General features: G+C 37.9%; 13 protein-coding genes and 3 long non-coding RNA genes across 25 annotated transcripts in view; 13 read left to right on the top strand and 3 right to left on the bottom strand.

The window, feature by feature from the left end:
• LOC114466150 (uncharacterized) overlaps positions 1 to 37022 on the top strand; it is a 47803-nt gene extending 10781 nt beyond the window's left edge. Inside the window, exons 4-6 of the long non-coding RNA XR_003674388.1 lie at positions 34648 to 34744; positions 35340 to 35415; positions 36576 to 37022. This is a non-coding gene — a long non-coding RNA (uncharacterized LOC114466150). The remainder of the gene's footprint in view (positions 1 to 34647; positions 34745 to 35339; positions 35416 to 36575) is intronic.
• Positions 37023 to 38614: 1592 nt separating this feature from the next.
• hsd17b12a (hydroxysteroid (17-beta) dehydrogenase 12a) lies at positions 38615 to 61741 on the top strand. The gene is made up of 11 exons (XM_028450922.1): positions 38615 to 38949; positions 52484 to 52530; positions 53339 to 53414; positions 54853 to 54960; positions 55447 to 55511; positions 55588 to 55632; positions 55890 to 55924; positions 56558 to 56639; positions 57907 to 57972; positions 59117 to 59266; positions 60647 to 61741. Exons 1-11 carry the CDS (start codon positions 38772 to 38774, stop codon positions 60785 to 60787), a joined length of 993 nt encoding a protein of 330 aa, XP_028306723.1. The 5' UTR covers positions 38615 to 38771; the 3' UTR covers positions 60788 to 61741.
• A 1828-nt stretch (positions 61742 to 63569) lies between these two features.
• alkbh3 (alkB homolog 3, alpha-ketoglutarate dependent dioxygenase) lies at positions 63570 to 77790 on the top strand. Its single transcript, XM_028450163.1, has 10 exons — positions 63570 to 63703; positions 64253 to 64338; positions 66110 to 66219; positions 66317 to 66351; positions 66481 to 66528; positions 69533 to 69636; positions 71224 to 71312; positions 72674 to 72883; positions 74094 to 74192; positions 77619 to 77790. Exons 2-10 carry the CDS (start codon positions 64263 to 64265, stop codon positions 77742 to 77744), a joined length of 897 nt encoding a protein of 298 aa, XP_028305964.1. The 5' UTR covers positions 63570 to 63703; positions 64253 to 64262; the 3' UTR covers positions 77745 to 77790.
• Positions 77791 to 83410: 5620 nt separating this feature from the next.
• Positions 83411 to 110669, top strand: ticrr (TopBP1-interacting, checkpoint, and replication regulator). Of its 3 annotated transcripts, XM_028450060.1 has the most exons (21): positions 96239 to 97251; positions 99112 to 99340; positions 100025 to 100257; positions 100637 to 100853; positions 100935 to 101073; positions 102063 to 102190; positions 102371 to 102577; positions 102653 to 102798; positions 102922 to 103022; positions 103111 to 103204; positions 103426 to 103508; positions 103587 to 103817; positions 104377 to 104464; positions 104630 to 104702; positions 104991 to 105119; positions 105233 to 105323; positions 105430 to 105488; positions 105655 to 105932; positions 106276 to 108412; positions 108622 to 108744; positions 109560 to 110669. In XM_028450060.1, exons 1-21 carry the CDS (start codon positions 96586 to 96588, stop codon positions 109670 to 109672), a joined length of 5565 nt encoding a protein of 1854 aa, XP_028305861.1. In that variant the 5' UTR covers positions 96239 to 96585; the 3' UTR covers positions 109673 to 110669. The 3 variants fall into 3 exon arrangements, with proteins under 3 accessions (XP_028305862.1, XP_028305861.1, XP_028305860.1); XM_028450061.1 differs by lacking the exon at positions 96239 to 97251 and adding an exon at positions 83411 to 83438 and having other exon boundaries at positions 102371 to 102798; XM_028450059.1 differs by having other exon boundaries at positions 102371 to 102798.
• Positions 88297 to 90523, bottom strand: LOC114465214 (uncharacterized). Its single transcript, XR_003674290.1, has 3 exons — positions 90276 to 90523; positions 90006 to 90099; positions 88297 to 89791 (listed from the first exon to the last, which is right to left on the bottom strand). It is a non-coding gene; the product is annotated as an uncharacterized LOC114465214 (long non-coding RNA).
• c6h11orf96 (chromosome 6 C11orf96 homolog) lies at positions 91121 to 92560 on the top strand. Its single transcript, XM_028450063.1, has 2 exons — positions 91121 to 91183; positions 91316 to 92560. Exon 2 carries the CDS (start codon positions 91406 to 91408, stop codon positions 91784 to 91786), a length of 381 nt encoding a protein of 126 aa, XP_028305864.1. The 5' UTR covers positions 91121 to 91183; positions 91316 to 91405; the 3' UTR covers positions 91787 to 92560.
• Positions 110670 to 112799: 2130 nt separating the features above from the next.
• On the top strand, positions 112800 to 129560 carry LOC114464791 (creatine kinase U-type, mitochondrial-like). Its single transcript, XM_028449350.1, has 9 exons — positions 112800 to 113045; positions 116740 to 116938; positions 120485 to 120580; positions 121094 to 121315; positions 122077 to 122162; positions 124577 to 124700; positions 126093 to 126227; positions 127521 to 127646; positions 128756 to 129560. Exons 1-9 carry the CDS (start codon positions 112900 to 112902, stop codon positions 128867 to 128869), a joined length of 1248 nt encoding a protein of 415 aa, XP_028305151.1. The 5' UTR covers positions 112800 to 112899; the 3' UTR covers positions 128870 to 129560.
• A 10205-nt stretch (positions 129561 to 139765) lies between these two features.
• pdia3 (protein disulfide isomerase family A, member 3) lies at positions 139766 to 148566 on the top strand. The gene is made up of 13 exons (XM_028450024.1): positions 139766 to 140022; positions 141592 to 141670; positions 141780 to 141897; positions 141984 to 142091; positions 142332 to 142461; positions 142572 to 142688; positions 143204 to 143329; positions 143490 to 143672; positions 144775 to 144883; positions 145085 to 145213; positions 145782 to 145861; positions 147848 to 147905; positions 147990 to 148566. The coding sequence occupies exons 1-13, from the start codon at positions 139889 to 139891 to the stop codon at positions 148098 to 148100; spliced, it is 1482 nt and encodes a 493-aa protein (XP_028305825.1). The 5' UTR covers positions 139766 to 139888; the 3' UTR covers positions 148101 to 148566.
• Positions 148567 to 150097: 1531 nt separating this feature from the next.
• Positions 150098 to 156246, top strand: isg20 (interferon stimulated exonuclease gene). Its single transcript, XM_028450025.1, has 4 exons — positions 150098 to 150215; positions 151659 to 152201; positions 153993 to 154193; positions 155789 to 156246. Exons 2-4 carry the CDS (start codon positions 151674 to 151676, stop codon positions 155978 to 155980), a joined length of 921 nt encoding a protein of 306 aa, XP_028305826.1. The 5' UTR covers positions 150098 to 150215; positions 151659 to 151673; the 3' UTR covers positions 155981 to 156246.
• A 2478-nt stretch (positions 156247 to 158724) lies between these two features.
• On the top strand, positions 158725 to 168701 carry rlbp1b (retinaldehyde binding protein 1b). 3 transcript variants are annotated; one of them, XM_028449665.1, is made up of 8 exons: positions 158725 to 158799; positions 159614 to 159653; positions 161332 to 161460; positions 162307 to 162511; positions 163465 to 163643; positions 165099 to 165257; positions 166120 to 166230; positions 168246 to 168700. In XM_028449665.1, the coding sequence occupies exons 2-8, from the start codon at positions 159642 to 159644 to the stop codon at positions 168372 to 168374; spliced, it is 924 nt and encodes a 307-aa protein (XP_028305466.1). In that variant the 5' UTR covers positions 158725 to 158799; positions 159614 to 159641; the 3' UTR covers positions 168375 to 168700. The 3 variants fall into 3 exon arrangements, with proteins under 3 accessions (XP_028305466.1, XP_028305467.1, XP_028305468.1); XM_028449666.1 differs by having other exon boundaries at positions 158762 to 158799; positions 159609 to 159653; positions 168246 to 168701; XM_028449667.1 differs by lacking the exon at positions 158725 to 158799 and adding an exon at positions 158817 to 158836 and having other exon boundaries at positions 168246 to 168701.
• Positions 168702 to 169052: 351 nt separating this feature from the next.
• Positions 169053 to 186510, bottom strand: abhd2b (abhydrolase domain containing 2, acylglycerol lipase b). Of its 2 annotated transcripts, none has more exons than XM_028449662.1 (11): positions 186157 to 186510; positions 184335 to 184383; positions 181874 to 182126; positions 180889 to 181064; positions 178876 to 179043; positions 177746 to 177929; positions 175908 to 176000; positions 173871 to 173972; positions 173718 to 173787; positions 172705 to 172789; positions 169053 to 170219 (listed from the first exon to the last, which is right to left on the bottom strand). In XM_028449662.1, coding segments are annotated over exons 2-11 (1287 nt in total). In that variant the 5' UTR covers positions 184336 to 184383; positions 186157 to 186510; the 3' UTR covers positions 169053 to 170064. The 2 variants fall into 2 exon arrangements, with proteins under 2 accessions (XP_028305463.1, XP_028305464.1); XM_028449663.1 differs by having other exon boundaries at positions 170065 to 170219; positions 181874 to 182107.
• On the top strand, positions 172376 to 177136 carry LOC114464973 (uncharacterized). Its single transcript, XR_003674273.1, has 3 exons — positions 172376 to 172497; positions 172665 to 172824; positions 175949 to 177136. It is a non-coding gene; the product is annotated as an uncharacterized LOC114464973 (long non-coding RNA).
• A 4549-nt stretch (positions 186511 to 191059) lies between the features above and the next one.
• On the top strand, positions 191060 to 221384 carry mfge8b (milk fat globule EGF and factor V/VIII domain containing b). 4 transcript variants are annotated; one of them, XM_028449503.1, is made up of 11 exons: positions 191060 to 191273; positions 203050 to 203172; positions 203288 to 203419; positions 203882 to 203914; positions 210910 to 211023; positions 211156 to 211337; positions 211450 to 211605; positions 212374 to 212518; positions 216324 to 216526; positions 216613 to 216768; positions 219120 to 221384. In XM_028449503.1, the coding sequence occupies exons 1-11, from the start codon at positions 191201 to 191203 to the stop codon at positions 219261 to 219263; spliced, it is 1461 nt and encodes a 486-aa protein (XP_028305304.1). In that variant the 5' UTR covers positions 191060 to 191200; the 3' UTR covers positions 219264 to 221384. The 4 variants fall into 4 exon arrangements, with proteins under 4 accessions (XP_028305304.1, XP_028305306.1, XP_028305305.1 ...); XM_028449504.1 differs by having other exon boundaries at positions 191062 to 191273; positions 216342 to 216526; XM_028449505.1 differs by lacking the exon at positions 203882 to 203914 and having other exon boundaries at positions 191061 to 191273.
• Positions 221385 to 227734: 6350 nt separating this feature from the next.
• On the top strand, positions 227735 to 241119 carry hapln3 (hyaluronan and proteoglycan link protein 3). Its single transcript, XM_028451386.1, has 6 exons — positions 227735 to 227846; positions 231956 to 232216; positions 233711 to 233874; positions 237051 to 237449; positions 239224 to 239526; positions 240379 to 241119. Exons 3-6 carry the CDS (start codon positions 233733 to 233735, stop codon positions 240654 to 240656), a joined length of 1122 nt encoding a protein of 373 aa, XP_028307187.1. The 5' UTR covers positions 227735 to 227846; positions 231956 to 232216; positions 233711 to 233732; the 3' UTR covers positions 240657 to 241119.
• A 4935-nt stretch (positions 241120 to 246054) lies between these two features.
• acanb (aggrecan b) lies at positions 246055 to 266476 on the bottom strand. 2 transcript variants are annotated; one of them, XM_028450790.1, is made up of 19 exons: positions 266422 to 266476; positions 260132 to 260210; positions 259095 to 259478; positions 257630 to 257804; positions 257160 to 257287; positions 256784 to 257077; positions 255574 to 255795; positions 255316 to 255490; positions 254701 to 254828; positions 254280 to 254573; positions 253615 to 253722; positions 253435 to 253539; positions 252196 to 253278; positions 251998 to 252111; positions 251741 to 251899; positions 251495 to 251577; positions 251026 to 251170; positions 250666 to 250848; positions 246055 to 248033 (listed from the first exon to the last, which is right to left on the bottom strand). In XM_028450790.1, the coding sequence occupies exons 2-19, from the start codon at positions 260202 to 260204 to the stop codon at positions 247942 to 247944; spliced, it is 3945 nt and encodes a 1314-aa protein (XP_028306591.1). In that variant the 5' UTR covers positions 260205 to 260210; positions 266422 to 266476; the 3' UTR covers positions 246055 to 247941. The 2 variants fall into 2 exon arrangements, with proteins under 2 accessions (XP_028306591.1, XP_028306592.1); XM_028450791.1 differs by having other exon boundaries at positions 253435 to 253536.
• Positions 266477 to 274015: 7539 nt separating this feature from the next.
• Positions 274016 to 286323, top strand: chmp1a (charged multivesicular body protein 1A). Its single transcript, XM_028451500.1, has 7 exons — positions 274016 to 274153; positions 275445 to 275464; positions 275570 to 275647; positions 279510 to 279656; positions 279731 to 279859; positions 282856 to 283049; positions 285316 to 286323. The coding sequence occupies exons 1-7, from the start codon at positions 274147 to 274149 to the stop codon at positions 285335 to 285337; spliced, it is 597 nt and encodes a 198-aa protein (XP_028307301.1). The 5' UTR covers positions 274016 to 274146; the 3' UTR covers positions 285338 to 286323.
• Positions 286324 to 288358: the final 2035 nt, after the last annotated feature.

The following is a 288358-nucleotide window of genomic DNA, read 5'->3' as shown; positions in this document are numbered from 1 at the left end:
AAAATAAAAAAAATAATAATAATTTACTCAGTAACAGTCTGGTGCAGAAATTACAGATTTAGAAATATACTCAAAAAAGTACCATACCCATAAATAAATCATAAATAACTCAATTACTGTAACGTGAGTACTTATAATTCATTACTTACAACTTAGGTTTTCAGGTGATAATACTCAATTTTTGTGTGAACTATTTGCATGTTTTAAGTCATTAAATGATTTAAAAAGTGGTATATTTGCTTATGGCACACCATGGGTTGCCATTTTAGCTGTGGCTGCATGTCCTTCCATTCATTCATCTATCTTCCACCATTCCCAGTTGAATTAATGACTTTCAACACACTCTGTCATCTCAACTATAAATGATGCCAATGTACTTTTTTTTAGCAATATGAATAGTGGCTATCCGCACGTAGACGTATCACTATACCAACATTCTACCCGTACGTAGCACCCCTCATTGGCCATTTTAGGTCACGTGATAGGCCGTGTGACTAAGTCGCTGCGTACTTGTACTTCTGTTTGTTATTAATACGTAGATTCTTAAACTACGTTCTTCTTCTTCTGTGTATTTTTATGGAGGTTGACAACCAAGGCATTGGACATGCTACGTATTTATGAATTGTTGTGATATCCATATGTAGCAAGGCAAGGCAAGGCAAATTTATTTTTATAGCGCATTTCATACTCAAGGCAACTCAATGTGCTTTACATGATAAAACATTCAATTGTTTAAAATCAATAAGAACATTTAAAATCATCAGTAAAATCAAATATAATCATCAGTAAAATCAAATAAAATCATCAGTAAAATCATCATGACATCAACAACATGACAAAAAATCTCTCTCTCAATCATATGCAGTAGAGAAAAAAAGTGCCTTTAACTTTGATTTAAAAATGTTCACATGTGATGCTGACTTCAGCTCTGCTGGCAGTTTGTTCCACTTCTTTGCAGCATAACAACTAAAAGCAGCATCACCATGTTTACTGTGAGCTCTGGGCTCCACTATCTGACCTGTGTCCATAGATCTGAGAGACCTGCTGGGTTCACATGACTAACATGTCACTGATGTATTCTGGACCAAACCCATTCACAGATTTATACACCAGCAGCAAAACTTTAAAGTCTATTCTGAGGCTGACTGGGAGCCAGTGTAAAGACTTTAAAACTGGAGTAATGTGCTCTGACCTCTTTGTTCTGGTTAAGACCCGAGCTGCAGCATTCTGAACCAGCTGTAGCTGTTTGATGCTCTTTTGGGGGATTCCTGTTAGAAGACCATTACAATAGTCCAGTCTGCTGGATATAAAAGCATGGACCAGTTTCTCCTGATCTTTCTGAGCCATTAAACCTTTCACTCTGGAGATGTTCTTTAGGTGGTAGAAGCTGTTTTTGTGATAGATTTGATCTGACTGCTGAATGTAAGATCTGAGTCAATCAGAAAACCAAGGTTTTTGACTTGGTCTTTAGCTTTTAAAGATCGAGACTCAAGATAATTGCTGACAGCAGTCCTCTTTTCCTTGTTACCAAAGACAATCACCTCCATCTTGTCATGGTTTAGTTGAAGGAAGTTTTCACTCATCCAGCAGTTTACTTTTTCTAAACAGTCACACAACACCTCAATGGGACCATGGTCATCTGGGTTCAGTGATAGATATAGTTGTGTGTCATATGCGTAGCTCTGATAATCAACCTTACAGTTCTATAAAATTTGTCCTAAAGGAAGCATATAAAGGCTAAACAGAAGAGGTCCAAGAACAGATCCCTGAGGAACCCCACAGGACATTGGTAATCTGTCAGATTCAAAGTTTCCAATGCTTACAAAATAGCTTCGCTCCTCCAAGTATGACTTAAACCATTGCATTACTTTTCCATTTAGTCCAACCCATGTTTGCAATCTGTGCAACAAAATTGTATGTTCTACAGTGTCAAATGCAGCACTCAGATCCAACAGAATGAGAACAGATACTTTTCCTGAATCAGTGTTCAACCTTATGTCATTGATCACTTTGATCAGAGCAGTTTCAGTGCTGTGATGAGAACGAAAACCTGACTGAAATTTATCAAATATTTTGTTGAATGTTAAGAATTGACTAAGTTGGTTGAAGACCACCTTCTCAATGATCTTGGCCATGAATGGAAGGTTGCTGATTGGTCTATAGTTAGCCAGTATAGAGGCATCCAGTGTTCTCTTTTTTAACAGAGGTTTCACAGAAGCTACTTTCAGGGATTTTGGTACGGTGCCTGATTGGAATGATCAGTTAATTATCTGACACAAATCAGTGACAATTGACTTTACAACAGTTTTAAAGAAGTTTGAGGGTATTGTGTCAAGGCAACACATTGATGGATTCAGCTGCTGAACAACCTCCTCTATTGTTTTTGGGTTCACTGTAATAAACTCTAACATTGTAGTTGACTCATCCCTCAGTGGTTGAAGCTGTTCAAGCTTTTTGTGATTTTGCTGGTTTGTTCTGATGTTTGACCTTATTGATTGTATTTTTTCATTGAAATATACAGCAAACGCATTGCATTTTCCAGCTGACAGTAATTCAGGGGCTATCTGATCTGGGGGGGTTGTGAGCTTTTCAATTACAGAAAACAACGTGCGAGAGTTGTTGACATTTTTGGCAATAATTTCAGAAAAGTATTGCTGCCTTGCTTTGAACAAGCCATCATTGAATTTTCGCAGACTTATTTTGTACAGTTCTAGATGAATTTGGAGTTTTGTTGATCTCCATTTACGCTCAGCTCTTCTACAGTCAGATTTCAAATTCTGCATTATCTCAGTCCTCCTCCAAGGTGTTTTCTGTGTGTTTGGTTTTCTCTTAGTTTTGATTGGAGCCACCACATCTATGACATTACAGACTTTTCTATTATACTCATCCAGAAGATCATCAACTGTCTCAGCACTCAATGTTGGTGTCATTGCTATGGCTTCCATAAACTGTGCACTTGTGTTCTCATTTATGTACCTTTTCTTTAAACACACATAACTAGGGGGAACAGATGTTACAGTCTCTAGGTCAAAAAAGACACAGAAATGATCATATAGAGCTAAGTCTCTTACATCAACAGCAGAGATATCAACACCTTTAGAGATAACCAGATCCAAAGTGTGACCTTGAGTGTGTGTCAGACCAGTCACATGTTGTGTAAGACCAAAAGTATCCATTAAAGCATACAGTTCTTTGGCAGTATTGTCCATGTTATTGTCTACATGAATATTTAAGTCACCTGTTATTATTAAAAAGTTGTATTCAGTGCATACAACTGACAGCAGTTCAGCAAACTCATCCATGAATTCTCCAGAATATTTTGGGGGTCTATAAACGACTAAAAACAGAACTCTTGAATCACCCTTTAGTAGGAATGACATATATTCAAAGGAGATAAAATCCCCAAATATTATTTCTTTGCACTGAAATATTGATTTAAAAATGGCAGCAACTCCACCACCTTTCCTGCAAGTACGACACTTATTTAAATAAATAAAGTCTTGTGGTGCACTTTCATTGAGAATAGTATTACTGATACCATCATTCAACCACGTTTCATTAAGAAATAAAAAGTCCAAGTGATGTGTCAAAATAATATCATTAATTATTAGTGACTTGTTAACAAGAGATCTAACATTAAGAAGAGCTAATTTTAAAAACTTTACTGGAGACACTGGTGGACTTTTTGGATGACATGTTATAGGAGTCAAATTTTTATCTCTATAAAGCTTTTTTCTTTTCTTTAATTTCACAATTTTACCTGTGTTACCTGTCACCACAGGAATTAAAGAAGCTGCATTAACTCCATAGGGCCCTGACTTTTTCTGGTTGTTCCTAAAAATAGAGCTATTGCAGTCTGGACCCAGCACACATCAGACCTGTGTCGCTCTAAGATGAACACAGCTGGCCTGAGGAGAAGAGTGATCCTGGGCCTGGTATCGTCGAGGAGGGATGGGTGGTGCAGATTGGTTCTTTAGAGGAGATAAGATGGGACCATGGTGGGGTAAAGGGTGGGGTGTCAGTCTTGTGCCAGCCAGAACCAGCTCGTTCATCTGGGCAGTTAAATCCAAGAAGGCAGGGGTAGGAGAGAAGCTGGATGAGGTGGAAGTAGGTGAATTTTGGGGTGAAGCAGGTGGGTCCTGAGATGTGGGGGTTGGGTTGACCTCTTCATTTTGACGATTTTTATTTCTTGCTGGAAGCTCATCGACTCCATGTTCTTTCCTTGTTGTTTTGTTCTCTGATGGCACATGTTGTCCTCTGTCTTTATTATAACTGATAGCAGTGTGACTGGTGAAGTAAAACAAGTTGGATGTGAAGAGTTTTACTCCAGCCTTGTTTAGACACAGTCTATCTGCTCTAAAAAGATGACGACGTTCCCAAAAAATAGGAAAATTTTCTAGAAAATTTAGTGAAAGGGCAGCACAATCCGAAGACAGAAATTTATTCAAAGAGTAAATCCTTGAGAATTTCAGATCTCCTTTGCGGACTGGAGGTATCGGGCCACTGATGAACACTTTAGGCTGTAAACAGCTCACAGTTTTTAGCAGATGGGTGAAATCCTGCTTTAACACCTCAGACTCCTCCTTGGCTAAATCATTTAACCCAAAATGAATCACAACATTTTTCAAATGTGGGTAATCTGCAACGATATGCAAGATTTTGTCAGCCAGGTCTGATACTGTGTCATTAGGTAAGCAGATCACTTTCACGTTGCTGCTAAACATCTTCTGAGCATCTTTAACAGAAACGTCTCCCACTATCAGTGTGTGAGGTTGTTGCTTTGGCCTACCATGTCGCTTTGTTTTCCTGAAGCACTTTCAGTCTTCGCAGTTCCAGAAGGTTGTGTGTTGACCTCATTAGAGCCAGATCCTAGGTCATTCAGCAGTGGGGCGAATCGATTACCCAGTTCTACATGAAACTGGGTTTGTGACTTGGTGATACTCCTGCCTTTAACAGATGTCCACTTTTGTGCCTGGGCAGACAAGGGAGTTGATGTTGAGGCTGCAGTCTGCGAAGCCAGTGCAGGCCAGTCCGTCTCATTATTGATATCAGGGCGCTTTGCTCGGCCCGTTAGCCTTTGAAATGGATATGACTTTTTCTTAGGCTTAGCTCCCAGAGTATTCCAGGGAGGACTCGCACCTGTTGGCTTATCAACGGGAACAGGATCCTCCCTAGGCCTGATAGCTTTGTTAGCACGGGCTGGTAGCGAGTTAGCTTTATCCACTCCGCTGTTTTGAAACAGCGGCACAGTCGTATCATTATCATATCCACAGTGTCCATTAACCTCAATGTTTACTTGTATTCCTCGCACTGTAGTCTCCAGTTCAGTAATCTTTTGGAGAAGACTGCTGTATTCTGTTGTGGAAAGAGCCATTCTTCTGCTAGTTAGCTTGCTACTTGTAGCTAGCTAGCTTGCTACTTAGCTTTCCAGTTGAGCCAGCAAATAAAAACGCGGTAGATGATTACCTCAGAGCCAGAGTCAGATGGTAAATGATAGAGTTTGATGTTGAGGTATCGTATCATTTCTCAGAAGAAAAAGTTCATGTTTAGTAAATAAATTCCTCTGTGAGCTCCGCTCTGCTCTTTTGCTGCTGTCAGCTCAGCTGCCGGAAGTCCAGTAGCGCTACTCATTGGCCAGTACTTCTGTTTGCTATCAATACGTAGATTTCTAAACAACATTACAAACTCACTAATCCTAACCCATCGGCCCCGTACAAATAGCACCGGGGGTTGTCCGTACGTCTACGTACAAGCTAGCCACTTTGTATGAATAAACCTTTGGTAAGCCCAGGGAGAACATGCAAACCCCTATCAGGGTGGCTGGGTCTTAAACCCCTAGCTTTTTCAGGGAAACAAATAGATGTATATGATGTTAGATGGTGTCAGCTGATAGCAACAATGGTGCATGGTACAAAGCCAAGAGTGTATATAAGGGTTATGTGACAAATGGTTGCCTCTGGTTTGAAATTATAGAGTTGGCATGGTGGATATATTAGTTATATAGGCTATAAAATATTTTGAATACATGTTTTTCTGTCTTTATTCAGTTTCACAATACACACAAAACCCTAAAAAGTAACTCCTCCACATACGTCCTGTGGCATTAGTCATTATCAATCACATTCTCGAGGTTATTCAGATTCACATTATAAATCTTTTTGCCAACTTCCTAATTTAACAACAAGTTCATTCAAATACGCTCTCTGGATTAAACCTAACTGGAGGTGACTCTCACTTTTCCCAATGACTCTCACTTTAATCCCAATAGACCCCAATAGGAGGATAAAATCCAACAAAACAACAGAATTACCAAATATTTTGGTTAGAATAATTAAAAAAAAAAAAATGACACATTAATTGTTGCTAAACTTTAGAAATTCAACAATCACGACAAAAGTCCTCAGTAAAAACATGACTTTTAAAAACCTTTTTGTTGTCAAAAATGTGTTGCTTTTGAGCAGAAATGTAAATTTACTGTTAAAAATGAGCTCCATGCAGGTTATTATTCTTACCAACAGTCATATAATTATTTGGTGTAAAAAATTGCGATACTGAGGTCAACCTATAATATATTTTATGGCAAATATCGTCCAGCAATATCGCCCATCTCTGATATTTATTGTTACGTTGCTGTCGTGGCTGTTCATTCATTGAGAAGACTCTATACTTCTACAAACACACTGACATTTCACTTCCCCTCATGTAAAACGAGCAACAAATCATTTTTAAACCAGTCATTGAAAGATGAAGGATGGGCACTAAAAAAAGTGACAAACTGCAGGTTTAATATTAGAAATGCACAGTATAGAAAGTACATTTGTAATACACGTTCTACAAACACAAATGAACGCAGCTATATGTTTTGTCGAAGCTCAAATAAAAGAAGCGTATACGTCCCCCCTGTCGATGTTTGCACATTTCCAACCACCCAATGACAATCTTTGATATCGTCGCTCAGTGCAAAGCTATTTTTAGCGTCGGTGACGTCACTGTTTAAACTCAGACCAAAGGGCTTTGAAGATGTAAGGTGTTCAAAGGAAAGAGTTATGATCAACTCAATAACCAAGTCCTGTTAACTTTATTTATATGTCTGTTAACATGTATAAATGTACTTCTGTTTTTATATAATTTTTTCTTATTTTCCTCTCGTATCTTATATTATCCTACCTTAGCTTTTCTTTCTTATCTTAGTTTATGATGTATTTTGGGTTTGGGATTAACACTTGTTTTTTGAGATTAGGGTGGTACAATGCAGCTTTTATGTCCACAATTCCACCTACATTCTAAAAAATGAATATTCTATTCTATGTGGCAGTTTAATATTTAATAATTCTGTTCTTCTTCTTTTATTATTATTATTATTATTATTATTATTATTATTATTATTATTATTATTATTATTATTATATATGGGTCCAGTTTACATTTTGAATTTCTTTTTTACACTAAATAAATAAACAAATTATTGCACATTTGTCCATAGGGCACAATAAACATCTTTAGGGTTGAAATTATTTATTTATTTTATTCATCTTTCTCGCAGTTATTAATTTTTTTCATTCAATTTATAACAAAATAATAATTGAGTTTGTTTTTATACATTTGTAAACGTTGGTGATTTTGTGGTTTGGTTTAATAACCTTTACATGAATTTGGTATCATAAGAATTATTGGGATGTGTTTTCTAATCCAGGAAGTTGTTCTGTAATCTGTAACATGTTCTCCTCCTTTTATGGGAATCTCTATGTGTGCAGCAGTCGGATTAAAACAGTGCATGTACGCTGCTCATGGACTGTCACTGTTCTTTATGTGATGATCAAAGTCTGACCTGCTTGGTCTGATCAAATGATACGACAGTGTAATGTAGATATTGTTGAATACGTCATTGAAGGTTCTGTACGTAACACTGGCTGCATAGAGGAAATGTCCATGTCCAACATGGTAAAAGCACTATAGAGGACATGTGGTTTAATTCAGTGGTTCTTAACTAGTTTGTCCACAAAATCCAGATATATATTATCACAATTACAAATTTTAATTGTTTTACAGCACTACATACATATATATACTAATATACATATATATATGTATATTAGTGCTGTAAAACAATTTAAATTTGTAATTGTGATAATTGCATGATTTTAGTGAGTTCATGGTGATTAATCATAATTGATTGTCTAAAATCAGAACATTGGCAGCCAATCCACTGACAGTCAGCTAGTTTAGTGTGTATATGTATATATTCTGTTAATATATTAAATTTTTTTTAAAATTGGGCAATATCCTTTCTTCCCTCTTTCTCTTTGTACTGTGTACAGGCCCATGTGTGTATACATCTCCTATTTTTTATTTTGCTGTTTTTAATTTTTTTTATTTTGACTTAATTTAATTTAATTTAATTTAATTTAGTTTAATGTATCTGTTGCTGGAATGTGCAAATTTCCCTTTGTGGGTTGAATAAAGGTTTTCTGTTATCATATCTTAATTTTATTTATTTTTTGGCTGAAACTTTGTTTATTGTGTCATGGCAAAATGATTGGAAAGTATTAGCGACTTGTTACTGTGCAAAACAACAACAAATGCTCAGTATTTGTTGTTGTTGTGTTTTTTTGCACAAGAAAGCAGACATCTATTGCTTTTTTCTCCTTGGAAATCTGAACTTGAATGAAACCAATTCATAGGGAAACGTGATGAAGGATGATCTTTCTGTTTAAAACCAGCTAACAGCATTTAGCTACGGCATTGTTAAACATGCAGGAACACGGTGACTGAACTGACTGTGTGCAGTGCAGGGAACATGTTCAAAGGGGAGAAGTCTCTCTGCTGTATTATACTTGTTATATCTGTGTGCTTACTTTATTTTAAGTTTCATTCAAGTGACTCAGCAGTAAGAGGCTCACCTATAACACTGCTAATTAACACACTCACACACAATTATTTGTTTTGCCTCCACTTCCCATAATGCATCATCATTTAAGGTGACGCCAAACCTGCAACGGTAGGTGTCAAATGGTCGCGACCCACCAAGAATAGGCACAAGACCATTTTTCATGTGTTCAGACCCACGAGTTGAGAAGCTGTGGTCAGGATTGGAGTCAATTACATTTTTCAGTTAAAAATACGTTTTCAGGTACCTATGTTGAATTACTATTACAGTGACTAGCCTTTTTTCCAATTACAATTCAATTACAATATTTTTTTTGTCCTCAGAAAGTCAATTACAATTACGTTCTCAATTACTAAACTTCATTTACAATTAATCACAATTACTGAGCCTGAATAAAATAACATAATAAAAGTTAACCTTTATCTTAAAGCTTAAATCTTAAATCAGCTGTAAAATACATTAAAAACAAATATATATCATCTAATTTCTTTCCTATCTTGTGGTTACCTTGTTAGGCTTCTTAATCAATGAAAATTTGGTTTTAATATTTTTGGTGTGAACATTTGAGCCTTTTTTGTGTCAGTATACTCCGAGATTTGAATTTTTTAAAATGGTAAAATTTTTATAGAATTTTCATGCCAACTACAATGACAAAATCAATTATCTAAACTCCATTACAATTTAATTACAAATACAACAGCAACATGTTTTTAAAATTACAATTACAATCATACTTACACCATAATTGAAATGAATTGTCAATTATGCGATAAAAATGATAATTGATTCCAACCCTGCCTGTGGTGTAATTCTTTAAAAGCTTGGCTGTGCTGGTGAATAAACGAGTGTTTTGCTATCCAACTACAGCTATTCTATACACTTGCGATCAAACAACTATTTTAAAAAATTATAATAACAATTTACATTGAAGAACCTTTAGACTTTGACAATAAAAAAAGGTATATCATCGTTATGAAAAGTTTCCACTGTAGGAATTATTTCTTAAGAAGTTTCATAAAGTGTAAATGTTGTTAAAAAAATTGATGAAAGCTACATTCATACGCATAAATATGAGTGTTACATTCAAACTTTACCATGGTTTAAGTTCACAAACCAAAGTTATGACTCTATTTCATGCGGTGAGCACATTGAATACTTGAAATTAAACTTTTCTCAACGGTTAAAACCATGTTCTTTTTCAGTCATATTTCTTAGCAGTATTTTGTTTTTGGCTTTAGGAAACAAACAAGTTCATGTGTAACTAAACATCAGTAAAAACTGAAAGTAAGCAACAGGTTCAATCAAACATTACATTTTTGCAGCGAGCAGCATTCAGATGCTTTTTATTCGACTCAGATTTGCTTCTTGTGATTCGATTTTTTTGTTTATTTTTACATGGCTGTATTATAACTGTGTACTACTATTGATAAAGTAATGACATCCTAAGAATTTGGGGATATTTAAAGGAATACTGTTGTTGAAAGATGTACTCTTATCTGACTTTATACATTCAGAGAGGTGTTCTCAGATAGCCTTCAAGCTGTTATGAATAGAATCAGAATCAGAATCAGAATCAACTTTATTGGCCAGGGGTGAATGAATACACACGAGGAATTTCTTTTGGTGACCTGTGCTCTCTCAGGTAGTGTACATTAAATAATAAAAATCAACTAGGGATGCAAAATAAAGTCAGCTCACTTACTTTTATGGATTTAAGCCTGATAACTGATCATATCAATTCAATTCAATTTCAGTTCAACTTTATTTATATAGCGCAAAGTCAGCTCAAAGCTGAACAAAATATAAAGTTCATAGTAAAAAGAAAGAACCCAACGAGATCCACATGAACAAGCATTTAGATTTCTTATAGGAAGAAATCTCCAGCAGAACCAGGTTCAGAGGTGGAAGCCATCCGCTTCGACTGGTTGGGGTTAGTGAACAGAGGGGCAAACAGAATAGAATAGAAGGATAGTCCATCAGAGTGTCCCAGACACAAACCATTGATCAGGAACTGCCAGCCCCAGTATCAAGACACCTGAAACAGAAGAGAGAGCAGAGGGTGAGGAGAAGGCACAGACTGCAGGAAAAACTATTTATATATATGTATCAGTGTAAATAGTGTGAAGCAGTGTGAGCAGTATGATGAGTTATGCAACAAGGGACAGTTGCACAACTGTGTCTGACTGGACATCATCCCATTGCAGCCCATTAGAGCTATGTGTAGATGGTAGATACGTGTTTGAATATAATGCTGATGTTCTACTATCGAATCTTAGTTCTTAGCTCCAAATTTTTAGGTTTAGGGCTTTTTTCCTAGTGGTTAAGTTTGCTCATGTAGAGCTTAGTAGGCTAACAGGAGGATTTTAAGCTCTATTCCAGATTTTATAGGAAGTCAATGAAGGGAAGCCAACACTTGAGAAATATGCTCTTTCCTGTTTCTTGTTTCCTAAGACTAGCTGAACCATTGATCAGTCCATTCGAGTGTTCCAGACTAGTTGAGCCACAAGCCATCAATCAGGAACCGCCAGCTCCAGCATCAAGACACCTGAAACAGAAAATGAAGCGGAGGGCGAGGAGAAGGCACAGACTGCAGGGAAAAACGTGATACACTGTGACACACTCGTTCCTAGTGGTTGGGTTAACATTAAACGTCTTGCAGCATCCTCCATGCTCGGAAATGCTACCACTACAGACAAGGTTTTGTCTAGTACTGGTCGCATGTATTGATATATTGGTTTTCTGTGTATTCAAATAATCCAAAATGAGTGTTTAAAGGTCCACTGTTATGCTATTTTTGTTCTAAAAACCCCAACAACATAGTGTTTGAGGTTTATTTTCCAAATGCTTGTTTTCCACAGTTTTTGCCCTCTGAAAAGTCATGACACTTCTAAAACAGATTGTTTTAGGGCCTCCATGCATATGCATGTGTGGCCGTGTCTGTAGACGCCTGCTCTATGCCTCTGTCTTGCAGAGGGGGTCATCGTTGTTCTTTTGAAATAGACATTTCTGAAGTAATCATATTTACCTGTTTGCTGTTGTGACGCGTGGCCTTGTTTCCGTGCACAGTTCCTCATTCCCTTTGATTGACAGTCTCCTCTACAGGTAGTCGAAGCCTATTGGCTGAGCGATCGAGGCGCGATTTGCAATTTGTATAGGGGCCTATAGGACGAAGGCAGGATTTATATACATTGACGTATATGAATGACCACCGCGGCAGTAGACCATAGTAAAAGACTATTTCAAAAGAATCATACTTAAACATAGATTTCTCAGAAACTCTGGATATCAACTTTAAGGTGTTAGTCTACTGTTTTGTCCAACGTCAGATCATGTCAAAGGCGATATGAGGCGATACAACGGGACGACCGTGGCTCAGGTGGTAGAGGGTCGTCTTCCGATCGAGTGGTTGGGGGTTCGATCCCAGTACCTGACTATGTGTCGAAGTGTCGTTGGGCAAGACACTGAACCCTAAGTTGCTCCCAGTGGTCAACTAGCTCCTTGCATGGCAGTCCTGTCCCACTGGTGTGTGAATGTGAGAGTGATTGGGTGAATGAGCTGATATGTAAAGCGCTCCATTTACCATTTAACGGCTACTAAAAATTAAACTGATTCTGAGCTCACTGGTCCTCAGGGAGGGGTTAAATGCACAGAACAAATTTTGTGTAGCTTTGAATATATGACAATGAAGTAAAGTCTATATGACACCGCAGTGACGATGCCCGTTGAGGTAGTTTGAGAGGGAGGATCTCACATTCTTATAGGGTAGGTGGAGCCAGGATTGTCAGGAGGAAGAGTTTCCTCCTTATGACTCATAAGGGGAGAAAAATCCATCTCGCTCATTTGAAACTGAGTTTTTACAAAATGTGGAATTACAGGGGAGAGAGAAAACAGAACTTTTTCAACTTTGACTCTCTGAATGAGGCTAAATATCACTGTAGCAAAACCATGCATTATTAAGTGAATTTTTCACAATACTGCCCCTTTAATTCTTGTTTTAAGGTATTTTAAAATGATTATTTGAGATTATGTTAAAGGTTAGATTTGTGTACTGTTATAGACTTTGTCCCTCCTTATCTGCAAGTATGTCAAACTCAAGGCTCACGTGCAAAGCCTGGTCTGCAGCAAAAACATGAATCATTGCATAAATCATCATTAAGGTTACATTTCAGATATCTCACTCCATCCAAAATCACAAATACAGTAATAGGCGTCTCATAGTGCTCATCACAAAATATAAAATTGCGTAAAAAAACAACAACATTTCCACATGATGTGCACGATTCCTTTCAAAATAAAACTTCAACCTCAAATAGTTAACATCTGCCTTTTAACCTAACCCAGGGATCTGCAACCTTTACTCTCAAAGGAGCCATTTCGCCTCATCTCACTTGGATTAAAGTCCTCCCGGAGCTGAAAAAATACCTTCTCAATGAAGACAATACAGTGTATTAAATTCTCTACAATTAAAATTATATTGAATAATGTTTGATTTAATTTGATTTGATTTATATTGATCATGTAATGGCAACTTAAAGACAGTTTAAAATGAAATAAAATTAATTCAAGAAATAAAACAGTATCTTTCGTCTTCAAATTCTTACATCTCAGTTTACATGAACACAATGTTATGTAAAGATTGTTTTTGTATTTGGAAGGCTAAAAGTATAACTTGAATTTGATAACACATGATCATGTGATCAACACATGCTAATTGTTAATTTCTTGCCACACATAAAGCATGCATATTTAACCATCACATTGGCGGCTAAATGAATCTGTTCTCACACGATTAAAATCTCTATTTTCTTCCATAATAGTGTTTTTGTTGGTTTAGTTATTTTACCAGGGATTTAAAACTTAAGGTTAGCCACAGGTGAAGGAAAGTTGATGGTCTGTAGATGTTGCAGGAGATGAAGTAGAAAGGTGACCGAGTCATTGCACAACATGATTTATTTTTACGTTAACAAATTCTCATATCTTGAATTTATTTGCCATTAATCAGCTTCTGTAAAAAAAAATAATTTTTATTTCAATGGTTTTTTTTAAGCTATAGGGAGCCATTGCAAAAGAGGCAAAGAGCCACATTAGGTTCCAGAGCCGCAGGTTGCAGACCCCTGACCTAACCCTTAGATATGTTTTCAGTGTCCTCTATGGGTAGTATATACAGTGGGTGTCCGCACCCCTTTAAGTTTTCAACATTTTGCAACTCTATGGGCCACAAACATAAATATATTTAGTTGAATTTTTACGTGAAAGACACACACTAAGTGACACACAAATGTGAAGTGAAATTAAATTTATACATCATTTTGAACTTTTTAAAAAACAAAAAAACTGGAAAGTGGGATGTGCAAAAGTATCTACCCCTTGTCTTCTTAGAATATGGATGATGATTTCTGAATGGCCACATGTTGACCTAATGACTAAATAGAGTCCACCTGTATGTGATCTAATCTCAGTTCAAATACAGCTGATCTGTGATGGTCTCAGAGGTCTGTTAAGAGAATGTTGGGAAGCAGACAACTTCATGAAGTCCAAGGAACACACCAGACAGGTCCGGGATAAAGTTGTGGCGAAGTATAAAGCTGGGTTAGGTTATAAAAAGCTTTGTACATCTCTCAAAGTACAGTTAAATACACCATCCAGAATTGGAAAGAGTACAGCATCACTGCAAATCTACCAAGACACGTCCGTCCTCCTAAACTTACCGACCGAACAAGGAGAGCACTGACCAGAGCTATATCCAAAAAGCCTATGATGACCCTGATGAACTGCAGAGAGTAACAGCTGCAGATGGGAGAACCTGTCCACAGGTCAACTATTAGTCGTACACCACAAATGTAGCCTTTATAGAAAAGAGACTAAAAGAAAGCCAGAAGACGTCACATGGGGGATACTGCAAACATGTGGAAGCAGGTGCTTTGGTCAGATGAGACCAAAATTGAACTTTTTGGCCTAAATGCAAAACGCTATGTTTGGCCTAAAAGTAAGACTGCACATCACCCTGAAAACACCATCCCCACTGTCAAACATGGTGGTGGTAGCATCATCCTCTGGGGTGCTTTTCTTCAGCTTTTCTGAGTTGATGGGAAGATGGATGTGGCCAAATACAGTGCAAAAGACTTGAAACTGGGGCGGAGAGTCACCTTCCAGCAAGACAACGACCATAAGCATCAAGCCAGGGCAAAAACGAAATGGTTGAAAACAAAAAATATCCACGTATTAGAATGGCCAAGTCAAAGTCCAGACCTAAATCCAATTGAGAATCAGTGGAAAAGATCTGAAAACTGCGGTTCACAAGCGCTCTTTATCTAATTTAACTGAGTTTGAGCTGTTTTGCACAAAAAAATGGGCAAAAATTCCAGTCTCAAGATGTGCATGACTGGTAGACACATACACCAAAAGACTTGCAGCTGTAATAGCAACAAAAGGCGGTTCCACAAAGTACTAACCCAGGGGCGTTAAATACTTTTGCACACCCCACTTTTCAGTTTTTGAATTTATAAAAAAAGTTCAATATCATGTATAATTTTCATTTCAGTTCACGATTGTGTGTCACTTAGTGTGTGTCTTTCACATAAAATTATGTTTGTGGTTCATATCGTGGCAAAATGACGAAAAGTTAAAGGGGTGCAGATACTTATGCAACCCACTGTACTTGGCGTTCTTTGGGGTTAATTTGACCCCAAACAGTTTTAACTAAAAAATGTTCCATCCACATTTATTCAGGTTGCTTTAGATGATACTGGGGTCACTTGAACATGCAATCATAGCAAGCATAATGGGTTGTAGTGTGGGAACTACTGATGGTTTGTACAAGCTTTGGGTAGTGTGTGTGTGTGTGTGTGTGTGCGTGTGTACATGGATTTGTGTGGTGCCTGCGTTGTGCTGCACGCAGATGCGTGGTACAGTACGATTGAGCTGCACAAAACTATCATGAAAGTGTTCATTTCTTGTTTTTATGTGTCAATCATAACCCCCCCCTGTCTAAAATAATGCACAGATCTAAAAACTACCATCAATGAAGATATAAATGGACACGTTAAATTTTCTAGTAGTTTCTGGAGTTTTTGAGAATCGGATGGTGTCAGTTGAATGAGGAAGAGAATGTGAGTGTGTCTGTGTGTGTGTGTGTGTGTGTGTGTGTAGCACGGACTGGGTGGGGGTGTTTTGTCACCACCACTCCTGGTCATGACTCACGGCGCACAATGCTTTTCTTCCCTCTCTGGAGCCATTTATTTATTTTTAGCTGAGCAATGTTTTATACGCTCGAGCTGTGGACTGGCACACAAGATGACACACACACACACGCACACGCACACGCACACGCACACACACACACACACACACACACACACACACACACACGCACACTTTTCTGAACTCTGTGTTATTCACAGAGGTCAGTCGGAGCTAACTTCACGTTTCCAAGACGTCGCTACTTTTGTGTGTCTGGCTTCATAACAGGAAATGAAGCTCTTTTCTGGTCACACCATCTTTGGGTGTCATGCATTCTTGCACTTTTGTCTGGTGGTTTTGAGGTCACTACTGAGTACTTTTAAAGAACTATTAAAAAAACTGGAGTTACTTCAGGTGATTTTATGTTTCACTATCACATTATCAGGTACACCTGTTTAACTGTTTATCACCAACAATGACGAACCAACCAATAACCACATCTGCAGCTATGTTTAGGCGTTTAGATGAAGAAAGTGATTTTTTTTTTTTAAATTGGGTTAATAATAATCCTGTGCTTGATTCTGGCAGATGTTTGTGTGAGTTTGCATCATCGTGGTTAGGGTCACTGCCCATCAGTGCAGAGGTTGTTGGCAGATGTAACAGTAACAGATGAGCAGTACTGATTTTACTGTAATTCAGTTGCTTTTATGGCTACTTATACTTTTTAGAGTAGATTTCTTAATCATTAATTTTACTTGTACTTAAGTACATTTTAAAAGACGTAAAGTAATTTGTTAAATTTTTACACCCAACCGTTACTGAGTAAATTATTATTTTTTGTTTTAAAATGATCAACGGACATCGTGAAACTAGAAAAAATTACAAAAATGCACTGCGTCAAAACAGCATTGAATGCTGGTTATTTTCTGGTTTTTAGAGTTCATAAATGTAGCTATACTGAGAGCCTGAGGATTTTTTTTTTTTATTATGATTTGAAATAATTGGTGTTATTTTATTTTAAAAAAGAATTATACATTTGGACAAACATTTCATTTTATACAGATGTCGTTGGAAAATAAATTAAGTTCTAATTGTGCAAGAATTGGTTTCTTCCTTTTTAAGTTTATACATGAGATGTTTACTGTATGCAGGGGAACATGGCAAGATTTATTACCAGAAATAAACGTGGGGGGTGAAAGTAACTATAGTAACTTTTACTGTGAGTATTATTTAATTGAGCTACTTTTTACTTGTACTTGAGTATTTTATGTATGACTTACTTGTACTTGCACTTAAGTACAATTCCAATCAAGTGACAGAACTTCTACTTGAGTAAATATATCAGTATTCTTTACACCTTTGGTCATGTTCATGTCTGTCTCCTCCTGCTCAAGCTTACATCACTCATGTTTTGTGTATCACCGAGAAACATTTTAGAATTCATCTGTGTTTTTGAGGCACTTGTCTCCACGTTTTCTTAAATATTGTTTTATCGATTACTACGATCAACACAAAGCTGTGTGTTGAACCTACTTTTGGTGTGTCTGGAGCAGTTTTAGGAGTTCTATTGTCACTAGAGCAGCCACAGTCTGCAGTCAGTAAGTAAGTAAGTAAATTTGATTTATAAATAATAAATAAAAATCATAAAGATCTGTACAAGCATTTCAGTTAACATGGGAGGACAAAAACAGGAGAACTGTGGGTCACCATGCGCATGGAGATGCCCCGTATTTAGATGAAATGTGAGAACAACAGGAGGAGAGGTGAGGGGAAAAAGCAGGTTTATGCTAAATCCACTTTTTTAGCCCTTAAATGCATTTTGTTGTATATTTAGAGTGCTTAGAAGTACAGAAAAAAATCAAATTCGTCTCTTCAGGTGCTCCGTAGATATCTTTATATTCTGTTTTTCTCACATTTGTTACGTTTTTTAAACTATTACATCACAGTATTTGCAGCGGAACTGTCAAATTAGTACATTAACTCCAGGTTCAACACCTCGAGCAATCCGCCATTTTTATTTCTCGCTTTTATTTTGTAGTCCAAGCTCAAGGATGCCGAAGTTACGAGAGGATAAATCAAAATGTTGGGTTGTTGGATGTAGTAACCCACACGCTTCATTACATCGTCTCCCAGCATCAGAACCTTTTCAAAGTGCCTGGTTGAGTTTTATTTTTCACGGAAATGTACCCACATCTGTGGGTAAGGTCATTTTTGTGTGCACGAAGCACTTCAAGGATGACTGCTTCAGCAACCTCCGCCAGTATAAAGAAGGATTTGCCGAAAGACTTTGTCTGATTGAGGGTTCAATTCCTTTTATCTTTGGAGACGACGAAAAGAGCACTTCGGTAAGCTGTAAATAAGGCTAAAAAGCGTCATGATAAGACGTCCCTGTCATTTTTTGTTCTGTCCGGACACGCAGGCTCACCCCTGCCCGGTCTTTTTGTCGAAAAAATTTGATTGATTGCATTGAGAAACCAGCTGACCAATTCCATAATTTCGTTCAGCTCACATTGTTTACACTCAGATCACACAGCAGCTGCTTGGCCACAAGTGACACGAGTGAGCAGGAGATAAACACTGGTCGTTCTGGCAGAGGGGGGCGGAGAAGATATTCTAGTGAGTCAGAGGAAGAAATATCCACTGGAGATGTGCCTGGCAGCTTTAATACACCCTTTAAGTTTGGTAGAGCCACATTTTCATCACAGCCACTTTTCCTGGGACTATCTGTGTTGTGATCGACAGAATCATAGATTAAAGTTTAGTTCCAGGTGGATTTACCAGGCCCATAATTGTCCCTCATTGGGTGAAAGCACTTTTTGAAAATCATGGACTTTGAAGGATGAAGGGTGTAGAAAGCCAAAGGTTTGTGAGTGGATCTCATGGGAACTTTTGCGTACAGGGTTGCTCGTATCACCGGCGACATCTTGCTGCTTCAAAAAGCTGTAGTGGCAATTATTCAAACTAAAATGACTGGAGCATAAATTTAAATAAAACACATTTATTTTTTAAAATTGTATACTTTCTTTGTGACCCAGTAACAAATAGATGTACAATTAAAATGCATCAGTGAAAGTTTAAATGTGTCAGAGAAAACAAGATGAGTCTTTAATTCTGCTTTTGTAATTATTAAAAGTGTCCAAATTAGGTAGAAACCACATTAAATCATTATTCACGCCTGTTGCATTCCTCAGGTATATCTGCATTTTACTCAAGCATGTAATTTTTATACAAGTGTAATATAAGGAATGTATTTAAAACACAGCCAGACCTGCATTGTACATTAAAAAGGCCTTGCCTCATTTGTCATATTAGCATCTCCTTCCTTGCACACCTTTTGGGTGTAGGTGACAGTGAAAGGCAGATGATCCATTGATTGAACCAAATCTATTATATGCTCTGACGTGAAGGTCTAACCACAAACCCGCTGGTTACAGCATGTCTGGATCCAACTCAGATCGAGTCATAATACATTTATATCTATTTCCATCCTTTCAAAGCTCAGTATTTCTCATCTGCCTCTTGTTGCCCAGGTCTCACTCGTGACTCCACTCTCTCCCCTCTCTCCCTCCTCAGTCTCCATCTTTCCCCCTCGCTCCGTCTTTATCCTCCCCTCTGATTTCTTTGAGGAGCCTGAGGTATGGATTAAATTAAGGGAAATCCTCACACACAGGGACCAGGACCATTTTGTTCTCCTTTTTGTCTTTCACCATCACCTCATTTACCTCTTACTCCAGCCTGAATACCTGCTGTGCTCACACTCATCCATGTGCATCTCATCGTCATCATCCTCATTTTACTGTGGCTGCAAAGTTAGTAAATCATTGTATATGAACACACTTTGACTCCATGTTAAACTATATTCCTTGTTTGACAAATGTATGATAGAGTGGAGAAGTTTTACTAATCAAAGTATGCATTGTTCACTTTACCATGTTTGTTACCCACATATCTCACCATAGAGTTAATGAATTGAATCTGCTGCTCAGGGGTCACCCCCACCAACTGCACGGCTGATGAACTATTCCGGACCATTTCCTTATCCAAACCCTCTTCATGCCAACTCCATCCCATCCCCACAGTCCTGGTCAAGTCCTGCCTCTCTTCTCTGCTTCCCTTCATATCAGCCATCATGCACTCCTCCCTGTCAGCACTGGAATCGTCCCCTCAATTTAAATCTGCAGTAATCACCCCCATTCTGAAAAAATCTGCTTCAGACCCCAATGATTTCAATAACTTACGCCCCATTTCCCACCTTAACTTCATTTCAAAACTTTTAGAAAAAATCGTCACCTCTCAACTGCACTCCCACCTCACCCAAAACAGCCTATATGAAAAATTCCAATCCGGTTTCCGACCCCTCCACAGCCCCGAAACTGCACTCCTCAAAATCACCATTGACCTCCTCATGGCAGCAGACTCTGGTTTAACCTCCATCCTCAATCTCCTTTATCTGAGTTGGGCCTTCGCCACCATTTCTCACCCCCTCCTCCTCAATAGACTCTCCTCTATTGGCATCACTCACACCCCCCTCCACTGGTTCCACTCCTACCTTTCAGGCCACACTCAGTTCATTTAACTCAAAACCTTCACTTCCCAGCCCTCCCTCGTCACTTCTGGTGTTCCCCAGGGCTCCGTCCTGGGCCCCCTTCTCTTTATCGTCTATCTCCTTCCACTCAGCAATATCTTCAGGAAATTTGGCATTCATTTTCACTGCTTCGCGGATGACACCCAGCTCTATCTGTCCAGTAAACCTGACTCCACTCTCTTCCTCCTCCCTTACTCACTGCTTTTCAGAAATTAAAAACTGGTTCATCTCCAACTTCCTCAAACTTAATTACAATAAGACAGAACTCCTCCTCATTGGCACCAAATCCATCCTTTCTAGAGCTAACTCTTTTCCTCTCACCATTGACAGCTCCACCGTGTTCCCCTACCCTCAGGTCAAGAGTCTGGGTGTCATCCTCGACAGCTCCCTCTCATTTCACTCCCACATCAATAACATAACCTGGTCTGCATACTTCCACCTACGCCCCTCTCTCACTCCTCACTCCACTGCCATCCTGGTTCACAGACTCGTTACTTCCCAGATTGATTTTTGTCTCATTCCTTTTCAATGTTCCTCACAAATCCTCCATAAAATCCAACTGGTCCTGAACTCTGCAGCCCGTATCATCACCGGAACCCCCTCCTCTGACCACATCTCCCCTGTCCTCCAGCAGCTCCACTGGCTCCTCTAGAATCAACTTCAAAATCCTCCTATACACTTTCAAGGCCATCCACAGGTGGAGCAAAGCTTTCAGTCATTCTGCTCCCAAACTCTGGAACTCCACCGAACATCAGAAACATCGATACCTTACCCCTCTTCAAATCCAGACTCAAAACCCATCTCTTCCAATCAGCCCGCTCTGTAAATTCTCATCCCTATTTTTACCTTCATTGCTTTTCTTTTCTTTTCTTTGTACTATGCTGTTTTTAATGTATTGCACTGTTTTTATTATTCTGTTTTTACTGTAAAGTGTCCTTGGGTGGCCTGAAAGGCGCTTTTAAATAAAATGAATTATTATTATTATTATTATTATTATTATTATTATTATTATTAATAATAGATAACATATCTTATCAGGAGAGTTTAACACATGTATACAGGTGTGTGTATGTGTGTGTGTGTGTGTGTGGGTGTGTGTGTGTGTGTGTTCTTCAATTTTCTTATACATGAAGCATTGTTAATAAACTCCATGTAATAAAGTTGACACAAGCAAAACAACCACTTCAGAGGGACAGTAAACTCACAACATCACAATAATGTTTTTTTCTAATCAGTTTCTTAAACTGATTAGAAACTGAATGATAGAGCAATGTTTGTCTTTTCATGTGTAATGAGCGTCTTGAATTACATTTGTTTTAATTTGATCCATTTAATATTTTTACATTAGTGTTTTCTATTATTTTGTTGGAAACTAAAACAGTGACATTGTATATTGAATTATGTTTTTGAATCCTTGAATTGTGTGGTGTTTATTTTGGTAAAATATTAAATAATTATAATTTACTTACTACACTGTTTTTTTATTTTTATTTTATTTTTTAAGGTTGCATTTGGTGCAGACATCAGTTAATTGTCTTGCAGCAGAACAATTAAAAGTTTCATCATCATGTTTGGTTTGAACTCTGTGCTCCACTATCTGACCTGTGTCCATGGATCTGAGAGAGTGGCTGGGTTTATACCAGGGTTGGGGTCAATTACATTTTTACATTTTTACAATTAAGTTTTCAATTACAATGAAATTACGATTACTGTGAGCAGCATTTTTTCCCAATTACAATTATTTTTTATACTCGGAAAGTCAGTTACAATTACGCCCTCAATTACTAAAGTTCAATTACAACTAATCACAATAAATCAGCTGTAAAATACACTAAAAACAATTATCTATAATCTAAGTTATTTCCTATCTATTGGTTTCCTTGTTTGACTTCCTAATCAATGAAAATATAGATTTGGTCTGAGCCTTTTTTGTGTCAGTATACCCCTCGATTTATACATTTCTTAAATTGTAAAATGTGGGGAAGCTGCAGGATATGAAACATATTTTAATAATTGTTAACTACATATGTGTAGAACTGTACATGGAACTGTAACATGGTTCCCCAGTTTTGTGTTAAATTATAATCAACAATTTTGACATATTTTTAATGCCAATTACAATTACAAAGTCAATTATCTAAAGACAATTACAATTAATGTACGATTACAACAGCAACAGATTTTTGAAATTACAATTATAATTACACCATCATTGTAATTCAATATCAATTATGTGATTACAATTATAAGTGACTTCAACCCTGGTTTGGACCAACTAACATCTCACTGATGGATGCAGTGATTTATAAATCAATGAAATAACTTTAAAGTGTTTACTGAGTCTATTCTGACTGGGGGCCAGTCTACAGACCTTCGAACTGGTGCAATTTAAGACTGGAGCTTAAACTGTTTGATGCTCTTTGGGACAGAAGACCACCGTAATAGTCCAGTCTGCTGCAAATCAAAACATGGACCATCTACTCCTGGTTTTTGACGTGAAACTTTTCACTCTGGGGATGTTTTTAAGGTGGCAGAAAGTTGTTTCACGTACATTCACTTCCACAGGTATGATTAGGGTTATTAATAGATTTGCTGTTTTGCAGCTGCGAGTTTCATGTGCTGCAGTGAGACACGACAACTTTTAATGAAGTTCATGACGTCGCCTCCGACACATGGGTGAAATCTTCTCCACTCCTTAACTTCTCAAATCCGAATGTTGATTCCTTTTCTCAGTTCGCATCCAATCAAACGTGATAACAAACTTCTCCTCACTTTGTGTTCACAATTAATGGACTATAAACACACACATACACACACACAGGCAACCACACACTCACACATGCTCACATATGTCAGGAATACACAGTTTCACAAGTAAATTGCCACTTGTACTCTGACGCACTCATGGCGCCACTTACTGACTCACTCTCACACAATCTCCTCTATTTGATCTCTCTCTGTATTATCTGTCACACACACACACACACACACACACACACACACACACACACACACACACACACACACACACACACACACAAATACACACACACACACAGGCTGCGATATGGAGAAATTTAACAATATGAAGTTCTTATTTCTGTCTTTCTCATAGACACATGCACATATTTCAATTAAGTTTTTATTATTATTTATTCAAACATTTATTTACATATTAAGAGAAAAACCTCTACAGAAAGTCAATATCGCTTCTTCTTCTTCTTCTTCTTCTTCTTCTTCTTCTTCTTCTTCTTCTTCTTCTTCTTCTTCTTCTTCTTATTATTATTATTATTATTATTATTATTATTATTATTATTATTATTATTATGATTTTTATGATGATCTTTATCATTTTTACATACAATTGTTGAATTTTGTTCTCATTTACAGATAATAATATGTTAATGATGGTAATTGTTTTTTTATGGAGGGGCAGATGTTCTAAGTTTGACTTCTTTTCTGCTACTTGTCGTTCACATTTTCCTTTTTTTAATGTGGAGGAAAAAACAAACAAACAAACAAACTAACAAATAACTATTAATGGTTGTGAGAGCCACCACAAAGAATAAATTGCAGCTTTATTACAAACCAGACATTTCACATTATGACAAATGTAAAACATGCATTTTACAGTTTGCATTATAATTGTAGTGTAGTTGTCAGTAGAAAACAAGTTATTTGAAATTGAATTTTACTTTATTGCATATAAATTTAGCCTCTCCTGGATCTTGTGGCTGATTTTGGTGATTAAAGTGACCAAAAACCCTGAATACATCTAAACTTAACCTATGTTTGCATGGTAAACTCAGTAAAATGAACCTCCTCCTTCCTTTAATCTTACCTGTAGCAAGCTGTGGCTAAATTGTACTAAAGAGTTTTAATGGATTGTTTGTCAATGCGACCTCTTAATATTCTTATTCAGGCTTTTACAGAGGAGTACAGCAGTTTTGCACAGTTCAACTTTTTTTTTTTTCATTTAACTTAGAGGTAAACGTCACTAGCCTGAATTGCACAATGTTAACAGTTTGTTGTTTATCAGCTAATCTTGTGCTGGAGTCAGACCAGATGAACTCAGTGTGCAGCAGCGAGCACAGCCAGTCCATCATGGGGGTAACGCACAGAAACAAACACAGACACCCACTTTGCACACACCAATTAACCATTATCTTACAATTGTCATCTTTTATTTTACAATGATTTCCAAATTTAGCCTATTATTACTTTTACTTTTCATGCAATTTACTTAATATACAATAGCAATCAAGTCAAATCTCAAATTGTTTAAAATATTGTTCATATGCAAAAAATAAAAATAAAAAAAAGCTTAATTCCATATGGAATGGTAAAGCTTGAAGGTTCAGTTTTCTTCGATTTGAGGTCCAATGGAGATCTTTGGTCATAGGTGCTGTCATCCTCTTGATAAAAAGGTCATCTTGGATTTAAATTGAAGCTTATAAACTTGGGAAGTTTTTTATGTACATTTGAGACAGTGATATGTGTTATAAAATGCTTGAAAATGATCACTTTTGTTGCCAATTTGTCAAACGGACAGACATTTTTCTTGTCTTTTGGGGTATGTGGAGAGTGATATTTCACATCAAAAAGGCAGAAATCCCTAGAATATTTTTCCGATAGTTTCTTCTATGTGTCAGGATACACCATGCAAAATTTTAGGGTTATATGAGCATTTATGGAGCTGCAGTACATTAATATTCACAATTACATTTTTTTTGCAGAAGCTCTTCCCAAAAAGGGTGTTTTTTGGCCCCTGAGACCAAACGGGGCCGAGTTGGGGGTTGTCGTTATCAACTCGTGATGGCCAAAGGTATATGACAACAGGAAATAATAGTGATAAAAAGATAGCAAAAACATCCTGAGGAGTGGCCCTGGATCCCATCCTATATAATTTGTTCCTGCCACACACAAAACAAGGTATTTATGTATTGTATGGGAATTAAATTCATTACATTAATAAATGTGCGTAACTTTGAAAAAAATTAAAAACCTGTGTTCCTTTACTTGCTTTTTTCTTTTCATTTTTCCATTTTTTTCTTCTTCCTTTATATTGTATAATCATTGCAATTTTCTCTTATCTTCTTGTTTGTCAGTGTTTATGTTGCTTTTCATTTAAATAGAAATGTATTAAAGATAAGGGATAACAAGACACCAGAAATACTCAAATAAGAGGTTAAAATTTGTAATTGCTGTAAAGTTAACACCGTGCAGACGAGGATTCTGACATGTAGAAATCATAAAAACTAAGAGGGTTGCAACCACTCTAATAAACTTTAGTCCCATCTCTGTACAAAGAGGCCTGCATGTGACCAGGGGCGGGTCTAGGACATTTTGGTTAGGGGGGCACAGACACAGATTCAAATAATAAAACAACCACTTAAAATCACAGTTGATAATACTGTTTACCCTAAATTATTTGCAACATGGACATTTCCCTTATATGTTGAAGCAACAAAACATGTTAAACCTTTAAAGAAAAAACATGTATGTGATATGGAGTTAATGCAATAAAATAGTATCATGTGTGTGGATTGATATGACTAAATAAAAAAAAGGCACACACATTTACCAACACCTAAACCTCAATGAAATATCATCAAAACAAGTCTTTAGTGCTGTAACCCCCTCCTCTATGAACCCAGCAGGACTTCACAAATGATTTTAAGCAGCACATGATGCAGACACGGGCGGCTAATGCTCGTTCTTTCAGCTTCAATTTGCCGTCATTTTTGTAAAGGATGCTAACGTTGTGAAAAACATTCAGCTGAGATCATGTTCGAATGAAAAACATCAAAACAACCTTTGAGTGCCTTTTTTTTTTCATTACATGTTTTTTGGGCAACAGCTCATGTAACGTCTCCACGTAGTGCCTGCACAGACACAGTGTCCTGGAGCCGTTTCTCATCAAACAGAAAAAAAGAGCTTGTTCTCTCCTGTTGATTATGAAACAATAGAGATAAATGTCTTCAGCTTTTTATCAACCTGATAAGAGAACTTGAACCAAAGGGTTAGCCGGACATCATACCCCCTTTACCCTTTGAGGTCTGCAACCTGCGGCTCTGGAGCCTAATGTGGCTCTTTGCCTCTTTTGCAATGGCTCCCTATAACTTAAAAAAACTATTGAAATAAATAGTTTTTTTAATTTTTTTTTACAGAGGCTATTAATGATTAATGACAAACAAAATCAAGATATAACAATGTGTTAACCTAAAAATAAATCCCGTTGTGCAATGACTCGGTCACCTTCCTTTTCACCTCCTGCAACATCTACAGACCATCAACTTTCCTGCACCTGTGGCTAACCTTAAGTTTTAAATCTCTGGTAAGATAACTAAACCAACAAAAACACTATTATGGAAGAAAATAGAGATTTTATTTCTGTGGGGATAAATTAATTTAACCGTCAATGTGCAGGTTTAATATGCATTCTTTATGTGTGGCAAGAAACGAGCAATTAGCATGTGTTGATCACATGATCATGTCTTATCAAATTCAAGTTACTTTTAGCCTTCCAAATACATCAACTAAAAAGAAAAAATCTTCTTTATATAACATTGTGTTCATGTAAACTGAGATGCGTAAGAATTCGAAGATGAAAGATATTGTTTTATTTCTAGATGTCAATTTATTTAATTTTATTTTAAACAGTTTTTAAGTTGCCATTTACGTGATCACTAAAAATCAAATGAAATTAAATCAAACATTATTCAATATGATTTTAACTGTATAGAATTTAATTCACTGTATTGTCTTTATTGAGCTCCGGGAGGACTTTAATCCAGGCAAAATGGCTCCTTTGAGAGTAAAGGTTGCAGACCCCTGTGCTAAGCTAACCACAACATGTGGGACGAGTTTCTAGAATGAACAATTCTTAGTTTTATTTGAGAATTTTGAAGAGGAAAGCATAATATATAATTAATCCTCCTCATCCACCTTCACTTCCTGAAGGCAAACATAGATAATACAGGTGAGGTGATCATTTAGTGCCTCGGTTCCCAAACTGTGGTACGGGTGTTAAGGCTCCTCCACTATCACTTATAGGAATATGATTAAATAAGATATAATACATTTCAAAGTTATCCCTAAATTAAGACAGCTTTATATTAATGGTGATGAATTTTGTAACTTTAAATATAACAACAAATTTATAAGAAATACTTTTTTGAGTTCGAATTCCCCAAAAGGAAAAAAGATAAGATGCAAATACTTAGTTTATTCAGTTTTGCCCACAGTGAAAGAACTTCAGTTTAAGGTTATTAATGATGTTTACCCCACAAAAGAATTACTGAGACATAGATTTAATTTGGATGTTGGTTTCTGTATATTTTGTGAAGAACTGAGGATTTGGATCATCCTTTTTTTGTGTGTGTGTGACATGATTCGTTTTTGGAGTTTTTTCTATGGGATTCAACTTAATATGTTCATTGTATCCGATGTAAAATTTGGCTTTTTTTGTTAATGATAAGATGATTGATTTTGGTGTGAATATTATTGTTTTGTTAGGTAAATATTATATTATACAGTTTAATCTGTTTTCTACTGTTTTTAACCTGCTTTCTGTACAATGACCTTGTACCTTGAAAGTCACCTTATGAATAAAATGTATTATTATTATTATTATTATTATTATTATTATTATTATTATTATTATTATTATTCATAAATGTTTTTTTTTTTTTTTTTAATCTAAGCCTAATTTTAAGCACTGGAGGAACGAGCTTAAACTTCTTCTCTTCTTCATGGCAGAAATGCCTCTAGACTTGTTTCATTCATGAAAAAAACTTGATATTTTTGAAAAGCCCAATCTGTTGTTTGATTGGTACATTGTTTTGCCCCTTTGGTTGTTTTTTGTTTTGTCTTTTAACTTTGTCTATAATCTGTATTAATGTGAAAAAGGTGCCTTTTTGTTTGTATCTGTACTTGTTCAATAAAAATAAATTAAAAAAAGTGGTCCAGCAGTCAGGAGCCTCCATGCATTGCCACAAGTTACACAGGCAGAGCCCCGTCATGCAACCTCAGACAGAGAAAACGCACAAATATTAAATTCAGCCAAATATTGCAGAGTTCTGTGCGTCCTCCCAGCCTCACCCTTCTCATTAAAGTTGTAGCCAGTTGTATTTCACAGTTTCAGGGTGGTCAATATGCTTTTTTACTGGTATACGTTCAATCAACAAATGTTTAGTATTTATTTTTCCTAAAAAAAAAAAAAAAAGATTGGTTTTCACTGAAAATGCCAGTAGACTAATTAATTTGTGTGCTTACAGATTATTATTCTTTTTTAATATATATTATTCCTCAACAGGTTTGGTGAAATTCAGAGACAAATTTGACTGTAGGGCTCCATTGTACATTGTATTACATTATTATGTTTTTTTTAAGTGTGCAGGAGTCGGGGGTACATGGCTTCAGGTTGAATGTCTGAAGGGGTACAGGCCTGTGAAACATTTAGGAACCACTGATCTAGTGATTTCTAGCGAGTTTGAGCACAGTCAATAGCAACTTTCCTTCCTGAGGATATGACAACAGTGAATATAATGTTTTTTCACAGCCTCACAGGAAGACAGCAGCACATTTACCGTCTTTAATTGGTTTAACGTGAAAAATTATAGCATATACAGTATATATAAACATTGGAGCTACAGAGGCAACACAACCACATGCTCTGAGTGCAGTTGATGTCACTCAAATGATCAGAATTTACATCAAATAAAAAATAAAAACATTATTTTTTAAAAACTTTATTTATTTTCCTCGAGACCCTGCGCCAGATGGTCCTTGGACTGGTATCGGTCCACGACCCGGTGCTTGCGGAACATTACCAGAATGAAATATTTTATTAGGATTTACACATTTTATAATTGATGGGAACAGATCGGCTTCATCAGTGAGCAAAGTATGGTTAAGGTCATTTTTAACTCATGCACTTTGATTGGTTTGGCATCGTGTTGTTATTAATGAAAGTGAACAAATCAATGTTTAAGGCATTTTATTTATTGATTGTAACAGATCCACTTCCTCTTTGTCCTCGTACTCAAAAAGTTTTATTAAAACATTCAGACAGAATGGTCTTTTGAATGATTTGAGGATGAATTTTATATATATATATATATATATATATATATATATAATTTTTTTAATTAGTTATTAGCAAAGGAAGTTCAAAATGATCAGTTATTGGTTGATAAATATCATATTGTCCATCGCTATTTCGAACATGGTAAATTATCTAACGATGCCATTCTTTTATAGCTCAAACATTAAGTATTAAGTGTTTTGTATTTATTATACAATTTGAATGGTACATCTAATTTTGTAGTTAATTTTGTTTAATTAAATAATGATTTAGCATCAGTTTTTTGTCAGTTTATTGTTATTATTTATCTTTGTCAATTTAATGCATTGATGAAAATTGAAATCCTTTACAGATGTTGCTTCACAGCAAACTTAATCCTGAATCTAAATTTAACAAGCAGTTAAACAACTTCATCTTGCTTTCTCTAACGCTACAAACGTGTCTCAAAGCCATCCTATCCAATGCACGTGAGACAGTCTGAACACCTTCCCAGGTTTACATGCAGGAGCTATCAGCATCAGGTGACATCCTGGGCAGCCATTTTGTAGAGATCATGTAGGTTGACAACCTGGGATGTTGGAGCAGCTGCTGACGCCTCGTTAGAGGAGCTGTTTTTCCACTCAGGCACACATGCCCACGTGGACGTCGAAGGAGATGCTACATTAGGCTGACGCTGCTTGTGGAAGTGCATGGTCCACGTGCACGCTCGGTCTCAGGGAGGCCTTCCTCCTCATGTCTCACAGAAAATGGCTGACTGAGGCTGAGAGCACTAAAGCTCAGAGGCAGAGAGGCTTAAACATGAGTTTGAAATCATAGTCAACAGCTCACAAAAAGAAACGGCTCGAATGTTTTCCCAAAGCAATTATCTCATTTCAAATTTCACTTTATAGGTTGAATTAATGACATCGATATTTCTAAGCATGTATTTGAACTAAAACTTGGAGGGTGAAACCAAAAAGCAAACAGACACAAGGCATGCATGTGTGCAGTTTATTCATTTATTTTATTACTTACCCAATGGGATCAACATTTAATTTACAAGTTAAGCAAGTGAAAATGGCAGCAGCAGCAGCACACATGATATAAATGTATGCAGATTTAGAAGATGATAGATTGAGGATGAAAATCACTAGGTTTACTCTGCCTTATGCTCAATATAAGCAGGTACAGATGATTAAGTTGAGTATAAACAATATTTTTGCAGTCATAAAAACAGGTTTTTTTTGGTCAAAATTGAAGAAAATGCAGTGTGTAAGCAAGTATTTAAATGTTTTTTTATTTTTGGGACAATGTTCTTCCCTCTTTCTCTCTGTACTATGTACAGGCCCATGTGTGTGTACGTCTTATTTTTTCATTTTGCTGTTTCTATTTTTTATTTTACTTTTTATTTAATATTTTATTTATCTGCTGCTGGAATTGTGCAAATTTCCCCTTGTGGGATGAATAAAGGTTATCTTATCTTATCTTATCTTATATATTCTTATTTAGATATAAAGTTCAGGACTCTAATAGGTTAAGTCATTACAAACACTGTTTTTAAAGTTGGCACAAAAAGCTCAAAGGACATGAACTCCAGATATTATCAGTTCAAGATTTAAGGATACTTTAAGTAATCAGTGGATCAAACTTGAGGAGTTTGAGTATTTTCATGTACACACGTGTGTGTGTGTGTGTGTGTGTGTGTGTGTGTGTGTGTGTGTGTGTGTGTGTGTGTGTGTGTGTGTGTGTGTGTGTGTGTGTGTGTGTTTAATGATGCAACAAAAAGTTTAAAGTGCGAAAATGTACAAAGAGTATGTTTCAAAAATGAAAAAAAATGTGATTAATTAAAATGTAAATATATATATATATATATTTATATTCCTATGGTTTAAAAAAGCAGAAGAAACTAATTGTGTTAAAACATTTGTGTGAGTTGAGTGTGTTAGAATTGTTTTTATGAATCGTAGTAGTAGTAATTGTAGTTTCGAGACCCCCTTTAAAAAAATGACAGTGCTGGGGTGTCATACTGTTTTCCATAGTTTTAACCCTAGATTTAATAAAATGCTGGACATTAAGCCACACTGTAGCTGTACAGATATTAGACATATACTGTATTAGGTATATCATTTGTATTCAAAAATGATTAAAAAATGGAACTACTAAAATAATCAAAGTTGTGCAGTTTTCTTATTTGAATTACTCAATCTATTAGTTTGTGTAAAATATAGGGTTTGGCTAAAATGTGTACAACATTGCCTTGTATGAATGTGGTGTGTGCGTGTGCGTGTGAGTGAGTGTTGGTGGGGGTCGGAGGGGCCGATGGCAGACATGCTTCTGTCAGTCTGGCCCAGAGCAGCTGTGGCTACAGTAGTAGCTTACCACCACTGTGTGTGGAGTGAAACAGTAATGAATCTATGATTTATTGCATGTAAAAAAAAGAAAGAAAAAAACAATTTCCACCAACTGCCCCATCATCACATGAATATATAGAGCTTAATCCTGACATTTTGATTAGAACTCAAGCAGGTAGTGGATATTCATGTGGTGGAAAAAGTGAAAATCATGCTCCTGAATATAAAAGTTTATTTTAACTAAAATCACAAACTCACATCCAGGGATGGCAAATGCAAATGAGCTGCCTTGGGATAACTGAGGCTCATTTACAGTTTGTGTCGAGTAATTATACCTGATAAATTCATAAAGAAATAGAAGAAGATATCTAAATCTAGGAAGATAGATCCATCTAACTTTTAAAACAGTTTAAAACCAAAGTTTAAGGTGTTTTGGTCTTTTTTTTTTTGCACAACAGCAGATTGAGTGGAGGTTTAAATTCTATTATCTGTGATTTGTAACTCTTTAGTGATTAATTAACTGTCCATGCTGATCTATGTTTCACTGTGTTGAATGAAGCCATTGGTGGTTTTCACATGAAGTCAGTCTTAACATAACCAAATCTTGTCATTTGAAGCTAAAAATCCAACACAGCGGTGATGGTGAAAGCATGGTTAATGATCGCACTGGATGTGAATGTGATGTGTGGATCTATACGTTAGAATCACTGTGAAATGTGTGATCTGAAGAAAACCAACTCTTATGTACATCTTCAAATTGTAAGGAAATATTTAATAATCTATCTGTAAAATGTCAGATTTGGATGTGTTAGTCTCTTGTTGAGTTTTCCAAATAAACTAGCCCCCTATAGTTGCACACTGACTATAATTACATGCGTTTTGATGACCCAGATCTATAAATGATTAATGTCCACTCTGTGTTTGTGTATAAAAATAGCTTGCAGGCGTCTGAGTTTAGTTTAAGTATATTGTCAGGAGGATTTTGCAGAGATATCTGTATATTGAGGATCAGGAAAAGATGGTATTTAGGACAGATCATACTAACAGGATAAATTCTGTTGGTTCATTATTCAAGAGCAAAAACTGGGACCAATCTGTCTGCTCGTCTGATGCACACAATTCACATGGTTACCTCGTTACATGCTTCTGCTCTTGATCAAATGTCCCAAAACAACCGTTGAGATCATGTGTGTGTTGATGCAAAAGAAGCACACAAAAAATAGACCTTTGTTGGCTTGAAAGTGAGGTGTGGACGACAGCAGACTTTCTCACGTGCGTCACTTGAAAGTTTCCCTTTTGTTGCTTTAACACGAGGTGAAGACGCAGCAGCGGCGCCATGTGATCTCACTGTAGCTCATGTATGATGCTTTATGAATGTGTGTGTGTGTGTGTGTGTGTCAGTACAATGGAGGTACTTTAATTTAGTATATGCAAGAGTGTGTGTGTTATGTGTGTTGTTTAATGTCTGCCTGGGGTGTCATTATATTACCTCATGCACAAATATTTTACAATGTTTCAGTGTCTTGTAACATTATAAAAGTTGTGTGTGTGTGTGTGTGTGTGTGTGTGTGTGTGTGTGTGTGTGTGTGTGTGTGTGTGTGTGTGTGTGTGTGTGTGTGTGTGTGTGAGGTCCACGGCTGTGTGATACACTCAATACGAAACGCCTTAACACAAGTTAAAGGTTACACAAAGATAAAGAAAAATCTAAAAACATTCTGAGACGCATGTTTCCAACCAGGGAGCACACACACACACACACACACACACACACACACACACCCACAAAACAATTTTATTTATAGAAGCTATGCTTCATACACTCGTCGTATCAGTCACGAGTGTGTGCATCCGCTGTGTGTGTATTCTTTCAAATTAAACTAGTAAACTGACACACACATTTGAGTTTGAACACACAACAGTTGAATTTATAAATTATGTTACTGTAAATCACACAGTGATTTAAAGACTGCACTTTTTCCATGCTTCATATTTTGGGATCATATTTTAAAAAAATGAGAAATGAGAAAACTAAAGAGTGAATAACTGTGTAACTAAAATCTGACTCTCTCTCTATATATATATATTATATATATATATATATATATATATATATATATATATATATATATATATATATATATATATGACTGACCAAGCCTTTATTTAAACTTCCTGACAATTTTTGAAGGTCTCACTTTGGTCATGTGTGTTTGTATCTGTTTTTTTTTTGTTTGTTTTGTTTTTGTCTGTTTTTTTTATCAAACTGCCACAACAACAGCAGACAAAGACGAGTGTGTTATATGACGCACTGTGTGTGGTGTGCACATTCCTTACAAATAACGATTGTAAATATAAAAACTACACCAAAATGTTAAAAATGAATGTAAATACTTACTATGAATGAATAAAAATGCATTTGTCTTCATGTCTGTCAGTGTGTGTGTGTGTGTGTGTGTGTGTGTGTGTATGTGTGTGTGTATGTGTGTGTGTGTGTGTGTGCGTGTTATAAAAACTAATTTGTATGATGACACGCTGTGGTTTAAACGCTGCTTATGTCTTTGTATCTTTCCTTGTGCAGCTAAGCAAAGATGACATGACCCCAGCCTCTGGTGTGAAACACTAAGCACTCTTTCCTCATCTGGACACACACACACACACGCTTGCACACACACACAGTAAGTCATGTCATATCTCTTATTTCTCTGTTAAATATGCTATACATTGAAAAACTATTTGTATTTATTGAATTTCACATTTATTCTTTATTCAATCATAATCTCAAACCTAGAACAGCAGGAGGACAATTATTGAAACTTTGGATATTTGAATGGCTTCACAAAAAGTTTAGTATATGTATTACAGCTGCAGATATTTTGGTGTTTTTATGTTTATTCTAGGCTTTTATAATTTAATAAAAACTCATGATATTCCTAATTGGAAGTGGGGGATACATTTATTGGGTTTGTTAGTTAGTTAGTGTATGTCCGCTAAACCCAAATAAGTTACCAGAACTCAAAAGAACTTAAGTTGATTAACTTACATGTCAAAATTTTCCAGAATTTAAAAAGGTGGATGACTGGCTACTTGTACTTTTTTTTTTTTTTTTTTTCAAAAAACTGTTAAATTAAAGTGATACAGGATATGAATTAAGTGTATTTTTAAATAATCCGTATTTGAAACAACATAAATAACAGGTCTTTATCATTCTTAGCGTGTGTGTGCGTGTGCGTGTGTGTGTGTGTGTGTGTGTGTGTGTTTGTGTGTTAACAGCTGTTGTTGAGCTGCTGCTGTTGTCGTCGTTGAAGCTGGGATTGCTGCTGGTACCTCACAGAAACGCACTTGTGCTGTAAGTGATTGTGAGTCATTAATTGCGTATATATATATATATATATTTATATTTAAAGCAGGTGCCACTTTGTGCACATGTGCGTGTGGAGTTTTTGCCCCAATTACCTCACGGAAGTTACCAATATCAGCTGGTTTTATGACGCACGGATCTGCCTTTACGCACAGGTTTGTGACGTGCAGTTGTTACAGTTTAAACGTAGTGCAGAGATAAAGTTAAAGAGGTTAAAAATGCAATTTAGATAATTTACTGCTAAGTGTGTAAATCTTTGCGCAGGATGAAGTTCTGTGACAGGTGTCAGAACTAAGTAATTTAGTCGTTTGGAGCCAGTTTATGATGGAGGTTATTTGTGCGTCTCTGTTCTCTGGCGCTGGATTTCAGCACCACGTGATGGGACAGCGACCCAACGGGCTGAGGATTCAAACCAGCACTAAAGTCCTCAATAAACTACATAACATTACCACCGAGGAAACTAGGTTTTTTTTTGTTTTTTGTTTTTTAAACTATGTTTTAACTCTATTTCACATTTCTAAAATAGAGTTAATTTTGTTTTACCGTCCATTAACGTGAGAACATTCACAGAGAATGTAACTATGTGTAAATGTTTATGTGCATTTAAAGCAACAAATTACATTTCTCACACTGCAGATTAGGAAACTGAATGAGGAGCAACTGGACTGTCCTGCTGTCATTAGGCGGGATCAGATGTGTGTGTGTGTGTGTGTGCGTGTGTGTGCGTGTGTGTGTGTGTGTGTGTGTGTGTGTGTGTGTGTGTGGTGTGTGTGTGTGTGTGTGTGTGTGTGTGTGTGTGTGTGTGTGTGTGTGTGGAGATTAGAACAGATTAGAACAGGGGGTGGGGGACGTGTGTGTGTACCTGTGTGTTGAAAAAAAAAGAAGAGGGGGGCTGAAACTGAAACGTGTGAAACTTTCGATCTATGGCAGGACTGTGGAGGTGTGCGTTCGAGAGTGTAATAGAAAAAAAGAAAAAATAATCTTAAATTTGAGACAACTTTAAAATAATTCTATGGTCCGCAAAACTTTATCAAAACTATAAGTTGCCCAGCTGTGGTTCCTACCCTCTTTCATGATATTTGATACCTTTTAAAAGTTACATTTAGTGTAAGATTATTGACTAATCCCTAAATTTCTCCTTTTTTCAGCTGCGAGGACACGTGACAGTGGACTCTGAACCCCCCCTGATATTTGTTGGGATTAATCCCTGCTCTCACACAGATTGTATGCTTATTATTTGTCCCCTGTTTGTTGTTGTCATGCTGCAGCATTTTTCTACACCTTGTAGTCGGCTGCAGTCAGCCTCAGAATAGACTTTAAAGTTCTGCTGCTGGTGTATAAATCTGTGAATGGGTTTGGGTCCAGAATACATCAGTGAGATGTTAGTCAGGTATGAACCCAGCAGGTCTCATAGATCTATGGACACAGGTCAGATAGTGGAGCCCAGAATTCACAGCAAACATGGAGACGCTGCTTTTAGTTGTTATGCTGCAAAGAAGTGGAACAAACTGAAGTCAGCATTCAGTGTGAACCTTTTTAAATCCAAGTTAAAGGCTTTTCTTTTCTTTTTCTTTTCTTCTCTACTGCGTATATGATTGAGAGGGAGATGTTTAATCATGTTATTGTTATTTAACATTTTTTACTGCTGATTTCAAATGTTTTTATTGCTGATTTTAATGTTCTCCTTGATTTGTTTAAGCTGTTGAATGTTTTCTTTTTGATCATGTAAAGCACATTTAATTTCCTTGTGTATGAAATGCGCTACACAAATACATTTCCCTTGCCTTGCCTTGTATTGAGTAGCTATTTAATAATAAAATAACAAATGTGTAAATCAACAAAATGGATTGTAACCAATAATAATAATAATGATAATAATAATAAAAGGTTGGTTTTAAGACATCGTCGTTTTGTGTATTCTTTGATGGGATGGAAAGACTTGTTGTGCAAATATTTGATATTTTAAAATATGTTTTAATACTGAAATATATTGACAGTGCTCACACATCCTGCTCTGTTTCTGACATCGATGCCTCCACTTGTGTCAAAAGATACAGGCAGACGGTTGGTGACAGCCAGGCTTTGGAGACATTTTTATACTCTTGGTGCTCTGCTGAGTTCATGATAGACTTTGCTTTGTGGCTTTGACTCCCCGTTTGTTTAGATTTTGTGTTTATTTGCGTGTGTGTGTGTTTAAATGTGTGTGTGTGTGCATAGAGGAGAGGATCGGTGCGCGTGGCGGCAGGTGGGGTGTGTTGGAGACATATAGTGATCAGGGTGCTTCACACTCACTTCCACTTAAACACTGCTGGGGAAGGTGATGTGATGTGACAGCAAACAACACATTCACTGCCATCAAAGTGTTTAAATTATGGCGAACGAATGCGATGAAAAAGCGAATGCGTCATTGAGGAGGACGCGCATCATATCCCATCTCCTGCTTTCCAAATGTTTAGGATGAGGGACTTACTACGATGACAATCTCGCGAGAGTTTGACAGTAAGGCTGGGAGTTGTAGTTTTAATTCTGATGCGAGCTCTTGTTTGCACGTATGGATGAAGATGAACAGGTGGTGATATGATGTGCAAAAAAAAAAAAAAAAAATACATGTACGTGTAAAAACCAATGCAAACTCTCTTTATCACACCTTTATCCATATTGGGAGAGGTTATCCGCAGTGTGACGGAGTCTGAATACCGAAAATAGACCAGTATGAGTCATGTTTGGTGAGTAGCAGGGTGACCTCACAGACTGGCACCAGTTTGGCCAATCAGCTGCCAGGATTTGCTCTTTATTGGGCGGGTTCAGGCACACATATCTCACCAATGAGGGCATTCTTTCATTCATAAAGTGGTGTGGGCAGTTTTTCCTCTGCAGAATGTGGGTTTGGTGGGTTTTATAATCCTGACTGAAACCGTCTAACCTGTTCTGCTGGGAACCAATGACGTGCTGAGGATGTGAGTTGCTGTAACGTTTGCCCAATCACTGCCTTTCCGGTCTTTCTTTGACCCGCCCAGCTTCACACACACCGTGGAATGAATGGAGACACGCTGAACACGACTGACGCAGCGCTCCGCCAATCAGAGAGCAGGACCGTCCGACGGACAGCTGTTTCCACCAATGAGATGCGTGGAAGGCGGCGCTGAGGAGCAGGTGGGCGGTGCTGCTTTAAATCAGGCTAGACAACTGTTGGGGGAGTGAGTGTGTGATGCTACAACCTCCCTATAAAGGGGCTCTCTCTCACGTTGTGGCTCGGAAATTAGAGCACATTGCCTGAAATTGAGGTCTCCACACACACACACACACACACACGCGCGCGCGCACACACGTCGAGAGCCGCTGTCATGGAGTGGATGAACGCCGAGCAGGTGCTCCGTAGGGCCGAGACGCCTCTGTTGTGGGTCGGTGCGCTCACTGTGGTGCTGCTGGTTCTGTGGCTGCTCTACAAGCTGCTCTCAGGCTTTAGGATCTGGATCTGGGGAAATGGACACCTGGTCTCTCCGAAACTGGGCAAATGGGCAGGTGAGTTTCATCACTTCTTCACATCACACACAACAGAAGTTTGGCAGATGGATTATGACGTGTAAAAAAAAAAAAGACTCATATTGAGGTTAAACTTGACCTGCGTCCCGCTGCGTTTTTTTTTTTTTTTTTTTTTTTTTTTGGTGACTAATTTCAACGACAGGTTGACGTTGCGTAACAGGCGGCATGGAAGCAGCTGATTGACTGACATGATAATGCTGCTTATTATCTCAATTGGCTCTTGTTGGTTGTGAACCCCCAGCTCAGCTTGTCAGTGTTTTCACCCACATTTACAGCGGGATGGGGGTGGTGTGGGTGGGGGGGTGCCCCACATTCAGGAGCCAAATTGCGCAGGCAATGCGCACTTTTTCAGTATGTGGGTGAGCTCTCAGCCCAGAGCCCCACTGAACCACAAACGCATGATGCAGGACAAAACCACATCATTCATTAAAAAAATAAAATAAAAACTGACCCACATCTTTTGCCATGAAGTGTGTTGGTCATATTTATGGCTGCTTGTGTAATCAGACAAATCTTTTCTATCTGTCGTCACTCACCATGATGACCCACTCTGTTGGTGTTTGATCACAGTCACCTTTAATTTAATTTAGTTGGGCTTTGTATTGAAGCTTGCCCAGTTTTTTTTTTTTTTTTTTTTTTTTGTTTTTTTTTTTTTGGGGGGGGGGTGGACATGTGCTAGTGAAGCGGTCGTATTTGGGTTTGGTATAGGAGGGATAATGGTCTCTGAGGAATCGCCCCGCCATGATTTGACCCACTTCTTCTCCAGCCTCTCCTGTTTCGAGAGCTTTGCTGCGTCTGGATTGTCTTCTGCGCAAATCTACACAAGCGCATATGTCTGTGATTGTAATTTTTAACAGCTTTGTTTAATCATCTTATGCAACTATAACATGACGCACTTCAGCGCCACAGTGGGGGTTTACGTAAGAAATGGGTTCAGATTGATGTTGTAGTGGCGCAGAATAGATGGAGTGGATTGGACACAGGAGCATAAAGCAGGTTAGGACCATCTCACTCTGTCATGTTTGATGGAACATGCGTAGGAATACCGGTGCACACCGATGAGTCATGCGCTTGTTCATCGCTGCGTCATCCATTGGCCTTACAGATGCAGTGATCCCCCCCCCCCCACCAACACACCCCAAAAATGAATCATAAATACCGTTAAAACAGGCAAGTAAACAATAAACAACATTTTATGAAAGTCCAGAGAGTAGGACAGTTGAAAATTTCTGATCAGTGGTACCATGCACAGAAAATAGGTTGCATGATTTTATTTTCTAACTTGTCTGAAATCATTATGTTAAAAAAAAAAAAAAAAAAATCATGCACAGATCAAATAGTCTGTCAGCATGTTTTTTTGTTTTTGTTTTAAAGCATTTAAAGTTATAATTCCTCTTTTATTCTTTGATATTGTCTAAACCAGGGGTCACCAGCACGGCGCCCATGGGCACCAGGTAGCCATGGACAATGTGAGGGACCCTCAGGAGCTCTAGTCTACTAAAATCTGATTTACTTTTCAGGATTCAAACTTGAAGATAAATACATATGAGATGTTGTTAGTACTTAGTAAAGTTAAATACTGCTAATAAAGTTTTAGTATTTTCACTGAATCAGTGTGACAAATGCAGATCTAGTGTGTGGTCAGTGGTATGTTATATAAAATATGACATACAAGATGTGTTTTTTTTTTTCTTCTAATGGAAGGTGGATTTTCTATGAAATTTAATGAAAATGAAACCATTGCACAAATTAGGAGAAATAAAGTGTTTCATGTTGAAACCCCAACATGTCCTACCCTGTTAAGTTACTGCTAGCCTAAAGCCATGAAAATGTTATATTTTAGAAGTGCTTTTCTAACTGGTTGCCCTTCAGATGATACAGTAACTCACAGTTTCAGAAAGGTTGGCTGATCTAAACTTCAAAATGCCAGATCTTATGTAAGACTGTTTAATACACAAGGCAATTAAATGTGCTTGAATGATTAAAAAAAAGTGCAACAGAAAACATTAAACAATTTAAAAATCAACAATAAAAACATTGAAATGTTAAGCTGGGTTTGAAATGGTCAATAAAAACATTAAATCAACAATAGAATGAATAGAAATCTCGTGCTCAGTTTTAAGCAGGCAGAGAAAAGGAGAGGTTTAAACTTGGATTTAAAGCAGGTCAAAGATGATGTAGTACACATAAAAGCTTTAGAAAGTGCAGAAGGAAGGGTGGAGCTACTACTTGAACGTTAACATTATTTTGTTGTTGTGGCCGTCAGATATTCCTTTAAACCAGCATTTTGTAACTCCTTCTTGGCTTTTTATGTAACCATTGAATATATTTAAGCCAGAAAACTGTTCCTGAAAATCTGCGCCCCATCCCGTTCCTCTGCACCTGTTCCCTGGAAGATGTCTACTTGCATACCACTCCCTTAAACTTCTCCGTGCCACCAGTTTGACGAGTCTGATGTTTCTGATCACAACGGTTGGGCAGGATGAAGAGCGAGCGTGTGAAGGAGGCAGGTGGGGATGTGGTGTCCACCCAAGCTGGTTGTGCGAGATGTGCAGGATGGACTAGTTTAGGAATGGTGCAATTTCTTTTAGTTAGACTCACCGTCTCCACTTTAAGACTCGAACACATTGTGTTTGTTGCGTCATTGCTTTGACATGTCTTTTATCACCACATGGCAATTAATCAAGCAAGAATCTTGTAATGCGGGTTAACTTTAAGTACTGTATCTAGACTAGACAGTAATTTAAAGTAGATTTTAGTATATTTGATAATATTATGGTTGTGCTTTCAAGAAGAAAAATACACTTTATATGTATTAATCTTTTAAACACGTGTACTTTGCAACATGTCTAACTTCTGTTGCAACACGTGCGGCAGCTGGTATGTTCTAGTCAAACTGGTTTGAGACTGAGCAGGTCATTGTCATGTCCTTTCCATCTATTGGATACATGGCTACTTTATTAAGCCAAAAGGGAAAGTAGCACAACAAATAAATACATATATATGTGTATATATAGGAACACAAATATTAGAATAAATACAATAAATAAGCCCAAAACAGATGCTGAAGAATGAGCAGTATTAATGAGAGAAAGAGATCAGACTTAGTGTAGTTTATCCCCACCCAGACTTGTTCTTCTGTCCTTTGTTAACCCTTGGAGCATCTTTGTGGCCAAAAGTGACATTTTGAGTGTTTTTATTTGTTTGCCTCTCAATATAAAATGGTAATTTTTAAGTCTAGTTGTCTGACATTTTGCCACAATTGTTTTTTTTCATTTTTTATTTACTAAATTGCAAGGTCCTGTCTATAGGAAGTGTATAGAAAAGGAGATATGCATCATACTGACACTTAGTAACCTTGTGACCAAATTTCCCCCATTGACCCCCATTCTAACCGCATGTTTTTCATAATCATGACATATAATTATTTTTTAATTAATATCTAATACATTAAAGCCTCTACCATGCACAAGTGTATGTACATTTAAAGGAGTGCACAAGGGTTAAACAGGCTGAAACCAGAAAAGACTTTCTAAAATGTTCCTCATGAAAGCTGAGCTGTAGATCTGACTGAACAAACAGTTATCCATCATGGATTACCAACTAGAGTCTTCTGGTTTCCATGGTGTCTGGAACCATGCTTCCCCAGCACACAACAGTTTAGAAAATTGCACTGGCCACCACAGACGGGGAGAACTTTTCTATATCTTTCAGCACCACTCATGCCCTTCTTGTGCATAACGCTGATGTTGGGCTTCTATTCCAGCCTGTTGTTGGAGACACCCTGGTGTTTGTACTCCTCCACCATGTCTACATCCTCCCCCAGGACAGACATGAGTGTCCTCTGCTTCCTGAAGTCACTCACCATCTCCTTTGTCTTAGTCACGTCCAGGACCAGGTGATTCCTTTCAGATCACTCCACAAATCCCTCACCACTGCCCTGAACTACTAGTCCCATCCGTCCCTTATACACCCAACCAATGCAGAGTAGAAGTACTGTTACTTGATTGAAATTGTACTCAAAGTAAAAGTTACTAGTTACTTTCACCCCCACGCATACAGTAAACATCTCGTGTATAAACAACAAAGGCATCTGTCAAAATGTGTAATTCTTTTTAAAATAAAACACCAATTAATTTAATTCAAAATAAAAAAAGAACTCTAAAACAGTGCCATGATGTGGGTAACAACATAATGGGTAGAAACCCCAACCTGAACCAAAGAAAGTGGCTGGGCATTGATCAGAAATGGCACCATTAAGAACATATGGATGATGGAGCTGAGCCATATGGACCAAAACTCATTTCACAATGTTTTTTTTTTTTTTCTCAAAATATCGATGTGACAGTAATCTCTGTTTATTAACAAATAGTTCCACACTCAATAAAAGCTTAAATTATAAAAAAAAACAATATGTGCCACTTCTGGCTTTTTCTCCTTTAAGGGACAGCACGTGTGAGTAAATTCTATATGTGGCTCCTTTAGGGGAAGGTCTGGGTTAAGAAGCACTCAGAAATCCATCCAACTGTGCTTTTCATGCTTTTCTGAGAAGTACCAAAAGCAGCCACTCCTAAAACAAGTATTTTGATAGAAAAGTATATATATATATATTGATATAGGCAATATTGTTATTTTCTATATCTCCAAAATAGAAATCTCGATATATTGCCCAGCTCTAATGGATTATATTCAGTGTTATATATTCCATAAAACAGAAATTTAAAAATATACTCTAACAGTTGGGTGTAGTAATTTAATTAATTACTTTACTACTTTTAAAATGTATTTAAGTCCAAGTAACATTACTGATTTAGAAATATACTCAAAATGACTTCATTACTACAATAACTGGAGTACTTGTAATCCATTACTTTCAGCTCTGCTCAGTCATATTTGTACAAAGTGAACAGGAAGGGAGACGGCACAGTCCCCACTGACCATAACACCACCCAGCTGAAAGTATACTGTGGTTTACCAGTCAGGTGGTCAGGTAGGAGAGTCCAACTCCTGTTGTCACTTATGTTTTAAATGGAGAGCTTTGAGGGTAGTTGGATGTTCCTGTCTGAGAGTGTTTTGGAGGAGTGTGTAGTAGCTGCTGCTGCCTGTGTGTGGTGAGCTGAAGGCTCTGCAGGGATTTCTCTGGAGTTTCTCTGGTCTTCCCCCTCAGTGAAGGGGACTCCTAGTGGCAGAACTCATGCACTGCAGAGTGAGTCAAGGGAGCTTCCCAGCTTTTCTGCTTCTCTGTTTCTACTTAGTACACACACTACTCTCATGCAAGCTCACACTGGCTCTGCAGCACACACTGCCGAGCAAAAATACAACAAAAACAATTGGTTGCATTGGTTCATATTTCCATTGCGAGAGGTTTTGATGCCAGAATAAACAGAGTGTATCTTTTTAGAATAAATGACTTAACTCTTCTGTTATTTTAGATTTTTTTATATATATGTATATAAAAGGTAATTTCTAAATGCTGTTTGTTTTTTAGCTTTTAACTACCATTTTCAAGCAAATTGTTATGTAATGTAATTTATTTTTTCAGCCATCTCTTCATTTCCTGCACATTTAAACATGAAGCAGTGCTTAGTTTCTTTGTTCATCCCTCCACCAGTCTTAGCTCACAGAATCCCATATTATATAAGGATGCCCACGTCTGTCCTGGTGCACGTGTGTGCGTGTGTGTCTAAAACTCTATCACAGCCAAAATGAATTAAACCAGAGGAAGCTTTTTACACAGTGGGAGAGGGAGGGAGAGAAGAGATCACTGATGCGACGCACCCCCCTCCCATCTTGACTTTATTGAAAAAATGGTATCCGATTATATAAGAAGGATGCAGCCATTCATCAGAGTGACAAAGACTGAGGTCAGCACTTATGCAAGAATGTCAGTGATTCCAGAAATAAACATTTGGGGAATGTGAGTTTACCAACACCACACTGAATTCACCGGTCATGTGGCTCTTATTGTGAAAGGATCTGCGTTTGGCATTCTATTTTTATGAATAGACATTGGGCTTCATTCATGGTAAGAGAAAGGCGCACATGTGAATGAAATGTATCCCTGCCTGTGTGGTTCAGCTTTAGCAGGGTCTCCGCTTCTTCATCCTTGTGAATGTGCTTCCCTCTAGTGCTGTGTGTGTGAGAGAGGGAGAGAGAGGAGTATGTGGGCGGGGAGAGACGACACTGCTGTTCATGTGATGAACACGCTCTGTAACACGTGCTGGGGAGAGCGAGAAATCCTTAGCATCCCCCAACCCTCACTTCATCTCACCCAGCTCCCCCTATGCTTGTGTGCGCGCGTGCATCGCCTTCTTTATGTTTACTGGATCATACGCTGAGCATGATGTTCTCTTCTTTCATTTTCTCTCCCATGCTCCATCCATCTCATACTTTAGTGAGCCCACTCACAGACTGTCTCATTCAGTCTGTAGTTTATCCACAAGAATATTATATTATAGTTATTTCTGTCTGTGAATAAAATATATTTATATATATGAGGGGATTTTGGTAAGACCATAACGGTGCACAATGTGTGTTTAGGGTTTTGAGGACATAATGCAATATCCTTTGATCCTTTTCTTGAATGAGGGAGTGCACAACTTTCTGGCATTTGTCTTTGGGATACTTTGCCTCCATATTTAAACATGCGTGTGTATCCAAAGTTCAAGGGTGCACAAGTTTGATCCCATGAGCCCTGATCCAGCATGTTTTGGATGCTAACCTGGTCTGCCACATCTGATCGTAAAGTTATCAGGTTCTCTGTAGAGCTGCATGGTGACGCCGTAATTAGATTCAGGTGTGGTGTAGCAGGGTTGCATCTAAAATATGCAGGATCAGTCCTCTGTAGTTCCCAAATATATTAGAACTGTGTTTATAGTTGCATAAATGAGGCATATTGATAAAAAAAATACTTGCAATGTGACTAAATCTGGCATTTGCAGGAGAAATATACATTTACACCACCAGATAAATTTTGTAAATTGCGACCTTAAGCATTTAAATGCACTGTTTTTGTCTATTTACTTTTGTATTTTTAATTATGTATTTTTCTAAATTAATGAATCTCTGCTTCAGTTAATCTAGACATAAAGGTGACATCGATTTAACTTGTTTTTTTTAATTTTTTTTTTTATTGGTCTCCCCGCTCATAACTACGCTACTGTAACGAATCACAATAAAAACCACAAAATACTTGAATGTCAGCTGAGCCACGTCCATCAGCGCTAACGTCTCTTATGCAGGAATGCCAGTGTATTTGCAGTCGGTTGCACTTCATTTTGTATATGTGTATGTGGGGAGACAAGTGTATGTTGCTGGACGGTGGGAAAGCAGTTTGTTCAGTTCTGACTCGGAGTATCTGTCGAGGTGTAGTCTCATATTTGACGTCGCATGTATTGCGTAAAAAGTCATGTTCTCATCTGTTAACTATTGTACATGTTGTACACCTAATGAGAGGCCTTTTGGAGTCAAGCTGTCACCAGTTTGATCTCAGATTTTTGTGAGAAAAGGAAGCAGATCCAACATTATTGTGCCCTCTTTTGCACAATAATGTTGGATAATATTAACAGTATGACGGGTATCAGTCCCTTCATAATCTTCACTTCAAAATTCCTAAATTGTGTGATTGTTTGCACAGGATTTTATCAACCATTTATACAAAAAAAAAAATTAAAAAAAGTTTCATTGAATTTAGAAACTGGTCTACAAACTGGTTTTTACTTTCTCCTGCGGCCCAAATTAATGCTCTTTATGATGCCCTACATGCGTATTTTACAGAGCTATGTTATGATGAATGCGTGCAGGTTTCCGTGTCTTTCATTCTAGAAAATAAAAGATTCCACCCAGTGAAAGTTTTTCTTAAACAGCACCTGGCTGCAAAGTTTGTTTCCCACTCTAAAAATAACATCTCCAAGTAGTTTTTCAGAGGGATTATTTCAAACAAAGCGTGTAATTAAAGGAGGGAGGGAAGACGGGACTATTCTTTGCTTGGTACCCAAATATAGATGCTGCTTCTATCTTGAGCTGCACTGAAGTCGTCTTTCTGTCTCTCACCCTCCCTTCTCATCTGCACATCCACCTCCAGCTCCTACCTAGGTGATACGGCTGTATTTTTGTCGACTTTTATATTAAACATGTGACTCCGCTCGTGTGCGTTTGTTCCTCCCCGTTCTGAATGTGGAAGGTGGGCGAATGGAGAATAAGTTGTTGATTTGGGGTGAGGGATGGTGGTGGTGGAGGAGGAGGAGGGAGGTGGTCTTTGAATCCTCTGCTGCATCCCTTTCTCAGTGAGAGGAGGGGATGCTCGTTGATAGGCGAGTTTGGGGTGCGACAGATTACATAACGGTACGTAAGAGTGGGGCATACAAGGACCGCAGTCTCCTCTTACTGAGAATGTTAAAGGGGGGGGGGGGTGATTCAAATGAAACCTTATTTTATTGTGAAAAATTATGTAAATATTAAGAATTTCAACAGTCCCTGATGTCTTTCCCTTCTCATTCATCTTAAATTAATAGAAATTAAAAACCACATTAACAGTGTGTACTTTCTGCTACTCATCAGGTTTAGCTTTCCCTCTCTTATCACTCCATGTTGCTATCGGGCTTTTGAGTGGATTTCTTGGGATGCAGCAGCAGTCGTGCGGATGATGATGGGGGATCTTGTTGGTATTCAGGTGTTGCGGCAGGCAGCAAACAGGCAGCTCCCAGACGAGGCAGTGCAGGCGTTGCTATTTTTACTCCTCCTGCTGCTTTTTTTAGACCCTCTGAATGTGAGCAGGCAGGGGCTGCTCTGCTGCTGAGGAGGGAGACGGAAAAAGCTGGGGATGTCAATGCCTCTGGATGTGATGTGCAACAGTAAGCAGGGCTCAGCTGAAGTGTGTGTGTGTGTTTGTGGGGTGGGGGGGGTCTTTGAAGGTTGCCCCAACAACACACAGTCACCCCCCACTGGCAGCGCGTGAGCGTCAGTGATGCCGCTGTCACTCACGTGCCCGCTTGCGTAGATCATCCTTTGTTACAATAAATCTGTGTGTCACTGATGTAATGCGTTGCTGTGCACGTTAGGGGAATAATGTCTGTCTGGCGGCAGTGCCAACACATCTCCATGTGTGCTTTTGACTTAAGTGATGACGGTGTGTAATTTTTGGTACATTGTGTTCTTCTCCCAACAAAAACTCTTCCAACCCCCTCCCCTCATGCAAGTGGACCCAGCGCTCAGACTTTTCTCATTGTTACGTGATTGATCCAACATCCGTGAGACCAGGGACCAACTTTCAGCGCTGCCACACATGCATGCACGCACACGTTTACTCCGAGTCAGTCCCATTATAACACAGATTGAGAAAATGGTACTATTATATAAGAGTTGGGAGAAGTATAGTCATTCATAAGTACAGCACGAGGATGTGGAGAGCGTGAGGAGGGGGCTGTAGATGTGGAGTTGGTAGCATAGTGGAAAATTTCATCTTGATGGCTCAAACTTCTATTTCTGAGCCGTTTTTTGTCTTTAACACTCGTCCCTTATGCTTCATACTCGATGCAGCTTTGCCCAAATCCTTTGTATACACTTTAGTTTGACTTCTACGTGTATTAATAAAGTACTGCATGAGCATTTTTGCATCAATATCATTAAAATTGACCAAAGGATGAGGCAACATCAGACATGAGTTTGTTTAGACACTGGTTTGTACAGGAAGGAGCATTGTACTGTCTTTCTTTGCTGTAGATTGCTTTTCTGCCTTTTCTCACAGTGTTGAAATGTGGTCTGTTTGGTTGAGATCTAGTTTAAACAAAGAGTTGTAAAAACCGATCCTTTTTTATTATTTGTGCAAGAAGGTGCAGAGACAGATGAGCCTTCAGGATCATTCTGTAGTGAGCCAGTAACCTGTTTAGTTTACAATAAGATCTAAACAAGGCCATTATTTTCTATTGCAGTACTTTGTTTCTCATTTTATTTAGTTGATCTTTCCACCCAGGTGTTTCTTAAGGCAGAATTACGTCAACTCCATGTCCTCGAGGGCTGAAGTCCTGTATGCGTTCATACACCTGTGACCAGATAGTCATCATGTAGCACAGCAAAGTCCTGATAACGAGCTTCTTCCTGCAATCAGGTGTTATAAAGCATTAAATAAACAAGTGATGCAGGATATAAACCTTGAGTCAACCAATTTTAAAGGATGGATGAGTAAAGATTGGATTTAGAAAACCTGTGTAAACAGTCTTGATACCAGTTCTAGCTAAAAAAGAAGCCTGCGGCCTAATAATTGTATTAATCTAAACAAAGGATCGAATATATAAGGAGAAAATAAAAATATCATATGTAGCTTCCCCTGGTTTTGTGCCCATGATATTTTTAAGAATATTCGCTCGTCGAGATCAACTTTTCTTAAATAATCCTTGTCAGAAATGTAATTCTTCTTCAAATCAAGTCAAACCTTTGATTATTGACAATTTACACTATAAACTGGGCCCTAATAGTTTGCACAACATCTGCAGCTTTACTTGTGTGTAAGACAAACATGTTGTGTGGAGGTTCGGACCTCCTCAAAATATCTCGAGCATGTCTAAAATGCGAGATACGTGCAGCTTCAGTCGAACGTCTGATGAGCACTCGCGTTTTAAAATGTGACCTCTTGAACTTCGGAACAAAAACACATACGACACATTCTTGCAGCGTCTCATCTCCAGGTTAAAGTTCAGTGATGCTGTACATACGTGCCTTTTGGTGCATTCTCAGTGCATTCCTACGCACAGGTGCACCTGAAAGTTGCTGTACTTTACGTAAGCCAACATGTGCAACGCTTTAGGTTTTATGATGCCTGGATTCTTCTGTCAGAGCTCATCAGTTTCTCAAGAGAGGTATCCATACGTCTGTGCTGGGTCACATAGGGCACTTTTTTACATGGTATGCAGTCACTAAAAACGAGTGCTTGGAAAACAGCCCCACCTTTACATTCCTGTGCTCCATAATGTACTTGTAGAATGAGTTTTAACTTTTACTTGTCTTTTTTAAATCGGTTTCAAACTCTTTGCCTCATGCAAAAACATGTGGCCTGCGGTCCAGAACAGGCTCATTTAAGGGTTAAGTATACACCAGGTCAATGTATTCTGAAGTAAATCCTGAATATTAATCCATATGACTAAATAATGCACTAGAGCTGGGCAGTTTATCAAGATTCTAGATATATTAAGTTTTCTATTTTGGCTATATAGAAAACTACAATATCGCCTACATTAATATATAGATTTTATAGCCTATTTTGTATTAAAATACAGCATGAAAAGCACAGTTGGATGGATTTCTGTGCGTCCTAACCCAGACCTTCCCCTAAACAAGCCACACTACAGAACTCACTCACACATGCTGTCCCTTACAGGAGAAAAAGCCCAAAATGGCACATATTGTGCAGCTGTTCATTAATAAATATGCCTGTGTGGCATTTTTCACCAGCAAATTTAACCCAGAACTGTACTTCTGGTCAGACTTTATTTGAATTAAAAAAATACAGATTTATATTGTGTATTGCCATATTGAGATGTGTTTTGGTCCATATCGCCCAGCCCTAGCTGCACCTAGACATTGTTCAAAGGTTGTTTTTTTTTTTGTTAAATGTGAGCATTTTCAAAATGATGCAGCACACATCTGCACTAAAACTTCAGGAACAATGGGTGGTGTCAGACATTCCTTGTTTTCTCGGGTCCGCCCTTGATTAAATTGGACTGTAGTAAAATTAGTTTTACACGTCATCTTGTAGCAGATGAATGTGGTCGTCTCCACAGCCAACAGGGGTTATCCCCCACCACCTTCCAACCATTTTGCTTTGCAGCGACTGCAGCCTCTCCCTCTCAGTCGGACCACCAACGTTACAACCCGAGCCCATTGAAGCTTTTTCTGCACTCAAACGTTTCATTTTTAACACGGGGGTGTTAAAAATAAAGCTTCCTGCTTTTTTTTTTTTTTTCTCTACACTTTCTGTGCAACTCTCTCGCTCTCCTCTCCCATCATTCACTCACTACTTCTGCTTCCCCTCCTCCACCGCCATCTCCTGTTCTGCGTCTTTCTCCTTCACTCATTCATTCGCTCGCTTTGCTCCAGTTCTATTTTTAGCCGCCCCCAGGATCCCTCACCCTCCCTACCCCACTTCACCCTCCTCTTTCTCCCGCTCTATGTTCGTCATCACTCCCTCCTCTCTCCGCTTGTCTCCCTCTTTTCTTTTTCTTTTTTTTTAAAACCAGCTCTATTCCCCTCAATGTCCTCTGTCTCTATGAATCTTTCATCAACCCTCAGTATTCTTCACATTTGTGTGTGTGTGTGTGTGTGTGTTACTATGATCACCACACCCTTTTTTTAAAATGTTGCTGTTATATTCTCGTTTTTCATCGTCCTATGTCTGTCATGCTGGTGTTGATGGGCAGCAAAGCTTTAAAAATAGCCCTGCTTCTCTGACGAGGTGAGGAGAACACTGCACACCCCGACATCAGCTCCTCGCTTTCCAACTCTGCTTCCTTTGTGATCTCCAAAGAATCCCGACATCATTTTCCCCACAATGCCCTTCAGATTCCTCAGGCTTCCCTGTATACGAAACACGGTCCACCTTATTTAACCTCTCCCACTTCTTCCCATCGTCACCGCCCTCCTCGGACATTGTCGACTTCTCTACCGAAAAGGGATTAATTTGAAACGATGGCTGCATTTATGAACGAAGTGTCCAACATGTACTGCCTGCATTGCCCTTCAAACAAAACACATTTCCTACTTACTAAGCTATTTCTACCAATAACTTGAACTCGAATGCTTACTCGCTTTTTGACCTTTTTTTTTGTTAAAAGTAAATAGTTGATGCACAGCAAGGATCCTCAAATATGAGAATCCAACTTTCTAATAGTCTTTTAGTGTAAAAAATGAGCAGCAGCCACGTTCTGGGTGTAATATCCCTTCACGACAGCAGGAATAGTCAGGGTATTGTTCTACATCGAAGACGTCGATTGCTTTGTGAGCTGCATACAGTCTTTTGTCTTGATTCTGCTTTATTTGATAACTCTGTAGACCAGCTAATTAGTCCTTATGATTTTAGAGATGTATAATTTTAATCTCCTCTGCAATGATAAACCGTCCTGTCATTGCACGCCTCAGTGACGCCATTCTTGAACGGTAGCTGAATAGTATTGATGGGTGTGTGCATGCAGCTCTATTCTGAGTTTGTCTGTCACCTCTATGCACTTAGAGACCTTTGGCTTGACTTCAATTTGATGATGATCGCACACTAACATACAGCGATTGGTGTCCCGTTTTAGTAAAGACAACAGAAACTCCTTGGTTTGCAAAATTCCAGAGTAATGAGTCATTGGATTGTGGTCGGATGGCTTTAACTGACGTCAAGTGTCTAAGGCCGGTTTCAGGGTCATCGCAGGTTTACCTGGATTGGGTATTAAAAGTAAGCTTGGTCCCAGGTGTTATTGTTATGTCCAGAGTTTGAGGATTTATTAACCTTGTGTTTTTTTCTTTTCATTTCTTTCAGTTGTGACAGGAGCCACAGATGGAATTGGGAAATCCTATGCAGAGGAGGTGAGGACCTCAGGACCATAATACACACATACACAACCTATGGCTGCAGGCCATAGTAGGGGAGAGCTAATATAGGCTACATTAACATGTGGATATCACACTAGCAGACACAGTTAATGTAGTTAAATATGAACCCTGACACTAGGATGATAGACTTGTCCTGGCCAGTTTGACCAGGATAGTGTGTCCCATTCTGATATTTTAGTTATCTTAGAAGGCGCTTTTGTTATCCAATCTTACACAAGGTGTTTATGTTTTTTTCAAATTCTATATCGGTTTTATGAACACTTTGTCACATCCCATGTGTTTAACGTTCAGAGGAGAGATTCCCTCCATGGGCATTTCATCAGATTATGACATGCCTTCTCTTTTCCTGCAAGAATAAGAAGTAAAACCTTGGACAAAACTGTCTTAACTCAACCTTTGCTTTATGCAAAGATTTTTCAGCCACACTACATGATATGTTGATGCAAGGATATACAAACACTCTGCAGGCATTAAAGCCCAAGACCTTAATAATTTGCTGCAATAGCTGATTTGATCAATAATAATAATGCATGTTACACCTGGCTTTTATTGCCTGTGTCCAATGTAAAGTAAAAGGCTGTGACTTATTCTGCCTGGTGTGAAGAAAATCCAACCTATCTGATGTACAGTAAAAGAATAGTTTAGCCAATAGAAATGTATTGTAATTGTATTTAGCAACAATTAAATCTAAAGGATAGTTGAGTTTGATATTTTAATGTTCTGGTCGAGCCTGTATGCAAGTGCTGAGCCCTTTTTTTTTTTGTTGTTGTTTGTTTTCCAGCTGGCTCATCGAGGGTTTGCCATGATGTTGATCAGCCGTTCACAGCATAAGCTGGACGATGTGGCTCAGTGTCTCAGTAAGTGTGTGTGTTTTGTTCACATTGTCATGATAAGAAGTTTGTGGTTGTGTGTGTTAGATCTATCAACTTTGGGGATTTCCAGGCCTTAATGTATGTGGTGGAAAAAGTCACTTTGTTGCCAGCTTGAAGCATGTTTCACATGCAACGCTGATTGTCTTCCTCTTTTGTTCTGCTCCGCTTGATTCTGTGACACTGTGAAAAGGAACGCTATTGTCTACAACCCAGCTTCTGTTTGAATGAAACAAAGAAATATTGGATATTTCCTCCTCGTAGATTGTGTTTTACTGATACAAAAACAAGATGCTTGTTTTTTGTGTCGGTAAAACAGTGTACGTCATTTCAGGGATCAGCAACTTACGGCCCTTTCCTGTGGCTCTCATGACTGATGGAACAAGAAATCCGTCCTTCCCTTTGCATAGCCCCTCAGGTTTACCCAACTGTTGACCTATCATGGGTTCAGTGAAGCAATGTTGCTAAAAAAAACCTCCGTAAAGATGTTCACAGAGTAGCACTGTGCTCATTGTGATACACTCTGCAAGTTTGCATGTGTTCATCTGCAATATTAGACGTTAGTCACCAGTTACAATAGCCACCAGTTTGACCTAAACACCAATGAGGGTTTGACCTGTTTATCCCAACCACCCACAGCGTGAAGGGTTATCCCACCTTTAATGTAACGTACACTATCCTTAGACGAACATGCACCATCGTTAGTGGTAAAACGTCTCCATATTGATGCCAATAAGAAGGTGAGTTGAGTGTTCATAAACAAAAAGTGCAAGAGCTTCACTTCAGTAATTCATTATAAGCTTTGTAAAGCCACTGAGCTGTAAACGGATATCCCGTCCCACTGTGCGTTATTAATGACATCATTTATTAATGGTAAATATTTGTGGCTCTTGGTCTCCTGTTATTTGGTATGAAGTGCTAAAATGGCTTTTTTGAGGCTGCCGACCCTGATCTATCTTAAGCCGGATTGAATACTTGATGTATGTGTGCATGTACTGCAGTCAGTGCAACAACTTTGTTCAACTTCACTCATTCTACAAATTCTGCAGCTGCTTCTATCTTTCTTTTTTTCAAGCCATGATGAAATGAATGTCTGTATTTGTCTCTAACCTTCTTTTCCTTTTTAAATCTGACCTCGGCTCTGACTGAAGTCTGGTGTTTTGGCGAGGTAAATCCCTGGAATTTTCCTTCTTTTCCTTCCTCTACATCAGTCTTTTTTACATGAAATTGTAATTGCAGCAGACACGTCAAACATGGGGGTTGGAGGGAGGGGGGCGCTGGGTTAGTTTGTTGGTTTGCAGCGCCCCCTTCAGGCGTATCATAACTTTTCTCTGCTATCATTTAAGGTCTTTAACATGACTTAATATAGTCTTTTTTTTGTTGTTGTTTTTGTTTTAAAATATTGTTTTGTAACTTCATCTTTCAGAGGAGCAGTACAAAGTGGAGACCAGAACCATCGCTGTTGACTTTGGTAAGACGGACATCTACCAGAAGATTGAGGCAGGACTAGCCGGGCTGGAGATCGGCGTCCTTGGTATGAGCTCAATATTTGCACACATCTACATGCTGCTGCTGCTGTTTGATAGAACTGATATTATAAGATATTCCTTGAAAGCCTTACCTTTAACTTATATGTTGAGAGTTTTGTTCAGATTTCATTCAGTATTTGTTTATGTTGGGTGTTTAAACTGGAGTAGGAGCACATATCGTTGAAATCAACAGTTTGTCTGCTACTACTTTTATATACATGTTGAAGTTAATATAAGAAACCTGCAGTAGCACTACAATAAAAAGTTGGCACAGTTGGTTAGCTGTCCAAACAATAACTATTTTTATATATTTTATGTAGTGACAGTTACTCTATGTTCTGTGGAGCCAAGCTGCACTTGGTTTGAGGTGTGGCTCTGTTTAGATAATTGCTCTCTAGTTTGTTTGATCCTGCTGCCACCTTCTGGTCAAAGTATTTTTTTTATTTTATCAACACTACAAAAAACTTGGTGTTCTTTATTTTTCACCACAGTTAACAATGTTGGAGTGTCCTATGCCTACCCTGAGTACTTCCTAAACATACCTGATCTGGACAATGTGAGTAAAGCTAAATTCTTAACGCCCCTGGTTGAGTCTGTGATTGTGACGCTGACTGATGCTTCCTGTGTTCTAGTTCATCACAAACATGATCAACGTCAACATTACCTCCGTGTGTCAGGTAACATTTGTGGCTCCTCTCTAGATATTGGTTCTCCCCCTTTTTGTTGTTCTGTTCCTACCTTGGTACCTGCAATGTCTCAGTTGTTCCCAAAGCAACCGTGGACTACACCAACGCTGTCTGTACTCGCCTCCCACGCATCGCTCTCTCCCTCTCTGCTGGCCTCTGCTTATCTTTCTTTCCTACTTTTAGTCTTGTTTTTCAACCCTAAACCCTCTGTCCCTGGTTTGACACTGAGTTTGTGTTCTTGTCTTTAGATGACCCGCCTTGTGCTGCCCAGAATGAGTGAGAGGTGAGTTAAAAACGAGCTTCCATGTTTTATGATGTGACAGCAGTCAAACATCAGTGTGGCTGGTGATAAATGGGTGTACAGGGATAAGTAGGCACTCAAATTAAATTAAAAACCCTTGGAAAGCACTTTTTGGGACACAATATTTGATACATTCTTCTTGGTTTTGGGACATGAAATTCTGACTGAGCCCATTCTCAATCACTGCACTGCTCTTTCTTTCCTTCTCCCCCTTTGTTCACAATGCTGACAAGCTTTCAATTCACACAAAGTGCTCTTCCCACCCGATTGGCCGACCCACTCCCATGTGACTCCCGCCAGCCAATGGCAGCGTAGGCACATTTGGTGCCGTGTGAGGCTGGAGCGTCTCCATCACATCACTGCAGCAACAGGCTGTCATGGCAACGCCTGGAACCACTGCCACACTGTTTTTGAGTGTGTGTGGTAAACAGGTATATGCAGAGGATTCCCACTGCGCTGAGGAATCACTGAAATTAGGTTGAAAATAAAAACCGACATTATCCATCAGCTCTGAGGGATGTTTTGTATGTGCAGAAATGTTCCTTTGAAGTCAGATATGTGTGTGTTGTGTGCTTTAGTTTCTCTTTGGGTGATGCCTGTTTGTTGCTCTGTTAGGTCCAAAGGTGTGATCCTCAACATCTCCTCTGCCGGCGGCATGTATCCTCTTCCTCTGCTTACTCTCTATTCTTCCACAAAGGTACATTTGCACTTCATCCATCACACCTCTGTATGTCCTCCATGGCACACAAATGCAACTTGTGGCACAAAAACACAATAACTCAATGACTACAGACATTTTAATAATGCTAAAAGAGGACACTTTTCAAGTGTTGCTTTTTATTTGCTATTTTTTAATGTAGGGTTTCATATATTCCCACTACAGTCAGTGTCTCAGGTACAAAACTTTTACATGATTAGTTCTGCTTTGCTGATGATATTGATGCCCCGAAATATAGTCATAATGTTCCCTATTTAGTAATTTTCACTTACAAAAAAGGTTATTTTCCTGCACAGATTTATTCCTAAACCATCAGCTATTGTCAGACATCTTCATATATAAGTTCAAGGTCTTTATTGTCATTTCCGTGTAACCTGTGAAATGAAATTTGTGCCTCTAAAAATAGAATAAATAATAAAAGGAAAATGATTTACATTATAATACAAACTGAGATATAAATACACAATCGATATCTTACTAGTGCGTACTGACATTAGCTTTGGTATGTAGCCTGTGCTACCAAAGCTAATACAACAGAGCACTTATTTAGCATTTCAAACACTTTAAATCTAGACAGGTAGACAATTTGAGTCCATGAATGAGCTGCTTCTGTCTCCTGCATATTTATTTACCTTTCCCATTTAACAATGTGTTACTGTTTGTTTGAAACACATGACACAGGTAACTCTCTCCATAAACTGCAACAAAAATGAAGCCTACAGTTTCTTTCAGAAGCTCCAAACCAGAGCTGGCAACACAGCCTCTGCAGCAGTTCACTCTCCTGTCTCTGTTGCTTTGTGTAGATATTTCTCACCTTCAGGAAAAGGAAATTTAGATGTGATTTTTGACTTTATTTTGCTAATTATACACAATTACATCAAATATAAAAAGGGGATTGTCTCAAAAGGACAAATGAGCATCTAGCTGGCTGAAAAACGCATTGCAACAACAACCAAATAATGTCTACTGTATGAACTATTATTATTTTTTGTATTAAAGTTAATTATTGGTCATTGTTAATGTTTATTAAATGTTTTTGGAGGTTTTTTCTTTTCTTTTTTTAACTTTACAATCCAAAACATTGTCTAAATTTTTCCCTTTTATTTGTGTAAAACACACTGGTTTGTGTGCTCTGTGTCTGAAATGCGCTATCAATTAAATTTGCTTTGCCTTAAAAAGATAAACTCAAACCAATCCACTATTATGTAAAATTGACCAATTGTTCCTTCATTTTTTTTTTGCACAGGCCTTTGTGGACTTCTTCTCTCGTGGCCTTCAGGAGGAATATAGGCGTTCAGGCATCATCATTCAGGTGGGTTAATTCTTCATCTCTCCTACACGTGTGTGTGTGTGTGCTTAAGATCACACTGCACAAATTGTAAATTAAAACAAGTTTATCACGCCTGCTTTTGTTTATCTTATCATAACATAAGAAACATGAGGTGTATGAAGGAAAAGCTTTGAGACGTAGCTCAGCAGTCGTTTAGATTATTTCTATGCATTGGTTGAATGTCCTGCTTTAGCCACTCAAAGTCTTTGGCTTATTCTTCTGTATATATTTACTGTTCTCGAGTTGCTGCCATCCTGTATTTGTGACCTAAGTTTGTCATTATTCTCTGAAATTTGGACCAAATTTGTCATGAAATGTGTTGAAAAATGACTGGAAATATGGAGTTTGGAATATATGGAATCCTTAACACGTACATAATAGGATTGTGTCTTGAATGATATCTTGCTTGGATAATTAAGATTAAGTTTTTCACAGGATACGACTTGTATTTTTTATTTTTTTAACTTGTGTGCTTTACTCCTAACGATAACACTCTTATAGGATTATATGAGTTGGAATCAGTGATTGAAATGACTTAGTTTAAACAGTTCATATTTACATCAGATTAAAGATAAGATTTCATCATTCTGAAAAGTTAAAATAAAGCATCTAAAACCCTATTTAAGTTGTTAATTAAAAAAAGAAAAGCAATGGATTTGTATTGTTTGTTGCTTTTCTTGCTTTTTAAAGAAACGAGGCGTAATTAAACTGTTAATCTACAATTTAATGTTAAGGTCTTGTTTTCCGTTCCTGCTTTTATTTTTCTTCTTTGCTGGAGTTTCTTTGATTTTTGACCAGAAGTAAAATAAAGATACACTTTAGTGCAGATTTTAGTAAAATTGTACATGTGATTCAATGTAAAATCCAACATCTGAGCATTTAGGTTTATAATTCTAACACTTTTCCATCATTGGAAAATGTTCTATTCCACATTGAATCAGGCTAGGTAGACTTCTTTATTTAGCTCCACCTTGTGGTTTAAATGTGCACATTAGTTTTATTCATCTGTGTTTATACTTATTACTTAAATTCTATAGCACCTTAATATAAATCACATGACAGGAAGTCAGTATGTTATACTTATTAAAGTTTCTAATGCAGTTTTGTTTTTTTTTGGTTGCTGCAGAGCGTGCTGCCGTTCTTCGTAGCCACTAAAATGACTCGTATCAAAAAGCCCACCCTGGATAAGCCCACTCCAGAGCGCTACGTAGCTGCTGAACTCGCCACTGTGGGTCTGCAAAGCCAGACCAATGGATACTTCCCCCACGCTGTCATGGTATGTGAACATTGCTTGCTTCATTCCTGTTCCACAGTGCCCTGTTCAATGCCTAAATGCCACTATGGATTTTAATTTCACCTAAAGGAATCACTAAGTAACTCATTTTGATGTTTTTGTGCACAGAATGGATCATTTTCTTTCTGGATTTAAAGAGTGCATGTTTAATATTTGAAGTTAAATGAACACTTTAAAGATGCAGTATGTTCCAGGATTGTTTTCCTAACCATATAAATTACATGTTACCCCAATAATCCTGCATGTAGTGACTGTCAGCACTGTTTTTTAAATATGTACTGTACATCCTCATTTTACAAATGGGATTTTGCAGCAGAATTGATGCAAGATCAGATTTAACCGATAAACATCTAAAGTTCACTCCAGTTGGTGTGCTCATTAATTGAAAATAGTCATATTTATACCATTACTAGTTACTTTATATATTTAAAAAAAAATAAACCAGTCACTTTACTGTTGTAATGTAATGTGTTACTTTGAAAAGTGATTGTTTAAATGCTCCAACTAATGCCCTTATATCCTACTTTATTTACTGTATATAGTACACACTTTTCATGCAACTCTATATTTTGGACGTGTTTTGAAATAAACAATATACATATACTGTATACAAGTCTCCCTTTAAAGATTTATCTAAAGGTACTTCCTTGAAAAATAAAGATTAAATAAGGGATAAATATACAGAAAAGAACTACCCATGATCATTTTGTGCAGCTAATACATTTAAGTGTTTGGTGTTACCTTTTTGTAAGTCTGCCTAATATTTAGTTTAATTTATCAAGTTTTCCGACAGCTTCACTTAACTTTTGAGCAAAATTGTATGACATGTACTAAGCAATGGTCCAAAAAAAAAAACTTGGTCACTCTCAGAATATAAATGTTTTATTAGATATAAATTAGGTGGAAAACAAAAGATAGAATGTAGACAGATGGAATTTGATACTTTCACATTCCCCCATCTTTTAGGTTAAATATTATTTATTATAATTTAGAGATCTAGTATATTAATGTGTCTTTTATTTGCAGATTAACATTATTTAAGAAAATTGTAGCATATATGGCACCACATAGCCTTAATCTAAAATATTTGATTTAAATGGTTGTAAAAATCACTTTTGGAGTGGGTCATTTTTTTTTTTTTTTATTTTTTTTTTTAAAAAGACTCCTTAATAATCTTCCTAAATATTCTAGTCTTTGATGACAATCTACTTAAATACATTTACATTCACATATTATGTCTGTGCTGTAATAAGTAGATTTTAAAGTTGGGTTATTTGGCCTTCTGAAGCTAAAAGTTAAAATCCCTGAAGCTGTTACTGTTTGAGGCTTTGCTCTCCTCTTACATCGTGTCTCTTATCCCAGGGCTGGCTGACCACCAAGCTGGTGCCGATCAACCTCGTCATTTTCTTTGGAGCCAGGATGAACCGCCTGCAACGCACCGGCTACCTGAACAGGAAGAAGATTCGCGAGCAGAACAACGGATCCGCTCTGAAGTTCGACTAGTTGCACGACGAACAGCGGCGCAGACAGAATAGTGTTCCGTTTGTTTGATTTTTTCCAACTGGGTGCTGTGATTGACGGAGCAAACGTGTGCATGTGGGTGACTGATCCCAAAGAGTTGCCTTAAATTTCACCTTTGTACCTGTGAGCGTGTGTGAAGCTGTGTACCTTCTACCCTGACGTTACCCTTCAATGGGAGGAGTGAAATCAGGAAGTGACCAAAGAATATAATTCTGCTATATATAAAGGACATTAATGTGCCTAAACCGAGGAAATAACACAGCCCAAAAGAAGTGATCTGGTGACCCTGCTGTTGTAAGCAGAGAAAACGGTGGTGGGAGTCTTTTTTATATATATATATAAATATGTGTAATTATTTATTTTATATTTGTATGAACACACAGGCCAAACCTACACTGGCTGTCAAACGAGTACTGTTTATGAATCACTGAGATATTTGACCATGTTAGTTTCTGCTGTGTATGATGCCAGCGTTCTCTCACCACTGAGCTCATCATGTGTTTGTTTTTGCCTTATTCTCGTATGTTTGAACTAATATCTTGTGGTGGGTTGTTCACTGGTTCCAAGCTGAAGTTGGACATGTTTGTAAAGTGCCTTTCTCCCCTGTGCTCCTGCTGTAAGTGGTCAGATTTACTAGCAGAGTACCCGGTAGTTTCTTAGACTATTGTATCAGGATATGTTTAGCAGGGCAGTGGCAGCGGTCCGCCATGCGTTTTAAAATTACAGGTTTGAAATAACTGGTTATCTTCTTTATATGATGTGCTCTGACCTGTACCTCAACGAAGTGACTTTAAATCAACCTTTGCTACTTTGAAAGCTTTTTATATAAAAGGAAATGCAAAAAATTGTAAATTTCTACATGAAAAATCCACTGTTTACATTTATCCTGCTGTCTTCAGTTTCTATTTGTTAATAAAAGTTTCGATCGTTGAAAAAGTTTGTTGGATTTTTTCACTTTTAGACCGTATTGTCTTTTCCCCGACGTGCAACTTAACATGAGTGATATCCTCATTAGAAGCAGTAGGGAAAGTGTATTTCAATGTAGGTTTCTTAATTTCACTTCCTCTTTGAAGCTAAAACAATTCACACCTTATTTATATTTAAAAAATGTTTTATTGAAGAATTACAGCATTGCTTTAGTAAATATTGACCTAAATTCCTTGTTTCAAATAAAAGGTTAATTTTTAATATTAAGAAAAGAGAAACTATGGCATTTGATTTTCTGCTTTTTTCTTTTTTCTTGTGTTGATGATTTTCTTGTTTGCCATTTTGTTTCTGCATTAAAAAAAAAAAAAAAAAAAAAGTTTCCTTAATCCGATCCTGATGAATAAGATGTCATTGGAAAGACCCAGATGTTTTCCCTAAGACTGGTTACTAGCCCTTAGATCAGGGGCTCTCAATTCGTCTCACCCTGGGACCCACATTTTGCCTCGGTCATCAAATCGCGACCCTCCTTTTTTTTTGTTTTGTTTTTTTCAAATTCAACCAACCAATTTTAGTTTTTTTCAAAGATAGCTGCTGAAAGCACGCATATATAATATTGTTTTTTTAAAACATAAATCTATATATTTTGCTCTACAACCTGCTTTTCACAGCATGCCTGTCAAAAGAAAAGTTTCTTTCAAAATAAAAGGCAAGTCACATATGACGGACATTAAGTTTTTTTTTTTTTTGTTTTTGGCCAGCTTTCTGCAACCCACCCAGTACAGATCCGGAACCCACTTTTGGGTCCCGACCCACCAGTTGAGAATCGCTGCCTTAGATATATCAAAATAATTAAACACACCAGAAAATTTTCATCTACTGCTTCTCAGGAATATATCATGTAACAATACTAGTGGCAGACAAAAGGTATTTTCTTTCTCTTCTCTAAGCTGAGCTGTCCTACCAGATTAATGCGTGTACTCTGGTGCTGCTTATCGGTATGATGGGTGATTTGCTAAAATGCACATTTTTATTTTTTGTTATAAATGTAGTCAGATTTGATTGCTTCACAGTTTGGATACACGTTTATTTAAGACTTTGAATTAATAGGTGTTGCATTGATGAATGTAATTTTACTTTATTTTCCTGAGTAAAACATAATAGACGAGCCAATCCAGTGACTGGCCTCAAAGTGAAGTATAGTGTGGAAGGTTGAAGCTATCAGGGTGTTTACAGTCAAATCTAAAAATCAGATCAAAGTTAGTGGATACATATTTCACAAAGTAAAAGCTGAATCCTATCAATACACCAAAGTAAATTATATCACAACGTTAGAGGAAACCAAAGTGCTTGGATTTGATTGAAAGGAACTCGTATAAATATTATATAGCAGTATTTAGTTTCTAGCTGGATTTGAACATTGTAATTTAATTCTAGTTCCTAGCAGATCAGAAATGACAGAGTACCAAATTATCTATCTATCTATCCATTTATCTATCAATTCAATACAAAACAGCTTTATTGGCATGGAAAAATGGTTTGCATTGCCAAAGCAAGTGTGACATAGAATAATGAACACACAAAAATAATAAATATTAAAAAAAAAATTGTGCAAAAGAGTAAAATAGAGCATAAATAAAGTTTCACTGTATATATGTAGAACAAAATTTACAATTATAAGTGTTATAAAAGGGGAAAATGCTACCGATCTATCTACTACAAATCCTACCACAACATCAATCATAATAACAGCTTTCATAACAATAATTATATCAATAATAAAAGTGCGTAATAGAAACTAATATTATAAACAGCTGGTTTATAGTGGGAACATTAGTGTCGAGTCTTAGTTCTGGGTAGGAATTGTTTTTCTGTGACACCGCCATCATGGCCATTAAACAGAGCGTTTTCCTCTAACTGTGAAACTCTCTTTTAGTCTTTATTTATCTTTGTCTATTGCTGCTACTTATTCAAGTAAGTTCTTTACATTTACTATTAGTTGTATTTATTGACTTGTGTTGAGTTTTAAAGGTGTGTTTTAAGCTAAGTTTGGATGAAGCTCTTTGCTAACGAGATATTTTTAACTTTTAACTCACTTTATTGCGTTTATTTGGTCATTTACTAGCGGCAAATTAATTCTACTTATTTTTATTTAATTATTTTAAGACTAGTTTGTTTTATAACACACTCAAACGATGGTTTTTGCGTAATCTTTAATTTCAGGAAAATATTTTTTTAAATATAAAATTTATTGGATTAAACTCTGAAATGTTTCGCTGCTTCACACTAAATTGTTTTTTTTTTATTATTTTTCTTTTTTTTATAAAAACACATTTAAATCCATTTACTCTGATCGTGACCTTCTTTAATGTTCTTTTGGTCCTCTGGTAGGAGACCAGTACTGACTGTGGTCCCCAGTTAGAGTTTGAGTAATAAATGTACTAGTTTAGCAACCTATAACTGCTGTAGATGTGTGTCATATGTTAAATATATGTATTTGTGTTTCATTTAATCATGGTGCAGCTGTTATGTGATGTCGGATAAGCGTCAGCGTGCCAGAGTCCAAGGCTCCTGGGCCAAGCCTCCACCCAAACACCCAGGACCAGCAGGTAATCACAGACCGTCTGTAACTGTGACATCTTTTTTACAGTCGCAGCATCAAAGAAATTTCAAATTTCAAATGTATTAATGGAAAGCCCCTTGAGATGCAACATCTCGTTTTCAAGTGGGACCAAGAACATACAGTAATAACATTTCACATACAGTAAATTACGTAACATAAAAGGCAGTGGTTGTCAATACTAGGGATGTCCCGATACAACTTTTTCACTTCCGATACGACACCGATATTGCAGCCTTGAGTATTGGTTGATACCGATATTGATCCGATGCAATAGCCGCATGAATCGTACATACTTTCATTACTTATTTTGTTGTGTGAAATGTTAAAAAAGGTTTAATCAAGTGATGTTACTCAAACAGAGAACAATAGTCAGTCACAGTAAGTTTGAGAAAAACTGACCCATTTATTATTAACCTAATGGTAACACATTTTAACCTTCAACATAATATTTACAGTATTCTACAATTATATAAATTAATACGTATCAGAGATTTTAGATGTTGTTCGATAAAATCCGATATTCGTTTTCTTGCTGATATCGGAACGATATCCGATATCAATATCGGATATTGGTCCGATATCAGCCAGAAAACAACACCCCTAGTCAATACGTAACACGTATCCATATACCGGCATTCTATCTGTACGCAACGCCCCTCATTGGCCAGTTTAGGTCACGTGATAGGTGCATGTGATCTATCACGTGACCTAAACTGGCCCCTTATTGGCGAGTTTAGGTACCGTGATAGGTGAACCACGTGACCTAAACTGGCCAATGAGACGCTATGCACTTGTACTTCCGTTTGTATTAATGCCTCAACTACGTTACGGACTAACTAACCCTAATCGTAACCGTAACCCTAATCCTAAACTACGTTACGAACTTACTAACCCTAACCGCACGGAATGGTCACGTGACTTCCGGTAACGTCATCTTTTGTACGGAATGCCGGTATATGGATATGTATTATGGACTAGGAGTCACTTCCAACATAAAACAACCAATACTGACAAAAAGGCAATTTTGCTCACAACCCATAATCTCCCACCACCTCATATCTCAGGGTAAATATATACATATATCATACAACCAAATACAGCAGACATATACATACGCGGCAATACAATTACATAAGCATAGCTTTACACGCATAAGCACACATATATAACATATATACATAGCGATATAACACACATCTATAGTTGTTTTTTATTATTATTATTTTTTATTCACTGTGTTGAGGAAAAGAAAAGAAAAAACAAAGAAAGAAACAAGCTATTTAGTATGAATGTAGTGTGTGAGTGAGTGTTGGTGGTGGTCGGATGGGCCGATGGCGCACTTTGGCAGCCTCGCTTTCGTCAGTCTGCCCCAGGGCAGCTGTGGCTACAACAGTAGCTTACCACCACTAAGTGTGGAGTGAAAGAATAATCCCTTAATTCTGTAAAGCGACTTTGAGTGTCCAAAAAAAGCACAATATAAAATTGATGCATTATTATTTTGTCATCAAAACAAGTAAGTAGAGCTGTTCTATAGGAACCTAAGGAGGTAAGTGACCAGATGGTTCCAGTCTGAGGTAGCTTTAAAACAGAAGGACCTCCGACCAACCTCTTTACGGATGAGAGGAACACTAAAGGTTAAAGACTAGGAATGTAAAGCAGTTTTTCTCTTATTTTACAACCAAAAATCAACTTTTCACCACAAGAAGCTTCAGAACTTATGGCAGTAAATGTAATTGTGCCTTTTTTCTGTTGAACAGGTGCAACTCCAAGCAATAATAAACCCCACAGTGCCAGCGTTGCCTCCGGTTCTTGGGGATATGGGCCTCAGAAAATATCACAGCAGTTTGAATATCACCAACCCACTAAGGTAGCTCCAACACGTGTCAAACCATCATCACTGAGTCGTGGGATATCAACTTTATTATGCATCTGAATATTTCCCATTTTCTTGGTTCTTATTGTAGCTAGTTAGAGAAGTTCCTCCTGAGAAGGTGTTCGAGTGAGTGTCTCATTTATTTTCTCACTCAGTGTCCTTTGCATTCTTCTTCACTCCAAAATATTATACAGCATACAGGGCATGTGCACATTAGCCGTGTGTAGATAAAATGTGTCTTTTTGTTTTGTGCAGACAAGCAGGTGATTATGAGATCAGTGATGGACCATCAGGGTCATCCAGGTGAGTCCAGAATCTACTGATTGGTAGTGTTGACAGCACGAAATGTACTAAATGTGTTTGGAGCAGGGGGTATGCCCAATACGCATAGGGTGTCAATCACATACTCATCTCCTACTGCCTGCTTCATTAATAATCATCCAAAACACTGCACACTAACAATAAGGCGCTTACTGCCCTGATCATGCAGTACCTGGCTGGTTCTCTTCAGTACAAGTCATTAGAGTAAGATAAGTTGAATATAGCAAATGCTGTGCATCTTAAGTTATTTTATGTATACACACCAGAGCTGTAATCGGGCTTAAAAATTAGACCCGTTTTGAAGCCTGAACCATTGCAGCCCGACGCTATTCAAATCTGTGCACCCACACAGCTCAAGAACGAGTCAATAATTAGTTATTTATATATTTTCAAATGTAATTTATTGGTTTTCAAGAGATTAGCCTTTGTTTCACTTCCTCAGCATCCATTTGTGAATCTTCATTAACCGTAAAATATAGAAATTAAGACTGAATTTGTCTTCAAAGGTTTGGACAAGTATCTTCAGCTCTAATACACACACGGGCATACATAGAATGAACAAATCATGTTTTAATGACTTTGTCATTTTCTTTTCCACAACACCCCCCACCCCGACCCCTTGGCACTCAGTCATTATGAGAAGTAGTTCTCCCCCAAAGTGTGGGCATCCCTGGTTAGTCAGAGATAGAGGTGTGATTAATGTTACAATCCACTAGGTGGCAGTGTTATAAAAGCAACAGTAGAGTATGGTATTAAAGGCGTTTGTAGACCATTTTCCTACATTGAGGGTGTCTGCAAAAAGCATACAGAGGAATCTAGACTATTAGAAATGGATTGTTTTACTCTGTAACACATTCTTCATTGCATATGATTTCTAAATTTTGTAATGTTTTTATTATTGTACATTTTGGATATGGGTTTTTGAGAAAATGACTTCAGGATCATATCAAATTGACATTTCAAATGTCAGATGTTTTAACATAAGGAAATAATTCATTGCATCAAAAAAGGTTTAAATAACAGCGTCGTCAGCACCTCAATTATGGAAGTGTGATGTTTATTTGAAGGGATTTGTTTTATTTGAACACAATTTCCCCATTTACAAAAAGCCATAAACTATAAATAAAAATAAGTTTCTTTCTTAATGTTTTGTGGGGGAATTTTGAATCGTTTTTGATATAACAAAAACACACTCCAACCATAGCTTTAGGAAATATACAAACATCCAAGACCAACAGGTTACCTCACCTTGAAAAATTCATGGACTTTTATACAGTATTATATATTATAGGATGGGCATGGGGAACTGGTGGCCCACGGACAACATATGGCCCTCTGTCTAATCTCTAATCTTTCTTTCAAAGATTGTAATTCAACAAGTTCAAATGACACATGACAGAAAAGAAGAAAGTAAGAGCAAAATACACAATATGACTCTTAAAAACACTCAAAATGTCAACAAAACACACAAAATGACACAAAACATGATTACAAACTGGCAGTAAATCAGACAAAATAACAGATAAAATACACTAAATTGACAAACCAAATTGTGTAAAACAAAATAAAGCTTTTTGTTCTTTCCTCTAATTTGATATTATGACCCTGGATCACATTGTTGTTGCCCTTACACACAAAAAAAAAGCCGTGGCACAATGTGGTTTGCGTATTAAATGCAAAATCGTTCATTGAGCTATATTATGTGCATAAAATAAAGTATATTTCACTTTTAAGGGGAAATCTCTATGAGACTTAACTGGTTATGTAAATTATGAATGTAGAGGGTATATTAAAGGTAAAATCTACATAATTAACTGAAAATTAAAAACCAAAATAAAAACTAAAGCTGAAATTCACCACATTAGAGAAAAGCAGCCGCACTGTAAAAATTCACATCATACAGTGATCTTAAAGGGGCAGTATTATTTTTTTTTAAAAAAACACTTTATAATGGTTTTGCTACAGTGATGAAGTGTCCTCCCTCCCTTGTTATTCCACATTTTGTAAAAAGTCAGCTTTAAACGGAAGAGTTGGGTTTTCCTCGCTCGTGGAAACTCCTCCTCCGGAGCAGTTCCATTTTTAGTACCCGTTATATAGCCTCGTATCGTCGTTGACTTGATCTGATGTGTTTGTGACCCAGTTTGACACAGCTGTTGGACAAAACAAATGATTATCACCTTAGATTGACTATTCCTGTGGCTAGGAGAGGAGAGGAGAGTAACTTAGCAGCTCCGGTGAGTCAGCGTTTGAAGCAGTAGCTGACTGACTCCGCTGCTGCCGCATACACGCATTATGAAACAGTGTTTGTCTGACTCACAATCACAATAGCTGCTTAAATATCCATGTGTTTTACTGTAAAGTACAGTTTTTGGGCTGAAAACAATAACAACAGTGTGTGAATAGCAAAAGAAAATCGCTTTGCCCATCACTGATCTCCTTCGCAAGAGCGAGGCATGAAGTCAGCGTCTACAGACACGCCCGCTCATGAATATGTATAAGCAGGCCCCAAAACAGCCTATTTTTAGAACTGCTCAGAAAGTGACTTTTCAGAAACTCTGGAAAACAGGCGAGTTTGGAGAAAATAAACCTCAAATACTACAGTATGTTGTTGTAGGTTCGTGGAAAAAAATAAGATGGGTGAAAATAGCATGATTCCTCCCCTTTAACGATTCATTTCAGTGTGTTTTGTGGCTGATAAGGGATCATGTGTTGTGTCATCCCTGTCAGATGGGATCCAAATGTCAACTGCATCATGTGTTTTGAAATCTGTTCTTTTTTTGTCAAACTGTTGGTCCATTTATCATAATATTATGGGAATAAGTGTTTCTATGAGAAATGATTGGATGTCGTTTAGATTTAGTTTTCTCCTGCACTTATTGACAACATACTGTTACACTCCTGTAAATTCCCAAGATTGGAACATTCTATCTTTGTATTTTAGGGAAACTGGACTTGAGTGTTTGGCCTCTCTGTTCTGTGTGTGCAGGCTGCGTCTGCTGCCTGGGTTCCTTTCCCCTGAGGAGGCCGACTGGATGTTCAGTAAGCTGCTGGCCGAGCTTCCCTGGTCACAGAAGACCAACTATAGACAGGGTGAGCACCAGGAGCCTGTGAGCGTCAGCCGTTTATAAAAGGGTTGATGTGTGACCAGAACGTGAAAAGGGCACAACCCAAGCAGCAGCACAGCAATAACACTATGATCACTAGGGTTTTCTGCCCACTTTAGATGAGCCTCCAACATCTCCAGTGTCTCTCCGTGCACAGCAGCTGGTTGTGGATGAACAGTTGGTATTGTTAGCTTCACAGCGTACTTTACATACAGCGAGTATGTACAGATGAAGCCAGACTTTGTCTCCCACGCAGCCTGTTGAGCAGCTCGGGTCCATCTCATGTGTTGTTCTGTAACAGATATTCAGAACCAGGAAGACAAAAGGCTGTCATTTACAAATACTGACGACAGACGCAGGTTATTTTTCAACTCAATTTGTCAACAACCTCCACGTGACGCTTAAGTGGAGCTTAGGAAAAAATGGAAACATCACATTATTTATCTTCCCTGACTTTGAACTGCTCCTTCTTAAAACAGTGACTCATAGTTTCCATTACCAGGACTGGGAATAGGGGTTTATTTGGTCATGTTTTTTATCATATTGGCTACTTTTTATGGAGTGGGAAAGACTTTGAAGGGTTGATAAATGGCTGTGGGGAAGTAGAAGCAGATTCCACAGTTTGCTTTGAGCCTTTAGTGTTACCAGTCCAGATTTAAAGGCACCATAAAAGTATCAATCATAGTACTTTTACAATCTTAAATATATCGTAGTGCTAATTACATATGTAATGTATAGCGTGCATATGTTCCCTTTGTGAAATCATATTACCTGAAATAAATTTAAATTTTTGTGTTTTGTTTTTTTTGGGGGGGGGACCCACCTATACTGAATAAAAGGTAAATAGTCCATATTAAACAGAACTTTGCAGAGTGTTAGTGACAGAGGAGCGGTTTATTAAAGTCAACAGCACAGATTTCTTTAGGTCCTGATTTCCTAAAGGTTTGCATGTGTCAAAAAATGTGTAAATACATGCAGTTGATCATCTACCCCTGCACAGTTAGATTATCTTCTTCAAATGCAATCTATTTAGTACGTTTGCCTCTAATGAATATGTATTCTGGTCGTCTCTAAATATCTGGGGAAGGAGACGCAAACATCATTTTATCACACGAAATATGATTTACAAAACAGAACTGAATTGCTGTGGCTGTTTGCATTTATTTAGCACATTTGACAGATAGGTGGTAGCTGTCACAGCTTTACTCACAGATGGCTGCAGGTATTGTTGGAGGAGGAGATCGAGAGAACAGATTCTGCTGAATCTGCATTCCTGGAGCAAATAAATTTAGTTTTTTTTTCTTCTTATATTCATTTTTCTTGATTTCATCTGCTTTTCTTATTATTATAAATTAAACATTGCGATGCAGCTTGAGGTAGAACAAATTGTATTATTCCTCAGATGCAATAATTGTTATTAATGAGTCACATATCTGTGGACACACTGTTCGACACTCTTTGCTACTTTACTGGTAAATGTTTTGTGCGGTTTCGTTACACTGAAGACCTTTTTCTTTTGTTAATTGATAAAATAACACATCAGCCAACTCTCGTTTTGTGCATCCTGTTCCAGGTGAGGCCTACGAAGAGCCCAGGTTGACCTGCTGGTTTGGAGAATTGCCGTACACGTACGCACGTTCTACTTTGGCTGCTAACTCGCAGGTGAGATTACAAAACAAAACTTAAAAAAAAGATTTCTCACAGAATGAAACTTGTGTATTCTTGTGTATAGATTTCTCTAGGTTATTTTTTTGCAGCTCTTGTGGATCCACTTGTGTGTTCTGGGGAATAAACACGCACACTCTCACTTTTACTTTTATAAAAACATATGAGATGAGAATAAACAAGTCATTTTTTTAACTAAATTTGAGAAATACATGTATCTCACACATATATTGCTGCCTCTTGGACAGGTCGTCACTGTAAATGAGAACTGGTTCTCAATGACAAACCTTGATTGAACTTTATTTATTTTTATTTTTTTTTATCTCCAACAAATGTAAAGACTTTGTCAGTGTGTCGGACTCTTTTAGATATCTGTCAGATTTTTAAAATTGTTTGTAATGTACCCTGACTTAAAGTATCTTTTATCTCTTTTTTTCCAGTTAGGTCTTTTTAAGTAGGTGAATTGGTTTGTTTTACTGGTAAATAACTTGAAAATAGTCTAAATGATCACAATTTTATTGTGATTTTTTCTTTGTAAAATAGGAATTTCTTTCCGCTATCGCCCGCCCCTATGTCAGAGGTTTTTGTTCTGTGGGATTAATTATACTAAGTAATAATATTAAACAATGTATACCTCATAATCAACTGTTCAAGTGCTTTTTGTTAATAAACTAATGAGGGATGTTTCAATACTACTTTCTACAGACTGATTACTAGTATAACTACTTGAGTACTAATACAGAGTACCTATTGATGTTAAATAGCTGATTTGCTTCTCTAGAAACTAAACACTTCCAGTTGTATAATTAAACCATAACACCAGTTAGGATTTCATACACGTGTCAGCAGAGGAGTAAGTCGTGTTTTTATTCACACTGTTCATCCAGACAGTCTGTAACTGCGTTTAGTCTCTGTGGGTTGTTTGTCACTGCAAACCAGCATTACTCTTTTTTTTACTTCCACATATCTTTATTGATAACGAACAAATGTATTTACAAAGCTGCTGACATTGCTTTTTTTTACCTCCCAACTCTGCTGTATTAATAGATAAAATCCATCTGGTTGAGGCTATTGTTACACCTGCGGTGTCTGAGCATTTTTCACGAGAACACACCTCAGTATCAGACCTGATACCAATACCAGAATGGGTATGGGGATACCGCTAAGGCACTGCTTGAATGATTGTTTTTCCCCAAACATTATCCTGGGAAAAATAGTGTCAAGTGCATATAAATATGAGTTTTACTTGAAATTGTCTTTTGTATTTGTAATTATCTATATTGCTGTTTCATCATTCCATTTTCAGAGTTCTTCTGTGCTTCTGCTAAACTTCATTTATTTTGTGCCTTTTCTCTCAGTGGCATCCATTGCTGGTTAACCTTCGCAAAGCAGTGGAACAGGTGAGCAAATGCAGCTTTAACTCCCTGCTGTGTAACTTGTATCGCGACGGACACGACAGCATCGGCTGGCACAGCGACGACGAGGCTTCTTTAGGTCCGAAGCCCACCATTGCATCGCTCAGTCTTGGTGACACGCGAGTGTTCAGCCTTCGCAAGCAGCCTCCACCGGTGAGTAGAGTGTTACAACCAGTTCATCAACAAGATCAGACATTGTTTTTTTACTGTGCTCTTTAACATGCCGATGCAGAGCAGAATTACCATTGCATATAAACACATTAGTAGGGTAAAACCAATCTGTCTCATGATGGTCTAAGCAGAATAAAAAATGGTTAAAGGTCCAGTGTTACGCTATTTTTCACCGATCTCTATTTGTTCTGAGAACCCCAACAACATAGTATTTGAGGTTTATTTTCCCAAACTTAATGCATATGTAAGTGTAAGCACACACGCTGCTTCAAGCACTGCTCCAGTCTGTGTGTTTATCACAGCAGCAGCAGTAAATCATTAAGTCTTCCTTCTCCTCCTCACCTCTTCTAACCACAGAAATATTCCATTTAAGACGATAGTCTATTATTTTGTCGGTCCGCTGAGTCGCATTGGGTCACAAAGACGTCAAATCATCCCATAAAAGCAATACGATATAACGGCTACTAAAAATGAAACTGATTGTGACCGCTCAAGCTGCGCCGCAAGGAAGTAAACTCTCAACCATTTGTGACCCAACCGCTGCATTGCATTGGGTCACAAACTCGTCAGATCATCCCATAAAGGCGATACAAGGTGGTGTAATGGCTACTAAAAGTGAAACTGATTGTGAGCACTCTTCGGTTTATCTATATACTGAGCGTAAAGATATTAACTATAATATCAACCTTGTTTTACCTGTGAGGTAGTTTGAGAAGGAGGAGCTCACATTCTTATGTAGGGTAGGAGGAGCCAGGATTTTCAGGAGGAGTTTCTGTCTTTGATGTCACAACGCAAGAATAATCCGACTTGCCCGTTTGGAGCTGACCTTTTACGAAATATGGAATAACAAGGGAGGGAGGAAAGAGAACTTTTACAACTTTGGCCCTCTGAATGAGGCTAAAGGAATGTACAGAAGATTGGTTAAGATGTTTAATTTACTCTTTTTGCTACATGTTAATCCATGAGTGAAGCGTCACGTACCACAGTGAACTTTAGTGTTTAGCACTTCAATAATAAACATGTACCTAAACCTTTCAGGATTGAGGCTCAGCAGCTAAACGAAGATTTCAGCCAGTATTTAGTGCCAGTCTGGTAATAAAACAGGCTTTCAGGTTAGATTTTCTGGGCTGTTACCCAGCTCTTTATCTATTAAATTGTTACTGTGTATTGTTTTGTTTTTTGTGTGTGTCAGGAGGAGAATGGAGACTACACCTACGTAGAGAGGATCCGGGTTCCTCTGAGTCATGGAACACTTCTGCTGATGGAAGGAGCCACACAGGATGATTGGCAGGTTGGTCGCCTCCCTCCAATCAAATGCAGAGATGTAGTATGGAACTAAATCTCAAATATCTGATTTTGAGTGGAATTTTATCACAGATTTTTTTTTTTTTAGCTTTAGAATCCAGTGTAAAAGGAATTTTGTTGCCAAAATGTGGCAAACGGAGAATCAAAATATCCCTGTTTCATATCATAACAGACAGCCTGTCCGTTACGCTCCATGGGTCATGTGACACAGCCATGACACCCAGTGTTATCTGACTTTGGTGAAATTATTACTCTTTATGTCTTTGTACAAATATTTTTTTGCACTGAATTTAGATGCTCGTCAAAGTCTTTGATTAAAAATTTGGATTCAAAATCAGATGGGATGGATTTACTTCCATAGTCCACTCAGAAATGTTACACACAGTACAGGAAGAACATATGGCACAATCTCAAGTTTTCAGATACAATAAAAAAAAGTCTTGCTGTAATATGTGCTCACTAATATTCACTCCTGTTGTTTAGAAACTTCAAAAAATGATTCACGTATGTATTGTGGTTGTGGATAAAGAAAAAAACTCACTCTTTCTCGAGGAGAACATTTAAACCCTGCACAGGCACTGTGACACGACACTATCCTTTCATAATAATAGTAATAATAATTAGGGTTGTTCTGATCCGATATTGATATTGGTCCAATATCAGCCTGAAAACAAATATCGGATTTTATCTAAAATCTCCGATATATATTATATAATATTTATTCAATCATAGAATACTGTAGATATTATGTTGAAGGTTAAAATGTATGTAACCAATTGGTTAATAATTGAATAGGTCAGTTTTTCTCATACCTACTGTTACTGACTATTCTTCTCTGTTTGAGTAACATCACTTAATCAGGCCTTTTCTAATGTAATAAAAGTATGTATGATTCATGCTGTTATTGTATCGGATTGATATGGAAGTGAAAAAGTTGTATTGAGACATCCCTAATAATAATATTAATACATTTCATTTAAAAGTACTTTTCAAGACACTCAAAGACACTATACAATTTAAAACAACAATAGCAAAAACAGTTATTAAAACCAAGAAATAGAAATCAGAAAAAAAAATGTAAAGACATGCATCATTGCATACGTATGAAAGAGGATGAGAGAATTATTTTTATTTAATTATGTTTAATTATATTTCATAGATTCTATTAATTAAGATAAAATAACAATTATTTTACCACACTGAGGAAATTGATTGTATGCATGAAAACCCTCCTGCATCTGATCCTATCAGCGTCATGCTTTGTTTTAAGTGTTGATGCATATGTTAGAGGACAGGTGTGTGTGTGCGTGTGTGTGTGTGTGTAGTGCACCTTGGATTCTCACCTGATCATCAGAGAGCACGGCTGCATAAGAGCCCAGTGGATCATTCACTCAATGACAGCAATTTGCTTTAGAATCAGGGACAGGAGCTGGATTAGCACGAGCAGACATCCTTTGTCTGTGTAATAGAGTGTCCGGAGAATATATTACAGCACAATGAGTTGAATTTGATTATGAGTAAACCTCATCCATAGAGAGCAGATAAAAAGCTTCAGCAGCGTGTGAAATGAGTCATCACATTAAGGTGTATCACATGATGTGACATAAGGACTGGCTCGCTGTCTTCATTCAAGTTAACCCCAAAAGTGCTGGATGGGGATCAGGTACCTGGCTTTGTGCACTGGAGAACAGTCAATGACTTTGGTTTCCAACTGTTGGCGTCAGAAACAATCATTCATTGTTTCCTGTTTTTTGTTTTTGTTTTTTACTTTATACAAATTTTATACTTTAAACTAAGGATGTACGGGAGTACAACCACAAATATTCAGTTTTGTGTACTCACCAATACAAGCTATTAAATTAACCTTAAAATTGTTTTTCTCCCTTAAGTATTTTTTCACATATTGCATTATTATTTTACAACTAAACTGCATAAATACATCCACTAAGGAGGTTCATTTACATTTTAATTTTTATTTCATTTTGTTAAGATCCCAAATAGCTTCTGAAATCTCAGTCACTATTATATTTTTTCTTGCATTTATTTATTTATTTATTTATTTGTGTGTGTGTTTGCCTGTAAAAAGTCTAACGCAGAAACTAATGGACAGATTTTGATGACTTTTCAGGAAATATCTTAAATACAATAAGAAAAAAAGGGATTCGATGTTGATCCTGAATCTGGAGCAGTTTTAAAAATCATCTCTCATCATTGGCAAATAAAAAAAAAAAAAGTCATATCTCAGTTCGTAATTGACCGATGTTTATAAAACATGTAAGATTGGTTCCTCTATCAACCTGCCGAGCTTCACCCGGATCCAGAAGAAAACCAGAGTTGATGTGTAAATATCTTTGTAACATTTAGGTGACAATGCAATATTGGGGACTGCTATGTCTGCGCTCTCTGAGTTCTTTCTCGTTAATGAATCAAATCTAATCTGTCAACAATAATGTCAGTAGTATCGGAGCATGTGTAATAAGTGTAGTTGTACACACCACAGTATCTCATTTAATACCAACATCGGTATTGACCCTCTTTAATACAGGAGGAACTGGTGAAGTCAAACTATTTTTATTCATTCTGATAATGAGAAGACGCTTAATGCAAATTACAAAGAACCAAATGCAATTCCTCCAACTGTAAAGTATAATTTTTCATTCATTGAGTCGACATCAAGAGGCTTTTCCACAAGTACAAACATCAACATGGCACCCTAAAACTAAATGATTTTTTTTTTCTGCACTTCATTCACTACAACATATTTCTAATTAAAACTAACTGAAGGGAGAGACCACAAAAGGAACGGACGAGCTTCAGTGATGGTGAATGATGTTTAAACATCGAAGACAAAAAGGAGAAGGTCACAGGTGTTTTATGGCGACGCCTCCCAGAGTATCTCTACAAAGGTTTATTTGGCCTCCTTGAAAGAATTCACAGACAGAAGATCAGTCTGGCTATCAATCTGTGGCTGTTCACCTAAAGAAAGCTCCACTAAACAAAGTGCTTCACGCAGACAGGTCTGTACCACTGATAAATACATATGAAACAGAACATGTAGGACTGATTTTAGTTGAAATCCTGGTTATGCCTTAGTGTCGTTGTTTTGTTAAAGAGAAAAATATCCCTTTCCTTGTAAGGAAAAGGATCACGAGGTCCCAGGAGGCAAAGATAATTCATTCCTATTAATCTGTTATGCAAGTCGCCCTGACATAAAAGAGCCGAGCAGTGTTTAAAGCTTCTGACGGTGTCGACCTTTAATGCTCTACAGCAGAGCAGAGACATTACAGATCAGCAAAGTGGATCTATTGCAAACCCAGAGGTTTTTATTCAGTCAGTTTTAGATCAGCAGCATTTGGTGTCTAATTTTACACAAAAATAGGATTCCTTACTGTTTGTTTGTTGCCCCATTCAGCATCAAGTAGCTAAAGAGTACCACGACAGAGGCCCACGCATCAACCTGACCTTCAGAAGCATGTTCCCAGAGCCAGAGGGCCACCGGCCAGGCACCAAGATCCGATTCACAGCCAAGCCGCAGTAAATCCTCCTCTCAGGAAGGTACTAAAGAATAAAACACTGCACTCGTTGTTAAAAAAAAAACACAATGTGTTGGAAAAGAGAAGCGAGAAGTGTTTTTTTTGTTTTGTTGTTGATCTTGTTTGAAAGTTCTGATAGAGCCCAATCATACTGTTCTTGTTATGTTTCATTACTGTTTAAAAATCAGGCACTACACCAGAGACTGTGGATCATAGCTCATAAGTTTATTCAGGACTTACATTTATCATTTAACAGACAATTCAAGTCAATCTGTAATGGTCTAAATCTGCATCGCTTCATTGCTGTTTCGAATTGTCATTCTTTGCTTTATAAAGGAGTTAAAAGCACACCTTCATTGATGTTTGCACTGGTTTGCTGATGTTTGTCTCCAAAAAGAGATGTTTAAATAAATTGTGTTTTTGTTTTTTTGAGCTACTGGCGTTTTAATTTGTTTAATTTGTTCAGGGTCCCCACGGTCATGAAATTCCTGGAAAAGTTATGGAATTTGAAAAAACAATTTTCCAGTCTTGAAAAGTCATGGAATAATTTAACTGTTTTGGAGAAGTTTTGTAAATATAGCTTATTTTATTATAATGTTTAAAATATATTAAACCCCAGAGATGTTAGGTGCTGTCTCTTGAAATTGAAAGTGCTGCATACCGGCAGCATCATTGAGCGGGAATCACGAGATCTCACAAATTCACGCAAATTCATTGTCCAGGTAAGTTAGTTTGGCTGCTGAGACGAGCATGGGAGCGTCAGTGGTCGGAATGGTGAATCAAACGTTTAAAAATGCCTGGAAAATGTTCATTCAGTGCAACGTGGCTGACCAACAGTGGCTAAAGAGAGAAGAGAACTCTGGCCATGCTGGATGTAAACTCTGTCTGAAATCATTTGACATCAGCAACGTGGAGGAAGTGACACTCGTTAGCCACGCGAAGGGGAAAAACTAGTACACTGCAAAGTGTGCACTCTAATGGTCTTGAATAGATCTTAGCGGTTCAGAACTAAGTCACGTAAATTTGGTAAAATATTTTCAAAAAGTGTGGGAACCCTGTTTGTTGCCATTAAATATGTTTGGATTAATAATAGAACGTGACTGGACTATGTGTTTCTAACAATAACAATGTTAAATGTACTAAAACAGTTTCGCTTTCTAGACCTTTAGATCTGAAACTGCATCAGTAGAACGATTCACTGAGTTCAGAGTGGAAAAATGATTCTGTTCCATAAACATCGATCATTCCCTGCTAAACATAACTGGAATGAAAATGTGTTGTTTGTGGCATTTTTTTTTTAACATTGCACAGATGTTGAAAACTAAGTATAAACTGGGAACCCATAGCATGGCTTATTGGAATTCTTTCACGTTTAGGAAATACAAAAGGTTTTTCAGGTGTTTTGTGCCAAATAGACTTATCTCATACCTGATTTAAAGCAGAACTAAGTACTTTTTCACCTTAATAAATCCTTCTAGTAGTCCCTGTGAGGGTAATACAAGTGTTTATGGGGTGATTGTGGTGGTGGGGGAGTCTTTCATCTCTCCCCGCTGTCTCTGGCCAGAAAACCGCACTTGCACCTTTCCTTGCCTCCGACCCGGTGGCAGACGTACTGTTTTACGTCAGCCCAATACAAACTAATGCTAGATTATGACCAGGCCTGTGGCTGCGCGCGGTTGTCTACAAATTCACTTTTCTCAAACTTGTATCATGGCGGAGCCAGAAAAAAAAAAAGACAGAGAAGACCTTTGTCTGAGGAACGGAGCAACTCAATCTGTGTATCATTCATTCACTCGTTTTTCATTATGTAACAAAAACATGAAAAAAAACAATCATTATTTGATATTTGTTTCCAAAACCAAAATGAATAAACAGAAAACGCCTTGTTTTTCAAATTCAAGCTCTTTTGCTTCGGTACAGAAAATGAGAAACGGAAAACGAACACCTTTATTCGTTTACTCCATTACTGATTTGCCAAAGTACGTGACACGGAAGTGTACTGTCATCCGACGCTAACGACTATGCTAACGGCAGTTAGACATGACAAGATTGCTGCTTCCAACTGTGCATCAGAAACGTGTCCTTTTCGTTTTAGCTGGTGTTGAACACAGAACCTCCTCATGGACATTTTAGAGGATTTAGAGACTCCTAAGTGTTGCAGAGCTAAAGATATCGCGGAATATGTAACGCTTCACTTGCGGGTCACGTACTTTGGCAAATCAGTAATGGAGAAAACGAATAAAGGTGTTCGTTTTTCGTTTTCTGTACCGAAGCAAAAGAGCTTGAATTTGAAAAACAAGGCGTTTTCTGTTTTTCTCATTTTGGTTTTGAAACAAATATCAAATAATGAGTGTTTTTTTTTTTTTCGTTTTTCATGTTTTTGTTAAATAATGAAAAACAAATGATACACGGATTCAACTCCATGCAGTGACGGCTCAGCAGCAACGCACAGCGCACACACATCGTCACGGCAACAGGCACGCACACACACTCGCAACCCTATTAGTGTGAAAACACCCTTAGTGTCACTGTTGTATTAGGATTTTTCAGTGATTGGGAGAGCAAAAGTGCACGTGTAGTTGTGGACGTGAGGGGGTGCAGAGTTTTTACGACAGTGACATAACCAAAAGTCACCTTTAGGGGGAGCTCTAAGCACAAGTTACTTAGTTCTGCTTTAAAACCTGGGGTTTGATATGTTAAACATTGTAAACATTGGCAGTTATCTGGATCACTGTGAATTCACTAGTTCACTATTTAGTTTAAAGGCTTGTAAGAATTTTCCTGCACGTGGCTGTGCTGTTGTATGATGGAACAGAAAGTAAAATGGGAATTTTGACTATTGCATGTAATGCGCAAAAGTGTATAACCAGCTTGAAGCAGGGTTGGGGTCAATTATAATTGATAATCAATTACAATTATGGTGTAGCTATATTTGTAATTTAAAAAATCTGTTGCTGTTGAAATCATAATCAAATCGTAATTCAGATAATTGGCTTTGTAATTGTAATGGACATGGACATTCTATAAAAATTCTCAATTATAATTTAACGCAAAATTGGGGAACCATGTCACAGTTCTAGTTACAGTTCTACACAGATGTATTTAACAAAAAATAAAATATTTTTCATATCAAGCTTTCCCTTTACCGTTTAAAAAAACAATACTGACAAAATATGTATAAAATATATATACTGACACAAAAAAGGCTCAGATGTCCACATCAAAAATATTAAACCTATATTTTTATTGATTAGAAAGCCCAACTAGGTAACCAATAGATAGGAAAGAAATTAGATCATAGATAATTGTTTTTAGTGTATTTTACAGCTGATTTAGGACTCGTTGGCATAAGAGATGCTGAAGGCTAACACAAGGGGTTATTTATTTGATTATTGATATCAAGAATTTCTGGTGACCCCAAAGATATTTTTTTTTCTAGAATTAGTTTTTGATCATATTTGAGCTCATATATATATATTTATTTTATTTATTTTTTACTGTATTTTAGCTTAACTAGAATTATATTTCACAAAGTGAAAGTATAGAAATAGTTGTTTCAGATTTTGTTGTTTTAATAAAAAAAAAAATGTAAAAATCTATTTTACTTTTTCAGAAATTTCAGCTGACACCATTTAAACTCCAGGGGACCTCACATAAGGTCCAGATCCCAAGGTTGAAAAACATGGATTTAGCATGGATAGTCATATCATGCCTGGGGTTGAACCAAGACTGACACTTTATTTGTTCATTTTCCTCTCTCTCTCTATCTGGTACCCCCTTTAGTGCCGTTGCGTACCCCTAAGGGCACACGTACTCCCATTTCAGAAACACTGGTTTAGCTGTTGCTCTGTGGTTTGTTGTGAAGCTTTAATTGTCAAGTCTAAATTTAAAGTAAAGCATCGCTGAATCCAAGTATGAAAATGCTCCTGCTACAGACAAACTGACCTGTCTGTACAGGCCTGGTTTCATACTCACAGAAAACATGTTTGGTGTTTTCATACTGTGTTGGAAAAAGATTTGTCGCACATGGTGCAGTGCCAGCGTCACTAACGTTACAGTAACCCTTTAGACTATAGAGACATGGCCTGTATAGCTCTGAATCATATTAAATGAGGAGAAATGTCAGGGCCAACTCTGTCAAGTTTAGATAAATAAATGTAGGCATTTTTATTCCTGAATTTGACCTGCTTGGTATTTATAACCTTTTTTTTTTTTTTTTTTTACTTTTAAAGCACATGTACTTATTAAATGAGATATCTAAAGACTAGTTTGTTAAATGAAGCGCTTGTGTTTGTAACAAAATAAAGCACAGACTGTATCATGTTGCTGAGTCACATGTTGTCTGTCAATAAAGAGAAGTTGGCAATACTTTCTCATCTTTGCACATGAACATGTGAAACAAGAGATCCAATAATTATACTAATTACCACTGGATGTTTATTTTTCTACCATTCTAACAGTTTTTACAAAATTTAATTGACTAAAATCTTAATGATCTCAACCATCTTAAAACACTTAGTAAATATGTACGAGTCTTTGAATAGTAGATGCACAGTGTGATTGACCCTTTTCCATCTGATGCTAAGTACAGAACAGTTCAGTCACAGCCCGTTTACTTAAAGTCACCCTTTGAACTGTAGCTGGAAGGATGTTTGCCGGACACCAAGGCACCGTGCTGCCGTTTGGGAAGCCACACGTGCAGATACACACGTTTTTTTTGGGGGTTTTTTTCCTCCAAGTGTGTGTTTGTTTGCTGTGGTCGTGCAGTTTCAAGACCTGCTGTGGTTTGCTGGGGCGCTGTGATGGGAACGAGCTCACCAGTTCATCCCTTGATACACACACACACACACACACATCCCATCACTACTTTAATAATCCTTCCCATTTCCTCCAGTCCTATCCTTTTCTCTCAATTTTTTCAGGTAATTTGGTGACGATACGTGTGTCCTCGTGTTTGGAATCTGAATTAAAGAAAATATGATTCTCCACTTTAAGGTGAATCCATGCTGGTATAATATTTTTCCATGTGGATGTTGTACACAGACATTGTGGCAATTAAATTTTACAGCAATGACTAATGAATCTGTTGAATCTGTTTATTTTGCTTATTGTGAATCAGAATTATAATTGTTTAGTTTAAGTTTGGCTTTATACTTATACCAACTCTATTTGTCACCTTAAATCAACTAAATGTAATCCAACCCCCTTCAATCTGTTTAGCATACCAACACATTTTATACAATTCCATTTATTTAATTTTTTTCTTATCGCAAAAAAATGAAGAGAATGTATTTACCAATATTTAATTTCACAAATATTACTAGTTACTAATAATTACTATGTAAATACATTATATATAAAGTGATACGCAGCCCATTACATTAATGAACTTCCATGAAGTTGATAAATGGCAATTTAATATTTTAAAATAAAATGCATAGCTTTAGTTCTGATGACTTAATACTGTATTTTTTGTCAAAAGACTGTGACTAAAAATCAAATCAAAACTTGTTTTCAAAGTGGTGCACCCTTGTTGTACATGACAGAAACAGTGTGCTCTACCCGATCCGTGTGACTTATTAACTGTTGTTTTGCTGCTTTCTGCTGTCCGCTGACATTTAGGTTAATGAAGTAACAGAGACGTCCCGTCGTCCCTTGTTCCCGGACGGGAAGATTTTCCAGTCTGAGAAGAGCCTGTGGTGTGTACCTCACCTTTCTGACCTGCTGCACCACACAAAGGGTTTCCTTGTCCTCTTGTTTTTCATCATGTTACAAACTATATCGTGTTTAAAAAATCCAGATAAACTTATTTATGTCTGCAAATGTCTTCACACATTTGTTTGTTATCCTTTTGTTATGGTTTGTCCGTGCACTTCTCATCTAAAACCCACCTGCTGTTTAAAGGCTCCTACATTAGGCTCAGTAATTGTACCGCACACATTCTTGTTACATACAAACGGCTCACACTCCCACACTCACTTACACACAGTGTACAGTTGAGTAAATTGAATGTAAGGTGAGCCCTGTTGCATAAGCAGCACTGTGATATATATATCGGTATCCACACATATTGTCGCCGATAAGATCTTATTGAGATTTGCTGGCCTTAAACAGGATCCTGAGGCATTTTAATCAGTAGGGGACACACAGCAGTGATAAATTAAGTTTCCCCTTCATGTGCTACTTGTCTGTCAGTCCAACATCTTACATTTGATGTCAGAGCTCTATGATAACGTCATTTTTCAAATGTAGAAGTTAGTCAGAGCAAAGTAACCTCTACAAGCACAGTGCAATACTCAAGGTAAGGCATAAAAGTAAAAACAAAATGTTTTTTTTTTTTAGATAAGGCTATAGTGAGACCCTAGAAACTAGTGCAAATATGATGAGCACACTTAAACTGGGGATAGTAAGCCATGAAAAATGAGAACACATTTAGAAACGCTTACATTTTGCATGTAAGGCAAAGGAAGCTTTTTTTCTGAGATAAGGCTATAGTAAGACCCTAAAAACTAGTTTGGGAGTGGTGGCCTAGTGGTTAAGGACCACTCCCTTAACCCCGAACAGCTCCCCAGGCGCCGCAAAATGGCTGCCGACTGCTCCCCAGGGATAGGTTAAATTGCAGAGGACAAATTTCAATATATATGTGTAACAACATATATACATGACGAATAAAGGCTTAAAGCCCAGTTTAATTTCATTTAAACTGGGCGAAAAATGAGAAACATTTGAAAAACACTTTTCACATTTCAGAGGTAAGGTTATAGTAAGGCATACTGTATCATTGTAGCATTGCCTTAAAAAGGTCATTATTATAATCCTCTGACAGAGGTTCTCGACTCATGAGTCGAGACCCAAACTTTGGTCAGAATTCGGTTTTTATACTTTTACTGGCATTGTTTGATGTTGCCCTACTATGGTTATCACATAATATGTTTAACAATTAAAATGTTTTCACAACTTCTTCGGCACGTTTTCACCGCTGGAACTTTAACCTGAACTATCTGTGTTTTTATCGATGGATCCACAGGTGTGACTTTTTTCCCAGGTTGATTTATTAGGGTTTAGTATCATCCCTGAATCACCGCCTTGCATTAAGCATATAGAATGCACTGAAAGAAGTTTATTATTATTGTTCTAAAACATGTGATTGCACATTTAATGTTGTTTTTCTGGGTTTCGAAGAAGAAAAGTTGTAATTTTTACATTTTTCAATAAACGATCATTTATTTATTTTGTTAACATTTTGTTGCAATGTTATTAACATAAGTATAGTTTGGATAGAGGCTTTAACCAGGGGATGGACAATAAGGTCCAGGCCAGTTCTCCCACTTACTTCACAGCTCAGGTGTGTGTGACAAGTGTGTCCATATTTGGTGGAAATGTGCCTAATGGGTGATGTTGAAGACAGACCATTGCCTTGACTGTGAAAGTGAATTTGACATATTTAGTGCTTTCAGATTTAAAAATCCGCAGGATCTCAATCCGCTGGATCCCAAATGTTGGACTAAATACCACACGATGTTATACAGTAGGTCGATCATTCAAAAGTATAGAAAATATAGACAGACACTGTGGCAGTGGGGTGTAAATATCAAGGACAGGATTTGGTGGGATTATTTTTCAGTGACTGCGTCCTTGATCACTTGTATTCTCCTTTAAATGCCATTGGCTGTGGCATCCTGGACCAGAGAAGCCTGGCTAATGTGTTACAATGTTTTACAGCTAAGATGAGGAAGTGGTGTGATGTAGTTACTGTATAATATATCAAGGCTTTGTATTTACTGATGCAACAGCTTTCACCTTCTCTTTTTAAATCATTCAGCAAAGAGATTCTTCGACTTTGCTTTCATCAAACTCTGCCCTTGTGGTTATCACATGCAACCATGTCAGCATCTCTCTCTTAAAAAACAAATAACTGGCCATCCCCCAAGGACAGTTAAAAAAACACACTATTTCTTTCTATCACTCTCTCACTCTAGGTTCCTCTGTAATTTTCTGAAAATCTATTCAAAACATAAACTTTAACAAGAGTTTATGTACACAACCAAACTCAGACAAGCCCTCTACTACATCACATACACACATGCACAACTAGTAGTCATGGGATGTCACTAGACTGACAGCTGCTGCTTTGGTCGTAGTTTACTTGAGGTCATTCTAAAATAGATCATGGAGACATTTGCAGGTTTGTATCCACGACTTGCAACTGCTGATATTTGCTCAGGCGCGTGCATGGAACAAGATGGCCCTAGATTTTATCCAATGTCTTCAACAGATTAGGTGTCGCCTCAGGAATGCATGACAGACTGGGGGGGTGGTTTTCAAACTTTGCCGTCACCCCCTGAACATTTTGCTACTAAGGCGAAGGAAAGCCTATGAGGTCAACAGCGGAAATGCCAACACGGGTCGTCCCCCTTTACGATGCATTAGGCATATGCTGTTGTCGGTGATACCACCAGTTAATATTAGCATGTGTGGGTGACACACAGGTTTGTCCCCTGGCATTATCTGTTTGTTTACATGTTGCCTGGCCAATGAGGCGTTGACTGAAATAATGGGTTATTACACAATCCCAGATTTGTCAATCATCAAGCACATTTTCTATATTTGCATTGGGGAATATCCAATGTGCTTTCAGTTACTTGGCCTGAACCCTTCTAAACCACATAAGGTTGGTTTGTGTTAAAGAGACAGTGCATATTTTAAAATATGCTAACTTTCCAAAAGAAAGGCTCGATTTCCTCTGTAGTTCCCTAAAAGTATGACAAATATATACAGTTAGAAGACATTAAAAGTATCACTTAAGAGGCCAACAGTTCATCATGATTAAACAAGTTGAATACAGTATTACACAACAACAGCAGTCAGAGAGTGCAAACTTCTGCCAAGTGCCAAATATCCTCTTTGTCAGATATTGGCAGTTATCTGGATCAGTGATCCTGATCATTGCACCATGATCATTCACACTTTAAAGGATTAAAATAAATGTATATTGTCATTAATAACAATACAGGTCGAGGTTTGTATGGGCACCTTTATTTTCTAGGAAAATTGCAATTAATCACAATCTGGATGAAAGTCAGTAGGGTAATTGATGAACCAATCCAACATGAGTCAAATGACATAAAGATTGGTTAATCAAGAACCAAGATATGAATTTTTGGAAATTTTGCCAATGAGAACTTTTTAGTTTTTGAAATTGATTCAGAATCAGTACATGATCCGGATCCATTCCAAAACATAATTGAATCTTCCATGGCGTACCTCATTCTCGGCTGGATTAGGATCTTCCTACCTAAACCCGAAAATAAATGTAAACATCTGTCATTGTTTTGCAGCAACTTACTGTCTGTGAAAACACCAGATTTGCCACATTATTTTTGATCGTTCCACGGATGCTGTTTATAGTCAGATGAAAAGTTGTCTGCTTAGCATGTATAGTGTCTGAAAAAGGTTTAAAAATGACTCATTATGTTGGAAATAAATTAATGAATGCAAGATGCTCATGTATCCCTGGGGGTACACATACCCGCCATGATGAATTCATGTTGGGTGTGGGATACATATGTACTGTATGTGTATATACGTATATATGCATATGTGTGTATCCATAAAATGAAGAGTCCTTCCTTAAGACTGCTCTACTGTAAAGTGTCTTGAGATACCATTGGTTATGATTTGGCACTACACAAATAAAAGTTTGATTGATTGATTGATTGATACCCTTGGTTGGGAACCACTGGTCTACAGGACTCCACATCCCACAATGCTAAGAAGTGTTTACATTCTTTTTGGAGTTATTGATGGTTGAATCATTGATCTATGAGGGATAAATTATGATTTTATATCATAAAAATTATTGTGGGAAGCAGCTCTAACAATTTAATGGTGTTTTTGTGAAACATCTAATAGAAGATGGATCGTAATATCATCACATTTATTTTCCTTGATGTGAGCTTTGTTAGTGAAAACTCTTCCTCAAAAAAGGAGCTTTTGTGCATCGTTTTGCAGGATGCACCAATGCAACCGTTCTTCCCCTGGACTCAGATGAATAGATCACTGTAGTAATATCCATTAAATATTATTAACCAATGTACTCATGCCATACAGTAAATTAAAGCGTAATGAAATAATGTTCAACTCAATTCAACTTTATTTGTATAGCACAATTTACAACAAAGTCATCTCAATGCGCTTATCAAAACATAAAATTCATAATAGGAAAGAAAAAACACAACAAGATCCACATGAACAAGCATTTAGCGACAGTGGGAAGAAACAACTCTTTTAACAGGAAGAAATCTCCATTAGAACCAGGTTCAGAGGTGGCAGCCATCTGCGTCGACTGGTTGGGGTTAGTGGACAGAAGGACCAACAGAAGAGGATAGAGAGATAGAACATCAGAGTGTCTCAGACTAGTGGAGCCGTGAACCACAGATCAGGAACTGACATCATCAGCTTCACGACACCTGAAACAGAGCAGAGAGAGAAGGACGAGGAGAAGACACTGACTGCAGAAAAATATGATACAGTATAAGTCAGCCTGCCTTGGGCCTCACTCCCAGTGGCCTAGTCAGCACTTATTATAAAAGTGACGAATCTCTTCCCGTTTATTAGTAAGCTAACAGCGACTCTAAGGTCTGTAAATGTGATCGTTTACAGACGAGCCCATGTTTACTTTAGCGGTTAGTTTATGTTATAATTCAGTCCTGTTTATGTGGACTGTAAATCATAACCAGCTATATCAGAATATGAGTCTCTTCCCGTTTATTGAACCAGTAATTGTGACCCTTTACAAACGAGCCCATGTCCGCTCTAGTGATTAGATTATGTTATGATTCATGTTATACATTAAGTCACCGTATCAAATTAGCTATTGCCATTTATGTGGTATTGGTGGCTAACTGATAGACCATATTTGACAGCGGCGGTATGAGTGGCAATGAATGTACTCATTGGATTATATTATATTTTAATCATCTTTTCTATTATAACAATGGAAGATACTAAATGCTTTGGGATCATAGATAAGTCAACCAAAATAGAGATGTTTAGATTTCTATCAAAGACTGATATTCGTATGTCAGGAAGATAAAACCTGCTTCATACTGTTAATATAAGCTCAACCAATCTTCTCTGGTCCTCTCACGTCAGCAGCGACACTGATAAATGAAGTCTTTGCATTTACAGCTGAGATGACGTGACACATTGACTGAGATGACGCAGGACCGTGTGATGAGGCGGAGGTGGTCCTCTTCTCTTGTTAGTCAGTGTTCTGTTTGTGCATGCTGGAACCCTGTGAGACACAGCATTTCTCCTTCTGTCCACGTGAGGTCTTTACAATATTTATGTACATATATCAAAGCTCAAAGACATGGCTTCCACTTAGAGAGTTTACAGGATGAATTTGAGAGGATAGTGAAGGTGGGGGAGGCAGGTTTGGGGTCAATTATAATTGTATGCATGTAATCATTAATTACAATTATGGCATAATTATAACTGTAATTTAGAAAATCTGTTGGCGCCGTAATCGTAATTAAATGGTAATTGAGTTCAGATAAATGACTTTGTAATTGTAATTTTTTTTTTCTTTTTCTTTTTTGTATTATTCTATATACTTGTTTTAGAATGTACTGCACTGTTTTTATTATTCTGTTTTTATTGTAAAGCGGCCTTTTGTTAAAAATTGTTATTAGGAAAAAATGTGGGTTACTGTAATCACAATTGAATTGTAATTGAACAAGGGTAATTGAAACAACTGCCCTGGGGGCATAATGACAGAAGCATGGCTGCCATTTCCCGCCTACTGCCCCTCTGACCACCACCCACATTCATGCACAATTCATACCCATTCATACAAGGCAATGTTGGTAAATGCCTTGCCCAAGGACACAACAACAATGACTATTGGGCAGGATTCGAACCCCTTTATTTCAGTGAATTAACTTATTTTGAGTTTTATTATTAAATGGAGTTTAGAGGCACACCTATACCTGCCTCCTCCTCATCCTTCTGCATTCGGGTTCTCCAGACACTTCAACACCTCACCTACCTGATAAAAAGTCACAAGTTAAAGAGCAGAGGGACATTTTTTTTTATATTTGCAAAACACAAAGTCATGAATGAAAATTGGCAAGCTTACACAACAATGTGAACAAGGATTTGTGCTCAGAAAATCAGAAAGAAACAAAATTACTGTATAAAAGAAATTAAATCAGACCACAGGTGACAGGAAAACCTAGACCTCACACCAATTCTGTACTTACAGTAGATACATTTATTAAGGTGTCCTGTCCAGGGTGAAGTCCCACCTAGCTCCCTTTGAGAGTTGGAGATGGCACCAGCAGACCCCCCACGACCCTGAACAGAAATTAGGGGGTTGGAGTGAATGAATAAACAAGAACCCAATAACCAAGAGAGTCCTACATCATACAAAAGATTTTATTGAAAAATATACTATTTTCACATCATCTTTTTTATGCAATTTTAAAAACTCCATTCAGAGTTAGATGTCATGTGGTTGTTTGTTTGCTTACCATGCAACCTTTGAAAGTCCCGATGAGCTCCTGAACCTCCGGACCCAGCACAGATAAGGCGGGTACACAGTGACCGGATCCATCAGCAAGAGTTAATATTAAACCACCACAGTCAATCTTTTGGCCTAGAGGAAAAACATTTTGGTGACAGCCACAGTTACTTTTTGATAGTGAACTTCCTTTGAAGTCAGTGTTGAAAGTCAAAGGTTGTGTCCCGTGTGTCTTTAATTTACAGCTTCATAAAACATTCACACCACATGAGGGTTTTTTTAGCTTGGGGTGTACCTGTTTGGAGTCGTGCACACACCTCCCCATGTGGCTGCCACAACGTTAGGGATGATCTTGTTGCACCAACACTGGCACTGTTATAACTCATACTATTTGTGTCTGTTACAGGCATGTTTACATGTAAACATTTGGAATGTGACACGTTTCTCCATATTGAGGCATAAGTGAAACTTTTAAGATGCAAAAACATTGCAAAATTAAGTCTTATAAGTGGAATAATTGATAAGGTTTGATTTTGGGTTTGGGTTTTTTTACATACAAGGCCTCTGACTCTCCTCGCACTAAGAGAATTAAAAAAAAAGAAACTTTCTAGTGTTAAATACTCTCAGTAATTGCAGTATCCTTCTCTCTTGTCTTGCCATTTATGTGTCCATTTGCAAATCCCACCATGGACATACAGACATTTCCCCCTCGTTCGTTTATTTTGAGCATCTGACTGCTTCAAAAACACGAGGCATGACGGGAAAGACGGTGGGGGTGGAGAGTCCTGGCAGCACACAGGGGAGGTAGAGAGAGTGGGGAGGTAGAGAGAGTGGGTAGGGAGTCGCTATAAAAGAGGAGGCTGCAGCTTGAGCGTCAGAGAGAGGACAGAGCACCATAAAGAAAGAAGCTGATCTGGGGTATACCACTGCACATTCAACACGACTGTTTCTTCAAGACTGTAATTTATTCAAGGCTCTGATTGTTTGGATTTGGAGACTTGTCGAGTGTTTCTGGGATTGACTTGAGACAGACTCTTTGTTGCTCCTCAGGGAAAGATTTCTCAAAGGAAGACAAGTTTGAAACACTTGTTTGGTTCTCCATACGTGTTGCACAGTACTTCTCTGGTCTTCTGTGCTACCATGGCTGCTGTGCGTCAGATGGTTATGGAGGCCTCAAGCTTCCACGCTCTGCCGGCTCACCTCATGGCCTCAGCTATGGAGGAGTTCCCCCAACAGCGACCAGTCCCCAAATGCCCTGCAAGGGGCAAGAGTCGCTCCCGCAGACCTCGTGAGGCTCGCTTCAAAACCCAGCCAGTCACTTTTGCAGAGATTGCAGAAGTGGAAGAAGAAGGGTCTTCTCCCCTGGAGGAGGAGAGGGCACGTCGCTCCTTCCTGCAGTCTCTGGAGAACCTTCGGAAGAGCACGCAGACCCTCCACTGCCCACCAGCTGCCCAGCACAGCTGCACCCCGACGTCCACACACACCAGTCTGGACTCCAGTGACTCCGACTCCACTCAGTGAGAGCGGTCAACGTCCTCTGCTTTGCTTCAAACGGAGGTCACCTCAACCCAACCGAGCTGTGCAGACGCTGCCATGTCAGTTTGTGTATAAGCTGCACTGTTGCCTACAAAAACCTGCTTTTAATATGTACTAACAAGTCACCATGCTGTATAGCTACAAGTGCTACAAGACGCACTTCATACACATGTGTTAAATGCTGGTTGACCTGCTGTACAGAGATGACCACTGTTAATGTAGCAGACGACACCGTGTCTAAACACGTCACTTTTCAGATTAATTCCTTTTTCTACTGTGAGAAACCAACGTTAATGATGATGTTTTCCATTTTGGGGCTGTACAGATAGTTTCCTTTCATACCAGATTTTTCTACCAGCCAACCATCAAAGACTGTTGAGTACGATAGAAAACTAAACCTGTATATACTTTGACTAGGTACTATCTAAGCAACACACTCAGTTGTGAAAGTGACCTGGATGTCAGTGATCCATGTGTTAAATCTTTTGTCTCCTTGTTCATCTTCCTTGTCAATGACATTTTTACCCTCTTTTCAAATACTGAGCAAGAAAATTACCTTCCTCAATGTTTTAATTTATTCTTTTACTATAACCAAGTGAAGTTGTATATGTGATTTTTGTTGTTGTTGCTCTATCTGACTTCCAAAGTCTGCTCGACTTTCAAAGAAAAAGTTAACCTTTATACTTGGTATGTTTTACTTTATATATAAATGTAAAGATGTTTCATATGTTCTTTAATAAATTGAAGTAGTTTTTGTCATTCATGGTTTTTCCCCTTTAGAATTAGTATGGAATAATGTTTTAATGTTGTCATGTCACACATCTTATGCACGCAAAACATTTGCGGAGAAGCTAATGTCTTGTTCCCTTTTCATCTATTACATGTAAATATCACATAATACCAATGATGCATGTAGGGAAGGACAATTTTACACAGAATAACCAAAACTATTTGGACAATACATCACTGAAAGTAACAGGTTTATGCAGCGCTGTCATTTTTAAGGATTATTATAAATAAATTTGTCAAAAAAAATTCTATTTAGCAAGTGTGACAGTAAAATAATTCATAGTTTGTGATTTTCCCAGATACCATCCTAAATTAGTAAATTTGGCCAAAATGGCAACTCCAATACCTGAAGACAGAAAACTTTGGAGTTCTAAGCCAGTGAGTCAAACCTTTCTGTTCTCACGTAGACGTAACTTTGTTTTCCACAAAAAAGTTAATGAGGCCACTTCAAAGTTTCTTTGACACGGGGAAACTTTGAGAATCTGATCATAGATCACAGATTTTTTTGTAAAAGCATCACTTCTGTCCAACATACTCTATGTAGGTGTAAGTGTTCATGTGAACTTTTTAAATTTTGACCTTTCTTGCAGAAGCAAAAAAAAAACCATCTCTCCTTGTTCTGCAGGTTGTAATTTTCCAAACACAGTGTATGTGAAAACAGACTGATACTGGCCTGCTTGTTCTGTTGAGGTTGTGTTTGTAGTTCAAGATTCAAACTGAGAATATCAAAGCCAACCTTTGGTGAACAACTTTCTTCAGGTCTACTTCATTAGATTCCATTAGGAAGACAATGCCACAGGAGTGGTTATGCCAAAGAGTTCTCTCTATCTACACAAAGGACTCACAGACATTTTAGGTAAAGCATAAATATATGGCACTATGTTCCTCATTGATCATTTATCACAGTAGTTCTCAAACTATTCTGGCCCAAGTACCGCCTTTTTCTTGAGTCTGAATCTAAGTAACCCCTTTGTCCGACTACAACATTTTGCTCAGAATACCAGTCATCGTGATAACTTTTTAAAATCATATCTTTTTGTAAATACATGGAGTCAGATACTGTATATTTGTAGTGCATTTTATTTTTAAATAGATTTATATCTGAGAAAGTGAAAGTATAGAATACAGTTAAGATTGTGTGTTGTTTTGAATTTAAAGAATGTATATTTCATCAATTATTATTTTTTTTTATCAATTACAAGATATTCCAGGCAATCCCATTTGAATTCCAGATAACCCCAAGGTTGAAAAACATTGATTTAGTGCCTCCAGAATAGATTTTTACCCACCTGGTGTGGTACTATCACTGACTGTTGTATTTTATTTTCATGTTCTAATCATCATTATTATGATTTTCATTTTTAATAAAAATAAACATTATAAAACTCATATTTTTCATGCTCACATTTGTTAATTTTCCACTCTGTCTCCCTCTCTCTCTCCCTCTCTCTCTCTCTCTCTCGGCCCCCCTGTAGTCCGATCATGTACCCCTATTTGAGACACACTGATCTATCACGTGTTATTGTTAGGTTTCCAACTTTCCATTGATGTGTATGTTTAACCCATATGTTAACAGTAATTGACTTGTGTGTTGTACACTTGCTTGATGGGTGGCATATCTCTCTCTAAAGTCATATTATCAACAGAGGACTAAGCCACCTTAACGCATACTGGGATGAGTGCTCCAACTGAACCCTTCCACCTGTTGCTGCCTACATCATCTCCTTTACAAGGCAACTAAAAGCAAAAGCTCAACGCAAACCATTAGAAGTGAACCAACTATCAGCGTGATTATACTGTATATAGCTAGTTTACATCTAAGTCTCCCTGAAAGAAGAAAAAAGGCATTTCTCTTCAGAGAGTGGCTTCATGTTGGTGCACATTAAAGCTCAACGGTCCTAACTGAGAAATGGACTTATCCACATTCTATGTACTGTATATCTTGTCAAGGAGTGTGTGTCTATAAATGCATGAGGATATCCTGACCCACTTGTTGGTTGGTTGGTTGGTTGGTTGGTTGGTGTCTCTTTGGTTGCAGAAAACCTGTTGGGACATTTGATTAATAAAAAGAACTTTTTATTAATCTAAAAAGAAGGATGTGGAACAAGCTGTACTGCTGCTTGATTTGATGATCCAGAGAGTAACATGCCGATATAAAACTACTTTGCACAACTGCAAAAATGAAAACTAGCTGAGTTTTTGCATAGTTGACATTTAGTATCAATCAGCCTGAAATGGTTTAATAATAAAGTACTAGAGTACTCGTGACATCTACTTTTGTAAAATAAATCAATAAACAAGATTAAACTAGAGGGTCCTCTTTAGTGCTCGCAAGAGATAAATGCTGTTTAATCAGCATGGTAAAATATTCTTTTCTTAAATCTAAAGTATGGAATACTGAATCATTAAAACACTGGATTTATAGATGGAAACAAGTGATGAGTGTAAAAACAATTAATAAAGCCCTAAAATGATAAAGGCATTTTTTTTTTTTAATGGATATTGATATCTGATGTCAGCAACGTATCATTAGGCTTGCAACTTCATATTGTAAAATATAAATTCATGTTCATAATTTATGGTCAGCAGACCTAAAGCTAAATTTGAAAAGCCATATAAATTGCATGTATTTATCTGCAAAAAGAAACCCATGTTGCACCCAGCTTTACAAAAACTCCTGACTAGGCTTGCTTATTCTTCAACCTCTTCATCGCCCTCTTGTGCTTTAACAAAGAAAAAAAAATGTTGTATCTGTTCTTGGAGGGTTTTTTTTTTTTAAACAAATAAATAAAGTAGGAAACAGCGGGTGAGGGTTCTGGTATATTAATGTTTGTTGCTATAAATACAAAGATAGGTAAAATTATAAGACGTAGGTATAATTAATGCATGCGATGATACACTTTTTAACAGGTACTATACGTACTATTCCTAGATATAAATAGAGCATACAATTTATATTATGTAAACTCTGTAAGTTTGTAAGTCTGTAAAATCAACCAGTTGTAACTTCTAATAGAATTAAAGGGAGTCATGCTTTTTTTATATTAAGTCCAGGAAAAGAATAATTAAATTGGATGAATTTGCATTTCGCAAACATTATTTTGAAATTAGTTTTCTTTTCATACCACTTTATTATGTGTATGTGCCTGATTCAGTCACAGAAATATTTGCTTTGAAAAAGTCTAACATTAAATATCCAATATTCTTTATTTTGTGTTTCTTTTTTTCCTTTTTTTTTTTTTTTTTTTTAACAAATTCATTGAATGAGGCAATGCTCAGTTAAAGGTGAATTGGGCTTTTTTTTTTTGTTTACGTGGTAAATTTTAATGAGAACTAACCAACCAATTGTCAATCCTAGATTTTAATATTTTAGCCTTGGGTTGAAAAATCTCCAAGCATAAATTAACTTATTACCTGTAGTAAAATGTATTACTATGTTATTGTGTCACGTAGTAATTCAGACTGTATTGTTTGCAAAGGTTCTAAAGTTGATTGACAAGTACTTACACCAATTAAATCATAGTTTTAGATTAGTGCCCCACCTTCTGGTAGTTCAAGCCCTATTTGGACCAATTATATCAAGTGTTGCTACAGTGTGTGACCAATCAGGACAAAGGGGGTGGGCTCTAATTCAACGGGCGCGAACGGTTAAGGACGGACTACAATTTTAAAGATGGCGACAGGGCAGTGCAGAAGTTCTAATACAAGACAGAAGTTTGGACACTTTTCTGATAATAACTGTCTTCTTTCTGCAGCGCGTTATGTGTAAGTAAACCCAACCCTTTAAGTTCGATAGTTTGTGTAAACTTTGGCCGCGGCTTGTCGGTGTAGCCGATGTAAACAGCCGTGAAACATTGAGCTGTGTGTTCACACAATGAAGTAACGATCAGCTCACACACATGACCGCGGTGTGTAGTTTATTTCACTCTCCGCAGCTTGTTTTGGGCGGACATTGTTGAGGTGTTGGTAGAGGGTTGGTTGAACTTGTTAAAAGCATGTCTTTACACAACCTGGTGTTTGTTATCGACGTGGATCACGGAGAGCAGCTGGAGCTCAGGAATCAGTTGGTGAAAAGAGGAATACTTCGCATCCTGTTGCACTTTGGCTACAAGTATGGATTTGACAAGGTGCGCTGGGGTTATAAGTTCTTTCAGTCTAAGATGGCCCGTAATACAGGGCTCATGTCCAGAGTGTCGGACTTTAAGGAGCTCCAACACAAGTCTGTAGAGGACTTTGAGCAAGAGTTTGAAGCTAAGTTTAGCATTAAAGACCAAGACTGTCCTCCTCGACTAAAACACCAACACAATCGCTCAGCCTTGGTTCAAAACGCCCTGAAAGAAACTCTGCTGGACTTCCAATGGGACAGACCGGACATCACCTCTCCAACCAAGCTGTCCCTCAGGCCCAGGAGGTCAGGTCGTGCTGGGAAGCCCAGCTTGACCCACGAAGAGGACATTTCCAACAATACCAGGAATATAGTATTTATCATCTCACAGTGTCCACGATCAAGGACACAACTTGTGGACTATCTGTGTTTGAGAGGCAAGGACCAGCACCAACCTGTGGATTTAACAGAGTATATTATAACCAAGGGACTTCAGGACCTGCTGGTGCAGAGACAGGTGGTCCTCCACTGGGTTGACAGCTGCTACCCTGTCCAGGTGAGTACAGCCACAAACTCACCAAAGTACACAATATAATGATCAGAAATACTATTTTAACTGCCCAAAATCACATATGAAAACAAAATTGTGCAGTTAAGGACTGTGATTTCATATTAAATGATGGACATGGCTATTCATACAGAAACGTATGAATAGACCCATGTATAAGATAAAGTGCATACAAAATATAATTTAAAATGCAATTCAAAACTTACTTTCAAGCTCAATAAAAGTATTTTAAATATCATGCGTGCCATATAGTGTAAAAAACTCCATATTTTAAAAGGTAAAGTAGTATGTAAAACTTGTATAATTTCAGTGTCTGTCTCCCAGAATTAAAAAAAAAAAAAAAAAACATAAATAACTTTGGCTTTAGCGAAGACCGACTCACGATTTGCCACCTTAGAAAAGAAGGGATTATGTAATTTGGGAGACCTGTACATGGATGGTGTGTTTGCAAGTTTGAATCAATTAATCTCTACTCTTAACCTACATAAATCAGACTTCTTCCGGTACTTTCAACTGCGGAACTTTGCAAAAACGCACACTACATCATTCCCACAGACTCCAACACCCAGTGGAATAGACTTGATTGTTAAGGCTAAAACCGAAACAAAAGGCCATGTTTCATTCTTTTATAAATTACTCTCTCCTATGAGCGAATCTATTAATAAAATCAAGGTACACTGGGAGTCAGAACTACAACTTAATTTCTCTGAGGATTTCTGGGAGGGGGCCTTGAGGGCTGTTAACTCGTCGTCCAGTTGTGCTAGACTCTCTCATACAATTTAAGGTCCTGCATAGATTACATTATAGCAAGGAGAAACTTTCAACCCTCTATCAGACACCTTTGACCAAAATTGCAATAGATGTTCTCAAACTCCATGCAATCTCACTCATATGTTTTGGTCATGTCCTAAACTGTCCACATTTTGGCAACTATTCTTTAAAACAATTTCAGATGTTTTGGACATTAATATACTTCCTACCCCACATATTGCCATTTTCGGCAAACCTCCAGACGACCTTCGTACTACGAATATTCAAAACAATGTCATAGCCTTTGCGTCCCTTATTGCTCGTAGAAGAATCCTCTTGTTTTGGAAGTCTTCCCAACCACCTTCAGTCAAAGTTTGGTTACACGACATTGTCTCTCTTCTTAAACTTGAAAAGATCAAGTTCTCACTTAGAGGCTCATCTAATAAATTCTACTCCCACTGGAGACCATTGCTCTCCTATTTGGATGGGCTCCCAGCTACGGAAGTCTGTTTGTAAGCACCCACTGTGGGCTCATGTGAGCACCACTTCTCACTGTGTCGGTCCACTGGCGGTAGATGACCCCCCCCAGTACATATTCATTATAAAATATGCCAGCATGGCGGTTCCGCATCAACAACCAGGGAGTGGGCAGCCATCGATATTCATTCTGTACTGTTGTTGACAGCTATTCAGGCAGGTATGAGGATGCTCACATGCATGGTTCATGTGTAGATGTGTAGCTGCACATGTGCACTAAAATATGTGTGGACATGTGTATATGTGGGGGTGTATGTGCTGTGCAGAGCTAAGTGTATATATGTGTATGTACTTTTTCATATCTATTTTGTAGTCATATTTGCACGGTAATTATTTAAGAGGCTCAGGGGTTTGGGGTGAGGGGAGGGCGGGGCTTTCTTTGTTTTGTTTGGATCAAGTTTTTGTCTTTTTTGTCCAAATTGTTCAATTGTATAAAAAGAAAAGAAATTGTATGCTTTTGTATACAGTTATATCTGTGACTTGCATTTGATAAATAAAATTATAAAAAAAAAAAATAAATAACTTTGGCTTTTTTTTTTTTTTTTTTTTTTTTTTTTACAGGTATCAGAGTGTGAAGACTGCCTTGGTTTCAATCAGCTATGTGAAGTCTTGGCTCAGCAGGGTGGCAAAGTGATTCCTGCTGTTGCACTTCTGCAACTCTGCTGCAATTACCAGCCAGTTTCAGGAGAGGCTTTTACATTCAAGTCCTGCATTGGATACCTGCTGTCCTCCGAGACACTCTACCGCCTGGCTTTTCCTGTCATAGATGGGGTTCTACAGTGGCAGAAAGGTTGGTAGTAATCCTGTAGATTTGTCACTGCTGCATCACTCATTTATACACTTCAGCTGAATTAAAAAAAAAAAAAAGAACGTTTGATTTACATATCCCAAATTACGTTTTTACTAGGCGGCATGACGTACTTCATTCACATCAATAGGAGAAGTGGCATAGTCTCACAGAGGCAGAATAGCATTATAAGATGTCCATTATTAAAACTGTGGGGTTGCTTAGGTCTTATATGCTACTTTTTCACTTTCAACTATTTTTTTTAAGTTAATTGGAGAACATTTTAAAATGCAAGGATTTACAGTATTTCCATCTGCTAGTTTTCTGTATCTCATGGTAGCTTTACTGTCACTTATTCTGTACTGTTTCATTGGCCGCAACCATTTTGTTGTTACATACGAAGTAACGCATGCAAGTATTATGAGCAAACTTGATGAAGTAATCCAATTTTGTCTTCCAAAGAAGATTAAAATAAAAGAAACAATGAAGCTTAATATTTCTTGAGTTTACACACTGCCTCAGCTTTTGGACTATAGGTGTAAAAATCTTGGACTGTGTGTCACTAAGTAAACTCACAAAGGAACATAGTGAGGCAAGCGTTTAAGGATTGGAGAATTTCATTATTTATTCTGGTAAAAGTCGAGCATTCTTTGATTTGTGCGTATTGTTGTCGTCTTCTTCCAACAGGGGGTATGTTACAGAGCTGTGGAGTCACGATGGAGCCATTGTCTCGCAGACGGAACCTTCTGTCTGGGCCTGGTGAAGTGTGTCTGAAAGGACTGCTCCAGGCCTGGGATCCTTCAGTGCTGACTCAGACCTTCACCGAGTCTTGGGTGCTTCAGGGGTGCATGCATGGAGACAATAAAGCTGCTGCTTTCCAGGAGCTTGTGATGACACTGTTTGCGCGTGGACTGCACATGGTGAGACGTGTTGTCACAGCAGTAATAATAGACACCAGAGAGAGACGTTCATAAAACTATTGTTACTTCCACAATTCAGTTGTATTATTTGTAATGTACATTTATTCAATTTTTATCTTTTTTCTCTGTTAAAAATAGATCATGTCTTCTATCATTTATTCATTTCTAAATGTGAGGGTTTTTTTTGTTAGTTTTTCTGATTTTTTTTTTTCCCCTGATCTTTATTCCCTAAAGATGTGGGCGTCATGTTGAGTCATCAGGCAATGGCAGCAGGGCTAACACACTTATGCATTTAGTTCAAACTCAACCAGTTAGTTCTTGGCTGCCTGTTAAAATTTAACCTGCGGATTGTGAAAAATATCTTGTCTTTCACCATCAGGTTGCCGAGGTCACTGACAATGGGCTGGTGTGTTCAGCTGTTTTCTCCCCTCTGTCACACTGTACGGCTTTGCTCACCATCATCCAGCCTGAAGTCCCTCAGCTTTTATGCACCAACATCACAGCTGATGCCGCAGCTGAACCCTCTGCTGAGCTGCCAGATGTAGTGAGCAGTGTTCTTGGAGTTGTGTATGACATCATGAAGGAGGATGACAATGGTACACAAACAGAGTATTACCTCTTTATTTAGCATAGCTGAATTTAATCCGTGGATCCTAAAATAATGTTTTCCTTCTCAGACACGCTGAAGGATGTCCCAGTGCCTGAGTGGGCCCAGCAGGAAATCAGCCGAACACCGCTGACGACAAACACTCTAGAGACATGGTTTCCTCAGTCAGACCAGTCGGGAGTGAGCACTCATTTGATGGAATCCATGAGGTGCAATAACTTTTATTTTCCAGCTACTTTTATATTTGGATTTTGAGTTTAACCATTAAAAAAGCTTTTTTGTTTTTCAGAGTATTACAGTGCATACATACATACATTTCACATCTGTATTCATTGCTGTACATCTTGGTCATAAAACAGTCATAACTAGATTGATCCAATTTAAATACAATACCTCAATATTTCTTTTTTTTTTTTTTTCTCTTTTTCCCCCAAACAGGGATGTATAAAACCAAAATGAGAAGTAAAAATAGAATAAAATCCATACAGAGTTCTACACTTTTCTAGGGAGACATTCTGATAGTTTGAAGGTGTTGCCCTTCCAACACAACAGGCAGGCTCACTGTTTTCTGTATCCAATGACGGAGGCAACCTGTGCTTGGAAAAACTTAATTTGCATAGTAGTGCAAAGGACGAGTGTCAAAAGTTTAAATCCTATGGTCGTCTGCATTATTTAAAGCTGCTACCCTGATCATTTTAATTTATTAGACAAAATTATAGTGTATGACTCATAGGTAAATTAATCGAACATCATTTACTTTAAAAAGAAAAGAAAAAGGTTGAAATTGCTGCTTGAAAGTTTGTTTTCATCTCTACTGTAAACACTGACATTTTCACGCATCACATTGAGGGATGTGGACTCCTGTATACGGATACATAGAAGTGTTTTTACTTATTCTAGTTTGTTAGTGGTATTCCTCATGATATCAGAATGAAATGCAAACACTTTCCATGAGGAAAACATTAAGATTTTGTCTAATTAAATATTATTTGTCAAATATGAAACTGTTTTTAAAGATTTATTGTTTTTGTTAAACATTGGTTTAAGTTATATTTTAAAGCATTTGTCTCTGACTGACATTAAGTTAAAAAAAAAATCGTGTCCCAGTTTTTTTTAGTTTTAAGGCTGTTTTGTGTTACTCTAAAGGGTGATGGTGGACAGAAATCTCTGGTTGTGATCATCACGTGTTGTTGCACAGGTTGCTGCACGCGGTGCCAGAGCAGAATGAGCAGGAGGACACGTCTGTCGTACAGCAGGAGCTCATCACTGGCCTGTCAGAACTGTATCAGACACACCAGCAGTCTGGCAATAAGAGGAGCAATAAACGTGAGTACATTTTATCATGAAGGTTTGTCATTAATCACAACTATTTCAATTGCTAGAATAAATTGAAGCTATAGTTGAACATTTGTTAGAACATGTGAAGATATATGTACCCTCTTTTACTATTTTAAGTAATATTAGTGACATCAGGCAAAGTGTGTCATTTTCTCTTCTGCGCTGTAGGTGGTGCCCAGCGCACACCGGTGAAACAGAGGATGAGGAGCATGAGTCGTTCCATGCAGATGTTGAACGTTGCACGCCTGAACGTAAAAGCCCAGAAGAACCAGGGTGACGCAGAGCAGCAGGGAACTGATCAGAGGGGAGCAGAGAAACCAGTGAAGAGACGTTCCAGTGACAGGAACAAATCTGAGGCGCCACAAAGCACATTCAGTCAGTTCAATACATCCATGTGTAGACTGTGGCAAAGTACTGTACCCAATAAAGAAATGTTAATGCTCTGCACAGGTTTCTCCACTGAAGCTGAGCTGCTCTCGCATTTGCGCTCGAGCTATGAAAAGTCTGTGGCGGAGAGGGACTCATCACTTAATAATGGTGTTCAACAGCTTCTGTTAGCGATTAAGGCCTTTTTTAGTGCAGAATCCGACTGGGAGGTAATTCACTTGGTTTGTTTGAATGCTGGTTAACTTAGCAGTAATCATTTTACAATGTTTTTGTCTTGAGGCATTAAATGCATGTTGTATATTTTTACATTTTTTTTTGTATTTTCTATTTAGGTGAAGACTTTCAGTTTAGTTCAACAGCATATTCTCAAGACCAGCAAAGGCATCAGACAGCTGTATGGAATTTCTGCTGATGCTGACAGCAAAGTCAGAGAGTGAGTGATTTCTTATAGTCATCGGGCCAAATCGTCATGGTTGCTTCTGTTCATTAGCCATTTCAGTAACGACTGCTCTGTGATTTAGGTGCCAGCTGCAGGTGTTTTTAAGGCTGGAGTTGTGCAGACTTTTCTCCACGGAACAGTCTACTTTGCTCGATGTTGATCAGATGGCAGAAGAGGTAGGAAATACTTTAATGTTGTTACCCTCTTTTACCATTTTAAGTAATATTAGTGACATCAGGATTAAATATACATTTTGTTACTGTTTACCAAAACGAGGTTAAGGATCTGATACCTGATAACCCTAACAGTTTGTTTACCAAAAATGTGCCTTGACTTATCTTATAATTCAGTAAAAGAAAACAAGAATACATATTTTTTCATTGTTTGTGTTCTTCAGGTGGCTGAAATGCTCAGGATAATCTCCTTAACCAAAGACCCAGTTATTGTAACAAGGTTCCTTCAGGATGAAATCCTTCCATTGTAAGTAAATACAATGTATGTTGTAAATACAGAAACTGTATTTATACATTTTGGTAAACAACTCTTTAATCCCAACAGGTTTCTCAGTAATGTCCCACGGGTGCTGGCTGATATCTACCACAGTCTGGGCACACAGCTCCCAAAGGCTCTCGTGGCCGTCCTTCCTGCAGACTTTTTCAGTGACGAGTCTGTCACTCAGGACACTGTTTCTCCCTCAGCTTCTTCACCTTCTCTCTCCATGCAAAGCCTGGTATCTGATGACATGAATGACCTGCGGGACCTACGGACTCGCTCAGCCACCAAGAAGAGGTAACTCCTGGGGATACACAAGCTATTTATTGTCCTACATCATATAAAATTGTTTTCATTCTCTGTCTAAAATAATATTTGCTTGAATAAAAAGCAAATACCATAGATACAGTAACGTTTCAAATGTAAGATATCTGCGGCAGTTTATAATGGTAGAAATTATAAACATTAGTTTTATTCCGGAGCAATCGTGTCTGTACTCTGAGGCGAGTGTACATGGTACAGTATAAACTAACCATGAACAGCTGTAAATAGACTGATAAGCAGACTTGGGGTAGTGAGGAGGTGAGTTCATGTGTAGATGGAAACTCACCAGAATACACGTCAATCTTTGTTAATCCAAACTGGAGGAGCAGCCCACCTACCTGCATGTTCTGATTGGCTGAGTCATTTGAGAAGCTCCCTTATCAGCCAATGGAGTGCGACTTATGTCATGGAGCGTGTATTTTTCCAGGAATGTTGTGAATTTCTTTGAAAGTGCTTTCTAGAAAATTTGATTCCCTATTGAATTATTATTTGTCTGAAAAGTTAACATAACACTGAGTTTTTTGTATTTTAGGAGTGGGGTGCTGACTCGTCACCGCAGCATGACTGAATCTTCACAGAATCTCCGTCAAATAGAGATATTTAAAAAGTCATCAAGAGCTGTAAGTTAGTGAATGCATTTGTATGTGTGTCGTCCTCACACCAGCTTTATCATCACTTCAAGGCCCCGAAAATTTTAATGTATTACACTGTATTCCATTTGTTATTTATTGACGTTTCCACCTTTTTCAACAGTGCTTAGTGAGTGTTGTTTGTGTTTTTTTTAGTCCAAATCAAAGAAAAGTGTTGTTTTGGAGAAACCTGTCGTGGAGCCACAAATTCAGAAGCAGGAAACTAAAGGTATTTGATTTTTCTTATGTCTGTCTTTGGAATACTAACTTATCAAGTATAATTCGGATTGATCGCTGTATTAAGTAATGTGCTTGGTTTATCAAACAAACGTACAGCAATAATTTCCCCTTCCTTATGTCCAAAAGTTTTCACTGGAGCCTCATTCTATTCCATAGAGGATTTTCTTAATATGTTCACGACATAAAGGAAACAACTGTATCACAAAATCTTAAAGCCGACCGACACAAAGATAACTGTCAATGTAATTAGAGTTTATTCTGTTCATTTTTGCTCCAGAGGTGACCAAGGTAAGAAGAAACCTATTTAACCAAGAGGTGAGTTCACCTTCAAGGAAAGCCAAGCTGCCACGAAGTCAGTCGGTGTCTGCTGTGGAGGGACTGAAACGCACTCGATCTAACTCTGAAGGTAAATGAGCTCATTGGCTCGTCTCACAGAATGTTGTAGTAATCTTTAGTCTTTTGCTATTTATTTAGCAAACTGGTATGTGTATTTATTTTATATTGATCTTTCATTTCCAGGGACATACAAGCTTCTTACTAAGAAGGTTTGTAACACACCACTCAACAAACAAGTGTCTCGTCGCCTTCTTCAGCGACAGAGAATGGGAAGGTGCGTTTTAGCGTTTTGTATTATTTCAATTCTCTTCAAGTATTAATATTTTGGGCTGGTGATCAGAATTCATCAACTGCACTTATTAAATTATAATTTTCTTCAGGAGCTCTGCCTTAAGTGAGGAGTGCATCATCGAAGAGTCGCCACTAAAACCTGAAGAAGGTATTTAGTTGGAGTACTGCACACCCAATACAAAAAACATAAAACAGGGTTAAACTAATTTCATTATATCTTTAATTTGAAAGAATATTATATATAGCTATCAAATTAATGTTATTCCAGCACTGCCTTTAACTTATGGTGATCCTGTTCTCTCCATCCATGTTAGATTTGAGAAGAAGTCCAAGATTACAGAAGTTTGCAAGAAGACATTCGAGCACCTTCTACTCGAGTTCACAACCTCGCTCCCGCAATCTTGAAAGAGCGTTCTCTGCTTCCCAGATCAGTCTCAGTGATGGTAAAATAAATGCTGTCAACGTAAAGAGGGTTCGCTCACCAATGCGCCTTCTTTTTGGAGCTGCTGAATCCCCCAGTCAACTCACTGACCACTCAGGTGTAACCAGGGCCAGCAGGTCACGACTGTCTCTAGAGTCAAGTGTATTTGAGGTAAAGAGGTTGTATTTATCTCATCACATCATTTTAAATGTCTTTGTGTTTGCTTTAAGTTGGGGGTTTCAAACTGCTTCCCCACAAGCACTTTCACCCTTTTGTGTTAACAAAACAACCACAATGTTGCATGCAGTCTATGTTGTCAGAAATCTTGTGAAAAGTGTAAGAAATCAATTTGCTCAGGCCTTGTTTTGGTCCTCTCGTACCAGTCCTGTCAAAGGCCCCCAGACAGTGTATATTTGAAACCCCTGTTTCAAGTAATAACATCCACATGTTAATCTAATGTAACAATACTCTGTTAAGGTGCAATCTATAAAAATGTGACACTCTTGTCTTTCAGAGTCCAAATAAAACGCCAATAAAGTCTCCGAGTAAAAGAAGGAGGGGTGCGTTAAGTCCCAGCACTCCTCAGACATCCAGGCCCCTTCAATCTCCTGGAACCTCCAAAACCCCACCATCGTCAACGACACACGATTCCACATTCGCAGAACGTCTTGAGCCTGGCTTCCCTTTTCGTTCTGGCATGGCATTAGGAGGAGCTTGCTTCAGATCTCCGGCTAATAAAAGACCCGCAATGGAGACGCCAAATAAAGAAAGCCCTCTGAGAAGCCCCCTAAAAGGTATCCTCAAAACTCCGGTCAAGGCTTTGGTCGAAACCAGCTCGTCTTCACGATTACAAATGCTCACCAGTCCGGTTTCAAAGACACCCAAGAAAAGTGTGACATGGTCTCCGTCTCCTCATCTGGAATTTGGAGTGGATAAAAACAGATTTGGTGTCAAAACATCAGGGCTCTCCAGTGTTTCCCCTTATCGTTCACCAGGGTTGTCTAAAATACCTGGCCTCAGTAGTCCCATCAAAGGTGCCAATGCAAAAAGGGATTTATTCAAAAGCCCAGAAAGAACTTGTCACGTAAGCCTGTTGAGAATATCAACAAATGAAACCGAGTCGATTTTGATACCGGAAGTAAAACATTCTCCTCGTGAAATACCTTGTAAAACATTTGATGTAATTGAGTCTTGTAATCTATTGGAGATATGGCCTTTAGAGTCTTCACCTTCTCTGGACCGCCACCTCTCACCTAACAACAATAAATGTAGGACCCCCAGTCCTAAGCACCAGATGGCGACTCGCTCTGGAAGAACACCAGTCAAAACTGACTCTGAGCCTTCTTTCACACCACCTCAAAGTACTTCAGAAAGGCCAAATGGCTCGGCAAAGAAATTAACGAGGACACGGTCTAATCAAACGGATCAATCCTTTAGACATAAATTAAGATCACATTCAAGTGAAAATGTTTCTTTAAAACCAAACAGTGACCCTGTAGAAAATATTGAATTAGTAGAGAAAAGCAAGGCTTCAGACAATAAAGACAAGCTGGAGTCTGACACTTGTCATTCTTCTGAAACTGATTGTAGCTCACAAAACGATCCGCGCTTTGACTCCTCGTGTGCTCATTCTGCCACCACAGACAGTGACAGCATTGACATTGTAGATGCAGCCATCGTGAATACTATGTTTAGTGGAGGCCTGAAGATGAACATTTCTTTCTCAAGGAAGCCTTCGGTGTCTGGGGAAGACTGTTTACCAGGCAGTGTTTCATCAAAACAGTGTCAATCGCCCCAACTCACACCAGGCTGTAGTTATGGCTTCCGTCAAACACCGGACCGCCAGCAGAGAGAGGCTGCTGCTCGTCTAGGATATGCAAACTATTCCCCTCGATTCTCAACACCTAGGGGGCTGTCCCGAGTCGGCCGACAAAAAAACCATCCAAACCCTCTGACCTACCAAGTAGAGATGGAAATGCAATCTTCAGGACTTCCCAAACTCAAATTTAAACGCACGGACTCCATGAACACAGACCCTGCCTCAGAGGGGGGTGCTCAGAGCCCGTTAGTTGTTGTGAAACCCCTTATGGAAAGTCCCCTGGCTTTGTGCTCTAAACACAGAGAGGTGGGATGTGTGTCTCCTTCAATGTGTGCTCATGTCACTCCAGCCAAGTGTACACCGGGGAAAGGGGGAAGTGTCCAGACATACATCTGCCAATCGTACACCCCAACACAAAGCACTTCCATGTTTACAGCGGATCTCATTCCGCAAACTCCTTCACCACAGAGTGCAGGAAAAAGAACTCCAGAGAACCTCAATAGCTGGCCTCGTAGGAAAAGAGCTCAGGTTGGAGTGTCTGGAGGCAAAGATCGAGGCCAGAAGGTGGAGTTTCAGTTGGAAGATTTTCTGGAGGAAGCTGAGCTTGGGGTTAGTAGGTTACAAGACATAGAGGACATAGATCCCCCATCAGGCAACAAACAGGAATTGCTCGTTCAAACTTTCAACAACATACCTCAAGCTCAAGCAGATTTATCACCACTGGAGGAGTTGTACTGGATTGAAAAGCTGACACAGCAAACTGAAGGTACTAGCACCCACAAAGCTGAAGAAGAAATCCCAGGGGTGTTTGAAAATGAAGAAGCGAAATCGAGTAAGATATATGAAATTTAAAAATTGTTATGGAAACTAACATATGAATGTAAAAGACCACAATTCCGCATTTGTGTTTGGTTTAATAACTGATGTTTATTGCACCACAACTGTAATGTATTTTAATTGCAATAGGGAAGCCTGCCAAATGAAGAAAATCATTGTTTAAAGCTGATTTAAGAAGATTTCTTTTTTTGTGCCTCTCTACAGCAGCGACCCCTCCAAGCTCAAAGAGAAGAAAGCCAGTGACACCAGGTGGCATCTTAGCCCTCACTCAGTCCCCAATGTTGTTTAAAAGTAGAGCTGCCAAAGCGGGGACGCCACAATTCATGGGTATGTATGCTGTTAAGACCAAGACTTGCATGTTTAAAATGGTAAATGGACTGGATTTATATAGCGCTTTTATGACTACACTGATGTCGTCTCAAAGCGTTTCACAATATCAACCCATTCACACACCAATGGGACTGAGTTGCCATGCAAGGCAGCTGGTCAACCACTGGGAGCAACTTAGGGTTCAGTGTCTTGCCCAAGGACACTTCAACGTATCGACTGGGATCGACCCCCAACCTCTCGATCAGAAGAAAACCCCATTGGTTCATTTTTCTACATGTTAGTAGTAGGCAAATTCATTTTTGTTCCAAGTCTTATTGTGACATTCATCTGGATTTAAGAGCGTTTGTCAATAAGGATAAAAATATCATCCTCCTTTTCTTCACAACATGGATTGACTGTTTTGACTTTTTCCGAAATGCATTATAGTGTCATACAGTATGCTTACAATTAAAGGTAACACTTAGCTTGAAGTTTTATACTTAAAGGCTGACATTACACTGTCATTATTATGACATGACACCTGTCATTAGCATGAATAATGTGTCCTGAAGGCTGTCATTGGTTCCCCTAACCCCATTAGATACCTCCACCTAACCCAAAAAATGCCAACATAGCTCCAAAGGTGTCATCATTTAGTCCCACCTAATGACAGCGTAATGTCAGTGTATAAAACCTCAAGTAATGTATTACCCAATTGAATGAGGGTCTTAAGTGTTATGCTACTCTCGTCCACTTTTTTTGAGTTAAAAATCTAGACTTGAGTGAGTCGCTGTGCCTTGATTGATCATTTTTACCCTCTTTGTGTTTGTCAGATGGAGCTGTGTCAGGGAGGACATCAGAGGTAGAGGAACCCTTTCCCTTCAGCCAGCCAATCAAACAGTCAAACAAAGGGAGGATGTACAGCAGGAAGAGGCTGATTCCCTGAGCCACAAAAGCACAAAGTCTGTGCGTTCTGCATTTTACTGTAAATTTCTGTCAACAGATTATCTGAAACTGAAAGCAACAAGGCTTTGTTGATGGATTATGTGACATGTTTAACCCAACAGTTGGTCTAATTTGGACCTTTTTAAAATGAAACATTTAAGATTTAAAAGCACATGTACAGGATCTGCTGATTGTTTTAGTGATAAAATGTCACATTCAAAGACAAACTTTTATACAAGTTTTATTATGTCCATATAATTACATTTAAGTATATTTATTTGTTCTCTAAAATAAATGTGTTCATGTCTGAAGGGTTTATCTTGTAAAGATATGTTGTCGAAGTGATGTAAATAAATATATTTTTTATTAAATATTTAAAAGTAATTTCCTTTATTTTATCTACTTTTTACACTGGTGAGACATTTTCTTTAATTTCAATGTACAGTGTTCCAATTGTTTTTGCTTCCGTTTGAAATTGTTTTCTTTTTATGACAAAACTTGAAACGCGGTCATTGTAAAACTAAAATTCTGGGATTTCTGTCACCTTTTAAAAACAGTTTAATGATTATCCGATCCCATACAAAAGTTTATGATCAGTTTATCTTCTAGGTTTGTTTGAATGGAATGATTGTGCAAATTATGTAACAGGTGGTTAGTAGGAAGTTACACACACTGTGTGTGTGTGTGTGTACCCAGGAACTCAATATTTTATTCTCGTGTACAGTTTATCTGTGACACTGTTAATCATTATCATACCATTCAAGAACAGTGTTAAGTACCGTAAATGGAGAACAATGACTGAATTCACATGTGCCAAACAGTTTCCCATTCCTCCTAAACAAAGTTATACACACACTTTGATGTTGCATAGATGATTCTGGATAAACGACAGCTTTCAAATCCAGTCACAAACGATGCATTGTTTAAGCTTTCCACTCTGACCTGCTTTCATATTTAAAATGTCAATGCTCTGCTTGATGTTGCTGTTCAATAACCACATGCCTGCTGGCAGAAAGAGTATGGAAAAGTGTTTAGCTCCACTCAAATAAACAGTTCTTTTCAGACTTGATGCACTTGTAAACTGATGTGTCAGCTTTTAAATTCATCTACACATAACGGTGGTTGGTTTGAAAAGGTGTATCATGTTACATCAAGAAACCAACATGGACTTTGTTCTGTAGATTGTGTCTACGTGCATGTGTGTACTTTTTCTTTTTATAAGCTAAAGATTACTGAATTATTTTCAACCTAAGAGCCTTGAGCCCCAAATGGTAGAAACAGTGGGTCCTTTGTCACCTGCCATAACCACATGTAGCAGATTTAAACTTTGACTTTGTCAAATCAAGGCAAGATCCACTGATGAATGCAATTATATTAATACCTACAATATCTATGTAGTTAGAGCAACAGTTCTCAACATGCAGGACATGGGCATAGCAGGAAACAGGTGGGGAGGGTGTCGGTAAAACTCAATATACTTTTATTTTGAATGGGTCTTACTTATGATTATTATGGTACTTACTATATGCACAGTTCATAATATGTACTGTACTTATTTTGTCCAATGCATGAATATTTATCATTTAATGAGATTGTGTATTTTCTTAATTTAGCTAAATTATAATATGAATATTATACATACATTTAGATTGTATAAGTTAGGTGATTTATTCAAAAATATCAGATATCGGCAAAAAAGATAAGTCTCAGATTATATTAGCCTACATTTAAAATCTCTGATATATTTTATTTTCATTGGATCTATTGATGTGGCTTTATAATTTTCTTTAAAAGAAAATATATATATATGTATTTTTTTTTTTTTCCATTCAGTTTTAAAATATGTTTAAAGTTAAAACTTATGATCCATTGATTAATAATAAAGGTCAGTTTTTCTCATACATACTGTTGTTCTAATTTGAGTAATATTGCTTGATCCACAATTTTCTAACATTCCACACAACAAAAAAAGTCTGATCTGATCGATATCGCCTACCCATAATTTACCCATTCTATAATTTATAAAATACACAAGTATATGAATTCATAATAAACCCATTAAATGACAGTATGTACTCCTGGTTATATATAATAGACATGCTTTGTACTTGTGGAATGACAAATCTTATAAGCACTTTTAAATAGCAGTAAGCTACTATTTAAATTAGTGCTGTGATTACAGGGGGATTTTCAGGTCTGAATGTTTCAGGAGCTGATATTTTTGTAATTAAAATTTACGTTATGTGTTTTACACCTTTAAATATCAAAGCCAATCTAAGCGGCTCTAGTACAACCAAAAACACAGCAATAAATCACCATTTCCTTTCGTTTCATTTTTTGGATCTGCTAGGGGTGTTGAAAAAAATTGATTTGGCCATATATCGAGAAATGACGTCGCGCGATTCTCGGATCGATATATATATATTTAACCTTTATTTAACCAGGAAAGTCTTTTCCACTGCAGGAGACAATGGAACAAAGAAGTGCCATGAAACCTGGGCATGTTGACCAGCTTGTGTTTTTTCAATAAGATCTAAAAATAAAAATTACTAACTTTCTGCATTTGTTGTTCTAGGCATATACCTCAGTTAAGTTACACTACAGTCAAAGTTGGTTTAAAAGCCACAGGCAGATTGTGTGTTATTTTTTTATTTTAAGTTGTTGGCACATGGCATGTTAAAGCCAGTGTTTTGTAAAATATGACAATAAAATACATTTAATACATAATGTTCTGATAAAGGTGTACACATTTACAGATCAGTTGTTTCTTCAGTCATATATTTAAAAGAAAATCTCAATAATCGCCTTATACTTTAATGTCGGGATATATCGCATCGTATCGTATTGTAACGATAAGAGTCATATCACCAGATGTCAGGCAATACACACCCCTCAGATCTGCTTTGTTTACCTGCTGAGTACCTCCAATATGGCGACTTCTAGTTTGATGACGCTGTGATGACGCGCCGTGAAAACCCTCTATTTAAAACCCAGTTTAATGGAAATTGTTGTACTTTTTTCTTTTTTCTTTTCTCTCATCTGGAGAAGGCAGAATACTCTGTGGAGTCTTATTTTGAAGGTGGAGCTTTCTGTGCGTATGCTCCTCCTTTATTTCCTGCTCTCCCGCCCTCTTCATTCCTCTGAATCCCTCCATCCCTCCGAGCTCTCATCCTCCTCCTGCTGCCAGGACGCCTTCAACCACAGCTGTTACCGACACTGAATTAAAACATGGCGAGCAGCTTCTCCAGGGTCCTTTCCTCCAAACGGAACCTCGGCATCCTGTCGGTAGTTGGCGGCTCGGTGACGGCGGGGTTCCTTCTGCACCGGGAGCACCTCAGCGCGGGTCCGTCGGTCCGCAGGCTCTACCCGGCCAGGTACCACTGCTCACACACCCTGCAACAAATGTACCCCCTTTTTTTTTAAACGTGATTCAACGACTTATTTCTTATTTAACGCCTATTCTTTATCAAGTTAAAATGTTTTGTCAGCATTTTATACGACGAGAGGTGACCCCATTTATTTCATAGGCCTTATCTATATTTTAATTATGAATTAAAACAAAATGAACAGTGTTTAATGACGTTAGCATGTTTCTGAAAAACACCAGCCATTATTTATTTGCTCTTTCGGTCAAGGTGCCCTTAGGAAACTGTGAAGGAGCTCAACGTCCTTGGAAAAGAAGCAAAATGCGATAAAGCTAAAGGTTTAATCCTCTCACAGTTAGCTGCTGAATCACGTGTGTGTAGTCACAATGTGTGAAATATTAATATATGATTAGAAATGCATGTAATTAGTATGATTAATGAACAAAGTGAATGTAAATTACAGGTCATTAATTCAATGCACCTTTTAGACAGTTTTAGGAAATGCACGTGCAGAGTAATGTTTCTTTATTGTTACTGTTGGTGTAGGGATGGGCAATAAGAAAAAAAACACATTTTATTTTATTTTTTTGTAAAATCACAATTCTATCAACAATTTAGATTGTTCAGACTATTTTGTAAGTTATTTACCAGTAACACAAACCAATGTACCTAATAATCATAGACATTAACTGGGAAAGAATAAAAGATCATTTAAGACAGGGCACTTTTTGAACAATTAGAAAAAAAAATGTATGTAAGCAATTGAGCAAACTTGTTCCAAGTACAATCAACATTAAACAAAAAGGTTGAGATCCAAAACTTCAGGTTCTTTTAGTCCCACACTGTGTTTTTATTTTTCTAAACTTAATATGAATAACTTTAACACAACATCTTTAGAGAACACTTGCCAGATAACAAGGCGGCATATCTGTATAGTGACTTCTTTTATTTTTTTGTGAGGTGACGCACTCATGTTAATAAAATCCTACTTTAAGTAGTCTCTTAAATTCCTCTCTTTCCACAGTTTGGAAACTTTGTAGGATAAAACATTACAGCTTCATTTACTTTAGGCCTGGGTATGGCTGGTCAGTTGTGCCTCAAAAAAAATATCTTTAATTTTTTAAAGATGAATTTGAGTTTTGATTAGATTTTTTTTTTTTTCAACGCACTGCAGACATTAAATATATTGTCAAAAGTGCAAATTTATTGCTGTGATGGTCCTCAAGAGTCAAAATGCTTAGAAAAAATAAAAAGTAAATGAGGCTCTGTCATTCAACAGTTTCAGGTTTTAACCCAGGTTTAAGCAAAAGTGCAACAGCAACTTCACAGTAGCTTACATTTTCTGATGAAGAAATCAGATAACTACATATTTTATAACATATAACATTACAAAAATATTGAACTCTTCCCTTAGCGTCTCAGCATAGTGCGAATAAAGCATTAAACATGCCTGTGGCACACATATCGCCTACTCAAAGGGTCAACAAATGTAAACAATGAGGGGGCTGGCTCACATCGTGCTACGGTACGTGAAAAAGTAAAAAAAAACTGTGGTGGGGAAAAATAAATAAAAAAAGAAAATTAGAACATTAAAAAAAAAAAAAAAAACTCGAATTTGAAAAATAAAAATCGTTTTTATCTACAAATTTGATAAATCGATTTTTTTTGCCTAGCCCTTGGCCTAAGTGTGATGGACCACCAATATTCATATCTCAGTAATTTTCCTCAAAATGGCAATATAAACTCTATTTTTTTTTTCTCAATTTAGTTTGACAAGAAAATCAATACTGAGTAGACTTTTGGCTTTTCCCTTCATTAGGGAAGAAATGTTTGGTTAAATTCTGTAGTTTGGCTTCTTTCAGGGCAGATCTGAGTTGCCGAAAGCTGTTTTTAGAGCACTGAGGCACTGTGGCCCCTTTAAGACAGTCGCAGCAGGGGCCACGTGAGAGGTGTCTGAACAGCTCTTTTGCTGCTGTGGAGCGGCTTCTAATACAGCGAGTTAGTTGTATTACAGAAGAGAAATATTTGTTTCTTCAAACATCTCCCATTGATTCCATATGTTTCATATTATTTTATTATTACAGGAGGTTTGTAGAGCTTTGTGCTGCAGATCTTGTGTTACTGGATTAAAAGACAAATGTACGTGTCCCAGTGCACGGTCGGCTGCTTTATGAGACAGTGAATAGAGATAAGTGAAATAGTTATCTGAATGCCCAGATATAATCATGTGCTCAGATTATTACAGGACCACGTGAGACAGCCACAGACACAGTCTCTAAGCTTCACACGGATACCACAGTATGAAGACACCCACAGTCATCAGCAGGTTCTCTAGGTATTCTCATGGGCCACAAATAGCTCAGCTTGATCAATGTTGGGCCAGGCCATAACAACAACAAAAAAACAAGAAAGAAAAAAAATCCAGTGTTATAGATATGTCATCATGATTCATTTATTACTTATTGCAGATTTGATGTGTTTCTTAAAAGTAGCCTATTGTTCCTTAAAGCAAAGCATTTTGTCCACTGCTAGTTGCTACAAATGAAACCAACAACTTACTGGTTAAGTTACATATTTTATTTTGTATTTTATTTTTGTATTGTTGGAATGTCAGTGCTAAATAAATGTATTAATATGTTTTTAATTGAAGTATTCTTTGAAGCATTAATATTTATTAATGCATTTGCATTGCCTTGATTGGAGTTAGTACACAGTCATAGCCATAAATGCAATCAATTAGAGCTAGGTATCGCCAGGTACCTCGCAGGACTGGGCGGTATACCGGTTCATACCAAATACCGGTGTATTTGATGACACAACTTTTGGAACGCTACGCTGCGCCGCGTTTCAGACCGAACCCTTAAACGTTGCACTTCTAAATAGGAAGGTAAACAGTAGCTCTCTGGTGTTAGTTGTGGTGTAAATCATACATGTAAACAGATAAGAAAGACACAATTGAAGGTTCTGAAGCAGCATGTGAGCATGTGCCTGCGTGCGCATGCCTCTGCTACAGAAGAACGACACTCACGGACACGGAGGCACTGTCAGCTTAGCATGTCGGCAGTTCGGCAGTAATACTCAAAAAGAGAGAGCAAAGGATCGCAATTTGTAATTCCTATAATGCGGAAATAAGTCCTGGTGGAGCTGCAAACCAAACGCAGCTCCACCATAACAAACCACCACACTGCTTAGTATGCAGCATTTAAGCTAGAAATCAAGATAATGCTAAAGCTAAGCTAGCGTGGCAAAGAGCCATTGGGCTTCTGTTGCAAACTTGTATTACTACTAGTGTGGAATTATTCTAGACTATTCACTCATCGTGACAGTAAAACAGACCATCCTAAGTCAATATACAGCAGTAATTCCTCTCTCAACCAGTAGAAAATGCTGTGAACACCTGATTACGCATGGAAAAAAAAAATAACATCATATACCGTGAAACCGTTAGAATTTTGAAAAATACCGTAATATACATTTTTGGTCATACTGCCCAACCCTAGTACCATATCGCGATATTTCTAGTTTCGGCCAAGAATTTTCATTTCGGTGTATTCCTAATTATTTCCCTTGAGCATGCATGATTATTGTCCTGTTATGTGTTAATTAACAAATTGAGAAAGCATCTACAGTATGTAAAAAAAAAAGAGAGAGAGTCTCTCAGTCAGGTTTCACAATGTGTTATTTTGCATGTGTATTTGTGCAGTGCGGAGTATCCTGACCTGCGCAAACACAACAACTGTATGGCCAGTAACCTAACACCCACCATCTACTCCAAGCTGTGTGCTAAAGTCACCCCCAATGGTTACACACTGGACATGGCCATCCAGACAGGAGTGGATAACCCCGGACACCCCTTCATCAAGACTGTGGGGATGGTGGCAGGAGACGAGGAGTCTTATGAGGTCAGACATGATTTCAACTTTTAAATATTCCCATCAAGCTAATGTATTTTACTATAGAGGACTAAAGGTCTGTAGCTGTGTCATCTCTGTTAAGGGTTGGCTCTTTATCTCCTTCGTATTCTCATCTACTCCTATGAGTGAGATCAGTTTGGCTTTAGCATCCAAGACCCCGTCCACACGGAGACGGGTTGTAGTCTAAACGGTCAAGTTTTTTCATCCAAACAGCAACAAAGATTTGGAAGCCGAATACGATAACTTTTGAAAATGGGTCCCAGAGTGGGTAAATCTATGAACACCACCCGCTGGGGTGTCGTGCGGACGCCTATACGCATACTCTACAAACAATGACGTCATAGCCCCACCTCTCTCTTAACCCGCATGCGCGATCCCCACAACAACAACAGTAGCAATAGCAACAAAGCAGCAGCTCTACCTTGTCGTCGGTCCACAAGCAAACCTCCTGTTATGTCTTTGCATCCATCTCTTTCCTCTTTTCTTTTGTATGTCCTGTTTTTTTGTAACATGAGTTTTATGCACATCCTCGAGTTTATTCTTCTTCTTATTCCTCTGTATTTACGGCAGAGTGGACAACACAAGGCATATTACTGCCCTCCACTGGTCATTATTTTAAGACAGTGGCTATCCGTACGGTTGCCGTATCATTATACCGACATTCTATCCGTACGCATCACCCCTACTTGGTCAGTTTAGGTCACGTGACTAAGACTAAACCTTACCCGAAACCTAACCCTAAAAATTGTTGCGATATTGGGTTATAACCTAAACTGAACCCTAACCCTAAGACGCTACGTACTTGTACTTCGGTAACTGTACCAATAGCACCAGGAGTTGTCCGTACGGCAACCGTACAAATAGATAATTATTTTATTGCCTAGATCCTCCAGTGTTCCTGTGTCATGCAGGAACTGTAGCACAGCCTTAAAAATCGTCTGGTGGTTCTCTTTATGACCAAATAAAGAAAAAATAGAAAAAACCTTGACTCCTAATCCAGACATGCTTCCAAGTAGATGCTGTCTTTCTCTCTGTGTCTTCTTCCCTGTTTTGATGTATTTCTGTGGCAGTGTTACAGCCCCACATACTGGCCTACAGCTTTTTCCGCCTTTTTGTGTGGACGCACACATAATTACCCTTTTTAAGGTTTTGTCTCCATGTGGACGGGGCCCAAGTTTCTGAAGTATCTAAGCAATTAAGGAAGATTGATCAATCTTATGTACCAGATATTGGAGATCATTTACTCTAACTGTAATGATACAACTGTTAAGCTATCATTAATATGTATATTTTGTAATCTTATTTACTTAGGAATCAACAAACTACTCTCATCCATCATCTGATAGTCTAATCATGAACTTTGCCCGCGTCGGTATCGTTATAAATTAATTTCTGCCATAATGTTGCAATCTCTGTCAATGAAACACTTGATATACTATAAGTCACGGCTCTGAAGAAATTAATGGATGGGTCCTCCCTGTGTTAATCGCAGAGGTGTGGAGTTCTGATTTAAAGTTGCCTGATAGTTTGTGGTATTACAATTGTAACCAGAGGTTTGCTGGTTCTAATCCAACCTGGGCCAGCACTGTGGGATGTTGGAGCAAGTCTTTTTTACCCTAAGGCCTAACTACTCGTGTTGTACGTCGCTTTGGATAAAAGCATGATCCATCTGCTAAATGAAATTGTGTTATTGTAAAAAGAAAAAAAATGTAGTTTTACTGATAAAAAGCAGCTATTGTATATCAAATAATCTGGTGTCAAACTAAAGGTTTGTTGACCTTTGAAACTCAACGCGCAAGTGTTAGATTGAAAGTGTTCATGAACTGCTTTACTAAGAGTTTTGACTGGCTTTTCTAATTAAACTTTTATGACCTGGTTGGGTTCGGCTTTTTGCCTATCTCGTTGTTCTTGTCCCTGCTGTGTGTGCCAGTTATGTGTGGCACCTATTGCTCTGCTATCTATGACATTACCTTTAGGATATTGACCGACTAGTTAATCTTTGACTTATGAAATCAGCAGATATATTCAGTTTGATCCCAGAATTGTACAAAGGTTGATCCTACACAGTGGACGCAATGACTGGCATGTTAATGTGATTCTTTGTCGTTTAAACGGGCTTTGTGGTTCTCTGATTAAGTTTTCTAGATCCACCTAAGAGCAAGCTGTGACCAAATCTGGTTTTTAATTTCAACAGACACACAAAAGTATGCTGCAGTTAGAGGTATATGAAATGTATCATGATATGAGTTATTATCACTGTCGAGTGTATAAGCAGCTATTAAATAGAATTTTGCAGATTGCTGACAACGTTTCTTCTTTCAAAAATGTTGTATATTAATAACAAATAAATAACAATGGCAATTTTAAAACGAAAATGACGCCACTTAATGAAATACTTGTATCCCACTGCAGCAAATTGGGTCCTGACCAGAAGCTTTGCTCTTGCAGATCCTTTGATGTCTGTTTAGATGTTTAAAGTGACCACCAAATCTGTTCTCTTTCTTTACCAAGGACTGAGCACTCTATCACTTGGTTTGAATGGATTACCTAATACTTTAATGAACTAGTTTCATCATCTGTAAATGAAAGCAGAACTAAGTAACTTTCGCTTAGCGCTCCCCTAAAAGTCCCTTTTGGTTATGTCACTGTAGTAAACACTCCGCACCCCGAGCCAGCAGCGCCTCCCTCCCGCGACAGTGAGACGGGCAGCAGGAGGATTCAAAACGTACCGGGGCAAAATTAAAGTGGTTAATCTTGAATAAGCATATACATTCTGAGTTAACTCCTCCTTTAGAAACTCAGTAAGTTGATCATTTATACCGTAAAAACGGTAATGTTTATGATAAGGGAAGTGATCAGCCAGTTGTCTCACCTGCGCAGACACACACACACACACGTTCCCTGGTAATGACATCACTGGAGCGATGAAGTAACCAAAAAGCCCCACTGTGTTCAAGCAACTCATCACGGGCGATTGAAGTGACTGCTGTCGCTACAGTCGCGTTTGGTGTGAACTCACCTTTAGTGTGTATTGGGCTGTCATAAAGCAGTACGTGTTGTCGCGAGAACAAGAACAGAGCTGCGAGACTAACACCCCCCCCCCCCCCTTTTCTGTTTGCCCCTTTGTTCACTAACCCCAATCAGTCGAAGCGGGTGGCTGCCACCTTTGAACCCGGTTTCCCTGGAGATTTCTTCCTACAAAAAAGAGGGAGTTGTTTCTTCCCACTGTCGCTAAATGCTTGTTCATGTGGAACTTGTTGGGTTTTTTTCTTTTTACTATGGACTTTATGTTTTGTTCAGCGCTTTGAAATGACTGTTTTATTTTGCGCTACATAAATAAAGTTGAATTGAATTGAATTGAATTACGAGGAGGATTTATTAAGGTGAAAAAGTTACTTAGTTCTGCTTTAATTGTTGACCTGTCCTTTGAGATGATACAACAATATAATGAAAGTTTCCTGGTCCCTAGTCCAAAATGTGCTCTCCCATGGCTACATGTGTGTATCCATTCTTTTTTCTCTGGGTGTGTTTTAGGTGTTTGCAGATTTGCTGGATCCTATCATCAAAGAGAGGCACAATGGTTACGACCCTACAACAATGAAGCACCCCACTGACCTGGATGCCAGTAAGGTGTGACTGCAGCTTTCAATTCAAGCCTATTTAGTGAGCATGTAGGAGACATCCTCACTATTGTTATTTGTTTTTTCTTTTTCAACCCATTTAATAGTTTTTCAACCTTTTCAACCAATTTAAACTTTTTTTCAATTTTTTCATTTTTTAATAAACTTTTTCAACCTTATTTGTAATGTTAAGCTTTTGCTAGGTTATTGCCATTGCTAAGCAAATGTTAACGCTATGTTATTGCTATTACTAGGCTAATGCTAAAGTTAGGCTAATGTTAATATTAGCTAATGCTAATTTTAATGCTAGCTAATGTTCATATTAATGCTGGCTCATGCTAATGCTAGTTAATATCATTGCTAGCTAATGCTAATGCTAACCAATGCTAAGGAAATGTAGTGTGACGCGGGCTAGGACCTGCATTTTCAAGTTTTTCTTGCATTTACAACTGTTGCCAAAGCCCAGTATGGCTTTCTAACAGCTTTCTGTTTTTACTGTTTTCTCGGCCCATCGTTGTTTCAGATTCATTCAGGCCAATTTGATGCCAAGTACGTCCTGTCATCCAGGGTGAGGACTGGCCGGAGTATCCGAGGGCTCAGTCTGCCACCAGCTTGCACCCGCGCTGAGCGCAGGGAGGTGGAGAGGGTGGTGGTGGACGCCCTCGCTGGCCTAAAGGATGATTTGAATGGGAAATATTACAGCCTTACCCAAATGACGGACGAAGAGCAGCAACAGCTCATTGATGTAAGTGACGTGAGGATAACGCAATCTTAAGCTGGTGGTTTTCAATGATTAATATTATCTATCCTACTTTATTTTCTACTACTGCAATGTGTGTGTATCTGATCACTATTTTTAACTTAATTATTCACTTATTTAACATTTATTCTTTCTCTCATCTTTGTTAAATGTTTTTTTTTTCTGTGGCTGTAACAAAAGCAATTTCCCCCTGGGATTAATAAAGGAATTCTGATTCTGAAACCAAAATATTAAACGTGATGATGTTTGAGGTGTAAATACTCCAACAGCGAGGAAGATGAGGTAATAATGAATAAAAGTAAAGGGGAAACCAGATTACAAATATGCAAAACATAATTTTCATACCTTTTGACTTGGTGAAATACTGCTTTGATAAAAACTGATTACCAAGAAATTTTGACTAACTATTACAAATGCAAACCCCCTCTCCAGCATTTATTAACCACTTTCAAAATAAAAGCAAAAAATTACATGTTTTTCTACACAGGCAAAGGCCTGCAAACCACCGAAAATATGTCCTGACCCAAATTATAGAACCAATGTTTAAATGATTTCCTTGAAATGCTTAAAAATGAGATATAAAACACAAGCTGCGTTTAATTGTATAATGTGTCCAAGGCACTTGCTTTTATTCCTTTAAAGCTGTTTGTGGTTAGACATCAGCAGATAATATCAGAGCTTTGCGTTTTAATACTTGTTTAATTCCCACATGACTTTAAACGCGCTATTATCTGTTTGTACTGTAGGACCACTTCCTGTTTGACAAGCCTGTGTCGCCCCTTCTGACATGTGCTGGCATGGCCCGTGATTGGCCAGATGCCCGCGGGATTTGGTGAGTGACATATAATCAATGACGAATCTTTTTATTTGTTTTTGAACAGTCACAAAATTAGAAGGAAAAACATAATTTCAAATCACACGGGGTCACAAGTGTATTTTCCAGCATGTCTCCTGTCATTGTAAATATATTTTAGTAAATATTTTTCTTTACGGTGTACATGTTCAGCTGGAAAATTGAATTGCACAAGTACAGTTTATTGACATTCAACAGTATATTATATCCCCAAATTTCTGTATTTATGCTTTTCCACTAGTTCTAGAATAGATTCTATTTATTAACATTTATTGATCCACAATTTATCCAGCATTGAATAAGCTGATTCAAATATTTACTTTTAACTCTAGGGGTATTAAAAAAACAGATCAGGTTTTTCCATGAAAACTTCCTCTATTTTTGAGAACAAAATATTTTTGCTAATTATTAGACTTTTTTGTAATTTTTAATCTGATTTTATCAATCATCCTGTAATAATATGATCAGTGTACATGTGCATAGGTCCTGAATAGGATTTCTCTCTTGCTGAGCTGTTGTGGAGGTGTATTAGCAATGTCATCAAAGGCCTCCTTAGCATTCAACTCCAGGAATAGGCCAGTGCAAAGTGTTCTTTAGCCAAAATCAATCAGCACGCTCCTATTTCTACCTTCTCCCAGCAGCCTCCCTTCTTAATAATTCACCTCCTGGTCCCCACTCCATCATCTGCTCTTTTAAATTTACTGGCATCTCTTCTTCTCGTACTTGATCTCTTCTCATCATCTCCTTTTGTGCAGACCATCTGTCTTGCCTTCTTTCTCAGGACCATTATGTAAGCAGTCAATGTGACTTCTGACTTGGACTGTTTGTCTCTCAAACCTTTGCAGAAACACCGGCAGAATAGACTTTATTCCCCTTTTACGTCTCCCTCAAATCCTAGTCTTATCTACAAGAAGTAGGGCAACTTCAGAATCAGTTTCACGTTTCTCAACGTCATAATATTTAATGTCTTGCTACAACCAAAAACAACAGGAACTCATTCAGGGGCTTTGTTTAGTGGTTAGTGTCTGTAATAGTAAGATCCTGAGGAAACTGTGACATTTGAAAGCATACAAGAGTTAGTAATGAATCTAAAGGCTCATCTGTCCTTCACTTTATTCATTTTATCTTATGCACAGTCAATTTATAATTAGATTCTTTATAAGCATTGACTCTATTTTATTACTGAGTTGAAAGTATGTATTCATATAGTGGGAGGAGCTTAAGTAGAGTTGTCAATGATGGCCAAATGAGTATGTGTTTGAAGGTTGGACGTACAAAGAGGTGTACATACTGTGTACTCTGTAGTGTTATAAAGGGGTTTATTTACATGTGCAATCTAAAATAGCATGTGTGATTTCCCTGGTTTAATTCTATGGGACATGCGCATGATAAATGTGTTTGTTTGTTGTTGTTTTTTTTACTCATTTTTATATTTTTTTTGTTTGGTGTATTTTTCTGCAATGTATGTTTTTTGGATTCGTTATGTGTATTTTTGTTACTTCTATTGTCTTTTTGTGCATTTTTTGTATAATTATTGTTTTTTGTTGCCATTGTAGTGTGATTCTGGAGTCTTTTTGTGTATTTTTGTATATTTTTTGGTGTAGTTTTGTGCATTTCTGTTGTTATTCTGTTTGTGTATTTTTTGTATAAATATCTAGTTTTGTGTATTTTGAGTCATTTTCATTCATATTTTTGTTGACGTTCGGTGTATGTTATATACACACACACACACACACGCAGAACTTCCTTGATTTATTAGAGAGATTGTTTTCCAAAATAATGCTTACCGTAGTTAAGTTGTAGAGAGTTGGGTTGGTTGTGAACACAATATTCCTTCTTTTTTCTTATCAATAAAAGAAGTTCCATAATTTTTTATTTAATATTAACCCACTTATTATTACTTACGTTCGGAAATCCAGTCTTTAAATGTGTGTAATCATCACAAGAAACGATTTTTTGTTCTTACTGTTTTAAATACGGTACATAAATCAATTTAAAAGCATTATCAAAGATGAGAAGACATTGATCGACACCATGGTCAGTTTCTGTGCTAAGCAGTGTTTTTAATATAGACAGGCAGGTGTGTGGGGGTGTGGTCATCCCTAGCCAAATAAATGGCCTTTGAAATGGACTTTATAATTTGTGGACACTCCACACTATAATTTTTCTGTCTTTTCTTCTTAATATATGAATGTGTGTCATAGGTTAAAACTGTATCACATAACCTTCACGAGTGACAACACAATGTTAATCAGCTCAGTGCAGATACAAGCATTATTTTTACCAGAATGTGAGCTGTGTGTTTATGTCCTCCGTTAAATCATCTTTTTTTTTTAATCCATAGTGCGGACAAGAATCAATAGTGTGTAACTGCATAACCTCTGCATGTGCAGGCACAACAACGAGAAGACTTTCCTCATCTGGATCAATGAGGAGGACCACACCAGGGTGATCTCCATGGAGAAGGGAGGAAATATGAAGAGGGTCTTTGAGAGGTTCTGTAAAGGCCTCAAAGAGGTGAGACAGTGTTTCTGTGTACGAGTAGGGCTGCACGATTATTATGGCCAAAATGATAATCACCATTATTTTGCTCAATATTGTAATCACGATTATAATCACAATTATTGATCATATTAGGAAAAAAAATCTCTTTTTATTGCACTACTTTTAAACGAACAATATGTGTACAGTTTGCAGTGCAAAATTAAACTTTAAAATGGAATTATAATTTTAAAAATAATTTAAAAACTATTACCCTAAAAATGTAAAATGTACCAAAGGCTAACTGAATAAATACACTACTCCATAGTGCAGAGCCCATATTTTATATGTAAATATTGCAGACGATCAGGTTAATTGAATCATAGCAACCAAAATCGTGGTCACAATTAAAATGTGATTAATTGTGCTGCCCTATGTATGAGTGTGTTTTTTTAGAACAAATCTGAACGCAAGCACCGTAAAGATCTGAAAGTGACACTGAGAAAAAATAGACAAGAAAATTGTTTTCATTTCCAGTTTTGATGACATGTTTTCTTCCCAGTGAAGGCTAAAGCACAATAAATCCCGCTGTATGAGATGGTAAAATATATACAAGAAAACAGGGCTTTAAGAAGGCTGTGGTCCATTAGGTCTGATGAGACAACAATAGTCCCTCAGTGCGCTCATGGACTGAATGCTTGTTGAAGCGAGACTTTGCTTTCACTGATTTCCATGTACTACCTCAAAACACATTTTCAAAACAAGCCCATTATCAATGCACTCCAATAATAAAGTGTTCAGCTTTATTCCAGCAGATGCCAAACAATGCATAACGCGTACATGCCCAGGGCTCAGTTAAGAGTAATGTTAATGCTGCATTCGGAACCCGGATAAATCCGACAAATCAGAAAAGTGCAATAAAACGGCCCTTGATTTCAGGACCCCGACTCAGGAATTCAGGCAGGATCCTAGCAGCCCGAAAAATGGCGGCGCACACCGTGAAATGTAAACAGTCACTTTCTCCTCAACTTTTACTTTTATGTGTCGTTTAATTTGGTATTTGTGTGACTAAAAGTGTCGTATAACTTTGTAGTGGCATTTCCATCCCCACTCTGTTCATTTGAATGCCTCTGTATGTAAGAAGTGATGACCGTATAGTTTAATGCATTCTTTCTACAGTCTATGATTCAATGACGCATGCAGGATTCTCCTCACTGGTGCGTTCAAGTCATACTTCAAGTATATGAAGTTTCTCTCTCTCTCTTATAGAGCGAACATATTTCCCCAGCAGGCATTTTTGCTCCTAAAAAAATATCAAAACAAACATGAGCTTGCTGTAGACAGTCATGTTTTCCGAGCTCACTGAATGATTCTGAGTGTGAGTGGTTCTATATATGGTACAATCTTATGAGGTTGTGACTCTGTCAGGTGGAGCGTCTGATCCAGGAGAAAGGATGGGAGTTCATGTGGAACGAGAGGCTGGGTTACATCCTCACCTGCCCCTCCAATCTGGGCACGGGGCTGAGGGCGGGGGTCCATGTCAAACTGCCACGGCTCAGCAAGGTAACATTTCAGCACCTCTTCATAACAACATGACATTTGATAAGTGTTGCTTAAAGCCACTGCTTTTTTATGATGTAGGGGAGAGTGGGGTAAGATCAGCCATTTTTCATATACAGGATCACTACATCAAGGCAATCCTAGTTTTGTCTTTAACTAAAATATCTACATCTTTTTCAGGATGTTGTTCAACTTACCCCGTGTATGGGTAAATATTAATATAATATTTAAAACATATAGGCTACAGTCAAAATACTTTTATTAAGTGTATAGACTAAGTATTTACCCCTGGCCAAATTGATCAACTTACCCCAGAGCTAAGTTTATTACCTCACGTTGTAGCTCATATATACCACAATTGATGTATAAAACATGTTTAGATTTATTTATTTTAATCCAAACCCAATTCTCATGAAAGTTATGATCGACTAAATTCACTTTCAAGAGTGAAAAATGCTTTTTTTGGAAATAGATGTTGAACCACTTTACCCATGTGGTTCTTAACTTCACAGACTCCATGAAATAATACTTTCCTCCAAAACATGTGGTCACATGATCAATGTTTGTTACCGTTTCCAAGCAACAAGGGGTGGCTCAACTGACCCACCCCTGACTTATTGATCAGACTTTAAAAAGAAATAAAATGCATTTCAATATAAAATATGTTTTGTGTTGCAGTTTCACACTTTTGTTATAAAAAGAAAATGAGACAATGTGCAGATTATTTGTTTAACACTAGGTTGAGTAGTTATAAAGCTCAAAGTATTCTGTTTCTGAGGGAAGTTAATCTTGTTTCAGGGACTTGTTTTAAACATATAACATTCTATCTTTATAAACATGCCCTTGAATATGTCAAATTTGCTTTTTTTTTTAACTTAAAGTCATAAAATAAAGTGTGGTAATCAGGTGGTTATCATCATCATCACCTGCAGATTCTGTTTAATGTGCACAGGAACATTATATCTCAATTGTACAATACAAGTGAAAGTAAGCACACTGTTTCATATCATTTTTTTTCTTCTTTTTAACAAAATATAAAGTAAAGTACAACAACAAATATATAAAAAAAGGGGGGGGGGGGGGGGTTACACTTCCTTAAAAAAGTTAATAAATGTTTGCCACTTTTGAAATAATTTGTCAGTCATACCTTTCTTGGAATATCTAATCTTTTCAACTTTCAGAAAAGACATGACCTCATTTATCCACTGAGTGCTGGACGGGGAACTTGTTGACTTCCAGTGCATCACCTGCAGATTCTGGATGTAATTGTTAATAAATATTTTTGTGACCATCCAGGATCCTCGGTTCAATAAGATCCTGGACAACCTGCGCCTGCAGAAGCGAGGGACGGGAGGCGTGGACACAGCTGCAGTCGGGGGAACCTTTGACATTTCCAATCTGGACCGCCTTGGACAGTCTGAGGTAAGAGTCTGAAGCATAAATGTACACAAGTAATGAGACTTGAGATAACAGAAAAACATTACTCAGAAACTAATTGTCGGGTTTTGATTAAATCATTAATCATTAATTCGGGGCTTTCGCCTTTAATTGGCCATGTAATGTTAGTACATTAATGGAATTCCTCCTCTGCATTTAACCCATCCCTGAGGAGCAGTGGGCAGCCATTTTGCGGCGCCTGGGGAGCAGTTCGGGGTTAAGGGACTTGCTCAACATCCCACAGTGACGGCCTTGGTGAGGCTTGAACCGGCAACCCTCCGATTACAAGCCCAGTGTCCTTAACCACTAGGCCACCACTCAGGAATGAGCCCAAATGGATGAAGGAAGAACTGATTAGATTTTTGGGATGATCTGGATCAATATACTGACTCTTTTTTTTGATTCTGTGCAATTTTTTCAATCGTTGTACTCGTACTTGTAAACTGTGCAACTCACTTGCAGAGTCCGAATGTTCACATTTCACGATTCATGTTCTCACACTATACGGACCTATACTCTGGCACAACTTGACTGCTCACACTAGGATCCATACACGACACGTAGGGGTCTTATTTCTGGAAATGCAATGTAAAAAAGAGAAGGAGAAGCATCTCCATTAAAACAGAAGAAGAAGAAGAACCCGGAAGTGGAGAGACTCTCGCGAATTTTAGCAAAAAGAGCTTCAAAAAGAAAAGTCGGCCCTGTGATAGACCAGGAACTGACTGGGCAAGACTGTCCGTCAATTTTACAGCGGTCCTACGGTGTTTGTGCATGCGCAGTGTGAGAGTTTGAGGTAAGCCGTTCCGTGGCACTGCCTCAACAGTGATACCCTGACGAAGGGCGACCAGGATTTCAAACATGTTTGATTTTCTTGCGACCATACAATTGCTGATCGGGAGCTGGTCGTGAGGTGTTAATCGCTTCTCGCAATACCATGTGTTCTACACCATGTATACTACACGATGCACGATACACGATTTAGCCGAGACTCAGCCCGATCCCAAAAATAGACGCACAACGAGTGAAAAATTGGCTGAAAATGGGCCAAAAATCGCACAGTTTACGCCCGCCTTAAGAGTGTTTGTCCCCCTCAGGTCCAGCTGGTGCAGACGGTGGTAGATGGCGTAAACTACCTGATTGAGTGTGAGAAGAAACTGGAGAAAGGCCAGGACATCAAGGTGCCCCCACCCCTTAAGCAGTTCAAGTAGACACTTAGCCCTCATGTGTTCATCCTCATCCTCACACTCTCACATCAGCCTTTGTACATAGATATTACAAACATCTATGGCTCTGGTCAGTCACTATTACTTGTATAATCCATCCTCAGCTCCATCTAACTATAACTATGTTATAATCTAAGAGTAACTGTATGACTAAACCCCCCTTCAGTGACACGATACTGCATTTGACCTCAAACACTTTTAAGCTTTTCTTAAAATGGCAGCAAACAATAATAAAAATGAGCTAACTACAAGGTTAAAGACACTTATAATCTCCATGTCTGCCTCTGCATGGCCAAGCAGTATCCAAGGCTCTGCCCCTATCTAAAGATCCCTCCCTGCATGTCCTGACCTCAGCCCACCTCCACCCCCACCCCACTGCTGCCTAGTCACATCTAGTGCTTTCTTGGTTCTACCATTTGTACTGGGTGCTCTTCATTGTTGATTGTGTGTACATATTTTCACCGTTTTGAGTGGATTGGAATGTAACGATCTCTCATTCTGAAGAGACGAGAACTGTTCAAATGATTTATGTGTTGTACAACACACTGGTTTTAAAGGTTTGAATGACTCGCACTGGCCAACGCAGGCTGTGAACAACTGAAGCAATACCATTTTATTCATACTTGAATGTCACGCTGTTGTGTATTTTAATAAATAAATCATCTATTTAACTGTACCTCTTGTGTTTGAAATCAAATTTTTGACTGTTTGTGTTACAAGCTGTTTTTGCAGAAACGGGAAACCTACTCTTTGTGGTAGCCATGGTAACCAAGCCAAGCAATGGTTTCTTTTTGGATGCCTCAGTAATGATTTAACAAGGTCCTTTTATAAGATGGTCTACTCATAACATGCTACGATTACAATAGAAGAAGAAATGTGGGGAAAAATGAGCTATTTAGCCCAGCGCGTTACTTTTTATGGCCCATTGTTGAGCCATGCAACACTCCAACCAACACGCAGTCAGTGAATGTGTTTTCTAACCAGGGTTGGGGGTCAATTATAATTGTAATCACGTAATTGATAATTAATTACAATTATGGCATAATTATAATTGTAATTTTGAAAATTTGATGCTGTCGTAATTGTAATTAAGTTGTAATTGAAATAATTGACTTTGTAATTGTAATTGCCATAATAATTCTATGAAAATTGTCAAATATAATTTATATATTTCATTATTATTATTTACCGTAAAACTTTAGAACCATGTCACATTTCTACACATACAGTATGTAGTTAACAGTTATTAAAATATTATGTTTCATATCAAGCTTTCCCACATTTTACCATTTAAAAATCTTTAAATCGAGCAATACACTGACACAAAAAAGGCTCAGATGTCCACACCAAACATATTAAAACCTATATTTTCATTGATTAGGAAGCATAACAAGGTAACTAATAAATAGGAAAGAAATTGGATGTCAGTTATTGTTTTTAATGTATTTTACAGCTGATTTAGGACCAGTTATAAGAGATGCTAACAGAAAGCTAACACAGGATGAAAGCTGACTTTTATTAAGTTATTTATTTCAGGTTCAGTAATTGTGATTGATTGTAATTGAACTTCAGTAATTGAGAATGTGATTGTGATTGGCTTTCTGAGGATACAAAATGGAAAAAAAATGCTGGTCACTGTAACAGTAATTGAATTATAATTGAATATGGGTAATTGAAAGCGTAATTGTAACTGAAAAGTGCAATTGACCCCAACCCTGTTTCTAACCATATTTTTTCCTTTTATCACACATCTGAAAAACACCACATCGTCTGTTATTGGGTAAAAAAAAATGAAATCCTCACACCAGAATAAAATGTGACAAACTCTGAAGAATTTTTGTTGGAATCTGTTTATTCTCTTCATTGTCAGGAGGACTTTGTCACGCTTGGAATGAATGAGTATTTATTGTCTTAGTATGAATGAGAAAACAGTGATTACAGTGTGAAAACAACACAGAGCTGTCAGTGTTCTGATGACACACGACTGAGGGGTGAAGCGTAGGCCTCCCAAAGCCTGGTGAAGAATCTGTTTCTCTCTCTTTTTAAGAATTTATGACGAATGTCTTCATGTCCCAAAAAACATCTTTATCCTCCTCTCTCTCTCTCTCTCTCTCACCCAGTAGTCAGATCACGTCACTTGTATAATTCCCCTGCCCTATCATCTCCTTTTCTCCTTCATGATACAGATATGGGTAAGGAGTAAGCTGGTTGCCATGACAACCTCTGCACTGAGGCAGGAAGGAGGGGATTTTTAGTGGATAACAGAAAGAACATCTGATAGAAAGTGACAGCCAGGGTTGGGGTCAATTACATTTTCCCATTCCAATTACGTTTTCAATTATCTATGTTCAGTTACAATGAAATTATGATTACAGTGACCAGCATTTTTTTCCAACTACAATTATTTTTTTAACCTCAGAAAGTCAATTACAATTACTGTGTGTTCTCAATTACCAAAGTTCAATTACAATTCATGAGCCTGAAATAAATAACCTGTTAGCCTTCCTCTTGTGTTAGCTTTCTGTTAGCATCTCTGATGATAACGGGTCCTAAATCAACTGTAAAATACACTAAAAACAAATATCTATCATCTTATTTATTTCCTATTTATTGATTACCTTGTTAGGCTTCCTCATCAATGAAAATATAGGTTTTAATATTTTTGTTGTGGACGTCTGAGCCTTTTTGTGTCAGTATACCCCTAAGTTTCTGCCTGTTTCATATTCTTTTCTGTCCATTTAATGCACTTTTCTCAGCTCGTTGGGACCATCATCACCAGTGTTTTGACCCATATTTCAATGGGAGTAGTGGGTGACAATCTGTAAAAGGTGATGCTACAGATGGAGGATCAATCAGTGAATCATGCACATAAAAATGTGTTTAATGTATCTTATCAATAAACTAAATATGCCTTTTCTTCTCCCAAGTTTCTTTTTATGCCTTTGTTTGTTTGATTGTTTTTCCTTTTTTTTTCTTTATATATATTTATATTCATTTTATTTCTAAAAATGTAATAAACCTAACAACTGGTGTTTATTAATTTTTTTTTTCATCCATTATTTTTGTTTGATTACTCTCTATTTCTCAACTTTTTTATATTTATTTTTTCACTTTTTTTGTTTTCTCCTGTTACATTTTCTGTTTTTTTTTTTTCGTTTTCTCTTTTTTTCAATTTTTAACATTTTTTTAATCTCAGCCATTGGGACTTATCCAGTATCATGTACTGTACATGTAAATTAGGTTTGTTTTAATGGCACACTGGTCTCCCTATGTAGTTATACATTTTTAGAATGGTACCACATGAATAATACTGTTTTGTTAAATTAATTCACGGACCCGAAAGCTATGGCTCGAGGACCCCTAGTTTGAGAACCACTGATGTAACACCTGAGAATAGATTTGATTGTGTCACACTGTAAAACAGATTTTGTAGGTTAAGTTTAAGGCAGATTGAATCACCAACCACACAGCACTGGATACCAGAGATCATTTCACTGTGTGGACAGAAAGAAAGTGACACATCATGTGATATTTGATGATCTTTTATCTAATGTTTCCACCTCAGCTGTTCATTTACAGTCAACAGTACGTCAGCTGCACCTGATGAAGCTCAACTATGAAGCACAGCGATAATAAGATGATCTGTCGTGCTTTTTTTTATGCAATCTCACAAATGCTTTTTGGACCAAAATAAAACGATGGGATGCCTTTATTCTTATAACATTCACCTGTTCTTCTACAACAGTTATTTATGTTTACGCTCTAAAGATGTTGCGATTCCATCATCAGTGGACAAACTAACAATAACAACAACAGATCATTTGGTAAGAATCCCAATCTGTCAAATTAATAACCATTTTGAGAACTATTGTTGTGATGTTTTTCTCACTTCTTGCATGTGTATGTATAGTTTATGTTTTTGGACAGTGAGAGAAAAATGGAGTAAGCAGGTAAAGCAGCCTGCGCGCTCATCACCAACATGAACAAAAAGATTAGGATATGGACACGAGCAGCATTAGCCACTATTTATTTAGAATGTCCCAATGTAGATTGAAAATAATTTAATTTGTGAAATCCAAATCATCACAATCATACAGTAGCCTGCTGGAACACAACTTGCTAATGTCATGTAAAAATGGAAGCAGAGATCTTATGAATTAGGAACAGCCTTAGGGCGTCAAACTAATTTTAGTTCAGGGGCCACATACAGACCAGTTTGATCTAAAGTGGGCCACATATTTCAGCAGTAAAAAGAGCAATTTCAACATTAATGTGCCCTAATTTGCACTTCCATGTATAAATTACATAAGAAATATATGACCAACAATAGAATCAAGCATTAAGTGACCTTAAACTTAAATTCACTTACATTAACTTAATATTATAAACATTTTTTATTTAATTTAGTAGAATATGTTGAGGAAATTTGCAGGATTTCGAAAATAACTTATAAATATATATTTTAAAAGAGCTTTTCTTATTGTCATTGTGCAAGATAAATCATACAACAAAATTGTAGCAGCATGGAATAGTGTTACGACATATATAAAAAATAAATAAGAATAAAATCTTAACAAATTAAAAGCACATAAATATCTACATACAGTGCAAATGCTACATAGTGCCACAATGCAATGAATGTTTATTGTTTGTATATTTGAGATTAAAAAATGACTGCCATCATGTGATATAAACATGTGAAAATTGTATCCATGTGTATTTAGAGGGGCTGAGGTATCTACAAATTAATTATTTTTTTGCAATTTACACAATGATGCATGTTTTTTTCTGTCATTTTTAAATTAGATGTTCAAAAGGACCGGATTTGGCCCCCGGGCCTTGAGTTTGAGACACAGCTAATGCTGACACTGAGCTCCCTCTACTGTTATGACTCAGTAACTGCACTTTTACTGACACCTTTCAGCTCAGGTGTCATCACTCCTTCTACCTGCCTGAACCAGGGTTGGGGTCAATTATAATTGTAATCGCGTAATTGAAAATTAATTACAATTATGACATAGATATAATTGTAATTGTCATAAAAAGTGGGAAAAATGTGTTTGTTTTTTTCCTGAGATAAGGCTATCATAAGACCCTAAAAAGGTTAAAAAATTAAATAAAATAAATAAGTAAATAAAAATTTTAAAAGAAAAGGTTTGACAGGGTTATTTATTTCAGGATCAGTAATTGTGATTAAATATGATGAAAATGTAGTACTTTTATATATTTGAATGTAACTGTAATTGACATTCAGGGGAAATGGTCATTTTAATTGGAATTGGAAAAAATGCTGGTCACCGCAATCATAATTGAGTTGTAATTGAACATGGATGATTGAAGACGTAATTGAAAAATGTAATTGACCCCAACCCTGGGACATTTGATCACTGATCAACCAAACCTCATAAGCCTTGTTGTGATTCTAATGGTTATGCCTGCTCTTCAAAATAAAGGTGTTTTCTTTCACTAGTTAATTTACCAAAGTGATGGTTTAATGTTCATTATTCCAGTGTTGTCTTCAGGAAGGAAGTGCACTAAATCCTGACTGCTTGGGGTTTTTCCACAATAAAAAAAAGCATCAGCTGAGGGTCTGTGCGTCTGATATGTCCTCTTTATTTTTCATTTACAATCATGAGCTCATTAAAGTTGCTAAGCACCAACTAAATCATGTATGTACTGTATGTATCTGTGTGGTGTATTTCTTTAAAGAGGTTTAGGAAACATATAATTTATTTGGTCATTTTTTTCACATCACTGCTGAAGAAAATATGATTATTACTCAGAAAAAAAGTGGAACAAGCAAACCTGATACAGGTTAGGGTTACGTTGTTCTCAGCTGGTCTTTTCTGGCAAAACAGATGTTTGTCAAAGAATCCAAAATGTGCAGGTAATGATGCTGAAGGAGATTTATCACCTTTTAATCTCATTGAACTCCCTTTAATCAATCACTGAATGTTACATGTTGGGAACATGAAGAAGGCAACAATTTTCATCATTAAATGAGTGTAAAAAATATACCTTTATTATGATAATCAATAAGTAAGAGTGGGAGAAAAAAAATCATCACTATATTTTCACTATATATTGCGATTTTTTGGACGCCGATTTTAAAAATCAGTTCTTCCCAGAATCAATTATTTTTATTAATGTTTTCGATATTTAATCGATATTTTTCTTATTGTATTTTTCACATTTTCGTGGATGACCTCTGAGTGGTGGTTCGGTAATGCACCATCAGGTGATTGCACACAGGAGTGAGACTAGCAGTAGCAGTGATTTCCCTTGTGGCGGACAAAGATGGCAGACAAAGCGACATTCGAGATTAAATCCGCACATGTGTGATTTAAATCTAAAGTATGGGCATACTTTGGGTTTTTGTTCGATTCCAGGGCGAACGGATTTGAAAAAAAAATATTGTGATAATCGTCACTGTAGAATCGCAATACTTGTAAAATCAGTATCGCAATTTCAATCAAATCGTCACCCAAGAATCGGGATTAAAATCAAATCGTGACAAAATGGTTTTGTCCCAGCCCTATCAATAAGTGTATAATAAAGATGGGCTGTGGAAAATCAATACCTAAAAAAAAATGCGCACAGTCAGCATTTTGCTCCATAAATATATCCCCTTCAAAATAAAAACAAACCTGTGACTAGGAGTGTGACAATATCTTGATACGGCGATATATATGGCGATATTTTTTCACTTCATCTTTTTTTTCTTGTTCTGTCATAGATTATCGTAGATTGATTTTTTACCAATATATCGATAATCGCAGTATCGTCATATCGTAAGATAATTGTTATTGTGAGCTTTGTATCGCGTATCGTATCGTGAGGTACCCAGAGGTTCCCACCCCTACTTGTGACTCACTCAGAAAAACACCCTGAACGTCATTTTTGGGTCCAAATTCCATGAAGAATGAAGAAGAATTTGGTGGCCCTAATTTTGTGCAGCCTCCAAAACAAATACAGAAACGACTACAAAAACACACAAAATGGCAGAAAAATACACACAAACAATTACTGAGAAAACTAGCGTCAACAAACAACACAAAATAAATACAAAATACAACAAAATATACACAGAATGACAACGAAAACATTATTCCCTGTACTAATCCAGATTAGTCATTATTCTAAATGCTGATTTGAATATTGAGGTCACGCTTTGCAATAAGGGTCCCTTAAATAAAGTTAGTTAATGCTTTATTAAGCATTAATCAACATTTAAATAATGTTAATAATCATTACAACGTACTTACTAACATTAATTAACATTCCAGTTAATGCATTAATAGGCAGTTAAATAATGTCTAATGCACAGAATTATTAAAACATTATGAACCATTAATGAGTTATATAATGCAGTAAGCTATCCTTAAGCATATATTACTTATTACTAATTAATATATCAGTCAAATGTAATAATGTCTCTAGTAATCAATTAATTATGGTGTTTATGAAGTAAGGTGTGATGTAACATGAGCAACTTTGACTAAAACCTTAATTAATATATATATATATATATATATATAAGTGCAGCATAATGCTTAATAATGCATAAACTAACATGAATTAAGGGACTTTATTGTAAAGTGTTAACAATGATGATAATGTGACCCTTGAATCAGACGAAACACTTATGTGGCCCCCATTGTGGCCCACAGTTGTCCATGTCTGCTTTAGATAAATTAATGAGACGTGTCATTTCATGACATCATAAGCACATCATTGACACGTTCTTCCTGTTTTTGATCCAGGTAATGCTTATAATGCAGGTTAATTCCTCCTATCTCTCCTGGTTTATGAGAGGTGTAGACTTTATATTGTGTTTTCAACCGACAAATATATTTATTGGCTTTAAATAAACTTTTAAAAAGTCAATATTTCACATAATGATTTACAGAGATGTACACGCCTCTTTAAATCAACATTCACATAAGGCACAGTGCAAGTCTAATACCACAGTCCACTGTATGAGAAATGTTACCATTATTTAATACTATACCCCATGTTTATGCTCATATTGCTGCTCAGATCTTTCATGAGTTTTTTTTTTTTTCTAACTGACTCATCTTTAAAAAAAAAAAGTGTGGGTTTTGATTTTGGACAGAGTTTCTAAACTGCTCTAATACGTATATCTATCCTATAATTAGGGCTGCACAATTAATTAAATTTTAATCGTGATCACAATTTTGGTTGCCACAATTAAATTAACCTGATTGTCGGCAATATTAACATTTAAAATACATTCATGTTGGGTGTGGGATACATATGTATGTGTATATACATATATATGCATATGTGTGTATCCATAAAATGAAGAGTCCGTCCTTAAGACTGCTCTACTGTAAAGTGCCTTGAGATACCATTGGTTATGATTTGGCGCTATACAAATAAAGATTGATTGATTGATTGAAATACAGCCTATGTAGTCTGTAATAGTGTATTTGTTCAGTTAGCCTTTGGTACATTTTAAATTCTTGGGTTAATTTTTTTTAAAACATTTTTTTATTATTATTATAATTCAATTTTAAGGTTTAATTCTGCACTGTAAACTGTACACATATTGCTTGTTTAAAAGTATAGTGCATTAAAAACACCGATTTGTCCCAAATATGATGCATAATTGTGATTATAATTGTGATTGCAATATTGATAAAAAAAAAAAACACAATTGTGATTATAATTTTGGCCATAATCGTGCAGCCCTAGCCATAATTTCTGTCCCTGAAACAGGAATAAGTGGGTCAGAAGATGAATGAATGACTAAAATGTCACCAATAAAATTGTATTTATTTTTAATTAAAAAAAAATCCACTCTGACTTTGCAAACACAATTTTTAAGGTCTACATTTGCACAAACTATTCCAATTTTTTTAGTTATCATGTGAAAGTACTTGTATTTCTACCATTTTTTATTAAAAGATTAGATTTATTATGTACTTTACTGAGTCATATACCACATACGTCCCAGTTTACATATACGTGTAAGAACAATTTTATGTCTTTTACAATATCTTCAATGTCAAGCATTTGTTCAAAATTCCTTGATTTTTCAATTAATTTTCTTGACATGTGTAATGTCATTTTATTTGATGATTTTGCAAAAATGTTTGCAATTCAATATTACTGCGAATAATGTAGTGAGTACTGGAATACTCAAGGTTTTGAATTTGGAGGGAGTGGGATATCATATGAGTCATATTTATGCTGTAACTTTTACTTTGAACAAAATCTTGTTGAGGGCCGGAGTAGATGCTCTGGTGAGTCGAATTTGGGCCACGGGCCTTGAGTTTGACACATGTGCCCTAGATGGATAGATTTTACAGGAACTCGGTAAAAAAAACATTTAACCTTTGCTACTGTGCGTGTGCTTTTCCTGCTACTTGTCTGCAGACGAAGATGCATCCCTGTGGATCGTCTCCATGGTGCAGAACATCGCTGTCTTTCCTTTGCCTTCTCTGGAGGATCTGTACCCGTGCCTTGAGAAGGTAAATAAATCCATATGATTACAACTCCTCCCATCCTGGACATCATAGTTGATCTGCTGCCTAACTTGAAAAAGCAAAACCAACATTTTTCTGCCAAATCAATATGTGCTCTCAACCTCAAATCAAATAAGGTCGATGTGTTCCATAAGGGTTGTGTTTAAAAAAAAACATATGATTTAAACTAATTGTCTCATCTTGTCATCTATACCTGCATGTTTATCCTGTTGGAACCTATCCTACCTGCATGTTTATCCTATTTATTCATTTGATCCATCGTTTATATCCATGTATTTATTTATTTGAATGGATTTTTAGGTCTGAACTTCTGTAGATCATAATGTGACACTAAATAAGAATATAGTGGAAAAAGAGGAGTGAATATGTGATAAGAAAAACTCCACAAATAATGAGATAATAAGAATAAGGATTATAAAAAGTCAACGATGATTAAGGAAAGTCGATAAAAAAATTAAACACTTAATTCCTTAATTGTTAAATAAAAACTGCAATAAACTATTCAATTCTATTCACCATGAAACACTTTATTTTCCCTAATTTATGCAATTGTATCATTTTCATTATATGTTTAATTTTAAAATATCACCTTCCTATTTTAATAGCTACTAAAAACAACTTTTAACCAATTGTAAGAACATGTAACATTTGTAAAATGTAAAAATTGTCACATTTTACAAAAATCCACCTTGCGTTTTTTTAAAATATATCTTATATACATCATATTATATAGAACATACCACTGTACACCAAATCTGCAGGATTTTTAAAACATTTGTCACAATGTTTCAGCCAAAATAAACATTTAAAGATGGTTAGTTTAATACTAAAACTTTATCACGTGCAGCAGTATTTAACTCCATTAAGTACTAATCTGTCATATGTATTTATCTTTGTGAGTTTGAATCCTGGAAAGTTAATCAGATTTTATATGGAGCTCAATGGTGACTAGAGCTCCTGAGGGCCCCTCACATGCTCCAGGAGGGCTACCTGGTGCCCGCGGGCACCGTATTGGTGACCCCTGCACCATAGCATAGAGAAAGAGTGGCCAGCAGTTGTCGCCACATTTCACTGCACTAAACTCCTCGAAGCCCATCATTTTATTAAATCTGCGGTTCGGAAAGCTTTATATTATTCATGACTGGTGAGAAGTATGAGTAAAGAGAACTAACTTTGTACCGGTAAAGGTCTAGCGTTTGGATATCAAAGATTAATGCTAATATAGGTACCACTTCCGCATTTGAGAACGGCGCTATGACTTTTGTCAAGCAATGATTGGTCAGTGTAATCACCTGAACCCCCATTGGCTAATTGAGTCTAAGTGACAGGGAAACACGCCAATAGGAGTCTGCCACACTGTGATTAGGAGCGGTCTCTGTGCCTTGGTCTCTCTCTGTGCTCACCGACAGTCCTCAGTGTGCGCTGTGGAATCCTCGGAGCAGTTTGGGGTCTCTGTACTTTGTCTGTAGGCTTTGAGCTCCGTCTGTAAACGATGTGGAAGCTGATCTTTGTGGCCGCTCTCACCGGCTTCTGTCAGGCTAGTGACGTGCTGGACTTCACCGACGACGATTTCGAAAGCAACATCGGAAACCATGAGCTCATCCTGGTGGAGTTTTTCGCTCCTTGGTGAGATTTTGTCCTCCTTTCACCGTTAATGTGATTAACTAATACACTGTTGTTGTATTGTCTGTATGCTAACGAAGGAACATTTAATTTTATGTTTTAGGTAACTAGACTATTTGCTGGTTTTTGTTTAATGACACCGCAGAGTTGTTAGCATGCTAGCAACTGAAGTCGAAACCAAAACTACATCTGATATATTGACGCATAGACCGGGCCTCTCGTGTTATAGTCACCAACCGTTTAATTAACATTTAGATGTACAGTTTTAGTGCTTAATATTTTGGCCTTTTAATTCATTAAAATGTAAGCTACGCGCAAATACGGCTACAACAAGGAAGTAGGAGGTGGGTCCAAGTCCCTGTTGTAACGATCTGATTGGACACAGAAGTTTGGGTGTCCTCATCTGATTGGTCCAGTAAAAGTGGGGCGGTATTTTAAAGGGCCAAAACTGAATAAAGCTGTTCACTTGTGGACGTTTCAGAAGTTATATCACCTTTTTGTATGAAAATCAATCATGCGTGTTTAAAGCACACACTCTCACTTTGTCTATAATTAATCAAACACTGACATTATTTCTTTAAAACTTTAGATGACTGTCTTATTTTACACAGTATTGTTGTCTTTCCCTATTTTCTATATTTAATTTGTGCGAGGTGTGATCATTTTTTATTTTCTACATTTTGGGACACATTTGTCGTCAACAGTTATATCGCAGCGCGTTATGTGTTTGGTTTGACTTTTGTCCAGTTCATTCTCCATAAAATGTCTGCATCAGTCCAAGTCATTTTTAGGTTAGTAAAAATTAAAAGTTTAATCACAAAATGTCATGCATACCCTCACATTTTGATAAAAAAAATTACTTTTGTGCTGCTACAAACCTTAGTTTAAGATTTTATCATTCTTTTTATTAGACATGTATGTCTGCTATTATGTTGTATTTAGGGGTGTCTCGATATTGATATCGGTTTGATATCAGCCACAAAACGAATATCGATTTTTATCGGACTGCATCTAAAATCTCCGATATATATTATATTTATTCAATTGTAGAATACTGTAGGTACTGTTTTATGTTGAAGGTTAAAGTGTGTAACCAATGAGTTAATAATAAATGGGTCAGTTTTTTTTCTACTGTTGCTGACGATTGTTCTCCGTTTGAGTAACATCACTTGATCAAGCCTTTTCTATCATTCCACGCCACAAAATAAGTAATAAAAGTATGCATGATTTGTGCTGATATCGGATCGGTATCGGAAGCAAAAAAAAAAAAAAATTGTATCGGGACATCTCTAGTTTTTATTTAAACAGATATCCTTTATTAATGAAGGAAATACAGGCGCCTGAGCAGTTCCGGACATTAATTTAGGTACAAATGTAAATACAAAATTTAATGTGCAAACAAATTATTTAAACAAAGACATGCAAGTGATTAAAAGTAGCTTTCTTGGTGTTCCTGTTTGAAAATTGATGTCCTGTGCAAGGAATCAAAATCTTTCCTTGTCCTTTAACCATTACTTAAGTCTGTGTGTATAGAAACTCCTGTGACCTGACGTGTAACTCCATATCCTGTAGGTGTGGCCATTGTAAACGGTTGGCTCCTGAGTACGAGGCAGCAGCCACACGTCTGAAGGGCATTGTCTCTCTGGCCAAGGTATTGTGCAACACCTTTCTCCTAAGTGTGTCCACTTTACCGTGGCTCTGCTCTTTGACCTGAACCATTGTGGATTCTTTCAGAGAGTAAATACTCTACTTTCTCTCAGGTTGACTGCACAGTCAACAGCAACGTGTGCGGCAAATACGGCGTCAGTGGTTACCCAACCCTGAAGATCTTTAGGGATGGAGAGATGTCTGGTCCTTACGACGGGCCCCGTACTGCAGGTATCTGACACGTTAGAATGGTCTTCTGAAAATTGTAAGTTTTAGCTTTTGTCTAAACTCTGATCTGCATGTTTCTCTACACGTAGATGGCATCGTTACCTTCCTGAAGAAACAGGCTGGCCCGTCTTCTGTGCCACTCAAGACTGATGCAGACTTTGCAAAGTTTATTGCAGATGGAGATGCAAGTGTTGTTGGTGAGTGTTTTGTTTAGTCATGCTATGACCTGCTATGCTATGTTGAGCTTGACTCTTGGAAAAAATTATAACTTCAGTTTAAGTTGTTTTTATTAATGGAACAAAAATGATTGAATTTGCTGATTTTTTTTTTTTTTTTTTAGGAGCTACTACACAGCCGGTCACTTAATAAACTCCCTGTCTAAAGGCTTTGTTAGCTTGCGCGTGCTATGTGCTAAATGTTGTGCTTGTGTTTCCCAGGGTTCTTTGCTGAGGATGATAGCACCGCACAGTCAGAGTTCCTGAAGGCAGCTAGCGCGTTTAGGGAAAACTATCGCTTTGCCCACACGAACGCTGAGTCTCTCCTGCGGAGCCACGGCGTCGAGGAAGCGTGAGTAAACTCACCTGGGTGTAACGTCCAAAGACACCTTGTTTGTCTGTGATCTAGCTCATTATGCTTTCGTCCGCTGACGTTTCTCTACTTTTTTTTGCTTTTCAAAGTGAAGTGATTCTGTTCCGTCCACCAAAGCTCAACAACAAGTTTGAAGACAGCTTTGTCAAGTTCAGTGAGGACAAGTTCACAAGCAACAAGATCAAGAAATTCATCCAGGACAACATGTACGTATCAAGTACTCTGTGTTGTCTTTGTAGCAGCGGAAGGTGCAATAGTTTCATGTTTGCATGGATGGCTCACTGCCAACAGGACATTGTGCAGCATGTTCAGTTAACTGAAAATCAGAGTTGATCTGTGACTGGTATAGGATCACAAGGATCAGATTTTATTTGCATGGATCACATTGTTTTGTTTGTCTCACTAAATAAATACTTCAGTGAGAAACCTCTGCCATTGACTCAAAAATGATCCGGTTAGCTCTTTTTAAATGCAATTACATTTATTTCCCAGTAGAGGTAGGAACATGCTTGGGATTTAAGTCTGTGTCGTAGCTCGAGTGTAAATCTTATCGGTGATGGTCCACACATTTCTCTCAACTTGTTTCCATGAGACAAAACCCAGGGTTTATACAAATTTTGTCTTGAAATGTTGTTTTGTGCCAACTTCCTGTTTAAAGGTCAGTTTAACCCTTCACTGGAAAAAAGCTTGTTTCACTTTCTATTTGTGTTTTTTCTCTCAGCTTTGGAATTTGTCCTCACATGACTGATGACAACAAGGACCAGCTGAAAGGAAAAGACCTGCTGGTGGCTTATTATGATGTTGATTATGAGAAAAACCCTAAAGGGTCCAACTACTGGAGGAACAGGTGAGGGTTTAACTCAGAGTGGATCTCTTATTAAAAGGCCGAATGACAGTCTTTAATCCTATTTAATTGTCATCCTGGTGGTTTCTATTGAGACGTGATATTATTTTTAGGTTTTCCTGTAACTTTGTGGTAGATTTTGACCCAAGCTTTTGTGTTTCAGGGTGATGAAGGTAGCAAAGGGCTTCTTGGATCAGGGCAAGAAGCTGAACTTCGCCGTAGCCAACAAGAACATGTTCAGCCACGATGTGTCTGAGTTCGGCCTGGACAGCAGTGCCGGAGAGCTTCCAGTGGTGGCCATCCGCACCGCCAAGGGCGACAAATACGTCATGAACGAGGAGTTCACGTAAGTCCTGACACAACGACCACCTCCAAACTTCCTTAACACTACAATTTCACAGTGAAAAACATAGTTCTGTTAGTCTAGACAGGGTTCCCGTGGTTATGAAATTCCTGGAAAAGTTGTGGGATTTGAAAAAATGGTTTTCTAGTCTTGAAAAGTCATGGAATATTTGAGCTGTTTTAGAAATGTAGCCTATTTTATTTTAATGTTTCAAATATTTTAAACCCCCAAAGATGTGTGGCCATACCAGCCTGTCATTGCCCCATTGCGTTAGATCTCAGAAGCTAAGTAGGTCTGGACCTGGTTAGTAGTTGGATGGAGACCACTGAGAATTCCAGGTGCCAGAGTGGGGGACAGTCACCCCAGTGGTATCTGTCATGCTAAAAACCAAGAAATGCATACGCAAAAAAAGAACTTCGCGCTTCAGAACTAAGTCATGGAAATTTGGTAAAATATTTTGGAAAGGTTTTGAAAAAAGCGTGGTAACCCTGTTTAGAGACATCTTAATCAACTCCACAAAATTAGTGCAAAAACAGGCATTCAGTAATTTGTTATATGGCATGGATAAACTGGGAACTTGTTTGTTTTTTTTGTAAAATGATAACCTATAGTGCTAAAAACATTAAATAGAAATTTAAATGCATTTATTATATTAATATCATTAAATACAACATTCAGAGGAAATTTTGAAAATGTCAACTATATTATATTAAAGAAACATACAAGAACTAGAAGGAAACACACATTACTACTTGTCGCATGTAAATAAGATGATTAAGGTGTGTAATTCTGGTTTCATTAGGCTTGTTTGGTTCATTCATTATATTTTCTCAGACAATAAGATGTAATGCTCCAATTGACATTGTTTTAAAATCAAATGCATATCAAATCAACCAATGTGTTTTTGTGTTCGATTTGAATAATTTGATTCCCTGGAGTGGTTCAGACCATTTAAAAAAATAAATGAATCAGTTGTTGGTAACTTGAGGGCAGTAATGATGGTTTTGTGTAGCTTCAGTTCAGTGTTACCATAGCTCAGTTACATCACTGTGCTTCTTAAGCCCTGTTGATAACTGTGGTGTGTGTGTGTGTGTGTTGTCTGCAGTCGCGATGGAAAATCTCTGGAGAGTTTCCTGCACGACTACTTTGATGGAAAGTTGAAGCGTTACCTTAAATCCGAGCCCATCCCTGAGAACAACGACGGGCCTGTGAAGGTGAGATGATCTAGAACTATACTGACGCCCTGTGAGGATTTATGTTTGTCGTCTAAGTAACCTCTTCACCTGGTTCTAGGGATTACTTTGCAAGAAAACAAAAGGGAGGAACTTAAAACTGTGCTCTTTTGCAAAGTTTGTATGGTAATGTGTCCCTCAGAGATGAAACCATTCACTGAGCTCTCTGGTATTTGTCTTCAGGTCCTGGTGGCGGAAAACTTTGACTCTATTGTCAACGATGACAGCAAAGATGTGCTGATTGAGTTTTACGCCCCGTGGTGCGGACACTGCAAGAGCCTGGAGCCCAAATACATCGAGCTCGGAGAGAAGGTGAGTGTACCTCACTAGATCTGAGACAGGAGTGACAAACTCACTTTAGTCCATGTGGCCTCTTTTCTCCATTTTAAAGAAAAATCCATGCATTACAACTTGCATTGGACAGTGGATCTGTGACTGAATAGTGTCGTGTTTTCTAGGATCTAGCAAGTATTTTGCATTTGGAAGTGTTGAAGGGCGTGCTCAGCCTTGTGCATATATAAAATGTTTAGATAAATATACATAAAACATGCATTATTGATGTTTGCTGCTGTTTAGTTCTGCACCTTGGTTATTTGTTTTATTACTCTTACTGACAGTGAACCAATGAGGAAAAGCAGTTGTAACACATAATATGTTGTGTACCATATATTTGCCCTAAACATTTGTCATCATTGTGCAGAACTTCTGTGGTTGTCATGGAGTTTAATTAGAGATGGGAACGATAAGATGTAACCAGCAGAGTTAACCATGAATGACATTAAGTCAATAGTTTATAAAACACCATATGAGCTCTGCAGTCAGATGGTGGATAATGTTGGTTGAAATATTAAACTTTAGTTTTTCTCCCTTGCTTCCAAAGTTGGCTGGTGATCCCAATGTCGTCATTGCCAAGATGGACGCTACAGCCAATGACGTGCCCTCTCCGTATGAAGTCAGCGGGTGAGTCGTCATCATGTTTTTTACAAAGTGTCTATAGTTCAAGACCTGGACCGCAGACAAATCTGACTATTGTTCCGGCACTTCCTTCTTTCCATAAGCATAATGTTAACACCTTGTTAGGATAGCCGAGTAGTCTAAGGCGCTAGACTTGAGGACGTTTCTTCCGCTGACTTGGTTCAAATCCCACTTCTTTTTTTTATTTTAACATATTTAACTTGGCAAATTCCACTTTTAAAAAATACATATACGGGGGGAAAGAAACATTTTAGGGTATTTCCTGTGTTAGGGATAGAGTTATAGCTAAAATAAAAAAAACTATTGCTAGAAGGACTCTGGTCCGGCAGTGACAGAACTACCGGCATTCGGCTTACTGCACATGCATACAGGAAGTGCCGGAACTATAGTCAGGATTATCGGAGGTCCGAGTCTGAACAAATAGCAACAGCCTATTTTTTATTCTGCTTGAGTTCAAGAAGACTTGAAGTGCACAAAGGCCATTAAAAGGAGGAATATCAGACTGTACTGAGCACAAAAGAATAAAAATGCCTCTTTAAGGCATGATTTAGAAACTTTAAAGGTTGGAGATAATCTGTTTTGGTGAGGAGAGGAACGCTGTTTCATATGTGGGTACAAGCACATTCACTTCCTGGGTTATAGTGTGGATAGTGACATTTTAAGATCTGTGTAGAAAGTGAGGCTGCAGCATCGCGCTAACTTCTGGGATTTAATCGATGTTTGCTCTCCTACAAAGCTGGATAACTTCTTAACTGGCTAAATCACCGTGGTAACTTAGGCTGAACACCTAACCTGGTCAGGACCAGCTTATGAAGTAGATAAGATCTGAGTGAGTATTAAAGCCCCTGACCATTCAGTTCTCTTAGAAAACGTCGTGCCCAATAAAAGGAGGATCATTCTGTGAACACGTCACTGTGTTGATCTGATGTGACGCTGACAGGAAAGAGAATATTTAGACATCAACACAATCCTTGTCCTGTTAAATAATACAGGCTGTAGAAAATACAAATATATTCCACCTATGATGTAGGCTAGTCTGTATGAACGCAGCATCAGAGCCACAGACAAAGTCTGTCTTAATAAAGTGAAACTGCTTAGAGTGTCTGTTTATTCTCCATTTATAATCTCACTTGTTTAATCATTAACACTCATCAATTCCTGCATTCATCCCTTGCTGCTTTTACTGTAGCAGCAGTGTTGTTTTTGGTCTGAATTATGGATTTTAATTCTTCATATTTTTAAAGGATTATTCCTCAATTGTGACATAAGTTACTCTACACAGTTTTTCTGTGATTGGTCTGACGCTGCAATCTCCGCATCCGTCACAGGAGCGTGCACATAGCCAGGCTGAAATCACCTGGGTTGACTTGACGAGTTCATATGTTGATTTGTAATCCAGCTTCTCTCTGTCGACAAATGTTTGGATAGGTGAAGCCCGCTAACTGAGATAAATCCAGGCTTCACTAGTCTAGCTTCATAGTACAGGCCCTAAATGTAGGGAAAGCCAGGGTTCGAGGGATGTGCTCCACGCTGCAGCATTTAGAGCAAACTGCAGGCATGAGAGTGAAACCTGGCTCACACCACAAGATGGAATTAAAATGGTCAGGGAAGTTGAGCTGAGATGAAAAGCATGTTCTTCACCTACATTGCCTAGTATGAACATAGTGTGTGAGTGTTGGTGGTGGTCGGAGGGTCCGATGGGGCACTATGGCAGCCTCGCTTCCATCAGTCTGCCCCAGGGCAGCTGTGGCTACAATAGTAGTTTGCCACCACTAAGTGAGGAGTGAAAGAATAATGCCTTCATTCTGTAAAGCGTCTTTGAGTGTCTATGATAAAGCGCTATATAAAATTGATTTATTATTATTATTATGTATAACGTGAGGCTCCTAACTTTGGAAATCAGACCAAATCTAAAGTGGGGGCACTGCTTCATGTTCTGAGTTGGTGTGTGTTTGTGTGTTCTCTTCCCAGGTTTCCAACTCTCTACTTCTCTCCCGCTGGTAGTAAGATGAACCCAATGAGATACGAGGTTAGCTTTGGTTTAGCTTGTGATTTTACAAAGTGAGGATTTTCCCGCTCTGTCCTAACCGTCCCTCTCTCTCTTTCTCTGCAGGGAGGCCGTGAAGTTAGCGACTTCATCTCCTACCTGAAGAAGGAGGCCACAAACCCGCTGGTAATTCAGGAGGAGCCCAAGAAAAAGAAGAAGGCCCGAACGGATCTATAAAATCCTGGAGCCCCACGTCGGCTCCCTGCTGCTCTCAGTCCTGATGGGAGGGGGACGGCAGAGGAAGAAAGAACTAAACTACATCCCACTTTTATCGAACCATCCGATGCTCTTTGGCCAAAGTCTTAACGATTCGGCCCCTCGCTTTATGTCCTCGGCTGCTCTGGGAATACTGTGGAAGATGAGGAGGAGCAGGTTTGGGTCTGCCAGATGTCTAAACACATTGTTTTTAGGGGGACCTTTTTGTGGACAAACTTAAAAAAGTTGTTTTTCCTTCACTGGTCTGTGTACTTCCCCCTAGGTCGAAGCACTTCGGTTCAATTCCATTCTCGTCTCATCTGATGCTTGGGTTTTATTGTCATCACAGCGGATTTATGGTAGCGGTGAATCTTTTGGTTACTTGTTCAAGTCTTTGTTTTTGTACATGTGGAAGGATTGTGAAATAAAGAGGCCCTTAAAACCAAAATGTATTGCCATGACTTTTAAAAAAAAAAAAAAAAAAAAAGTTTTCATGCAGACGATGATGATCAGTGATGGGTCGACGATTAATTATAATGCAACGAATTGTGACATTTTTTTAGGAAACTGCATAACTTGGTCATATTTATGACTTATTAATGAATCTGGATGTTTCAGGCTTAGTGCTTGCAGGCTAATTCTGGCTGGAGGATTAATTCTGGTAAGACGACTATAAAGCAAGTAAATATATTTCATTTAACCTAAAATAAATCACCTCAGCCATATTTATACACAGGCTATTCATATGAATTATGGCGTCACATACAGTAAAAAGGTCTCAAAATAAGGGAGAATTAAAACAATATAAGGATTTCCACCCAGAATGCAAAATATGAGCCGCCAGCCATGAAAATACAAACTGGCTCTTGAACATGGTTTGAGTCACATTATGTACACTTGGGTATCCCCTTTGAAGCAGCATAATGAATTGGTTGTTTAAATGTAGAAAGTTAAAATCTTTTACCAAAGGTTAAACAAAACATGAAACACTAGAAAAAATTATGCAAAGAAAAGTCACTGGACTGTCAAAGTATGGTAGATTTAAGAAAACTGTTCTAATATCTTCATCTATATCTATAAAAGCAAGGAATGTCTGTCTTCTGCAAATCGGGCTCAGATTGACCTGAGACTTTCAACATGGCTGCTGCTTGGTTCAAGGGTGTGCAACGTGGGATGTGTTTGGACTGCAATACCGTTCATAATTTTGTTCATAAAATTGTCTTAAATGCAGCTTGGCAAAACAGCTCAATGTTGACAGGTAGTCACGGTAGCTCAGGATAAATTGAAAAGCTGTGTAGAATCTACAGGAGTGATTGCACAAAGGGCTGTTAAAAACAACTAAAGTGGTTCTAATATCCTAAAATAAACACCCCTTAAATATTGACCAGCAGGTGTCCTCAGTGAGCAATGTTTGTACCTCAGGTGACTAATAATAAATGTATGTAAAATAAAAATAAGCTTTCACTACATACTGTATATGTAGCTTATATTACAGTGCTAAATAATAAACCTCCCACTTTTCTATAGCAATATATACTTCCTACGGGCACTGCACTAATTTAGATAATGAATCTAATAGAATAGTTTTTCTTGAATTTTGTTTATATCAAATTCCAACTTCTTGCACATCAGTCTTGTGTGTAAGACATAATTACACCTGTTTATTACAGATTTAATTACAGTTATAGTAAAGTTACAAGATAAATAGACGATAGAAATGAAAACAGCTTTTCATGGATTCGTGGATGTCAGTTCATCTTTTAAAACTCCTTCCTGAAGAGTTTTATCAACATTCTCTTTAATTTCCTGGTTGGACAAAATCAGATCTTTGCGCCTCTTTGATTATTTGGTACTAAAATATGTTTGCTTTGGTTCTGCCTCCTGGGATTACAAAAAATAATTAATATGGTCAATAAAACATGTATATAAACACGAACGTATTAAAACACATATTATGCATTATCACATCTATCCAGCAGGATGCGCTGCAGTAGAGGAATTACACAGTCAGCGAAGAAGAGTAAACAGCCAATCAGAATCGAGCAGAGCGGATGTGTTCAGGCATGTTGGACCACGCAGCACGTGCGGAGCTCCGAGGTAAAAATAAGATATTTATCTACCTTAACATAACCTTCCAGCTTTTATATTTACACAAAACAGCTGTGTAATCATACTGTTATCCAACGAAATATTTTAGCACTGTCATGTTTTTGGTTATTTTCCTCTACCTTAATGCTCGTCGTTTTCCACCACGTAGCAAAAAAAAAAAAAAAACTGCTCATTGAGCGATTATTTATGATCAAAACCATTAACGATACATTTTAACACTACATTATTGAGTGATATTTCTCAATAGGGCTCAATTTTAATTGACCAGCTACTTACCTGGTGTTTATTTTTCGTGACAGGACAAAATCCCAATTTTAAGGTATAAATATTAAATGAATGACCCTTTAAAAAAAATTCCTAAAGAGTGTCTATGATTGAATTTTCTGTCTTTAATTTATTGTATTTAATTGTTATTTCTTTTTACTTAATCTTTCTGTCACGATCAGCATTCCCATGTTTTGACGCACGTGGCGTAATAATGATCCAACCATAATCATTTAATTTATTGAATTCGTCTCATATTGTGAAAGTGTGAAGAATGGACGTGATGACTCAAAATTAAATTTCAACTAATGATAGAAAGGAGCCAATTATGCAATTAATGTACATATAGAAATGATACATAGCTGTGTATAACTTGCATTTTATTTATCATTACCAGTGATTTCTACACATAATCTTCTTTCCGGTAGTACTTTATTGAGGGGTAAAAATTTTGACTTTTATATCAATTGTTAGAGCTGGGCAATATATCGAGTTTTCTGTTTTGGCGATAGAGAAAATTACAATAGCGCACATATTGATATATATTCTCTTTTTATAAAAAGATAAAAACATACGATACATTTTGTATCAAAATACTTGTTTTATGAGTCACTGCTTTCACTTGTTCTCAGAACAGCATGAAAAGCTCACTTGGATTTGTGAGTGCGTTCTAACCCAGACCTTCCCCTTAACACGCCACACGACAGAACTCACTCACACGTGCTGTCCCTTACAGGAGAACAAGACTCAAGTGGCCCACATTGTGCAGCTGTTTGGTAATAAATGTGCCTGTGTGTCGCATTACATCTGCAAATTAAATCCATAATTTTCTCAGACTTCATTTGAATTGAAATTATCGAGATTTATATCTTATATCGCCGTTTTGAGAAATAAAATAGGGAAATATGAGTTTTGGTCACGTATCGCCCATCCCGAAGCAGACCAGGAAAACTTTTTTGTTGGAAAACTACTGTGAATATCACCACATTCAGTCTAGTAGAGTCTGATTAATAGCACCTTGTGGAAATTAAAACATTGCTTTAAATGATCTTGTAGAATATTTATCTTATTGTCGTTGCGTCTTTTTTATAATTTAATTCTTTGTTTTTAAAGGGTTTGCTACGTTATTCTAACATCATTTTGTGTCCTATTCTCTGAAACGTTTAGGCCTCATTTTAATCCATGATAATGGAACAGGATTCAAAACGGAGTAAAGCTGTGTCTCGAGGGCTTCTGAGCAATCATCGATACCTTAGTAAGAAAGTCATGCTGCTAAATGCGTTGGGGAACGCCAAAGCCAGGAAGAAACTGCAGCAGAGGAAAAGAGTCTCTGAAAGGAAGGTCGGTGACGCTCAGGACACTAACGCTGATAAAGAAGTAAACATCCTCAGTTCAGTGACGGCGTGCACAGATATCTGGGAGGTAGACAGTGGCTTCTGCTCCGAGGTGAGTCCTCCAACCAGCGGCCGCAGCTCTCCCTCTCCCAGTGCGATGGCGGTGGTGGCGCTAGACTGTGAGATGGTGGGAACGGGACCTGGAGGGCGATGCAACGAGGTGGCTCGCTGCAGCATCGTGGATTACCATGGCGACGTCCTTTACGACAAATACATCAAACCGTGTCAGCCCGTTATCAACCTCAGGACTCGCTGGAGTGGAATTCAAAGGCATCATCTGAGGAACGCCACGCCATTCACTGAGGCCAGAGAGGAGGTGAGTCTTTACTGGTCCCACTCAGGGTATGTAGTCATTTTGGCTCCGGTAGTCTAAAAAAATGGGGGGATTTTAAAAATTATTGGGGGCCATGTAAAAAATCGTGGCTCGAGCTTTATTTTTATTGATTGAAATACACAATGTAAATAAAGGAAAAGTTTGCAAGTACTGTATTACAGTAGCTATTACAGAAAGAAGACAATGTAGGGAAACTATGGGTTTATTTAACTTCTAACAGGCTGTAAAAAGAAAACCTTAAAAGCAAACAGAAGTATAATAAACCTACAGTTTCTAAAGAAATCTACATATACATTATGTCTAGAGAATATTAAGTTGTTGACAAAAAACTTGTGGGCAATTTTGGCCTGTGGAACAAGGTTTTGGGGGAATTCTTGGCTAAATTCAGGACCAAATGTCTAGTGGCCCTCGCTAATTTCTGACACTGGTCCCACTGGTTTTTAGGTTTGAGGCATTTACCAGTAAAACAGCTGCTTTTGTCTCTGATCCTAAATCAGCTGTAAAATACACTAAAAACAAATAGGCTTCCTAATCAATGAAAATATAGATTTTAAGATTTTTGGTGTGGGCGTCTGAGCTTTTTTTAATATGGTAAATTTTATGAAAAATATTTTAATAATTAACTACATATGTGTAGAACTGTACATAGAACTGTAACAGGTTTGCGTTAAATTTTAATTGACCATTTTTATAGAATTTTAGTGGCAATTACAATAATAAAGTCAATTATTTAAACTCAATTCCAATTTAATTACGATTACGACAGCAACATGTCTTCAAAATTATTATTATGTCATAATTGTAATTAATTAACAATTACACAATTAAAATTGACCCTAACCCTGGTAGAACAGACAGCTGTTGCATCTCTTCTCTGAGAGGAACTTTAGCATTCACAGTACACTCTATTATGCCTTACATGGTATAGCACTATGCACATCATATTCAATTGGTTTTCAAAATAAAACTGCTTTGTGCAACTGGTCTCTGGTCTCACCCTGGGACCCACATTTTTCCACGGTCATGAAATCACGACCGTTTTTTTTTTTAGAATTCAACCAATTCAGTTTTTCAAAAATAGCTGTTGAAAACATACACACACACATATATATGAAATATTTTTTAAAACACAAATCCATATATTTTTCTTTGCGACATGGATTTTACAGCGTGCTTGTCAAAAGAAAAGGTTATTTTAAAATAAAAGACAACCCTAACATTAGAGACATTAAGTATTGGTTAGTTTTTTACCAGCTGACCGCGACCCACCCAGTACAGGTCTGTGACCCACTTTTGGGTCCCGACCCACCAGTTGAGAATCGCTGCCTTTGACTCGCTCCCACTAAATCAAAATCACAGCACAACCAGAATGAGCACGACTCTGTGTGTTTTGGTTTTTCATAAGACAATGTAATATTCAAAATGCTTTGGGTGGAGGGGGAGAAATTTAGTCGACACCGAGGATGAGTGAACCAGAGATTGATTCTTTTAATTTTTTAAATGTGATGGTGATCCAAAATTTCCCATTTTTCCTGTTTACACTGTTTTGGGAAAATATAGTGAATTATTTTTGATGAACAACCAATACTTGGATAAGTTTAAAACAGGTGAAAAAACATTTAGTTCCCTTTTGAAATTGTACTGTAATAAAATGTTAAAGGGAAAGTACTTTCTGAAGACATTGTATAATAATAAATCATTTTTCCCAAAGACACACTTCTGATGTAAATAAATTCTTATTCTTATGAGCTCACATGTGGTTTTTCTCTTTAGATCATCCATATTCTTGAGGGCAAAGTGGTTGTAGGGCATTCCATCTATAACGACTTTGAAGCATTAGACGTCCTCCACCCGTGTCACATGGTCCGTGACACGTGCACAACGCGTCTGCTGGGCCGCTTGGCTGGTGTACAAAAGAGACGCTTCGTCTCCCTCAGAGTGTTGGCCCACAAGCTGCTGAACAGGACCATACAGGTGAGTAGGGGTGTGAAAAAAAAAAATCGATTTCACGATATATCGCGATTTTTTGGGTGCTGATTATTGTTTTTTTTTTTTTGTTTTTTTTTTAAACATTTTTTTATCAATATTTTTGTGTATTTGTGCATTATTTTAGTGGTTACAATGCTTTCAATGTGTTGCAATGGTTACTTGATGCACTATGATGGCAGTGTGTAATGCCTGTAATATTTATGTTTGAACAGACATTTTATTTTCACATTATCTGTTCACATCAGTGTTTAAACTGATACAATAGGACAAATATTTCTTCCTTATTTTTGTGCATATCTCAGGGTGCTTTATCCTTAATGTTCTCACAGTTGATACAATGCCGTCATTTTGTTGTCATGGTTACTTTGAGACTTCTACACAGTAGTTTCAGTGAAAAGAAACTTGTTTATTTTATGATGGCAGTGTGTGACTGCATTTTCTTTTTTTCAGTGAAAATGTGCAAAAACACTAATAATAAATAATAAATGGGATGTTTCGAAGCAAATAGTTTTTACTCAATTTGAGAAACTTGATTTTTCATCTCCACTTGTAATTTTGATGTTAACTGGGTAGAATATTGCGATAACATCGTATCGTGATATGCACCGTATTGCGACATCCTTGCCAATACTCACCCCTACAGATGAGTTTATGCAAATGTTGTCTATGATATCTGAAATAAATTAATCAGCCATTTTCAGCTGTTACGCATGTGTTTAGGGAGCTGTGAACATTCAGGCTTTGTTTGCTTATAACAGGACAAAATGCAACAGTGCACTAGATTATTCTAAAGGCTGGTTCAGAGAATATTAGTTTCATCTACTGTCACATATTTTGTTTGGATGGATTTGCTAAAGGCAGGAGTGTAGTGGTGCAACGCTGCCCCCCACCAGTGTAGAGAAGAACTGTAGGAGAAGTTAAAATAACTGCATCATTAAAACATAGAAAGCTTTAGAGACGGTCCAGCTCATACTGTATGTATTAGTGTTTGGTAACTCATGCATCATTATTATAATACTTATAATACTCTAACTCCACAGCTACAACTGACATTTCTTAGGAAAATCCAACCACATTGAACTCATTTTCAGAATTTCTATCCCCCTCAGTGGCAGCTGTTTTAGAGCATTTTGACTGATTTTTAAATACAATAAAATAATATAATATAAATATAAAAACAATTTGTTTGTAGCTTGTTTAGTTCTTCTGTAATCAACAGTTGAAAAGAGCAAGTTTAACACAAATCACCAGTTTTTTCTAAAAAAATAAATAAATAAATCTGTGACTTTGAAGCAATTTATTTATTTATTTATTTATTTTGCTTTATTGAGAACTATAACATCTGAACATTGATTTCCTTCCAAAAATAAAAAAAATCAACAACACTGAGACAAGGCTTTGGATGGCATAATTATTATGATTTTGCCATCTGGCTCACAGTTGAATGTTTTGCCTACTGTATTTTGTATCCGTAATTGACCCCAACCCTGCCAGCAGGGGGTCAGTTACAGTGTTACTGTTAATAAAAAGGCAGGACAAACACAGATGTATCACTGAGCTGTGTATTATTGTGTGTCCAGGCTGACAGGAAGGGCCACTGCTCTGTGGAGGACGCCCGTGCCGCCCTCGACCTTTACAAACTGGTGGAAGACGAGTGGGAACATGAGCTGAGGGACGACAGGGCTCCTGAGAAGCCCAGCTTTGCCTCTTCCAATCACTTCATGCAGGATCAATACTGGCCCAACAACATCTGCCCTGATGCCACACACTGAGGCTGATGTTTGGAGACTAAAACGTTCAGAAAGCTCTAAGAGAATCCTAACGTGTCTACCTCGCAGCTGCTCTACTCAACATTTGATAACTTATTACTGTATCTGATCAGTGGTACAAAGTCGCCACTATAGAAATACACTGATGGAGATGAGTCGGTGCCTTTACAGCACAGTGACGTTGCATTTGTCCAACAACTGCTGTTGCTGAGAGTTTTAACTATTCACTTAATAAAGGTTGCAGCAACATTGCATGTTCTCAAAAACAACTTCAGCGTTCCAAGTGTTTTTTTTTTTGGAAACAGATTTAGAGTCAAACACTTGGATTGTTACATTCATTTGTGAGCTGCTCCTGATGTTCAATAAGTGGGATTATGTTGAATAAAAGCAAAAACACTCATTATTTGATATTTGTTTCCAAAACCAAAATGAAAAAAAAAAACGGAAAATGCCTTGTTTTTCAAATTCAAGGTCTTTTGTCTCTGGCACTTTCATTTTGGGCGTCGTGGGCTGAAAATGTTGGGAACCACCACTTATCAATAGCCACACATCAACGATACACTCCCTGAAAGAAAGAATTACAGTCAAAACAAACTAAAATGAGTTTAAATAAGTAAAGTTATTCAGTCACAAAGAGTAAACCTGTACCTTAATCATGGTGATAGTATTTTCTATTGGTGCAAAGCCTCGTAGGTTAAACTAATAATATGCTAAACAAGTGAAACTTTTACAATAAGATCCCTGGCTAAAGTCTATGCATACATATAATAAACGGAATGTTAACATTACGGTGTAGCAGCTTATGTTTGGTGCTGCCATTTCATCTGATTATCCACCGACGTTGATGCCGATAATCCAGCACCTCGAGGAAGAAGGTGGATGTGGATGTTGTGACGTGAAGCTTTAGCAAAAAGAGCCGCTTGAAATGGATTTTGTTAAACCGCGCTGTGTGGAATGTCTGCTTATGTGTGTGTGTCATTCACTGCTCAATCTGTGCAGCTACTGCAGCAGAACAACTCCTAGAGCCTGAAACCATGAGTCATTAGATGGACCATTAAAAAAACACAACATTAAATACTTTCCTAGAATATAAACCTTCAAAGGTGTCAAAATGACCCTAATTTGTATCAATTTACCATAAATTGTGAAAGAACTATAATTAAATGTGGACATGAGTTGGAAGGTGAACTTGCAACCTCAGCTTTTGCTAAAAGTAGAGAACAGAGCGTAGCTTTGTTGCTCAATCCTTCTCATTTTTTGCTCCCCTTAAATCTCTTTTTTTTTTTTAAACAGCTCAGGCTGGTTGAGCAGATTACAGGTCGGTTGGCTGCCTTCGTCACATCAGGGGGAAATTTATTATGTGCTGATGGCATCGACGAAAGCAAGAGAAAGGCTTCCAAACATGGACCCCAAAAAGTCCACACGTGGGTGTAGACGACGATTATAACGATGCACACTTTAGTGTTGGGATCAGGAATAGTTCACAGGAGCAGAACTTCAAAAACAAAGAGTTTATGTGCATGAATATGTGCATGATTTCATATACAAACCACAACAGGGGTTCTCAACACTGGGAGGGGGGTCGCCAGATGCCGTCAAGAAAGCCTTTTTCAGCAACTATACTAAACTTGCCATAATCTAACCTATTTATATCACTTTTTCTTGCTATTTTTTTGCTAGTTTTAATGCCTTTTCTTCCAATTTTTTCCACTTTAAATACATTTTCGACACTTATAAACCCTTTCCACCACTTTTCCCACCTAATGTCACATATTTTGACATGTTATTGTCACTTTTAACCATATTTCATGCTTTTCTTTTGTCAATTTAACAACATTTATGATATGCCATGCCCATTGTTTCCCAGTTTTTTGTTAATTGTTCCAGTATTGACACTTTGAACCCTTTTTACCACTTTTTCTGTCCGTTTTTGGCCACTCTAATGTGCAACGTTTAACCCATTCACCATCTTTTCCACCATTTTTGGTCACTTTTTACCCATTTTATTTCTGATTGAAACAAGGATTTACATCTTTAAGATGACTATATAATATAGCACAAATCATAATAAACTTCCTGTATAACAGTGGATATTATTCAGATGAATAAATAAATGTGGTTATCACAGATTCATAGGACAATAAACCATCATTTTACTGACTTTATGGATGGACCCCAAAAATCTCTCCCCTTTATTCACCTTATAGATGGACCTGTCTCCACATGACTGTTCTTCAATGTTCATGTCTGTGTTCCACCACCCTCAGGTATATGAAAGGTCCACAGTCTTATTACAGAACACTGTAAAGTTCAAACTAATGATAAACACTATCTTCCATATATTTAATATAAACCAGAAATGACAGAATATCAACACAGTGTCCTACAGACTAAAGGTGATAATATGTGATGTGACTTGGCCTTTAACTAGTCGTTCTGTAATAGTTGAACCAAAGCTCCGCCCCCTCCTACAACCTGAGCGTGCTCACGTTGCACAAACACAATGGTCACTTTTCATTTAAGTCTTTATGGAATGCACATTAAATCCCCTGCACCGCCTCTAAACCAGCTATCATACAAACATTAACCCCCCCCCACTCCCTACAGAGTGCTTCCACCATAGAGTAGGTAAACCTGTGTGAACCCAACACATTCCCCTCCGCCCTTTGGGAATTTTAGGATGATTGAAAAGAAACAGGAATGTGTTGAGTGTAATCTGGTGTGACGCCACTAATCCCTCCACTACAAATCATAGGTCGCATCCTCCCCACTCCACACAGACCACTGGGACACGCGCCCCCCCAACTCACATTGGCTCTCAGGTAGGACTCGGACCTCCTGTGTGTTTTATCTCAGACGGTGAGAAACAGCTGGGACAGTGTTGGCCAATGTGTGGATGGTATTAATCCAAATGCAGTTTGAATCTGCTTTTTTAAATGTTGTCTTTGTAAGCAGCTATAGTCTTGTCTTTCTTTGTCTAGTCCTGTGTTTCCTTGTCTTTCCTTGCCTTGTCCTGTCCTGTTTTGCCTTGCCTAGTCTTACCTAGTGTTGTTTTCTTAACTTGTCCTGTGTTTTCTTTCCTTGTATTACATTATCCTGTCTTTCCTTGTGTTGTCTTGTCTTGCCACATCTTGCCTTGTCCTGTTTTTTCCTCACAAGTCTTGTCTTGCTGCAGATTTCTTTTTTCCTAATACTGTGTTTACTAAATGATCATGTTTGTGTTGTTCTCATGGAGGCCAGTAGTGCATAAGCAGCTTTGAAGAGTGAAAAATGTGTTTTGATGACGATAAAAACCTTTTTTTTGTGGAAATTCTGAAAAAGCAACAAACTAAATCAAATATACTAGTGTTCATATATTACATGTTCCTTTAATTGCATATGTAGGGTCTTGTTTTCTTCAAGATTTTTGAACAAAAATGCGTTTTAGTTCTTACCAGCCACTATCGACAGTTTATTTTAACATTCTGTGGCCCTAAATCTCTTAATAAACCATTCGGGCGCAGGAAGGAGCTAAAAATAGCAAAGCACCCTTTGGGATTGGATGAACAGGGATTGTTATGGAACAATGAGTTAATTTTTGTCATCAGGAGTGACAATAAAGTCCTTTAACTCTTTTGTTTTCTTTTTTAAGTACAGTGTGCAGCTGATTTGAAAAGCGGACGACATGGCTGTGGTCGTAAGTATTTCTACTTCTACTTCTTTCAAACTGTGAGAGAAAAACACATGAAAAGAAAACACGGCGTAGTTTGAACAAATCTCTAAAGCTCCACAAAGTCCCACCATGTAGTCAGGATTTCATTAAACCGATTCCAAAGGCCAAAGCCTATTGTTTGGTATTCCATCAACAGTTACTGTAGTACGTTCTTAGCTGGTAATCTTGGATCCTTGCTTATTGTGTATTTATTGTTAGCATTGCTGGACTCATGTGATGGAGATTATAATCACACACTGAGGGCTATTGATTGTGTTTCTACATCCCAGCGTCACGTTGTTTTAAAGCTTACAAAACACTAACGAGTCTTATGAGAGACTTAATGCGTTGCTTCTAATCGTACAAAAGTTTTAAGAAATCTGAAATCATTCTGATCATTTAAAAGCTATGTAAATTGCTACAAATTCATGAAAAATGTCCATATTTACCTCATAATATGATATGAATCCGATATCATGATACAGCGATTCTAAAATAATGATTTATTGTGATAAAATCACACAATGACACATTGCAACATCTGACTCAAAGATTTTTAAATATCTAAAAACACAGACTGAGATGAACCACTGAACAGAAAGTGCATAAAGTCAAAGTTTAGTGCTTTTTTTTTTTTTTTTTTGAAGACCAAACAGCAGAACCTTCTGTTTTATCTAAATAAATAAATTGTCCTGTCTGTCCTTATTTCCCCCTCTCTCAGGTGATGGTCATAATAATGCAATATAATACGTTCATTTTTTCAATAAAAAAACTTGCATAGTTATCGTGAAAAAATTGTACTGCATGTAGTGTCAACCTAAAATGAGAAATGAACAAAAAATACAATACATTTTTTTAAAAGAAAAACCATTTACCGCCAGTATGTTGATTATAATGGTATCGCTTTTTTTGACGAGCAAATGGAGGCAGACGTGGTAACTGGTGGCAAAAGTTGTCCAAAAGTGGCAAAAACGTGGCAAGAAAAGAGTGAAAAGGGACTAAAATGAGCCAAAAGCAGCCAAAAAATTGTCAAATAAAGAGGAAACAGGTGGTTTGTAATGGGAAAGGGGAGATTAAATGAGCAAAATGAGGCAAACAATAGTGAAAAAAGGCCAAAATGTGGAACAAAAAGAGGCAAAATGTAGTGAAGGAAACAAAAGAAAGCAAAAGCAAAAAGAAGCTCATTTGGATCAAAAGTGGCCAAAATTTTTTAAGAAAAGACAAAAAATGGATAAAAGTAAAAATAAAAAACTTGCAAAAATGGACAAAAAATAGGAAGAAAAAAAAGGGATAATTATTGGCAAAACGTAGCTAAAGTCTGAAAAAAGTATCAGGACTTTTTGAAAAGGGGCTAAAATGGGACAAAGGAAGTTGCAAAATGACCAAAGGAAAAAGTAAAAAAAAACTGGTTAAAAAGTTTCTCCCTTTTAAGGTTTTCTGGGAGAATAATCATTAAAATTAAGACATAGAAGCCACATGTTGAGAATCATTGAGTTAATAACAGCTTCTACATGGTGTCACTGATAATGGACTGGTCTGGACAGTCCATCCCTGGTACTCACTGTGGAAGGAGAACAATTCATATCTTGTGGATTTGATTCATTTCACCTCTATTTGTTGCACTTTGCCTTTTATTATTTGACCTGTTGTTTTGTGTGGACAGAGTGGAACTTACCGCATGGTGTCTGAGGAGGAGCAGGCTCTCAGGGCCAAACTGGAGCGTCTCACGGTCAAAGACCACGGGCCGGTGTTTGGACCCTGTGCCAACCTGCCAGATCACACCAGGCAGAAGGTGATCAGACCTGTACAAACAGAGACCAACACATACTACTGTATATACAGTAGCTTTAGGAGACACAAAGGTTAACATGAGAAGTTTACTAGACTGTACAGGATAAGCATAGATGATAAAATAAGACAAATGCTCCCTGTTTGTCTTCTAATCTACTCACCATTCATTTCTACCATCTTGTAGATGTTTATTTTCACTGGAACGTTGTGACAAATGTGTGAGGATTTTATTTAAAGAAGCTGCAGATTTGGTGTTTAGATTCTGATGAGGTGTGTTTTTAAAACAAAGAAGTGGATTTTTGTAAAAAAAAATTACAAAATTGTACAGATGTCACGTTTTACTATTAATTCAAGCAAGTTTATTTATTCTCCTTTAAAAAAAAAAAGTGTTATGGTTTCATTTATTCAGACAACTTTATTCAGGAAATTGTCGAAACGTGTCACGAGAACAAAGTAATTTTCCTAAATTAACCCTTGACATATCATATGTTTTACAATTAATCAAAAGTTGTTAGTTAGTGGTTAGTAAATTAGGAACATAAGGATTTCTTATTAAATGTAATGGCATTGAAACAATTACATAAATGAGGAAATGTTGAAATTTAAACATTTCCTACCTTTTTAAGTCGCTTCTAATATTCCATATCATCATTTTACCCTTTAATTAAAGTGAAACTGAGAAAATGTAGCATTTAAGAAGTGTATATCAAACTGGTAGCACTTCAGATTAGTTTCAGAAAGGTTGGTGACCTCTGTACTGGAGGAGCTTCACATTTGAAGCTGCTAATGCTTCATTACGTCCACATTCAAACCTTCAGGTGGAACATGTGTGTTTCTCTGTCTCCAGGCCAAGGATGAGCTGAATGAGACGGATGAGAAACGAGTGTCTGCAGCGAAGGAACTGCGAGGAATGATTAAGGAGAAGGCGGACGGTGGAGATGATGTGGCCAAAGGAGTGCAGGACACCTTTGGGGAGAAACCAGACAGTTTAATGGTCCGTTTCATCCGTGCCAGGAAGTATGACGTTCCCAGAGCCTACGACCTGATGAAGGGTAGGTCAGAGATAGGGGCTGATCGCATCCGTTGTATGGAACACAAATATCTTCATTGTTTTTAGGAGATCCTCACATATGGGTGTTGGACTGGCGGGGGGTAAAGGGTCAGGTGGGGGATGGGGGGGTCCCCTGGAGGGGTCCCTCAGAATTCTGTTTTATAGATATGTACAAAAATGCATTTGAAACCTTTTTAGATTATTTATGTTGGAATGAAAAGGGCCCTGTGTGAAAATAAGCTGGTTGTTAATATATATATATATATATATATATATACATACATACATACATACATATACGCGGGCCCCATCCCCCCACAAAAAAAACAAAATTATTATTATTATTATTATTATTATTATTATTATTGTTATTATTATTATTATTAGCCGCCCCTAAATTGTAGAAAAAGTGTCACAAACACAATATTCTATAAACCACTAGAATATAATAGAACATATTTTAAAATGCAAGCAATAAATATGGAGTCAATAGGTTATTGCTGTGTTTTTCAACTTGGGGTCAGGACCCCGTGTGGGGTCTCCTGGCATTAAAATGGCGTTGCCTAAAATGAAGAAAATGTTTTTTTAATCATCATTATTTTTCAAATACACATCATACACAATGATTATCAAATAAGTGTATCCTATATTTTTTTAGTTCAAATAAAATGCAGTATAGAAATATCTAATCCTGGCTATAACACAGTTTAATAAACATCATCAAAAACTAATTCTCGGAAAAAGAATGTGAGGGGGTGTCACGGCCCATAAAGGGTTGGTAACCTCTGGGTTATTGTGAAGTAAAAAGAAAGCTAATATAATAATGCATGAATACTAGTAAAAAAACAGTGTACATAAGTTACAGTAGGGGTCCATTAAGATGGTTTGTACGTTTGTACCCAGGGCCCAGAATGTGGCCCCTGTCCTCACACGCCTGTTCCTGTTCCTGTCCAGGATACGTGCGCTTCAGGAAGGATTACCCTGAGCTGTTTGAGAACCTGACCCCAGAGGCCGTACGTAGCACCATCGAGGCCGGATACCCCGGCATCCTGCAGAGCAGAGACAAGTACGGCCGTGTGGTTCTTCTCTTCAACATCGAGAACTGGGACTATGAGGAGATCACCTTTGATGAGGTGCAGTGAGGACGCTTTTTAATACTGGGAAATCATGTAAACACAGGCGACAAGTAATGAAGTACAAATACTTTGTTACTGTACTTTAGTAGTTTTTCTAGTATCTGTACTTTACTTGAGTATTATTTTACTTTTACTGATTAATTTTTTATTTAAGTTTTATGAACACAAAAACAACATCAAAAACCTTGCATTTACATCAATAATCAATCGTTCCGTATTTTGTATTCAGTCCATTTGTATCATTTCTTGTCCATTTGAGCTTCGTGGAGTCGCAGTGTGTGAGTTAGTTTTTCCATTGTGTAGATTCTTTCAACAATTGTCAGCCATTGGTCCTTTGGTGGTTCTGTCTTTCCCCAGTTTCTGCTAATAGCTTTTTTTTAGAAGCCACTAGAAGAATCTGGTCAGACTTTATTCGATAAAATTATCTAGATTTATATCGTATTCACCATTTTGAGAAAATATATTGAGATATGAGTTTTGGTCCATATCGTCCAGCCCTAGTAGGAATGTTCACAGTTTCAATGTTAATAAAGGTCGACCTACCAGATTCTAATCACATAATTGTATTCAGTAAGTGGTTGATAAGTGGCTGTTTTAGATTTATTGTACTTGTCTTAAAATATAAGGGATACTGGAGCTTGGTTGGGAGGGTGGGACGGCTGGTTGTGGGCGCCAGAAAATTTCCCTTATTTTGAAATCCAAAACTTGACAGGTCTGCATGTGAGTGGTCTCCATCAAACTCTCCACAATCACTCCAACATTTCCCTGTTTACGTTTCAGCTTTGGTGTAATAAAGAAACGCACCAGATTTTTCCAGGAGAACTCCCTCCAGATACGCAAACTAGTGGATGTTTGGTGGACAGATGACCTTTTTTAAACAAAAAATGACTTTTAAGACCTTTGAAGATGACATCACGACGTAAAAAGAGCTTTTTTCTGTTAAGCAGGTTCCTTAGTTTATGGTTAATATTTTAAAGTTTTTAAAAATGTGAAACTCAAAGTTGCTCTGCATTTAATTGAGCATCTGCAATTTTTTTTTTTTTTTTCTTAAAACATTTTATTTACAAATTTGATCTATAATGATATAAATTATCCAGGTTTCATGTATTTCCATGTACCATGTAGTTCTTAAAAATGTTAAATTCAAAGCTGTTCTGGGTTTTATTGAGCATTTTATTTACACATTTTAATTTATAATGAGCGCTAAATTCTCCAGGTGTTCAAAGATAACAGATTGAACTTGTTTCCATGTACCTTATAAAAATAAAATATATGGAATTTGGAATAACGCTGTCTTATTATTAAAAAATGTAGTTTTACATTTAGTAGCATCTACTTTTTCACTTTTTTATTGAAGCATCCATACTTTTACAACTGAAGACGAGCACTTTTGCCACCTGTGGATGTCAGAGACAATAAAACTGTGTGTGTATTTGCTTCCTGTGTGATCAGATTCTGCGTGCGTACTGTGTGATCCTGGAGAAGCTGCTGGAGAACGAAGAGACTCAGATCAACGGCTTCTGCATCATCGAGAACTTCAAAGGCTTCACCATGCAACAGGCGTCAGGGATCAAACCTACTGAGCTCAAGAAAATGGTGGACATGTTACAGGTGGAATAATCACAACACACAGGGCAGGGTTTTAGTCACTTATAATTGTAATTGTGTATTTGATAATTCATTACAATTATGGCACAATGGTCATTGTGTTTTTAAAATTCTGTCGCTGTCGTAATTGTAATTAACGTGTAATTGAGTTTAGATAATAAACTTTGCAATTATAATTGCCATAAAAATTCCATGTCAATGATAATATTATTGACGGTAAACTAGGGGAACCATGTTACATGTACAGTTCTACACATTTGTAGTTAACTATTATTAAAATATGTTTCATATCAAGCTTTCTCACATTTGACCATTTAAGAAAAAGAATAAATCTAGGCGTATACTGACACAAAAAAGGCTCAGACACCCACACCAAAAATATTAAAACCTATATTTTCATTGATTATGAAGTCTAACAAGGTAACTAATAGAGAGGAAATAAATTATATGATAGATATTTGTTTTTAGTGTATTTTCAGCTGATTTAGGGCCTGTTATCATAAGAGATGCTAACAGGAAGCTAACACAAGAGGAAGGTTAACTTTTAATAGTTACTGAGCCTTTATTTCAAGCTCAGTAATTGTGATTAATTGTAATTGAACTTTAGTAAATAAGAACGTAACCGTCATTGACTTTCTGGGTTTAAAAAATGTACTTAAATGTAATTTAATTGAAAAAATGCTGGTCACTGTAATCATAATTAAATTGTAATTGAACAAGGGTAGTTGAAAACGTAATTGTAACTGAAAAATGTAATTGACCCAAACCCTGGTGAAAGGTATCACTGTCTGTGTGAGGTTGACACGTGTGGTGTTCAAAGTGTGGGGCGTGGTACCAAAGCGTCACTTTCATTCTGCCTCTCCAGGACTCCTTCCCTGCTCGTTTCAAAGCGGTGCATTTCATCCACCAGCCCTGGTACTTCACCACCACCTACAATGTGGTCAAACCACTGATGAAGAGCAAGCTGCTAGAGAGAGTAAGTCAGAGCAATAACACTTACAACACAGACACTCACTTTTTAGAGCTTAAATCACTGTTTTTCAACCTTTGTGCTACAGAACAATAAAGTGTTGTCAGGTGGGACAAATAAAACCTAAACATATATTTATATATCATTAGTGTCAAACGACCCTGTGAGACAGGAGCCAGTGGGTTTGAAAATGGATGGATGGATGGATAGTGTCAAAGTTATTTTAGTTCTGGGGTAAAACATGGTTTGGTAAATTGGCTACAGATTACAGTGCCCTAGTTGGCACTTCCATGTATTAACATTATGTACGGCATCAACAGTATTCAAGATATAAGTGAAAGTTTTCACTCCCTGAAGGATTTTCACCTGAATTCCTTTGATTTTGTGACAAAATATTTTATTTAATTTGGGAACATTTTGGGTAAAATTACAGGATAAACTGAAAGTGCCTTTAATAATTTCTGATAATCATGTGATACAAGCTTGGAGTTTCATTGGATTTATCTATTTGGAGGGGCTGAGATATCTGGAATGGAAATTAGTTATTTTACACAATGATTCAAATTTTTTTAATTTATTTTTATTTTTTACATTTTTACTTTTTCCTGCGGGCCAAATTGGATGCTGTAAGGGCCGGAATTGGCCCCTGGGCCATGAGTTTGACACAGGTGCTCTAAAACATAGGAATTGTCTTCCTTTAGAGCTGAGAAATGTATACACTGAATAATTATTTAAAAATATCTTTTAAATGTTGCTTTTCTGTAATTGTGTGTCAGTTTTAATGTTTTTTACTTGCTGATTTGGTGACTGTGAGGAACAATTTTGTCTACATTCCTAGAAAGTGCTAATATCAGTATACATTTATTTAAACTTACTATTTGACTCACACTAGGGGGCAGTAGGTAGCCCAATAAGGCTTCAGGTAGCACAATCAAATAAACCAGGGGTCTGCAACCTGTGGCTCTGGAGCCTCATGTGGCTCTTTGACTGTTTTGCAATGGCTCCCTGTAGCTTTAAAAATAAATAAATAAATAAATTGTTATTTCTTATGGATGATATTGATGATTAATGAAAATAATTTCATTTTAATTTTAGTTTATCAAATAAACCTCTGATAAAACAATTGGTTAACCTAAAAATAAATCACATTGTGTAATGACTCAGCACCTTCCTACTTCAACTTCTGCAACATTGACAAACCATCAACTTTCCTTAAGTTTTATATTCCCTGGTAAGATAAGTCAACTAACAAAAAGACTATTATGAAAGAAAATAGAGACTTTTATTGTGTGGGGAAATATTTAATTGACAACATGCCGGCTTAACGTGCATGCTTGATATGTTGCAAGAAATTAGCAATTAGCACGTGACATCGCATGATCATGCGTTATCAAATTCAAGTTATTTTTTGTAGCCCTTCAAATCCATTAAACCATAAATTATCCAATATTATTTTAACTGTATATAATTTTATACAATGTATTGTCTTCAATGAGAAGATGAGATGAGGCAAAATGGCTAACAGACCCCCGAATTAAACTAAAAACAGTAACACACACTGTAGATGAAACCAGATGATTTGAGGCAATTAAAACATGCAAAGATAAAAATGCATTAAAAGCCGTAATTAATAATCAGAATCAGTGTTAACGAAATTAAATGAATGAAATGTACCCGTCTTTATCCCTAATTTACAAAAAAAAACAAAAGTAGTATAAAAGAGTTAGATTTTTGAGTTGTATTCTTGCTCTCATCAATCTTAATTGATAAATAAAATGTAAAATAATAATAAAAAAGGAGCTAATTACTAATATTTGCACTTAGACATCATCAGAATATCTTACAGAAACATAGAGCCTGATCAAATTGCTCTCTAGCTTTCAAATGTATTCCTTAAAAGAAGGAGATAATCAGTTATTCTCCACATCATTAGTAATTGGACACTGCTGATGAGTGTATTAAAAATAGAGCGAGAGTCGTGTTACGTGACCGGTTTCATTTTGTTCCTCTCCTTGGTTTAGGTGTTCGTTCACGGCGATGAGCTGGAGAATTATTACAAAGAGTTTGACGCTGACATCCTTCCTTCTGAGTTTGATGGAAAAGGCTCCAAATACGACGGCAAAGCCACCGCCGCCAAGCTGTTCGATTGAGTTCATAATGTTCCTCTGCAACGACGCAGAGAGCCATCATTATATACCCTACACACACACACCCCATGCACCCTAAACAAAGCTCAGTGACTGCAGGAAACCAGTCAGAGACACATATTGTACACAAGTCCACACCAAGCACAACAAAAATATCAAAGGTTAAACACAAAGAGTGAATGAACTGCTGTTCATTCATGATGATTCTTTTTTGATGTGCTTTGTTTGGACTAAAGTTCACTCCTATTCTGTGTTTGAAACACTGGCAGGCCTAAGATCCTTCAAGTGCCTCTCTCTCCTGTGTGTGTGTTCTTTAAAAGTAGATGTTCTGTTTCACCCTGCGCGTCCACAATGATGTCAATAAATGTACAATAAACTGTATATAAATACATGTCGGCCTCCTGTGTTTTTACAAAAAGCCAGATGACATCATAGTTAAGGAAACATATTTATTAAAGGCAGAGAAAGTAGAGAAAGTGCATGAAAACAGTAAATTAAGACACATTGCACATTAATATTCAGCTGATGGAAGCTTACTTTTCATATTATTCCTGCATAAAAAAACAGATTAATATTAGCAGTAAGGCTACATCAGTCACTGCTTGGATGTTACATCATACATCAAAGTGACCTAACACCATTTTTAACCATGTAAAGCAAGTCCTCTGCGCATTAATTAGCTTTTTTTTTTTTTTTTTTTTTTTATTTAAACAAAAAAAATTTAAGTCCCCAACATTCATCCTTCTGATTGACAAATGATCAGTCGATACAAGAAAACTTTTCAAGCTGTTTAGGATTCATCCATCAAAACTTTAAGTTGGTCTGAACAAAATAAAAAAAGAAAGAAAATAAATAAATTGTACATAATAACGTGAAGGAGGTGTGGTTAGTACTGCTGTTCGACAGCTGCAGGATTGTGGGTTTGCGTCTCTGCCATACCGAGTGGCGTTTGCATGTTCTCAGCACTCATGCGTGGGTTTGCTTTCCAAAAACGTTGACGCTAACTGCTGAACCCGATGTGTGTCGCTAAAAACACATGAACAAAATGAAAGGTGTAACATTCAAATCTTCCAATAAAATAACAGTCATAGTCACTGTTTTTGCATAACTGCTGTAAAGAACAGTATAATATTACAAACATCTCACATTCTTTGCATGTTATTCAAAGTGATGGTGGCTGCTCTGTGGGGAGATCATACATCTCCTGCATAACTTCTACAAATTCCCATCACCACAGTGGCAGTACATTTTATTTAAAGGCACTTAAGTCTGTCAGATTCCCACATGTAAAGTAGGACCAAATAAATCAACCATAAAGCAACATTTCCTCTCTGACTGATGTCAGAAGTTACACATGTTGTACACCTTAGTTTCCACATGAGCAGCAGAAGGAACACTAAGCCACTGACGCTTAGACAAAAGAAAGAAAAGGCAATAATCACGGGGTAACATTACACCCACAGCTACAGTAATATCAGCTAACGGTTAGTTTTCCTTCTGTAAGGTAAGGCCATGAGGCCACAAGGCCACTTATTCACCCCAGGAGTGTGTGTGTGTGTGTGTGTGTGTGTGTGTGTGTGTGTGTGTGTGTGTGTGTGTGTGTGTGTGTCACTGGCTGATTGTCAGTGCTGTAATGTGCACTGTGTGCAGGCAAAGGTTTGTGTCAGGCTGGCTAAAGCTAAAGCTAAACTGATCACTTCTTCTTCTCCCAGTGGCAGATGGCGTCGGTGTACTCCACGATGGCCTTGTCCATCCACGTGAGGGGCTGAGGGAACAGCATGGCCCCCTCAAAGAAGCCCAGGTGGCCCCCGTGCTGAGTCAGGGTAAACATCACGTTGGGTTTCTTCTCTAAAGGGGGAGAATTTTCATCACACAGATTACTCGTAGGGCTGGGCGATACGGACCAAAACGCACACCTCAATATTTTCTCTCAAAATGGCGATATACGATATAATACGGTGGCCATAAAAGCTCACAACTCAGCACAAAAACAAAGAGCACACAAACACAAACCCCACAACACAACATGAAAGCTCACAACACAAAACAAAAGCAGTCCGGTAAAAATCCACAAAGAAGAGTAACGTTAACGTTGGTACAATGAAATAATCCACAAAGAAGACTGACGTTAATGTTAGTACATGAAATAATCCACAAAGAGGAGTGACGATAACGCTGATACATAAAAAATCCAAAAAGAGTTAAATTAACGTTGGTACATTAAAAAAATCCACATTTTCTGTATATCCTTATCTATGATCGCTTACTTTTTAATGGGATTTTATATTATTAATATTATAATGATCTGTCTTTCATTTTGCCGATAATCTTGTATTGCTGAGGGTTTTTGTGAATTCTTGTTGTTAATGAAAAAGTAAATGAACAAAAATGAAAAAGAATTGCTTTTCATGCTGTTCTGAGAAGTAGAGAAAGCAGTGTCTTCTAAAATGAGCATTTTAATAAAAAATAAAACATTAAAAAAAAAATATATATATATCGATATAGACAATATTGTGATTTTCTCTATCACCAAAATAGAAAACTTGATATATCTTGAATCTGGATATGATGCAAAGGCCTAATTGCTAGCTTCTTATATACAGTAAACACTGGCTTTAGTATTCTCTGTAGGAAAATGTATTTTTGAATATTCAAAAAACACCATTGGTCTTTGTCAAATGAAATCAAAGGATTTATTTGCTCCTACGATGTTGCAATTAAAGCACTTCCTGTCATCAGTGTAAGAAACATTATTTGACTCTCTGAGTCACAGAGTGACGTGGAGCTCCAGTTAAAATAGATCAGTGACTGACTGTGATGCAGACACAGGCCAAGATGTGCCGGCACACAAATATACCAACACGCTTTGGGTTTCCCTACACCGCTAACTCCACCCCCTCCTGTGAACCAGCCCATTAGTTTATGGTTTACGCCTTTTACCTCCTCTGAGCCACTATATTATGTCTAATAGGCCTCATAGGAGACATCCTGGCCTTTTTAATGACATTGCATGTATTGGAATGCGACAATGGGAACTTTTTGACATGTTTAGATGAAACAGAGAATGCAGAAAAAAGTCAATGCATGGAAAAAAGGAGAGGCAAATCAAAAGTTAATGTATAGATATTTTAACCTTATTAAAGATTTAGATTATATTACATAGACTTTATTAATCCATTGGGAAGGCTCCATCAGGGAAATTATATTTCCAGCATCATTACAGAAAGAAAAGAAAAGCAGCACTGCAGGGTTAAAGTAATATATAAATACAGAATATACAAGAAGAAACTAGAATGTACAGAAATAAATAATAAATAAGCAAACAAGGTTGGTGCTACAACCTTTTATTAATGTTTTTTTTAATTAATTTATTAATATTTATTAATGATAAATATATCCAATATTAAAATGAAACTTTTATTTTGATTTTTCAGTATTTCGACAAAACATCTGTTGATTTATTTATTGCGTTATTTTTCATTTAAAGATGCGTCATTGATATCGTGCAGTAAAACCCCTTGGTAGTCATGGCATTTAGAATAAAATTAGTATTATACATTTCAAGTTATGAGGTGTTGTTTTAGCTTCAAAGAGGCAGGAAATTAAGAATTAAAAATAAATAAAAAATAAATTGGAAGATATTTTTTGTCCCTTAGTTCTCAGGATGATAATCTTAAACTGTGTGTGTGTGTGTGTATTTCAGCCTCTTGTCTCTAGTGGTGTGTATAATTAATTTTCTGTCATATCTAATCAAATCCACAAACAAAATTTTATCTATTTTATTGATACTGTGTGATTGATGATTATCAGGAAATAACCGATGGCGTGAATTGCTGTGAATTCCCGTTTCCTTGAAGAGGGCACACATTTAGAATTTCACATGTCAATGGCTGAGGTCTTATTACACACTGATTTACACACAGAGGGGCCGCTGCAAGACTACACACACTCACACAGGCACACACACACACAGTTCTCTATATATAAGCCGGATCACATGGCCCTGAAAAATTCAACAAGGCCGCCTGGGCTTGGCCGTGCATGAGCGGATAGATGTGATAACACTTTAACACTTAAGATGGAGGCTCCAGTGTCCCACTCTGGACTACAGGAACAACAACACCCGGTTTGTGCTAATCTGAGATACGTTTAACTATCCAAGTCACTGCCTCACATTTATGCATAATCTGGCTCAGCACCTACTAGCCCTAATAATGCTGAACAAGAAGTTAAAAAGTTTCTACTAAATACTGATGATCCAACACTAACTTCCTCCTTTCCCTTGTTTTACAGTGAATCTACTGAAAGGTGAAGTTTGGTGAACACGGCTGACCTGCGAGTGTGCGTGGAACATCCAGTAGCGACTGATGAATCAGAGGATCGTCTGAGGAGTTTAGAAGGAGGAGGGGGACGGTCACCTACAGATGGAGGGAAAAGAGAAGGGATAAAAAAAGTAATGCGGCAGCTAACTTAAAGAGATTTTTTTAAATGTAACACACCAAAATGTGACGTTAGATGATTTCTTAAAGAGGTTTAGAGCAGAGGTGTCAAACGTACAAAAATCCACAGGAGGATCTGGACCACAAGAAATTATCGAGCGCCACATGTCATTTGGTACACAATTTAGCCAAAAATGCCTCCAAAAACCTTGTCCCACTGGCCAAAATTGCCCCCAAGTTTTTTTTTGTCAACAACTTATTATAAGCGATGTCTGTCTTCTTCTTTTTCTAATAGCTACTGTACTACTTGCAAACTTCTCTGAAAAAGAAAGGTTTGGCAGAAGCTACTGTGCATTTTAATCTCTAAAAATAATCAAGCTGGAACTACATTTTTTCCATGGCCCCCATTTTTTAGACTACAGGGGCCAAAATTGCCCCCATAATATTTTTTTAATTTCATATCTCGATTTGCCAGATGTGAGAAATTTATCACATCAACTGCAATATATACTTTGTTTGAGTAAAATCAATTACAAAACAATGTTCTTTTGTCGCCTCCTGACCTTATACATCTAAAATATCTTCTTCAAACAGTAGAAAAGTGGACACAGAAGGTAGAATGTTTGAAGAACAAAAGGACCTGTGTGCTTAGTGTGTGTGCAGCACATTGTTGTGCACAGGATTAGCAGAGAGATGTGGAAAAGTGTGTGCATTAAAGATGAAAAAGTAACTATACATTTAAAAAAAACAAAAAACTCATGCAACCCCTTTAAAAAAATTATGGACTGTATTTAAGCCATCTATGCATTTTGGTTCTCTGAGCTGTTGTCACAATATAAATAATAATAATAATAATAATCATCTAAGCGCTTTACAGAGTCATTGGTGATGTTAGCTGCTGTCTTACTTTATGGATGAAGTGCACGCAGCTTTCCTTCTCATAGTACTCGCCCAGGGAGTTGTAGCCGTGGAATTTTCTGCATTAACAACAGTGTGACGTCAGCGACAAAAACAAACAGCAGCCGAGCCTTGTTTTCAGAGTCAAAAGTCGACCTTTTACCTCATGATGCTATCATCAATCTGCATCAGAGAGGTGGCGGCACACAGTCGGCTCACATCTGCCTCGGTGATGGAACTGCAGCTCATTCCCAGCAAAGTGTCCCTGTTAAACATGTAGAACAACAAACAAAGTAGAGGCTTTAATAAGTACATAAGAAACCAGAAGATAAAGCACCAACAACAAGGATAAGCCATCCAGGCTAGCTCGTCTGTGAGCAGAGCAAATTGCGATTCATAATTTGCAAGAATGCATCACAAAAGAAGCAAAATCAACAACAATGATTGGTATTTCTAACATTTATTTATTGATTTAAACCACTTCTATGTTTGAGATAGCCTTTGCTGGGAATAGCTGTAAAATTATTCTTTGGGCCATTCATGTAGATACTGTTATACACACACGATGTACAAAATGTGGAGAAAAGCTAATCTGAAACCATTCCCTGCCTATAGTTAGGCTTTAATTACCCCACAAAAATCTCAACAACAGAAACGCTGACCATCAGAATCAAACCCAGCATTTTCCCTTCATTTATCCCCGACATGGGCAACAAGGGGGTAATTTTGTTTGTCCAACGCGTATATGCACAAAATGACTCCAAATATACTAAAAATGACAGGAAAATACACAAAATGATAACATAGATACACAGAATTACAGTAAAACATACAAAACAAATACAAAAATACACAGAATGACAGTAAAATACACAAAATGACAACCAAAATACACAAAACAACAGAAAACTATACAAAATGACAACAAAAATAGACAATAATCTTTGTTCTTTCCTGTAATAATGCTCAAATTGGTCATTTTTCAAAATGTTGAAATGGATATTGATAATAAGGACCTTGAAATAGACAATCACACCTTTGTTGATCCTGCTGTGTTAACTATTGTCCATCTGTGATCTATCCTGTTGAGAATACAATCCCATGTTTGCACAGATAGGACACTCCTCTCTCCGCTGCAGGTGAGTGAGTCTCCTATAGTTTTAATTATTGATGGGATGATTTGAATGTAACACTATGTATGAATAAGAAGGGACAAAAGTGCAAATTTGCTAACTTTTTATTTGCTTAAACTGTTAATAGCAGTGTTTGTTGACACAAGGCGAGTCGAGGTAACTTTCCTCTTTTCTGCAGCAGAGTTCAGGAAATGCAGCTCTTAAAATCTAAGGCCTAACTGTAAACTGTATATTGATATATTCTGGGTCTGTCAGGACAGGCACTGGGTGACGCATCTCCTCCTCTCTCCTTTTAATTAATTAATCGAAACATAAATTAACAACCCTGCACCAGTTCAAAAAAACCTGACAGTAAAATCAGAAAGAAGCGTAAAAGGCATGAAAAAAAAACATTAACAGCAATAAGTGAACTGAGATGTAGGGCTTATTTTTGGGTAAAAACAAAGCGTGTGGAATGACTAAATCAAAATAAACAAACCTAAAATCTGCACTGTTAATACTGTTTATTTATAGGCTAAGTTTAGAGTTTTTAAAATAATTTAGTAGATTTTCTTCAGCGTGATACCCCAGGTTATAACTCCTGGTAAGTAAATATGTTTGAGAAGCAAACTTTACATAATTTGTCAAGTCTTTTTCCAAAATGTCGGAAACTAAATATTTACTAATTAATGCTAATTACTGTATTACACTTATTAGTCTGTGATGAGTTTCAAAAGTGTGTTTCAAGCATAAAAAAAGGGAACATTTGCTATTGTGTGTCCTGCACTTCCTGTTTACTCAACGATCACAGAGAACATATTGCAAGATGTACAATCTAACTGCAAACTAGCAGATAGTGATACAAGTCGGGTCCTGGAGAGCCCCTGTCCTGCATCTATTAGTGCTGCCCTATAAAGGCTGGGTCATGCATGATGACACCATCGTTAGATTCAGGCGTCTCCTGTCCTGCATCTAAAACATGCAGGACAGGAGCCCTCCAGGACCAGAGTAGAGCAATTGTGTACATTTCATTTCCTGCGCTGTGCTTCATGTTGTGTAGCAGCCAAAGAGTTAATGTGTGACTTCACCTGTGTGACAGAATCAGCTTCTTCATTTTGTCTGCCAACAGAAAGTTGTAGAGGCGCCGGCACTGGTCCCACTGAAGGAATGTTTCCTGAGCCCTAAACACACACCCCAGCAAGAAGAGGAAAGCAAAAACACACAGAGCTCACATTACAAAAAACTACTGAAACATCTTTCCTATGCAGTGAAAACGTCAAGGTTTTTGTCCATTGTTTAACATTTCCCTTTTTTTCACTTGCAGGACTTTTTGCTCTTCTTTAACCTGCATTAACACGGGAACAGCCTCCAACTTAAGCCACTAAGAAATAATGTTACCACCTTGATTTGGCTTAGTTTGTGTTCACGATGCACTTTTTAAATCAGTCCAGACCGACAGGAAAACCTAGTCAGTAACCAGATCTGCTTGTTTTTATGTACTAAAACTCAGCGAGCGAAGGGTGGTAAAAAAAACAACTCGTGCCTCGTTTATTATTTGTGACAAAGTCTTAGTAGCTGCATTTCCATTATCCTTGGAAATAAGCAAAATCTAAATTCCAGAATAAAAACTGGTAATGGAAACACATGAATTTCGAAAAAAAAAAAAACCAACTGATATTCGAAATTGAAATGTGTCGCAAAAGAGCCACGGAAACACTTTCCGCAATTAAACGTCTCAGGATGTGAGGTACCTGGTCACGTGACCACTTCTCTCCGAGAAAACATGGCGCGGTACGTGTAAACAGAAGAGGAGACCGGTGTTTACCTCGTACTGAGATCGATTAGGAGCATGCACACTATCGGAAAATGAATTTTTCATAGTTCCGCTGTAATTTTTGCTACTTCCGCCGTGCTGAGTGAGTGACAATCTCAGTCAACAACTTGAGTAAAGTAATAGTGTCTCATGCAGAAATCTAAATACGAATAAGAATATTTTATTTTCCAAAAAAACACAATTATAATATACATTGCAATAAATGACAGTTAACCTAATGTAAGTTTACAATAATAATCTGTTGTATTCATATAAATTAGCAATCTGATCATGACAATTATATATATTTTTTATCGACGGTCGACTGATGTGATGTTTTAAGCATTCTCTGCATGACATTGCGAATGAGATTGTAAGAGAATCTCAGTACGGAGGTAAACTCGGTCCGTGACACCGGGACATTTCTTAGCGTTATACTTAAAAATTATTGGTGCCACGTTAGACGCGAAACAACAAAGGAATACAGAGTTTTATAAGGTGGTTTTGAGCGTCCATCTTCCTGTGGCTTCCTGAGTTACGAGGCTCCTGCCCAAAACAGGCTTCAATGGAAACACATTCAAAGCGCAATTATACTTTGTCAACATTTAGAAACATTGCTTTTATTTTGCGAAAATCTGCTAGTGTCAGCTGGTGGAAGTCAGTCACCAGCTCAAATAGACACTAGTTTCACAAAAACACCAAACTCCAACCTGCTCATCATGTTACGCTGTGAAATTACAGACAGTGCCAACAATTACTCAGTCTCTCATGTAATATGTTATTAAAGTAAGTTGCATAGTTCCTGCTTGTGATACATCTCAGTAAATGTGTCCTTAAGGAAGCATTTTCCATCATGTACATGATGAAAAGAGCAATTAAATTGTAGCTGTATTAGTTTCCACTGCTAAATACTTCCTGGTTTTATTAGGCAGGTAATTTGCAGTTTGCAGGGAAAAACAGGAGCTTTTCCTCAGTAACATGGAAAGTCACTGTAATGCTACATTATTTTACAGGTAGTGCCTATATTTAGGAAGAATCTAAAACCAACTAATAATCACGACTCCTTTGTCTAACCCCCGTCTTTGTGTTGGTGTGTTTGCTTAGTCAACCAACCTGAGAGCACTGTAACCCTGACAGACGCTCACGCAGCATAGCACGCGCTCCTGGTTGGACCTGTTTTCACCCAGGAACTTACACACAATGTTTCCACCCAGACTGAAGCCCACGATTATGAGCTGTGTCTGTGGGAAGGCTTGTTTCACAAAGCTCACCATGGCTTCAAACTCCCAGGTACAACCTGAGTGAGAGAAACACATCATCAACATCTTTAAAAACAACGGAAACATCAAATGATGAGCTGAAAAGGAGCAAAACTGTGTAACTCTCTACCCGCACATCTAAAATTAGAGACTAGTGACAATGCTTTGTTCACATAATAGTTTTACCTGGTTTCTTGCTTACCCGTGTTGCCTCTGCCCTATAACTAATGACTGTATTTAACTTTGAATATTGCTTTTCTTTTTGTATTGTTTTGTGCAGTGCATATTTCCTCTTTACTTTCTTATTATTTCTGTTACTTTTAACCTTTTTAAAAGCCTCCTGTGGACAGGTGTTGTAAATTTTGAGTGCCAACACACTCAAAACAATACATCTGGGTTAGCAATGTAACTGTGATGTTCATAACAAATAAAGAGAATCAATCAATCAGTTTCCTGTCTTTCTACTGCCTTCCTTCCTGTCTTTTTAAACTCATTTAAAGCTTCACTCCTTCCTGTCTTTCAACTTCCTTTCAAGCGTCCTCCATTACCGTCTTTCAAATGACACTGACATGAACAAAATAAACAAAGATTGATTAAAACTCATAATATTGTTAATCAAGAACTGAACAGAAGAAAAAAAGCTCAAACCAAATTTAATCAATTTGAAAAGTCAAATTGTTTAGCAGCAGGTTCAAATTGGACAAACTTAACATTATTTGTAAAGATTTTTAACTCACTCACAAAAATGTGAAAAAATTGGCTTTGTTTTGAATGAAAAATTAAATTTGAGTTAAAATCTTTTCCTTCCTGTCTTTTTAATTATTTTCCTAACCTTCCTTCAACAAAATCAAAGCACAAACTATATGTTTTGTGACCAGGAAAACATGTCCAACCAATGAGTTGTGTTCCAAGGTATGATGTTTACATCAGTTTACAGGATGAATAATAACCTGATGTGTCTTTAATGTACAGGCTGCTATTTACCACAGGTGAACATGCGTGGCGAGGTGAGCTCCAAATTGGGCAAGGCTCCAAGGTGGTTGAGGACGGCACAGCGGTAACCCTGTCGCTGGGAGTAATCCACAAAGGTCCGAATGTAGTTCTGCTCGCTATGGTTACCAATCCCAGGACAGATCACCATAGTAATGTCATCTATAGCACAAACACAGGGAAAACATGTGTGTCTCAGCAGAGAAAAAAGAGTGGAGTGGTGGAGTCAAGGGTGGGTTCAAAGTGGATGTTCTACATGTGTGTGCGCCACTGAAGAAGACTGGCAGTTGACAGTCGAAACATAGCAGGAGATCAAAGTCAATTTCTGAGAAGAAAAGTTGTCTGAATAAATTAAACCATAACATATTAAAAAAGAAGACTAAAACAACTTTCTGGAATTTATACGCATAAGTCAAGTTCACATCAAAGCGATCAGCAGATGCCTCTGAAAAAGACTGGCAGTTGACAGTCAAAACATGTCAGGAGATCAAAGTCAATTTCTGAGAAAAAACAGCTGTCTGAATAAATGAAACGTAACATGTTATTCAAAAACAACTTTCTGGAATTATTACGTGAAAGTCAAGGTTACATCAAAGCAATCAGCAGACGCTTCTGAAGAAGACTGGCAATTGACAGTCGAAACATGTCAGGATATCAAGGTAAATTTCCATATTATTAAAAAAGAAGACAAAAATAACTTTGTGGAATTATCACGCAGACGTCAAGGTTACATCAAAGCAATCAGCAGACGCCCATGAAGAAGACTGGCAGTTGACAGTCGAAACATGTCAGGAGGAGATCAAGGTATAATTCCTGAGAAAAGGTTGTCTGAATAAATTAAACCTAAACACATTATTCAATTCAATTAATTTCAACTTTATTTATATAGCACAAAATACAACAAAGTAATCTCAAAGTGCTGACAAAAACAACTTTCTGAAATTATTACGAGGAAGTCAAGGTCACATCAAAGCGACCAGCAGACGCCTATGAAGGAGACTGGCAGTTGACAGTCAAAATATGTCAGGAGATCAAAGTCAATTTCTATTGAACATATTCAAAAAGAAGACAAAAACAACTTTCGGGAATTATTACACATATGATTGACAGCTGAGATGTACTGCATCTTTCTTTGAGTTGGTTCATCAGAGCTCGTGCCCCTTGTGTGTTATGAACTATGAGCTTCTTGTTACACCAGGCTGATGTGCTCATGGCATCAATTAAATTATGATTACAGTGACTAGAATTTTTTCCATTTACAATTAAATTATGACTACAGTGACTAGAATTTTTTCCATTTACAATTAAATTACAATTATTTTGTATCCTCAGAAAGTCAATTACAATTACGTTCTCAATTACTAAAGTACAACAACAATAAATCACAATTACTGAGCCTTAAATAAATAACGTAATAAAAGTTAACCTTCCTCTTGTGTTAGCTTTCTGTTAGCATCTCTTGTGATAACGGGTCCTACATCAGCTGTAAAATACACTAAAAACAAATATCTATCATCTAATTCTTTCCCATCTATTGGTTAGCTTGTTAGGCTTCCTAATCAATGAAAATATAGGTCTTAATATTTTTGGTGTGGGAGTCAAAGCATTTTTTTGTCAGTTTACCCCTAGATTTCATTGTTTTTTTAAAGGTAAAATGTGGGAAAGCTTGATATGAGACATATTCTAATAATTGTTAATGACATATGTGTAGAACTGTACATAGAACTGTAACATGGTACATGGTAACTATAATTGATAATTTTTATAAAAGTTTCATGGCAATTCCAATTACAAAGTAAATTATCTAAATTCCATTACAATTATGACATCAACAGATTTTTAAAATTATAACAGAATTATAATTAATTATCAATAACAATTATAAATGATCCCAACCCTGACACAAGCATTAGGAGTAAAACACAAACAGCCATTAGAAAGTCAGACAGGTAGATAGTATGTACTGTACGTGTGCTGTGGATGCTAATGTTAATGCTCATGTCTGACCTCCTGTGCTGTGAGCTGCCAGGGCTTCAAAGATGTCAAAGGTCGCCGTCGCTCCGTCATGCATGGGGAGGAACTTGCGTACACCGCTCAGCGTTGGAGTGTTGATTCGTCCCATCTTTCCATAGAGAGCGGTTTGGAAGTGACCACTCTTCCCCCACAACAAGGGTGGAATGTATCTATGGGGGGGGAAAAGACAAGCGTCTCATTGTTAAACTCAGCTGTGGCTCTAACGCAGATTAAGAAGATTCCCACGCTGACGACTATAGTCTGAAGGCAACGCTCCATCACTCTGACCAGCTCTGCCTGAGGAGCAGGGTTGGGGTCAATTATAATTGTAACCGTGTAATATGTTATTAATTTAAATTTTTATGTCATAATTGAAAAACATCTGTTGCTGTTGTAATCGTAATTGAATTGTAATTGAGTTCAGATAATTGACTGTGTAATTGAAATGGAAATTCTGTAAAAACTAATTTACAATTCAATTAAACTTTAACAATTATTAAAATATGTTTCAAATCAGGTTTACCTGTTAGTTTTCTTTGTCTTTCTTTTTTTTTTTTTTAATTATGGCTATACTGACAAAAAAAATTGTAATTGACTTTCAGGGCAAAAATAATCATTGCAATTTACAATGTAATTGGAAAAAATGCTGGTCACCGTAATCGTAACTGTGCTGTAATTGAACAAGGATAATTGAAGATGTAATTGTAACTGAAAAATGTAATTGACCCCAACCCTGCCTCATGATTAGCCAATTAAAATTTGTCCTTTCTGCCCATTTTCACACTTAATATCTGTAACTGTAACAGCTGTAACTTCATAACCACACTGCTCTCTTATGTATAATGTCAATGTGTTACTACAAATAATGAGAAACTTGTGGTGAAAATTACGTAAAATAAAGATAGCATTCTAGCATCCACCCAAACTGAGGACTGAAGCACAAACATCCGTCCTCGATAGTAACAATAGTAGTTCTCACTCTGCACTCAGCATGGGGCAGGACTTCAACAGGAATCTGCTGAGGGGCGTGTCCTGGCAGACGACCTCTGGCGGTTCGGTGGTACTCTTTAGATTCAGACATCGGACGAGAACGTAGAGAACTGTCGCCACCGCTGCCAGCTTCACACCATCAAACATGGCTGGAAGCTCGTGCCCGAAGGTGTGCACGTCGCTGCTCTCCATGGTGGTCATTGTGTGTGTGAGAGAAGGCTCGCTGTGTGCAAAACAAGTCACTGGGACATCAAGGAGCTTTTACTATAAAGTACTAACACACAAACCTATTACACATTTTTCATTTCTTGTTGTTTAAAGTAACATAAGACTGTAAAAAGTTAAATATCTGTATATTAAAAAAAAATCCTGTTGCGTATTACTAACAAACAAAGGCTAGTAGGTATCAACTGTGCAAACAAATGCAGTTACTTAAAAAAAAAAAAACCCAACGGTGGTTGGGGTCAATTATAATTGTGTAATTGATTACAATTATGGTGCAATTATAATTGTAATTTTAAAAATCTGTCGCTGTCGTAATCATAATTAAATTGTAATTGAGCTTAAATTATTGACTTTGTAACTGTAATTGCTATGAAAATTCCATAAAAATTGTTAATTGTAATTTAATGTAAAACTGGGGAACCATGTTACAGTTCTCCACATATGTAGTTAACAATTATTTGAATATTTTTCATCTCAAGCTTTACCATATTTTACCATTTAAAAAGATTTAAATCGAGAAGTATACTGACACAAAAAAGCTCAGACGCCTACATTAAAAATCTTAAAACCTATATTTTCATTGATTATGAAGCCTAACAAGGCAACCATTAGACAGGAAAGAAATTAGATGATAGATATTTGTTCTTAGTGTATTTTACAGCTGATTTAGGAGCCGTTATCATAAGAGATGCTAACAGGAAGGTTAACTTTTTTAAGTTATTTATTTCAGGCGCAGTAATTGTGATTAATTGTAATTGAACTTTAGTAATTGAGAACATAATTGGAATTTATTTTCTGAAGATACAAAATAATTGTAATATAATTGTAATTGGAAAAAATGCTGGTAACTGTGATCATAATTGAACATGAATAATGGAAGACGCGATAGTAACTGAAAAATGTAATTGACCCCAACAATGAAAGCAGCCACTAAAGAGATCAAAACACTTATTCCTTCATTGATCTAATATATTTAATGTCAGGACATGAAGCTCTGCAGGCATCCAGGTAATCTATTGGGAGATTGTCTTCCATATTTGAGCTTTTAGTTGGTTTGGTTGGTAAAGACATTTAGAGTATTATGCTGGTAATGAAGCCTCTTGTGTTGAATCATGTGTGCTGGGGTCAATCCCTCTCATTTCAAACCCTGTTGCGGATCTTTTTTGTTTGGGTTCCGTCTCTATTTCTGATTCTGAGGGTTTGTTATTTGTTGGAAAGTAGGGGTGGGAACCTCTGGGTACCTCACAATACAATACGCGATACAAAGCTCACGATATGACGATACTGCGATTATCGATATACTGGTCAGAAATCAATCTACGATAATCTATGACATAACAAGAAAATATATATCTCTGAAAGACAATAAATTGAAAAAGTGTCCTATGAACAGTGACACTATTTTAGTGCAACATTTCTGTAAATAAGTGTCAACATACCAATGTAAATGAATAAGTATCTCCAATAGTGCTTTCTGTAAACAAATAATAGGGTCTTTCTTACCAGTGACATCATTATAGTGCAATATTACAGTAAACAATATATTGGTTCCTTCAATAAACAGTGACTAAATTTCTGTGAAGACGTACCAGCACATTTTAGTGAAAAAGCAGAAAAGGTTTTGAAAAAAATCAAAAAGAAAAAAAATCGATACTTAGCGGTAGCATATCGATAATCGATCGTGTGGGAAAAATATCGCGATATATTGCCATATCGAGATATTGTCACACTCCTATTGGAAAGCAGCTTAGTTTGGTCCCAGTTTCTGTCTGCGGTTCAGGACTCCCTGTATGTGTCTCAACACATCACACACAGTCTAATCTGTGTGTGGTGTGTGAACTCATTTACTCATACACTTTCTGTCCTGGTTACACCCAGGTGGGTCTAATTTTTCCATTTACCTCCCTGCAATATTTAAGACGTGCTTAAAGACTTATTCTTGCTGAGTCATGATCATTCAGTCCCAATGCATGTCGGTGAGCAATACGTTTCTAGTCGGTCTTTAGTTGGATCATTTTCAGCACGTTCATGTACCCTCGACTCGTACTAAATGTGGTTAAAGTTTGGTTTGTAAATCATTACTTATGTTAACCGGGGATGGTCATGAACAAGCACAAAGACAAGCTTTTACAGGACTTAAAAGTGCATATATCGTCTAAAAACTATTCAAACTATTAGAAGAATGCAGGCATGAGAGAGAGAGAGAGAGAAAAACTCTAACTCACTGTAAGTGTCACACAGTGAACAGCCTTCTTAGTGAATCCTTAGTCAGAGCTGGAAAAACACAATCAGAGCACAGACATTACTGAATAATACTCATATTACAATATAGAAAGACAGCATCTAGCAGGGAAACACACACACGTAACACACTGTTGTTCAAACACAGAGGTGGACAACTGTGATCAAGGCAGGGGCCACAAAAATTAGAATTTCTGATGTGAGGGCCACATCAAATAGATAGGCTTTATTTCAGACTCTATATCATAAACAGAAAACATATACAAACCACAGAAGGAAAAAAAGAATATCAAGATTCATGACAACATTTAGAATAATGACCAATCTGAGCGGGGGAAAACAAGAGGTCTGTGTATTTTTGTCATCATTTTGTGTTTTTCAGACATTTTTCTTATTGCTTTGTGCATTTTTGTTGTTGTTTTGTGTGTTTTTCTGACATTTTTGCTATCATTTTGTCTATTTTTGTTGTTGTTTTGCCTACATTTTTAGAGTTGTTTTGTGTGTTTTCATTGATTTGTTTGTTTTTCTGACATTTTTGCGAGTCTATTTTTGTTCTTGTTTTGTGTGTTTTTCTGACATTTTTGCTGTTGTTTTGTGCGTTTATGTTGTTTTGTGTGTTTTCATTGATTTGTGTGTTTTTCTGACATTTTTGCGAGTCTATTTTTGTTCTTGTTTTGTGTGTTTTTCTGACATTTTTGCTGTTGTTTTGTGCGTTTATGTTGTTTTGTGTGTTTTTCTGACATTTTTGCTATCATTTAGTCTATTTTTGTTGTGTTGTGTGTTTTCCTGACATTTTTGCTGTTGTTTTGTGCATTTATGTTGTCATTATGTGTGTTTTTGCTGTTGCCTTGTATGTTCTTGGAGTCGTTTTGTGTATTTTTTGTTGTCGTTTTAAATATATTTCCGTCTTTCTGTACATTCTTGTTATTTTGTGTGTTATGGAGTCCTTTATGTGTATTTGCGTTGTAGTTTTGGATATTTTTTTAGTTATTTATTTGTAGTCATCTTGTGTGTTGTAATTTTTGTTGTCTTTTCTGTGTAATTTTCCCTCATTTTGTGCATTTACTTTGGAATTCCACACAAAATTCGGAGCACCAGTTGCCCATTTCTGTTCTAACACATTACCAGAGCCTTCAGAGTAAATGTAGAAAGAAGTTATTTCCTTCTTTGGTCTCCAAGGGTGGGCCCCCAAAAGTCAGTCAGCCAGTCCATTTTACCTTTACCTTGTACCCTGTTGTCTTGTGCTTTTATTTTGAAATAAACTTTTTCATGCAGCAGAGATCCAGACATCCTGTTCATGTTTGCCAACTTTTAGTAAACCATAGCCTCTAGCATCACTTCTTGTTTCATCGTTAACTTTCGTTTCAAGTTGGACTAAAAGTGCACGTTCCTTCTTAACAGTTTCACTGCCTCATTGTGTCAAATAATGAGCAAAATGCAAACATAAAAAAAAAACCAAAAAAAAAAAAAAACCTGTAAGTGTCTCACAGTGAAACCATAATCAGAGCTGGAAAAACACAGACTTTACCGAATAATAAAGACAGCGTGACACCGCATGGCATGTAACACGCCCTATTGTTCTAACACATGATTCCAGGGCACATAGACACAGTAAGAGTATAAAAATGTATTTATTTCTCTGATCTAAACTCGCAGCCACAAGTTTCCCAGTTTTTTTTCTTTTCTTACGTCACTGAGGTATTACAGTTTGTGGGGCGGCCGAGGTAAAACTTCAGACTTTTACCAAACTCTTTACATACACCAAACACTCCTGACACACTCTGTGGGTGAAGTCCCCGGTCTTACCATGATGTTGGAGGGTCTTAATCCTGCTTTCTCCTCCTGGTTTGAAGGGTCTGAGGTGGAGAAACACCGTCTGTTTACAGCCGAGCAGTTCAATGACCAGCAGACAACCGACGCTGCGTTCAAGGACCCTCACAAGGCTCCGACAATTAAACAGTTACCAACTAAAGTCACTAACATTCGTGAATAATCCAAATACATCTCTCCTATACAACTCTACTTAAGATTTTTAAGTTTTCTACTCCTTCACATTATTTGCGTGTTGTTTTTAGTGAACATATATGTTTATCAAGAGTGGCGTGCCACTGGCATTTACAGTTTTCCTACCTGTTCGGAAGGCAGCATAGCTAACTGATGTGTAGCGTACTTCCTACTTACAGGAAAATGGTAATGAGCAGTAAATCCTGGGGTGTGTAATAACTGCTTCCCAAATAGAAAATAGACTAACCAGAAAAGTTTTTTTTTTTTTTTTTTTTTTTTTTTAAGCAGCTGTCACAGATACTGAATTAAAATCTAATTGAAATAACTAGTGTGGCAGCAATTTAACAATACAAATGATATAAAAAATAATTACATGTGAATTTAATAAATGTACATATTTATCAGTTTTAAGTAGATGAAGTACTTACATTTAGTAACGATAGTTCACTGCATTGTAATCCGATGTATGCAATGAATATGTTTGACACAAGAGGGAGCCCTTTGGTAACTCACTAATTACAGTATAAGAGGGTAATTATGGAGGTAGATTTGTGGCTATTTTATTTGTTTTAAAATAAAAAAAAGTCATTTAAAACAGTTGCTTCAATAATAAATAAATAAATCTATTTAAAATGCAAATAAGTATTTGACACCCAAAAAAGTCTTTTTTTCCCCTGTATGAAAAGGTGTTTTTTTTGTATTATTATTGGAGGGAAGGTTTTAATTGAAAATATTTTTTTTTGATTGACACACATTGTTTGATTAATAAAGCCACAAATATACCACCATGGTGCACAGGTAATGCTTTTCCTTGAGATTATTATTTTTTTTCTTCCTCCACTTCCGTTCAAAACCAGAAGCAGAAACACGTGACTGATGAGTTTCACTAATCAGAGATGGGGGAAGGAAAAATGCTTGGTAATAAAAAGGTTAAGCAGCACAGGTTTATAATTAACTGCCCACAGTTGCAAATTGTTTGAATGTAAATGAATAAATTGCATAATTGTTGCCCACAAATAAAATACTCATATAGTATAATATAGAATAAGTCACTTTAAAAAAAAAACAAAAACATTCATGATATTTTTACATATATTTATAAAACATACACACAGTAAAAGTATTAAAAAATACTAGTTTATAATACCAATGATGATTTTCTTTTTCAAGGGTAGTCGTTTAAAAGTAAAGTTTTTCACAAAGGCAGAAATATCTAATTGATATGTAGTGTTTTTTTCTTGAATCTATTGACCAATTGTTAAACATAACACCAGAACCTGTTTTAAAGACACATGATAAAACCCTAATCAGCTTGGTAAAAATAAAAGACTGCATTAGGATTACATTCTCTACCCACAGCCATTTTCACTTCTGTGGTGTTTCTTTGGAAGTAAAACTTGTCAACAGATGACAAACCTAAAAACAGCAGCTGACTGACATACACACACTGACTGACATAGCAGAGATATAACTTTTCTTCAAAGGAACTTCATGTTCTTAAAGCCTGGGTTCACAGGATTAATCGGCACTCTGGGGTTGGACGTGGAATCAAACACTGAGGACTCGTTTCCCTTTCGATTTGACATGTTTGACTGATTTCACACAGGTGAAAGTTGGTCATGAGGAAAAAGCTTTGGCTAACCAGAAGAATCACAAGCCTGACACGTCACCAACCACATAATGTCTGTATATATTTATCATAACCTCTCAGGTGTCACAATGTATCGCACACTTCTGCTTCATCACAGTTTCAAAGCCTGCACTTGTACAGCTTTGGTTCCCATGAGCAGTTTTTGTGGGCTGTTGTGTGCAAATAATTCACTTTACTGTTGTAAAGCAAGATAAAACATGTTGTTCTTTTGGGTAGATGTTAGGGCTTTTATTTTCAGCATAAAGATACTCTTTTTAGCAAGTTTATTTACTTTTCTTTTAGTCTTGAAGCTCTTATAGACTGATCTGCAGAGCAAGAAGGTCCTATAGTGTTTGCATGATCTTAAACTGGTGTAGGTTTTCTGCATGTACTCGTGTTTCCTCACATAGTCCAAAAACAGTAAATGTGTGTTTTTATGTGATTTTCTGTCCCTGTGATTTATTTTATTTTCCATTATTTGGTTTGAAACACAGCATGCACCAACGTCAGCATTGAAAGATGGGAGCATCAGATTATTTATTTTATTTTACTAAATGTTTGAATCTGGAGATCTTCAACCTTTTCTTCCAGCTAGTTGCCGCACTTACCATATGAAGAATGGAATACAATGTTCACATTTTCTTCAGTTTCATTAATCTGTGTGACCGTCACAACAACCATCCTGACAGCAGTTATTCAAACATCTAATTGTGTAGTCAATGATCTTTTCCTTTCTTCTATTCTTACTCTGTGTCCAACTAATGAGGTTCTTACAGGGATTCCATCATATATGCCCAAACTTTGCTTGGATGGAAGGCTACTGTATAGAAAACTATTTTTGATTGTACCTATGAGAGAAAGAGCTGCAGATTTCACACATTTCAAGACATCTTTATCTGATTAAAATATATACACAAAATAAGTGATACAACAGTACAAGAAGATGATTAAAATGATGGATTTCTTAATCCCAGCAAATTAATTTTGTCTTCTTTTTTAATAATGTTATGGTTTTCTTTTATTCAGACAACTTTTTACAGGAAATTTACTTTGATCCCCTGACATGTTCTGACTGCCAACTGCCAGTCTTCCTCAGAGGCGTCTGCTGATCACTTTGATGTGTCCTTATGAGACAAAAGTTGTCTGAATAAAAGAAAACCCTAACATATTAAGGATTTTTTTCTTGTGTTTCATCTCGGGTTGTTACTAGGCTACAGGGCTGACTGGCAGGTATTTAAGAGTGAGCGTGGTATAATACCAACATTATTGTTGAATAGCTCTTGGAATTTTGGAAAAGAGAAACCTTCATGTAAAGTGTCATAACAGTGAATGTGAATCGAACATTGACAGAACATGGATAGACGGGTATCACTACGGTAAAGTCTAAAAGCAACCATTTTCAGTCATTAATGTGCAAATCTTTGCTATAGAAATATATATATATATGCAAATGAAAAAGTGGATTTTGGATTCTGCAAATATACATTATATAATGGGGGTCAGGCAACATTTTTGCAAAAAAAAGTGGGCCTGAACCCTGTTTTCCTTGGGACTTACTGTCTAGGGATGAATGGATCTAATATCCAGTCATGGAAACATAAGTACAGTAAAATAACATTAAAAAAAATAGAATATGACAGTAGGAATTTTTGGTACAAAAATTTAAGTTTAAATAATGACCACATTTTAACATGCAACAAAAGAATGCACTGCAATAATTGCTAGTTGGATAGATAGATAGATAGATAGATAGATAGATAGATAGATAGATAGATAGATAGATAGATAGATAGATAGATAGATAGATAGACCATGTGACAGTAAATAAAAAACAATCAGGATTAGAGAGAATGTATTATTTAAACAATATCAATAGTGAGGAAATTAGATTGTAATAAATAAATTCAATGATACATTGATACAGTACATATTGATAATTGATAATTAGGGATGTATGCATGAAGTATATTGGGAGGCTGGGAGCCCCCCTGGGGGGTCTTCCCTGTCGTGCCTTATGAAATAGAGGGTTTTCACGGCGCATCATCACAGCGTCATCAAACCGGAAGACGCCATATTGGAGGTACTCAGCAGGTTTACAAAACAGATTCCGAACGTCAAACGAAAGTAAATGGTGAATTATTGCCGTGTTTTTGGCTGTACAAATCGACCCAACAGGGAAAAACATTTGGAGTTTTATAGACTGCCAATAGTTATAACAAATCAGGGAGAACAATGTCAAAAGTTATCAGAGGAAAGGAGGCACTTGCGGTTAGCAAAGCTAAACCAGGATCTACGAGGCAAAAATCTGGACAAAATCCGAATTTGTTCAGTCCATTTCTTGTCAGGTAAGTAAATTGTTGATAACTAAATTCCTAGTATTATGATAAGAATATAATTAATATCAAGCTACTGCATGTGGCATTTTTGACTTAATATAATCACATTTAATTGCCAGCTACAGTAGCAACACAGTTCTTAAAATGTAGAGCTAAAATATGCTGTATTTCTCATTGTATTCCAGGTAAAAGGTCAGACCTTTATCCAAAGGATGACCCAGATTTGGTTAGGGTTAAAACCAGGTAGTTGACCATATCAGGATAAGCAATAGACGGAAGACTCTCCGGGTCGTCATTGATCCAAGAAGAAGGAGCCAACTTGTATGGAGCTGCACCACCAATAAACCCTAACTTTTCCAAGTCCTTCCCTGTATGCCTTTGCATCTATAACACTGTTTGAGGAGCTTTTGTGTTGCTACGGACATTTATCTATCGCAGTGTTTACCTCCGTATGCCTCCAGTATGGCCGTGCATCCGGGTTACTGCCCACAATATGACGTCGATGAAAACCGTCTATATAATCACTTAATTTTAATGTCGGTCAATTTGTATTTATTTTTTGTTATTATTTTAATGTTTCATTTGTATTTCAAACTTTGCCAAAAAACAAAAAAATGAAGAAAAAAACAAAAAAAAACAAGTTTCCAGGCGAATTTCTGGCGCTGTGTTGTTTTTAAACAGAGAGACGAAGAGGGCGGAGCTACAAGTACATGACTGAAGCTGATTGGCTGAGGTTCGAGGTGCACATGCTCGGTATGTGTGATAGTTGAGAGAGCGGCACAACCACACTAACAACGCGGACAGAAACACAGCGTTCACCAGTCCTGCTGTGCTGTAAACCTGCTTTAACAACAACACTGCGTCCTCACAAACGGCAGCCATGAAGCTCCAACATCATTCCTTCCTCTGTCTACAACTTTTAACAACAGCCTGTCTGGTGTTTGCGGTGAACGGTGAGTCTGTTCTACTTAGTGTTCGTTAACAGCAGCTGTGGGTACTTAAAGAGGGGGCTCTGTTGTTGAAGTGCTGGACTTAGTGTGTGTGTGTGTGTGTGTGCGCGCGTTTTAGCACTGTGTGTGCGCGTATGTGTATGTGCTATGACAGTAAACAGCGCCATCAGCCAAAGTATAAAAGTAACGGAGCAGCTTTTTGAGAGGCTGTAGTTCATCTGTTTCCAAGGACAGGACAACCTTTAACACATACAACCTTTAACACATACAGCCTTTAACACATACAACCTTTAACACATACAACCTTTAACACATGCACATTATGGGGTATGACAGTAAACAGCGCCATCAGCCAAAGTATAAAAGTAACGGAGCAGCTTTTTGAGAGGCTGTAGTTCATCTGTTTCCAAGGACAGGACAACCTTTAACACATACAACCTTTAACACATACAACCTTTAACACATACAACCTTTAACACATACAACCTTTAACACATACAACCTTTAACACATGCACATTATGGGGTACCGAATGTAAAAACTCAGTCACTTTTTTCATATCTGACATATTTTGAACATTTATCCCGCTTTCCTCACATTTAGCTATTTTTTTTTCTTTCATTTGAGACAATAAATCATGTAAAACATGTTCTATATCATTGTTAAAAATGTATACTCATGAAAAACAAATTTGAATGTAAATATTAAATCTAATTGAAGTAAATGTTAAATCTAAATGTTTAATAAGGCGCCAGGTACCTCGCGATACAATACATAACGATATCACCATGCAATACAACAATAATCGATATATCGCGGTAAAATTAATCCACGATACATTACGATATCTGTATCACTGAAGAAATTAAGAATTTATTGACTGCACTCTATCCATTTCACAGGAATTACAAAACATTATCAATCAATTTTACATCAATGACGGCCAAGTAAAAGTGTATACTGCTCATTGGCTCTTCTTAACACACACACACACAAGTTTATAAATATCCACTCATCACCTATTGTCTCATTGTACTGTGTGTCTGTGTACTGCATTATCTCTGTATATCATGTAAATATATATTGTTTGTGTCATGTCTTGTATGTTGCAATTTAAAAAAAAAATTAAATCAATAAAAAAAAAAGTGATATTTGACACCAGTGAATCGATAACGTATTGTGAGACGAAACCTTGCGATATATCGTCGTATCGATATTTTGGCATACCCCTACTGTTTAAAACTAAATCTAAATGTAAATAATAAATAGCAAATCTAAATGTGGCTGGTCAGCACCTGTTTAATATGTAGATTTAACATTGTTGTTTCACATTTAGATTTACGTTTAACATTTAGATTTGACATTTACATGTATTTTTCATCTTAACACATTTTTAACAATGATATATAACATGCTGTTTTACATGAATTTGTCTCAAATGAAAGAAAAATGAGCTAAATATGCACTTTATGTTTACATAAAATTCAAGCATGAATATTTTCAATATATTTTGTTGCTGTCGAGTATTGTTGTCATGCAGTGACACAGCCAATGCCCAAAGGCACTCCTTGTTCACAATTACAAGTTGGGACTTGATTTTTTTTTTTTTTTTTTTTTTAAGTAAACATGATTTTATGAGCCTGGAAACCTTCCTAAGATCTTTCTTTGTGGAGTTTTCATGTTCTCCATGAGGTCCAATTAAAACTGAGCTATAATTCATGTTTTTTTTTTTTTTTTTTAAATTAGATTTTATTGCGGTCATGTGTTGTCATGCAATGACGAAGCTAATGCCCAAAGGCACTTTGTGTAGAGTGACCCGTTTTAAGTAGCACGACACATACAGACTGGCTACAATACTTCTCCAGTGTGAACCCAATGCCAGTGGCAGAGGGCTTTGTTTGCATTTCAATACATCATACACACATTTAGGGCGATGGATGGAAAAAGTAAAATGTCTCGTCTCCATTTCTGCTCAGCGATGTCATGGAAAACATGGAGTTAAATTTCATACAGTGTGCGTATTTCCTGCTTTGATGGCCTACTTGAAACAACTCTTACTCTCTTCTCTTCATTTATTCAATCCATTATGTTAGAGAGTTATTACTCACACTAAAATATAATCTGTGTGCATTTACCAATCATTCACAGGTCTGAGGTTTTTGTATGACTTTGTGAATCGGGTTATTTTACTGGGGAATTGAAGATGATAGAAATTGCGTAGAATTAATAGAGTAGAATTTACCCACTGACTGAAGAGATTCGTTCAGTTTGATCTTAAAATTAAGTCAAAGATAATGTAATAATTAGATTATTTGTGACTTAGTTTTTCTAAATTATAAAGGAATCAAACATTTATTTGCTTCCCCACATCTACCAGTGTACAAATAAAGGATTTCTTTGAAGAATTTACATGTTTTTATATTATATTAAAAAGAAATCATTGAAGCCGTTCATCTATTTTCTAAGCAACTTGCTGCTTTTCTGACCATTGAAACCAATCTACCCTGTGTATATACTGATAAGTGCTGGGACGATTTGCTTTTGACCCAATTTGATTTTATCAAGATACTTTGGTGCTGAATCAATATATATTGCGGTTCTGGTTGTCAGATTATGTACACCGATTCTAGGAGCTAAGGTAAGTATTGTTAGGATGTTAGAATGTCATAACCTGTATACTAGTGTAGAATCATTCTTGAGAAAACTACACTGTGTAAACACACGCGCACACAGTTATTATGCTTCTGCAGAGCTTGATGTCAACACATTGGTTTCAACAATGTGTGTTGGAGCAAGGACAAATCTGAAAGTCTCAGGAATCCGGCCCTCAAGGACTGGCGTCCGGCACCCCTAATCTACAGTATTCTATAACTGAATAAAATAAATAAAAAAATTAATTGCAAAAAAATAAAATCGGAAATTTGAATCCGATATTCGTTTTTAGGCTGATATCGGATCGGGACACCCCTAGATTCTACAAGTATTACGATTCAATAGTAATGATTGTGATTTGAATATTCTTATTTTTCTTATCCAAAAAACAAAAGTTGAATCATACACTTCTATAAACAACATACAAGCCATAGTTCCGAAAAAAACAATGTGCATCACAAGTCAGTTTGATATTTAATTAAACTACTCATTAAAATACACTACACTACATGTGTAAATTGCAATAAATCATGGATAAGGAGTCATTTGGGCGATCGTGGTTAAGTGGATCGTCCAATAACCGAAGGGTTGGGGTTTGAATCCCACTCTATCCAAGTCGTTGTGTCCTTGGGCAAGGCACTTTATCCACATTGCCTTGTTTGAATGGGTTTGAATTGTGCATGAATGTTGGTGGTGGTCAGAGGAACCGTAGGCACGAAATAGCAGCTATACTTCTGTCAGTATGTCCCAGGGCAGCTATGGCTACATTGTAGCTTACCACCACGGGTATGACTGATGCGAGTGACTGGTGTGAATGATAAATGGTTTCTCGACGCGCTTTGAGTCTCCTTGAGAAAAGCACTTTATAAATCCAAGCCATTATTGATATTATTCATTGTTTACATGTCATTAATGCACAGCATGCAGGTGTTAAGAAGAGACACCCACTATGGCTAATTACAGACGCTAACCAATAAAAAAAAAAATTCTGTGTAATTTAAATATCAGTATTTCTTTATTAGCTTATTTCCACTTTATTCATTTTCATTCTGATCCTCTGCCTTAAATTACAGCATACTCAAAGCACCACTTATTTCACAGCCTGTGCAATAACCTAAATTACTATTTAACTTTCTTTCTGCAGGAGAATTAAAGACTGTGTATGAATGCCCGATGCATGCATTCTGATAATAGCTTTAATTTGTGTGTAATGGTCTCTTGCGAGGATTATCCATATTGATTCTCAGGTGAGAAGAAAATTGGTGGTAAGCTAGCCTTGACCACAGGGTAATTTGCTCTTCCGGGTACAGCTGTTAACAGGGAGATGCAGTTGACCTTTCACCCACCACAGTGCTTGCTGAGCCTCCTCCGCTCCAACAGAGCATTTGTGAGTGAGTAGGTGGTGATCCTGGCTGTGTCAAATGTTTATACTGTGTCACAACTGATAAAAAACCATCTCACTTCAGCATGTTGCAGCGTGGTGTTTGTTGCAAAGAAAGTGAAAGGAATATTGGTGTTTCCATGTCAAGGCTGAGCCTTTCTACACAACTGCACAGCATACAGTAGGTTAGCTGAGTGAGCTAGAGCTAAATGTAGACCCATTGGATCAATGCTCAATTGTGTGTAAAGTTCACAGGGTTTTAAATTATTAATATCAGAGATGCACTGATGATGCCACTGTTTAGGTTAGGTACGATAACTCAGATTTGAGGATTGGTACGAGTACTACCCGTACTTTAAGTTTAAAAAATGGCACTTATTACCTTTTTTAAAAGCGTAATGGACAAAAAAAAGTATTTTCCACTTTAGAAATCTATGAATGCTGTCACTGTCAGGCTGCTGATGCAATTTCAGTACCAGAAGGGGATTACAGAACCTCAAGTTTACATCCTCAACAGCTAATCATCGTGAGCCAGGTACTGTATAGGGTAAAGCCTGATTTTTGGCAACACACATTGATTGTTCAGTTGTACACTGTTAAACGAGGAAATGGACAGAATCGGCATGAAACGCTGTCACCGGAACTTTTTTTTTTAATGGTAAAATGTTTCCCGGCGGGACTGCTCATCAGGTGCACCGCCCACCCCCCTCCCGTTCTGGTGACTTCAAACAGGCTTCAAACACCGTCTAAAATGCCAAAAAAACTATGCAAATCATCACCGACTCCTAAATACGAAGCCACAAGTCTATGGTTTAAACAACACGCTGCTTGTGTGACGTCATGTATTTGCAACGTAAGACAAACCGATGAGCGGAATTGACAGGCAAGCAAACAAACAATTCCTAGGAATTGGATTACTGGGAACCGGTTCTCAAAAAGAACCGATTTTCGATTCCGATCCCTAAGTAGTGGAGAGGATGACATGAAAGCAACGTAGCAGCTCCGGTGAGTGTTTGAAGCAGCTCACTCAGCTGATTGACTCCGCTGCTGCTGCCACACACACCCTGAAACAGTGTTTGTCTGACTCACAATCACAATAGCCATGTGTTTTACGGTAATGTGTATTTTTTGGATGAAAATAATAAGATTGTGTGGATAGCAAAAGAAAATCGCTAGTGATCAGCTGTTGAGTGGAATCAGCGTCTACAGACACGCATACTCATGAATATGCATAAGTAGTCCTTTGAGGTAATTAAAACACTGTATAAATCAAGTTAATTTACTATACAGTAGCCTGCAAATGACAGACAAGAACCAACGCTCAACAGTTTTTTTTAATTTAAGTATGACATAATATCCACTGTGAGAAGTAGAGCTGGGCGATATGGCTTTATCACAAAACATTTGATTTCCGATTTTTCCCGATTTCCCCTCTGCTTTTTAAAAGAAAACAAAAAGTACAAATGACAGATCTCTCAAAACAAGTTTTTATTTTATTTTATCAAACGTAACAAAATCAACCCCAATTTTTTATTTTTTAAATCGTCCGCAATAAAAAAAACTCAAATCTAAAAAAATGATTATTCGCTCAGGTCACATCGACATTTAACTATAGCTAAAAGAACCACTACTATTATCTTATGTTAACTATGCTTTCCCATGTATACAGACTAAAGTGCAATGTCATCTACCTGCATATGAGCACCTCATCATGATGTTTCTTCTTTTAGGCAAATTAAATGGCTGCACCAAAATACATGTCATAATATATATTTTAAAACATTTTAAATGCACTTTATTCCATTGTACATTTTCCTTGTCCATTAAAAATGTAATTACCGATTTTAAATTTTATTTAATTTTTTTCCCCAAAATGCTGTTTTTTCTCTCACATCACCCTAATAATGACAGGTCTCAAAAGACTTTTTAGAAATTAATCCTAAACCTAAATTTTAAATGAGTACAACCAAATAAAAGATTCAATTATGTTAATCTTCGAAATATGAAACCTCATGGTCTGGTGTTTAAGTCTTCGTACTTGGTATATCACATTCAGGATCAGAAATTGTAGCCTCATGACAAACTAACTAGTGAGAGAACAGGAGCGGCAGGATTTGCCAAATTGAATCATCATTTATTGAGTGGAGCAGAGGAGGCTTCGTTTCATCCCAGTTGCTCTTGTTAACTATTAACACATTGAGCACATTGTCATGGCTGTAATTTGGAGCAAGATAAAATGTGAAGCTTTTTTTAGGCTGCTTTTCGTCTCCGGATGTGATGGGTCCTCACATTTCCCACTATTACTCTCAGGTCTCTTGATAGACTGATATAAGATCTGACTTTAGAACAGCTTCATTTATCAAAGATTCATCAGAATAATCTAATAATTACAATTTCAGCTGCCATTTGTACTGCAGGTCGTGCCACTTTCCAGTCATCTATTCTGAATGTTAAACACACTGTTGTGAGTTTGAACTCCAGGCCAAGGACAACACTGTCAGATTGTGAGGAAAGGAAAGGGAAAAATCTTAAAACTTTTTGTTGTTGATTGTGCGTGTCCATGAGTGTGTATTTTTAGTGCTTTGTTGATTTTCTTTTTTTTTGGAAGCAGCAGATGGCAGAGCAGCAAAGGCAGTTCACTGAAAGCTCACCTGCAGCTGGAGTCCTGCTGCTCTTAATACCGTGAAAACACTGAGTAATGAAAGACACATTAGCACTTGTCCTGATGAATCCACTTTCTATGACACATATATATATATATCTATATATATCCAGTTCCCCTCTCCTCATTACAGTATGTCAAATCTGGATAACTGGCCATGCGGGACATAAGATTAGAAGACCATGGCAGTTTTAACGAGTGCTGGATGTGTTTGTGTGCATGACGTAAGCCGCTCTCCTTCACTTTCTGGAACACCGAGTTCCCACACTTGCCTGCAAGCCTATATTCCCCAGCATGCCACGCTGTGCATGACGGCGCATAGGGCAGTGTCCTTACAAAGTCTATATGTTGCACGATTTAAAATCTGTCCTAATGCATCTTTCATAATGCGATGTTCTTCCATTTTTCCCACCCCTGTTTGTGTACTAAAAGAATATATATTCAAACAATAACTTTAATTCCTCAAAACCATTGAGCTTCCGATCCCAAATAACCTACAATGCATGTGATGTAGGCAGAGTGTGAAGAGTCTCTGATGTTACGTTTCAGATGTGCTCAAGTTTCATTTCATCAGATCTCCCCAATTACATATAATTACTAATGAATATCCCAAAATCATGCCAAACATGCTTAACAGACACTTTCCAATTGTGTAATGGGGCTGGAGAGGTTTGTGTTCACTGGCTCATTTGTGATAAACCTGACCTTGAAAGGCTTTTTAAAAAACTTTGAGACTGTGATTGTACGTAGGAAGTAAGTTACAGTGATCTATTCACGTTCGCTGCTGTTCCCTGAGAACTACCGCGTGTTTATTGATGACATTGGATCGGGTGCACTTCCCTCTTTAAAGGATTTTCTTCCAAAGTAGAACCTAAAGGTAATATGAAGTAAAGATTAACATTACATTGCAGCAGCCTGAGCTTGTTGCTAGTCCGCTATCGACACCAAGGGCCTGTACTACGAATCTGGATTTCCTCTTATCGCGGGATTTAAGCAGTTATATACTACGACGCTGGCTATTATCGTACCAGGCTAAATCACCATAGTAACACTAGGGGTGAGTATTGGCAAGGATGTTGCAATACAATACGTATCACAATACTTGGGTCACGATACGATATTATTACAGTATCGCAATATCACGATAAATTGCGATATTCTACCCAGTTAATATCAAAATTAAACATGGAGATGAAAAATGAAGTTGCTGTATATGTAAGATATTGATCGTTCAGAGGACAAATTGAGTCAAAACTATTTGCTTCAAAACATCCTATTGTTATTATATTATATCTACCGGAGTGGAGGTGCGGAAGTGGCACAATTTTCAAGGTTTTTCTGTAGGAACAGGAGCTGGTCAACATGCCCAGTAGTTCGGCTGCTCCGCTGAGAAGTGCCAATGTCTCCAACAGTAGAAAACACACATCCACAAAAACGTGAAAAATATTGATTGAATAGCAGAAATTTTCTTTTTCAAATTGATTTAAAAAATTAAAAAAAAGACTATTTAAAATCAGCAGCACCCAAAAAAAATGTTTTTTTTCACACCCCTACTGAACACCTAACTTATCCACTTAATTACAAGGTTATTAAGTGGATAAGATCTGAGCGAGTATTAAAAAGTCCCGCCTCCTGGCCTATCAGTTCTCTTAGAAAATGACCTGCCCATTGTTAGAAGATCCTGGTTTGTGTGTGGATTTGACAGCTGCACTTGGAAAAGTAAGATTATTAATGGATAAATGCAATCCTTTCATTTAGTGATGGACTGATCTATAGTCAGCTGTAGATGAATGAATGATGACAGACGACCGACTTCCAGGCCCCACCAGCCAGCACTCTACCCAGGAATGAGTTACCCTGATCCTTCATTCTTTCATTCATACATAAATACATACATGCATACGCACGCTATAGTAGCGCTGACAGCGTCAGCAGTGAAACAATGCGCTCTCATCCTAGTGTGAATAGACACGTCTGTGCTGTAATAAAGTGAAAATGATCAAAGCGCTGTCCCATTTATCATCCAATGGATTAATATTGTATAATCTCAATGCTTTTACGCATTAACAGTGTCTGCAGCTTTCTCTCATACTCCTGAAGTGTGTCTGTCCCAAAGTGTGTAACATGTCTAGTGTCTAAAAGAATTGTTAATGAACCCTTTTGTTTGAGTTTTTCCCTAAAATCCAATCTAAAATCTTTGGTTCCGGTCTCGGATTCAAACCTCCTTCCTGTGCTGAGGCGCTGTGGGAAAGCCACAGAGCATGACTCATAAGCGCGATACAATGCCCTTTTGGAAAAAAATCTTTCCTGCCAAACATAACTGCTCATACTTTTCCAATCACTCACTGTGGTTAAGGCAAAGTTGGTCACCATGTAAGGTAATGACAGAGCCCTAGCACAGTATGGAGGAATTTCACACACAAAGAATCCTGATGAATCGTGCATTTTGAGTTGTATCATAGCGTGAATGCAGGTAAAATGACACCTATTTTATCCTACTGTAGTGTATACACACATGCAAGGTTTAGAAAAAGTGTCTATTCAATGAAAATAATATAAGAAATTGATCGCTAACACTGTGTTCACAAGTGAGTCAAATTTTTATGTGATTTGGCAGGGGCCATCCAATAATCATGTGAACCCACTTATTCTAAACAGGGCTGTGGAACTCTGGAGCCGATGCCTACGTCTATATAGAATAAACATGCTAAATTAAGGGCATGGTTTGGCTTTTTTTTTTAAATCACTTCTGAATTTTTAGACTTTTTGCTTCACATTTTCATTCTCTTGGACAAGGAACAACCAAGACCTTTCAGGGTGGACTAGACTACACTACAAATATCAAACTACACTTTCTGTCCTTACCACAAATGCATGAAGCCATTTGTGGCTTTACGCATTGGATTTATGCAACCCATTAGATTTGTGTTATCTTTTGGGTTCAAGGTTTTCTAGATCAACTGTGGGCAGTGTCGGAGGTTCAGTTCCTCCGCCAAAGATAACAGGCGGTGAGTTTGCGATTAAACTGGCTTAAGGGAGTCAGTTTGTAATAAAAGTTTGTTCTCACAGGATGTCTTTATCTTATTTTGCTCGCAGTTAATTTGATGCACACATGGTCGTCTTTTCAAACAGACATATATTGTCCATAGTTGTGCCATTTTCTAGTTTTATACCTTGGTGAACGGGCATAAATACTCACAGAAACACTTCAACATCTTTTAAAAAGTCTTCAGAGTAGAGTGGGAGCTGTTAGACCTGCAGAAGGACACATTTAATATGGATTTTAAAACCTTGTCATAGAAAAACAAGCAAAGATATGAAGTGGAGGAAGTAGGTGGCAATACACATTAAATCCTACTTTCAGCTGTGGCCTCGCAGGCTGTGAGAATTACACCCGCAGCACAACCAAAGCACCCCGTTTCTGTTGCTGACTCCCAACGTGTGTTTATCTGCTGCCATGACTCTAATTTAAGGAAGCTAAGAATAGGAGCTATTTCCAAAAAAGTAAATACAAGAGTTTATGACCTTGTTTGCTGACACAGATCAACAATTTTACACCAGGGGGTCAACTTTAAATTCATTCACAGTTGTCTAAATTATCACTTCTTTTTAAATGGGTGGACCTCTATATAATTCCCATGTACCGTAATAACATAGGATTTACTTTTAAGACCCCATAAATCTTGAAAATCTTTTTTTCGAACTTGGTGTCAATTAAAACTCTACATCGGATGGATTACTGTCATCATTTTATCACTTATTTGTTTATATTTCATACATCTTTAACTCCTGTAAAAGCCACCATGTGTTTTGCTCCACCTTTTGCTGGCAGTGAAAGCGTCCAGTGTTTGCTGTTGCCTTCACAGTACTGTGACAGCTTACTCAGCTGTTCAGACCATCACAGTAGGAAGCTGCTCCTCATTCATCAGCATGTTTTTTAAAAAACAGCATTCAGAAAACATAGAAATATTGGATGTTTGAATGGGAATAATGAGCTGGAAATCACTGATGAGTGTAAAATGGTAAAATCTCGGTGAAATTGGATGATTGGTTTTATTTATTTTCACTGACGTACTAAATGTCCCAAAATCCTACCAAATGCCCAATAGGGATTTAGTTAAATCTTGTCTGTCTTCTAAACACTTGTTATACAGTCAACGACCTGTTAAATTTAATTTATACAACCGTTAGTTCCGACCAAGTAATTTGATTAGACAACAGACATTCCAAAAGTGCTGATATAGAGCAACAGCAGCACCGGGACTTGTTACGGATCATATCACTCCAGCTCTACAGCTGATCTAAATACCGTTAATTACCATTACATCTTAGGCTAACTACACGGCAGTACAGAGTGTGCTCTCCAGTTGTGGAAATATTTTTGTTGGCTGAGCCAAATGATTAAAAAAAAAAATAAAACAAATCATAATCTATTGTCACTTATTACTGTTAACTATAAAATGCACTTGTTGAACTGTTGTATAACAGCAATATCGCACTCGAGGTCGTGCTGTTGTGCAGAAATATCAGCTCTGGTAGGATTCAGTTGTAGGCATCAGGCCAAAGGCTATTGTGATATTTCAGCACTCCCTCTCGTTTGATATTGCTTAAATATATGGTAAAAAGTCATGATATTCTTCAAAAATATGTAGGTGGGGGAGAGTGGCCTTACTTACGGCCAGTGTAAGTTGAGGGTAAGCACCAGCTTGTCTAGGGGCTGTGGGCTAATAATGACGTCTCCAAAGTCTGACTACGACTCTGTTTTCTGTCTTCTACTGTGAGGACGATGCATAATGCACTTGGTGGTGGAGAATGACTTTTCGATGTGTTCCTGCTCCAACACACCTGAATCAAATGTATGGCTCGTTATCATGCTTCTGCAGACCACACATTGGAGCAGGGAGACATCTAAAAAATCTCAGGAATCTGGCCCTTGAGGACTGGAGTTGCCCACCTCTGGCCCAAGATCAACACTTCATGGTTTCTGGTCATCCTTGATGTTTAACCGAAGACAGAAAAACTACAGTTGGTTAAAGGAAATCGAGTTGTCATAGTGAAATCCTTTATGTTCTGTGTGTCTGCAGCTGATTACTGCGAGGTGAACATGTGCAGTAATGGGGGTATCTGTGTGACCGGCTCAGGAGCTCCATTTATGTGCATCTGCCCTGATGGCTTTTCTGGAGAAACCTGCAATGAGACAGAGACGGGTAAGAAACTACATCTTATTCTGTGATCTCAGCAGTGCAGCCAATCCAGGGTTTACATAAAAAGACAAGTATTTACTACACAGCTCATTTTGTGTTTTTCCCCCTAATGTCAAAGGGCCGTGCCATCCCAACCCATGTAAGAATGATGCTATCTGTGAAGGGATGAACAAGTCACGCAGAGGTGACGTGTTTAGCGAGTACCTGTGCAAATGCCAGCAGGGATTTGACGGCGTCCACTGCCAGAACAGTAAGTCCTCCCTCCCTTATTCTTAGTATTATCTTTTGTGTGTTTGATGATGATGATGAAACACATTTTAGTGCAAACGATAACCTGACTAAAAATGCTATTTATTGCATGGTAAACGCATTAACATCTAAAAAAGCCTGTTCACGCTACAGTGTAGTTGTAACCAGGTCTCTGGGACTTAGAACTAATTGGCTACAATAATAAGGTCTCGTAGTGTCTCTCACACACTAATATGGGGGACAGCTGCTGTTTGCACTGGCTACAGGACAGGCAGCTGCTTTTCCTGATGAGCGCGCCATTCATTCATCACGCTGAGCAGGTCGGTTCAATCAAGGGCAGTACCCACAGTAGAACAAGTGGTACACACAAGTAGGCAGTGGAATGCCTATTATAATGCAGATTGTGAAGGTCTGTCTATCAAACAAAGTGTGCTCTGTATTTGATTGTGTTTGCCTTTTTTAGGTGTCCAATGGGCAGATTTCAGTTCGCAAAAAGGTAACGCGGGACTGTTTTGCCGCATTGTCGTCTTTCTTTCTTTCTTCTTAGGTCCAGCCACTGTTTGTGCTCTCAGCTCAGCTGCATGTAGAAACTAATGAATGCAACACATGCATGCACACACACACAGACACACAAGCGGTACACACGGAGACATCTCATACTCTCAGATAAAAAGTTGTTCCTGGGTTTGAAAATCTGAAAACTTTGTTAAAAAGAAATCTCTCTTCTGCCATAACAGTAAATGCTCACAGAAGCTCAGGTGCTGAATAACTTAGATCAGCTGCCTCGCCTTTACTAGAATTAAATAAATCAAGAACACAGTTTTTCAACTGTTGGAGGAAAACCACATGCTCAAAGCAGCTGAGGGTGAATATTTGATCCCAGGTGTGATGTTGTGAAGACGGAAATGTGGACATGCAAAGATCAGATTACGTTTTGAGTAGGGATGCACCGAGTTTTCGGCCACCGAATGTATTCGGCCGAATACTGCAAAAAAAGCAACATTCGGCCTTCGGTTTTGTGATTTAAAGGCAAGGCCGAATAGTAGTGTGTGACGCAATGACGCAATCAAACAGCGTGCAGAGATTTTGAGTCGGAAAAGTGTGTGCGCGTTGCTACAGGAGCAAAGCAGCAGCTCCCCTTTTTCACTCACAAACACAGCAAGACTCTCTCCTTACCGCTCTCTGTCGTCTGTCACCGCGTAAACCGTCCAATTCCACAACCGAGTCCGTTGTTGGTGTTGTTGTTGAGCTACGAATCATCCCCATCGTTTCCTCCCTAACATTACACTGGGTCTCGCTGCATAGACTGGTGTAGCTCCGTGGCTCCAAGCAGTAACTCCCAACACGATCGGCAGCAGAAAAAGTAGTGCAGTTTAGGAGTCCAGTAGTGCAGTTTGCATATATGCGTATATATATATATTGTCTCCCTAAATCTAACAATGGTGTCATTATACAACTCTGTGGATACCCTGATAACTAGCTACCCTTTATCAATAGCTGTGGTGGACCAGGGGAGCATCTAACACATGCAGGACAGGAGCTCTCCAGCACTTTACTTGGGTATCCCAGGCATATAGGATATAAATGGACCTGAGGGCAGTGGTGGTGTAACGGTTAAGGAGGAGGGCTTGTAATCCAACCTCGGCCATCACTGTGGGATGTTGAGCAAGTCCCTTAACCCTTGTAAGGATGTACTTGTGTTGTACATCGCTTTGGATAAAATCACCTTCTAAATTAAATTCTGACTTGTAATCTCTTTTTTGCTCAATTCCCAAAGGATATTTACACCACAGGCATGTTGGTTGTATACTTTTACTCTCAAAACGCACAAATGGCTCAAATAAATCTGTGCATTTTCCTGAACGGATTATGTAATTAGAGTGGAGAGGCCTGACTAAAACGAGCCTGTTTGCTTACTTGTAAAGGTACAGTTTATAGATGTGTGGCTGCCCAAAAAAGACTTGTATTCACACTAATTGTATGGTAACTTAAGAATAGTGAGTGAAGGAGTTTATTAGACCATGCTGGTTTAGAGGAAACCACCTCTCCTCATTTACAGCCAACTGATTACTGCTGTAACAGTTTCTAATTCTGTGTGTGTGTGTTTGGATGTCTGGAAGGTGATGAATGTAGAGCAAAGGGTAGCTGTTGGTGCACTTTTTACTGAAATTGTTTAAACAAGTCATTGTGCATCGAAAACCTGAACCTCCCAAAGATCTTCAAATCCTCTGAGAGACAGATAAGAGCTGAAAAAAAAAAGAAAAGCTCCCTCAGATGAGCTAATCACGTGTTTACTGCACATCTCACTTGAAGAATCACACACTACTTGTGATCTAACACACACACGCACACACATACACAGAGGGTCTCACAGTTTGTGCGGCTCATTGGTCTAGCCGTGAGAGTCCTCGCAAAGCACCAACAACGTCAGTGCTGCTACTGTTGCCGGGCGAAAAAAAGTGAACACGGAGGCAGTAAATTATAATGGCTGTCCTGACAATGTCAAACTCTGACTGGAGCACTTCTAAAAGACCTGTCAATTCTTCCTGCTAAACAAATCCTGGTGTGTGGTGTTTGAAAGTAGTGCTGAAATATGGAGAATATAGAGGTGTGGGGTCATCTCAGGGCACAGAGGAGGGTTAGTTCTTCCATACTGTCTGCACTCTGCGCAGGTTAGGACAGTTAGTGTATGTGTGTGTGTCTGCGCTGATCCTTCATTTGTCTTGGGAGATTTTCGGCCCCTCCCGGGATGAGGTTGTGTGGGATGATGGCCGAATCATGTCCTTATTTCAACCCAGGGTGTGTCTGTGTGTGTTTGTCCGTGTGGTAACAGATTTGTCTTGGTGTGCATTTTCAGATTTGTTGTATTTTTTTTTTATACATGAAGCCTCTGTTTACAGATCAAAGCTTCAAAACAATCAACACCAAGCATTTGTCAGGTCTTAAAGAGCAGTTCATCTCTCTCACACAAGTTGCTTATTATGTACATGTGAATTGGACAAAGAAAATGGTTAACTCTGGGCCTTTTAATGCAAACATAAATACATTTAAGACTAATCAAAAGTATTTTATAAAATCATGTTCATATAATGCTCATATAATCCTATATACAGTACATCATATACATATTAACATTTTTACTTTTAAACTTCAAAAATGCATAGACAAAACTAAATATATTGGCAGATCTAAAGCCTGAGTTATGCTCACATGATGGTAATCAAAATGCAGCAATGCCAAAAACTATGTAATAATGATACATTATATTTTTACGTCGGTGAAAGCATGTTTAGCGCCAGATTTACTAAAATCCCAAATAAGGAGTGATAAATTAGATTGCATGTGCTGTTTGCTACACTGTTTTGTGTGATTAACTAACTTTGCATGCACAAATGTGGTGGAAATCACCCTGTTTAAATTCAGGTTTTGTAATTGCAACCTCTCGTGGAAAAGCAGATTGGCTACATGGGCAAAAATCAAATTGTGGAAGAGGTGAATAAACATATTCTGTTATTAAAGCAAATAAATGTGAATCTATAAACATAAGAAATACCATATGGGAGGCTTCCTGTGAGGAAAACAAGAAGAACATCAGATGAAGTTAAAGGTATATCGAAGAAACTAGATATTTAAAACCAGCTACAGTATATCCTCATTATGTGATCTGTTTTTTTCATCATAGCTATTGCACATACTGGTATGTTTTCCTGTGTTTTTAGTAAATCAGGCTCACATTTAAGCAAATTTTTTGGGCCTCTTTTGTAAATGTGTAAAAACTATTTTACTACTACTATTACACACAAATAAGCCTTAATAATCTTTAGATTATGCTTCAGGAACTCAAAGATCGACGCACTCCACAGTACAAATGTTCTGGATTTTACTGCCACTGCACAGCACTCTGAAAATAGGACGTCTCTTTAACCATTTTATATAATCATTTCTCTGCGGCTTTTGCAGCACCCTTTGGTCAATGTATCATAGCAACTGTTTAAATAGTAATTTACATTGGTCACCAAAGCCATCACATGCCATGGTTAAAAGCAGTTATTTTTTTCATGCAAGGACAAATCAAAGGAGAAGAAGAATCATATCTGAAAATCACAAGATAAGCGAGATGTAAAATCAGAGCACAAATTGCAAACAAAGTTTACATTTCATAACGCAACAGTATGTAAAATAAAACAATGTTACAAGGCAAAAAACAACTCAATAAATAAGATAATTTCAAACAAAGAGAAGAATTATAATAGAAAATTGTCTACAGTTATTCATTTGAATGCAATTTCCTTTTTAAAATATGAAAATATTTTGGTTCTGTACAAAGTCAACTTTGTCAATGCAGCTCAATGCACAGATTTACAAATACTTTAAATTACACGGTTCTCAAACCTGTGATGTGACAGACGACTCTGCTTTGAATGTATATCATCATGATTAGGGATGCACCGAATATATTCGGCGAATATTGCAAAAAAAGCAACATTCGGCCTTCAGTTTAGTGAGTTAAAAACAAGGCCGAATAGTAGCGTATGACGCAATCAAACAACGTGCAGTGATTTTTAGTCGGAAAAGTGTGTGCGCGTTGCTGCAGGAGCACAGCAGCAGCAGCTCCTCCTTTCCACGCACAAACACAGCCAGACTCTCTCCTTTTTGCTTACCGCTGTCCGTCATCCGTCACCGCGTAAAAGTTGGAAACCGTCCAATTCCACAACCGAGTCCGTTGTTAGCGCTGTGAGCCACGAATCCGTAAACATCCCCATCGTTTCCTCCTTACAGTACACCGGGTCTCGCTGCATGGACTGGTGTAGCATTAGCACGGAGTGCTAACAGCTGATGTGTGTAAACAATGGTTCCGTGGCTCCAAGCAGTTACTCCAACACGATCAGCAGAAAAAGTAGTGCAGTTTGGGCATCCAGTAGTGCAGTTTGCATTTACATATATGGCAATAAAGTATAACATATATTCTATATTAAACAACAGTGTTGTTTTAGCTGTTGGAGAGGGAGGACCTCACATTCTAGGAGGCGTGTTAGGTGACGTCACCTGCCAACGTGGGCAAAATCCAACTCGCCCATTTGGAGCTGATTTTTTTTTTTTATAAAATGTGGAATAACAAGGGAGGGAGGAAACAGAACTATTTCAACTTTGTCCCTCTGAATGAGGCTAAAGGAATGTATATCACTGTAGCAAAACCATTATAAAGTGATTTTTTTTTTTTTCATCATACCTCCCCTTTTATGCACTTTAGTTTTTTTTGGAATGCATGTTTGGTTTTATTTGAAGTGCTAATATAAATGAAAAACTTTGTTGTGCTTTTTTTGAAAAGCAAAGGCTACTGTAATATTTTAAAAATGTCAAGCTGAGTGGGCCTGTGGTTTCTTATCAATCCTCTTACAGAAGTGAAGGCCACCAGCTGATGCTCCTCAGGACTCTGACAGGGTTTGTGCTTCTTCTCCTGCAGTTACTGGGTCACAGGAAGAATCAACTCAGAAGTGCATGTTGAAAATATTCAGATGTTATATAGACATTTTTATGGAAACTGTCTCCAACTAAAGAGCAAGCTCAGGGCACGTGGAGGCTTGCTGCTGCTTTGAGATCAAATCTGAGGATTAATGTGATGCACAGCTTGAGCTGGAAATGTTTGAAATGCCTGCGAGTCAATGTTCCTTTCAGCGTTTATTTACATATTCCTTCTGTGGCGTGAAAGATTGTGCTTTTGTTTTTATTTTTTTTACATTGCAGCTATTTATAGGGCACCATGTGGGCAGAGAGACTCTAACCATGCGTTTGTTTGGTTGGAGGCATTGCATCCACGTGCCTGGATTTCATGCTTTATCAGCACAATAACATCTGAGGCTAGAAACATCAGGAATAAACAAATCCTCCTTTTGAAGTGAAACCATCTGTGGGAGTGGCTTCATTTGTGTAGGATTCTTTAGGATTGTGTCAAAAGCAAAGAAAACAGCCTTGGTCACAGTCACTAAAGTGTGAATGTGGACTGAAAAGAAGTCAATACCATTCCCCTGAATAGTTTACCTCCCTGTTTTATCAGCAGACTTTAAATTAAGATTAGGACAGTGACATCAAGCGGTGATCTAGTGCATTACATGACAATATTAATGAATTTGTGCATGAGCACAGTTCAACTATTGTATTATACTAATATAGACATTGTCGAGCTATTGATTTAAATCCCCGCTTGAAGTGATTTTTAGCATTTACCGGAGTTTCAAAACTGGATTCCACTTGAGAAATGAAGCAGTTGATTTCCAATAAAGTTGTTTTATTTCTGAGTTGATGAATTGGTTGATTTGAACATTAAACAGGTGAGGGTTCTCAGGTGAAAAACCTTAAATTGTAACAGAAAACAAACAAATGTCAGCACTTAAACATTTCAGTTACACGTTCTTTTCTCACATATGTTTTTGCTTTTAAAGATATTAGCTTTCTCAAAACCTTACAGTTACTTTAATTTAAGCTTCAAGACTAGTCAAAAATGAACTACAAGGATAAGCAAATTAACTGTCTTCACTATTTTCAGTTACGCACGCGCACACGCACGCGCGCACACACACACACACACACACACACACACACACACAGCCAATGTGACATACTAACCCTCTCTGTCCTGTCACCCAAACCCTGTTCTCTTGAAATAAGCTAAAAATCAAACACACGTAGAGCAGATATGTGACCCTTTTGTGTGACTACTAAAATAAATACACAAAATTACTCCACAAACACACAAAATGACTGGGGAAAGACAGCAGAAAAATGACCGTGGACACACAAAATGACAACGAATCCCATTCTTAAAAAAATGCCCAAAAAACATAGACAACATAAATACACAAAAAAGACGAACCCAAAAATGACAACAAAAACACACAAGATGATGGAAAAAGACAAACGGATGAATAAAAAAAAAAATAGGCAGTGGCTGTCTGTGCGGTTGCCGTATCAATATACCGGCATTCTATCCGTGCGCAGCGCCCCTATTTGGCCAGTTTATGTCACATGACTGAGACTAAACCTAACCGTAAACCTAACCCTAAAAATTGTTGCGATATAGGGTTATAACCTAACCCTTAGATGCTACATACGTCTACTTTGGTAAATGTACCAATAGCACCGGGGGTTGTCCGTACGGCAGCCTTACAAATAGACACTTTCTAAAAAATACACAAACACAAAAAATGGCGAAAGACAACAGAAAATGACAGAAAATTCACATTTTCACTCCAGAAACACAGAACTACAATAAAATTATACAAAGTGACTCTAAAAGTGCACAAAACAACAACAAATGCACATGTATCACATTTCTGTGGGCCCCGCTCTGTGATAGGTTGCCCATTTTTGATGTAGTGGAATCTCCCTTTTTTTGCATGACATGTGACTAACTCAATTCTTTAACAGCGTTTAGTTTTCTGACTGACTCTGTGGGCTGGTCCTTGTTCAGCTCTAATTCTGTTGTCCTTGCAGACGTAAACGACTGCGCAGGCCTGCCGTGTGAGAATGGGGGGACCTGCCGAGACCTGGACGGAGACTTCAAATGCCACTGCCCTTCACCATACGTGGGCAAACACTGCCAACTACGTGAGTATAACCAGCATACTCTCACATACGGGAGCTGATTAAGATAAATGAAAACAAACAGAACATTTAGTAAGTAGTGATTATCGATCCGGTGACAGGATATTTTGTTAAGTAGGCTTGATTGTTCTTCAGGCTGCATTTCTCTGCTCGGTATGGAGGGAGGTGGCATCGCCGAGTCTCAGATTTCTGCCTCATCAGTGCGCTACACCCTGCTGGGTCTGCAACGCTGGGGTCCAGAACTCAGTCGCCTCAATAATAAAGGTCTGGTCAATGCCTGGAGCGCAGCTGCACACGACAGGAACCCATGGATAGAAGTGAGTTGATAGTAGAAAAACACACACGGAATAATGAAACTTGTGTATTGGATCCTATAGACATGGCAAAATGAGAATTCACCTTTTTTTAATGTTAATTTGGTATTTGTAGATTAACCTGCAAAGGAAGATGCGAATGACGGGGATTATAACCCAAGGAGCCAGCCGCATTGGCTCAGCTGAATTCATCAAGGCCTTCAAGGTGGCCTCCAGCCTGGATGGCAGAACGTACACCATGTACAGACAAGAAGGACTTGGGAAGGACCTGGTAAGAAACCAAAACCAATGATTACCAGTTGGTTCTTTTTAAAGATCATTGATATTTTGCTTATCGAAATTCTAAAGAAAATGTGAGATGGCATCTTGACCAATAAAGGAGTCCCATTTCCACAAAGTTAAGATCATGAAAAGGAATTATAACTAAAGTATTTTTATTGTAGATACTGGTTTAACCTACAGTGTCATTTGGGAATAATTTTTCCAAAACTATTGAGAAACTAATTAAATGACATAGAGCTGACGGTTGCCACAGGTGTCCAGTGTGTGCCCGTCTGTGTCCGATGTGCTTCAGTAAAATACAATCCAAGAGTGTGTTCAACTGCAAACCAGACCACTAAGTCTGTCCAGGCTTTAGCCTTGAAACAAGCCATGCTGCAGCTCACTCACATGTGCTGTCTCTTAGACTTAGAGAGATGGACTAAATTGGAGAAACATAAATTAAGCAGTAACAAGGTTATGGTCCCTCTGTTTCTAGTCACACAAAACCAAAAAAACTACAATAAAACTCACAGATAACAACATAATTATTGTATTTTCACATGTAGTTCTGCACTAATCTATACCTACAACAAAGTAAATTATTTTAAGGGTATGATCATCTATAGTAAAAACTGTATAAAGTATGGATGAACCACTAGAGGGTGCTGTGGTAAAGCTGTATTAGTCACACTGAGAGGACTTCAGTTTTCCTTACAATAGTTCTTGACACTTTACCAAACAGCACCATGTATCACAGCTGTTTTTGTTTTAAAATCAGGTGTTTATGGGAAACGTGGACAATGACGGCACAAAGACCAACCTCTTTGACCCACCAATCATTGCTCAGTATGTTCGGATTATCCCTGTTGTGTGTCGCAAGGCCTGCACTCTGCGCATGGAGCTAGTGGGCTGTGAACTCAATGGTAAGAATACACAACTCAATTAATAGTATCGCACTATTTCTAATTGAACTGTTTTATGCAACATTGTGTACTTGAAACATACATACATACATACATTGCTTTACATAATTGTGTGATACATAAAAACAAACAATTACAGAAAGGCAGTCATAAAAATTAGTCTCCATCTCCTTTTAAAAAGAGACAAAGTATCCACAGTTGTCATCTCAACAGGAGGACACTTTCATAGTTTAGAAGCCACAATCTGAAATGCAAAGTCCCTCTCAGTTTTAGTCAACAACAAGCAGACTTTGTTCAGATGACCTCAGCGCTCTGTTGGAGACAATTGGCGTCAGTAACTTTTTAACATAAGCAGGAACTCGGCCAATTCTCTGTATTTCTCAGAAAACCAGCCCAAGAATCCAGAGCTCCAAAAGAGTTCAACAGTCTAACAACGAAAGCCTCAGGACAAAAAGCTGTTCTTCATTCTGGGGGTCCTGCTTTTGATGCGCCGCAGCCGTCTCCCTGAAGGGGAGGGGTGGGTGGGGTCCTTCATGATGCAGGAGGTCCTCATCATCTACTCTCTGGAAGATTAGATGTCTATGTGGTGGGTGGGCTGCCTCCCACAGTCTTCTGTGCAGAGACAGAGCAGCCATGGCACACAGTGATGCAAAAGCAGAGGAAACTGTCCACCACACATCTGTAGAAGGAGGTCAGGACACTTTATGGGTGTGCCATGGACCACAGTGGAAATGGCGTTCTCTGTGGATCGTTTTTACATTTTGCAAACTGATGTTGGTCCACAGTGACATCGATGATGTTTCAGCTGGGTTTCCATTATAGATTTTTGCAAAATAAAAGCGAGATTTCTAAATGTCGACAAAGCATATTTGCGCTTTGAACGTGTTTCCATTGAAGGTTGTTTTGGACCTCGTAACTCCCGTGAAATCTCATCCTACGAGACTTCACTGCAGAAAGACGGGTGCTCAGAACCTCCTTATAAAACGCCGTATTTCCTTTGTTATTTCAGGTCTAATGTGGCAGTAGTCATTTTTAAGTGTGATGCTCAGAAATGTCCTGGTCTCGTCTTCTGTCTACACAACCGCGTCATGTTCTCTCAGAGAGCAGTGGTCATGTGACCAGGTACGTCTCATTCTGTGACGGAAAAAATGTTTCCATGGCGCATTTCAGTCACTGTAACGTCAGAGTGAACTCACGGAAAACTACTTATTCAATGTCTATTCAGATACTGTGTGAAGTCACTAGACTTGGGATGATGTATTAGCTGCGCTTACGTGATTAGCATTCATTAGGATTCCCATAAATGAGATCATATAGACATTAGTCAATATCGAAACGTCTGAAATTCCTCTTCATCAAAACGTCAAAACTTATTTGTGTTTTTTCAGGCGTTACCAGTTTTTATTACGCTATTTAGATTTTGCGCATTTCCAAGCGTAATGGAAACCCAGCTTTTGATGCGGCTCATGACCAGCCTCACAAAGCACTTCAGGATTATGGGGGGGTGAAGGCCACTGGCCAATAGTCATTCAGGGTTGTCACTGTTGAGCTTTTTGTAACAAGGATGATGGAGGTGAGAAAGGTGTGGAGGTTCTCATAGTGGCTTTGGGAGATTGTGCACCTTTGGCGTTGTAGTCCGTGATGTACCTGATGCCCCCCATGTACTACTTTGGTCGCTGGGTGGGAAGTGCCCCTGGATCTTGTGGGCATCTGCGCCTTTGACCCTCTGCACTCCTGCAGTCAGCTCTCTCTTGCCCGCCCCTCAGAACCTGTATGTACCAAGCCCTGAACCTGCAGGTTTAACTAGATTTAAAATAAATGCCCAGCTGAGACTTTATCAAGTGCAGTGAGCAGCTATGGCTGTGATGCTGTTGGAATCAGTCAGCCCTTTAAGTCACAAACACAGAGGTACTACTGACTGTTGACAGAGCTACAATTTAAGTCTCTGAAAGGTTGTAAAACGATGCATCTTCAGTCACTGTAACGTCAGAGTGAACTCACGGAAAATTACTTATTCAATGTCTATTCAGATACTGTGTAAAGTCACTAGACTTGGGGCGACGTATTAGCTGCGCTTATGCGATTAGCATTCATTAGGATTCCCATAAATGAGATCATACAGACATTAGTCAATCGAGATTGACAGGACATTGTTTCTCTTAAGCATTCAGATTAATCTGTATAAAACATTATGAACTCTAGATGGGAAAGCTGAATTAGCTGATTTATTGCCCTCCCTTATTATTGAAAGTCTCCAGAGGGTTTTGTCCATTAACCACAGCTGTGCAATAACTGAGTCTGATGATGACCTTATTCAAAGCACATGATTACATTTACTCTGTACTTCAGGTTCCAAAGATTGTCACATCTTAAGAGGATTTGCTCATACAAATCATGTTGTTGATGATTTTAATTTATTTTACTGATGATTTTAAATTTTCTTATTGATTTTAAGCTGTTGATTGTTTTATCATGTAAAGCACATTGAGTTGCCTTGTGCATGAAATGTGCTATACATATCCTTCAAACTTCTTCATTTCGCAGATGCAAAATGCTTGTTTGGAGTCTGTCTGTATTGAAGCCAATGTCTCTAATGCTGCTCTGTCTCTTCTCATCTGAAGCCAGCATTGTTCTGCCCAACCTGTTGGCTTCAACTCTTTGTCAGATGTTTGTCTCAACATGTCTCTGTTTTTTAATTTTCCACTGCGTGGTTTCTCTTTTGGCTTATTTGTTGGCTGTGTTGGTGTGTCAATTACACCTGGAATTTAAATTTCTTCAGTGTGTTTGCATTGTAATTAGACCACATAAGTGACCAAATGTAATAAACTAATACAGACCAGCTAATGAGGTGCTTAGGGAAGTGTTCAACACAAGTGTGGTTATAACACTTTCCCAAATAAAACTGACACCCAAACCTTTAGTTTGGGTGTGTTTGTGTGTGTTTTTTGGATGACAAAGTACAAAGCCTTCAAGTCCAATACAAAAGTATTTGTTAAGCAGCCAGATTCCTCAGATTAGTCATTATCCAGCAGTCTTCACCGTGACTTTGTTTTACTTCCACACACTATTTTTCTCTGCCGGGATGAAATAGTTTACAGTTAATACAAAAGGTGAAAGTCAAACACCTGCTGGACTGTATATTTTCATTAATTAGGCCTTGATGCTTCACCAAGGCACACTTCATTACCCTTCACTGGGTTAAACACCTAAAACTCCAATTATATTGAGATATTAAACATTTCTTTCTGGTATCTCTAGATAATAAAGTGACTACATTTGTAAGTCAGTTTAACTAACTCTGTGTCCCAGAGGAGACATTTCATGTGCGTAAAAGAAGCTTCAAAACGCACACATCCACTTTAGAGGAAAACGACACATTACCAATATAAACATAAATTAATTATTTTTAAAACAAGTGACTGAATGTTGAATATCTAACATTATCATTGAGGAGAAAAAAACAGCATTAAGTCAATAGTCATCCAATGTTATTTTACTTACTGCTGGTAAGGTGTTTTTTTAGTTATTTAAGTTTATAGCATGAAAACTACTAATTCCTCAAACTTTGTCACTGCTCAATGAACCAATTTAACACATTTAATCAACCTGAGCAGCTAATGCACTTCCAGCTGTTTGGTCACCTGTGAATGAAACATTGTCTAGTGCATGAGCTGCATCAACCTCAGAGTCCCGTTTGCCTTCACGTCACTGGCTGTTCTAAACTGCTTCCTGTTCGTCCCTCGTCTATCATGTCTTCTCTGTTTCTGCTCCTCCTTCTTCCCCCTGCCTGGTCTCACCTCCACAGTGTATTCAAACACTTCAGGTTGTTCAGAGCCCATGGGCATGAAGTCCAGATTGGTGTCCGACCGTCAGATCACGGCCTCCAGCACCTTTCGTACCTGGGGAATCGAGCCCTTCACCTGGCACTCTCACTACGCTCGACTCGACAAGCAGGGCAAGACCAACGCCTGGACTGCTGCTACCAACACCCGCTCTGAGTGGCTGCAGGTAGGAGAGGAGAGGACCACTGACTGGACCCTTTGAGCAGGTTTCTTCCTCATGGTGCTCGTTTAAAATCATACCTGTTTCCACAGGTGGACCTTGGCTCTCCTAAGAGGGTCACAGGCGTCATCACGCAAGGCGCCAAAGACTTCGGTTCTGTCCAGTTTGTCACAGCCTTCAAAGTGGCTCACAGCGATGACGGAAAGTCCTGGACTATAGTGAAGGACGAGACCACGAAGGCAGACATGGTCAGTGTGGTTCTATTAAAAACCAACACAAATCAGAAACCGCACATTAAGGAAATGAAAACCAAACCTTGCTGTGGAGAAAGAACCCTAGACATGAGCATTTGAAACCGCTGCATTTAATTATTGGCAATTTCCCTGAGGTTTTAAAATGTGTTTAAATTATGGTATAGTTTTCTCATTGGAACTGTTCTCTAGTGTGTGGTCCACAGTTGAACAACCCACTCATTATTTGTGTGATCCAGCCCACAGATTTACTGTGAAAACCACTGAAACCAATTATGTTTACTTCTAAATACCAGCTAGTCAATGTCTCTGCCTTGGTTGATACTCTACAATCTTTATGCTGTAATGTAATGTACATACTCTATCACAAGGGATTTCCCTTGTATTCTCCTCTACATGTGGATACCACTGGATTTAGTTTACCAGGATTTCCTACTCGTGTTTATGAACCCAAAATTTCACTGTCCTGAAAATTGCTCAAGGTCCCATTGTGTATTCGAACAAGCAACCCTACAGTTACAAGCCGTTTTTATAAGCGTTAGACCACCACTGCCTAATTAAATGTCTTTAATTTAGATACAAAGAGAGAAACATGGTGAAAAACTGTGTGTGTGAAAGACATGGTTAAATAAAAGTGAAACTCCCATCACAAGCATATGTTGCACATTATCAGTGTAAACATGTTTTACAAAAGGAAGGAAAACTGCATGAATAGAGATGATCACTGAGACTTACTTTAACTAACTATACATTTAGAAATGAGTGAATTTATGAATGCATTGTTTAATCTGAGAGGAAAACCAAAAAAGTTACATTTTTACTTGAACAGAGAAGAGATTTAGAATAGGAGAAACAAGAAAAGCATCAGGTTGCATTAAACACAATTGGTCCACACATCTGGACCTGAATCTGCATGCTGGGAAAGATTAGCAGCGTTGGTGTGTGTTTGTGTTTGCCTTTGTTGACATGATTCATTGGCCAGATGTAAACAGCATTCAGTCAGACTGAGTGAAGTGAGGCTGTGGCCTCTTCACAGCTGCTGGGATCTTCTCCATAAACCATTAGATGGGGATTCACTTTTTTTTTAAATCCATTGAGGTCGATGACGGAAGACTTCTTGGCTAATCTCTTGAGCAGCATAAAGATATGTTCTCTCTGTCTGTTGTTGCTTTTGTCTTTTCATCTCAATAAAGCCTGTGTGTTAAGCTGTGACAGTTAAAGCTGCAGTTCGTAGAATTGTGAGGCGCTCCCACCTCCCCTCCTGAATGCGCACACTGTGGAATTTTTTGGAACTGTTTTCTCCATAGACTGGTAAAAAATGTAGGGACTTGATCTTGTGTTATTGCAGAGTTTTCTGATGTTTTGGAGATATGAAAGCATGTATCACTCAATGCTGTGAGGACAGTAAGAGGCTCAGAGCCACAGCCACTCCTCACACAAGCAGCTGCAGCCGATCCAAGCTGATCAGAGCAGACACTCCGTCCACAATACAGATAAATTGGGTCTGTTCTTTCCACCTTAGATCATTCTAATAAGCTATTTATTTCGTCTGTTCTGACACTCTCTCTCTGACTCGGGGCGGACTGAGCTGACTGAAAGCAGATCACGCGCAGTTCGTCGCGCACACTGACTCCGTGAGTCTGTTCCTCCTGAACACGTGTTGTGCCTTTATTCTGTTGCTTTTCATCCTCGGTCTTCCTTTTTCCTCTTGCTTTGTCGTGTAACCGCTGTGCCATAAGCCACTTGAGAGACTTCAGCTGGAATACAATGCCATGGGACTGTCCCGACTCTCAGATTGAGAACGCACATAGACTTATGACGAGCAGCCAATAGTAATGTTTAAAACAGCTCATGTGATCGCCCTGTTGGTAAAAAAATCTCTGATTGGCTCAAGTCCAGTGTCAGTTACAAGTCCAGGAGAAGAGATTCCCTGGCCATTCAGAGCACTTTGGATTACAATATACGATACAATATCTATAAAATCATTATGGATTTTTGACCAAATAAAACTTACACACTGCAGCTTTAAAACCTGAGTGTCAAAAGGGCACTGCCATCAGCTCTAGCTTTGGTAAATCCCATTGCGTGTGCTGAAAAGATCTGTTTGCAGCTCCTCCTCCAAATATTTTGTGCGCTCTGGCAGAGACGCCCAGTTTCCAGTCATTAGAGGCAAACAGGCTACATAGATTGCTGGTTATTTTCTGCATTTGACAGACGTGTTTGCATGCTGTAAAGTTTAGACATTTTTAACACTCAATCTGTAGTCAATTAGTTTTTGTTTTTAACAAGCCAACACATAATCACCTTTTGATATAAATGTTGCAGGTAAATTCCTTTTTCCTTTACAGATCTTTGTGGGCAACAGCGACAACAACGTTCACAAAAAGACCATCTTTGACCCGGCGTTTTACAGCCGGTTCATCCGTATCCTGCCATGGGAGTGGCATGGACGCATCACCCTCAGGATGGAGCTGCTGGGCTGTGATGAGTAGCGCTTCCCCTCTCATCCCCCACCCTCCTCCTCCTCACTTCTCCTTCCACCCTGAGCCACACCTGCACTGCCTTGCTCACTGGCCTAGGGGGCAGCAAACGCCTGAGTAACGCATCACCACCCTTAGTAATCCTGGCTGTGAGATGGAGGAGCTCTCCCCCAATCACTGAGCTGAGCTCAAATATGACAATTATTTTTTGTTGTTGTTTTTGTTTTCTGAATTGGCCACTGACTTTTCCCCACATGAGAAGGCAAGATGTAGTTCCACCTATCGCCAAAGTTGCCATTGGAAATTGCGAGTCCACTCGGCTGCTCCACCCTGATCTTTGATCCTCCACCACCCAGCTGACAATGCACAGCAGCTGGAGCTGTATGGAAAACCTATTCCCCTTTAGAGACACCCTGAGATACCTAGGGATTTATTTGCTCACCAGTAGATGGATCCAAAGACTAAAGAGATATTTCCACCCTAAAAAACAATGTTTCTCTGTGTTTATAAGATAGAAATCAAGTGTGGAAAAAACAGGTAATCCTTTTAGTGGAGCCAGAGAGAGTTTTAAAGGTCTCAGGGTGTCTCACTTTGTTCTGCACTGCTCGTGGTGTTTCTGACCTCATCAGGGCAATAATGTCCTTTGGGAAGCTTTAATAGCTGAAGCGTAAACACTGTGTTTTACAAACATGCACATACAGCAGCCACTGTATAGAAGAGGGAAAACCCCATGTTTACGTTCATGAGCAGTTTTAGTTTCGTCTTTAGTGAGCGTGTTTAAAGTATGTTAAATATCAATCTGCTCGTTTTGTGCCAACAAACCCTCATCAAGTGGTTTTACTATTCAGAAATCCAGAGAAATGTGCACTGACGCACAGAGAACAAAGACGGGGTCAGATAGATTAAGTCTGTCATTGTGGGACGTAATCAGTCGATGAAGCATCACAATTGGTCGAACAGGCCAAAAGGCTGAAGGTGACGCCCTCATTGATGGACAGGATGTCTCAAATAAAAGAGCCAAATGACACCAAGGCTGTTGTACAAACATGTTATTACCCTAGAGGAAATCACCAATTATATTCGCACCAAAGTAACCCTTATCAGTATTATTAAAGATGTCCTAACTTACTCTGAGTCACTTGTTCACATTCTCCTTGTGTTTATCACTGTTTTGTGTGTTTGTAACAGCAGTTGTGTACCAGATTCAAAGAAGTGTCTGGTAAAGATAAGTCACCTGACCGGCCTGTTTACAGCTCAGCTATATCATCTTTGTCAGCTTGATTAAAGGGATGCAATGAGGACAGGGAGTTAAATATGATACTCATCTTTTGTGATTCAGAGCAACACATTTCCTCGCATCTCTTTAAATGTATTCCTAAAGATTTTCACTTTTTGTATTTGTTCTTATTTCAGTGTCGTGTTAGACGTCAGGTTTATCCCTCAGTGGTTTGGATTATCAGTGGAGAGATGCATGATGGATGCTGTTGTCTCAGGTCAGAGCGGCGACGCACTGAACACACTCCCCGACTCTCCTTCAAGCCCAGTTCACTCACGTTCACCTTTTTATGGCACTTTGACGTTCATATTTTCATATTTTAAGTGTAAAAAAAAAAAAATCAAACTTGCTGTGTGCATTGAAGAACAAACTGTTAACATGTTCAATATTACATTTAGGTTGATGTGTATACGTGCATGTGTACAGTATTTTTTCACCTTCCTCCAGTTCAAAGCTGCAGCCTCGCTGATAAGAGCGCACCAGTAAAACCAATTTAAATCACATTTGTACGCCTCCACCGGACACGACTCAACCCGTTGTATCATCAGCTTCTGTCACCCCGGCTAAACCTTTCCAGCCCATGAATTATGAATTATGTGCAATATTATACTGTTAGGTCTGATGACAGGGAATATTAATTGGAAAGCCTTTTAAAAATGCATGAGGCGAGTGTGGCTGAGAGGTCGCGCTGGAAGAATGCTGGGCATACGTTAAGCACTCTCCATTCTCAGTGTCTGCATGCTGTCTGTTTACCAATATTACCATAACTTCACTATCATGCTGTGGTTTTCTAAAGCCATCCAAAATAAATAGTTGTGTTTTCTGAGAAGTGTATTTCTTACTACACTGGCCATGGAGCTGTTTGTGTGTGTGTTTTTTTTTTGTTATTCTAATGTGTTTGGATTTCATAACATCACTGTTGTTTGGTTTCCAAGAATGTTGTATGTTTTGGCCTTTGTATTTGTATCTTAAAATAAATACTTACATTGTTTCACAAACGGCTGAAGTCAAGTGAGCGTGTATTTCTGCTTACGATCAAACCAGAATTGTTTGAAAATATTTGCGCAATAATGATAGTAATAATCCTGTTATTTCTGAATTATTTGGAGCTGTTTTCCATTTAAAAAGGTGGCAGATCAAAAGAAGCACTGAAGGGAGGTTTGCATGTTTAGCATTTAAGCCCCTCCCCCTCTTCCCTGTGGGGTGTCTAATCTCTTCGTAGCTCCCTGCGATCTTTAAAGGTGTCTTTGCCCGAGGAGAGGACGTCGTCTTCATTAGTCTGAAGGTCACAACAATGGTGAATGCGAAACGTCTATCAGTCAACCACGTAAAAAAAAAAAAAAAAAGGTTCACATGTGACAAGTGTGAATTAATGTTCAGCTACACAAGGTGTTTGCTTCATATGTATACAACATACCATATATTGTTCTGTCAAACAGAATGTGGCATTGAACACAATGCGTTTCAAACCTTTTGTCCTTGTCTATATAATATTGCCTATATAATGTTTTTCCAGCAGAACCAGATTCATAGGTGGAGATCATCTTTATTGACCGTTTGGAGATAGTGGAAAGGAACAAGAATAGTACTGCACCAGGAGAGCATCCTAAACCTATAGCAGCATAACTCAAAGAAGGCTCAGAATCACCTGATCAAATCCTCACAATATGTTTTCTCCTGTAGGAAAGTCTGAAGACTCAGAAGCCTGATAGGTCAATGCTCTGCTAAACATTGTTGTGCTGCTTAAATAAGGCACTATCGGGTCTTTGTAGATGTATTGGAGATTGATTGAGTTTTGTTTGCTAAAGGAGGTATTTTAAATTGTTAGATTTTACAGGAAACCAATGAAGAGAAGCCATAACTGAAGATAGTCTCACTCCTGCTGCCTGCTTCTACCAGTTAGCACTCAACGTCCTCATTTATCAACCTTGCATAAAAACGTGCAAATCTGAGTTCACATTGTGTCGTACGACAGGACAAATGTGGGATTTATGAAATATTCGTATTTGACCAATCCCGGCGTATACATGATCGGGTGTTGATAAATGTGGCGGCTGAATTCATTAACATTACCATGTTACGCCCTCAAATGTTCATGGTTTCGGAGGCTCCGCCCACTGACATCAAACAAACATTGGCAAGGAAATAAATGTTTCTGGGATGAAAATCATCATCCTCAAAGGTGAAGTGAAGAAAAACAAACATGCTTTTCGGTAGTGTGAAAACTAGAAGTCAAGGAGTTCATTTAAAACGCTCTGTGGAAGAGAATAAATCCTCAATAACTAACTTAACCGATGCCCAATGATGGTTTAAATGAACATGCACTCATCCACAGCCTGAAAGTCTAACTCCCTGCTATTTGATCCAGACAATTCTTTACATTCAGTAGTAACGTGGGCCTTTTTTTAAAAATGTTTTTTGTTTTAATTTACTGTTTTGAGCTGTTCTGAATGTGTCTGCTTATGCTTAAATGAGAGCTGAGGCTTGTTTAATACTTTATTTCCAGACTCAGTCAGATTTTGCTGTGCTGCAGCACACATCCACACACAGACTTGCAGACCAGAATCAGAAAATACTTTTAAGTAATTGCTGTGAAGGGTAATAAGAACGGCATATTAAAAACAACACTAATAATAATTATACACGCAAGCAGAAAAAGGAACTAGACTACACAAAGCAAATGAGAAATAAGGTGCAAAAATATTAAAAAAATAATGAATACAAATAAAGAATATATACATACAGTATGTAAACAGATTTTTAGGACCATTGCAGGCCAGCTGATGTGAAAAAAAAGTCAGATTATTTAAACCCTTTAGTGTTCAGGATGACAACGGCTTTGGGGACAAATGTGGCCATCCTTCTCTGGGTCTTACAGGCTGGACAGCGTAACCTGCGTCCTGAAGGAAGCAGCTCAAAGGATGAGAACAGAACATGAGATGAGTCACTTAGAATGTGATGAGCTAGGCCACGTTTGCTGTTCATACACAGTGCACAGGTGGCAGGTCGAAAGTCCAATAATCCTCGAACACACCTTAACAATGTTGTGCAGGCAGTTCCTGTCCTGTAGGATGATGGAGTGATACCAGCAGCAGATGGAGAAAGCTAAAACTCTATCGATGAATTAGTAGTAGAATGTCAGTAAGATGTTCTTACTGACAGAAAAGGAGTTCAGTTTCCTGAGAAGGTACATCCTGTGAGACGTGAGATCTGATTGTAGCGTACGATCACGTCAAAACTGTTACTGTACATACCGAAGCTTGCGTGAATATGGTCAAACGCACGTTGTACGGTTGATAAATGAAGGCCAATTATGTTGCAGCATTCTGTGTTACCTGATGTGACCGTGTGTTCCTAAGGAAAAGGAGTGAGTAGAAGATGAACTGATGAAGTATTTAAAAGTGTTTCCACAGGGTGTTGTGTTAGAAACTATGCGCTGATGTCAACATATGAATGTAAAAATACACCACCAGCTTTCCTGTGAGTATCAACTTTGCTACTATGGTTCTCTTTTTGACAGCTGTGTGGTTTCCCCAAGTTGTCTTGAGTAATAATCTCATTCAACACTGTGTTGCTCATCCCGTTTGGTTAACTGCCAAGGCCAACGCTGGCAGGAAACTGCAGGAATCATGACGGTGTGAACAGGAAGGAGCTTTCTCCTGCTGGTCAGCTGCTATTTTAGCTCAGGTTGTTTCCATTCTTGCAGTTTCCTGAAGAACAGATCAAGTCTATGTGATCTCAGGTTGGTGAAATGTTTGCGAATGTTGATACGACAGCTTAACGTTACACAGGGATGTCCATGACTCTCCTGCTAATTTGGGATTTTGTTTGTGCACAACACGAAGAATTGCAGTGTTTCTTAGTTATTGCAGTTCATTTGACACTTCATCTTTTAATCAGATTGAGGACTTGTCATCCTTTGCTCTGCATTTGAGTCTTCTGTCTGCCATTTATTGAAGTCTTCCTCTGTCATCACTACATACACACCTTTTAGCGTTGAACTGTTATTTTGCTGTGAGAAGTCTGTGCAAATGACAACGTGCGGCTGCTCGTACTGGTATGATTGACCTCTAGCCTCTTAAGTCCACCCACACAAACACACACACAGCCATTATCTTCCTTCTGTCACGTTCTCTCAGCACTCCTGAGCTCTGCTCGGCTCTCTGAGCCTTGAATGTTGCAGCCTTGCAGAAATTATACTCCTCTAAAGCCCTCGGTTCACAGGGGATGCTGGTATTTGGGGCCTCGGGCTAAAACCTTTCATCTGGGGCTTTGGGAAGAACACAGTCTTCAAACACAGGGAGATAATGGCTTTAGAGGCACAGAGGGAGGGGAGGGGCGGTGGTCAATGACAGACATTGCAGTCATTTCAGGCTCCTTAAGGCACAATGATGACTAATTATAGTCACTCAGGTTTGATTTAACCTCTGACCGCATCAGTTTTACCACTGATGGCTCAAATCTGAGCCTGAAGATCTGATTCTGTCCTTTAATTTACTCACAGAATTTTTGCTGCCTTTGTGTAAATTTTGTGAATTGTTTTGTGATTATTTGTGAGAAACTAAAGGAGTATAGGGAGTTGATGGGATTTAAGCAGAGCGATGAAACAAACAGGTTGGAGGTTAGTGCTGGTGTGGTTCAGGTTCAGGTTCTTAGATGTCGATTGGTGCAGGACTATAAGTAATATCATTTTAATTATGTACAAGAAAGTTACTTTTTGGGTTTTCTTTGACTTTAAGGATGACTCGGAAGATGGTCACGAATACAAAAAAAAAAAAACCCAGCTGAGTTATTGAGCTGAGAGACTGATGCTAATATGACAAACTGATTTTGATGGATGACGAGGGGAGCAGTCGCTCAGTGTACAGTCACACCTGAGTGAAGGGAGGTAATAGTAACCTACAGCTGTAATGTTTAGGAACAGTGTTGTGCACGCTTTCTTTTTTGAAGCAGAGGATAAAAAAGGATTTTAAAAAGATTTGCACAATGCAATATGTCAAATTGAGCTTGCATGAACATTATTAATCTAAATCACATTAGCAAACACCTGATCAAGTTCACTATAGTTAAACCAGATCAGCTGGTCCCGGATCCAGTTCAACTGTACTGTGCATTAGATACAGTCTCAGTATACATAAATCACTGAGACCAGGCAAATGTGGCTAACACTTTACTAGAGCTTTTATACATTAAGCTGCTATTATTATAACATGACACCTGTCATTAGCATAAATAAGGTTTCATGTTGTTGGTTTCCCTAACCCCTAACCCCTAGCCCCACTAGAGCCCTCCACCTAACCCAAAAAATGCCAACATAGCTCCAAAGGTGTCATAATTTAGTGAACGACACTTTGACAGCCTTCATGACACCTTATTAATGCTAACGATAATGACAGCGTAATGTTCGCCTTACGTATTAAACTTCAAGTAAAGTGTTAGCCACATTTCTCTGTGCTTTTGGGGGCACATTTGTGTGTGATTGTGGCTTGCGTCACATCGTGGTAGCAAGGTCCTCCTCTGATGGAGAGGTTGAGGGTTTGATCCCGAGACTACACATGTCCATGTGTTTAAGGCTGGCAGGGGTGTCAAACTCATTGTAGTTTAGGGGCCAAATAGGCTATAGTTTGATTTCAATTGGGTTACAGAATATAGGTGGCGAAAAAGAGCAATTTCAACATGGAAGTGCCCTAGTTTGCACTTTCACATATATGTAAGGCACTTAAATCTCATTGATTTTGTGACCAATTTTAATTTATTTCAGAGAAATTGCATGGTTTTGGAAAAATGTAGAGTTCTTTCAACAATTTTTAGATTAAAAAAAAAAGACAACTAAATACTGTCATCATGCGATAAAAGCATGGTAAAACTGTAAGCCCTGGCAAATATTATGATGTATGAATTAGATGATAATTTACACAATTTCATTAATTTCAACTTTATTTCAGACCAATTTGGTTCAAACAAAAGACGTACAACAATAAATACAATATATTCACATATAGTGAAAACACACAACCATTCCCGCCAATGCACAGAAGGATTATCTTATGTCACTGAACGTAGGCTCAACCAAGGCCTGCATCCATCATTTGATTCATGTTTTCTTTGTCATTTTTACTTTCTCCAGCGGGCCTAATCGGATGCTCCAAAGGGCCTGATTTGGCCCCTGGGCCTTGAGTTTGATACATGTAGTCTAAGGGAGTGAAAAAGGTAATGTACCTTAAATAAACCATATGTTTATTCAATCTAGGCTGTAAGGTGATGTTATCTATCTACTTCAGTGTTTTAAATATAGTCGTACATAGTTTTGTTATGATAAACCTGGCTGTGTTTCAGGGATTGATGCCAATATTTCTTTTTAAAGACCTGAATTCAACAACATCACAATCTCTTTCCTGCTCCAATAGTTGCAACTAAGCTTTGGTTTCTGTTGTTGGGCATCCGTCCGCTCACTGAAATAACATCAGTGGCTGGCGACAGAGGAAAGCATTGCGTGAGGACTCAGAGTCGTGCATCTCCTCCTGTGCTGGAGAGCAGGGTCGTGTCAGAATGTTAAAGGCGTGAGGATTCACATGTCAGGAGGGCAGCCTCCATCTGCACAACCAGAACCAGCCTTCACTCAGACATTCTGGCGGCACCACCGCACAAGTACACTTTTAAAAGCCCCACAGAGAACTGCAATTGCTATTGTTTTTGCTATTATTTCAGCCAACAGCTGAAATATGAGTTCCTGTGGCAATATTTGCTGTGTTATTTGAGTCCTTTGTAAAAACAGAAGTGAGGAATGAGATGTTGGCCTCTACATAACTTAAGTGTAAACTCTGGCAGCTTTTTGACCATAACGTTGAATCTGTTTTGCTTCTGGTGGTTTGTGTGACTCTTTGGCTTGTGTTTAACTCTTCTTTTTTTTATGACTTTTATCCTGTTTCTGAACCTCCTCCTGTTTTGTGTCTGGCCATGCAGTTGCAAAGGAAACACAGTAAAATGCACCTGCATTGTTAACGATTAATGTGAAATTTCCGTGTCTTTCCAACCCATCCCAAACCAGTAAAATTTGCAGGGATGTGTTTAGATAAAAGCACACATAAAGCTTCTGGCTATTTGTAGGCTACTCTATAATTAAGTCCTCCAATAGCATCAACTTTGTAATTAGTTATTTAAAGGACAAATTTGTCCTGCTGTCTGCTGCTTATCCAGGTCCAGGTCGCGGGGGCCAGATCTTCCACAGAGAAGCCCAGGGCCAGACCTTCCTCTCCCCAACCACCTCCATGACTCCTCTTTGGCGTTCCCTGGCCGGCTGAGAGAGATAATTCCTCCTGGTGAGAACTACATAGGTTTGATGTTATTCTTTGAGCAGAGGTATGAGGTCAAACGCGAGGTTAAATTGATGAACTTTACCCTCATAAATGTTATTCTTTAAAAGTGATGCATAGAGCAGTTTTCATCTGTATGCAAGATGGTGAACCATTGTATTAGTTTTCCATAACGTGTTTGCATTAGTAGTTCTGTTAATTCTGTATTATTGTAGCAGGTTTTTTTTTTTTTTTTATGTTCCAGTGCTTTTTTGTAGTTTGTGACATTTTACGTCTACTGTCTCTTTAAAAGCAGTTCTGCATAAGCCATCAGTTTTTATTCTCTCTTAAGTAAATTTGATATTCTTGAAAACAAATTAAAAAAATACAACATATTAATATTTAGAAAAAACCATATTCTCCAATTTCACACTGAGAAATGCATCCATCTGTACTAGAGGTGTCCCAATCTGGTCCTGAAGAGCCTCTGTTCTGTATGTGTTACATTGTTTTTCAGCTTTAAACTACTTAAATCCATTATGTAACACGTTTTCAAGGCCTTCTGTAGAGTTGCATGATTGCATTCATTAGATTCAAGTGTGTTGCAGAGAGTTAGAGCCTCTCCTTCCCGCTGATTGTTTACTCCATGGAAAGGTCACTTGTCCAATATAAGGGTGAGACACAGAGATGGACAATCACACATTAATCTACTCCAATGGCCAATGAAAGACTTCAATAAGATCTGTCGATGCCATCCAACCATTGCCAAGGATGAGCGGTCAGCTGAGGGATGAGAAAGGTAAATTAAAAAAAAAACCAATTGTGATCAAATCAAATTGATTAAAAGCCGCTGGAGACGACATGTGTTTTGGCTAACACTTTACTTGAAGTTTTATACATAAGGCTGATTTTACGCTATCAATTTCTGTCATTAGCATGAATAAAGTGTCATGACTTGCTAAATTATGACACTTTTGGAGCTATGTTGGCATTTTTTAGGTTAGATGAGCGATCTAGTGGGGTTATGGTTAGGATTAAGTAATGAAGGGTTAGGGTTACGGCAACAAACATCATAAGATAAAGACACAATATAGACCTCATAGATCAATCAATCAAAGTTCATTTGCTCGGAAAAAAAGATGTAAAAGGTTATTGCCACTTAAAAGTTTGTTTAATCTCCATTGTGAACACTTTCTTATTGACATTATAGGTACATTTGCATTGCTTTGTGGGATATAGAGTCCTGTAAACGGATGCATAGAAGTTTTATTACTTCTTTCTTATCGTGATTTCCTGTAATTCTTTGCCAGACAAGGACACTGATTTGTTCGACACCATTTTTTTGTTCTAGTTTATTCCTGGTATTCCCCGCTCCGCGAGACATTCAATATCTGCCATTGTTTTGCCGCAACATTCAGTCCATAAAAAATCTGAATTGCGTTCTGGCAACAATTGAGTTTATAGAAAGACATGCTTGCTTGGGACAGTTGTAGCATTTCTACCACTTATACCATCACTGATATGCCTTTTGATGTTTTATTATCGCAATATTTTGTCGCACAATATCGTCGCAACTTTAGCAAGGACCAGAGGTGGAGCAGCGATTTCTAAAGGTAGGGCAACCGTTGGCTCCCAATTTATGGTATGTTTTTACGATACTCTTATTGAACACATATTACAATAACATGCATAAACATACATTTTCAAGATGTACATTGGAGTACCAATCACTTCACGCCAACATCCTTCGACACTTTTCTTGTACTGTTATTGTAGAATTTTGCGCAATGATTTGAAACTTTTTTTTTAAGACAGCACACACCACGCCTATGACTCATACCCAGTGTAATGTGGGAGAGTCGACACCAAACAAAATGAAAAAAGCTGTTGGGGGGGGGGGGGGGGGCACACATTTTTGTTCATTCATGGAGTTATTATAGATATACATATGTTTGCCATTTAAAAACACTGCACCAAACAGCAAATGAAAGCCTATAAAAGTATGGAGGCATATAACTTTTTTGTGAGCAGGTGGGTCCACAACTGAGTCCCCCCGACCGCTGACGTAGGTTTAAAATCCACTTTTTACGGCATTGTTCTGTGAGCTTTTGACATTTCTCACTTTTGTGAATGACAATCTTTGGTCCTCTACAAAAATCTCTTTTCCTTTTCTCGGTGAGAACGATTGGAGCAGCCGTAAACTACACCAAACATTGGCATTTTGATTATTTCAGATAATATATGGCAGATGCTCAAGCTACTTCACTTCCTGCCCTCCATCTGAATTTCGCACTCTCGCGATGCAGCAATGTGATGTCACGTGAACGCAACCTATTGGTTGTGCAGCACTGTGTGCTGTCAGTGAAAGGACACAGTCAGTTGTGATAGCCAATCAGATCTCGTCCAGTAATAAAAAGTTTGTCACAGGGCTCCTACTGTATTGTGGCAAGAGTGGGGTGGGGGGGGCACAGTAGCCCCCCACCCCACTCATTACGCCAACACTGTCATTTGGTGATATTTTCAAGAACTTTTTGTCTCACATCTATTTTAAATCAGTCATTTATCTTTATTTACCAGGTAACATCAGTTGAGAACCAGTTTTCATTTACAATGACGACCTGGTCGATGCCCAGAGGGATTCATTGTTTTCAATAAAGGTGCACCGATCGATCAGCGCCGATTTGCCTGATTTTGAGGGATTGGCAATCGGCCGATCCTTGCATATGAGACCGATCTTTTCTACCTCTTAAAGTCGGTCATAAAGTCAACCACTGTCCCGTTGTACTGCGAGTTGACTGATTGGCCTGCCCACCAGCTCACGTGTGCATGTGCGTGCTGCGCATGCCTCTGCTACACAGGATAGCAACAACAGCACAGTTAGCTTAGCATGTTTTACACAAAAAAAAGAGAGCAAAGGATTGCAATTTGTAATTCCTGTAATGCGGAAATAAGCCTTAGTGGAGCTGCAAACACAACACAACCTCATTCACTATTTAAGAAACTACTACACCGCTCAGTATGCAGCATTCAAGCTAGTAATCAAGCTAATGCTAAGCTACGGCTAGTGGTAAACAGAGCCAGTGGTCGACTGATGGCGCTTATTAGTGAAAAGAGCAAAGCTACCAAGAGGAAAATGATGGAGTTCATGGCTTTGGATTTGAATAAAAACGTTCCTCTAATGTATAAGTGACTGTAATAAGTGTGAGAACAACTAACCTGTGTCATGTTCATTCTGTCATTATACTTTGACTTATGAAAATGTTACACATGCTGTACTTTATTATTTCCGTAGAATGTTTGACTTTTAGCTTTTGTCCTGTCAGCTGTTGCAAGTTATTTTTAGAATAATATTTTTACATTTAGATATCTACAAAGACATTTTTTTATTTTTGCTCTACAAGGAAACTTAAAACTCAGAACACTTTATTGGTCGTTTAAGATGTTTTGTTAGTTTGTCCTGTAGATGACTGTCATCATCATCTACCCCAAACCCTGTGATTTTCTTTATTTGTAAAACCAAAATATGCACTTTGCGCTTTATTTTAGTCAACGAGCCCCGAACAGGTCTGCAGTGTAACCTGTTGGACACATTTATTTAGTTTTTAAAATGTGAAAAATAAAAGACTAAAGGAAGTAATATAGTAATTTAGTATTTTAGACGGCAATGTTCTAAACTTTTAATTTATGTTTGAGATAACTGCCTCATGTGCAATTAAATCACATTTGTATTGTTTCACAGGTATTGTTCATTGTTTTACATTACAAAAAGATTGGAACATTCAATGTGTATGATGTCAGTTATGAAAAAAAAATCAGTATGGCCGGTCAGACTTTAAAAAAAAAACGATAATCGGCCAGAAAATTGCATTTGGTGCACCTCTATTTTCAACAATGAATCATGCAAGTACATTCTTGAACTATATGATTTACTTGTATTTAGTAGGCTACATATGTTTGCCTTTTCTGGTGTTGGAGGTTGAGAAAAAAATGTAATATTACCAAGGTCTTTCTTTGAGTGTAAGAAAGTCGATAGTAATGATCAGTTGAGGCTGAAAATCTATATAAAGTGTAGATTTTGACCTGTACGTTAAAGCTGGTGTCTGTGACCTTTCCACATTATGTGTTTTATTGAGCAGTTTGCTGTGTTGCAGCCACTGCCCCCAATGGGAGGGGGCTCGCGCTGTGACGTCACCGTCGGTGCATTTCAAAGAGGATGTCTGGGCTCGTGACGTTAGCGTGTGTGGCGGGAGGATGAAGAGCAGCAGCAGCAGCAGCAGAGTCCTTTAAACCAAACCCAGTCTGAAGCTTTAATAAACTCTGGCTCTTTGTTCGCTGTGAGGACTTTATTTTCTACTTTAAGCTGCGGAGGATTCACTGAAGACAGACATTACAAGGAGGTAACATCATTCATTTTTCATGTTTAGTCACACTACAGTCATATAATGTAATATCTTTCATTTTACATTACACCATTTAAGTAACTTTAACTGTTATTTAATATTTACCTCACCGCATTTATGAACTTTAAACTTTGGAATTAATATTATGACATATCTTCCTTTACATTTTCTTTATAACTCTATATTCTTTGTTTGTTTTTTTTTTGTTTTTTGTTTTTTTTAAAGATAAATTACACTTTCTTGTGTAAACGTACTTCATTATTATTATTTAGTTTATTTTGTATTCATTTGGACAGGTAAAAAAAAAAGAATAAAATGTAAATTTAGTGTTCGAGCAAAAAAATAAATAAAGAAACAACTGAATATCAACATAGATATTCAGGGTGCAGATGACGTTATTAAAACTTATTAACGATATTGTTTTTTTTTTTTTTACCGCAGGACGTCATTTATCCTGTAGTAGGCAACAAATAGTTTTATTAATTTTTAAATGTTTTAACGAACTGTTTTTTTAATATCTTAATTCAGAAAAAAAAAATGTTGGAGGGTGTTCGTATAGAACAGTTTGGTTTTTTTTTTGCGGCATCAAAATAAAATAGGGATTAAAGATAAAATAAACCTCTGAAAGCTCGTTTCACGATTTCATTTGTTGTTTGAATTCATTTTCATCCAAAAAAAAAAATCTATTTTTGTCTTCAGTGTCTCTACTGCAGGGGTTCTCAACCTTGGGGTACAGACCCTATTTGGGGTCGCAAGACACTGGGAAGGGGTTTCCAGATGCCGTCAAGAAACTAAGAATTTCAGCACATTTTTGCATTTTTTTACCCTTTTTCTGCAAATCCACCAAACTTGACATATTTTAACCTATTTTCGTCACCTTTTCTTGACATATTTTTGCTCCTTTTAATGCATTTTTGCTCCATCATTCATCAGATTTCAATGCCTTTCCACCACTTTTCCCACCTAATGTCATACCATTATTGTCACTTTTAACTTTTTTTCACCATATTTCAAGTTTTTTTTTTTTTTGGCCAATTTAACTACATTCACGATTTGTCATGCACATTACTTGCCAGTTTAAACTAATTGTTCCTACTTTTTAAATTACATTGGGCAACAGAAAATCTCGCCCCTTTATTCCCCCTTATAGATGGTCCTGTCTCCACATGACTGTTCCTTAATGTTCATGTCTGTGTTCAACCACCTTCAGGTACAGTGGGGGTCTCCGGTCTCTGTCACCTTTATTTTGGGGGTCGCAGGCTGAAAAGGTTGAGGACCACTGCTCTACTGAAAGAAGTTCTCACATTTAAAAACATGTTTAAATTTACAAAGTTATAATTTGAGCAATGTTAGTTTTGTAAATAAGTTGCATATGTTGGTGCATTTACATCACATGTCATTTACAAAAGGGTCACAAGAGACTTAAGTTAGGAAAGCACTGATTTAAACACATCAACCTAAATGGACTGTTGTGATTGTTGTGATTTTCAGGTACTGCTCCACAGACAGCACCATGTTAAGTCTATGGCGCCCCCTGCTGGCCCTCAGCCTGCATGTACTGCTGCTGCTGCTGCCTCCTGGTAACTGTCAGATGTTTGGATACAATAATGGATTTCACTACCAAGACATAAGCAATGGAAACGGAAATGGAGAACGTAGGTGCTTTCTCTCTTTCTCTCTCTCGACACCATGTAGAAGCTGTTATTAAGTCAGTGATGCTCAACATGTGGCTCTTTATGTCTGAATTTTAATTATTTCCCCAGAAAACCTTTAAAGGGGGAGACTTTTAAACCCCTTTTTACCTATTTGCTTTGTCTCATTTTTGCCACTTTTCCAAAAGTTCTGACACTTTTTTCAGACTTTAGCAACCTTTTTCTAACACACATCCCTTTTTCTTATTTTTTGTCCATTTTTGCAAGTACTTTTTGACACTTTTATCAGTTTTTGTCCTTCCTTTAATTTTTTCGGGGGCCACTTTTCATTCAAATAGCCTACTTTTGCAAGGTAGACTTTTTACCATACCTTATGTTGTTTTTCATGATAAACTATGTTTGTCCTGGCTTGAATCTTTAAAGTGTACTTGAATGTTGTGTGAAGGGCATTTGCAGTTTCGTTGTACTTTGTACAATGACAATAAAAAGGATTCTGATTCTGATAAATACCGCTTGTTTCCTTTTTTCCCTACATTTTTGCTTTTTTTCAATATTGTTTGCCACATTATGCTCATTTAAGATACTCTTTGCCGTTACTTACTACCTGATTCTTTTTTATTTGCCCATTTTTTGGTCATTCTTGACTGGTTTTGGCCCATTTTAGTCACTTTTCACCTTTTTCTTGCCCAGTTTTTGCCACTTTTGGACCATTTTTGGCCACCTGTTACCATGTCTGCCGCCACTCACTTGTCAAAAAAAAAAAACCCCACATAGAGGACCGGACCGGACCACCGGAATGATGCCCGGTATATGCCAGATGGCCAGTCCACCCCTATGTGTATTTGTGTGGCAGTGATATGGATGGAATACTTTGCTGCAGATGAACAAAACATCTTTTTCCTTTGTGTACATGATAACACAGCTGGCTGGAAGTGACCTGGAGTGTGGAGACAGCTTGTAATTTAAAAGTGCTCCGGCTGTCAGACATGATTACTGAAACAAGCTGTTTGAGTGAGTGATGTGGTTTTTCTGGTAAATACAAAGGCTGTGGGTGTGTAGTGTAATCTGTGCCATCTCTGTTTCCTCCAAAACAGTAAACAAATCTGCGTGTCTCCGGCTGTTTAAAGACATGTAGGGTTGGTGCTCATTTGAAATGTGACGGAAAACAATTCAAAACATACAGATTTGGTTAATGTAAATATAATGTAAAAAGAAAAAAATAGAGAATATGTAAGTCTCTTGCATGTTTCTGATTCATGTGTTTAGATTGAACTGAATTAATACAATAAAAACTAATAATCATTATTTATCTTGGACATTCAACACACTGAAATAATCTCACTGTAAATCAACATGGTAATGCTATTCACGATTCATGTGGCTTCTCTTTTAAGTGCACATGCAAAGCAAATTTATGAGAATAATTAGTATTATTTGAACTAAAGGCACACTTGTTCCCAGATGTAAATATTACAATCATTCTTTATTGAACTGAGGAAAAAGTCAAAGGAATGAAAATCTGTGAAAGTTTTATTTAATGCATCGTCTTGTCATCTGTACCTGCTTATCCTGCACAGGGTTACATGGGATACTGGAGTCTATCCCAGCTGACATTGCATATAAGGCAGAGTAAACCCTGCATTTAACTTAATATTATAGTTTACAGTAGATTCCTTTGATTGGTTCACTTTCATGATCCTATACTTCAAATTATCTAAAAAGTGCAATTCAACAAGAAACTGCATCAAGTAAATATTTTAAATACCAAATTATTTGCCATCAACTGTCAGCAGTAAGAAATAACGGAGGTTTACTGCATCTAAAAATCTTCTTCGAAATAAAATAATAAAAAAAACAGAGCAATTTTCTTGATTTCTTTGTTCCAGTGAAAATTCAATTCAATTAAACTTTATTTATGTAGCGCCAATTACAACAATAGTCATCTCGTAGTGCTTATTAAAATATAAAATTCTTAAGAAAAAAAGCACGTTTCACATGAACATGCATCAGCTACAGTGGGGAGAATAAAATAATAATAATGCTTTGGATTTTTTATAGCACTTTTTCATAAATACTCAAAGCGCTTTCACTCCACACACTGTGGTGGTGAGCTACTATTGTAGCCACAGCTGCCCTGGGGCAGACTGACAGAAGCAAGGCTGACATAGTGCACCATCGGTCCCTCCGACCACCACCAACACTCACTCACCACATTCATACTAGGCCAGGGGTCTGCAACCTGCGGCTCTGGAGCCTCATGTGGCTCTTTGACTCTTTTGCAATGGCTCCCTGTAGCTTTAAAAAATAAATAAATAATTTTTACAGAGGGTATTGATTGATGAGTAAAAATAACTACAAATAAAATTATGATAAATTAGTTAGTTAATCTAAAAATAAATCACATTGTGCAATAACTCAGCCACCTTCTCACCTCCTACAACATCAACAAACCATCAACATTCCCCTTGCAGCTGCGGCAAACCTTAAGTTTTAAATCCCTGGTAAGATAACTAAATGAACAGACTATTCTGGAAGAAAATAAAGATTTTATTTGTGTGGCGAAAGATTTATTTAATTGCCAACATTAATAAACATTGATATGTTGCAAGAAATTAGCATGTCACATATGATCATGTTATCAAATTCAAGTTATTCCCTTCAAATCATTAACTCTTAAAATTATTCGATACTATTTTAACTGTATTGAATTTTATACACTGTATTATCTTCATTGAGCAGATCATTTTTCGGCTCCGGAAGGATTTTAGTCCAGGCGAGATGAGGCAAAATGGCTCCTTTGAGAGTAAAGGTTGCAGACCCCTGTAGTAGGCAATGTGGGTGCAGTGCCTTGCCCAAGGATACAATGAAAAAGGAATTGACTAGAGGGTGACCCACTCTACCTCTGAGCCAGAATAATCTGTGTTTGAACCAGGCTCAGAGGTGGCAGCCATCTGCCTCCACTGGTTGGGGTTAGTGGACAGAAAGAACAGAACAGGATAGACAGAAACTAATACATGCAGCCCAGTTGTAACAGGACTGTGACTCACCTTTGGGTCCCCAACCACCCACTGGTTATTAGAACCTTATTTATATCAAATTGGAGTACTGAGCATCAGAGGTATTTATTAAAGAAACTATAAAAGTGTGATGTTTACTACAAACTGCATCTGCTTTTCTAGTTTACTTCAATGGCATCCGTCTCCACGTGGAATCAGACCACCCTTCAGTGTCTGCCACCCGAGGGAGCAGCGTCACCCTCCCCTGTCACTACCACTACGAACCCGAGCTCAGCACCCCACGGAGGACCCGTGTCAAGTGGTCCTGGTTGCCCGCCAGCGTGATCGCAGAACCTGTTGCATCCCCGGCTTTTTACAGGGAATCAGAGGTCATGGTCGCCATGGGCAACCGTCACCGGTCCTACGGCAGCTTCAGGGGCCGCGTGCGCCTCCGACGCTCAGCACCAGGAGACATGTCACTGGTGATCAACGAGCTACAGCTCAACGACACCGGGCGATACCGCTGTGAGGTGATCGATGGGCTGGAGGATGAGAGTGTGACAGTGGAGCTGGAACTGAGAGGTGCGTGCGCGTGCGCGTGCGGATGGTGAACACCAATTATACAAAGGCCGTTGCTATGGATACGTTAACGTATTGTAGACTGCCACTTTATGCTTACGCAGCGTCCCTCCCCTCATTGGCCAGTTTAGGTCACGTGGTATGTGTGTACCACGTGACTTAAAGTTCCGTCAGTTTTATTTTAGCTCATTTATTTTTAGCTACCCCGCTAACCCTTTTATTTTTTTAAAGGTGGAATTTGCTGTGTTAAATGTGTTTAAATGGAAAAAATAAAAAATATGTCAAAAGTGGGATTTGAACCCACAGCAGCAGAAGGAAGAATCCTTGAATAAGGTGCCTGAGACCACTTGGCCATCCTGACACATGTGAAAACACAGGCACATTACGCTTATGTAGAAAAGGTCCGGTAACGTCATCGGCCGTACCCATGGCTACATTTAACGTATCTATAGACACTTTCTTCTAGAAAAAAGTCTACTATCTGTTTGAAGCACTACAAGACACATCAATCAATATTACTAATTTGTAAATAGGTATTTTAGACATCAGCTCAGTTCAATGTAACGTTACCTGACCACATGTTGGTAAACCTTTCCAAAGATCTATCTTATTCCTGGAGGTGCAACTGTAGAAATGATACAAGCATGATCTGAGTTACAGATAACTGTAGGTTGACCATATTTGGATTTTAAAATAAAGAGGACACTTGACCTGACCTCAGGCAATAGAAAATAAGAAGGAATATTCACAATATTATGACCGTTGTTTCTGCTGACTTTTGTAAAACTTGCATATATGTGAATTTACTTTAATGACACAATATTGGCTGTAAAATCAGAATCAGATGTACTTTATTGAACCCAGGGGGAATTACTTTTTTGCAGAGCCCCGAGAAATATTGCAGATTAAAAGAAAGACAAGAAAGAAAAGAAAACATATGTAACTAAAGGACAATTAATTAAATAAGATAAGGATTAAATACAAGCACAACATCTTAGCTTGCAGAAACCATTTGATTTATGTTTTGATTGGGCAATATTTGGACAGTTATACGGTCATTTAAATTGTTTCTTTTCTTTGTTGTTTGTGCAACTCGGGCTTATTACGTAGGATGCAGCACAGTTCAAGCACTGCAGCTGTTTCCTTTCAACACATATGAACGAAAAAATTCAGGAATTCCGATATTTTTAACCAAGAAATAGTCAAAGTTATTTATATGCAAAATAATGAAAAAATTTCAACATTTAATTTATATGGTCAGTCTCACTAGCCTCCCCTGGTGGGATGTTGTGTAATAATGAAATGAAGACAATACAATAATTATATCAAACATACATTAAGTCCCACTGAATACAATCAAAGATGGATTCCAGTCTATAACTACATTGACAGATGAGGCAGTGATGAAAATAGAAAACTCAATGTATCTTGACTCTCGATGTACTGCCCAGGCCTAACAGGGACCATGGCAAGTCTGATTGGGCACCTCAGGTGTCACTCCACTCAAATTCTTGGGTGTCAAACATAAGGTCAGCAGGCCAAAACTGGCCTCCCGTGCCATCCAATCCGGTCCGTTGGTAATTGTAAAAGTTAAAGGCAACATATAAGTGCAATTATTCAATCAAAGTAATTACTATTTGTAATTTGTGCGCTAAAGTTGCAATTGTCATCATTTCTAGGTTATTATACATAACTGAATATTTATACCTTCATTAGATTATTGACTAGCGCTGTGTTGCATAGTATTGTTTTCCAATGCCCTGTTTCTCGTCACTAGGCGTGGTGTTTCCCTACTATTCTCCTAAAGGACGCTACCATTTCAACTTCTTCGGCGCCCGAAAAGCTTGCCATGATCAAGACGCCAGGCTGGCTACGTTTGAGCAGCTCTTCACAGCGTGGGAGGAGGGGCTAGACTGGTGTAATGCCGGTTGGTTGGCCGATGGCACGGTCCAGTATCCAATCACAGTGTCACGTTCCGGCTGCGGCAGTGAGGACTTAGCTCCTGGTGTACGAAACTACGGTCCTCGACATCGGCACAATCACCATTACGATGCTTTCTGCTTCTCAGCCTCGGTTAAAGGTCAGTGTGAGCATTATCGATATTAAGGATGGTCCAGTCCAGTGGTTTTTAAATAATACCTCCTTTCTCTAACTTTAGATTCCAAGTACTTTCTTTGTCTGACTACCACATTTTGTTCAGAATTCTGTGAAAAAACCACTAGCATAATGATAGAATGAATGATTGGAAACAGTATTTAGTGCCTCCTCGAGAATAGATTTATTTCTATAGTTTTTATCATTTCCAAGACTGACCTGATCTATTTTCAGTTCATGTTCTAATCAGGATCATTTCTATCATCATTTTGTGTGTTTTTTGTGTGCTTTATGTGTTTTTGGTGTCATTTTGTGTATTTTGTTGTTGTTTGTCTGCTCTTTGTATTATTCGGTATAATTTTGTCTTATTTTGTGTGCTGTTGGTATTATTTAAATTATAGTTGTCGTGTGGTTGTTTCTTATGTTGTTTTGTTTGTTTCTCTGTTATTTTTGTGTATTTTGTAGTGATCTTTTGTATTTTCCTCTCATTTAGTGTGGCTTTTTCATTTTGTGTGATGCTGGTAATAGTAAGTATTTATCTTTCTTAGTGTGTGTATTTTTGGTGTCATTTTCTGTATTTTGTTGTTTTTTGTTTGTTACATTCATTATTCAGTATATATTCTCTCTTATTTTGTGTTTTTGTTTTTCATTTTGTGAGTTTCTGGTAATATTTAATAGGAATATAATTTTTGAAACCCAATTTTTTAAATGCTTTCATTTGTTAATTTCCCCCTCTCTAAAGTACCCCCTGTAGTACCATAGTATCGCGTACCCCCATTTCAGAAACACTGCTCCAGTCCATCACAGGCTTTTTAACAATGCGTCTCTCCTGTTTCAGGCTCAGTGTACTATTTGAAGAGCCTGGCTAAACTCAACTTCACTGAAGCGGTCCAGGCCTGTTTGAGGGAAGGAAGTCACATGGCTAAAGTGGGTCAGCTGTACACAGCATGGAGGCTGATGGGATTCGATCTCTGTCACGCGGGCTGGTTAGCAGATGGAAGCGTGCGCTATCCTATCACAAAGCCACGGAAAAACTGCGGTCCACCAGAGCCTGGGGTTCGCACATTTGGGTTCCCGCCTTTGGACATGAAATTTGGTGTCTACTGTTACCGGTAAATGTTTCAACTTGACACGAGACAAATTCAGACTTTTCTATCTGGTTCCACACTCAGCACGGAAGTTAGCGCTAGCTGTAGCATGGATGTAGCAGTTAGCCAGTTGTTGATTAGTGAGTTTTTTGGATAGATCGCAACCTGTGGTCTCAGTAATGAATGCATCTATGTCAACCTATGCTCGTGATGCCACTCGCACTTGATAAACTGCAACAACGTATGCAATGTACGTGGACACTGAAACATACATGTCTGTATTTATTTCAACATGAACCATGCTCCGTCCCAAATGTCCTGTGTCTAACTCATACCAACATCCTGTTTTAAACAGTCTGAATTTGCCACTAAATGTGGAAATGTCTGAGCTGGCTATTTTGATGCTTTTCATTCGGGAAGTCGGGCTTACGTCACAGATGACGTTAGCGGTTGTAAATAAATGGGCGCCGTTTTAAAATGGAGGAAAACAACTTGTCTGCCTCCTGTTTGTTCGGTGACAAAAACGTCTTTATTTCAATACATGTGTGATTTATATCTCGGTATGACATACAACTATCAAGAAACACTACCAGAAGAGGCCAGGGGACAATATAAGGCTAAGTTCTCAGTGCTATGAATATCTGAGTGTTCATACAAAGCTTGGCAGAAACATCACAACTTACCCGGATGCCCGACTTCCCGAATCTGGCATTACCATGCTACACGGCTCTGCTTCTCAGGATGACAGCTTTCCGTCCACTGAGTGACGTCTTGTAAGCGTGTCATACTGGGACACAATCAGAGGCAGGACTAATGAATTTGCTTTTTGCTCTGTGACTTTATTGCACGACAACAAGACGACAAATTTTCCAAAGAAGGATGGAGGCACTGCTAGCTGAGATTACTGAAGTAGAACTCAGACTCCAGGAAATCATAGAATGTCAGACAACCGCTTTTAGTCTGTGATTTGAGTCTGGGGTCGCTGATGTTGCCAATGACACAATGTCAAATTCATGATGTACAGATCACCCACTATTACAATAGGTCAACAGAAGCAGAAAAACAGAGCGGTGTGGTCTAGGTAAATCTAATGGAAAAGCACCATTTCAAGCAAGCAGGTTGATTGCAATTCCAGTTGCTTTTTTTAAACTAAAGCGCAGAGGCCATAAAAGAATATTAAGTAGACAAATATGTCAACATCATTAAATTTCCAGTTAATGACATCCTTCACGAGTCCATTTTTGGACTGATGAATATCTCAATATTCAATTTTGGTCACTGACTACATGAATAGGCCAACATTTACTATGTTAAGTTATCATGATAGCAATTTAAATCAACAAACTTTTTAGTTTTAGTATTGTTGCCTTATTCAGACTTTTAGAAATTCACCTCAGTTAATTATTCAGTGCTTATGAGCGGTTTGTGTTCTTAGTTTCTCCTGGACTTTGTTCCAAGTGTCAGTGCGACATTAACAAAAAAATTACAAAATACACATTTACGTTAGATTGTAAACAGTAACAATATGAGCGACACCGTGTTTGCTCCACATGTAATGGTAACTGAGACTCTAAGGGCCTTTACTACAAAGCTAGGTTAGTATATCCGAGAGATCTTTCCGTTAGCTGGCTTCACCTAACCAAACATTCCCTGTCAGAGAGAAGCTGTCCTACGAAGGTTGATAACAACACGCTAATTTAAGCCAAGTGATTTCAGCCTGGCTACGTGCTCGCTCCCATAAAAGAGGTGGAGATTGCAGCGTCTGACCAATCATTACAATGGAGAAACCTGGCAGAGCGACCTTTTTTAACAATGGGGGAAAAGATGAAGATCTTAAACAAATATAATGAATTCAAAACCATGATGACAACAAAGAGCAACAGTGTTAGTGCAGCGCGCATCAGGAGGGATTGATTAGGAGGCGGAGCTTTTATACTCGCTCAGATCTGATCCACTTCATAACCTGGTCCTGACTACGTTAGGTGTTCAGCTTAAGTTTGAATTTTTAATGACTAAAATCCACAATTCAGACCAAAAACAACACTGTTGTTACAGAAAAGGCAGGAATGAAAGAACACAGACAGGAAGCTGCTGACAGTGTTAATGCGTAAAAGCGTGAGATATTTTATGATATTAATGCATTGGATGATCAGCAGACAGACAGCACTCTGATCAGTTTCACTTTATTACAGAACACACGTGTTTCTATTCAGGTAGACCTCTATTTATCACACACGCACTGGGATGAGAGCACATTGTTTCACTGTAGTATGTTGCTGCTGATGCTTTCAGCCTCACTATAGCGTATGACTGAATGGATGAATAAATTATTTCACTCGTCCGCGTATACGGAGACACATGCTTCATCAGCTGACTCAATCAGAATCAGAAAAGTTTATTTCGCCAAGTACAGTTTTAAAAAACAGCACAGGGAATATGACTCGGTAGTCGGTGCGCAGAACAGAAAAAACAAAACACAACAGAGACTGTAGTTCAGTCCATCAGATATAAATCTATATCTTTCCCAGAGGATGTGATCTGTAAATGAAAGGATTGCATTTATCCATTAATAATCTTACTTTCCTAAACACAGTTGTCAGATGTGCACCAACCAGGATGTTCTAACAATGGGCAAGTCGTTTTCTAAGAGAACTGATTGGTCAGGAGGCGGGGCTTTAGCACTCGCTTAGATCCTAGCCAGAACAAAACCTGGTCCCGACCAGGTTAGTCGTTCAGCCTAAGTTACCACGGTGATTTAGCCCTGTAAGACGTTAGCGAGCTTCCTAGGACAGCACACACTGATTACATGCCGGAAGTTAGCGCGATAAGAGGAAATCTAGCTTTGTAGCACAGGCCCTAAATGATTATTGTGTTGTTGTTGTTTTTATGTTAATCTTGTCTTATATTTGTTTTTGAAAAAGACTGTTATGCATCCATACACACTATTCCGTTTGTACGTCTATGCATTTGTAAAATTTTTCTAAAGATATTAAATACCACTGTAAATACATTTGGATGTACAATTATTGGAAATAAAGGCACACAGTGCAATGGTTGGCACATCTGAATTACCGCAACAAAGTCCTATTTTTTCAAGCCCTGGGGTGTACACTTTTTTCTATTTGCAATAAGTTACACCTGGTCATTTTATTTGGCCTACTTTCATGAAGCAAACCTTAAGCAAATTCTAGCTAACTAGAGTATATTCAAGGCTAGCTGATCGAGCTTCAGGATACTTCTGCAATGCACCTCTATTCACCCTATTTGCTAAAACAAAGGTCTTACCTTTAGACTAAAATGTCCCCCTTTGATCATCTTCTTCTTTTTCTTCTTCTTGTCTTGTTCTTTTTCTTCTTGTTCTTGTTGTTGTTGTTGTTGTTGTTCTTCATCATCTTCATCTTGTGTTTTTTCATACCCCACAAAGATAATTACTTTATAATGACATTATGCAGTTGGGCGCGAGTACTCTCTGTAACAGGAATGATGGGTACCTGTCTATAATTCTTATAATACCAGTCGCTGACGTCCCACACTGTGAGAAGATTTCAACATATTTACGCCACAAACCACATCTTATGATACGATTTGTTCTTATTCCTATACATTTATTTATACACTTATTAGGATTAAAGACAGATAAATATTATTCTCTTCAGATGTAGCCGAGGACTCACCTGTAGGGTCCCGTAGTGGCTCATGGTGTCCAATACAATTGCATAATCCGTCTAATGGCCTAAAGCTAGAAACGCCTATGCATCTTCTACATCTTATCCTGTTTAGTCTGTATCATCATCTGACTGAATTCTCATCTCAATTCCACTCAATGCTAAATTGATGAATTGCACAATATTGATTGATTTTGGGAATGGAAGCAGTTGGTTCTGGAAAAACTGGATTCTCAAATGAAATTTGTAGTGGCTCGTTCATCTCCTGTACCACAGTGCAAACCAAAAGTTTAACACTACGTTTAAACGTAGTGTTAACACTACATGACAACCTCCTTCTACCTTTTAACTTTTTAGTTGCAAAAATAAAATAAAAGTTACAATGTCTGAAGCACGGTCAAAAGACTATGTGGCTTCCATCACATATTCGGCATAAAACAATTATGATTGACGTACGTTACATCTAACCACCGTAAAGAATTAGGAGTGACGTCATTACACAGTCACCAAACATTTTTAACACAAAAGCACATCCCTAAATTATGCATTTTAAACTTATCTAAAATATTGATATTTAAGCACAAACATTACTATTATTAAAATAGTACCTTTATGGCCCTTACAAAATTTGATTGTTTTGATCACTCTTTTGAAATGTTTAAACTCAATTTTTCAATCAGCACAAACAGGCTGTTTAACGAGATTACAGCTTGTTATTGGGAGATATTAGGAACCCTTCGGAATATCTTCTCTGTTAATGTAATCATGCTTTTTTTCTGTACAAAGTCGTAGGAGATGCTGGTGCATAAGGCAGTGTAAACCTCTCTGGATTGGCACCGATCTATTGCAGGGCTTGACAGAGACATGTTGGGGGTCACCAGCAGGAATTGAACCCACAATTCCTGCACTGAGAGGCAGCAATGCCGTTGTGATCATGTTGTCGAGTAAAGACTTTACAATATAGATAAAACAGATGCTCTTTAACTGCAGGATTTCCATCTTTCTAACAGTCTATTTCTCAATGAGCTTTCCTATTTGCTGGGTGTGCCCAGGCACTGCCAATACTTTTACTGTTGGAGCAGGAATGCCAGGGCAGAGGAGTGAGTGAGGTTACTGATTCCTACAAACAGCCACTGTGCGTTAAGCCTCCACGCGCCACTCTGTCTGGGCACGATGCACTTTTTAGATGAATGCTGTCAAACACGGCTCTACGCCCTCACGTATCCACTATGGGAAACGGTTGTTGCGATTACCCATAAACATGTCTAATTTACACCTGCTTGCCAAACATAGGTGGATACACACATACACAAACATATTACATACATGCACAGATTGCCACATACAGAAAATATTGTTTTACGCATTTACGCAGGGTGATGGACAAATCCTCCACGAAGATACCCACAACCACGCAGTAACACATAAGCGTCTGTGCTCTAGAACTACTCGCCCACACCCACACACGTACGTACACACACAGTTGATTTGTTTGTGTGTTCTTCACGAATGAAGGTAGTCAGTGTACAGGCTAAAGAAGGAGCCATTTATTGTTTGTTTTCTCACAGTTGGGTTCCACAGGAAGGTAAAAGCTAACTAAATGCCCGGTTTGTTGCCTCTGGCGTTGGAGCGTTTACCTCAGGTTTAGCTGCTTCAAGGTAAAAATGCTCCAATGAGAGGACTTAAAGTGATGAAATGTTGCCTGTAAAGATTAAACTGTAGCTTAAAATGTACATGTTTCTTAGAAGAATTCCACAGAAGCAGATGATTCCAAGTTTTATTGGGCACAGCACAGTACAGTAAAACTGCATGTTCACATCAGCATTCAGAGTCACAGCGAAGTCATGACTGTGTGCAACATTAGTCATAATTATTCATCAAAAAATAGTCCAGTACAACACCGGGTCTGTAGTTTAGGGTTATACTGACCCAAAACTATAGATTTTTCTCTTTTCTACAAAATAACTTAAATGGGAATAAACTTCCAGATTCTCCTTGGCTCTGTTCCATCCAGTTGTTGCTTTTTTTCATTTATCATGAGATTTTATTAAGTCTTACTGCGTAGGATGGTGAACATACACAACGGCATCATCTACCAGCTCTCAGAGTTGAGGTAAAACCTGACCAAAAAAGGTCATGGTCAACATTTAACAACATCCTCAGTCCCCTCCGCCTCCTCTGTATAAGCACCAATCCCTTTATGATAATAGGACCCCATCACAATAAAAGCTCCTTTTCCAAAGTACTCATTCTGGCTGTCAAATCAGTCCAAATTCATTAATAATCTTCTAAGCATCGCTAAATAAACCAACAACTCAATAAACAGGTTGATGAGGATTGCATAAAAAAAAAAAAAGTGTGCTCTGTTTTAAGTTATGGACAGAACCTGCTGTTCAGACATTTTACTGAGATTATTTACAGTGAGAAAGGTATCACACAGCAAACTACGAGTTCTCCATGATTCCATCATTAGAGAGTGTCGATGAGAGATCAGTGAGGGGGAGCTGCTCCTGTCCGGTTATTAATCAGTCACAGATATTGCTGCTTTATAAGGTGCACTGGATTCATAAGTGCAATAGTACATCCCTGACTTCAGTTTAAATGTTGCACTTTCATCACGTCTTATCGGCTTTCCCTAATTTGATGTAATTACTGACAAACTAAACATCCCAAAATCAATCCCAAAATGCATAATATGTTTTTTTTTTAAGTGTATTATTCTGTGTTTCAGAAGACAAAACAAAATGCTCAAATCCTCACAAGATCAAGCACCACTGAGCGGTTTCGCAAAATTTCATAGAGCAAGATTTCGGACGGTTTATGAAGATTTTGTGTTTATCTCAGCGTCCAAACTCCTGTTACACATCAAATCACCCATTCATTGGGACAAATATGATGAAAATGCATAATATTCTCCAAACACATGTAGGTGAGGGTATATTCCTGGTCATTAAGTTATTTCTATTTAAGACAGTTTTTCTGTGATTTAAATTGAACATCAAAAAGAAGAGCGCAATCTTTCCAGTATATGGGATTAAACCATGAGTGCAGTCTGGCTGTTAAACTAAAGGACTAACTATTCCTGTTAGAGTGCATTAGTGCACTCCCTGCTCTTTTTAGAACGGAAATGCAACGCGTGTCGGAGTGTGCTGTAACACGCATAAAGTTCAGCGCTCGCTGCTGGCCAGTGAATCTGTATCAGACGGAAGCAAACAAACACACACTGAGTCTACGCAACAAGGTTAAGATTACAAAAAACGCTACCAAACATAGAACCAGGAAAATATCCTAACGAGAAAGCAAAGGATCGGTTTGTCCTTTGTTTCTCCTCAGTCTCTTCATCAACAGTTTGTTTGTCCTGCTTCACCTCGTGTGCAGTGCTGGCAAGAGGGTCCAGAAAGTATCAACGTGTGCCTAAGGTAAGAGTGTCCAGGTGTGGACTGCAGTTATAAATAAAAGCTCTAAATGAGACGGTGCACACATCAGTCAGTCAATCCACTGGCTAAATGTGCTTAAACTGTGTTCAACACTGAAGGGAATGCTAGCTTTTTTTGTATTTTAGTAAGGCATTTGCATTGGTGTCCATGCTGCTTAGCAGGAGGGGTCCTTTGTGGCCGTTTCTTGTCTTTTTTTTTCCAGTGCTGAAGCTCAGAGCAGTTTCCTCTGTTCCTGTCGGCTGCTGACGCCTTTACTTCTTCTCCTCAGGGATCTTTTGTGTAGTCTGTTACTGTTGGTGCCGCCTGGGGGAGGAGAACAGATGTGCTTTCAGAAACGTAAACATGAATTGCAAAAAAAAAAAACAGATTAAAATAATGAGAAGGATGTCGGAATCTGCTATCAATTTTGATTTCCAGAGATCGAGGGATCGAGGGAGCCAAGGGTGGGCTGGCCATCTGACATACCGGGCATCGTGCCGGTGGGCCGTCGACCCAAAGTGAGCCGGTCCGGTCCACTACATTTTTTTTTTTTTTGGTTTTTATTTTTTTTTTGATGAGCGAGTGGAGGCAGACATGGTAACAGGTGGCCAAAAATGGTCCAAAAGTGACAAAAACAGGGCAAGAAATGAGTGTAAAGTGACTAAAATGGGCCAAAAGCAGTCAAGAGTGGCCAAAATAGGGCCAATAAAGATGAACCAGGTGGTATGGAATGGCAAAAGATAGCTTTAATGAGCAAAATGTGGCAATGAATAGTGAAAAAGAGCAAAAATGTGGAACAAAAAGAGGCAAAATGTAGAGGAAAAAAGAAACAAGATGTATTTATTCAGCAAAGTTAGGTTATTTGGATGAAAAGTGTCTAAAAAAAAAGGGATATTTATTCGCAAATTGTAGCTAAAGTCTGAAAAAAGGGGCAAAAATGGGATAAAGAAAATTGCAAAAGAAATAGGTAAAAAGGAGTTCAATTGTTTTCCCCTTTTAAGGTTTTCTGGGGGAATAATAATTAAATTACATTAAATTAGGACATAAAGTGCCACATGTTGAGAATCACTGACTTAAAGGAGACACATCAAGCTTTTAAATCCTTCCTTTTTACATATAAATCATACAGTTGTGGTCTATATAAAGTGGAACTGCAATGCTTGGGTCAGAATTCCTCATTATTATAGCTCCACCCCTTTTCTCCCCCTTTTCTGATGTGTTTCTGAGAGCAACTCGTTTTGGTGCGGTCTCTTTAAATGCAAATGAGACACTCTATACCCCGCCCCCTCTCCAGGTGACATTCGGTTCAACTCCACCCTGCTCGGCCATTTTTGTAGTTTGATAGAAGAGATACGGCTATGTAGCGGCGCAGAAAATGTTTATTCACACGTTATTTACAAAATGTCAACAACGGAAGACTTGTCCATCCAGCCTTACATGTTCGAGTCAGAGTCTGACCCGGCGGAGCGAGATGAAAATGAAGATGATGAACCTGCAGAACAACGTCTTCATATGGATGTTAACAAGTGAGCTAACACAAGCGCTTTAGACTTAAATTAAACCACGTAGGTCATATCATCAAGGATCTAAAACGAGCACACAGCGCTAACATATGAAGACGGTGCAACTGCTAATGCTAACAAAACAATGACAGGGACGTCTTATCATCACACTTTTTAGCGTTATTTACAGCTTACCGAAGTGCTCTGTTCGTTGTCTCCAAAGATAGAAGGAATTGAACCCTCAATCAGACAAAGTCTTTCTGCAAATCCTTCTTTATACTGGTGGAGGTTGCAGAAGCAGTCATCCTTGAAGTGCTTCGCGCACACAAAAATGACCTTACCCACAGATGTGGGTACATTTCCGTGAAAAATAAAACTCAACCAGGCACTTTGAAAAGGTTCTGATGCTGGGAGACGATGTAATGAAGCGTGTGGGTTACTACATCCAACAACCCAACATTTTGACTTATCCTCTCGTAACTTCGGCATCCTTGAGCTTGGACTACAAAATAAAAGCGAGAAATAAAAATGGCGGATTGCTCGAAGTGTTGGACCTGGAGTCGATGTCCTAATTTGGCAGTTCCGCTGCAAATACTGTGACGTTATTGTTCAAAAAACGTAATAGAGAATCGAAAAATCGAAACAGATTGAAAAATATGACCAAAACAGAATATAAAGATATCTACGGAGCACCTGAAGAGACTAATTTGAACTTTTCTGTACTTCTAAGCACTCTAAATATACAACAAAATGCATTTAAGGGCTAAAAAAGTGGATTTAGCATGATATGTCCCCTTTAATAACAGCTTCTACATAGTGTTGCTGATAATGGTCTGGACAGAAAATGCTAGAGCTGAATTTTCGTCCCAGTCCACCCCAGGAGGGAGCTGAGGACACGAATGGCAACATACGAAGATACACAGTACTTATTTATTGATAATTTATGGAGACTGCTTCCTTTTGTAAAAAGAACTGGAGGTTTTTATTTTCCTCCATCCATCTATTTTCAAACCCACTGGTCTAGAGCTGTCATTGTGCGCTAGGCGAGTGTACTCCCTGGACAGGGCACCAGTCCATCACAGGGCAACACACACATACACACACATGAACCCATGACCTTGTTGTAGTGAGCTGGGTGTGCTAACCACTAGCCTCCGTGTGTCCTTTATTTTTTAAACTTTCTTTTATTTTAGTTTGCAATATGCAATACGAAAATAGAAGCTATGATATAATACATAATGCAATGTGTGTTTAAGTGTGTGTGAGGCAGGAGGGAAAAATAGAGGAAAAGTTGGGAAAACAAATAAACCACAACGTGGTAATTTATTATTAACAGAAGGACGAGAGACAAACATACATCACAACAAAAACAAACCAAAAATAAAGAGGAAAGAGTGTATATATATATACACATAAAAACAACAAAAATAAAGGAAGTAACCGTTTGAACTCACCGTCCAAACACTCCACTTGAGGCTCTTCCCATTGTCCGGTGGCCATACAGCGTATGACAGGGAGGTGGCGCTGTGTAAAGCCTGGGTCACACTGGTAACGGACTATTGAATTGACAGGATATCGCTCTCTGCTGCTGCCCATTGGCTGACCGTGTTCCACCTCAGGTGGAGCTCCACACATGACTAACAGAAGGAGAAAATGAATATAAACAAATAATGCACTTTAACAAAACAACCAATCTTCATATCAATATCTGTGATGCTTAAAACTCCCAATAGCTGAACCAGTAATTGTAAACTTGGTTTAGTTTGTTATCATATAATACTTTCTGACTGCATGTTTACCACTCGGTCATTTACCTGGAGCAGTCTTGCAGGTGAAAGGAAGGTGGTAGTTGCAAGGTACATCATTCCACTGTCCTCCCTCGTGCCAGATCATCACCACACAGTCCTCCCCAGAGTTAAAGTAGTTATCTGGCTGGTTTGGCCTCCAATTCTCAAAGGTCTAACCAGAACAGAAGAAGAACAGTATTTTTTTTTAGAAATATGCTAGATCAGCAGGGAACATCTAACTTAATGAAGGGGTCAAAACATTCATAAACAAAATAATTATTGCCCTTCATGAAAACAACCAAACCTAACTCTGTGGTTTTATCTCAAACCATTGTGTGTCCTGAATCATCATTTTTATGCAGTATTAGAAAGACTTCTGAACGTAGGGACAATACTGTGAGTCGAAGGGGAATAGTGTTTTCTGAGTGATACAAAACAATCACGTTCCTTAAAAATGTGAAGTATTTTGATGAAGCTGTCAGGACAAAAAACTCACCAAAGGGCTGGCATCAGTCCAGCGAAACTCATTTTGAACATCTTTGTCGTTAAGGCCAATCCACTGATAGTCCTGACCATTGGCTGGAAAGTATTGTGAGCAAGATTGAAAAAAAAATCATAAATTACAAGTACATAAAATCAAAGCAAAATCTCACTAAAGTATACTTGCAGTGTGTAAAATGTGTTTGTTTTTTTACGAAACACAAAATATAACCTTGACATGTTGTTTCAAACTCTGACTCACAATTGACAAACTGCTGCTCCTCCTGAGAGGTGATGCTAACCAGATGGGCATTGACCTCCTGACATCGTTGTTCTGCCTCAGACCAGGTATCTCTCTCAGCAAAGTGAAGATAACAGTTTCCACCAAACTCCAACCAGCCCTCGGCACAGCCCTGCACAGCTGCACACATGATAAAAAAGTATCATAACAAATCAAAAAATTCCTTTAGTTTTTAAAGTCATCTGGCATTCAAGACTTTTAGTGCTATGGCGACTCACGTGTTGCGCAGTCCTCGCCTGTGAAGCCACTGGGGCACTGACACACAGCAAGCTCTCCCTGTGCAGAGCAGGTCCCTGAACCGCAGGAGTTTGGAGTGCAGGGGTCTACGAAAGCTGACAGCAAAGAAAAAGCATCATTAATGCTCTTCAGTTGTCACAATGCCTCCTCCCTGGTTATCAGGTTCCTAGATTAATTACCTTCTGCAACTTTAGGCTCTTCCACTACAGCAGGAGTTACAAATGACACCGATGGTGCCGTGGTTGGACTGGTGTAGGCACTGTCTGGCGTCACTACATAAACTGTCGACCCTGTGTGACCTCCTTGAAGATTTTCTTCATGTCCTGATTGGCCAATGGAAGCAAAATACTCTTCGTAGGTCATGCCAGTTGGCAAGGCAATGGAAAGATTATCGGCAGTTGCAGGTTCTTGAGAGAGTCCACTTCCTGAAATATGTAAGCTACCACTAAATTCATGATGTACACCTGAACCACTTCCTTCCCCGCTAACCTCCACCACACCGCGACCTTGCTCAGGTTGGTGCTTGGGCGGTGACACAGTCACTTCCGTCATCAACTCGTCTGTTATAAAAATGACATCCCCGCGTTGTTGTATGTATCCTGAGGCAGAGCCACTCCCTGACACACCTGATGGAAAACCGCTAGGTAGACCGCTGTGGAACCCTGACCCAAAAGGACGATATCCAGACACCTCTTGTTCCCCAGATTGCAGGACAGTTAAGTCAGTTCCGCTATGATCAACAAATGCAATGCCAGAAAACTCACCAGAGGCGGAGCCTGACAGACTTCCTGATCCTGACAGACTTCCCGACCCAGACCCACTTGATTCCCAAAGAGTCCCACTGGTATCGATTCCTCCCTGGCCTATCTCCTGCTCAGTGGGCTTTGGGTGGGTTTTCGAGACTTCCACTAATTTACCATCCACCATGATGATAACTGAGTCTCCACCACTACCACTCATGTCTCCACTGCCACTAGTAAAACCTGAAACCCCACTGCCAGATTGTTGCCCCTCAGCAGATCCAGATGCTCCATCTGTCTCTCCAGATGTGAAGATCATACTTCCACCTTCTGCCTCCTGTGGACTTCCAGAGGCTGAATGATCTCCGGATAGGATGCCGGTTTGTCCGCTAAAAATGACTTCTAATCCCGATCCAGACGGCTCACCACTAGCACTAGAGCTGCCAGACTCTCCAGAGACCTCACCGCTTGCTGAGCCAGACCCCGACACATCAACTGGAGTTGGAGGTAAAATGTGATGCACTGGGAAACGATGGAAATGAAAAAGAGAACACATTAGATATGTTGACATACTTGTGGATCATAATCATTGTGTTTTGGGCTTAATCTGACTCTTCCAATTGGAGTTTAATCACACACAAAAAGAGTTTAACACATAAACAGCATTAGCTAGCTTACCAGTAGGGGCCACTTGTGGAGTTATAATGGTTGTCTCATTGACAAATTCAGTCTCAGTAACATTCACATAGATAAGGGTCTCGTTGTAGCTCTCAGTGGTTTCTACTAAATTAACAAGATATACAGTATGTCACCAGTTTATAAATGTTACAGTATTGACAATCATGCATATTTTCTTACTTGTTGGAGGAGTAAAATGCTCAACTTTGACTGTTGTCTTGTTGATAATGTCGACAATCACTTTAGTTTGACTACTTTCAGCTTCAACATCAACAGCAGGAATTTCGGCTGACAAGACAAACCAAAGTAACAAAAAAGACCTATAAGAAACAAATTTACAAACGGCAAAGACAGTCTACAATGCAATCAATCTTTTTGTAATTAAAGTATTTGTTTCCTGTAAATCAAGTTAATAATGACTCCAGAAGTGCTTTTTTTTACCTAACCAAAACCATATCCACTGTCTTACCCATTCTTTAAGCAAAACAAACAAACAAAAAAATGTGTGAGCTTTAAAACTCATTAAACTTGTCTCATCCAATCAGTTGTTGATTCAGATTAGCTTTTTATCACAATTTATCACACCCCTATTAGAAATATTACTACTCATTTATCATTACTAAGGGCTCTGACCCATTTAATTGGACCAGGTGTACTGGATCAAAGAGCATCAACAGTTCAATCTTCACAATCTTCACTTGCAAAATCAGAATCTTAATCATTATTCTTTTCGACGCTTTTAGTTGTAACAATGAATTGTTTCCACATAGGTGGACACAACCTGTTTGATCAGATATCCTGACCTGCATCACTGTGTCTCAAGTTGGTTTTAAACACATTCTTACCTTTGAAGCAGTAGGCATCATAACGTGAGTGTTCATCAGGGAAGCCCGTCTGGTTGGGGTAGGCGTAAATGATTTGCACTCCCACGTGACCACCTACACAGTGAGACCTGGCGGTGGTGATTGGGAATCGGACACTGCGATCCATTAGCCAGCCTGGACGGCATTTATCAAGTCCTTGCTTCCATGCAGCATAGAGCTGTCCAGGTTTGGCCAGGGTGGTGTTGAGTTTCTGACAATGTTGCACAGCCTCATCATAGGAGAAGCTGTCATAGTCACTGGTATAGAAGACCTCACCTTATAAACAGAATGGAAAGTACATGTTCAGAGAAGCTCAAACTGTGCTGCAGTAGACTAAAGGTATAGACGTTGTGGAGACAGGTGCTACTGGTTTATTTTGGGAAAGCCAAGGATTCAAACTCACCTTTGAGACGTTCTACATAACAAAACACATCATAGAGTTCACTTGCTGGTCTCATGCCATATGATCTGACTCCAGGGAGATGTGGAAGATTCCCAGCACAGTTTTCTCTGGGAGATACAATCGGATACCTAGTGTATGAGAAACTTTACATCAAAGATGGTCCTTCTCCACAGATTGATCAGAAAGCTAATCACATGCAGGCTGATAAATTGACATTGATTACATCATTATCGTTGTTAAGGCATCCCATCTCTCTTACAGGGACACAAATTCTAGGTTTTTTCAAAGTGAGACAAAGTTAGAGACTTAGAGGTATGACTGTGTCCCTTGATTGGCCAAGGATTTTTGGTTATGCACTGTAAGGGTGGACTTGATATCAGCATTTTGAATTAAAGTAAATTGTTTTTGTTTTTTAAATGATAATCTGATCTGCTTGTTATAGCTTGTGGTGTTGTATTTTTAGATATTTCTAATTTTTATCAAAACTGAAGCAAAAGCTGTTTCAACATTGTTAAATTGTTCTCATGTTGTCTGGCAAAAAAAAAAGTTGGCAAGAATTGATCATGTGATCAGCAATCACTGATTGGTATCGGACATAAATACCCTGACGCTCACCAGACAGTTTGGTCTCTCAACCAGCCAGCATCACACTGATGTAGGCCTTTTTCAAAGGCTGCCTGGAGCTGCTGAGGGCTGGCAATGACTGCACCAATATTCTGACAAGCAAGCTGAGCCTCCAAGTAAGTCAATGTGTAACGACCAGTGATGGAGCGGTAGTGGAAGACCACACCTGGTTAGAGAAAATGGTTGTTTTTAAAAAAAATAGTTAGCCAGATTTCAAAACAAGGCAGTTTATTGTATGCGCAAACTCACCTGTAGGAGCCATTTCAATACCCTCGCCTGTCAGATCCAGTCCAGGCTCACGAATCACTGGTGGCCTGGGCATGGGCGAGAGACTCTCCACTCCTCCAAATTTAATCTCCTGACCCCCAGGTTGAGGGGTGAAACCAGGATAAACCTCTGAGGCAGGTGTGATGCGGATAATATCAGGGAATGGGGTGGTTCTTACAGGAACCGCACCAATGTCTTCACCAGCTGCGGAGATAGGTTTGCTTCATTGTTACATCACCATGGCTTTTATTGTCATAAAGTCACTAAGTCCTATATTTTTTATTTCAAATTGGCTAAGATCACATAGAAGTTTCAAGATTGATAACCGAAATAGCAAAATGAAAATTGACGGTGACCCTTGTAAAAGGAAACTAATGTCAAAGACAATGGTCAGGTTTGCAAAATACATATAGGCCCTATTCTTTATCAACAATGTTTACCTCTACTAAGCACTAACTACATCTCTTATATGTAGTCATCCTTGTTTGTTTAAGTGAATCAGATTTTAGATGGAGCTGGGGCAACCATGGATAAGTGGTGGTGGGTCGACCAATAACCGAAGGGTTGGGGGTTCAAATCCCGCTGTATCTAAGTCATTGTTGTTGTGACCTTGGGTAAGGCACTTGACCCACATTGCCTCTTATGAATGGGTATGAATTGTGCATAAATGTTGGTGGTGGTTAGAGGGGCCGTAGGTGTGAATTGGCAGCCATGCCTCTGTCAGCATGCCCCAGGGCAGCTGTGGCTACATTATAGCTTACCACCACCGGTATGACCTATGTGAGTGACTGGTGTGAATGAATAATGGTTTCTGTACATGCTTTGAGTCTCCTTGAAAAAAGTGCTATATAAATCTAAGTGATTATTATTATTATTCGCACTTTGGTGAGTGGAGCTTCTGAGGGCACCTCACATGGTCACCACCTGTTGTCCGTGGGCATTGTGTTGGTGAAACCTGATATAGGGGTTCTTGGTAAAGCCATCATAGAACAATTACACTATATGGTAAATAACATAACATGTATGAATACTTTTGCTTTGAGTACCAAATTATCTGACATTTTGCCAAAACGTACCATTTTTGTACTTTGACGATGTCTCCTAAGCTAAAATAGCCCTAACTCTAATCTTAAGAAAATATGTGTTTTGTGATCTAATGTGGAAATATCTCAAGCTTTTCTTCTGGATTTACCTTGAAAGCAGATGGCATCATAGCGCGAGTCTGGGTATGGGTACCCAGTTTGATTAGGGAACAGGTAAACAGTTCTCACGCCCAGCAGTCCCCCTCCACACTGAGGCCTTGCAATGTTGATTGGGTAACGTACACTCCTGTCTGAGAGCCAGCCAGCACTACACACATCCATGCCACCTTTCCAGGCCAGATAGAGCTCTCCAGTAGTGGCTAGCCTTGCCCCGAGTTTGGCACATTGGTCTCCTGCTTCGTAAAAGGAAAACTTCTCCACTGATGTAGAGTAGAAGACTCTGCCTGTGAGGAGAAAGTGTTGAAAAGGCTTTGTGGGTCAGATGTATAGCTTAAATTTGTTGCCTCCATTTGTTCGGTGACTTACCTGAAAACTTTTCAGCAAAACAATACACGTCATATGTTTCATTGACATCTCTAATGCCATATGTTCTCACACCCGGGAATGTTTCTTTATCTCCATAGCATGGCTCCCTGGGCTCATGGATGGGGTATCTGAATAAAACAAGACATATTAGTATATTCATGAGGTCCCAACTTTCTCAGTGGTCACTCTGATCAACCCTAAAAACCCTGCATCTTTGGTTCAGTCTACAAATAAAAGCAACTTGCATTTTTGAGTACATACAATTTGTACAATATGTGTTTTTATGAAAATGTCTTCTATTTTAAATGATTCACACCTGTACACCTATGACCAACTTTACCAGGGTAAAAAACTGATGACGAAACATAAGTCTCCAAGATTTCATTACCAATGGTATTGATGATTTTCTCCCTTCATATTGGTTCTATCCTTAACCCTGATTAGATTTTTAGAAAATTGATTATTTCTACCTCACAGTCTGATCTGAAAGCCATCCTGCATCACACTGGTGGTATCCATCGTCATAGGCAGCCTGGAGCTGGGCCGGGGTAGCAATCGTAGCACTGTTCTGAATACAGGCTGCCTTGGCCTTTTCAAAGTTTAAGGTGTAGCGGGTGGAGATGGCACGGTAGTGGAACACAATACCTGTGGCATACAAAAAATAAGCAAAAGAGAAGTCAATATCCACGCCCACGTGAGGGTTCCTGTGCATAATCTGTGACATTCACCAACTTCTCTAAATCCCACACTGTGCCCCTCACTAAAAGAGCATAGTTTGGGATCTGCCTCCCCCCCCATCTTACCTCCTGTTTTCCACTTCTCATCTAACACATACGGGGCGCCGCCCTTGTGGCGACTCACAGTTCTCCCGCTCCTGTCCTCCCATGTTATATGTGATTGTCTTTTCAGGTTTGTTGGAGGGGATGTAGCTAAAATGCAAATTTCCCTTTGTGGGCCGAATAAAGGTTATCTTATCCTATCTTATCTTATCTTATCACTAGAATCATGAGTGTAAAATTCATCTCAATCAATTTATCAGGGTTGAGGATAATCTTTGAGGGTCGGGGTTTACTGCACCGATGTCTGTTTTGATGAGGTATTCAGCATCTGCTTTGTTAAAGCTAGATTGCTGAATGGCGATTATATCCATGCAAACAGCTTTAATAAAAATGCACAACAGAAGGTTCATGTGTTGTGGCTATTTTTCATGAAAATGAAGTTCAACACATTTCTTCTGTTGCAGTTCCTTACATTTTGGGTCATTTGTGCATAGAAGTAGGGATTTAAATAGTGTTAGAAACATACACATCATCATCATCAAGCTACGGAGCAAATATAGGGCCTCCGATTTTCTGTTTTATGATTAGATTAGATTATCCTGTATTTTATCCCACTGTGGAGAAATTCACACGCGACAGCTGCCAAAGACACAAAGAGCAAACAAACAAGAAAAAATAAAAAATATATATATATTTCGTTTGAGATTTCCCCCATTTCAGTTAATTTTTTGTATGATCAACTCTCCTTATTTTGATGTAATTACTTACTACTGTACTAAGTTAATTTAATTAACTCTTAATATTTTTTTTCTATGCTTCTCCTGCTAGCTGAAATCACACCAAATCTTACAAGACTGCGAGATTTCATAGTGTGAGATTTTGTGCAAAATGTCCATCTGTTTATCTCATCCAAACACTCGCTACACAGTCAACTACCCATTTTACCCACATGTATGGGAGGGTGTATTCTGTGCTATAGCTATTTCAGTTTCAGCAGGCAAATTCCGTGATTTCTGTCCATATTCTGATATTCCTGAAAATACACCCCTACAAATATTGTTTCATGGAAATAACTACAACAAACCAAAAGTTCCTGGACGTTTTGGTGGGAAAAGGCTTAATGGATAGCTAAAGTACTAATGGTTCTTTCCCATACCCTGAACATGGACGTCCACAGAGTCGTAATTGTCCTCGATTCCTTGCATCACTTCACAACGGTAGGTCCCAGAGTCTTTGGCCCTCAGCTCTGTCATTTCCAAGGTTGCATCTGTAGGTACCAGTGGATAGTTGACCATGGTCACTCTATCCATGTACTCAGCATCCACATGGACTTTGCCCTCTGTTGCAACTAGAATTGTGGCCACTCTATCCTTGGTGACATAGGTCCATTTAATGCGGTGAGAGAGTGGAGCGATGGTTGGAGCTCCTGGGTCGCTGACAGTGTTATCCTGGAAGTAGCATGGGATCACAGCTTTGCTGCCCAGCAGAGGACGGAGTGGCATCTCCATAGGAATGCTGACACGCAAGGTGCCATCCATGTCTGTGGTATAGATAAAAAGTTCCTTTAATTAACACATCTTATTGGAAAAATATACATGACCATTATCATTAGAAATCTGATGCTAATGCTTTAGATCAGGGGTGTCAAAGTCATTTTAGTTCAGGGGCCAAATACGGATTAGTTTGAGATTAAGTGGGCCACAGATTTTTGGTGGGAAAAAGAGAAAATTCAACAATAACATGCAATGGTTTGCAATTCCACTTATAAATGATAAAGTATGTGAGTATATCAGTACTTGCAGGATCTTCACTTAAATTTCCCTGACGTTGGGAATTTGCCACATTTTTGCAACAATGACTGCTGTGATGTGATGTAAGAACTGAAAAACTGAGCTCTGAAAATACTGTGGATTTTAATTGATTTTTTGTATTTGGAGCGGCTGAGATATCTTCAACTGAATTACTTGGTCATTTACAAAATGTTTTTTTGAGCGGCCCGAACTTCATCAACTAAAGGGCCGGATTTGCCCTGCGGGCCTTAAGTTCGACACCTGTGCTTTGGATGGACCAGGCATCAAGTTTTTCTTCTTGTGCTCTTTCAAAATAAAAAAAAATCCTTAATTCTGGTTAAAATGAACTTCTTTCTCATTGTATATAGTTTATAAATTTGTAAACAGAAATAAAACTGCTTACCGTTAAGATCTTCATGTGATATCGTTGCCGAGATGAGCGGCAGGGACACACACAGCAGGAGCAGGAGGTTCATTGTTACCTGAAATAAGAGCAGCCATAGAAATACATCAGTGTTAACACAGAGCACTACTGAACAGAAGTTTACACAACAATGTAAACACTGACAGGAGTGAAACACAGTGATTGGCAACGACAGTAACACTATCTGTGGTATTAAACATACTTTTTCATGTTTATGGTTAGTTATAAAGTGGATTTTTGTCCAATTTCAGTCATGTAAAATCAAGGTTATGAGTTCACGTCTTGCCCTGTCTGTGTTTGTGAGTGGATAATAGTTCCTTCTTGTTGTTTCAGACTGTGTATAAAACCAACGTAAAGACGTCTCGACTTTGGGTGGTTTTAGGGGACATTATTGCTATTATTGTTTCAATCAATCAATCAATCAATCTTTATTTGTATAGCGCCAAATCATAACCAATGTTTATTTCTTTCTTCAGGATGTTACTATTCACTTCACTGGTAATGGGTTAATGCTACGTGTTCAGTTGTCAGAAAATGGTCGGTATTCAACCTGTTGCACCCAAGAGCCCTGACCGTCTGCTTCAATCTCAAAAACAGTTTTTAATTGCAGAGAACGTTCACATTTTTAAGAACAAGCTCAAGACTCACCTTTTCAAATTACGATGTGACTTAGGGGTCATTGAGAGTCCCAGAACCCCTGAGTTACACATTTATCCCACAGAAGTAGGGGTATGTCCAGCTTTTGTGTTTCACTGTGTTGATTTAGGTTGCAGGTTTTGATCCAAATGCTGTAATTGAGGATTAACAGCGTACGTTTTTATTGCGTCAGACTAATTAAGTGAAATGGAAACAAGACGTTTGCAAAGTAATGAATGCCTCTCTGTCTGTGGTCACAGGAAATGTTTGTAGTGTGAGAAAAATGCACATAGTGGAGAGGTATGACTGATTCTTTTTCCACATTTGTTTAAAAAAATCAGGAAAAACTGAATTTTGGGCCCAAAGTGTCATGTTCTCTGACAGTGAATTTCTGCTTCTCCTTTTTTTTTTTTTTTTTCAATTGAACTAAAAAAAAAAAGTGGGCACAGTGTGTGTCTTTGTCTACAGAAAACTGTCATAAGGAACAGATGGAAAGTGCAATTTGTGTGTGTTTTCCATGACGACCCTTTTGTTTCCCACCACTAAAACATGCCATGGACCTTCCTAAACAAAGGTGTTTTTTTACCTTTCTGCCTGATTCCATCCCCCAGTTTAAGCACGTGTATGCTTGGATTGCTATGGGATGAATTTGTGACTTGTAATATATTTTACAGGTAACAATGATAAATGGATGGATTTAGCAAAGGAGAACAGCCCACACAAACTTCAGTTTGTCAAACCATGACATCCACACTGCATACTTTCTCTCAACTTTCCTCTTCTGTGATGTGCAGCTCAAACTCTACCACCACCAACTGAAACCTCATTGTGCTACAATTCACAAGTCCCAGGAGAGGCTGCCAAACAGCTGCATCCAGCCCTTAACACTTGGTAAACCCTCTGCTCACAGTCACACAGTTATATTTGGTCCCAGAATAAACCTTTCTTTCTAATGGAAACGAGCCATGTGATTACTGACTGCCAATCAGCTTCGTCGCTACCCTGTACAAAAACAATGACTAAAAAACAGAGGGTCAATCGGAAATCTTCAGCGATAGATTGGTACCAGTTTAAGTAACACCACATATATTAAATTTTTAATAAATAATAGTTTTCTGAACTCTGATGCAGAATTTATGTGCAAGATTAACAGATGCACATGCACAGGAAAATGTTGTACGCTATATTCCAATACGCTTATTTAATACTTTTATTGAGTTTTAGACCTAACAATGCAATCAATTATGATTAATTAGGGAAAAAAATGCCTTAAAATATCTACTTTTCATTTGTTGTTCATATTGTGGCCTTGAAAAAATAAAGAATATGAAAAAAAACATGATATCATGTTGATGATATTGTTATTATTATTATCATTATTATTATTATACATTGTTTGGATCGCTATCTCTTTTTTATTTTTCTTTAGCTGATGAAAAGGATGACTTCTTTAATTAATACCTATGTCCATTGATTATCTATCTATTTATATCTATAATCACTAGAGATAAGATTCTAATGAAAAACAATAAATAATTGATCCTTTAAAAACAGAATATTAAATTATTTTTGCTTTTTAAAGGTGCAGATTTAATAGCTCAGAGTTACAGTATTTGCCCTGCTGTCTAGTTGTATATGGAAGAGACTGTTGGTTCAGTTTGATGAAGAAAAAGAATAAAAATACAGAACACATTAAAACTAACTGACAAATTTTGGAAATCCTCATGTTTTGCATTTTTTTCAGTATAGTGGTGTTATTAAGGGCTTGAGTGTGAGTATCTACATCAATAAGGTGAGTTGGCACAGTATCTGCATATAGATTGTATCGGTCTGGACCAAAAAAATCCATCAACAAATGTTTTGTCCCAGTCCACCCCTGTCTGTGACAGACCAAGTAGTAACAAAACCCCGTGTACGTCTAGGCTTGTTGGTCTGTTTCCACTTCTACAACTGTGATGAAAAACTGTGCATCTGACCAGCGACTCGTCATCCTTGACTCTGTCTGATTTTCATTTTCATAAAATAAACATCATAACAATGTCTTTTTGACACATCCATTATTCACTGAAAACAGGCTTGCGACCCACTTTGAATGGAGCAGTGTTATGAATAAATCATGTCATAATGGTTTTGCTACAGTGATATACATTCCTTTAGCATCATTCTGAGGGTCAATGTTTTGTAAAAAGTGAGCTCCAAACGGGCGAGTTGGATTTTTCTCCCATTATGACTCATAATATGGAAACTCCTCCTCCTGACAGTCCTGGCTCCTCCTACCTTATATAAGAATGTAAGTTCCTCCCTCTCAAACTACCTCGCAGGTAAAACAAACATAGTGAAGGCAGGTTAATATCACATTTAATATTCAGTATATAGATAATCCAGTATATAGATAAACTAAAGAGTGCTCACAATTAGTTTCACTTTTAGTATACCACCTTGTATCACCTTTATTGGATGATCTGACGTGTGTGTGACACAATGCGACGCAGCGATAGAACCAAATTATGGACTATTGTCCTAAATTGACTATTCCTGTGGTTAGAAGAGGTGAGGAGGAGAAGGAAGACTGTTAATGATTTACTGCAGAAGGGCTTTATATGCATGAAGGCCCAAAAACAGCCTGTTTTTAGGGACGGTCTGAAAGTGACTTTTTAGAGGGCTAAAACTCCAGAAAACAGGCGAGTTTGGGAAAATAAACCTCAAATATTATGTAGTTGGGGTTCTAAGAACAAATGGAGATGGGTGAAAAATAGCATAATACTGGACCTTTAAGTCCCTTCCAGATGTTGAGATCATCTGTTATAGTTTAATAGCACAGTCAGGGTGGTCCTTAAATTAAAGTGTGTCTCAAACTTTGCTCATGTGAACACAGAGAAACGTTCCCTCACTCCAATAAACGAGCTGATTGACCACAGCCATGTCTCCTGATTGCTCGCTCACACATCATTGGCTGGATGGTCCTCGCTCTCTAATGCATCATTTAAACTGTGGCTGTTATATTGGTGAGCAAACGTTGCCACCAAGCCAGGTCGGCGCACTCAGCCTCCTTTCTACAGTGTGCCCATTCAGTCAGTGGGGGGGCTGCTGCCCCCCTGTTTGGCCACAGTGGTATGTTCTGCTCCCAGCTGAGGTGGAGGCCAATAAGGGCTCAGTCTGTCCTCTGCAGCGGACATGGGCGGAGCCACGGGGTGTAGGTTTGACCCAGCCAAGGTAAACACAAGGCGGGCATCCAGAGAGCCCCTCCAACACCACCACCAACACCCTCCCTCAGCAACAGAACAGAGTGGACATTGATACACACACATACACACACACACGTACGCACAAGAACACAGGCTGACACTCATGCATCAATGAGAGGGAGTCATGTGTCTGATAGACCTGGTAGGAAAACGTACAGCAGTGTAAGTTCATATGTCGACACAAACTCTGTACTGTACAGAGTACGGTCAGAGTACACACACACACACACACACACACACACACACAAACCTCTGTACAGTGGGAAAGAGAAGGGGGCAATGCACAAATTTAGGTCTGCAGCCCATAGGAGTGCGTGTGCACTCCATTTGTGTTATAATTCATAAAAATACACACACACGTGCACATTACACACACACCCTGATAGATAGGAGAACATCTAAGCCATCACCTCTAAAATAATAAATATGTTCCTTGTACCAGCAAATGAGGAATATGGATTAAATGTAGATGTTGCTGGTGCTGGAGTCTTGTTCTATGCTGAGCTCCGTGAGCGTTTTTCTGTGCCTAAGACTTTCTTATCTTTATTATTCATTTTTATTTTGAATGCACTTATTTATTTTTTTGTTTGTGGCTGGGTGAACACATGCGCATGTCTGTGATCGTGTATATGTGTGGCTACATATAAATGTGCAGGTAGAAGAGTGAGTATGGTATGTGTGAATATGGAAATATATGTAGCTGTTTTTTGTTTTGTTTTTTGTTTTACATTTCTTATTTTACATTTGATCAAAACTATGTTCACTTATTTTATTGTATATTATATAACTATGCTTGTGTATGTCTTTTGTTGTTATTGTCTCATTTATAAAAAGAAAAGGACTGACTGGGTTTGGGGGGAGGAGAAAATGTTCTTTATCTTTCCTTTTTTTTCATCGTACCTTTGTAATGCACCTATTTTCTGGACATAAATATATGTATATTTGTACTTATACCCTGCTGACCAAAGGTCAATGAATGATCTAATCAACAACAGACAATCAATCAAGTAACCATAGCAACAGGTTGTCTTAAACTGATGTCATTTTCTAAACAAAACCCCTTAACCAGTCATCAATGATTCAAAGAAGCATCCTTTACTTTAAGGCAGGGGTTATTGATTAATTCATTAGTCATTAAAAACCAACATGTCCTTGATAAAAATAAACTAAGAAAGAGAAACATGTACTTTTACTGTCTGAGCAGTTTGAACATGAAATAATACAGTAATAACTGTAAGGCAACATCTAAAAAAAGAAATTGTGAAGCAGGTAATGATGCTAGAAGAAAAATGATTTAATTTCAGCCTCAATGAAGTGCCTTTAATAAACAATTGAAAAGGTCTTTTTTTTTGGCGCTAGTTTTCATCCAAAAGTTTAAAATGCAAAGGATAAAAAGTAAAAAAATAAATAAAATAAAACATATATTGTGATTATCAATTGTTTATAATGAAAATATTGTGCTTTGAAAAAACTTAAACAGCACTTTTTATGCATGGATAGTCTGTACTCTGCTGCATGAATATATCTTCCAAAATAAAAGCACAATATTTTTTCTTTACGCGATCCGAGCCCTGAAAATGGGTCAGCGACCCATACATTGAGAACCTCAGCTGTAAATTACTCCTTCAAGTTCCTTCTCGAGCCTATACTTTGTCACTTTGTGCCTTTTTCTTTTACACATATTTCCAGTTTTTACACTTGCACTTGTTTGAGTATTATATTGCATCAGGATTTTAAAATTACACTTAACCATATAAACTTTTTCATCAGCAAATGTTTTCTTATCTCATAGGAGAATGTATTGGTACATTTTTAATAACAAAAGCAGGAAAAAGTGACAATGCTCTATTCAATTACCATACGTTTTAAGTGATACCCCAGCATCTGCATCAGAGTCAACCCCCAAAATCAGCAGGTGGAATCATTCAGTGTAATAAGATAAAAGCTAGAAAAAGGAGACAATTCCAGAAAAACATAGTTATCAATCAAATGTAATGTCCAATTCTTCTTTGTATGCTGAATTATAGATTAAAAAAAGTTTCAGTATAAAATTGAAAATCAGTCAAAGGATGCAAAAAAATAGAGGATACATCCAAATGTTTCCTGACAATATCATCAATTTTAATTCTAGACTTAACAACATAATATAAAAAACATTTATAGTGAGGTATTTAACCAGCACCTCACTGAAATTGTCAATGCGTGCACACACATTGTAATGCTTTAAATTTCACAGCCTGTGAATTAAAACATAAAAATGCTTCCAAATTGACATTTAAATGCATAAATCAATACCTGTGCCCAACTGCAAAGATGAAAATGTGTGTTATGGTCTAAAACCCCTCCTCACAGGACCCTGTCTCAGGGTCTAGAGCCCAGTAAACGTACCGTTGATGCTGCTAGGCTCCCAGTGCTGTGACTCCAGGGGTTTCACTCTCTCTCCTGCAGCAGAAAGAAGCTCTATTCAAACTTTACCGCACATTTAGATGTTGGGGAGAGAGCTCAGGAGGAGGGGAAATAAAGTGAGGGAGGGCGAAGCAGATTCCTCTGCCAGCTGGTGAGGTCATACCAACAGAAGCTCAGAATCTAACAAGGTAACTGTGTGAACAGTATACTGACCGTTGATGTGATCATGAATGGCCAACTTTACGTTATTAGCAGACAACATGTGACTCTGATTGATTAATAAAGGTGTCTCATTATTATTTGTTCGCTGTATTTTTAAATGGATAATACCTTTGTTTTTAGTGTTTGGGACCAAAAAGTGAATCTTGTAAGCCAAAAAGTACTAAACCAACCAGGGCTGGCTCTGGGTAATATAATGCTCCAGGCGAGAGTAGACTTTGGTGTGCATTTATTTATGTTTAATGGTAATTTACAGTAAGTAATTAGAGCAAAGTCTATGTTTAAGACAACAAGGAGGAAATCCACTTAAAGCAGACGTGGGCAATAGAGGCCCAGGGTCCACATGCGACCCTCGGTATAACTTTATGGGGCCCCCAAAGATAACGCACAAAATGACTCCAAAAACACAAAATGAACAAAAAATATGCTAAATAATACATAAAATAACTCCAGAAAACAAACAACATAAATACACAAAAATCCAAAGATACACCAAATGACAATACATAAATAACAGAGTAATAGACAAAATGAAAGCAAAACAATTAAATGACAAAAATATACATAATTAATTCTTAATTTGTTCCTGTTATAGATGCTCAGATTGGAAAACACGAAGGAGCCTTTATCTCACTTCATTGACTGAAACCACCTACAGTATATATATATATATATTTTAAATACAATCAATTCATTTTATTCATGTTTATTAATTTACTTTAACACAAGATTGTTTTTTAGAACTTGTATCAGAGGTTTGTCAAGTAAATGTGAAGGATCAGTTGAAATGTATTATTCGTATCTTTTATTTGTTTTTGTTTTTTTATTTAACTTTGAGAATTAAATTTTTGCATCCCTCCAGCAGATAGTGCCCCAGGCAACTGCCTGGTTCGCCTATGCCCAGAGCCGGCCCTAAAACCCGCACTGATCATTGTCCATGGTCTATAATATGGTTTTAAAAAGAAAGCGTAACAACAGAACAGGGTCATGGCACAGTATATTATAAGGAAGAAAAAATTGTATTCTTCACTACAGACGTCTCTGATCAAAAATAAATTGTAATAGTTATTTTGTGTATTTCCCCTAATTTGTTAATACTGATTTCTATAATACCTTATTCTGTGAATTGCCTTTTTGATTTTCTAAATAATTCACGTCACTTGTTTACAGTTATCACATTTTGCTTAGACCAGGGGTTCTCAACTGGTCTCACCCTGGGACCCACATTTTTACACGTTCATGAACTCGCGACCCACTTTTTTTTTTTTTTTTTTAGAATTCATCCAACCAATGTTAGTTTTTCAAAAATAGCTGTTGAAAACATATCATCTTTTTAAAACTTAAATCTATATATTTTCCTGTGCAACACGCATTTCACAGCATGCCTATCAAAAGAATTTTTCTTTCAAAATAAAAGACAAGTCCAACATGAGAGACATTAAGTATTTATTTATTTTTTACCAGCTGTCCGCGACCCACCCAGTACAAGTCCGCAACCAACTTTTGGGTCCCGACCCACCAGTTGCAAAGTGCTAGTTTAGACTATGTTTTATCTATTTATACATTCAAATAATGTTTAGTTATTAATAAAATACATGGTCAAAGACAAAAATATTCAAGTTCTTGTGTGAGTATATCTAAATTGGCAGTAGAATTTACTGTGATGTAAAGGGACACCAACTAAAATCCTAGGGCGCTAAATTTCTTAGGGCCAACACTGGGTCAAAGTGATAACGCTAATCATTCATTATAGCTGCAATTTAAGAATCTGTTGTTATATTTATTTATTTTAAGTATTTTGGTGGGTTTGTGATGATACCAATGTTCCTGCAGTGCTTTACTAACTGATACGATGTATGTTTGTAGTGTTTAAAAAGTAATTAATGTAACGGAAAAAGGATCCCCAGGTGTGTGAGCATGTGTTTAAATAAAGGCCTGGGCTGGTTTTAAAATGCACACAGTACACAGTGTGTGCACGTGTGTCTGTGTGCATTCAGTTTAAAGTTAAACATACCAATGAGGGCCTGAGGTTGAGGAAAGGCGTGTCTCTCGTTGGTCTCCCACCAAACTCTATTCAGAGGTGTAAATGCTGGCTGTGTGCTCCTCGCTCTCACTGACGCACACTTACCATCATCATCTTCAAAGAGGAGCACATTAACAGCTGATTTACTCACATTTTAGGCTCAGGCAGGTTGTGTTTGTCGAGGAACTGAAACGGAAACACAGATTTACTCTCCATCACTCATGTCAGAAAGCTGCTTCTACTGCTGCTTCTCAGAGGAGCGACACAAACATGTAGATTCCTAGAAATATAAGCTCTTATTTTGTTTTTTACGAAGCTTTTTCTAAGCCTTTCTTGGTTGAGTCAAGTTTGTGACTCACAGACCTACACATTTCCACTGCTGGAAAGATGATGAGCTACTTAAAGGTGAATAGGTGCATTTTTTCCAAGTGATCACTTCTGGAAATTCAGTTCATATATGGAGCTGGTAGTTTTTTTTATAAATAGAAAACAATGCAGTTATTGACTAGACACAGTACATAGAAGTGACTGCTCTTGTGTGAGTAAAAGGAAATCACTCCACACCCATAACCTCATATTAACTCACATTTTCTGCTGCTGAGAGGCTACATAGAGATGCTTATATAGGATATAGAACTAAAAGCAAGGCCAATGTATTTGTGTAGCACATTTCACAACTATTGTGCTTTAAATTACAGTGCAACATATAGACAGAAATTATAAAGTCAAATCAGACATTAAATATAAAAACAGACAATTTACAAATAACTTGAGCCCTCAGAGGGCGCAAACCTCCGCCATGTGCCAAATCTCCTCTTTGCCAGATATTGGCAGTGATCCTGATCCTGGTACCATGATCATTCACACTTTAAAACAGGGATGAGCAACCAACTCTATCACCGGGGGCGCCACAAAAATGTGGTTGTATCTGATCCTAGGGCCACGTTATCAACATTTATGTCAGCATTTAGAATAATGGCTGATCTGAGCATTAATACAGGAGGGGCGTGTCTTTTTTTGTCTTTGTGGTTTAATTATTTTGTGTCTTTTTTGGAGTACGAATATCTAACGGACAAATTGTGATACAGTGCCCAGACTGGTGAATATTTATTGTACAAGTTTGATGCTTACATTTATGAAAAGCTCATCTCAAGTGGAGTATTTTATTTCATTGGCCCGAAGCTGTACGACCTACCAGCAAAAAGATCGGTAGGGGTCAAAGTTCAACTTGGCCACAAATTGGGATACAGTGCTCAGACTGGTACCATTGAACAACATTTCCTTCTGTTTTTCCTGCATTATTACTTTCAATTTAATTCGTGAAAAGAACAACATAAAGGGACATTACTCAACAACAAAATACACACAATAAGATGTCTTTCACATGAACATTTCTATTTGGCAAATGTATCCCTCATCCTTTATATTTATCATCATTATCGTTATTATTGTTGCTGGCTTGTTTCTTTGTTTTTTGTTTTGCGCACCGACTACCAAGTCAAATCCCTTGTGCTGTCTTAAAAACTGTACTTGGCCAATAAAACATTTCTGATTCTGATTCTGATTCTGATATGTATTCGCTTTGGGAATACCGGTCTTGCCTAGTTATATTTGAAATTACATCAGTGAATCAATTCAAAGGAAACATTTAAGCACGCCGTATTTATGGTGAGTTTGCTGACTTTAAGTCCTTTGTGGATCCCGCACACAATCGTTGTTCTGAATCAGGACTCACGGATCTGTGTCGGATTCAGTACAACAATTTCATTCCTTATCCTAAATTATGAACCAACCAGCTCTAGTCATAACAAGTATTTACAATGAAAAACCTTTGATGCCATTTATTGTTTCCACTCTGAAAAGTTGGCCCTTCGGTTGCAATATGTTTCAGACTCATTCAGTGTCTCCTTTTCCGGTTTTTTGTTCCATCTTGTTTAGGATGTTTAGATTAAAGAGAAAGTATTTAGCCCGTGACAAACTTACACAGGGACTTAGTAGGTTTGTGCTGCAACCAAAATAAATGCACAACCAAAATAAATGCACAAAAAGACTAATATCACATAAAACAACAATAAAATCATACAATACCCCATGAAACTTGTGCAAAATGACTCCAAAAACTCACAAAACCCTGTATTAATGTTCAGTTTGGTCATTATTCTAATTGCTGACATTAATGTTGTTGGTTTAGACTGAGACCTTTTTGTGGCTCCCACAGTGATAAAAGTTGCCAATGTCTGTAGAAGGTGATCACTTCTTTGGAGGCATAATGTGGGCTCATAAAATACAGTATTTAACACTGCCTTAATATCATGTAAATACAATAAAACCTTCTTGTATTAAAAATAGGACATTTAGGAGCTTTACATTCCTTAACCTGTCCTTATTGGTTTATCTGGGGCGGTTAAAAAGCACATCCAGTTTGTTATTGTATCACCAAACGCAGACTTATACTAAGTTATATAAGAAGTCACACAAGGAGTTGATAGAGACAGACAGAGGGTGTGTTTCCACAGTCTGAATCATAAAGAGAGAAGTGTGTGCATATGGTCTTAAACTGACTCACAAAATGAATCCAGTTACATTTAATAGACTGGGATTATCTGTTGTTCACGAGTTGTCGTGAATGCGATGCTAGACCTGCAATGAAAGCCTCCTTTGTTCACCCAAAAATAGGAAAAGACATTAGTGAATGTGATTTATGAGGTAACAGGAGTTAGCACAGGAGTCATGTTCAGCTAAAGTGTTAGATTTTTTATGTTTGGAGGGTTAGGGTTAAGGTTTGGGTTTGCATGGGTGTATCTGTGTTTCTGTCTGTTTGAAGCGTTCCAACACTGGGCTGCAGCGACCATGTCCAAGTTCATTTACAGTCAGTGTGAGTGCAGGCTTGTAACCAGAGGCATCACACAGACCCCGGGTCCACCTGAAAGACCTCTCAGAGTGTTCAGGGGAGGTCAGCACAGAGACTCCTGTGTTTTCCATCCACGCCGGCTCAAAAGACCCAAATATGAGCGGCCGCACACTGGAATGAAGCAATAGTATTGCTGACACAGGTTTCCTGAAGGGATGGCCTGAAACCAGCCTGAGGCTTTTACTTCAGGGTGACAAATTTCAATGTCTGTAAAAGTGCTGAGGAGTCAGTTTAATCTGAAAGTCTGTCTGTTAATGTGTATATTCATACACACACACACAGACACACACTTGCCTTTGCTGTATGTGTGTGACAAGACAGCTATTATGGTTTTTCTTCATGGATGCACAATAATGCACATTGCATGCATAATGGCATATTTTTAGTAAATTATTATTACCCTGATAAGAATTTAAACTGATAATAAACCTAATACTATGAGGCGTCGATTGTAAAGTCGCCCATGCTAAAATAAACAGCATACCAGATTAAGCAATATTTGTGAAATTTTTTATATATATATTTTTTTTTTTGGTAAAAATATAATGTCATTGTTTAATCTAAATGTATAATATTGAATCTTAATCTAAATATAAATGTTAAATATAAATGTTTAATATTAAATGTAAATGTTAAATCTAAATGTATATTGAATCTTAATCTAAATATAAATGTTAAATATAAATGTTAAATATTAAATGTGATTGTTAAATGTTAAATCTAAATGTCGTAATGTTTTAGCTAAATATTTTCTTTCACTCGTGACAATTAGATTTAACTTTTGGATTTAGATTTAACATTTAAGGTTTACATTGAACATTTAGATTTAACATTTAAATTTAACATCGACATTTTAATTTTACTAGAAAATCTAGTCAAAAATAATAAATAAAATCCCATATATTTTTTTTTAACGTGGTTTGTTGCCAAATGTTGCAAAAAGTTGCTGTTTATTTTAGCAAAGGCAACTTTACAATTGGTGCCCCATTCAATACTCTGGCTTAGTCCTTTGATAATGCACAGTCAGAGCAGCTTACATGCTAAGCTAACCCAAACATTCCTTCACAGTCTCAGAAAAAGAGAGCACATTTATCATCATCATAGGAAAATGTCTAAATTCCTTATGATCACCTGAAAAGATGCTAATAAAAAATTTTTTATTAAATTTAAAAAAAGGAAAATTGTCAAAAGAACAATATAGTAGTTATTAAATTATTCCTTCTTGGTATTATCATATATAATACAAATCCTCCTTGTATTTTTTGAAAATATGTGATCCTCACAAAATTCTCAAAATGAAAATTACCTCAATGCGTGCAGAAGTAAGGTACACACAAATAATAACCCCACAATAGTCAAATTATAGACTCCACTGAGGGAGGGACTGTGGGGGAATCTGGACAGGCCAAAAAAATCCATGCAGGCTGAGGGAGAACATGCAAACTAGGGGTGTCCCGATCCAATATTGATATCGGATATCGGTCCGATATCAGCCAAAAAAAAAAAAAAAAAAAAAAGAATATCGGATTTTATCGGACTGCATCTAAAATCTCCAATTAAAGTGCTCCGATAAGTTTTTGTTGTTTTTGTCGTCGCCCTCAGTTGTTCCCACCATATACTGACAGTAAAAAATAACTGACGTGAACTTGAATTGTTGACTATTGTTCTCTGTTTCAGTAACATCACTTGATCAAGCTTTTTCTAACATTCCACACTACAAAATAAGTAATAAAAGTATGTATGATTGGTGATGATATCGTATAGTATCGATATCGATATCGGCCAATACTTAAGGCTGCAATACCGGTATCATATCGAAAGTGAAAAAGTTGTACCGGGACACCGCTAATGCAAACGCCTGCATGAAAAGACCAAACAAAATAATTTATTGATTTGTAGCTGTCAAACAACTGCAAGTTTGCATTCCAACCAGAAATTTTAAAACATTTAAAAAAAGAATACATTAAATTAACTTACCTTATATTGCATATTTATCGACAGAGGTAAGCAACTCTGGCTCAGAGTACTTAAATCCGAGGTGTCAACTATATGGCTCGTGAGCCACATTAAGTGTAATTATTAGACATTAGGTGTAATCATTCAGTTTGCGTAGCTGCTATTTAGTGAAAGTAACACACAAAATGTATTGTATTTTATTTATTCAAAACAATTACTTAAAGTAATATTTTTGAAATAAATGTCATATTGTTAATATATATATACATTTTCCAAAAAGATAGTTCAACAAAAATGAATATTTGAGGAATTTACTTATTACTTTTTTGTTTGGGTATAAACTGAATCACTGAAAAGCTGTAACTACTGGACGTGTCTGTAGTACTTTATGCCCCCACTAGATGATAGCATTGTTTAGCTAAAATGAGGGGTGGTACCCAGAGCCATGACCACTCGTACGTCATCCCCCGTCACGTGACTTCTCCTGGCACCAGGAAGTGAACGCGCGGACATCAAAACAAATTGTTAGCTAAAAAATAAGGAAAAAGGAGCCAAAACACGTTTTTCAAAGCGACCATAGCGTCAAATCTACACTGACATGGACGGTAAGCCCCGGTTTAACATCTGAGCTGGATGTCCGTGTCGACAGATTTGTTTTTTTTTATGAAAATTTGCGATTTTGTAACAGAATGCAAAGATTAGCCTGATAGCAGGTTGAATGGCTAGCTGAGCTGGATGCACTGCCTGTTGTTTGAGCCTTGTACTTTTACTTTGCTGTTCAATTTAGTTTTAGCACAGAGTTGGACTAGCTTAAGACACATTAGAGTGGAAAATTACAGTGACAAATATTAATGGAGACATTTCAAGTGTATACTCTCTCGTTATTAAAGAAAAAGAAGTACATTAAAATTGCCAAACAATACCAATCTGTTAAGAGTTTTAAATATGTTTAAGGATTTTAAAATAATTATTAGATTAAAAAAGGTACAGCCACATGCAATTATTAAAGACCGTAGCAATTCATACGGGAACGTATGAATAGACCAGTCTATTCATACGGAACGCCCCTCATTGGCCAGTTTAGGTGACGTGATAGATACACCACGTGACTTAAAGTTTCGTCAGTTTTATTTTAGCTCATATTTATTTTTAGTTACCCGCTAACCCTCTTATTTTAGCCCTAATCATATCCCTAACCCTAAACCAGGAAATACCCTAAAATGTTAATTTTTTGTGTATATGTATTTTTAAAGGTGGAATTTGCAGTGTTAAATATGTTAAAATGAAAAACATATATATTACATGGATTATTATTAGTGACTGCCGTGACCACTAGGGTTGGGTAGGCACGTTGCAAATCGAGACCACCAATGTCAATTTCATATATTTCTGCTGGCAAGAGTTAATTCAATTCAAATCAAACTTATAGGTACTCTAGGCTATTGGAAATGGAAAAATAAATAATGCATAATTATATTATAATTTCAAAAATAATCAAAATATCAATTCTCCCTTGGGTAGGCACTGCCTACCCTGACGGCACGTCACTGATTATTATATATATTTTCATATATATTCGCTGCCATGGACTCAAACCCACGGCAGCGGAAGGAAGAATTCTTGAGTCTGGCGCCTTAGACCACTCGACCATCCTGACAGTGATAACGCAGGCACATTACGCTTATGTACAAAAGGTCTGGAAAACATACCCATAGTCCCAGGGGCTATTGATACATTTCTGTATCAATAGACACTTCAATTATTGAACACATTTTTACATTGAGTTGTGTATAAAATGAGAAAAGAAAGCAGGGATTGATGGCAGTCAGTAATTTAATTGATATCATTATAATTGAACTTTTTAAAACTTGTTTTTTTCTCTTTATCTCTCCCTAGAAACATTGTTTCAGCTAAAGGTATGTTCATGTAAAACAGGGGACAACTTTGTATCCCAGCTATTGATTCAATTATATATTGTGTGTGTATTTTTATTTTGCTTTTGTGTCTTCCTGTGAATGTAGTTCACCTCTAAGCAGTTGGAGAGATTAGCTAAGAAGGCAGAGAAGGAGTCTGACAAGGAACGGGCTAAAGTCAAAAAGGTGAGCGAGCTGTAGATCTTCGTGTTGTAAAGGTGAAATTATAAATTCTACCCCCTTTCTTTTCTTTTCTCTCTCTCTCGTGTTCTGAACACGGCTTGAAGGCTACCTATTCTAGAAATCTATATTACATCAGATATGTTTAATGTATTATCAATAAACAAGTTGTTTTTTGAAAGATTTTATATCGTTAAACACTATCCATCGTTAGCAGCTATTTTTGGCCAGATTTGACAGAGTTTACATTAGGTCCCACAGGTTTTCTTTGATTTTCCTCTTTATTTAGGTTACTGTAGTGCTTTTTCCCCACATTTTTTTAAAACATTGTTTTGTTTATTATTACTCTGGAAAACACAAGGATGTGTGATGGAGCTACTTCTGACGTGTATGAAGTTGTTTTTGTGAGCTCTAGTTGAGCATCGGCGCAGCTGCGCTGTTTACATACGAGACACGACAGAGATCGTTCTGCACAATGCAAGTGATTAGGAGAAAGAGTGAACTAACCAAGGGTAATGTTTTGATAAAGCTCACAGTTAAAATTCACTACAGACACCCTTTAACGTTTTCCCTCTTCCAATTCTTATTAAGCAGCACTAGTAAACGTTCATTCTGTAATGACATTGTTTGTCATTTAAACATCACATTGTTACTGGTTCCTCAAACACGTGCTATTTTGATAAAACTCAAATTCCTACAGACAATAATCAGCTGAGTCATTGTGGTGATGAGTTAGCATTTATTAAAAAAAGCCCTTTTATTGTATTAATTTTTTTTTAAACATAAACTACTACAGGTAAATGTGAAATTCATTAGTCCTCACTGAGTTAGTAGGTCATTTATTCTGCACTGTCAGTTCACTTTTCATCATGTATTACATATAACTTACTTCCTTAATGACACCATTAGTGATAATACAACAACTAAAGACTGTGCATGTTAATCTGATAATAGCGTATATTACATGTAAAGTGGAATCATCCTTCACTCTGTGCGTGGTTTCATAGTAAAACACAATGAGCTGGTCGAAACTTCACTGGTGTTTTAGTCAAACTGGTGTCCATTTAAATTGATGACTCACTTCCTCACACAACCAGCTCTCACACACTCATTTAGCAGGAACGAAAGTGGCTCTAATTAATATATTATACAGTGTGTCTCAGAGCACAGCGCCCTTGCATACCTAATGGTACGGCCCCTGCTTGGGCAGTGCCCCGTGAGGCAGGGTGCTGGGGATGCACAGGGAGCCACATCCCGGCAAGGCGGTCTGGCTTGGCCCTTGGAGGGGGCCCTGGCTTTTAAAAAAATAAATAAATAAATAAATTAAAAAAATAAAGCCCGTGGCGCGGGCGACATCAACAATAGGTGATTTGGGGCGCCATGGGGGGCTAGGTTGGGGTGCCTGGGGGCCGGCGGGGAGACTCCCGGCGGCCCCCTGGTGCCTTATGCGGCTTGGGGTGTGGTCGTCCTCCCTGGGCGGGCTGCTCCTGGTGCTGCGTCCATTCCGGGTCCCTCTGGCCTGGGGTCGGGTCCCTGCTGGCTCTGGGCCCGGCGGCGGGTGCCCGCCGGCTGCCCGTTCGGCGTGGCTCTGGTCGTCTGCTGGGCGTGGGCTTCGGCTCCTCCGCTGGGGTCTCGGGCGGGGAGCTCTCTGGGCCCTCCCCTCGTGGGGTTGGGCGCGGGGGTGTGGGGGGGGTGGGGGGGGATGGGGTGGGGGGTCTGGGGGTTGGGGGTTGGATTGGTGGCGTGGTGCGCTGGGTCCTTGGCTCCTTGGGGCTTTCTCGGGTGTGTATGGGGGGGGCGATGGTTGCCTCTCGGTTTGGGATCTTGGGGGCGTTCGGGGGGCTGCTTGGCCGTGTGGTGGTCGCCGGGGGCCCCCGGATTGCCAGCTCTTGCTGCTGGCCTGGCTGCTTCCGGGGCCCAGGGGCGGCTCGTGGGTTTTGCAGTGGCGGTTCTTGGAAATACATTTGTCATGGATGCACTGGCCTTGGGCTGTGGGATAACACTCATACTGGGCTCAACCACAGACACGTTGTTCCCAAATACCTGTTTTATGGAATTTCCACTCACTTCTTCCTCTGCTCACAGCCACCACCATTATTCCTAAGCCGCACACTGGTCACCAAACTGGCTTGATAACTCAACAATAAGCACAATATACACAACCACAATTTCACATCGCATCACTTGAAATCTATCGACTACTCCCCACCCATTCCATTTCCTATCTTGTATCCCTCTTCCCTGTTAACTTCCCCACCCCCCTCCAACCCCTCACCTTGGTGTAACACTGCCCTCTCTCTTTTTTTACATCCTCCCTTTAATAAAGTATTTCTTACCCTTCCCTAGGGAGGGCTGGTGACGGTCACAATTATGCAATGAAATAAATAAATTTATTTAATTGCAATAACAAAATATGCATTGCTGTTAAAAGATTGCACTTCTTGTAGTGTTAACCTTCGACAGAATGTGCAGACAAGAAAAAAAAAAAAAAAAAAAAAGAATGAGCACAGTGTTACTCGGTCAACATCTTTATGGAGGTTTTTAGCAACGTTACTTAATGGGACCTGATTATGGATACACAGAAATGAAAATTCTTGGCCAAAACAAAAACCGATTATGAGGAAACCAAGACCGAAAACTTAAATAAATGATTATGCCAATTATAACATTACCATTGCGTTTATGACTGTGTGCTAACCTCGCTAAAACAAAGACATTGCAATTGCCAAAATTAATATTAATACTTCAAAGAATAAGTAAATAAATAAATTAATGTAAATATGTATTTAGCACAAAGATTGTACAATAAAAATGAAATACAAAATAAAATGTTTAACTTAACCCCACTCGTGTCGTGTACATTAAATAATATTGCACAGGCCTATAACTGACTGGGCTGATGAAAATACAAAGTGCATTTATGTTGTTGACAAAGAGCAGCTTCTCCGCTTTGGAGTCTGTTCTTCTTCTAATCAATAACGAGCTGCAGCACTGAACAATCTCACTGTGACTGTCAGTGCTCTGCTCTCTTTTTCCTGCTCTCTGCGCGTCTCTGTCTCTGGTCTCTGATTTTCGGTGGCCGAACGTTCGTTCATCACTCGACGTGATGATTGGTTGCTGACTTGTGTTATAGTCAATTAACACTCAACAAAATGAAATGAAATACAGAAAAGTAATCATTAACAGTATAATGACCTTTGAATATATATTTAATAAAATAAATTAGATAAACTGCATTTACAGAGAAAATGGAAGGCAGAATGCCGTAAGCTATAATTGTCATGCACAAAAAACAGATAATAAACTATTGTGTTGGATGAAAATGTACTGAAATAAAATAACACATTACAAAAATAAAATTAAAATACATGAGCACTTCCTTAGCTTCCTTTCTATCAGCAGTAGGGTGACCCTCCTGAAAATGTTTTGCAGGGTTAATCAATTTGTCGGGTTGGGGTAGCTTATTGGTAAAATCGGACTAAAAGTGGGGGGCAACTTACCATTGAAAAAACATATGCAAGACGAATAATAACAATAAAGAGGATTCTCTTTAAAGCGTTCTTACAAATATGGTAATATACTTAATTTTTTAACAATTATGTATTAGATTAATGACAGCAGGATTAACACAGTTTATGTGCTGCTTGGTTTTGCATTGTGGCGCTTCATATACTGTAAGAAAAGCAGATCTTATCTAGGCTTTAGCTGTGAGATATGTTTCAGAATGGACCCAGAGTTCATCTGTTCCTGTCTGAGCTTCAGGGAATCTAAAGCTTCCTATCAGTAAATCTGATTCAGGAATTTTTAGTCCCTCGACAGACTATAGTGTACATAACGTATGGATGATGATGTGTTTGCTGCTCCACAGGCTCTGCAGCAGAAGAATGTAGAAGTAGCCAAAGTCTACGCGGAGAACGCCATCCGTAAGAAAAACGAAGGCTTGAACTGGTTGCGTATGGCTTCACGGGTAGACGCGGTGGCCTCTAAAGTCCAGACGGCCGTCACCATGAAGGCAGTAAGTGTGTGTGCTTTTGAAACAAACTGCTGTGAAATCAGACTGGCAGATTTCACCCTATCCTTTTCCATCAGGTGACCAAAAACATGGGCCAGGTAACTAAGGCGCTGGACAAAGCTCTGAACTCTATGGACCTCCAGAAGGTCTCTGCTGTTATGGACAAGTTTGAAACCCAGGTGCAGAACCTGGACGTCCACACCTCGGTGAGTGTTTGCAACATGTTTGGAAATCTCTTTCAGCTCAGGAGGATCACCTTTACAAATGCAAATGTACAATTTTCGGCTCCTTTAATCACCAGGAAGCATTTAAAATCATGAAAAATGTCAGTGGAAAACCAGAGGAGTCCTGCATTCTCTCTAGTCCCAGTGACATTTAGGTGTTATGGTGCTTTTAGACCAGGAAATTCCGACTTGGTTGGAATGACAATACGGGATCCTTTTAACACCTCGATTTGCCTCAGTTTGCCTTCACATTCTTCTGCCAGGGTCCCCATGGTCATGAAATTCCTGGAAAAGTTATGGAATTTGAAAAAACAATTTCTCAGTCTTGAAAAGAATATTTGAACTGTTTTGGAAAAGTTCTGAAAATATAGGCTGTTTTATTTTAATGTTTAAAATATGTGAACCCCAAAGGTGTGTTAAGCATTATCTCAAAGTGAAAGTGCTGCATACCAGTTTCTAAAAATCATTGTGAAAAAAGTGTAGGATCCCTGTTGTGCACTTGTTCTCCAAGGTATAAGAACGGCTCGTTTTAAAGCCACGTTAATCAATTCAATCACTTGTCAGGAAGGAAAACACACTAAGAAGATAAAATCCCTGCTCATCCACTGGCAGCACTGGCATTCACAACAATCAATTATAAATAGGTTAAAGAGACATTTTATTGAGCGGTCAGAGCTTCTACTGTGTAGTTTGGCTCTCAATGAAAGCAACAGTTAGTGATGCTGTGGTTTAAATGTAAGCTACTATGGGATCAATTTTAAACCAGTCTTAGACCATTCCTGGACTGGTTTCAGAGCAGCTTTTTACAGATATCTAGATTTTCCCTAAATCTTACCTATGATTTATGTTGTGAAGCTAAACGAGTGTCACACAAGTTTTTTAAGGATGGAATAGTCTAATTAAAGCTTTTGGTTGGTTTTATTGTGTTGTACTCATGAAATTAACATTGTTTACTTGAGGCTAAATTCAAAGTAACTGAACTGATTGTTTAAACTAAATTTAAACCTAATTTGGGGTCCCTACCTACAAATTGAGAACCACTGCATTAAACCCCCACCTACCTGTACATGTCACAGTGTCACGCGTTAACACGATACATTTCCTTATAAAACGAGTGGATGAATGACTCGCAAGGGTCGCAAACTGACGGACATGTCAAATCTTGTGCAAAATTTCATGCTTCATAATCTTGCTTGTAGCGTAGAAATGTAAAATTGATTATGTTAGCTACCTCTAGTGGTGGGAGAAAAAATCGATTCTTAGATGCATCCAGATTCGGAGGTGGACGATTCTGAATCAATTCTTTAATTTCCAGTTATCGAAAATCTATATTTTAGAGGTCGTTTAAAAGTCTGAAAAAAAGGTGAAACAAAAAGGGCTTTTGTGCACTGCCGAATACTTGGAGCCTAGATATACCATCCCTTCTTGACGTCACTTTAATGATACGGCCTTCCCGAAGCTTTACAACCAACCACAGAAGTCATAGCATCGCTGCAGAAAGCGGGTAGGATAGCAATGACATGTGATGCGTGGACATCTTATAACTGCGTACTTTATCTCTAATGACTGGAAGCTAATGTCATACATCATTTTTTTTTTTTTACTCCAATTGAAGTTATGTTACAAGAAAGGCTGCTACTCCCTTTGTTTCAAAAACTTGTACATTTTCAGTTCACATACTGCTTCCATTAGTGTAATAAAGGATAATGAATGGTAATGTATCTCTTTTTTTTCTAACTACAAATAATATATATATATATATATATTTATACAGTGAGTGGACACAGTGAATACAACAGATATCTTGTGAATAAAACATGCATCAAAATACATTAATAATCGATTTAGAATCAAAGCCCCTTGAATCGTAATCGAATCGAATCGCTAGGTGCCTAAAGATTCCCACCCCTAGTTACCTCAATTAACCCTCTTAAGCATTCTTTTGCACAATTTGAGTAAGTTTAATAGCCAGTAATGACATCTCATTATTGCGAAAGGTGATGGAACGGAAATAAAATGGAAATGGCTTTACTCTAAAAACAAAATAGGAAAAAAAATGTAAACAGAAAACCGAGGCTCTACCTTTGGTATTATTTGAATAATCTTTAGACAATAATGTAGCTTGGTATAATGACAGACGGGGGATATGGATCGAAGTCGAGGGTTTTATTAGAAGGGTGTAACGGTTCTGCTATGGATCAACAGTCATCTAATATTTATGGATGGCCAGCTGTATGAAAATATATTCCTCTATACTTTACCACAACAGCAACAAAAATGCACAAAATGACTCCAAACATACAAAACAACAAATATACAAAAACATGACAACAAAAACACACAAAATTTCATCAAAAATACATAAAAGGACTCGTAATATACAAAAAAATACACAAAATCACAGAAAAAGACACAAAATTACTCCAGACATACAAAATAATAACAAATATACAGTACACAAAAGACAAAAAAAACATACAAAACAACAAAAAATAAACAAAAGAACTATGTAAACAAACAAAACAACAACATCAATAGACAAAAAAATATTGTTTTGTTTATTTTTTGTATCAATGTATGAACCAGATTGATCTTTATTCCAAATGCTGACATTTTTTTTGCCTTTGGATCAAACATTCATATTTTGTGGGCCCTTCAGTGATAAAAGTTGCCCATTTTGGCTGTAGAATAACTAGATTAGATCAAACAACAATGTTGCACTGTGAAAAATTAACACAAACATATCATGAAAACACACATTTTGCCACATGCGTTTTCACATTGAACCCCCTGGTTTGGTGCTTGATGGGCTGTTTCCTGTGGACGCCTACCGTACGTTTAGTGCATTGCCACCAACGTTTTCTCCACATGGTGGCGATGTTCTCCATGAATTCCTGAATCTACTACTCCTCTATACATAGCACTACTATTAAATGCATTGTTTTGGTTATTTTCCAACTCCTGTGATGTGTTTCCAGGTGATGGAGGACTCCATGAGCTCTGCGATGACCCTGACCACACCCCAGGAGCAGGTGGACGACCTGATTCTTCAGATAGCAGAGGAGGGCGGCCTGGAGGTGATGGACCAGCTCAACCAGCTGCCGGCCGGAGCCACCTCAGTGGGAGCTGAGAGTGCACGGAGCCAGGACAAGGAAGACCTGCTGAGCCGACGGTAAAGACCCTCACCCTACACACACACACACACACACTGTGTCACTCACACTATCATCAGCAGCAGCAGGGCTTACTCCTAATAAAAGACACAGTTTATTAGATAATGTAGAGTATATGGAAAATGTAATAAGATTTAATTTTTTAAGAATTAATTACATTTTAATGATGTAAACATGTTTTTCAGTTCTCTAGTTTTTCTGGGTTTTATTAAATAGTCAAATGTCATTACATTTTATCTATTTATTATTATTAATAATTTATTCTTACATGTTAATGTGATATTTTACATTTTAGTAATTATACAAACTTGGCTAGCTCTGTGTCGATTCTTGTTTTTTTTCTCTGTTATAATTTCTACAGTCTAAAAACTAATGAGAGAGTTGATCACATTGACTAAAAGTTGTAATACATCAGATACATTCTTTCATGTATTATTCTCCACAGATAAGAGTCAAAACTGTTTTCTACAATTTCCCTAAACTAGATAATTATTTAGTCTTGCTTTGACCTATGTACTATATGTACTATACTTGCAGTTAAATCATCAAAATTAGCATATCTGGAAGCAAACAGAGGACAAAAAGAGACTTTTATTATGGAAAAAAGGCAGTTGGTAACTGCATATCTTTTGTGTAATAATTTAATTCAGACTCACTTCAAAATGTCATCAATTCAAAATAAAAGCATTTGGAAATTCAAAGCAGTATTCATAGACAATGTAACAGTGCTTAAAAGTAAGAGAAATGTGAAAACATTAAAATGTCCTTGGATAAAACAGAAAAAATCAAGGAAGTTACAAAAAAAACATATACCATAAAACAATAAATTTAGTCAATAAAAGACAATACATTATATTATTTAAAAAAAATATGCATATATCAGTATTACCAATATATAAATAATAAAAACAATTGTGAGGTTGGGGGTGGGTTGTGTATTAGATGTACATAAGATGTACGATAATTGGCCTTTTTAAAAAAAAAACAAAACTATATGTTTCCTGAAGAAAATGCAAGTGAGGGTGCAGGTGCTGGCCCAAGTTGCACTGCATTAGTATAACATTAACATTGCATTAGCATAGCATAGCATTAGCCTAGCATAAGCATTGACCTAGCATTAGCCTAGCAATAACATTAGCCTAGCAATAACATTAGCCTAGCAATAACATTAGCCTAGCAATAACATTAGCCTAGCATTAATATTAGCCAAGCATTAGTATTAGCCTAGCAATAGCAATAACCTTGCAATGGCATTAGTCTACCAATAGCATTTACCTATCATTAGCATTAACCTAGCAATAGCAATAACCTTGCAATAGCATTAGCCTGTCAATCGTATTAGCCTGGCAATAGCAATAACATTGCATTAGCATTAGCCTAGTAATAACATTAACCTAGCATTAGCTAAGCAATAACATTAACCTAGTAATAACATTAGTCTATCATAGCATTAACCTAGCAATAACCTTGCAATAGCATTTAGCATTAGCCTAGCATTAACATTAACTTAGCAATAACATTAACCTAGCATTAGCTAAGCAATAACATTAACCTAGTAATAACATTAGTCTATCATAGCATTAACCTAGCAATAACCTTGAAATAGCATTTAGCATTAGCCTAGCATTAGCATTAACTTAGCAATAACATTAACCTAGCATTAGCTAAGCAATAACATTAACCTAACATTAGCTAGCTAAGCATTAATCTAGCAATAAATTAACCTAGCATTAGCTAAGCATTAACATAGCAATAGCTAAGCATTAACCTAGCAATAACATTAATCTGGCATTAGCTAAGCATTAATCTAGCAATAAATTAACCTAGCATTAGCTAAGCATTAACATAGCAATAGCTAAGCATTAACCTAGCAATAACATTAATCTGGCATTAGCTTAACATTAACCTAGCAATAGCTTAACATTAACCTAGCAATCGCTTAACATTAACTAGCAATAACATTAACCTAGCAATAACATTAACATAGCAGTAGCTAAGCATTAACCTAGCAATAAAATTAACCTAGTAATAGCAAAGCGTTAATCTAGCAATAGCATGAATCTAGCATTAGCTAAGCATTGACTTAGCACTATTGTTATTTGTTTTTTTCTTTCTCTGATGACGTTGATAGAATGATTGTTGTACTGTGCGTTAGGAGGAGGCTGGACTCTTTCAGCCTATACATTTCACCTGTAAGATCACCAGGATAGCAGACAGGCTTCCTGTTTTGTTTCCTTCACCATGTGCTCTGTGCTCGTCTCACAGGTTGGCAGAGCTGAGAAACTGAAGGACAAGCAGCAAGACACGACAGGCAGAAAACAGTGGACGGGCCGACAGGGGCTGCATGTGTGTTTATCAAACTGTTCTTACAAGGAGGACTTAATGAGACTATCGATTACCATCCCATCCACACACACACACACACACACACACTCCGCCCGCTCTTTCCCCTCGCTCTAAAAATAAACACAAACTAATACCATCACATGCTGGCTAGAAATACCACAGAGGAAGTGTGTATATCTATCTCTCAGTCCACCTTCAGGTCCTGCTTTGACATTTCCCTCTATTTGTTATCCTTCCCCTATTGTTTGTCCTTTTTTGCCTCTAGAATCTCTTTAGGATTTGAGATGAATATGAACACGTTTTACAAATGAAAAAGAGTTTTAACAAGCAGGTGTTGGGATCCGATGGATGATTTAAATGCTTTTGTGTCCAGTTTTCAATCAAAGGACGTAAATATGACATATCTGACAGAGTGAAGAGTTTCTCCTGCTCATGAATCTGTTTATTATGGGTTAAGGTTTTTCCTCCCTGGGTTCATCTTTGCTTGTTTTTGTGTATTCTGCCTTTACTTTGAGTTTGCTTTTAAAAGGCCTTATTTGTGGGGTACAGGACTTTACGCGGTGCTTCCTCTCAGTGCCTGACAGAAAGTAGTTAGTAGATCTCCATTGTTGGAGATGCTTTCCGTTCCGATTGTGATCACGGCAACTTGATCCGTCCTCTGTGGGTTTTAACTGAAGATATTTCTAATGAGCAATGACACAGACTTCCTGTTTCTGGCTGAATATTCACAACAGAAACCATAGATGCTCTAAAAGGACTGGACAAGTTTAGATTGAGAGAAAATTACAGATATAAAGACGGGAGGTTTATAAGCTGGATTTCGGAGAGGAGGAGGAGGACGAGAAAGCTTCTGTTCAGTTTAACACAGTAAGCACTTCTGTGTTTGTATATTTATCTTGTGGAATAAAAAAAAATCTCATTCTCTGACACTTGACTTATTTTTAGGCGGGGTTACCAGGCTCAAAACGCCATTTCCTGTGTTCTTCTTGTTGTTAAAATCACTACTTTTCTGTTATTCGTGAACGGATCGTGCTGAAATTTGGTAGGTATAATCTATGGATGTGTACGCATCGACGCACGGAGCCAGATTTTCGATTTGAGGCCCGTTACCCCATACTTGTCACGGGGGCCCCATATTTTAAATGACTACTCCTCCATTATTTCTCGTTAGATCGGAATGCAGTTTGGTACGATTATGCCTCGCACAATTCGATGAGGGGCCCGGTCATCTTTTTTGGCATTTTCCATTAGTCGTTTTTCCCCTTTATTTGTGAGTCAAATATTGCAACAGCTGGTGGTATCGAATCATTGATTCATACCAATATATGAATGGGGCCCATTACTCCGTATGTCCCCCCTGGTGCCCCCGAGGCACCAGGGGGGACCCATTTTTTAAATGACTACTCCTCCGTTAGTTCACGTTAGATAGGAATGCAGTTTGGTATGAATACTCTATGAATGAATATGATAAGACTCTCGGAGCCCTTTTCTTGAAATAGCCCCCCCCCCACCTCCCATTTCCGGTAATTTCATAATGTATGGGAACAAAGTCGTGCGATATATTGTTTCAAAGGTAATTCAACGTAGATCACGATTATGCCTCGCACAATTTGATGAGGGGCCCGACACCTCATTTTTTTTTTTGACAATTTCCATTAGTCGTGTTCTCATTTATTTGTGAGTCAAATATTGCGACAGTTAGTGGTACCGAATCATACCAATCTATTGGTATGTGGCCCATTACTCCGTATGTGCCACAGGGGCTTCATTTTTAAAATGACTACTTATCCTTTAATGCTTGTTGAATTGGGCTGTATTTTTACATGGATATTCTATGAGCGGATGTCAGGAGCGTCTCGGAGACCGTTTTTTACTCGGTGGAACGAGTCATTAGACTGAATTCTCGGGAACGTGGTATGTGCTATTAGGCGTGCAGACGTTCTGAAAAACTGCAAAAAAAAAAAAGGAAAAGATCAAGTTTAAAGAAATAAGGATAAAGTTGATTTGAGAGTGAGTGTTTATTCTAAATGTTCCAATAAAAACAGTTGCAGATAAAACTTGTGGCGTTCAGCGGTAAATAGGTTACTTATTTTAACACTTCAACAACTTCTGCAAATTGAGCGGTCAACTTTAAATATTTACACCCCGCCTCACCCTCTTTCTGTAGAAATTTCACACACAGAGTGAAGTACACGTGACATTACTCATGCAAGTGAAACGCATCAATGTCAATGCAGAATCAATGAAATCACCATATTCTTTTCTTGCTATAAGCAAAAAAATACAGCAACATATGACCCCATGAGTCACAAGAGGGCCCCAAAGCTGAGTTCTCATCTGCGTATAGTAAAATTAACTTGTCTTTATCCTAAATTTACTTGAAAATAAAATAAACTGCTATCATAGAGGCAAAAATTTTCAAAATCGTTGGACTCCAAAGTCCACATATGTTATGGGACCCACTGATAGATCTCTCCATGTAGTTCTGCAAACTGGGGGCCCCACAAACAAAAATCAGTATAACAATAAGGCAGATATAAGTTAACTTACTAGATTTAAAGCAGTGCCAAAACTGCCAATGTACTAAAGCATCTAACTCAGAAAGTTTAAAGATATTTGAAAAAGAATGAGAGGGTTTGTAAAAAACTAAAATATGCAAAGGAACGGACAGAAAGAGACACAAAATTGTTCCTTTAATAATAAAAAATGATTTTTAAACCAGCAAATTCCATATATATATTTTTTAATATATTTTTAAGAACTTGTAGAATACTGGTACATGAAAAAAAAGTTGAATCTGTTACCTTTGAACACCTGGAGAATTTAGCACTCATAATAAATAAAATGTTTTTAAGACAAAAAAAAAATGCAAATGCTTAATTAAACCCAGAGCTAGTTTGAGTTTAACATTTTTTCAATCTTGAAAATGTTAACCATAAAACTAAGGAACCTACCATACAGA

The sequence above is a fragment of the Gouania willdenowi genome, chromosome 6 (assembly GCF_900634775.1).
Source record: "Gouania willdenowi chromosome 6, fGouWil2.1, whole genome shotgun sequence".
Lineage (NCBI taxonomy): Eukaryota > Metazoa > Chordata > Actinopteri > Blenniiformes > Gobiesocidae > Gouania > Gouania willdenowi.
Note: the sequence above shows the minus strand (reverse complement) of the source record. Positions and strands in the feature narration are given on the sequence as shown.

Bases quoted from the DNA above. Each gene is read 5' to 3' on its own strand.
- hsd17b12a (XM_028450922.1), top strand. From the start codon at position 38,772: ATGGAGTGGATGAACGCCGAGCAGGTGCTCCGTAGGGCCGAGACGCCT. The intron at 53,415-54,852 runs GTAAGTGTGTGT...TTCATCTTTCAG, and splicing joins CGATGTGGCTCAGTGTCTCA to AGGAGCAGTACAAAGTGGAG. The intron at 55,512-55,587 runs GTGAGTAAAGCT...CCTGTGTTCTAG, and splicing joins ACATACCTGATCTGGACAAT to TTCATCACAAACATGATCAA.
- alkbh3 (XM_028450163.1), top strand. From the start codon at position 64,263: ATGTCGGATAAGCGTCAGCGTGCCAGAGTCCAAGGCTCCTGGGCCAAG. The intron at 69,637-71,223 runs GTGAGCACCAGG...ATCCTGTTCCAG, and splicing joins GAAGACCAACTATAGACAGG to GTGAGGCCTACGAAGAGCCC. The intron at 72,884-74,093 runs GTGAGTAGAGTG...TGTGTGTGTCAG, and splicing joins TTCGCAAGCAGCCTCCACCG to GAGGAGAATGGAGACTACAC.
- c6h11orf96 (XM_028450063.1), top strand. From the start codon at position 91,406: ATGGCTGCTGTGCGTCAGATGGTTATGGAGGCCTCAAGCTTCCACGCT.
- ticrr (XM_028450059.1), top strand. From the start codon at position 96,586: ATGTCTTTACACAACCTGGTGTTTGTTATCGACGTGGATCACGGAGAG. The intron at 103,509-103,586 runs GTAAGTAAATAC...TAATCCCAACAG, and splicing joins CAGGATGAAATCCTTCCATT to GTTTCTCAGTAATGTCCCAC. The intron at 105,324-105,429 runs GTGCGTTTTAGC...AATTTTCTTCAG, and splicing joins CAGCGACAGAGAATGGGAAG to GAGCTCTGCCTTAAGTGAGG.
- LOC114464791 (XM_028449350.1), top strand. From the start codon at position 112,900: ATGGCGAGCAGCTTCTCCAGGGTCCTTTCCTCCAAACGGAACCTCGGC. The intron at 113,046-116,739 runs GTACCACTGCTC...GTATTTGTGCAG, and splicing joins CGCAGGCTCTACCCGGCCAG to TGCGGAGTATCCTGACCTGC. The intron at 127,647-128,755 runs GTAAGAGTCTGA...TGTCCCCCTCAG, and splicing joins ACCGCCTTGGACAGTCTGAG to GTCCAGCTGGTGCAGACGGT.
- pdia3 (XM_028450024.1), top strand. From the start codon at position 139,889: ATGTGGAAGCTGATCTTTGTGGCCGCTCTCACCGGCTTCTGTCAGGCT. The intron at 141,898-141,983 runs GTATCTGACACG...CTCTACACGTAG, and splicing joins CGACGGGCCCCGTACTGCAG to ATGGCATCGTTACCTTCCTG. The intron at 145,214-145,781 runs GTGAGTGTACCT...TTGCTTCCAAAG, and splicing joins ACATCGAGCTCGGAGAGAAG to TTGGCTGGTGATCCCAATGT.
- isg20 (XM_028450025.1), top strand. From the start codon at position 151,674: ATGATAATGGAACAGGATTCAAAACGGAGTAAAGCTGTGTCTCGAGGG. The intron at 152,202-153,992 runs GTGAGTCTTTAC...TTTTCTCTTTAG, and splicing joins TCACTGAGGCCAGAGAGGAG to ATCATCCATATTCTTGAGGG. The intron at 154,194-155,788 runs GTGAGTAGGGGT...TTGTGTGTCCAG, and splicing joins TGCTGAACAGGACCATACAG to GCTGACAGGAAGGGCCACTG.
- rlbp1b (XM_028449666.1), top strand. The intron at 161,461-162,306 runs GTGATCAGACCT...CTCTGTCTCCAG, and splicing joins CAGATCACACCAGGCAGAAG to GCCAAGGATGAGCTGAATGA. The intron at 166,231-168,245 runs GTAAGTCAGAGC...TCCTTGGTTTAG, and splicing joins AGAGCAAGCTGCTAGAGAGA to GTGTTCGTTCACGGCGATGA.
- abhd2b (XM_028449662.1), bottom strand. The intron at 176,001-177,745 runs GTTGGTTGACTA...GTGTGTGTTTAG, and splicing joins CAGGGTTACAGTGCTCTCAG to GGCTCAGGAAACATTCCTTC. The intron at 172,790-173,717 runs GTAAGACAGCAG...CTCCATCTGTAG, and splicing joins GCGTGCACTTCATCCATAAA to GTGACCGTCCCCCTCCTCCT.
- mfge8b (XM_028449503.1), top strand. From the start codon at position 191,201: ATGAAGCTCCAACATCATTCCTTCCTCTGTCTACAACTTTTAACAACA. The intron at 203,915-210,909 runs GTAACGCGGGAC...TTGTCCTTGCAG, and splicing joins AGATTTCAGTTCGCAAAAAG to ACGTAAACGACTGCGCAGGC. The intron at 211,024-211,155 runs GTGAGTATAACC...ATTGTTCTTCAG, and splicing joins GGGCAAACACTGCCAACTAC to GCTGCATTTCTCTGCTCGGT.
- hapln3 (XM_028451386.1), top strand. From the start codon at position 233,733: ATGTTAAGTCTATGGCGCCCCCTGCTGGCCCTCAGCCTGCATGTACTG. The intron at 233,875-237,050 runs GTAGGTGCTTTC...CTGCTTTTCTAG, and splicing joins TGGAAACGGAAATGGAGAAC to TTTACTTCAATGGCATCCGT. The intron at 237,450-239,223 runs GTGCGTGCGCGT...TCTCGTCACTAG, and splicing joins AGTGGAGCTGGAACTGAGAG to GCGTGGTGTTTCCCTACTAT.
- acanb (XM_028450790.1), bottom strand. From the start codon at position 260,204: ATGAACCTCCTGCTCCTGCTGTGTGTGTCCCTGCCGCTCATCTCGGCA. The intron at 259,479-260,131 runs GTAAGCAGTTTT...TCTATACCACAG, and splicing joins ATCACATGAAGATCTTAACG to ACATGGATGGCACCTTGCGT. The intron at 253,279-253,434 runs GTAAGCTAGCTA...ATCGTTTCCCAG, and splicing joins TCCACAAGTGGCCCCTACTG to TGCATCACATTTTACCTCCA.
- chmp1a (XM_028451500.1), top strand. The intron at 279,860-282,855 runs GTGAGTGTTTGC...ATGTGTTTCCAG, and splicing joins ACCTGGACGTCCACACCTCG to GTGATGGAGGACTCCATGAG. The intron at 283,050-285,315 runs GTAAAGACCCTC...CTCGTCTCACAG, and splicing joins GAAGACCTGCTGAGCCGACG to GTTGGCAGAGCTGAGAAACT.